The sequence below is a fragment of the Ochotona curzoniae genome, unplaced genomic scaffold, assembly GCF_017591425.1.
Source record: "Ochotona curzoniae isolate NIBS_2020 unplaced genomic scaffold, NIBS_Ocur_1.0 contig_430, whole genome shotgun sequence".
NCBI lineage: Eukaryota > Metazoa > Chordata > Mammalia > Lagomorpha > Ochotonidae > Ochotona > Ochotona curzoniae.
In genome coordinates, this window is record NW_024466219.1 from 8,890,098 (window position 1) to 9,119,755 (window position 229,658).

General features: G+C 38.4%; 6 protein-coding genes and 1 long non-coding RNA gene across 10 annotated transcripts; 4 read left to right on the forward strand and 3 right to left on the reverse strand.

Moving 5' to 3' along the window:
• Nucleotides 1–458: 458 nt before the first annotated feature.
• Nucleotides 459–36,557, forward strand: LOC121160087 (complement factor H-like). Its single transcript, XM_040985775.1, has 17 exons — nt 459–516; nt 6,277–6,471; nt 7,172–7,348; nt 10,963–11,145; nt 12,328–12,504; nt 13,257–13,433; nt 14,111–14,293; nt 14,389–14,568; nt 14,827–14,997; nt 20,174–20,194; nt 21,653–21,826; nt 22,283–22,492; nt 23,427–23,600; nt 24,222–24,398; nt 26,411–26,587; nt 34,488–34,670; nt 35,596–36,557. The coding sequence occupies exons 1-17, from the start codon at nt 459–461 to the stop codon at nt 35,808–35,810; spliced, it is 2,832 nt and encodes a 943-aa protein (XP_040841709.1). The 3' UTR covers nt 35,811–36,557.
• Nucleotides 36,558–49,313: 12,756 nt separating this feature from the next.
• On the forward strand, nt 49,314–75,389 carry LOC121160089 (complement factor H-related protein 1-like). The gene is made up of 9 exons (XM_040985776.1): nt 49,314–49,371; nt 54,752–54,946; nt 56,051–56,227; nt 58,573–58,746; nt 62,882–63,076; nt 63,807–63,983; nt 67,142–67,318; nt 74,291–74,473; nt 75,175–75,389. Exons 1-9 carry the CDS (start codon nt 49,314–49,316, stop codon nt 75,387–75,389), a joined length of 1,551 nt encoding a protein of 516 aa, XP_040841710.1.
• A 10,253-nt stretch (nt 75,390–85,642) lies between these two features.
• On the forward strand, nt 85,643–108,195 carry CFHR5 (complement factor H related 5). 2 transcript variants are annotated; one of them, XM_040985402.1, is made up of 10 exons: nt 85,643–85,700; nt 88,911–89,105; nt 89,691–89,867; nt 94,682–94,858; nt 96,238–96,420; nt 96,539–96,718; nt 101,425–101,601; nt 103,352–103,534; nt 105,824–106,006; nt 107,901–108,195. In XM_040985402.1, exons 1-10 carry the CDS (start codon nt 85,643–85,645, stop codon nt 108,095–108,097), a joined length of 1,710 nt encoding a protein of 569 aa, XP_040841336.1. In that variant the 3' UTR covers nt 108,098–108,195. The 2 variants fall into 2 exon arrangements, with proteins under 2 accessions (XP_040841336.1, XP_040841337.1); XM_040985403.1 differs by lacking the exons at nt 94,682–94,858; nt 96,238–96,420; nt 96,539–96,718; nt 101,425–101,601; nt 103,352–103,534.
• A 9,128-nt stretch (nt 108,196–117,323) lies between these two features.
• F13B (coagulation factor XIII B chain) lies at nt 117,324–137,178 on the reverse strand. Its single transcript, XM_040985777.1, has 12 exons — nt 137,075–137,178; nt 132,599–132,799; nt 131,685–131,870; nt 130,745–130,921; nt 130,222–130,398; nt 128,701–128,880; nt 127,983–128,165; nt 125,680–125,862; nt 123,576–123,776; nt 122,442–122,624; nt 117,859–118,072; nt 117,324–117,369 (listed from the first exon to the last, which is right to left on the reverse strand). The coding sequence occupies exons 1-12, from the start codon at nt 137,139–137,141 to the stop codon at nt 117,324–117,326; spliced, it is 1,998 nt and encodes a 665-aa protein (XP_040841711.1). The 5' UTR covers nt 137,142–137,178.
• Nucleotides 137,179–141,079: 3,901 nt separating this feature from the next.
• On the reverse strand, nt 141,080–184,815 carry ASPM (assembly factor for spindle microtubules). The gene is made up of 28 exons (XM_040985778.1): nt 184,246–184,815; nt 182,793–182,936; nt 181,159–182,638; nt 179,033–179,128; nt 178,487–178,633; nt 177,039–177,284; nt 175,474–175,541; nt 173,953–174,094; nt 173,273–173,403; nt 170,930–171,105; nt 169,798–169,943; nt 169,631–169,716; nt 168,481–168,699; nt 166,998–167,205; nt 166,762–166,904; nt 166,525–166,653; nt 162,498–162,692; nt 153,587–157,348; nt 152,106–152,504; nt 149,996–150,162; nt 149,319–149,412; nt 148,281–148,487; nt 147,126–147,275; nt 145,507–145,699; nt 145,227–145,381; nt 143,710–143,886; nt 142,696–142,865; nt 141,080–141,251 (listed from the first exon to the last, which is right to left on the reverse strand). The coding sequence occupies exons 1-28, from the start codon at nt 184,813–184,815 to the stop codon at nt 141,149–141,151; spliced, it is 9,903 nt and encodes a 3,300-aa protein (XP_040841712.1). The 3' UTR covers nt 141,080–141,148.
• A 283-nt stretch (nt 184,816–185,098) lies between these two features.
• LOC121159928 lies at nt 185,099–188,819 on the forward strand. 2 transcript variants are annotated; one of them, XR_005884463.1, is made up of 3 exons: nt 185,100–185,317; nt 185,943–186,028; nt 188,677–188,819. It is a non-coding gene; the product is annotated as an uncharacterized LOC121159928 (long non-coding RNA). The 2 variants fall into 2 exon arrangements; XR_005884462.1 differs by lacking the exon at nt 188,677–188,819 and having other exon boundaries at nt 185,099–185,317; nt 185,943–186,357.
• Nucleotides 188,820–193,548: 4,729 nt separating this feature from the next.
• ZBTB41 (zinc finger and BTB domain containing 41) lies at nt 193,549–229,084 on the reverse strand. Of its 2 annotated transcripts, XM_040985405.1 has the most exons (11): nt 229,007–229,084; nt 227,128–228,366; nt 217,701–217,908; nt 216,819–216,888; nt 214,144–214,291; nt 212,329–212,458; nt 207,602–207,697; nt 205,734–205,840; nt 203,796–203,901; nt 199,468–199,556; nt 193,549–195,375 (listed from the first exon to the last, which is right to left on the reverse strand). In XM_040985405.1, the coding sequence occupies exons 2-11, from the start codon at nt 228,248–228,250 to the stop codon at nt 194,720–194,722; spliced, it is 2,733 nt and encodes a 910-aa protein (XP_040841339.1). In that variant the 5' UTR covers nt 228,251–228,366; nt 229,007–229,084; the 3' UTR covers nt 193,549–194,719. The 2 variants fall into 2 exon arrangements, with proteins under 2 accessions (XP_040841339.1, XP_040841338.1); XM_040985404.1 differs by lacking the exon at nt 229,007–229,084 and having other exon boundaries at nt 227,128–228,708.
• Between the last annotated feature and the right edge of the window lie 574 nt (nt 229,085–229,658).

Genomic DNA, 229,658 nt, shown 5'->3' on the forward strand with positions numbered 1-229,658 from the left:
TAGTGAATCTTTTTAAAAGGAATTCATTAGTAGAACATTGATGCTATTGAAATATAATGAGAACTGGTATCAGCTCCTGGGACCTTTTTCAAACCTCTGGCTTCCATGTGAGGGAGAAGGTCATGGGTCTCTCCCAGATCAATGGGATCCAGCCTTGTGTACTCCAAATGCAGGGACACCGACCACAACATGGAAATTGAGCAGCTATCATTTGATCAAGCAAATATCAAGAATGTATCCAAGGTATTCATGAAAAGGCATTGATTGGACAATCTCTTGTTATTTCCCGTAAACTCCGTGAACTTTGATATTTACCAAAATTACTTCATCTAGCCAGTTTCCTGGTAGGACACTGACATTCAAAACTTGGGTCCATCTGCTAATGAAAGTAGGATTCCAAGCAACACCAACCCACTCCTGCAAGAGAATTTAAGTTTTATATGACTGGATTTTCCAACATGTTCACCTTAATCAATGTCATGCTCATGTTAGGTGTTCCTGCTGTCATTGGACAAGGTGAGTTGAAAGCAGCTTCATTTTCAAATGTATTGATAGGGGAGCATGATTGGGGTGTGTGTGTGTGTTTGTGTAGAAATAACTGGATGAGAATGTCTGAATGAAGGTTCATAATATAACTCAGCTGTATGATAATGCTTTCAATGCACATTTAGTAGGAAGAAAACAAAATGGAAAAATGGTGAAAATCAATGAAAGACACACCATATGTGATTTGGAGAGGAATTAAATTATGAAAATCTACATATATCAAATTTCAATTTGTTAAGGCACAGACAGACTGTAATTTTGCCTAGCCCTGAAATGTCTCTGAACTGAGAAAAATACCATCTCAAAACATTTAGACACATATAAGATGTTTGCAAAAGATTTCACTTTCAAATTTTGTGTATTTAATATTTTAAGTACCATTATAACGTCAGATGTAACATAAAGATTTAGGTGTCACTCAAGAACAAAAACCTTGTAAATAAAATGATGCAATACCCAGCACAATGACTCAGATTGCTAATGCTCCCCTTCAAGCATTCCTTGCATCCCATGTAGATGTTGATTTGTGTCCCAGCTGTACCACTTCTGCCCAAATCCCTTCTTTGTGCCTGGAAAGCAGTAGAAGACGGCCCAAAGCCTTGGGACCCTGTACATTCACAGGAGGCAGAAAGAAACTTCTGGTTCCTGGTCACTTGTGCCATCTTCAACTACTGTTTTCAGGTATATTAGCAGAGATTGGAAGTGGAGCAGCCCAGTCTCCAACTGGCACCCATACTGGTTGCATGCATCCGAGGTGGCGGCTTAACCAGCTAAACTATAGCACCGACATGGACTTTTTTTTTTTTCAAGAAAGGTGTGTTATCAATGTGAGTCAATCTGCTTATGATCTACATCAAAGAGTTGTAAAATCTAATATACTTTTAAGACCCTAAGCTACTCGGAAATTGGGCAGGAGAGCAGAGAATTCTTCCATCTCCTTAGAAGTTGTGAGGAACTCATGAAGTATGACCTATCAGGAACACAACAGGTAACTCCTAGAAAATAGATTCAAATCAGCATTAGACAATAGTAAAACTACAAAGTCATATGGGGGAATCAAGAGCGATCCTGACAACCTCATAACAGGAGGTCATATGCACAGAAGAGGCAGGGGGGGAACCCCTGAGTGGAGCAGGTGGACAGGAGGAGGCTTGTATCCAACCCTGAAGACTCTCAGATCCTCACCAAGGACACTCAGTATGGGCACCAAGGACTACATCCCACCTGCCAAGGAGACCATGGTGAATAGGAGTGCCTTCAGGGGCACTCCGAAGTCACCCACTCCTGCTTGACTCTACCACATGGGATGGAAGAAGCCCAAATCCTTCCTCACAGGATCCAAGGTCATTGGAACAACAGCCGGGTGCCCTGAGCATTCCGCGGAAACAGAAGAACAGTAAACTTCCTTCAAGACTACGGAGAAGAGCTTTCTCAGGTCCTTACTTAGTTCCAACTATGGATCCCCACACTCTCTTGCAATGACCATCAGGGTTGCTCTGGAGTCCCTCCAAAAAACAAGCAAGCAAACAATTAGAATAGATAGACAACAAGGAAAGCTTAGAATCAGACAGGAAACAGTCAGCGTGGACTCACACATACCTTACTAGGTAGGACACAGATTAGTTACTCCTCACTGGGGTATTGAGGATTTCTCTGCACACCCCTCCTGAAACTGTTCCGCACTTCAATTGTTGACATATGCCTTGTTAGAGTTATAAGCCAGTTTAGTTTATCCTAAAATCTGCCAAGTTCAGCAAAATTATGCTTCAACACTATAAACTGCTAAATACTAAAATGAGGATAGACATGAGACAGCTGAATAGTACTCTATAGCCATTTTAATGTGTATAGCAGCTAGTTCTGTGTATAAACTAAGATTCAAACGTCAATGAAGTAGTCACAGGATGTGGTTAAGAGCTTGCATTTTTTAGCATATTGGTTACCATGAGTACCATGGTACCATCAGTACCATGAGAATTAATTCCATAATGTTGTAAATTGTTGTCGATGTTATGTTGGGGCTTTTAATTGATCAGGATGATATTCTGCCAGCTCTGCTTTCAGACCAGAGATGGTCTCCCCAAGAAACCGTTGAATCTATCTGGACAATAAGATGCTGGACTCTATGCTTGGTATAGGTATGCAAAGAAAGAGTCTTGACTGAATTCGAACTGTAATACTCTAACAAGGTGGAGGAATCCATCATGGGGGGAGGGCTCGGGAAGGGGTTGGGGGAATCACAGAGCCTATGAAACTGTGTCACATAATGCAGTGTAATTAAAAAATAAATAAATAAATAAATAAGAAGGGTGTCAGGCATTCTGTTCAAACAAGTTATGATGCTTTCTTTGTTGTTGCTGCTGTAATCTTCATTTGGTGTCTTTTGACTGAACTATAAAATAATATCATCTCTAGCTGGGGACTTAATTGGCTGATTTCCTATGTGATAGTTTTAGAGATCTAAAACAATCAAGATTAACATAATAATGACCAACCAAATTCTAACATCACAGGATAACTTTATTCTAATTTGTTTACTTTAAGCCACACTTTAATGCAATTATAAACACAGACATTTGTAATTGTAAAACATGTTGACCAAAGTACTTACTCACTATTACATAATCCAATTGTTAGGTTCTAAAATACACTTAAAGTTGTTACAGTTCTTAATGTTGCTACACGCAGCTAATTCCAGCAGCCAAGTTCTCTTTTCATGATTAGTTTACCACTAGCCCAAATCCCAGACACGGTGTGATATTAGGAGGTCCTTTTTCCCAATGGGGTAGGATCAGGGACATGGACAGATGGGAGGGAAAGAAGAAGGGACATGTCTCCTACCATGGTGGCAGGATGGGGACTGGCAGCACAAGAGTAACCAACCATAAGGTACAGGGTAGAGGAGGCCACAGAGAGCCAGGAGAAGAGTGGAAAGAGAGAGGGAAGGAAAGGGCGGGGCTGTGTGAGCTGTGTGCCCCAAGGACCAGTGACTGAGGTTACCTGAGCCGCAGGGTGGTGGGAAGGGGCTGGGGGAGGCACTGGGAGAGACTGGGGAGCCGGATTCTCAGGTAAGGCGCCAGCTTACGTCTGATTGGTGGATAAGCAGAACTGGGTGAGTTTCACAAGCTGTGGGGAAGGGGAAGCAAGAAAGGGCACAGGGTCCAAGGTGGGATGTTCGAATCACTCCTCACACCGATTGATATATTAAAATAAAATGAAACAAAATGAAGTATTAATAAAAATAGAAATTCCGGCCATATACACAGGGAAGATCTTAAGGCTACACTCTCATGCTCAGTGAGGCCTTTTTTCAAAAGTAAGCATTCCTAAGGATGAAAATATCAACCTGTCAAAATGTTTAATTAGATTTATGATAATATATCCATTTCTTCATATTTCATTTATTCATATTTTATATATAAACAAAATGAATAACACAATTATGTGCATTGTTTTGAGCTCCCTGGGATTTCACTGTGGCACATACTGCAATGTGTTTAGCTGCTCCCAATCTACGTTCTGCCCCACAGGGATCCAGAGTCTCCCTTTTGGGTGGTTCTGGTATCTCTCTGGGGTTCTAGGGCACACCTCCAGCTGTGGGGTGCCCTCTGATCTTGAGTTGGTCCCTCAGCCTGGATCACTCCACAGCTGCTCTCTCTCTAGAGGCTCATTCCACAATGCCTTGCCCACCCTGTCCTGGGGATTGATCAGTTAGGGGCCCGTGGGCTTCATAGCAGTGCCTCCCTTCAGCGGTGTTTTGTCTTGTGGCTTTTCGCTTGCCACTGTCTCATGCAGAAGGTGCCTGTTCCCACCAGGAGTCTGCCTGTTCCTGTTCTCTTGATATCAATTTCGAATTCACTCAGATTTTGTCTGTCTGTGGAGATGCTTTTCTGTTGCTATCCTGTGTTCACCTTCCTCTTGGGTGGCTGGCTGCAACTTCAGATGTTTTCAGTAATTTCTCCTTGTGTTTCTTTTTTCCCTCAGTTGGTCCCCAGGGAGCTTCGTTCACCCAGCCCAGGGACTTTCTTTCTTTAACTCTTGATTCAACCCAATTTCGTCTGCGAGTTCTCTCTGCTCGCTCAGCTACACTTGCATACCCTGTTCAGCCATCTTTCCCCCTCTTAATTAATATTTATCTATGTATTTGAATGACAGAGAAAGAGAGAGAGAGAGAAAAAGAGAGAGAGACTAACAGAGCATGAGAAAGATCTTTCTCTACTTCACTCTTCAAATTGCTACAACTGTCAGAGCTGGGCTGCACTGGATAGGAAGCCAGGAACTTCCCCCACATCTCACAGTTGAGAGTGCAAGGAGCTCAAGCACTTGGAATTGCTTCCACTCTCCTGCCGGTTGCACTAATAGGGAGCTGGATCACAGAGCAGCCAGGACTCAAACAGGCACCAATAGTGCATGCTGGTGCTGAAGGCACAGCTTTACCTGTATGTAACAACACCAGTCCCTAAACCTCTGCTTTTTTTTTTTAAAGATTTATTTATTTTTATTACAAAGTCAGATATACAGAGTGGAGAAGAGACCGAGAGGAAGATCTTCCATCTGATGATTCACTCCCCAAGTGAGCGCAACGGGCCGATACTATGCTGATCCGAAGCCAGGAGCCTCTTCCGGGTCTCCCACGCGGGTGCAGGGTCCCAAATCTTTGGGCCGTCCTCGACTGTTTTCCCAGGCCACAGGCAGGGAGCTGGAAGGGAAGCGGGGCTGCCGGGGATAGAACCAGCGCCCATATGGGAACCCCGGGTGTGCAAGGCGAGGACCTTAACTACTGCACCATTGCGCCGGAACCTCCTACTTTGTTTTTATGATTTAAGTTTGATAGCCTATTTGGAGTCTTTTGTATTTTATATGATTTTTAGATTTCTTTTTCTAGCTTTGTGAAGAATGTCCTCAGCATTTTGATTGTGATCCAAATGAATGTGTAAAATGCTGCAAGAAATATGGGTGTTTTAACGACATTAATTTTACCAATCCCTTAATGTGAAAGATATTTCTCTTTGTGTCTCTGTCTGTTAGTATGTATTCTTCTAATTTTTTTCTTGATTTCATGTAACTTTCATTGTAGACATCCTTGTTTAAATTACCCCAGGCGTATCAGTTTTTTGGTAACTGTTACAAATCAGGCTGATCTTGCAAGTCAACCAAAGCATAATTGGGCATATAAAAATGCCGCTGATTTGTTGTTGTTGTTGTTGTTTAGTAGGCCCTTTATCACAGCAGGGTAGCAACAGGAGCAGGGGCGGAGGGGGAGAGAACTGCAAGGGACACATCTCCTGCCATTGTGACAGGATGGGGGCTGCCAGAGCAGGGAAAGGGACAAGATGGAGGAGGACAGGGGAGAGCCAGAACCAGGAGGAAGGAAGGGAAGAGAGAGGGGGAAGGAGAAGGGAGGGCCTGTGTGCTGGCGCCAGGGACTGGAGACGGAGATTGTCTAAGTCACAGGTAGTGCATTTTTCTGTACCAATTTGTTCTGAAAATTCTTGCTAGTTTCCCTGTCTTGTGATCAATAGATACAGTTATACATTCACTAGCAGAGACCCTTCACATGCCTCAGGCATCTGAATTCTGTGACCTGGCTGGTCCTAGAAACCTTAATACATGTGGATGTAATTGTGCTAGTAAGAGAATATAACAGGTTGATCAACAGATTCATCTCTGTTATGATTGTTCCATAAGGTAAAAGCTAATATCTGCTGTCTTTGTGTTTCTCATTGCAAGTGAAACCTTGTGATTTTCCACAAATAAATCATGGTCGTCTATATTATGAAGACAGATATAAACCATACTTCCCAGTATCCATAGGACAGCGTTATAGCTATTACTGTGACAACAACTTTATGACTGCTTCAAATTCATACTGGGATTACCTTTATTGCACCAAAGATGGATGGATACCACAAGTGCCATGCCTCAGTAAGTACATGTCTTACCTGTTCTGTGTGTGTGAATACTGCACAGAGTGCAGAAAGAAGAGCACATATGTGATTACAGCTGGGTGAACTTTTGCCTAATGCCAGTGGGTCACCTGCTTCCTGATTCAGAGTGTCTACCTGGAGTCCTGGTTCTGTTCACAGTTCCAGCTTCCTGTTTATGTGCATCTCTGGGTACAGGGGTGAATGGCTCAAGTAACTGGCTTCATATCACCCACGCAGCAGATCTGCGTTGTGTTTCCAGCTCCTGACTTCATTCTAGACCATCCGCAGTGCTTGCCTGTATTTGAAGAGTGAACCCGTAGATAAATCAGCATGCTATTTGTGTCTCTCTGCCTCCTCTTTCTCTCTCTAAGCTCTCATTTAAATAATTAGATTGATGAATATAAAAAATGAAACAAAGGAAGTATTCTTAACAGTTTTTCTATTATATAAAACTTTTTATAAAAATGACAAAGATTTTGGCAAGAATTTCTTTTATGTTTAATGTAATTTAAAAACAATTGACATATCACATGGAATATTGATTTTTTTCTCAACAAATAATTGGTAGTACCATAGTTTTTATTTATCACACTGTACTTTTGAATACATATGCTTTCTAATTTGAATCTAATTATGCCATTTTAACTTATGACTTTGACCAAATTAATATTCTTAATTTAAAATATTTTAATTCTCAGGAAAATGCACTTTATATTTTGTGGAAAATGGGAAATATTCACCTTGGGAAAGAACATATTGGCAGAATCAATCTGTAAATGTTGACTGTCATCGAGGATATAGTCTTCCAAATGGGCAGACCAACATTACATGTACAGAGGATGGCTGGTCCCCTCCTCCTAAATGCCTACGTGTCGGTAAGTGCACTGTCCTGAGACCCTTATGTGTTTGCCATTTCCTGATCACCTTCTCCATTAACGGTGGCCCAATGTTTATGTCATCTTCTTGGTTTGTTTTTAGGTATTTATTAGTGGTTACACAACCCTGCTTATCAGGTAGAAAAATTGATAATGCATTAGAAGGTTTCGGATACAATACTTACACAAAAGGTGTTACATAGTAGTTGTACATTAAGGGCTGGTGTTGTGGCAAAGTAGGCTACCTAGATGCTATCATCCGCATATGGATATGTGTTGAAGTCCTGGCTATTTCTTCTAACTTGATAATGTGCTTAAGAAATCAGCAGCACATGGTCTCGGTCCCTGGTCCCTTTAAACCATGCGGAAAAACTAAAGAAAGTTTCTGGTTCTGTATGGAGAGAGACTTCTTTATTCATCGATCTTTGTCTCCAGCTTTCACAAACTCTAGCTTTCAAAATACATAAAATGAATCTTTCAAAAAATACATACCTTCAAAATCACTCAAATTTTTAAAAATGGACATAGAATCATAATTTAAAATAGAAAATAAAACAATCATAGCAAAAAAAGACATTTGTGTATTTATGTACTTTTTCCTGGACTGCTTCTCTGGCATGCATCACTAGAGTAACTGGTTTTTGGGACACGATGCACATTCTGCTTTGCACAGCCTCCTGTCATGCCTGTACCAGTACAGCCATGATAAGGCTTATTTGTCTACTGTCTACTGTTCCTTTGTGGTTCTTAACTGCTCTTGAGGGATTTCCCAGTATAAAGCTATGAAGTGTTTATGCCTATAAACTGTTCTACCTTTGTGGTGTAAATGCATATTTCTTATTACATGGGTCTAAGGTGAGTAGGTCAATGGAAGTTAATGAAATCTATGAAATAGAGTTTGACGATTTCCTAAGATTACCTGTTTGAGGGTTTTGTAAATGTGCTTCTTTCTTTGGCTTGTATTTTTGCTTTGATGAATATTATAATAGAAGTTTTCTACCTTATTATGAAACTACAAGTATTTTTAGAATTACCCTATTTCTTCTAAAGCAATATTTCTCTTCAAGAGAAAATTGCTTTTCATTTTTAAAAAGATATGCTATCTTTCTTTTTCATGTATTCAATGCATTTGGGAATATCTTAATGCAAGATAATAATCATAATTTTTTTCTAATAAAATGGGAAATTCAACATTTCCCAGTTTCTGTAATGTGCCTTTCAAATGTGTCAAAACAATTACTTAATAATTATTGTTTTGAACATTGTGTTTTACTCTATCTGTAAATCATTTTCCAAAAGTTTTATCTTAATTACTATAGATTTATATATATATTCATTTATATGTATATCTAGCTACTAATGACCTTTTACCCTAATTTGCTATCAGTCTCTGTGAGAGGATATGTGTCTGTGATCTCTGTATATTTTTAAACATCTTATCAAAATCTCGTTAAATAGCCCTATTTACATTTCCACTCTAGTTATATTCAATATCTAGCATATTTCAGAAAAACTTCACAGTTATATGATATTGAGCATTTCTATTCATAAATGTAGTCAGTTTCTAACGTTTCAAACTTTTGTTTGAATGCATGCTTATCAATTACCTTCTATCACCCAATTTTGGTGATAAAGAAGCTTTAGTTTTTCAACTCTCTCTTCTGGTTAGTATTCCATCATTTTTTTGAGTCCTAGTAAAGGATTAATACTGTTACCCATGCTTTAAACTTGGAATGAGGTTTCATTTGGTAAGTTTTAAATTTTTATTCATACCAAGAGTATTTCACTTATAACCATTTCATTTCATCCATTCCCTCTTTTTTTTGAATAACTATTTATTTTTATTTTTTTAAGTTTTAGTTATTTGTTTTAATTGTTATTAACATTGTATTATGTGATACAGTTTTATAGGCACTGGGCTTCCCCCTACTCCTCCCACAACCCTCCCCCCATAGTGGAATCCTCCACCTTGCTGCATAACCACAGTTCAAGTTCAGTTGAGATTCCTTCATTGCAAGCATATACCTAGCATAAAGTCCAGCATCTTATTGTCCAGATAAGTTCAGTGGCTTCTTGGGGAGACCTTCTCTGGTCTGAAGGTAGAGCTAACAGAGTAAAATTCCGGTCAGTTAAAAGCCCCAACAAATCATCAGCATCAATATACAATGTTATGGAATTAATTGACATAGTATTGAGTAAACAATATGTTAAAAATAATGCAAGTTCCATTCTTCGAAACATCTGGGTTGAGACAGTATCAATGACAGGTTCAAAAAGTAGCAAACAACCAAACAAAAATTACAGGTTAAATCAAGGCAAACATGTGGTATCTAACCTTTTGGGATTCGCTCATTTCCCTTCAATTATAGTTTCCAGTTGGATCCATTCCCTCTTAATCCATCCTCCTCAGCACTATTTTTCTCTGCTTCTACACTTAATTTTTTATGTTTTTTTTTCTGACTGTGTTTTTTTGCTTATTTGGCTTGCTTCTCTGAAACATGATTTCCCTCATAAGTCCACATCTCTCTGACCTTCAGTTTTGCATTCTTGCATATTTATGTTGAATTTTGGTTTCACAGTTTCTCTAAAGCAACTCAATCAAGTTTCATATTTCATTTATTTGGGAGCTGATAAGTCAGACACTGTTTTGTTTTCTTTCTCTCTTTTCTTTTCTTCATTTTTTTCTCTTTCCTTCTGAACTTCTTCCCTCTCTCTCTCCCTCTCTGTACTTCCTTCTTACCTTTATATCATTCCTTCTTCCTTCCTACCCTCCCTGCTTCCTGCCTTTCCTTTCTTCCTTCCTCTGCCTCTGTCCTTTATTTCCTTCCTTTCTTTCTCTCTTCCCTTCTCTCCCTCACTTCCTCTCACACAGCTTCCTTCCTTCTTTCGTTGCTCCTCCATCTCTTCCTCCCTTTCTCCCTTCCCTCCTTTCCTTCTCTCTCCCTTCATTCTCTTCCTCCCTCCTGCCTTCTTGCCTTATGTCCTTCCCTCTTCCTTGTTTCTTCTTTAGTCCTTCCTTCCATCATTCCTTCCCTCTTATTCATTTATTCCCTCGTTGCTTCCTTCTTTCTTTCTAATCTAAAGGCAGGAGCCTCTTCCGGGCCTCCAAAGCAGGTGCAGGGTCCCAAAGCTTTGGGCCGTCCTCGACTGCTTTCCCAGGCCACAGGCAGGGAGCTGGATGGGAAGCGGGGCTGCCGGGTTTAGAACTGGTGCCCATATGGAATCCCGGGCGTGCAAGGTGAGGACCTTAACCACTGCGCCATTGCGCCAGGCCCAGCATTTCAAATTCTTAGAGACAAAGTCGTGTCAATTAGCTTGGCATACTCTTGAGCCATTAATTTATTGGAAATTATTTTCTTGGAAAGGATTATGAGTATTTAAAACCTGTTACGTTACCCAAAAGAAAAAAAAATGTCCTGTATCTTGAGAGACTTTGAGCAGCTATATTTGGAAACTTGTAGCTTATTTTCTTGAGCACAAGAACTTGAATAATCATGCTTAACCCAGACTTCTATTTATAACTCCCTGTTTTTATGAATCTTTTCATGCTAATAAAGTCTTTATATAAGTGTAATCTAACACGTCATTATCTTTTCCTCATTCTTCACTTTTAGAAACATGTTCAAAAGCAGATGTGGAAGTGGAGAATGGCTTTTTTTCTGAATCTGATTGGACATACACCTTAAACAGAAGAACAGAATATAGGTGTAATCCAGGATATGTAACCACAGATGGCAAAACATCTGGATCACTTACGTGTCTACAGAGTGGATGGTCCCATCAACCCACTTGCATTAGTAAGTAATGTGGGTGTTAGTGTCCATTATCCTGTTGAAGTAGAGAAGGTTGCTTTAGTTTTGTTGGTCATTAAGGTATATTAATGAGATTTGTATAAAAATAAAATATTTTATGTAAAGATAAAAATTTCAGCTAAATGTATATATATATATATATATTCTTCTGTTTAATGTTAAGTAACAAGGTTGGAATATTGACGTCATAGTCATGTTTCTTTTCTGTCATTTGAAATCATACTTAGTTTAGGAAAGGGTTAGGGAGCTTACACATTTCTGGTGTAAACACACTTTATTTACATTTGAGGCCTTTGTAAATGTTAAATGTGCCTTTATTTGGTGGACATCGTTTTTACGCCAAAATCTTTCTCCTCTAGACATGAAAAGAATCTACCAGTAGTATGTGTCCATATATAGAACCCCAGAAATATCTAACATTTATTGTTACTGCTTAATAATAAAATGTAGATACATTTCTAAATAAATTAAATTCAAAGAATATGAATATATTGCATACTTAAGTTATATAAATATTTTATATTCACATTTTATTCATAAACATATTTATTATAGTTACATTATAAATATATTATGATATATTATATCTAAACATATTTATAAAATACTTTTATTAGTGAGAAACAGAAATTTTACAATAAGGTCATTTTTTTCTTGCTTTGAAAGATTTCTCACCCGTTTATTCAAATGTGAAGGATATCTTTCAATGAGTGTATGATTCAGTTAAATGTATTTATTACTAAGTCATGCAAGGATATTTTTGAAATGATATTAATCATGATGTTATTGAAATGGAAAATAAACCCATGCTCACTGTTTTAACATTTTTTGTAATTTATAATGCTTATGATACCTTTATAAAGTTATGATCATAATCAGTATGAAACTTCCCTTTTATGGTACTCTAAGTTAAATCAGTCTTTAATTCAGTAATGATTTCCTCTTTTAACCATGGCATAATGACTGACTGCTTCTTTACACCAAACATGCTACTCTGATGTTGCAATTTCTTAGCAATTATACTGACCTGTTCATCACTAGCATTATTATCACACTAGTCTTTGATAATCTGTGAACAGCTCTTACTGAATAATAAAGCCTTTGTTCTTCTGAGAAATGTTCCTTAGATGACATCAAAAATAAAATACTGTATTTGCTCTGCATCAGAATCTTGTGATAGGCCCCTGTTTGAGAATTCCAGAACCCAAAACAATGCTGTGTGGTATAAGATTGGTGACATGTTGGAATATGAGTGCTGGGATGGCTATGAAAATGAAAATGGAGACACCAAAGGTGTTATAGAATGTGGTGACAATGGTTGGATTCATTTACCCACATGCTATGGTGAGTACTGAGTTTTCAGTATTTTTTTTTGTTTGTTTCAGAACAAAAATAAATTTGAATGTTTGCCATTTTTTAAAAAAAGAGTGAATGTCTCGTTGATCTTTTTAATTTAAGGAACAAAGGTTAAGTTAAAATAGGTAATTTTGATTTTTGGTAGACTGTGGGAAGACGGTACTTTGAAGCCCCAAAATCAATCATCTACCATCAAAATGCCACTTAAAATTAATGTATCTTATAAACTATAGCAATTACTGGTTTGTGATAGCAGTAGAACTGCATTATTATACTAAGTGTAATTTTCAAATAATTTAAACCTGAGCATCAATTACTAACATAATCGGTTACAATTTTCTCTGGTATTATACTTCTGAGTTTCTTCTTTCTATCATAAACCTTGAGTGTTAATTTCCTGGGTTTTCCAGGGTAATTCTTCATTTTTTTTCTATGGCAAATTGTGTGGATAATGTCAAGAATCTCTTTTACATTTGACACTAAGTTTTCTATTTTCCAGGATTAAGAAAAAATAAAATGACCTCATGTGAGGCATTTCTAACTAGAGATATAACACTTCTCAGAATCCAGTGTGGATGTGGATAGTGCATGAAACCTCACCGGTAACAGATTTTTAAAGAAGAAAGCGATTACCTGAATACATCCATTACCAACTAGCTGCTCATGTTCACACGGCACATTTAAAACTTAGCTGAGCAAAGATTCCTGTTAACTTGATTTTGTGTTTTGCTTGATTTTAGAAAGAGAGTGCAACATTCCACAAATAGAAAACAATTTAATTGGTAATCCCAGGAATGAAAAATTCAAAGTTGGAGATGTGCTAAAATTCTCCTGCAGATCAGGATTTACCAGAGTTGGACCAGATTCTATACAGTGTTATGACTTTGGATGGTCCCCTGATGTCCCGACATGTAAAGGTGATTATTTCACAATTGCTAAAATAAGAAGTCAGATTTTGAATATGCTGATTTCTCTGTCATACTTTTTGGGAGCTTCCAGTATATCTAAAAGCTTATGAAATAACTCAGTGCTCTACTTGTGAAAGTCAAGTGTTGCTTAAGAAAAGTTTCCAACAGTGTCATGAAATCTATGTTGGAAGTGTTTGCAGGTGCACAGTAGTAACTGAGATTGCAAAGATTCCTTTGTTAATTTCCCTTTTGTGTACCATACCAGCACTAATGTTGGTTATTTTCTGAGGAATGTGTCTTACTCCACAATTCATCGCATATGTACAGTTAATTCTGTTGCACATGTCATAAATGAAAGTGAAAACATATAGATCAAAATTTGCTTAAACCTTGCAGCTTTATACAAAATGTTATGAAATGAAAATTAACATAATTTACACAAATACACTTGTTAATATGTCTGCATGCATCTTCAAAATATATAGATTGTTGAACACATTTAAAATTTAAATTTGCCTCCAATGTTATTTCAGTGCAAGTGATGTAATTAGGAGTATGAATCTAATATAAACAATACTCTTACAATGCTCATGAATGCCACAAATTGAAGAAGAAAACTCCGTCTTATTGCATTTTTGGATTATACAAAGGCAATTTAACCAATATTTATCATGGTTCCACTGCAGTCCAAGTGCAATCATGCAGTTCACCCCCAAGGCTCCCCAATGGACAACTAAAAGGAACAATGAAAGAAGAATATGAGCACAGTGAGGTGCTAGAATATGCCTGCAATTCTGGATTTCTTTTGAAGGGGCCTAATAAAATCGCATGTGTTGACGGAAAGTGGACAACCTTACCAACATGCATTGGTAAACTACACCCGTCTCAATATTTGAACTTCAGCAGCTTTTGTTTTCATATATACATGCAAACCTATCAATATATTTGCATGAACTTTCCACAGAGGAAGAGAGCACGTGTGGAGCTGCCCCTGAAGTTGAGCATGGCTACGTCCAGCCTTCTGACCCTCCCTACCGCCATGGAGATTCACTGGTGTTCACCTGTGTGGAGGCATTTACGATGGTTGGAAGGAGATCGGTTACATGCCTTAATGGCACATGGACTCAGCTTCCTCAGTGTGTTGGTGAGGATGTTGAATGAGTGTAGAAGTATTAACCATAAGCAGAGAAATCATGAATTGTTTAATTTTGTTTAATTTTAGGATTCTTCTCTTCTAAGAGCTTCTGACAAAGATGCCATCTCATGCGTTTCAAATGCAGACAACAGAAATTCACGAGCTGCAGGGGGCGCTCTAGGCATACTGAGTCATTGCTATAATAAAGTAGTTTATTTAATGATTTAATGATTAATTAGTTTGCATGGAAATATTTTCCCTTTATAGGAACACGTCAACTTAAGAAGTGTAAAGTATCAAACTCAATTGCAAGTGAGACAACCTTATCAAGTAAGAAGGAATTTAATCATAACATCACCGTAAGTTACAGATGTAAACAAAAATCAGAATACAAACACTCAACCTGCATAAATGGAAGCTGGAAACCCAAACTGACCTGTACAGGCAAGTACTTTTAAAAATAGTTTTTAAATATATTCCATTTCTTTTTCACTTATAAGAATGGTTTATTAAGTCTTTTGTAAACAGGGAGTTTATTTTAAAAATAAAGAACAGTTTCTAAATCCTAATTGGATTACAGTTTCTTGTAATATAATAGACACATGGAAATTTGTTAACTGTCTGATTATGTTGATATATATTGTATGTGATCACCTGTTAAAGTATTTGTTTATAGTTACCTTAAAAAAAAAACCTGTAAATCAGGTTTGAAATGTACAGTCTCATTTGATAAGCACAGGATTTATTCTCGATTTCCAGTTTTTCTTAATTGCAATTCTCTCTGCTGCTGTGGGATACTTTCCCTCATTAGCCTTGATGTTTTCATAATTGTATGCAAATGCATAATATACAAAAGCCAATCACCAATGCAAAGCTAACCTCATTGTGCATGGCTTCAACATGCTTATAGTCTTTTTAAGGGCAAAAAAGTATTTACTTGCAGTGAACTGGACATATTCTCTTACATTTCCTCCTTGAATATTTTTAGTTTATCACTTATGTTTGAGTGTAATATCCATCTTATACTAACTTTGAGAATCATGGTGATTAGAGGTTGATATTCTTTTTCCTCTCTATATAGTCACTGCTTAACTCAGTATGTGTAAATAAGACTTTGAAAACAATCTCTTGGTTCTGTAGGTGTTTAAGAATCTCTTGAATATTTTTACCAGGATAATGTCAGATTTATTGGTGGTGGGCTTCAGCAGGTTGAGAGAATCCTCGTGTTCTTAGCTTAGTTGAGGCACTTCATGATCAACAACTGTTTCCAATGGTCACGTATGTGTCTGCATCTATTGCTGTGATGATGCAGCTTCTTAATTCTAATACTGTGAAAGGTGTATATGAGTGTCAATGTTGAATTTTTAATCCCCGATATGAACTCCTGTTGGTCATTATATATTACCTTCGCTGTATCTGAGTGTGCTGGATTTTTGACTCTATGTTTTGAAGATCTGTATTGATGCATGTATTGCATTTTAGTTATATAATCTTGAAAGGAATGTACCTTGCACCAGTTTTCTAAAAGTGTAGGTGTAATGCTGCTATTACTGTGTCACTTCACCTGTGACGTCATCTAATATTATGGCTTACGTTTCGGAAAGCTTTCTTGACAGTGAACTCAGTTTCTTTCATGGTGGTAAGTTAATCGGATTTTTATTTGTGTTTGTTTAGTAAAGCCTCATTTTATAAGAAGATAATATTTCTATATAACTTGTCAAATTGATGTACTATCCTTTCTAATAGTCCTAATATGCTTGGTAATGTCGATTATTTTATTTTAAGGTCCTGTATTCATCTGCACACAGAGAGCTTTTCTTCTACCTTTTGATTCAATGTCACACACTTCTTTTCTGACCTAACTGCTCTACTGAGGAATTGTAGGACATGTTGTTTGAAAACAGTGGCCAGAGTAGACATCCTTACCCCATTCCTAATCTGAGAGCAGACTATAAGCCTGTAACTATGGACTGTGATGCTAGTTGCTGATCCTCATTCGTGGCTTTTATTTTCTTGATGTATTCCCCTTCCGTGTAGATTTTGTTGTGGGCTTGTATCATGCATGGGGTAGAATTCTGCCAAGTGATTATGTGTTTAGCATTTATTTATTTTTCTTTGGCATGCAAATTTCCAGAGAGAAGGAGACACACACAAAAAGAAAGGTCTTCCATGGCTGGTTCACTCCCTCGTTGGTCCCAACGGCCAGAGCTGAGCTGATCTGAAGCAAGGAGGCAGGAGCTTCTACTGGGTCTTGCCTGGGTGGGGAGAGAGGTGGGAGAAAGGGTTGGAGGAGGCATGTATTCAGTTTCCCAGGGCTTTGAATCATCCTCTACTGCTTTCCCAGGCCACAAGTAGTGAGCTAGATGGGAAGTGGAGCAGCTGGGTTATGAACTGGCACCATATAGGATCCTGCTACATACTAAGCGAGAGCTTTAGCCACTAGGTTGCTGCATTGGGTCTGCCAAATGATTAACAGACTAATGAGATGACCCTGTGAAGGTGTCCTTCCTTATGCTATGACAATATATGCAGAAGACTGGTGAATTTGGTTCTTGAACCCTATGACATCCATGGGATAAATTCAGCTTCTTCCTGGTGGTTAGTAGTTGTAATAATATGTTGAATTTAATACTTGTAAAGTATGTATGCGTCTATACCTATCAAGTATATATATGTTTACACTTTGCTTTTCCTGGGGTATGCTTCCTCTGCCTTCAGTTTCAGGGTAAAGTTTGGTTCACAAAAAGAGATGAGGAATGAACCCTCAGTTTTTTTTCTAAAAGCTTAAGAAATACTCACATTCCTTCTTCAAGATTTTGGTACAGTCACTATGAAGCTATTACATGATATTTGTTTCATAGAGGTTTGTGATTATTGCTTTATTCCTCTCTGGTTTTAGAGCTATTTAGAGCTATTGGCTTCATGACTGGCCTGGTAGCCTATATGTTTCTAGGAATTTATCCGTTCCTACTAAACTATCGAACTGTTGACAAGTAATGGTTCACAGAAGTCACTCACACTCAAGTTTATTCTGTACATCACTTATAGTGTCCCATCTTTTATTTCCTATTTACTCGATTGCATTTAAAGTTTCATAGCCTAATTAGGGATTTCACCCTTTGTTGCTTTCTTCTTTTTCTGTTGTTGTGGTTACTGTGGTAACTCTGAGTCATTAGGTTGCCTTGTTACTGAAGGTCTCTGTTTTTTAATGTAGTTTACCATGTACAGTTGACTTTTAAATGTAGTTGCAGTTTCTAATGGTGACTTTGTATGTATAAAGTACTATTTAGCTAATACTTTCCTAAATCCTCTAGTTTTGATAAGTTACATTTTCATTTCCATTTATCTCAAGGTATTTTCTTAAATTTTTTCCTCTTTGACCCACTAGTTGTACAAAATTCTTTGATTATCTTTCACATACTTGTGACTTTTTCAACATTTTTTTTTCTATTACTCATTTGTACTATGACTTCATTGTTGCTGAAATGATTCTGGTTCATTACCAGTATGTCATAACTGTAATGTATTTGATCACTGCTTTATAATTTAGGCTATTATTTGCACAGATACATTTTTCTGTAGCTACTAAACTTGTATTTTAAAAGTAAGTCTGAAGTATATCTGACTTTTTTGTGCTTTCAATCAGTTCTGTAATTAATATATAGAAATGAGAAGCAGAGGTAAAGATAGAATGGGAAACTGGCGAACACCTCACTGTCTTTAATTTTGACAATGTCTATGTGGTCTCCCTTGGCATAATCATTGTTGAATTCCCTGGACTTCTTGAATCTTGATGCTCATATGCTTCCCAACATTTGCAAGTTTCCAAGCTCAGTTTCTTTAAGTACGTTCTCTGATACCTTCTAGCTCAATCTTCTCCATCAAAACTTCCATAGGATAGATGTTAGAGCACTTGGTTGGGTATTTAGTTTCAAAGCACTTCGTAATTTCATTGTTTCATATATCTTCTCTAACTGGATAATTACAATTAACCTGGCTTTAAGTTCACTGATCTTTCTACTGCATAAGTTAAGAATCTTTAGGCCACACCAGTAATTTTTTCATATCAGCTGTAATAGTCGTTACTAATTTTTTTCATATCTCATTGATAGAGCTCTAGTTTTGGTCAGATGATGTTTTCCTGAACTCATCGAATGTCTTTATGATGATTGTTTTTAATTTTTTGTGTCGTATACTTAATATGTCTTTGTTGTGTAGGGTCAGTTTTTGGAGATTTGTTTGGGTCATGTGTTCCATGTTTCTATGTTTACTGATTTCCACGTTATCTGTTAAAATACATACACATTTGGAAAAAGTCCGCTTTCCCAACGTCTACAGGTTGGCTGGCATAGGAATACATTTTTCACCATTCAGTCACGCCAGAGGTTTGGAGTCCTAGGAAACATTATCTTCTGAGGCAGTGTGTTCTCTGAACATGTGGGTGTAATTTCACAGTCAGGGGGATTTGCAGTTGCCTTTGCCCCATGGCCCCCATCTCTTGATCTTTTAGCTTGTGTCTGATTCTGTCTACTGCACCCATGGTGTGTCTGGGAGCAAACATTTGGCACCCACTCTGCTGCTGTCCGTCACCCTCAGGCATCTGGAGCATACTTTGTTCCATCTGTTCTCCAGGTTTGGTAAGACAAACGCAGACCTTCAGGCAGATTGCTGCAAAGTCAGAAAATTGGACAAATGCTGCACTTTTGCCTTTCTCCCCTAACATATTCGGCTAAGCTGAGTCAATGATTTTCAACAGATCTAGAATGGCTGACCACACTCAGGTCTTTAGTATTTTCTATAGTCATTGCTCGAGTGTTTGGGTTTGTAAGTATTGTAATTGACACAGAAGCCAGGCCTTCAGACTGCTCCCCCAATGGTGCTTCCTCCACCCAGTGGGAAAACCTGGTCTTTCCTGTCAGCTGTATGAATTACTTTACACGAAGGGAAGGGAACAGAGTGTCATTGATTCCCCACTGGCATTGTTGCAGTTGTTCTTGCTCACCTAGCTGCCAGACAGCTGCATTAGTTGTCAGATTTCACAAAGGATCCTGATCATGCCTGTTGTTCCCTCAGTGTGTACACCGAGGACAGGCAGAGTTGGGGCTGCCTGTTCTACTACTTTGTTCATGTCACCCCCTCTATCATTCTTGTCTTTGGTGGGTTTCCCCTTCATCATTTCCCTGTTTTCTCACATTCTGTTAACATTTTCAAACAAATGACTTTTTCCCTGTTTTGATTTTCTCCCTTTTTTTCTTTTCCTTTTTAGTTTTCTTAAATGTCACTATTTAAAGAGTTGTTACGTTTGTCTTATCTATTACTTTTTCAGTTGTATTTCATTTTTTTCTTCTAAAAACATTTTAATGATTCATATTCTTTCAGTGCAAAAATTAAAACATGTATCTGTCATTGTGTTTTTGTATTGAAGTTTTTTTTAATTTTAATATCAGATTTACAAAGAGAGTCATCTTCCATCTGCTGGTTCACTACCCAAGTAGCCTCAAAGGTCAGAGATGAGCTAATCTGAATCCAGAAGCCAGGAGCTTCTTCTGGGTCTCCTACACGGTGTATGGTCCCAAGGCTTTGGGCCATCCTCTACTGCTTTCTGAGGCCACAGGCAGGGAGCTAGAAGCAAAGTGTAGCAGCTAGAACAGGAACCAGGGCAGATATGCTACCCAGTACGCATAAAAGGAAGACTTTAGCCACCAGCCTACCATGCTTGGCCCATCATTATATCTTTATAACATAAAATTTCTTAAGTATTATTGTACGGAATCACGTATAAATATAATAAAACATATTTCATTTTAATTTTTATCACCTATGAAGTAATATCTATATTTGTTTATATTTGTCCTTTGTCGATTCACATCATTTAATGTTTTTATTATATAAATAAATATCTGATTTATTATTTATTTTGTGTATTAAATAAACAAATATCTTCTGAGACAACTTAATCGTTTCCTGTATGTCTATGGAGGGTATTATACAAGATTGTAAAATGTAATTTTTCATTATCAATCTTTGTGATGCTTCTTTCAAAAACCTAAAAAGTATATATTCCAGTTGTAGGATTAGATTAACATAGCTCATACTGTTCTTCAAATCAGTCCATGTCTTCAAAATAACCTTTATTTTGGTTCAACAAGTCAAGGAAATGCATTTTTGCTTTATATGTTTTATTTTTTATTCACATGATTTCATGATTGATTTGTCTTTGTGAACTGCCACTGTTATTACAAAAATATTTCTAGGTAAGTTTTAAAAGCTTGTATTGAATTTTGCATTGTTTTGAAGTGTATCGTATGAATGAATTTCCCAGTTCCATGTAATAATGGAAATCTGAACTTATTTGAAAAAATAAACATCTTAATCTTCTGTCTAAACGCAAAACAATAAATAAAACAGCTAGAACTATCTTATAGGACACTTCACAAATTTGGAAAACTTACAAACCTGTCTTTTACATCTGCTGATTGTGCAACTAGTACAGGCTGTGTAATGCTTTCTGATACATACATATTATCAGTTTGTTTTTCTTCAAACAGCACAGATAAACTACTCAAGTAGTATTTCCAGGATAATTCAAACTTTAAAGAACACACTAAAAATCACTGGCAAACGCATGTACTATCCTGCCAAAAGGTTAGTTGGCTCTTTGGAAATGCAGTCCTCCTAGGAGTAAGCACCCTATACTGTAAATTACCTTGTGGGGGTTTCCATGCATTCCCAATGATTTGATCCTTGACAATTCTAAAAGGTTCTTGTTATATATATATACCACTTGTTATTAAGAAAGTGTAATGCAGATAAAACTTTCTAGAAGGTTTATATAGTTAAAATATTTTTATATAAATCAGTCAAGATTTGTCAAGCAGGAAAGAAATGGTAGAAACTACATTGGAGACCCCGAAAACAGGTAATGTAAAATTTCCATACAAGCTAAAAAGCTACAGCATATGTAAATGGAGCACAGCATTTATAAGGTAATATATTATCCTAGCTATTAAAATTGAAATTTATTGTTGATTAAGCTTTTAGTATTTTGTTATGATTTTACTCAAGCAATGTACTTTTAATTTTTTAGGACAAGCACAGTCATGCCCACCACCACCTCAGATTCCCAACTCTCAAGATATGAACACCACAGTGAATTATCAGCATGGAGAAAAAATATCTGTTCTCTGCCAAGAAAATTATGTAATTCAGGGAGCGGAGGAGATGGTGTGCCAGGAGGGAAGATGGCAATCAATACCACGTTGTGTTGGTCAGTACTCTGTCACTGGTTTCATTAATTCCTCCCGGAGATGGACAGTCTCCTAGGGCTTTGTGTGGTGAAAATGCAGAAAACCTTTCCTCTGTGATTCTAATCCTGAAACTCTCAGTTATGTTTGAAGGAGCATAAATTAATTACCATTCTTTTATTCAGGTGAGAAAAATTAGGACAAAACCTTGGGACATAGTGTAAATACTATGTAAATTTCCACATAAATATATCTTACTCCTCATAATGAATCGGACATTGATAAACAGAGTTGGGATTACTAAATAGCATAAGTGGATTCCAGAAAGAAAAATGAAAGCACATTCTTGCAGATTTCAATTTTTAGATTTTTGAATATTTGTTCAAATTGTAATTGTTTTAATAGTTTTTGTGGTGGTTTTTCATTTTAAGCATTAAACATCCTATTTGTGTTTACCTTTGATTTTTCTTCTTCAACAGAAAAAAATCCATGTTTTCAACCACCTGAAATAGAACACGGAAACATTGCATCATCTATGTCTCTAGGAAAAAGCAAAGACCTAGTTGTTCCCAGAGCGTACCCACATGGCACCAAATTAAATTATGTTTGTGAAGATGGCTTCAGGATATCGAGAGATGATGGCATAACATGTCACATGGGGAGATGGAGCTCTCCACCTCAGTGTGTGGGTAAGAGCCTTGTGAAACCCCCAGCTCTTTTTTAGTATAATTCATTGCAATTATCTCTTCTCAGGTCTAGTGGGTGATCCTTGCCTTGTGTGTGCCGGTATTGTGTATGGGTGCCAGTTTATTTCCTAGCTGCCCCATTTCCCATCTAATTCCCTACTTGTGGCCTGGCAATGTAGTAGAGGTTGGCCCAAGCGTTGGAATGCTGCACCCACACAGGAGATCCCAAAGAAACTCCTGGCTCCTATATTCATATTGGATCAGCTCTGGCTATTGGGGCACTTGGCAAATAAGCCAGCAGACAATCTTTCTCTCTGTCTCTCCTTCTCTCTGTAAATCTGCTATTTCAATAAAAACAAATAAACATTTAAATGTATATCTCTCTTATCAAGTTCCTGATGTTGAAGAATTGAACCACTACACACATATAAGGGTTTTTATATTTATCATTAAAATGCTTTCTGAATAAGTCAATTAAAATTTGATTTTATTGGCTCATTATAAAATCACTTGTTCTGACATTTTGGATTGTTATTTTAAAGGTTTATTTTTGCATTAAAACACAAAGAGAGGGAGAGAAGCAAACATAGAGAGTTGTTCACCCAATGGTTCATTCTCCAAATTGGGCACTACAATTGGGACTGGGACAGGCAGAAGCCAAGAACCAGGACCATCATCTGGTGTCCCAAATCGATATTGATTAGTTCATAAGGGTGCTGATATGTTTTATTGTTTTGAGTAATTTCTCAGGCTCTGACATTTAACAAACACACAACAACAGTGGCTTTAGGAAGTACTTGCAGCCTTTCATATTGATGTAATAGTCACTGCTCTGCTTCTGCACCTGTTCAAATACAACCACTGAAAAGCCAGTACATGCAACTAAAATCCTGAGTTCATTTAATATGAATTAATTCCTGCATTATTTTGATTGTAGGACTTCCTTGTGGCTCTCCACCTGAGATTTCTAATGGTGCTGCCATTATTACATCAGCCAGTTACCAGTACGGAAGAGAAATCACATACATATGTAATGAAGGTTTTGGAATTGTTGGACCCGAATCCATAACATGTTTAGGAGGAAAATGGTCACCACCCCCAGCTTGCATAAGTATAGTATATTTGATCTATTACATATATTAAATATACCGTTCTTTGGGAGTAAAAATTGTATGAGAAACAAATCAATTGCAGTTCTAGAACTTTATAGGGTGTCCTACTATTGAAGGTTTTGGATTCTAGCCAAGAATCATAGTCCTAATGACAAGGAAAAGGTTTGGGGTTATGAGCCAAATGTGACTTCAGTTCTGCCTCATCTTGTGTGGGATTTCAACTTCCAGAAACACACATCCTCTCACTTTTCCTCTCTCTTCCTGAAGCACAGCTCACCACGACTCATAGAATGCATCGTTATTCATTCTGTTTTCCATGTAAAGCTACCTCCCTATAAAAACACATTTCCAAATTTCTTTAAAGTAGGAAAAATAGGAATCTGGATAAAAAATGCTTTCTCAGGTACAGCTACCAATGTCTCATCGGACATCAATACCGCCCTCATTTTATCTTTTTAATAGATGTAGATCAGTCTAAAACAATTAGAGCAGAACCTGTAACCTCATGTTTCACACAAGTTTATGTATTATTCATTGGTTTCATATGTAGGTAACAAATGTTTTGGAATGTAATTACTGTTTATTATCATTTCCTGAACTAGTTTTTCTGTTCCTTTTAGTAACAGATTGTCTAAATTTACCCGTCTTTGATGTTGCCATACCCAGTGGAAGGAGAAAGCACACATATAAATCAGGAGACCAAGTGACTTACACATGCCCAGAAAATTACAGGATGACTGGATCCAGTGTTGTGACATGTGTTAACAGCAAGTGGATAGGAACGCCAATGTGCCAAGGTACCTGCATATGCTTTTGTAATGAATTTATTCAAGTGTCTTAGGCAATAAGGAATAAAAAGGAATTTAGCATCATGAAAAGGGGTATACATTAATTTGTTAGGACAGGAGCAAGTAGGTGTAAGCCTAAAAATATAGGGACAAATTGAGTACGCAGTGGTTCTCCTCCCAGCCCTGTGGTTCTCAAAGTGCAGATCAGAGCATCAGCATCATCTAGCAAATTGCTGAAAATGAAAGTCCATGAGATCCTTTTAGACCTCTTTAATGAAAAATCTAGTGATGGGCTCCTGAAACTGTTGATCACACCCTGCAGGGGCCTCTTTGCATTCAGTGGGGAAAGCGTTGCTATGTCCTGTTACGGCTGTGTAAACATATGAAGGTTTCTCATGAGTAATACATTCTTTGTAGTATTCTTAAACATTGGCAAGTTAACAGAGTTAGCTTTATGCTTGTAGACTAGTTTGTTGTATTTGGAATCTTGATTTTATGTCTTTTGACTGATATTTAAATTAAGTTGCTTTTAAGCTGGGGTCTTAATTTTTGGCTGATTTCCTAAGTGTTTAGTTTTAGAGATGTTAAACAATAATCTTAATATAATAACGTCTAACCAAATCATAATATCACTTGATAACTTTATTCCAATTGTTTTTTTATTTTAAATCACGTTTTAATGCAGTTGTAAACTCAATTTTAACTGTAAAACAAATTGAGCCAAATTCTCACTACTAGAAAATTCCAATTGATGTTTTTAAATAAAACTAAATAAAATATTTGTAAAAACAGAAGCTCAAACATTTTAGATAGTGATAATCTTAAAAATAGATTCTCATTCTCAGTGAAGTTTTTATTCCAAATTAAGTAATGCTAAGGATTATAATGTCAGTATGCCAAAATGTTTTATTTTAGTTGTGCTGATATACCCATTTATTTATAATCTATGCTTGAGAGAAATGAATAATACAGTTATACACACTGTTTTGCCTGTTAGTCTGTGGATGTTCTGATAAGTGTTAGAAGTACTTTCATTACAGAGCAATTTTAATGTTTGAAAAACCATATAGGATTTTCTTGTATGGGTACATCATAACAATAAAGGTAATGAAGATTCTTTTAAAAAGATTTTTTTTTTTACTACTTAGACAGTAAGCATTACAGAAAGAAAGGTGGAGGAGGAGAAAGAGAGCTTCCATCTTCTTGTTCACTCTTCAGAGAACTACAACCCCTGGGGTTGTTTCAGGCTGGAGCCAGGAAGGGAAGTTTCTTCAAGTTATATTATGTGCGTGACAGGGGCACAAGGACTTGGGCCAGCTTGCACTGCTTTTTGCAGGAAAAAAAAGCTGGATCATAATACTTACATAGTGCATAACTGTGTAGGCATCTTAAATTAGTGGTGAACATATGTACGTGTGGACTACAGCATGACATTTCAAGGTATGTTTACAATGTGTGCTGACAAAGTCAATGCAATCAGCATCTGCCTATTTCTGACAATTTATGTTTGGAGCCTTGGAGCTCCTTTCCTCTGTTCGCTCATAAAATATCTAATATGTTATTTTAAGCTGTTTAGCTATTTTTTGCCTGGCCCAGCCCTCGATTTTTACCCGAATAGCAAAGCAGTGAAAGAAGGATATCTTTCTCTTCCAACCCTCCTTTGCTTCCACACTCTCTCCCTCTTGCTCATCTCTTGTGTGTCACTGTCAAACTGCCCTTCAAACACATAAATAAATCTGCACAGAAAAGAAAGAAAGAACTGTATACCAACTTCTGAAGGATTCTTACCACTATTATAAAGAGGAAAGGAGAAGACATTTAATGAGGTAGAGGTTTAAATTCTTCCAAAAATTGCTTTGTCTTATGTTTCAACACACAATGTATGAATGTACTGACACAAGCACAATGTTTCACAACAGGCTACCTACTGATTTTAAATATTCTTTGAACCATGGATGCTTGTGCAGTGATTGGCTTCTCAATGTGAATGCTTAATTGTTTTTTTTTCCTTCTTTATTCAGAGGTTTCATGTGTGAATCCACCCCATGTAGAAAATGCTATTATACTATCCCCTAAGATGGCAAGGTACCCAACTGGGCATAAAGTACGTTATGAATGTAATAGTCCTTTTGAAATATTTGGGGAAGTAGAAGTCATGTGTCTAAATGGAGCCTGGACAGAAGCACCTCGATGCAAAGGTACAGTACCATATTTCTCCAAACGTGTAAGAGAATGCAATAGGGCTAAAAATGCTGATATAAATAAAGTGGAGCAGTTCTTGTGCAATCAATAAAATGATAGTGGTATGAATTCAGTTCTATTCTTATGAATAGAATCAACAAATATGACATGCTTTTCCATGAAACTTTCAATTAGTTTAAAGGCACATAGGATCTGTGAAAATATCTTTCCTTAAATGTAGTAATGCTTAGTTGTTACCTGGGGAGTATATTCACAAAATACAGATTATATCCACTCTACAGGCCTAGCAGACATCCCCGTAGCCTGAGGAGTATTCTGAATAACCTTAGAATGTAATGTGAATATGAGCATTGTCAATACACAGATTGTAGTTTGTAAATAGGGGACCTGGAGTCAGCTCTGTGGCAAAGCAGATAAAGCTATCCCCTTCAATCTGGCATCCTTTCTGGCACCGTTTTGTTTTAGATGTTCTGCTTCCAATCCAGCTCCCTGCCAAAGCCCCTGAAAAGTGCTCTTATGGGAGTCCCTGAAGATTCTCCTGACTGCTGGCTTAAGCTGGCCCAGACCTGGCCATTTTGGCCTTCAAGGGAGTGAGCTAAGAGCTTGGAAATCTCTGTGTCTTTCTCTTTGTGTCTTTCAATTGAGTCAAATATGTTTTTAAGAAAAGAGAAGTGACAATAATCCTATCCAAGCAATTGCTTTTCTTAGAAAAAGTATATTTTCATGGGGCACTCAAATATTTAAAGTTTATGAAATAAGAGAAACCCACAATGGGCATGTTGCCATCCACTTTCATTTAAAAATAATTTTCTGCCTGAAATTTTCTGAGACGTTTTCTTGAATCTACCTGTGGTATCTTTTGCAGTGATTTCTATTTAGCTGACATACAGTTGGGTCTTCTTTAAAGTAACTTTCTTTAAAAATGCCTATCTGACCTTTGACATCCTCTGACTTCTCTGCCATCCTATTTGTTTATATTTCCTCTTGGCTCGTTGATCCTCTTACCTGTGACTTAATTTCACCATGGGTAAAGATTTTAAAGATTTTTGAGTGTTTAATGTTCTTAGGAGTACCTTTTAGCTCCATTTCCCCTCTATTTTATTTTTAATTTTATGGTACAATCCCATAGGCTCTGGATTTGAGGTTGACTCCTCCCAACTTATTTTCCCCCATATTATTACAATAGTATAGTCCTTCATAAGTAGTCATAGTTCTATTATTCTGCTATTTAAGTTTATCCTGACATTGCTGGTCCAGACACTGGCAGAGAGTCCAGGATTCCTATTGTCAAGATACATCAAACAGTTTCAGTGAAAGTTTGTCTCTGATTTGGAAGCAGAGAGGAATAACACATTGTATCTTTACATCTGGATATGATAATGTCTATTACGCGTTTACTACACATTACCTTAAATGAGAGCCATGAAATAAAATCAACAACAGTAATAAATGTAAAACAAAAGATTTATATCAACATTGAAAAAAATGACATGTGACTGAATAACCAGTGTTTTTTTGAAGAAAACAAGTGCTTCTTGGAGAAAACAATGCTACCTTGTGAGCTATGATTCATTGAAATATGTTTTGTAAGGCAGGTTTGGAAGAGGTGAATTATTTGAATTTCACTGTAGAAGCATTTTATTTGATTTTTAAAAATAAAGAAAACATTACTGGGTATGTTATCCTGTCTGAAAAAAATTTTTTGTGGATCACAAAGATATTTTTAATTTAAATTTTATTTTTTGTTTAACTTGTTTCCAAATTATTATCATCATTCTATGACACAGCTCAACATGTCCTGGGATTTTCTCTGCCCCCTCTACAGATTCTCTCCCTACCACCAAATTCCCCTTCATTATTGCTATCATTTTTTAAAGATTTATTTTATTTTTATTGGAAAGGTGGATATACAGAGAGGAGAGACAGAGAGGAAGATCTTCCGTCCAATGATTCACTCCCCAAGCGAGCGCACTGATCCGAAGCCAGGAGCTCTTCCGGGTCTCCCACATTGCTGCAGGGTCCCAAAGCTTTGGGCTGTCCTTGACTGCTTTCCCAGGCCACAGGCAGGGAGCTGGATGGGAAGCGGGGCCGCTGGGATTAGAACCGGGGCCCATATGGGATCCTGGGCGTGCAAGGCGAGGACCTTAACCACTATGCCACCGGACTGGGCTCTACATTATTGCTATAACATAGCTCTTCACCAACAGTCACATGTTCATCAGTGCGGGCATAGACAATTGCAGAGACTCCAGCCTCCTATTGTCGAGATACAGCTAACAGTTTCATTAGTAGTCCCTCTTTGATCTGGAAGTAGAGATGCACACTGCACTGCATCCTCACATCTGGACATGAAAGTCTTTCATTACACAGTCACATACATCCCACTTGAATGAAAAGCCACAATACAAAATCAACAACAGGAAAAAAAATTAGAAATTTACAACATCATGAATTTCCCAACAGATTTTAATAGTTCAACAATATGGAATTGCTGGTTAAATCGCCACTCCAATAATGATGAGATCTTTCCAGAATCCACTGGCTGCTCTAGTCCACCTTAGTGTCTCCGTCTGCCAAGATCCTCACTGCCAATGCTTGCCTGGGGTAGTTGATCAATTTCTTCTAACCTTTATCCTCTGCCAGGTGTCCTCTGGAGGCTCTAATGTGCTGCCATATCTTCCATGTACATTTGGTTAGGCTGTCCACTGTTCTGTCTGTGCCACTGAGGAGGCCCAGCTCTGACACACCCACTCCCAGTCAGCCCCTGGTTAGGGCTCTGAGTCTAGCAGTTCAGTTGGTGGGGAATCGCCCACGAAACCTCATCTGAGGCAATCTCAGACCTGATTCTTGTATGTGTTTGCCAATACAGGGTCCGGCACAATTTGTCGCCCAAATCAGTCTCCCACACACTGATAGTTGCAATTGCTGGGTCATTTCTGTCTCCAGCCCAATGTTTTAAGCATCCCAACAGGTGTTAGAGCCTAGCCCAATTCTGCCCACCACATACTCGACCTTCACATAAACCAGTGGCAGCTGCAGTATAGTAGGAGCGACCTTCAAAAATGCCCACCAGACCTGCCCCTGCCCTGGTTCTCCTTCTTGGACTGGTTGTGTCTGTCCTATATCCCATTCAGCTCTCATACATGTTGATGGGAATTGGAGCCCAGTTCATCCCAACCAGCCCCACTCTCCAATCCACACTGGTGCCAGCAGGTGCCACCATCTACCTAAGCCATGCCTGTGCAGGACAGAATTTGGCCCCTGTGCCAGCATCTGCCAGGTGAGGCTGTGGCAAAGTCTAATCCATCCACACCGACATTGGCTTATGCGTGTATCAGAAGGTACAGACAGCCCAACCTGGCTTTTCCCTGTTCCAGCTCACATGTAGGCCATTGGATATGGTGCTGCCCGGTCTGGTCTTCATTTGTTCCAGCTCTCATGCTCACGAGTGGGGGTAGTAGCCTGGCAGGAGGGCTCTCTAAGTCCTCCCTCTTTCCACTGGTGTCATCCCCACTAGCCCTGTGTTTCACATGTGCTGGTTGGGTGCTGTAGCCCAGTCTAGCACAGCCCCTCACCTCAGCATCTGCCAGTGGGAGTTGTAGCCTGGACAAACCAGGCCCATACCCAAATCAAGCTCACACTATTGGGGAATACAGCCTAGCCCAGTCCTGCCAGCTCCCAGTCCTGGCCCTCATGTGGACTGGCTGGTAGTTTGTCCTGACCTGTCCTGAACCACACTCCGTTCTGGCACTCGGATTTGCCAGTGGGTAATATGGACTGACCCAGTGTGGCCTGCCCTGACCTGCACCAAATGTATGCTGATGAGTACCATATTGTGGCCTGGTCTGGGCTGCTCCCCGTCTTGGTTCTTGCATTCACCTGCAGGGAATGTGTCCTGACAATGGAGTTCCCCAGGCTCCTCCATCAGGATCTCTCATAGTACCAGATCTTTCGCACAGCAGTGGATCCATGGGCCAGTCCTATTATTCCACTTCCTGTCCTAGCAGGAGCAGTGCCCTTTCCTCACTGGCCCTCACCCATTCCAGTTCTTACTGAGCGCAACAGCCCAGCCAAGCCTGGTCTACGCCCAGACACAGCTCACACATGGCTCAGTGAGGGCAGAGACCTGGTCTAGCCCATCCTATACCCACACTGATTCTCATAAGCACCAATGGGTGCTAGATTTTTTCCCAGTCTGGTGCATCCCACACTCAGCCAACACACATGCTGAGGGATTCTGCATCCAGATCAGACCACAGCCTGGCCCTGGCCCTTGCACTCTCCAGTGGGGATCACAACCTGGCCTTTGCTTCCCAGCCAGGCCTGCTCCCCTCCACAGATTTCAAGCATGCCAGTGGTTGCTCTGACCCGGCCTGGCATAGCCCCCATCTGTCTTAACCTTTGCCTTTTGATGCTGTAGCCTGGCCTGACCTGGCCAGCCCCAAGTCTCATTCTTGCTGGTGGGTGCTACAACCTGGCTCAGTCTGCTCCCATCCCTGGCTCATGTGAACCAGTAGCTGGGATACCCTAGCCTGGCATGACCTGCACTCCAGCCTTGTTTCTGCATTTGCAGGTGGGATAAAATCTGCTTGGCCCTGTCTGGTTGCCCCCTTCCAAAACCAACACAAACACTTGCCAACAGAAGGAGCTACCTTACACAGCTTGCCTGACCCACAGGTCTGGAACACATGTTCATTAATGAGAGCTTTGGTCCAGTATGGCAGTCTCCCAGTTTCCCCACTGAGCCCACCCCCAGACCCAGAACTCACATGCCCCAGGAGGTGCTAGACCCTTGCCTGGCATAGCCTGCCCCTCATCTTGGCGTTTCTATGATCTGGTGGATGTTGTTTGCCGGTGCACCCCACACCCTGTTTTAGGATGCACATGCAGGTGCTGCAGCTTGAAACTTCCCAGCCCATTCTTAGTCTCAGACCTGTGTGTGTTGGCAGGTTCTGTGTTCATTCCCATTTCAGCCTTCACCACCCAAGCTCTTGAGCTAACCAGTAGGACTTGTATTTCATAGGGTTAGGTCCACTTATCCCCCAAGAATTTACCCATGGTCCTGGTTAGTGTCATGCCCTTGCCTAATGTGGTCTGTCCCCTCTTCCACCACTCAATCAGGTACTTGGATCTGGGTATGCTAGACATGCCCCAAGCCATAGCATTCATGTGATGTGGTGAGGTGTGTGGTGATCACTGATGCCCTGTGCTAACAAGCCCATCTCAGGACTCCCTTGTGGTCTGGTGGATCAGTCTCACCCATACAGATCTGTCAGTCTCTACCCTCCTACCACCATGTCTCAATCCCTTCACTTACCAGCAAATACAGTGGCCCTGTTGTATGTGTCCTTCAGGATTCATTCCTCACTTACATATATGATGTCAGTATCCATGGATGTTCATATGTAATATTTCATCACTGCCATGTCCCCAGGACTCATAGGTGGGCAGCTAGTGGGCAAAGCCTGTCACTCAATGAGTACACTGGCCACCTTTGGAATAAAGGTGTTGCCAGCTACTTCAAAACCAATTGGGTTTGGGCTGCTTCCTCTGCTCCATTGGCCAAGATTGGTGATGACGCAGAGTTCCACCCGCATGCCCGACCCATGGAATTAAGATGGTTATCTTGGCAGAAATTTTTCCTTTTAGAATCTGGAATATGTTACTCCATTCTGTTCTTTGCCTGTACAGTTTCTTGTCAGTTGTCAGCTGTGAGTCTGATTTAGTTGCCTTTATATGTCAACTGATTTTTTTTTTCATGTGCACATTTAAGAATTTTCTCCTTAGTTCAACTGAGAGAGCTTGGTTATCATGCATCATGGTAAAGATCCCTTATGGTCAGCCCTGCTAGGAGTTCTGTGCCTCACCTGTATTCTGTTTCCTGATTCTTTCCCAGATTAAGAAAGTTTTTTCTTATTATTTCATGAAATAAATTTTTAAACAGAGCTTCTCTTCCTACACATTTTGGAGCTCCTGACACTCTTATATTTGACCATTTAATAGTGCCTATTAATTTGGTGAATACTTTTTTTTTTAACTTGACATAGCTCTGCTTCCAGCTTTTTGAGTGTTTTCCCATAATGACAAGAAATATCTTCCAATTTTGAGATTCTTTCTTCTGCCTCCTTCATTCTGTTACTGAGACTGTCTACTGAATTTTTAATTTACTCTATTACAAACTTAATTTCCAATAATTCAGCTTGATTTTGTTTCAGTATTGCTATTTCCCATATGACATAGTCCTTAAATTTCTGTATTTGTTTCTCATTGTTGATATGAAGCTTTATAACAAGTGTTCTGAATTCTGTATCCCATTACCTTGATGTATCCATCAGTTAACTCTGAAGTGGGCAAAGACTTCTGTTGTATGGTTGGAGATTCTTCAGTTATATTCATGGTGCTTTGTCTCTTCTTTTGCTCTTGATCATTGCAAGTCTGGTTAGCAGTTTCTTCTGCTTAGGGCTGGTTTCTAAGCTCTGTTACCCACAGGTATACAGGTTGGTTTTATTGTTTTGGTTTGGTATCCAGTTCTTTGTTTGTAGTTACATAATGGAGCCTGATCTTGCAATTGTGGTTCTGGTGCTCCTGGATGTTAGGTATGGGGGCCACACAGACCCAACATGTGTGGAACCTGCTGGATTTAAATTTGGCGCTGCTTTCCCAGTAGAATAAGAGCAGTATGCTGAGCCAGAAATAAATTTCTTCCCGCCATCCCTGAGACCCACACTCTTTGCCCTAATACACAAAATGATGCCTTATGTGACTGACACTAGTAGGGACCTTGGCTGTGAGATACACCCTGTTCCTACACAACCACTTGGAGTTTACTGCTCTATGCTCATGGTCTGGTCAAACAAATCAGCAGGACAGGCAGTTCTTTACCTTTGTTCAAGCTCCCGGTGAATTCTCTTTCCCACATAGTTTTTGTTGAAGCTGTGGATGTGGCCGAAGCTTTGACTGCCACTGCCACTGGAAATATGTCTGCCTCTGAAATTGGTTGCCCCTAGAGTTCAGATTGCTGCTCACTGAGATTATGTAATCTCTGAAACACTGCTCTGCTGTTGAGGCTGTTTCCTGTGTCCAGTGATCTGCAGGTACCTCTCTGCCATTGGTCAGACTTCTGTTTTATCCTAGAGTTTGCCATCTGTGCTTTACTATGGCTAGTGATTGTCCCTCAGTTTAAACCTATCTGACCCTATATCTGCATGCCTCCCCAACAACCCCATTTATTTATTGTTCTAGATATTACACTTATAGGTAACTACCATGTTAACATTTATGTAGTACATGTAAATTGAAATATGCAAACTTAATTTCCATTTAGAACCACTAACACTTCCACACCAGGTGTCTGACACTCCATCCAGATCTCCTGAATGGGTGTCAGGGATGAACCTGTTTGAGCCCTCAAGCTGCTGATTCCAGGCTGAATATTAGCAGGAATCAAGAATTGGGAGCGAAGCCAGGAGATGAACCCAGGCATTCTGCCACGACATCCCAGTACCCAGGGTTCAACACAAAGGGCACACTGCTGTGTTGTCCCTGAGTCCTACAGTCCCTAGCCAGATGGAATTGTTTACCAGACACTCTACCCGTCACTCTCGTTCTTTCTCCCGCACCCTTGGTATCTCTCCTAGTCTCTCCCTCCTTCTCTGTTTTCCTCCATCCATCCTTCCTTCCTTTCCTGTTACCCTGCCTATCAAGTAAATACAATAAACCATAAAATCAGCTGACAAATGTAACTTAGTGTATGTGATGAAATTCTTTTGTAAAACATTTTCTTCATCACAAAATTCCAAGATTCTTGACATCAGATGTCATGCTGCATTTTCTTTGCTTTATTTTAAAGTAACCAGTAGTTTGACTTGATGACTCAATCATTCATATCTTTTATAGAATCTACAGGAAAGTGTGGGCCTCCTCCCCCAATTGAAAATGGAGACACTACTTCATTTGCATCACAAGAGTATCCTTCAGGTTCATCGGTGGAGTATCAATGCCAGGACATGTATAAGCTTGAGGGGGAAAAGAAAATAATGTGCAGAAATGGGAACTGGGGGAAACCACCTAGATGCTTAGGTGAGTGCTTTAACATTCTCATGAGTTCTGGGAATATTGGTGAAATGAACATAAAATCATGCTGGTTGTAATAGAATGTCTACAGATTAATGAAAACAATTATGCTGAGTCCTTGACACCAAGTATTTATATGTGAAGAGATGAAGCTGAGAAAACTTTCCAATTTTTATATATATACACATATATATTTATTTATTTATACTTTGAATTTTTTAATTATGTAGTACAAGTTTGTATAAACTGAAATTTACCCCCAAACTCCACCCCCGACAGATTTTCCTCATTTTGCTGCAGTGGAAGACTTTCTAATTTTTATATTTGTTTTAGAATATAAAGCAGATAAATAAAAGTGTCATGTATTTGCAGTGTACACACTGATGATTTGATGTAATGTAGTGCAGTGCTTCACAACAATCCGATTCACACATTCCTCACCACCCACCGTTACCATTGTGACCTCATGGACATTCCATGAGCAGTGTGTAGGGGGCAGCAGGATTAGTGCTAGGTCTAAACATGTCCTCTCCCATCAAATTCCAAGGAATCAATGCATTATTACCAACTAACAGCACCATGTTGTATGCTAGCTAATGACATTGTGTTCATCTTAATTTGTACTCTTTGCGCAACATCGTTATCAAGCAAAGCCAGCTCTAATAAGTTTTAAAATGTAGAGCTCTTAATATATATCATTGATATGAATCTTTGATGTGAATATTATATCTCTTATTAAACAGCATGTTTTAACATTCCTTGCAATTTTTAGAGATTTATTTATTTGCTATAGCATTTGGCAGACTCTATTTGTAAATAATTATAACAAAGGCTTCCTAAGACATTCTTTTACATTCAGCTTGTACTCTGCAAAGACTTTGAGAATATTTCTGTGCTGTATAATTTTTCTGTTTATTTTTTCTACTTTCAGGTGCATGTGTTATCTCAGAGGAAACCATGAGAAAATATAACATAATGGTGAGGTGGTTTAGAAACAGAAAGCTTTATGCTGAACCAGGAGACTTCGTTGAATTTCAGTGTTTATATGGATATCGTGAAACCACCCGTCCAGAATCCTTTCGAGTAAAGTGCATGGATGGCCAATTCGAATACCCTCGTTGTGAAAAAATTCCAAGAAGATATTAACATATCGGATTTATTCTACTTTACTCAGAATTTCTTTTAATCCAATTCTCAGTTTTGAAAGTCTTTGTTTATCCTACCTTACTCTTGATTAGGAATTTACATTGATCTTACAGATTTATATCTTATAACCTAGTGCTGCAGTTCCTTTTTTCCCCCAAGTTTTGTCTACGTAAGTATAAGAGAGGCAGAGTGACATAGGCAAATGGCGACACACAGGGAGAGAAAGAGTGTCTAATCTCTTGTTCATTCCCTGAGGATTTGCTAAAGCCAGGGCTGAGCCAGGTGGAAACTAGGAGGCAGTAATGCAATCCTGTCTCCCACATGTGTGTCAGGAGCCCAAATGCTTGGTCTGTCAGGTGCTGCCTCTGATGTACATTAGTTAGAAGCTGAGTTGAAAACACAGAGTTGGGGATGCTATGATACGGGGTGTGGGCCTCCCGGTGCTGAGCATCACACTTTCTGAAAGCACAGCTTTTTACACCGAGCTGAACCAGGAGCAGGAATGTCGCCTAGTGGAGAAGGCCTCATGGGATGGATACCTGCGTTCCATGTTAGAGTCCCTGGGATCCGTTCCTGATTCCATCTTCCTGCTAATGCCCTCACGGAGGGGCAGCAGAAGATGGTTCAGCTGGTTGGATTCCTGTCACTTACGTAGGAAAACCTGGGTTGATTTCTACGTCCACTCCCTGAGCTGTTGCCTTTGTGAATGTCTGGGCACTGTACTGTGGATGAGAGCTCCATGTCTGTCTGCCTCATCAATAAACAAAACTTTTCAAATTAAATGTTTCAAAATGATTTTCTGCTTCAAAGTTTCTTTCCTTCCTGTTTGGGTCACGAAATTTGTTTCCATAGGTGATTGGATATTGCATGCTTTGTTCCTCTTCTGACATTCATTTTATATTAAACCATTTTCAAGTCCATTGATTATCAGCATTAAATTCTTCATGCTGCTGTTATTTCCCTTCCATTTTCACAGATGGTGTATTTCTCTTTTCTCTGACACACATATTTGATTATTTTCGTTTGAAAGATTTGTTTGTTTTAATTGAAAAGACCAATTTACGTAGAGCCAGAGAGCCAAAGAGAAAGAACATCCATCTGCTGGTTCACTCCCCAAGGTGCCTCAACAGTCGGGGGCTGATCTGATCTAAAGACAGGAGTCCTAAGAGTCCTTATTTGGTCTCAGTTCTGGTAGAGTCCCAAGGCTCTAGGCCAGCCTCTACTTCTTTCCCAGGCCACATTCAGGGAGCTGGATGGGAAGTGTTGCAGCCAGGACATGAACCAATGCCCATACAGTGTCCTAGTGCTTGAACAGGAAGTACTAGCCAATTCAGGCAGCCCGCTGGCCCTTTAATGGTTTCTTACTTAATCATTTTCTCTTGGAATTTTTTCTTTTCATTCAATAGTTCTTCTGTTAGCCTCACACACAAGTAGCTGATTGTCTAACAAATAAATATCTTATTTCCACTTGAGCTCTATAATCCAATATGCATGCAATCAAGTAGAATATATTCTTAATTACCACTGGAATGAAAGTCAATTTCAGTTTATGTTTTCGTTTACAGATTAAATTTTTTAAGTTTTTATTTATTTTTGTTTTAAATCTTATTAATTATATTGCATTATGTGACACAGTATTATGGGCACTGGGATTCCCCCCATCCCTCCCTGATCCCTCTCCCCATGGTGGATTTCTCCACCTTGTTGCATTACCACAGTTCAAATTCAGTTGTGGTTCTTTCATTGGAAATATTTACGAAGCATAGAATCCAGTGACTTATTATCCTAGTGTGTTCAACGATTTCTTGGTGAGACCATCTCTGGTCTGAAGGTAAATCCAGCTAAGCATCATCCCAAACAATTAAAGGCTCCGACATGACCTCAACAGACATTTACAACCTCATGGCATCAATTGACATGACATTGATTAACAGTATGTTAATAGGAAGATGCGGTTTCTTAACTACATCCTGTGACTTCTTCATAGACATTTCAATTTTGGCTTGTATTCACCCTGTTCCCATACAGTTATCAATTTAGGTACAATACATTTTTTTTTTAAATTTTGATTGGGTGTGCAGAGAAATCCCCAATACCCCAGTGAGGCGTTACTAATCATTGTGTCCTACCTAGTGAGACCTGTTTGGGTCCACGCTGGGCGTTTCCTGTCTGATTCTAAGCTTTCCATGTTGTTGTCTGTCCATTCTAGATTTTTTGTTTGTATGTATATTTGTTTGTCTGTTTTGAGGGGTTACTGGAGCGATCCTAATGGTCACCGCGAGGGAGGGTGGGGACCCAGGGCCAGAGCCAGGCCAGGACCAGAGAAAGCTAGCCTCCTTATTCCCAGAGAAAGTTTATTATTTTTCTGTTTCTGCAGATAGCTCAGGGCTCCTGGCCGTCGTTCCGATGGCGCTGGTTTCTGCGCTGCAGAGTTTGGACTTCTTCCATCCCCTGTGGAGGCTCCAGATGGGGGTGGGTGACCTCAGAGTTCTCGGCCTCCGAAGGCACTCTTATTCCCCGTGGTCTCCTTAGCGGCTGGGATGTAGCCCTTGGTGTCCATATTGATGGTCCTTGGTGAGGATCTGTGAGTCTTCAGGGTTGGGATACAAGCCTCCTCCTGACCTCCCACTCCACTCTGGGGTCTCCCCCCTGCTCCATATGCATTAAGAGGCTTACAGGGTCGCTCCCGATCCCCCCCTGAGGTCTGTGTAACTTTACTCTTGTCTGTGCCGACTCGAGTCTGTTGTCTATGGGTTATCAGATTTGATCCTGATAGGCTATGTTTCACGTCTTCCACTCACTTATTAGGGAGATGGAGGATTTCTCTGCATTCCCTCCCCATGATGGAGTAACATAAGGTATAAGAGTGTTTTAGGTTTTACAGTTCTTTGATGTAGATCTTAAGCATTCTGACTCCAGATTAAATTTATAGCATTAAAGCTACACTGTGACATTGCTTCTTCTTAATATTTGTTGCTTTTATTATTATCATCATCATTATTATTATGATAGAGTTCAATAGGCTCTGGGTTTCCCATCCCCCTCCATGATTCCTCTCTCACCCTTCTGATTTCCCCTGTACTGTTACAATGGGTGGTCTTCCATGCACAGTGATGCACATCCTTCTCTTATTGAAGTGTTTCCTGACATTGTAGGCCTGGACATTGACAAAACGTCCAGCATCCTACTGTCAGGATATATTGAGCAGTTTCCCTGGGAGTCCATCTTTGGTGTGGATGTGAGATGCATACTGCACTATGTCTCCACATCTGAACATGTTAATCTCTGCTCCCCTTCTTTTTTATATCTCCTTAAATATGGAGCCAGAAAATAACCCACAACAGCAAGAAAAAGAAAAATTACAGCAACATGCTACAGAATGATGGATGCATCCCTGAAGTGATGAAAAGGAATAAAAATAACTTTTTTAAAGCAATTTATGCTATTGCATGTCACATTTGTTGCTCAAGAAATGACAATAATGATATCATTTTTTGAATACATATGTTGATATTCATTCAGTAATGAATATCAGGCCTATGAGATATTTGAAGAAGTGTTGCAAGGGACATTTACAAACTCGGGTGCTTACAGACAGTCAAAATGTCTCATACGAATGATCTATTAATGAATCACAGACACTTATTGAAAAAGACACAAGTGAAAGTGAACATGGAAATGGGAAAGTGAAAAGTGAATCTGGAACAAATTCTTTCCTAATTGGATGAGAAATAATCTTCTTCAATGAACTCCTTCTACAAGCAGATTTCAGATTAATATTCTCAAGCTTGGGTCGTACCAGTGTTGAAGTGTCACAGGAAAAAGCAACCCAGTTAGTGCAAAAACACTTAGGAACATTTCTGTGCATTGAGTAGCATGATGTTCACCGAGGAGTTCATTCACTGCGAGCTGTAGTGCAGAAGCTGGCAAAGAAAGGAGAGCACAATCCTCACAGCACTTTTGCTATGGGATGAACCTTTAGGCTGATGCATGCATGTGTGCGTGCATCGTGGAGCTGCTCGATGCTTTCAAAGATTTCTATTAAATTAAGGTGTACTACTATATAGAGGGTCTTCAAATATGTTAATGTGTGTGCAGTTTTGATCCACGTATTACTACTTGTTTGAGAATGTGTATTATGATAGATAATCTATATATCAACTGTTATTTATTTCTGCAAAGCACGTATTACCTATTAGACAGTGTATGAGATAAAGGAACCACTAAAAGATGACTGCATATTCAGAACATCAGGAAGGGACATTAATACACAGGAGTTGTATCTGAAGTATGCAAGAAGTTTGTAGTTTGTAGGAAAAACCCAAATGATCTGTATTTTTGATGAATTTTATTTTTTATTTATTTACAAGATTATCTTTATTTTATGATACAGTTTAATAGGAATTGGTGCTCTGCCTCCCCGTTACCCATCTGCATTTTGCTCCTCCGCTCCAGTCTTTCAATAGGTGTCTTCCAGCTACCCTCAGAAGTCCATCATGCTGCCATTGAGGTGTCTCCCATCCGTGTAGGGGCTTATCTGTTGTTTCACTCTGAGACCATTCTTGTATTTTAAGTATGGGGATATGCTTTCTGTTTCTGCCTATGGATATATTCATTTTTACTTCTACCTCCCATTAGGAACAGCCCCCCCCTTGGGTTGAGAGAGAGAAAAGATAGAAAAAAGAATTTAAATTAAATGAAATAGTGACTCTTTATCTCCGTGGTGTTGTCAAACTCATAGCAGGGGTATCAATGTGATACTAGGGTGAAGCATAAGAGAGTCCAATATCTTCCTGCAGAAATTAATGCTTAACGTATGACCTGTGTGGTTCAAATGGGTGTACAGTATAGACTAAATCATAGTTACCCATGGGTAGTAGTAACACCCGTGATTAGAGGGCTATTAGCAATATCAGGGGATCACATGCAATCAGTCGGTCATGAGTTATTGGTTAATAGGTTTGGTTACATCCCAAGATCTTATTGTGTGTAGTAGAGACAGCTAGGAAATGTAATAAGATACAATTTAAAGATATGAGTTTTTTGTTAGATTTGACATTGTATTATCTTACATCAAGGCAAACATATGTTATCTGACATTTTGGGATTGGTACATTTCCCTTAGCATAATAGTTTCCAGTTGGGCCCATTTGGACATGAAGAAATGTATTTCATTTTTGTTTTTTTACACATCTGAGTAGTATTCCATGGAGCACATGAGCCATTGTTTCCTTACCCAGTCTTCTGTTTGATGGGCATTTTGGTTGCTGCCATGTTTGTTTGATTATTGATTGTACTGGTATGAACATAGTGGTGCATGTTACTTTCTTGTGCAACAGATCTTTTGGATATATGTCTAAAAGTGTAGAAGTGTATTGCTGGGTCATATGGTAGGTGAATTTCCAGTTGTCTGAGTATTCCCCATACTGATTTCCTTAGAGCTACACCAGCCTGCAATCCCACCAGCAGTGGAGTAGGGTTTCCTTTTCCCCACATCCTCACCAGCAGGTGTGGGTGGTGGTTTTCTCTGTATGAGCCATTCTTACTAGAGTTAGGTGGCATCTCAGTGATGTTTTTATTTGGATTTCCCTTATTACCAGGGAGCTTGAGCATTTTTTCTATTCCTGTTAGCCATTTAGATTTGTTCCTTTGTAAAATGTCTGCCCATTTCCCATGCCTGTTTCTTGACTGGTTTGTTTATTTTGTTATTTTTGTTTTTCTGGAGTTCTTTCTGTATTCTGGAGATTAGCACCTTGTCTCCTCTGTACTGTGCAAAGATTTTCTCAAATTCTTTTGATTGTTGTTATACTTTGCTGATTGTTTCCATTGCTGTATATAAGCTTCTTAGTTCGGTGTAGCCTTGTTTGTTTATTTTGGTCTTGACTGCCTTTGCTTTTGATGATTTTTCTAGGAAGTCAGTGCTAACACCTGTATCTTGCACAGTGTTTTCTACTTTTTCTTCCAAAACTTTGATAGTTTCTGGATGTAGGTTTAGATCTTTTCTCCATTTAAATGTGATCTTTATGTATGGTGAAGGGGTGGGTCTAGTTTCTTATTTCTGCAGGCTATCAACCCGTTGTCCCTACAGTATTTATTGAAGAAACCTTCCTTTTTCCTTGGATATCGTTTGTTTTCTTGTTGAAGATTATTTGGTGGTACCTGTGTGGATCCCCTTCTGCTGCCTCTATTCTGCTACATTGATGTTTCTCTCTGTCTTTGTGCCAGGACCAGGCTATTTTAATAACCACTGCCATTTAATATTTCTGAAGGTCTGGGATTGTGATTCCCCCACTAGGTTCTTATTCTTCAGGATGGTTCCAGCTGATGGCGGTTTTTTTGTGTTTCTAGATGAACCTTTGTGTCATTTTTTTCAAGCTCTATGAAGAATGTTGTTGGTAGTTTGATTGGGATAGCTTTGAAAGTATATTTATATTGTTTTTGGTAATATGCTCATTTTTTTTCTCTGTTGCAAACAGAATAGTTTATTTGCGAAAGGACCAGGGGAGCAGGGAAGGGAAGGAAGGGGAAGCACCTCCGGAAAAGAAGCCAGGAGGTGGGGTGCCTCTCAAAAGAGGAGGGAGAAAGAGACATCCAATATGGATATTTTGATGATATTGATTCTGCTTGTGTAAAAACATGGTATATTTCTCCAAGTTGTTGAAGTCTTCCTCTTCCTTCCTTTCTTCCTTTCTGTTCTTTTCTTTCAGAGTTCTATAGTCTTCTTCATAGAGATCTTCCAATCTTTAGTTAGGTTTATTCCCAGGTATTTCACTTTGTTCTGTGTTATTTTGAAGGTTACCATGCTGGTTAGCATTTTTTCTGCCTTGGAGTTAATTGCATACACTATGTTTGGTTCTCCTATGTATAGGGACATATCATCTGCTAACAGAGATAACTTGACTTCCTCGCTTCCAATTTAAATTCATCTGATTTTTCTCTTGTCGTATAGCTTTTGCAGTACTTCGACTACTGTGTTAAATAGCAGTGGTGCCCTTGTATGGACTTTAGTGAGGAGTTCTTCCCTTATCCCATCTTTGATTATGATTTGTTCCTTTGTTTCAAATTTTTAGCACATTGCTGAAGAATATTTCTAGAGCTGGCTTAGTGCTGACACATTCTTCTAGATTTTCCTTATCATGGAAGTATTTAATTTCATTCTTGCATAGAAATGAAAACTTTACTGGGTACAGTATTCTTGGTTGACAGTTATTTTTGTTTTAGGATCTCAAAATGTTCTTCCATTGTCTTCTTGCATAAAGGGTCTCTTCTTCAGTTACTCTTCTACAGTGATTCTGATTGGTTTTCCTCTAAGTGCAATCTTGTCTTTTCTTTGTGCTTGTTTCTGAATTCTTTCCTTGTGTTTGTTGTAGGGGAGCTTGAAAACGACACACCTGGGTGAAGTCCATTTCAGGTTGAATCCATACTGGGTTGTCTGTCCTTTCTGGGTTTGGGTTGCCCCTATGAGCCTCGCGTTTTGGAAATTCTCTTTTATGATTTCATTGAGTACCTCCTACAATCCTGTCTATTTCCAATCCTTCTGGAAGACCTCTACATCAGACTTTTGACTTTTTGATGGCATTGTTGATTTCTTATACAGTTTTCTTGACTCTGCTCAGGTTTTCTTCCAGATGCTTAACGAATTGTGTGTTGTCATTTTTGTTGTATTTTTATTTCTGATATTCTGTTCTGCAGCATTCATTCTGCTGGTCAGGCTTTGGATCATGGTTTTTAAGGCAAGCACTTAAGTTTGGGCTTGTTTTGTTTCTGTGATGATGTGATTTTTGAATTCTGTAAGTTCCTCCTATCACTTTTCATTGTCTTGGTAGAGTTTCATGATGATTTCTTTGTATTCCTTGCCTGATAGTTTGTCAATGTCTTCATCTTGCATCTGAGATTGTCATGATCTTTTGATCATTTGTGATTGGGAAGCATAGGCTCTTCGTCTGACTTTTCTTTCCTGCCGCCTCTCTCCATGCCTGTATTGTCTTGTTACCTTGTGGTACTGGTCTCTGATGTGTTGTTGGGGTTTTCTGGGACAATTCTGGCTGTTCAATGACATGAGAGACCTAGGGTAATGATACTCACACTGTAACCCTGCTAGTGGGTGGTTATGAGGGTTTCTTTGGACCTGCTTTCTTCAGAAGGCAAGTGTAGCCTGGGGAGTTGGAGTTTAACACTCATTCTGCTTGTCCACTGCTCCCACCTTGTGGGTGTCCAGTTTATTTCTTTTCTCCAGGCTTGAGTGCCCTCTCTGCCCAGATCTAGGTAGGAATGTTGAAGGGCCAGTTTTGTAACTTTAGTATAAATGAGTTTCTCAAGGTAGGCTGCTGTTAATTACTCCCACTGTTTATTACCTCCCTGGTCTGCCACAGTGTGTTCCAAATTGTATTCCTGGGTGTACACCCGGCAGATACTTTCCTAAATCCTTGCCGACAGGCTCCTGGTCCCCACACCTTACCTTGTCTCCAATGTCACACACTTTGTTTGCCCCAGACACTGGTGCCCAGTCCTACTGCCAGGATGGCTGTACAGTGTGCTTGGACTTGCACATGTCTCCTACTCACTCCCCTCTTTCTTCAACTCATGCGGTTCTGTGATCTAGAGCCACCTTCACCCTCTTGGGCTGCAGTTACAGTTCACAATCTCGACAGTTTTCGTATCTATCTCACAGATGTTAACCCTCTGCCTCAGTCCTATGGACTGCACGGTGTTTCAAACAGCTTTCCCAGTGATTCTTTTCTTCTTGCCCTGTCCTCCGCTGAATCCTGTCTCCTTCCTTCCACACTCTGGGTTACTTCAGACTACCTCAGTCGAACATCTTCTAAAACACAGTTTTAAATATTTAATTATTTTTATTGGAAAACTGTATATACAGAGAGGAGGAGAGACTGAGAGGAAGATCTCCTGTCCATTGGTTCACTCCCCAAGCAGCCACAACAGCAGGTACTGAGTTTGGCAAGGCAGGGAGCCTGGAACTTCTTCCAGGATTCCCATTTGGTTGCAGGGTCACAATGCTTTGGGTTATCCTCAGCTGCTTCCCAGGCTGCGGATGCAATGCAGTTGGGACAGTTGGAGCAATGGTGTGATTAGCACCACTCCTCCATTAGCAAGCCTACTAGGAGTTTCTTGCTGCATGGCAAGGTCCTGCAGAATGTCTCTGGTCACCTCGTTGCTGCCTCACCCCATCTTATGGACACTCAGTCACCTCTCTGATATTTCATAGAATTCTCCCAAGGGTGTTGTTGCTTTTCTGCAAATGTGAAATGTTTCCCCATAACAGGTATAAAACCTCAAACTGATCAATCTTGTTATGGTAGAAGTGTTTTTAGCAGCTTAAGGCAATGGCACACAGCTAAAAGCATACAATAGTACATTTGAGCCCGCAATGTCCCTAAACTTCCTTTTATGTGCCCACTTATGTCCCGGGCCTTGTCCTAATATAAGTAATGTTCTCCTTAAGAAATGACCTGCAATATCTTGGAACAGATGGCAATATGGAATTACAAAGAATTTGTTTATATTGTGCAGGCTTGAACCGTTACAACACCTGCAATGACACATTTTGGTTTCTCACCTTGGAAAGCAGAAAGTGTATGGGGCATCTTCTAAAGGGAAGCAAATGTGAACCTCCAAAGAAAAATGGCTTAAAACTTGTACTTTGTAGTGGCATTTATATTTAAGGAAAGAAATCAGTTGATAAAGAAAAAACATTTCTTGTAAAGACCCTCTGTTTGTAGAAAGGCCGAGTTGCCCTGCTCCATTTCACTGCCCTTTAACAACAACAACAACAATAACAACCACCAACAAGACAAAAACAAAGAATGATTGAATCACTACTAGGTTAAAGTGATAGCAATTAGCATATGATTGATTATAATTTAGTAATGAATCTACGATATTTACCTTTATAAGTTTCTCTCATTCATAGGATTTCCTTTTAATCTTATATTCTTAAGATTTTTAGTAATACTACAATAGGTTTAGTGAAAATTGATTTTGGATATAAGGAAACCACCTCTCACTATGTAACCACATGTTCTGCCAACTGTGGAGTTCCTGACTTCAGCTGGGTGACTGAAGTATTGAACGAGCAATGGCTTACTGAAAATATTCTCTCTGAAGTAAAATAACAATAATGTTCTTTTGGATTTTTCTTGTAGTCATTCTTATATAATGAAATAAAAATGAAAGAATTGAATGTTGTGCAAAATCTTGTGATAGTTTATGTATAAATAAGGAGGGCAACTTTTCTGAGTTGTCCATTATGAGCATCATGTCATGGTGGCCCATGGTGTCTCTCCTCTATCTTCTCTTTGATCCATGCGTCCTTTGCAAGTTCTCGAGTCAGCCTGAGCTGGTCTCTGGAACCATGCCCAAGCAAGGAACTGGATGGGAAGCTGTGCTGTAAGGACATGAACCGACACCAATATGGGATCCTGGCATGTGCAAGTGAGGACTTTAGCCACTCGGCTACCAAACTGGGCCCTTTTCATGAACTTTTTAAGGCCTGCTGGTTATGGTCTGAATGAATATTGGCTGAACATCACTGAATGCGTTTCTGAAGGAAGGAGCTTTCAAAATGTGAGCAAGTGGAAGGTAAAGAGATTTTTAGCAGTGGAAAAGAATGGAACAAAACTCTTGTAACTTCAGAGCCATGTGACTAAGTGAAAATTGAAAGCATGAACTTCCTTGAATTTTACATTATTTCAACAAATGTGAAAGAAAACACATCAAATATTACATGAAATGTTGATGTTTTCTATATACAGAGTATCAAATTAGATCTTCTTATTCTATGGGAAAGTAAAAAATACTTCCCAGTTATTATCAACGGACATATTCTGTTTAGTTAAAAATATCAATGTCAGGATTCTTCTATGAATCCTGAAGCTTCTAATAGAAGCTACCAAATGCTAGGAAGGTTTTTGATATGCCCATTTAATCAAAAAATTGAGGAATAATCATAAATCTTAAAAATCATACTGGAATCATACATTAAAATAATTCAGGCTTATTCATAATTAACAGATCACTGTACAAGCTAACATCTAATGATTAATTGTCATATATTAGCATTTTGGATAACTAAACTTACAAAGCTGATTTAAATCACTTTAATTAATTAATGGAAGTTAGTAATGTATGAGTTGAAATTTCACCAATTTGCTGATGTGCAATTTATGTCAATTCAAGTATGTAAGATTATCTGAAATGAACGTATCCAAGAAGTGACATTTTACTCCGCTAGCCAATATCCAATGAGACTTTCTGAGAGAGTTTGGAATAATGGGTCTAGGTAGGACACTGTGAACCAGAAAAATGCTTTTAATAAACTTGTGAGAACACACATGGTTGAACACAAAATGGATGTCTACTAACAGTTCTTTTCTCCGGTAATATTTTTTACTTTGCTCTTTGAAAAGAAACAGCGGGAGAAACAGGGAGAGAGGATTTTCATTGTCTGGTCTATTTCTCAAATGCCCACAGTTTTTGAGTCTATGCCAGGGTGAAGGTCAGATGTGGGAACTGAATCGAGGTCACCCACATGACTGGCAGAAATTCTATTAATGAGTCATCCATGCTGTCTCCCATGATCTGAAAAGGTGGAAAGTGGAGTCGAGAACCAGAGCTGGGAATTGAATCCTAATAGTCCAATATTGAATTTGGGCACATACACAGCCAACTAAAGACTTGCTCTGATTTTCAAAATTATGCTTTACACAAACTTGCTTACTTGAATTTACTTTCCAATGCTTGTGAAAGCTTCAACTTCTTATTTCCTGACTGTCCCCTGTGTATATGGAGACTTCTACATTGGAAGCTTTCTCAGTCAGCATAGCTTATTAGTCAACGCATCACTGCCTGGTTGACATCTCAGAGGTTGAGCCAATGAGATTCTTATGTTTGACCATTGCCTGCGAGTGACTGGAGAAATGCCTTTCAACTAAGAACACTGACACTTCCCTCCCAGCTTTAGTGAAGGACTAGCCGCTCACAGGGCTCCCTGGTTTGTCTATCTGGACACAGCCTGCTGCGTGACCATAAGCTTCTGGATACCAGTTGGTCAGTGTCAAGGGGCATTTTAAGGGGCATTTTCTTGGTGTCTCCTACTCCCAAATTCCCTATTGAAATTCTGACTGGCCAGCCTCTTTACTGCGTGCCCAACTAGTAGGACTGCTGCAGCCCACACTGGTTTGTGTGAGGGCCGAGTATGTACTGGGCAGAACCAGCCTGGACTGCAACACCCGTTGGTTCCAGTGGAAGACAGGGATGGAAACAGAACCAACCCAGCAATTGCAACCACTAACTGATCGGGACAATGGACAGTGCCGGCCTTGTATTTGCTAGTACATACAAGAATCTGGTTTGGGAGCACCTCAGACAGTTTCTTTGGGGATCTCCCCAATTGAAATGCCAGACTCAGAACCCTAACCATGAAAAGACAGAGGACAGAACAAGCAAATCAACCCCCTCAGTATATATTGGCAGTGAAAAACTGGGCAATTGGAGACTGTATGATGGATTATGTCAATCAGTGGATTCTTCAACGACCTCATCATGCTTGGAGTGGTGAGATTGGCAGTAATTCATAACTGTTGAACTATCAAAACCACTTAGCAAGACCCGCAGAGCATGTGCCACATTAGGGACCTGGGGCTGGTGAGAGACTGGGTGGGGCTTCTCCCTTAAAATTCCCTTTTACATCAGATATGTTAAGGAAACAATACAGAACTAATTGTCTTACCCATCTTCCTGTAGCACATGAAACCTTTTAACCCTAATTATGTAACGATTGTAAAAAACATAAATAAAAAAAATTTTTTAAAAGGGAATATATCAAGTTATTATCACTTCATTTTGGAGGAAGAAAAGATAGATAGCAATCCCTTCACACTGCCATTATTAAAGTCTCATTTGAGCGATTTGATTTTGAAATCCAATTTGTTCCAAAATTCCAGAAAGTATATTTGGCCAAAGTTAATTTTTAACAGATTTTTAAAACTATCTACAAAATGTGAAAACTGTAAAGGCAGAATCTAACACTTAGTGAATCTTTCTAAAAGGAATTCATTAGTAGAACATTGATGCTATTGAAATATAATGAGAACTGGTATCAGCTCCTGGGACCTTTTTCAAACCTCTGGCTTCCATGTGAGGGAGAAGGTCATGGGTCTCTCCCAGATCAATGGGATCCAGCCTTGTGTACTCCAAATGCAGGGACGCCGACCACAACATGGAAATTGAGCAGCTATCATTTGATCAAGCAAATATCAAGAATGTATTCAAGGTATTCATGAAAAGGCATTGATTGGACAATCTCTTGTTATTTCCTGTAAACTCTGTGAACTTTGATATTTACCAAAATTACTTCATCTAGCCAGTTTCCTGGTAGGACACTGACATTCAAAACTTGGGTCCATCTGCTAATGAAAGTAGGATTCCAAGCAACACCAACCCACTCCTGCAAGAGAATTTAAGTTTTGTATGACTGGATTTTCCAACATGTTCACCTTAATCAATGTCATGCTCATGTTAGGTGTTCCTGCTGTCATTGGACAAGGTGAGTTGAAAGCAGCTTCATTTTCAAATGTATTGATGGGGGGAGCATGATTGGGGTGTGTGTGTGTGTTTGTGTATAAATAACTGGATGAGAATGTCTGAATGAAGGTTCATAATATAACTCAGCTGTATGATAATGCTTCCAATGCACATTTAGTAAGAAGAAAACAAAATGGAAAAAAGGTGAAAATTGATGAAAGACACACCATATGTGATTTGGAGAGGAATTAAATTATGAAAATCTACATATATCAAACTTCAAATTGTTAAGGCAAAGAGAGTGTAATTTTGCCTAGCCCTGAAATGTCACATAAGATGTTTGCAAAAGATTTCACTTTCAAAATTTGTGTACTTAACATTTTAAGTACCATTATAACGTCAGATGTAACATAAAGATTTAGGTGTCACCCAAGAACAAAAACCTTGTAAATAAAATAACACTATACCCAGCACAATGACTCCGATTGCTAATGCTCCCCTTTATGCATTCCTTGCATCCCATGTACTTGTTGATTTGTGTCCCAGCAGCACCATTTCTGTCCAGCTCCCTGCTTGTGGCCAGGAAAGCAGTAGAAGATGGCACAAAGCCTTTAAGGACCCTGCACCTTCATGGGAGACCAGAAAGAAACTTCTGGTTTCTGAGTACTTGTGCCATCTTAAACTACTGTTTTCAGGTATATTAGCAGAGATTGGAAGTGGAGCAGCCCAGTCTCCAATGGGCACCCATTTGGGTTGCATGCACCCAAGGTGGTGGCTTAACCAGCTAAATTATAGCACAGGCCTGGACTTTCTTTCTTTTTTTTTTTTTCAAGAAAGGTGTTGCGATATCAGACATCTTTTTCAAGCAAGTTATGATGCTTTCTTTGCTGTTGCTGCTGTAATCCTTATTTGGTGTCTTTTGATTGGACTTTAAAATAATATCATCTCTAGCTGGGGTCTTAATTGGCTGATTTCCTATGTGTTAGTTTTAGAGATCTAAAACAATCATGACTAATATATTAATGTCCAACAAAATTCTAACATCACATGATAACTGTATTTTAATTTGTTTACTTTAACCCACTCTTTAATACAATTGTAAACACAGACATTTGTAATTGTAACACATGTTGATCAAAGTAGTCACTATTACATAATCCAGTTGTTAGGCTTTAAAATGCACTTAAAGTACTTACAGTTCTTAATGTTGCTACACGCAGCTAATTCCACCAGCCAAGTTCTCTTTTCATGATTAGTTTACCACTAGCCCAAATCCCAGACACGGTGTGATATTAGGAGGTCCTTTTTCCCAATGGGGTAGGATCAGGGACATGGACAGATGGGAGGGAAAGAAGAAGGGACATGTCTCCTACCATGGTGGCAGGATGGGGACTGGCAGCACAAGAGTAACCAACCATAAGGTACAGGGTGGAGGAGGCCACAGAGAGCCAGGAGAAGAGGGGAAAGAGAGAGGGAAGGGAAGGGCGGGGCTGTGTGAGCTGTGTGCCCCAAGGACCAGTGACTGAGGTTACCTGAGCCGCAGGGTGGTGGGAAGGGGCTGGGGGAGGCACTGGGAGAGACTGGGGAGCCGGATTCTCAGGTAAGGCGCCAGCTTACGTCTGATTGGTGGATAAGCAGAACTGGGTGAATTTCACAAGCTGTGGGGAAGGGGAAGCAAGAAAGGGCGCGGGGACCAAGGTGGGATGTTCGAATCACTCCTCACACTGATTGATATATTAAAATAAAATGAAACAAAATGAAGTATTAATAAAAATAGAAATTCCGGCCATATACACAGGGAGGATCTTAAGGCTACACTCTCATGCTCAGTGAGGCCTTTTTTCAAAAGTAAGCATTGCTAAGGATGAAAATATCAACCTGTCAAAATGTTTAATTACATTTATGATAATATATCCATTTATTCATATTTTACATATAAATGGATAACACAATTATGCACATTGTTTTGAGCTCCCTGGGATTTCACTGTGGCACATACTGCAATGTGTTTAGCTGCTCCCAATCTACATTCTGCCCCACAGGGATCCAGAGTCTCCCTTTTGGGTGGTTCTGGTATCTCTCTGGGGTTCTAGGGCACACCTCCAGCTGTGGGGTGCCCTCTGATCTTTGAATTGGTCCTTCAACCTGTATCACTCCACAGCTGCTCTCTCTCTAGAGGCTCATTCCACAAGGCCTTGCCCACCCTGTCCTGGGGCTTGATCAATTAGGGGCCCGTGGGCTTCATAGTCATGCAGAAGGTGCCTGTTCCCACCAGGAGTCTGCCTGTTCCTGTTCTCTTGATATCGATTTCGAATTCACTCAGATTTTGTCTGTCTGTGGAGATGCCTTTCTGTTGCTCTCCTGTGTTCACCTTCCTCTTGGGTGGCTGGCTGCAACTTCAGATGTTTTCAGTAATTTCTCCTTGTTGTTTCTTTTTTCCCTCAGTTGGTCCCCAGGGAGCTTCGTTCACCCAGCCCAGGGACTTTCTTTCTTTAACTCTTGATTCAACCCAATTTCGTCTGCGAGTTCTCTCTGCTCGCTCAGCTACACTTGCATACCCTGTTCAGCCATCTTTCCCGCTCTTAATTAATATTTATCTATATATTTGAACGACAGAGTCAGAGAGAGAGAGAGAGAAAGAGAGAGAGACTAAGAGAGCGTGAGGAAGATCTTCCTCTACTTCACTCTTCAAATTGCTACAACAGTCAGAGCCGGGCTGCACCCGGATAGGAAGCCAGGAACTTCCCCCACATCTCACAGCTGAGAGTGCAAGGAGCTCAAGCACTTGGAATATCTTCCACTCTCCTGCCGGGTGCACTAATAGGGAGCTGGATCACAAACAGAGCAGCCAGGACTCAAACAGGCACCAATAGTGCATGCTGGTGCTGAAGGCAGGGTCATACGTGTATGTAACAACACCAGTCCTTAAACTTCTTAACACACTTTTTGCTTATCAGGAATCTGATGTCTGGTGGCAACTGAAAAGATAAATAAAAAAGAAACATCACAGTAAGTTACATAAATTAAACTCTTCACAAGGGTTTTTAACACAACCCTTAACAAGAATGAGAAAAACTCATGTGTGCTCAAGGTGATGGTAGGAACAAAACGCTGGGTACGATCAGTGTTTGCTTTGAGCAATGGACAAGGAAGTGAGCTACAGACATCTGAATGGATTCCAGGAATACCAAATGTCCTCCATACATTTTTAGTCTAAATTATAATATGATCCTAACATGGATGATTATGTAACATTTCTACAAATGTGGCATGTATAGTATTTGAAATATAGCCTATCAGGATTAAATCTGGTAACTCATAGACAACAGACTCGAGTTGGCACTAAACAATAGTAAAGCTACACAGGCATAAGGGGGGAATCAGGAGTGATCCTGACAGCCTCTTAACAGGAGGTCATGCGTATGGAGCAGGGGGGAGACCCTGTAGTGGAGCAGGTGGACAGGAGGAGGCTTGTATCCCAACCCTGAACACTCACAGATCCCCACCAAGGACTATCAACATGGACACCAAGGACTACATCCCAACTGCTAAGGAGACCACGGGGAAGAGGAGTGCCTTCAGAGGCTGTGAACTCTGAGGTCACCCACCCCCATCTGGAGCCTCCACAGGGGATGGAAGAAGTCCAAACTCTGCTGTGTAGAAACCAGTGTCATTGGAATGACGGCCAGGAGCCCTGAGCGATCTACAGAATCAGAAGCATAATAAACTTCCTTCGGGACTAGGGAGGCGAGCTTTCTCTGGTCCTTGCCTAGCTCTGGCTTTGGATTCCCACCCTCCCTTGCGGTGACCATTAGGATCGCTCCAGTAACCCCTCAAAACAAATGAAGATGCATACAAACAAAGAAAAAACCTAGAATGGACAGATAACAACAAGGAAAGTTTAGAATCAGACAGGAAATGGTCAGCGTGTATTCACGCATACCTCACTAGGTGGGAACCAAAGATTAGTTACGCCTCACTGGGTTATTAAAGATTTCTCTGCACACACCACTAAAAAAAAATGTTCTGTTCCTAAACTGATGACACATGTCTTGCTAGTTATAAGCCAGTTCAGACCATCTGAAAAACAACCAAGTTCATGCTTCAACACTATAAACAGCTAAATACTAAAGTGAAAATAGACACGAGACAGCTGAATAGTAATCTATTGCCATTTTGAGGTGTATAGAACCCGGTTGAAAATAAACCAAAATTGAAATGTGTATGAAGAAGTCACAGGATGTAGCTAAGAACCTGCCTTTTCCTATTAACGTATTAGTTAATCAATACCATGTCAATTAATGCCATAATGTTGTAAATTGTTGTTGATGTTTTGTTGGGGCTTTTAATTGATTGAGAATGTTATTTGTCCTTGAGCTTTCTTGTAAGATTATTTTATACTTTTTGCATTTTTTATGTAGGCACAGATTTCCTTAAACTTTCTTCCTTTAATTAACATACTATTTATTTGAAAGGCAGAGTTTATACACTAGAGAGAGAGAGAGAGAGAGAGTCGTAGAGAACAAGAGAGTTGGAAAGATCATATCAGTATGCTCAACAAATTGCCACAACAACCAGAGCTGGGCCAGACCCAAGTCAGAGGCTAAAACATTCCGCCACTTCTCCCAACTGAGTGTGCAAGGTTCATACACTTGGACTGTCCTCCACCCTTCTCCCAGGTGCACAAGCAGGGAGCTAGAACAGAAACAGAGCAGCCAGGACTGAAACCTGCACCATGCAGGATGCAAGTTCTGAAGGTAGAGGCTTACCTGTATGTAACAACACCAGGGCCTGAACTTCCTTTCTAACATTCTTTTTTCTCTGTCCCATAAGTTTTTGAAATGTTGTGTGTTATAGTAATGGGAAAAATGTTTGGGTGTTTCTCTGTTTTGTTACATTGTCTGAAATAAGTTGAAAAACATAATACTTAAAACAAAACCAAATAAAATGCTATTTCGATACATTGATTTTCTCTGAGAAAAGAGAGGGCCCTGATTTCTGGTGACAATGGAAAAGAAAAAAAAGTGGTAGGAACATAGACTGAGAACTGAATCTTCATCACTTTACAAGCAGTCTTAACCAGACCCTTAATGCGAATGAGGAAACCTCATATGTGCTCAAGGCACTGGCATTGTGTTTTTACCAATTTGCTCTGAAAAATTCTCGCTCGTTTCCCTGTCTTGTGATCAATAAGACACAGTTATAGTTTCACTAGCAGAGACCCTTCACATACCTCAGGCATCTGAATGCTGTGACCTGGCTGGTTTTAGAAACCTTAATGCATGTGGATGTAATTGTGCTAGTAAGAGAATATAACAGGTTGATCAACAGATTCATCTCTGTTATGATTGTTCCATAAGGTAAAAGCTAATATCTGCTGTCTTTGTGTTTCTCATTGCAAGTGAAACCTTGTGATTTTCCACACATAAATCATGGTCGTCTATATTATGAAGACAGATATAAATCATACTTCCCAGCATCCATAGGACAGCGTTATAGCTATTACTGTGACAACAACTTTATGACTGCTTCAAATTCATACTGGGATTACCTTTATTGCACCAAAGATGGATGGATACCACAAGTGCCATGCCTCAGTAAGTACATGTCTTACCTGTTCTGTGTGTGTGAATACTGCAGAGTGCAGAAAGAAGAGCACATACATGATTGCAACGAAGTCTTTTGTGTGTAAAATAATACTAAATAAGGTGGCCTTTGTCTCACGGTGAAGGCACCAGTGGGTCACCGGCTTCCTGATTCAGTGTCCACTTGGAGTCCTGGTTCTGTTCACAGTTCCAGCTTCCTGTTCATGTGCATCTCTGGAGACAGGGGTACATGGCTCAAGTAGCTGGGCCCATTTCACCCCTGAGGCAGAGTTGTATTGGGTTTCCAGCTCCTGAATTCATTCTTGCTCATTCTCACCTGTTGCAAGTATTTGAAGAGTGAGCCATGGATAAATCTCCAACCTCTTTGTTTCTCTCTCCCTCTTTGTTCTTTCTCTATTTTGTTCTCAAATAAATAAACATATTGATGAATACAAAAAATAATATAAAGGAAGAATTCTACAAAAATCCCATTCCTAATAGTTTTTCTCTATAATGAGAATCTTTTCATAAATACATGACAAATGGGCCTGGAGCCATAGTTAGTGGCTTGGGTTAACGCCTGCATGTGTTGGAATCCCATATTGGTACTAGCTCATGTTTTGCTGCTCCACTTCCTATTCAGCTCCTTGCTTTTGGCCTGGGAGAGCAGTAGGGACAGCTAGGGCTTTAGAACCCTGTACCTGTGTGGGAGACCAGGAAGAAGCTCCTGGCTCTTGGTTTGAGATCAGCTCAACTCCAGCTTTTGCAGCCACATTGGTGATGAACCAGCAAATGGAGAATTTTTCTGTCTGCCCTTTTCTCTGTAAATCTGATTTCCAATGGAAACAAATTAATCTTTTAAAAGAAGACAAATATTTTGTGCAAGAATTTCTATATCTTTTATGCATAATGTAATTATGAAAGCCAATGATATATAACATGGAATATTGATTTTCTGTTAAACATTTGGCAGAACTTCTAGTCTAGTTTTTAATATCACATATGCTTATCACATATCACATATGCTTATGTTTTCTGCTTTCAGTTATATAAAATTGATATTAACTTATGATCTTGAACAAACTCGTATTCTTAACTTCTTTTTATGATTCTCAGGAAAATGCACTTTATATTTTGTGGAAAATGGAAAAGATTCACCTAGGGAAAGAACATATTGGCAGAATCAATCTGTAAATGTTGACTGTCATCGAGGATATAGTCTTCCAAATGGGCAGACCAACATTACATGTACAGAGAATGGCTGGTCCCCTCCTCCTAAATGCCTACGTGTCAGTAAGTACACTGTCCTGAGACCCTGGTATGTTCACCATGTCCTGATCACCTTCTCCATTAACGGTGGCACAATGATTATATCATCTTCTTGATTTGTTTCTCAGGTGTTAATTGTTACACAAATCAGGTGGAACAAGCATATTGTTATGTAGACAACACTTAACAATGCATTAGAAGGCTTTGGATACAATATTTGCCTATTATATAGATAGTGTACATCAGGGGCTGGTGTTGTAGCAAAGTGGATTGTGTTGGCAAAGTAGCACCACTTTGATGCTATCATCCACATAGAGATGCGGGTTGGAGTCCTGGCTGTTCGACTTGCAATCCAACCCAGGATAATGTGCTTGAGAAAGCAGCAGCAGATGGTCTGAGTTCTTGGACCCTTTAACCCCTGTGGATACCCTAAACCTAAAGAGAATTTCATGACCTGGTTTTAGGCTGGCCCAGCCTCAGTCGTGCAAGCTGTGTGAGGATTGAACCAGTGAATGAAAAGATCCCTCTAGCTCTCTCCTGCTATGTCATTCTTGCTCTCTGGCTCTCTTGCTGTCATTCTCAGTAAAGAAGTTAAACTCTGGCTTCCAAAAAAACTTGCTTATCAGGCAGAACAAGTATATATATGTTGTCAACTTTATATAAACATACATACACATATATACAAACACACACACACATATATACACAAAAATTGGCAATGCATTAGAAGGCTTTGAATATAACTCTTACTGTTACATAGAAGGTGTATTTTAGGGGCTGGCATTGTGGCAAACTTGGTTGCTTTGATGCTATTATTTGCATATGGATATGCCTTAATGTCCTGGCTGTTCCACATCCAAACCCACCCATGAAAATGTGCTTGAGTAAGCAGTAGCAGATGGTCTGAGTTCCTGGGCCCTTTAACGTTTGTGGATAAACTAAACAAGTTTTGGTTCCTGGATGGCAATTGATCCCGTTCTGTCTCTAACTTTCTAACTCTGGCTTTCAAATATATAAAATGAATCTTTCCAAAAAATATATACATTCAAGATCACTCAATGTATTTCAAATGAGCACAGAATTGTAATTCAAAATAAAAAATAATACATTCATAGCAAAAATAACATTCATGCATGTAAGTACTTTTCCCTGGACAATTTCTCCAGCATACATCACTGGCTGGGTTTTTCTGTGACATGATGTGCATTCTGCCCTGGAAGGTTTCCTGTAACGGCTGTACCAGTACACATGTCTGTCTGCATTTCTTACTGTGCTTGCCAATTGCTGAGGGAAGTCCCAGGTTACTATTTAAGGAAGAGAGGCTATGAAGAGTTGTATCTTTATAGTGTGAATGTGCATTTCTTCCTACTTAAGTCTAAATTGAGACGGTCAATGGAAGTTAATGAAAACTATGGAATTGAGTCTGTTGATTTCCTAAATTTGTCTTTTTGAGGGTTTTGATGTTTAAGAAACTTAACCATTGTACATATTATTCTTTTTTTCAATTCTATGTGTTCCTTTCTGTGGTTTGTATTTTTGCTTTAATGCATATTGTTAATGGAACTCTTAAACCTTAATAGAAAATTATAAGTATTTTTATAATCCATCCATTTTCTCTAAAGCAGTATTTCTCTTCAAGATTTTAAAAAATTCAAGCATTGTTTTTTTTTATTTTAAGAACCTAAATGTTATTTTCTTTTTCATGTATTTATTGCTTTTTGAGGACATTTTAATGCAAGCTACTAGTCAAAATTTCTTTTCTAATAAAATAGGAAAATCAACATTTTCTCAGTATCTGTAATGTACCTTTCTAAAAATGTGCCAAAATAATTATATAATAGTTATTACTCTGAACATTCTATATTACACTGTCTATAAGACTCTTTCCAAAAGTGTTCTATAGACTTGTAGATGTATTCACATGCACGTACAAACAGCTACTAATGTTCGTCTTTATCACTCGCTTTCTGAGCGGATGTATGCCTATGATCTCTATATATTTTTGAACATCTCTCAACATACTTTCAAATAACCCAATTACTAGTGACAACAGCAGAAACCAAGGGGGAGAAGGAAGCAGAAGGAAGAGTTGACATTATATGTTTTGAGTCACAGCAGGTGGAAACATCCTGACGTCCGTGTTGGCTTTGGAGAAAGATTAGGAATCCAGGAGGCACAGATACATGTGGAGACAAACATGGTGAAGGAAATTTTGAGTGATAATGTCGGGTGAATATGAAGATATACACATTTACATGTCAATTTGTGATGTGCCAATTTAAATAACATCAGCTTTTAAATTTTTGTGTAGTTGATTGATTTGTCTGACATTGATTTCTACATTCTTCACATACTCCTTTTGTTTTCAGATGAAGGATGTGATGTCCCTCATATTCCAAATGGCTCCTACTCACCTGAAAGGATTGAACACAGAACTGGAGATGAAATCACTTATGAGTGTAAAGAAGGTTTTTATCCTTCCACTCGAGGAACTAGAGCAATATGCACACGTGCAGGCTGGGTGCCTCGTCCAAGATGCAGCTGTAAGTTCCCTTACAATGTTTATCATTTGCTCAAATATGCAAATTAAGAATGAAATATTACAAGTAACCTAAATGTCCTAATATACTCCCCCCCAATTTCTTTGTTTTAATGTGTTAAAAGGAGCACTTTGTGCTTTAAATGGTTTGATTCAGCAAAGCAATTGTTATAACTACCTACTAAAAGCTTTGATGTTCACACAATTCTTATTCTCTGTATACTGTCAATAGAATACAAAGCACCAATTGAAGAAAATGTGTGATATCTGTCATTTTTCATTGGGTGTGCTTCATTTAGCATAATGATGTCCAGTTGCATCCATTTTGCTACGAAAGACAGGATCTTTCTTTCTTTCTTTCTTTCTTTCTTTCTTTCTTTCTTTCTTTCTTTCTTTCTTTCTTTCTTTCTTTCTCTCTCTCTCTGTCTTTCTTTCTTTTTTACTAATAATTAACTAATATTCTGGTTGTATATATTCTACATTTCTTTATGCAAAGGATGATAGACACCACACAAGTTGATTCCATGTCTCAGCTATTGTGAACTAAAGTGCCAGAAATGTGAGAGTCGTGTAACACTTTCATAGTTCCAGGAGTGGGGTAGATGAGTTCTGTCTGTGATAGATCTAATTCCAGTTTCCTGAGCACTCTAGACTGTCTTCCATAATGGTTGTACCAGATTACACTTCCACCAATAATGGATTAGGGTGTCCTATTTCCTCACTAGAATTTGTTATGCTTTTCATTTTTGGAAAAATAGCCACTCTAAGTGTGGTGACATATTACTTCCCTGTGGTTTTGGTTTGAGTTTCCTAATGGCTAGTGATCCTGAGCGTTGTCTGATTTATCCGGTTGGCCATGTGTATTTCATGCTTTGAAAAGTGTCTGTTCATTTTCTTTGACCATTCCTTAACTGGATTGTTTGTTATCAATTATACTTTGCCAGTACTTGCTTCCATTGTGTCAGTTGCCTCTTTGCTCTGTGGATTTTTTCCTTTGTTATGCAGCATTTTCTTATCTTGATCTAAATGATCTTGTCTATTTTGTTTGTTTGTTTTGTTTGTACTTATGGGTGTCTTATCTAAGACGACTTTGCTTAGGCCAATATTTTGTAGAAATCCCTCCAATTTTTTTTTTTTTTATTCCTCTAGAAATTCGGTGAATTCAGGACTAAGGTCTAGGTCTTGGATTCATTGTGAGTTGATTTTTGTGTGAGGTATTAAGATCTTGTTTCAAACCTCTCTATGTGGAAGCCCAATATTCACAGCATACTTGTGGAAGAGGATATTGTCTATCCAGGGAGTATGTAAAGCTCATTTCTCAAGGAGTAGTGGGTTGTAGATGTGTACATTAATTTCTGAGGTTTCTGCTATAACCCATTGTCCATATAGCTATTTTGCGCTCCTATCAGCCTGTTTTGATTATAACTGCACTGTGATATGTCTTGACATCTGATGTTATAATGCCTCCACTTTATTTCTTTTATTTAAGATTGCTTTGGCCTTTCTGGGTCTTTTGTGTTTCCCTATGAATTTTAGATTTCCTTTTTTCATATTTATTTATTGTTAATGCAAAGTCAAATATACAGAGAGGAGGGCAGACAGAGAGGAAGATCTTCTGCCCGATGATTCATTCCCCAAGTGATTGCAATGGCCGGTGCTGCGCTGATTCAAAGCCAGGAGCCAGGAACTTCCTCCTGGTCTCCCACGTGGGGGCAGGGTCCTAAGGCTCTGGCACATCCTCAACTGCTCTCCCAACCCACAGGCAGGGAGCTGGATGGGAAATGGAGCTTCCGGGATTAGAACCAGAACCCTTATGGGTTCCAGGCAAGTTCAAGTCAAGCACTTTAGCAGCTAGGCCACCGCTGAGCCCTGAACTTTAGATTTCTTTTTCTAGTTCTCTGAAGAATGTCCTTGGCCCTTTGATTCTGATTGAATTGAATCTATGAAACACTGCAAGAAATATGGATATTTTGAAAACATTAATTCTGCCAATTCATTAATGTGAAATCTTTTTTCCGTCTATGTGTGTGTGTCTTCTATTTATTCCATTAATTTTGTATAGTTCTCATTGTAATCATCCTGGTTAAATTTGTCCAAGAGCATATAAGATTTTTGGTAACTGTTGTAAATCAGAATTGTCTTGCAAGTTATTTCTTAGCATAAGCATAATTGTGCATATAAAACTGCTGGTGATTTTTGTGCATTGATTTTTATATCCTGAAACTTTGCTAAACTCTCTTATGGGTTTTAATCGTTTCTACTAGTGGAGTAGTTTGGTTTTCCTGTCAGAAGGATTAAATCATCTGTAAACAGGTATAATTTGACATTTCCTTCCCATTTTGTATTCCACTCGTTCTGGTTAAAATCCCAGAAATATACTAAATATTGGTGGTAAAATCTTGATGATTGTCTGATTCTGGATCATAGTGGGAATTCTTCCTGCTTTTCTGCAGTTTATTGACTGATTCTGATTGTGATTTGTCATAATCATTGAATTTGTTGAAATATGTTCCTTAATATCATGGTTTATACCATGGAAGCATTTAATCAGATGCTTTCTCTGCCTCTATTAAGATAATCATATGATTTTGTCTTTTATTTTGTTGATATCATATGCCATTTTTACTGATTTTGAACTGTGCCTGTCACAACTGATAATTGTTTTAGTAGATGATTACTTTGATGTTTTATTGGATTCCATTTGCTACTACATTGCTGTGGGATTTTAAATCTGTTTTCATTAGGGGTACAGGTGTATAGCTCATTTTTTGTTGTATCTTTTACTTGGAATTAAGATAATGTTCACCAAATGGAATGAATTTTGAAGGCTTCTCTAACTTTCTGTTACTTTGAGTAGATTAAGTTGAGTTGAGATTAGTTGTACTTTTGTAGTATTGGTTTTATTTTTCATTTCTGATTTTACTAGTTTGAACCTTCCTTTCTTTTTTGGTAACATTTGTCATTGTTTTGGCAGTTCTACCCGTTTCAAAAAAACCATATCTCATTTTACTAATATTTTGTACAATATATCTTTTCTTAAAAAAATATTCTCAATTTTTAATTTATTTCCTCCTCTTAATTTTGAATTTTTGTTGTCCTTTTTTCTCTCGGTCTTTGAGGTGTCCTGTAAAATTATTTATATGATTCCTGTCTCCGTTTTGATATAGGGACTAATTTCTGAAACTTTCTTCTTTTAATAAACATTTATATATTCATTTGAAAGGCAGTGTTAGAGAGAGAGAGAGAGAGATGTAGAGACCAAGAGTGTGGGAAAGATGTTTCTGATTCATTCACCAAATTGCCACAAAGGGCAGAGCTGGAACAGATGCAAGTCAAAGTTCAGGAGCTGCCTCCAGACCTGCCAGTTGAGTGGGCAGGAACCCATGAACTTGGGCCATCCTCCACCCTTCTCCTAGGTGCACTAGTAGGGACCAGGATCACAAACAGAGGAGTGGTCATGACTCAAACACCAATAGAGGATGCTGGTGCTGAAGGCAGAGCCTTACTGTTATGTAAGAACACTGGCCCCAAAACTTCCTTCTTAACACAATGTTTGCTCTGTTTATAAGGTTGATATGTTATGTATCATGACCAAGGGAAATTTCTTGTGTGTTTTTCCTGATCATTACAAACTCTGAAAAAAACAGAAAATTGAAAGAGTGAAGTCAATACAAAATGCTATCTGTACATTGAATTTTTCTGAGAAAAGACAGGGTCCAGATTTCTGATGACAACTGAACAGAAAACAATAATAAGATAGGAACTAACAGGTAAGATACACACACACACATCTCTTAACAAAGATTCTTAAACATATCTAAAAAGACAACGAAGAAAATCTCATATGTACTCAAGGCAATGGTATTGTTTCTGTCTGTACCCATTTGTTCTGAATAATTTTTACAAATTTCCATGTCATGAGATCAAAAAGTCACAGTTACACCTTCATTGATAGAGACCGTTCACATACCTCAGGCATCTGAATTCTGTGACCTGGCTGGTCCTAGAAACCTTAATGCATGTGTATGTAATTGTGCTAGTAAGAGAATATAACAGGTTGATCAACAGATTCATCTCTGTTATGATTGTTCCATAAGGTAAAAGCTAATATCTGCTGTCTTTGTGTTTCTCATTGCAAGTGAAACCTTGTGATTTTCCACACATAAATCATGGTCGTCTATATTATGAAACGAGATTTAAACCATACTTCCCAGTATCCATAGGACAGCGTTATAGCTATTACTGTGACAACAACTTTGTGACTGCTTCAGATTCATACTGGGATTACCTTTATTGCACCAAAGATGGATGGATACCACAAGTGCCATGCCTCAGTAAGTACATGTCTTACCTGTTCTGTGTGTGTGAATACTGCAGAGTGCAGAAAGAAGAGCACATACATGATTGCAACGAAGTCTTATGTGTGTAAAATAATACTAAATAAGGTGGCCTTTGTCTCACGGTGAAGGCACCAGTGGGTCACCGGCTTCCTGATTCAGTGTCCACTTGGAGCCCTGGTTCTGTTCATAGTTCCAGCTTCCTGTTCATGTGCATCTCTGGAGACAGGGGTGAATGGCTCAAGTAGCTGGGCCCATTTCACCCCTGTGGCAGATTTGTATTGGGTTTCCAGCTCCTGAATTCATTCTTGCTCATTCTCAGCTGTTGCAAGTATTTGAAGAGTGAGCCATGGATAAATCTCCAACCTGCTTCTCTCTCTCTCACTCCTCTTTCTTTCTCTGTCATGTTCCCAATTAAGTGGACTGATAAATAGTAAAAAAAATAGAGAGTAAACTACAAGAAAAATTTTAGCAGGTTTTTTATGTTTTGGAAACGTTCTGAAAAATATTACAAGGGTTTTACAAGAATTTCAGTATCTTTTATGCATATTGTAATATAAAAGCTAATGATACATAAAGTGGAATATTGGTCTTCTCTTAAACATTGGGTAGCAATTTTACTTTTTGTTAATCACACATGATTTTTGGCTGCTTGTGATTTCTCATTTCAATATAATAAAAACATTTTGACCTAATTAATATTCTTATTTTGAAATGTGACTCTCAGGAAAATGTACTTTCAAAAATGTGGAAAATGGAAAAGATCCATCTAGAGAAAGAACATATTTTCAACATCAATCTGTGAATGTTGAGTGCTATCCAGGATATAGTCTTCCAAATGGGCAGACCAACATTACATGTACAGAGGATGGCTGGTCCCCTCACCCCAAATGCATTCGTGCCAGTAAGTAAACTTTTTCTTTCTTAAAGACTGACTTCTTTTTAATTGGAAAGACAGACTAGATTTAAGGAGAGGAGCAGTTGTAGATAGTTCTTCTACCCACTGAATCACTCTCCAATTTGCCACAATGGATTTAGCTGAGCCAACACAAAGCCAGGACCCAGGAGCTTCTTCCAGACCTTCCATGTGTGTACAGGTTCTGCAGTTTTGGGCCACTCTCTATTTTTTTCCCATGCCACATGCAGGGAGCTGGATGGGTTGTGGAGTGATCAGGACATGAACTGGCACCCATGTGGGAACCAGGCACTTACAAGGTGAGAACTTAGCCATTGAGCCATCATGCAGGGCCCTAAGTAAACTGTTCTAAGACCCCAGTATGTTAGTCATTTCCTGAAAATGATCTCCATTAGCTGGTCAATGGTTTCATCACCTTCCTGATTTGATTTTCAGGTATTTTTTAGTGGTTATACAAGTCTGCTTATTAGGTAGAATAAGTACATGGATTTAACTGAGAATGCATTAAAAGACTTTGGATAATGTTACATATAAAGTGCGCTTCTGGGCTGCAGTTGCAGCAAGGTAGTTTGCCTTGGCATGGTAGCATCACCTTGATGCTATCATCTGCATCGAGATGTGATTGGGACTTGGTTCTTTCACTTCCGGTCTAACCCATGGTAATATGCTCGGGAAAGTACAGCAGACATTCTGAGTTCCCGGGCCCTTTAAGCCCCTGTGGAAAACCTAAAAAAATTTTGTGGTTCCTGGCTATGGGTTGGCCCATCCTCAATCATTATAAACCATGTGAGGATGAACCAGGGGAGGGAAAGAGCTCTCTCGCTTTCTTGGTATCTCTCTCTTGTATGTCACTGTCTGGCTTGTTGGCTCTCATACTCTTACTCTCTTTCTCAGAGAGTCTAATTTTGGCTTTCAGATACATAAAACGAATAGTTTCAGAAAACATGTATGTTTCGGCGCGCATGGTACCCTGGTGCTTAAGTCCTCACCTTGCACGTGGCACAAACTTACATGGGCACCAGTTCATGCCCAGGCTGCTTTAGTGCCTATCCAGCTCTCTGCTTGTGGGCTGGGAAAGCCATAGGGGATGGCCCCAAACCTTGGGTCCCTGCACCCATGTGGGAGACCCAGAAGAAGCTCCTGGCTGCTGGCTTTGAATGGATTAGCTGCAGCCACTGCGGCCACCTTGTGCGTGAATCAACAGGCTAATGTTTGTCCTCTTCTCTAATTCTCTGGGCAACTCTAACTTTCCAATAAAAATAGATAATGAAAAATACATTAATGATCAATCAGTTGACTCAAAATGAACATGGATTTTAAATCTGTAATAGAAAATTACACAATAATGGCAAAAAATAACATTCATGCATTTAAGTATTATTCCCAGTAGTATTTCTCCAGCATACATAACCAGAATGAGTTTTTCTGGGACATGATGCACATTCTGCCCTATCCTGCCTCCCATAATGGCTGTACCAGTACATGTGCCTGTCTGCATTTCCTTGCTGTTCTTCTTCCTTTTTTTTTTTTTTAAGATTTATTCATTTTTATTGCAAAGGCAGGTATACAGAGAGGAGGAGAGACAGAGAGGAAGATATTTTGTCTGATGATTCACTCCCCAAGTGAGCGCAATGGCTGGTGCTGTGCCGATCTGAAGCATGGAGCCAGAAACCTTCTGCAGGTCTCCCGTGTGTGTAGGGTCTCAAGGCTTTGGGCCGTCCTTGACTGCTTTCCCAGACCACAAGTGTGGAGCTGGATGGGAAGCAGGGCCACCGGGATTAGAACTGGCAGCCATATGGGATCCCAGCGCATGCAAGCCAAGGACTTTAACCATCACACTATCACACCAGGCTCCCTTGTTGTTCTTGATAATGGTTGAGGGATATCCCAGGTTACTATTTACAGAAAGAATGGTTCTAAAGTGTTATACCTTTGCAGTGTGAATGTGTAATTCTTTCTACTTGAGTTGAAGATGACAATGTCAATGAAAGTTAATCTAATCTATGGGAGCAAGTTTGATGATTTTCTAAATTTACATGGTTAAGGGTTTTAATGTTTAAGAAACTTGGTCATTGTGAATGTTAATCTTCTTTCAATTGTATGTATTGCTATATGTTGTTTCCTGTGGTTTGTATTTTTCTTTGTTTTAATATATATATTACTAATAGAAACTTTCTACCTTATTGCAAAATTGTAAGTATGCTTATACTGAATATGTTTTTTTCTACAGAAATATTTCTCTTAATAAATTTCATTGATAAGTACCCAGAAGTTAACTCTTTTATTCACTATTAGAAAGTGAGATATATGGATAGGGGGATAGACAGAGAAGAAGATTTTATGTGCACTGAATCACTCCCCAAGTGGCCGCAAAAGCCAGAGCTGAACCGATCAGAAACCGGGAGGCAGGGGCTTCTTCTGAGTCTCCCACACAAGCGCAGGGTCGCAAAGCCTTGGGCTGTCCTCTATGACTTTTCCAGGCCACAAAACTGAGTGTAAACTTTTCAATTAGTAATTAGCATATGTATGTGAGGACTACAGCGTGACAATTCAATGTGTGTTTACGATGTGCGCTGACAAAGTCAATACAACCAGCATTTGCGTTTTTCTAAAATTACTTCATGATTGGAGCCTTGGAACTCCTTTTTTCTGTTTGCTCATAAAATATCTAATATGTTATTTTAAGCTGTTTATTTTATCCTGGCCCAGTCCCCGATTTGTAGCTATCTTAATAGCAAAGCAGTGATAGAATGAGCTATTTCTTTTCCCCTCTTTCTCCCACTTTCACACTCCTCTCTCCCTCTTTCTCACCCCAGTGTGTCACTGTCATTCTGCCATTCAAACGCATAAATAAATCTGCACCAAAAAAATAAAGAAATATACACTGACTACCAAGGGAGGAAGATACTTGCACTTTTAGAAGGAGAAAAGGAGAAGTTATTTAATGAGGTACACTTTAAAATCTACCAAAAATTGCAGTCTTACCTTGGACAAACAGTGTATGAATGGACACAAACACAATGTTTCATAACAGATTACCTGCTGATTTTAAATATCCCTTTGAACCATGGTTGCTTATGCCTTGATGGGCTATTAAACATAAAGGCTAAACTGAGATGAGATCCCTTTTTTCCCTGTTTTTCTAGATGTTTCATGTGTGAATCCACCCACTGTAGAAAATGCTATTATAATATCCCCTAAGATGGCAAGGTACCTGTCTGGGCATAAAGTACGTTATGAATGTAATAGTCCTTTTGAAATATTTGGAGAAGCAGAAGTCATGTGTCACAATGGAGCCTGGACAGAAGCACCTCAATGCAAAGGTACAGTACCATATTTCTCCAAATGTGCAAGAGAATGCAGTAGGAATAAAAATGCTGATATAAATAAAGTGGAGCAGTTCTTTTGCAATCAATAAAGTGATTGAATAAAATAAAAGGAATTAAATTCTTTTCTCATGAATAGAATCAAGAAATATGACATGCTTTTCCATGAAACTTTCAATTAGTTTAAAGGCACATGGTATCTGGGAAAATTCCTTTCCTTAAATGTAGTAATGCTCAGTTGTTACCTGGGGAGTATATTCACAAAATACAGATTATGTCCACTCTACAGGCCTAGCAGATATCCACCATGGTATGAGGCGTAGGCTGTTGTGAATAATCACAGAATATGTTACAAACATGGGCATTTCCACATATCATTTGTAGTTGAACATAAGTAACTTAGAGTCAGAGCTGTGGCTTAGCAAATAGAGTTATCGCTTGCAGTGCTGGCATCCCATTCGGCACCTTTTTGAGTGTTAGATATTCTGCTTCGAGTCCAGCTCCCCATCGACTCACCAGGGAAAGTGCTTTGTGCCTGCACGCATTGGGAGAAACAGGATAAACTCCTAGTGCCTGCTGAAGCCTGGCCCAGCCCTTGATGTTGTGGCCTTCCAGGGAGTAAGGCAAGAAATGAACAATCTGTCTCTCTCTCTCTCTCTCTCTCTCTCTCTCTCTGTTTCTGTGTCTTTCAAATTAGTTAAGTAAACAGTATTAAGAAGAGAGATGATTATAAAACTATCAAATAAATTACTTTACTTCTAAAAAGTATGTTTTCATGGGACACTCATATATTTAAAATTTCAGAAATAAGAAACCCACAATAAACATATTGTCACCCACTTCCATTTAAAAACAATTTTCTGCCTGAAATTTTCTGAATCATTTTCTTTTAATTTATCTATGCTTTCATTGACAGTGATTTTACACAGCTGACATGCAGTTAGGTCTTCTTTAAAAACCTATCTCTGATCGTTTGTGTTTTTAACAAATACATTGAGATTATTTACACATAAAATAATTACTCACATCTGAGGCTTATCTGCCATCCTATTTGTTAGTGTGTATTTCCTCTGTTTCATGGTTCTCTTACCTGTTAATTCACTTCACTGTGAGGAAAGATTTTTAAAAAGTCTGAGTATCTGTAGTGTTTTCAGAAGTGTGTTTCTACCCCAGTTTTAAATTACTGCTCTAAATATTGCATTTGTAAGTACCTTATTCCCTGTTAATGTTTATGTAGTACAGGCAAGTTGTAGTATGGAAATCTGACTTCCATTTAGATCTACTAACCTTTCCACATGTGAACTGCAAACGACTTTAGTGTTTCTATTACATGTGTTGAGCAATATAGAGCATGATATAATTTTGCTTCAAACACCAAACGTAATTTAATGAGTCCATAAGGAAAATGACAATTCAATCTTTACCCCTCTTTTTTTCCCATCCAACTCCTTCTTGCTCCCTCCTGAAGTATCTTTCAAATGTAGTCTCAACTCTAAGGGTTTCTTTGGTTGTTATTTAAAAATAGTGTTCTGGATACAAATTATCTTAGCTTTTATTTGCTTGAGGATGTCTTTTGTCTTTATGCCTTTCCATCTTTTTCTGGAGAATGATGTACTTGCATATAGAACTTGGGGTTGACAGCTCAGTTCCTTTAGCACTAGAAAAAACATGCTTTGTGGCTTCCATGGTGATTGATAAGTTATATATAGCTTCTAGACACTATTTCCACTTTTCTTTCTTTTTAAATTAAATTTATTTTGTTTGATGATGATAACATGCTTCACCAGGGAAGGAAGAATTGAGGGTTAGGAAAAGTGGGTGAAATCATTGTTTCCTAATTCTCCATTTTTTTCTTGACCCTGGGGGATGGGGAGAGATAAAGCGGGAAGCCACATCCAGCCTCCCAAATATCCCAGTACCCAGATATGGGGAACTACCACCTGATGCCAACCCAGGGACCTGCTATACTGCATAATCTGAGGATTCTGACCAAGTGCTTTGGAGTTCTGAAATGCTCTTGATTTCACCAATCCAAGGATGAGGCAACCCTCCCAAATCATTAGCTGCCAGAGTCGAGCCCTGCCTCCATTCACCCAGGTTTTTGTGGCCGTTGTTTGCTGGGGTAGTTGTCCAATTTGCAGTGTTTTCTTTCTTCTGCGACAGTATCAAATGGGCTGCCATATTCTGCATGTACATCAGGGTCTGCCTCCACTACTATGCCTTTTTCAACTGTGGGCAGGTCCAAGGACCAGGTTCAGGTGGCATCAGCTCTGCTGGATTCCCTGCTGCCAGGGCTCATGAACCCAGCACCACTGCTCTGGCAGGCCAAAGGACCAGGACTTGGACCAAGTAACCTGAGTCCCACTGGATCTCCCTCCCTCAGCACTCACAAACACAGAAACCACCTCACAGGCAGGCCCTTTGGACCCAGGTCTGGTGACCTGAGCCCCACCAGATCCCCCACCATTAGGGCTCATGAACACAGCACCCACCTGGCATTCAGGCCCAAGGACCCAAGCCTGGTGATCCCAATCCTGGGGCTCAGACACCCAGCGCCCACTAAACCCAGGTTGACGTGGCTTGCCTACCTCAGCATCCACTACCACATTGCCCCTGGCTAGCTTTGTGGCCTGATCTGGCCCCTCCTACACCTTCTCCTGGTTCTCAGATCAGCCAGTCCTTCCACTATGACACATTTTGTCACAAATATCACTTAGTTTTTTCTATTTGGAATTCACTCAGTTTCTTGAGCATGTGGTAGTATGTTATTATTATTATTACTTTATGATACAGTATGATACAGTTTCATAGTTCTTGGGATTTCCCTTACCCGTTCCTTAAATTCCCTCCCCCACCCTCACTGAATTCCCCTATATTATATTATAGTATAGTTCTTCATAAACAGCCATATGTTCATCATTGTGGGCATGGGTATTGGCAAAGAGTCCAGCATATTGTCAAGGTACAGTTAACAGTTTCATTGGGAATCCATCCGTCAGCTGGAAGTAGAGATGAATACTGCATTGTATCCTTACATCTGGATATGATTTGAGCATACAAAATCAATAACAGGAAGGAAAATAGAAATTTACAATGCCATGAAGTTAAATAACATGCTACTGGATATGAACTCTCCATTATACAGTTAATGTACATCCCTTAAATGAAAAACCACAACGTAACTTCAACAACAGGAAGAAAAAAAGAAATTAAGAATATCATGAGGTTAAACAACATGGTACTGATTGACTAATGTGTCACTGAAGAAATGAAAAAGAAAATCAAGAAACATCTTGAAGAAAATGATGCTACTGTATGATCTATGAGTCCCTGAAAATTTAATGGGAGAGCATTTTTGAGAAATGAAACTAAAAAAACCCCATGAGATACAGTTTTCATTGATTTTTGTTGGTGAGAGATGTCTCCTGTAGGCAACAAATAGATGGGATTTGTTTTTTTTAATCTAGTCTACTAATCTATGATTTTTGATTGATGAGTTTAAGCCATTTACATGCAGGGTTAATATGAATGGGTGGTTATTTGGTCCTGTCATTTTAGGAATGGGTTGTTAATTGATTTAATCTTTTGTTGTTATTTTACCGGGATGTTCTTCGCATTTGCCATTGGTTTTTGTGGGTGCTATCCCTCTTCTCTATCAAGAGAATATCTTGATAGAATATCATTTGTAGGGCAGGTTTGGAAGAGGCATATTCTTTTAACTTTTCTTTACTGTGGAAGAATTTTATTTCATTTCCAAAGGCAAAGGAAAGCTATGCTGGATACATTATCCTGGACTGACAATTTTTGCTTTTAAAATCTGGAATATGTCACTCCATTCTCTACAGGCCTGTATGGTTTCATCTGAGAGGTCAGCTGTGAATTGAATTTTAATTCCTTATATGTCAGTTGATTTTTTCCACGTGCATATTTAAGGACCTTTTGCTTATGTTCCATTGAAGATAGCTTGATGATCATGTCTCATGGTAAAGATCACTTCTGATCAACCCTGTTGGGAGTTCTGTGCCCCTCCTTGATGTTATTTCCTAACTCTTTCTCTAGATTAGAGAAATTTCTCCTTATTATCTCATTAAATACATTTTTAAACCTAGCTTCTCTTTCTTCACCTTCAGGGACTCCCTAACTCTAACATTTGGCTGTTTAATAGAGTCTTTCAATTCTTGAATACTGTTTTTTTGCTTGATTCAGCTCTGCTTCCAGTTTTTTGTTTGTTTCTCCCTGGTGACAGGAAAATATCTTCTGATTCTGAGGCTCTTGCTTCATTCATTCTATTCTGAAAACTCCCCATTGTACTTTTAATTTGCTCCACTATATACTTAATTTCTGATACATTGGCTTTCATTTGACTCATTTCCAGTATGACATATTCCTTAAATTATTTGAAAGCCTACTTTACATGCTTCTCATTGTTGGTAAGAAGCTTTAGTGTTTTGAATTCCTTTTCCTCCATTTTCTTGATGTATTCCTCAGTTAACTCTGAGTTTGGCAAAGCTTTTGCTGTTTTGCAAGGGAGTTTTCAGTAACATTCATGTGCCTCTGTCTTTTCTCTAGGTCACTGTACTTCTGTTTACTAGAACTTCTCCTTGGGGCAAGTTTCTCTTTGTTCGCAGTCACTTGCACCACTCCCTCCAAGAAGTTGCTGGTCTGGGTTCTTATGTTAGACTCTTACCATCATCTCTGTAGCCCCAGCTCCTGGCTCGCCACTTTCTACTTCCTGTGTTATGCTGAGGCTACACCATTGTCTGTACAACCTTTCTCCCACTTCTGGTTGGAGCAGGTCCTAGGATTAGGCAGACACCAGGTGTCCAAAATAGCTAGATTGTTGATGTTGTTGATCTTGCCAGAAACTGTTGACCATTAGACTTGAGGACCACACAGACCTATTTTGGCCCCATACAATTGCAAAGTCAGTAGTATTTTCCCCTTGGAACCAGTGCAAGGCACTGAGCTCAGTGAGTTTGCTCCTTGCTCAGTGCATGCACAGCTCAATTTATTCCCTGCAGTCCCTGCAGTTTTTCCACACTGTGCAAAATAACACATGAACTACTATAGTTCTTGATCTGCTGGCCATGAGGCCTGAGGGCTACCTGAACCTGTTTTGGATGGAACCTGTAGAATGCCACATTGTTGCAGTTCATTGAGACAGAAATGAGTTTATTCCTGGCTCAGTGCTTGTGCATTCCGTTCCCATTGCCTTTGCCTTCCTATACAAAATGGCACTTGATTCAGCTCTAAGGGGCAGACTAGGCTGTGAAATCCATCCTGCTCTTGCCTCACCCATCTGGGCTCTGCCACTCTGTCTCTGCTCCTTGTCAAATCACACAGATACATAGGAAGGGCAGTTCTTTGTCTGGGTTCACCTCCTGAGCTCGCGGTGAATGCCCCTTTGCACCTGATTGCTGGTGGAGTTCCAGCTTCTGCTGCAGTTCAGATTGCCACTCGCAGAATGCCACTAGGGTATCAGTAACTGCAACACCACACTGTTGTGTCCCCTCTTTTCCCATGTCTGTCAGTCTCCAAGTACCCCTCTGCTGTCGTTCTGTCCTCTTCTATTTGCTGGAATGTGCCCTCTCTGCTTCACACTGGCCAGTACTCTGCATCTGTTTAAATGTGTCCTTACCCTACTCTGCCATCTTGATTCTCTGATTATGTGAGAGTATGTCTTGTGCTCAACTTATCAATATTGGTAGTTTTAATTTGCTAATAGTTTTACTTCTGTGAAAAAGTCACAAAACACTCTGCTTAAGTTTTCATAAAGTTAACATCTTACATACTGTTATGCATTTGTGAGAACTAAGAAATAGCTCTAGAATTTTTAGAGTATCAAATCTGGAAAGCCAGGAATTTGCACCGCCATCATCATCATTAATATTATTAGTATCAGCATTTAGTATCAATATTCATAATTTGTATTTCCTTTTACACTCTGCTTCCATTTATATATTCTTTCCATTTTATTATTTAATGTTTTTCCTATATTTTCTTTGAAAGTAACTGAAGTTCAGTTTTCACTTATTTATTTAATTGGTTTTTGGTTTTGTTTTGGTTTTTATATTGGATAATTTCTTTTGCTTTGTCCTCCAGTTCATAGATTTATTCTTCCATGAAAGTTTAATCTACTATGATGCCCATCTATGGAAATCATTTTTTTAAAAAAAGTCGTATTCTTGGGTTCATGTCTATAAATTCTATTGTATTTTTGAAAATGCTATCAGTTTCAACATCTGACATCTCAGTGTTGTATCTTCACTTGTGAAGTTTTCCAGGCCCTTTGAAAAGGAATTTAATATTTTACGTTTAATATGAGGTACAGGGATCAACTAGCTCATCCCTCAGAACTCACGGTTGGGGCTGGGCCACACTGAATCCAGGAGTCTGACACTCCATCCAGGTCCGCTGAATGGGTAGCAGGGACCCTCATGTTTGAGCCATCAAGCTGCTGCTTCTAGGCTGAATATTAGCAGGAATCCAGAAGTGGGAGAAGAGCCTGGACATGAACCCAGGCACTCTGCCACGACATTCCAACACACAGGGTTGAACACAGAACACAAAGGGCACACTGCTATGTTGTCAATGAGTCCTGAAGTCCCTAGCCAAATGGAATTCTCTGCCAGCCTTAGAACCACTCTCGTTCTCTCTCTCTTTTTTCTCTTCCCCCTCCCTGCTTTTCTCCCCTCCTCCGCCCTTCCCTCCCTGCTGCTTCTGTCCCTCCCCTCTCCTATTCTGTCACTCTGCCTATCAAGTAAATACAATGAACCATTAAAAAGACCTGATACATGTAGTTTAGTTTATGTGATGAAACTTCTTTCATAAAACATTTTCTTAATCACAAAATCTCAAGTTTCTTGATATCATATATCATGCAGAATTTTTCTTTGGATTATTTTAAATTAACCAGTAGTTTGACTTGATGTCTCAATAGTTCCTTTTTTAAAAAAAAATTTGTTTTAGATTTTACAGGAAAATGTGGACCTCCTCCCCCAATTGAAAATGGGGACATTACTTCATTCCCATGGCAAGCGTATCCTCATGGTTCATCGGTGGAGTATCAATGCCAGTCCATGTACAAGCTTGAGGGGGAAAAGAAAATAACGTGTAGAAATGGGAACTGGGGGAAACCACCTAGATGCTTACGTGAGTGCTTTAACATTCTCATGAGTTCTGGGAAAATTGGTGAAATGAACATAAAATCATGCTGATTGCAATAGAAGGTCTACAGATTAATGAAAACAATTATGCTGAGTCCTTGACACCAAGTATTTATATGTGAAGAGATGAAGCTGAGAAAAGTTTCCAATTTTTATATTTCATTTTACAATTTTTAGCAGAAAAGTGGCATGTATTTGCAGCGTACACACTGATGATTTGACGTAATATAATGCAGTGCTTCACAACAATCAGATTCACACATTCCTCACCACCCACAGTTACCGTTGTGCCCTCATGAACATTCCATGAGCAGTGTGTAGTTGGCAGCGGGTTTCATGCTAAAGTCTCTAAACGTATACTCTCCTATAAAATTTGAAGGAATTAATGCATTATTATTAACTAACATCACCATGCTGTTTATTAGAAGATTTTAAAGGCAGAGCTTTTAATATGTCATTGAAATGTACCTTTAATGTTAATATCTGTTATCAAACACCATTTTTTTCATAAATTGCAGTGTTTTAGCAACTTATTTTACATATTTGATATAATGTTTAGCAGACTTTATTTGTAAATGATTATAACAAAGACTTCCTAAGAATTGTTTAACAGTCAACTTGAATTCTGTAAGACTGGAGAAGATTTATGTGTCATAGAGTGTTTTCTGTTCATTTTTTTACTTTCAGGTGCATGTGTCATAACAGAAGAAATCATGGAAAAACATAACATAACGCTTAAGAGTGGAGAAAAACAAAAGGTTTATGCTGAAACAGGAGATGTTGTTGAATTTAAATGTATGCAGGGCTATCTTCCCACCACTTCTCAGTCCTTTCAAGTAACATGCTCTGACGGCCAGTTGGAATACCCCCGGTGTGATAAAAACTCCAAGATGTTAGTATAAGTAAAATATTCAACTTTACTCAGAATTTCTTGTAATCTAATCCTCAATTTTATTTTTCAAGTTTTTGTGTAGCCGACTTTTACTCTTCATTAAGATTTTACCTTGATCTTAATCTGTAATTGCAGGTTTACAGTCTAATGCCACTTTTTATTCCCTGAGGATTTGCCAATACCTGGGCTGAGCCAAGTGGAAACTAGGAGGCAGTAATGCAATCCTGTCTCCCACATGTGTGTCAGGAGCCCAAATGCTTGGTCCGTCAGGTGCTGCCTCTGATGTACATTAGTTAGAAGCTGAGTTGAAAACACAGAGTTGGGGATGCTATGATACAGGGTGTGGGCCTCCCCGTGCTGAGCATCACACTTTCTGAAAGTACAGCATTACACTGAGCTGAACCAGGAGCAGGAATGTCGCCTAGGGGTGAAGACCTAATGGGTTGGATACCTGTGTTCCATGTTAGAGTCCCTGGATCCGTTCCTGATTCCAGCTTCCTGCTAATGCCCTCACTGGGGGGCAGCAGAAGATGGTTCAGCTGGTTAGGTCCCTGTCACTTACGTAGGAAACCTGGGTTGATTTCACACTCCCTGAGCTGTTGCCTTTGTGAATGTCTGGGCACTGAGCTGTGGATCAGAGCTCCATGTCTATGTGTCTGCCTTGCCAATAAACAAATAAAAGTTGGTGTTGGAAAATGTTTTGTGTCCTTTTCTAAAGTATCTGTGGTGTGAAACAAGATGTCATTACTTTATGGCCTCTGACCTTTACTCACTAAAACCCTCAAATCTTTCTACATAGCTTCTGAGGGACATATGGGACTCTTTGACACAGAAATAGAAAATATATTGTCTTCATTTTCAAAATTGTAACACAAACATCTGAAAAACTCAATGGTCTCACGTTGCTAATGAAAAAATAGCCATTACTATTAACTATCAGCACATGAATGTATTAGGTACTATGTGATAAATCTACTTCTAGAAGTCGTCAATCTAGCAGAATGAAATAAATCACACCTAAAACTACAATGAGCACATGACTCTCATAACGAACAGAAAAATGACAAAGATCTAGTAAGTTATGACACACTTGAAAGACGTTGTGTCCTAATTTAATATGTAATGTTTAAAAGCATTTTCAGGAAAGGAGGAAAAATAGATGACAATTGCTTGTGCTTTAGAGTTCTGAAGACAGGAGCTGTTTAATTCCCTTAACAAAGAATCAGTGCAAGAATTGGAGGATGTCATTGCAGAATTCCACCAAATGTAGGGAACATCAAATCTTCCCAAATTGTCCACAAAATAATTAGCAAAGAATATTTGCAGATGTATTTTATCAAAAACCAAAAAGCACAGTGAGAAACTGCAGCAGAAGTGTAGAGTTGAAAACAAAATGGCGAAACATTGCTAATTGCTAACTGCAATACTTTTTGCTTTCATATCTTCTCTTTTAGACTGCAAGCGTGCAGGCCAAGTCACCTACTTGACCTTCAGCACAGATAACTCTCAGTTCCCAGGAATCAACACCTGAGTCTGGTTTTTTCACAGGTGGCTCCAAGGCTTAAGTCTGGTTATCTTAAGTACCAGAGAGGAGAGGAGATGTGCTCAGGCTGTTCAGCCACAACAAACCATTTCAAAGGGTCCCTATAAAAACCCTGTGGATATGCTGTTTGGGGCCATACATTGGCAAAGGAACGTTGGTCCTGGTCAGTCAGTCAGCTGCTTTACAGTTGGTTGCCTTCCCTCTCAGTGTAATACACCTGTTTTGACTGTCACAGGTGAATGTAACATTCCCTTTTAGTGGCTGAGTAGATGCAACAAAAGAAATTGTAGTTCCATATACATAAGGAACCTATGTGCAAAACAGCAAAGACTTCAACAGCTAGTACTGTGACATAGTGAGAAAAGACACTGCTTGTGGCACCAGCATCCCACCTGGACTCTGGTTAAAGTCCTTTTGGCTCTGTTTCCAATCCCCCTTCCTGCAGAAGATGACCCTAAAGCTTGGGCCCCTGACCCACTTAGGAATCCCAGAAGTTTTTTCTCCCCTGTTAGGATCAGTCCCACTCCAGCTTTAGCTGCCACTTAATTAGTGAACCAAGGGATGAAAGATCTCTCTCTTTAGTCCACTCCCCACATCTCTAATTCTGCCTTGCACATAAATAAAAAAATTTAAATAAAAAGGAATTCAACAAAGCACTAGCAAATGGAACAATATCATAATGGAAGAATCGTACATCATGATCAAAAGGGATTTATTTCTCAGGAAATATGACAATTCAATCTATATTAATCAAGTGTTATATACCACAATAGACTCAAGGACAAAAATTCAAATATTTCCATAGACACAAAATTATTTTTTTTCTGCTCCAAAGTTTCTTTCCTTCTTGTTGGGACTATTATTTGAATCCATATGTGATTGAACAGTACATGTTTTGATCCTCTTTTAACATTTCTTCAATGGCATATATTAACCCATTTTCAAGCCTACAGGGAGCCATGCAGTTCTGGCAAACAGTGCAAAGGTGTAAGGAAGATGGCCCCCCTGTTGACAAAGCTAAGAGGAACTTCTAGCTGGAATGTCTCTAATCACCTCATTGCTGCCTCGCCTCTTGCATGAACACTCGATCAACTCTGATACTTGGAATTCTCTTGAGGGTGATGTTTTTCTGCACATGTGAGAGGATTTCTATAACTGGTGTAATACTGGATACTGAATATCAAGCATGTTTGGCAAAAGGGTCTTTAGTAACTGAAGATAATGAGACACAGCTAAAAGCAGTCCTGATCTTTCTCACTACCCTTTAACAAAAGAATAATAACAATTGAATCAGTACTAGGAGAAGGTGATGGTAGTTAGTGTATGACTGGCAGTGAAAATCTGGGCAAACAGAGACTCTAAGGTGGTTTCTGGAGAGATTTAATTGTACTTGTAATGGCAAAATTGGCAGCAATTCAGAACTGTTGAACTATCAAAACCAGTTAAGCAGTGCCCTCCTTTACATGCACCATGTCAGGGACCCTGGGATGGGTGGGAGGTTAGGTGGGCTTCTCCTTTTATCTTCCCCCTCACCTCAGAAACAGAAAAGGAAAAAGAGAGAGAGAATGTGGAAACATTGGCCTTACCTACCTCCCTGCAGCTCTTGATCCTCTGTGCCCTAATCAACTGTGTAAAGATTATAAAAATAAAATAATAAAAAAATAATAAAGCAAAAAAGATTTAATAGGCATTAATGATATATGTCTTTATAAATTTCATTCATTTCTAAGCTTTTTAAAACTTTCTTCATTCTTGATTTTGAAAGTAATATTAGTTTAAGTCAAATGAATATTGATTTTGGATATAAGTAAATCACCTTTCACTATGTAACCACTTGTGCTGACAATCATGGCGTTCCTGGCCTCAGCCAGATGACTGCAGGTCTGAATAAGTAATGGCTTACTGAGAAGCTTTTCTTTGAAGTGAAGTGATTATAAAAATTTTTAGAATTATCTTTGTAATTATTCTTTCAACCATGATGTAAAAATGAAAAAACTGGATATTTGTGCAAAGGCTTGTGATGATTTCCGTACCAATAAAGAAGGCAGGTTTTTGAGTTGTCCCTGATAAGCATCAAGTCATAGTGGTCTATGCCTTCCTTCTCACCAATTCCACAGAGCCTTCATAAGCTCTGAACACAGCTGGAACTACTCTCCAGCACAAGTCCAGTGAGTTTTAGTATTTAATTCTTCATTAAATGCTGTTATTTCCCTCCAATTTTACAGTAAATTTCAGTACTAAGACACATATTTCATTGTTATTTTTCTTTTAAACTTTTATTTCCATAGATTTACAGAAATTAGAGGAGCCATAGAGAAAGATCATTCATCTACTGATTCAGTCCCCAGGGGGCTGCAAATCCAGGCCCGAGCCAATCTGAAGCCAGGAGCCAGAGCCTCTCTGAGTCTCCAGTTCTGGTAGAATCCCAGGGCCCTGGGTCATCTGCTACTACTTTCTCAGGCCACAAGCAGGGAGCAGGGAGCAGGGAGCTGCAGCCAGACATGAACAATGCCCACATGAGATCCCGGTGCTTGGACAGGGAGAACTGGCCAGTTGAAACAGTCCACTGGGCCTTTTGATTGTTTCTTAGTAAATCATTTTCTCTTTGATTTTTTCCTTTTCATTCAATAGTTCTTCTATTAGCCTCAGATACAAATATCTGAATCGTCTAACAAATAAATCTCTGTTGCCATTTGAACTTTCTAATCCAATATGAATTTAAGCAAGAAATAGAATATTTCCTTAGTAAGCAATGAATGAGAGTCTACTTCAGTTAATATGTCTTTCATTTACAGATAAATTTTTGAATGAAAACATAGATACGATTTTGGCAATAATACTATGCTATGACACTTGCTTCCTCATTTGTGTTCTGCTTCATAACAATATGTTTTCAAAACAACCTTCTCTAAGTACAAGTCTACTATAGATTTGTACATCAAAACGTAGCATTTGATTGGTAGACTCTTTAAACAAAAATGAAATTTATTTTATGTATTAATTCTAGTGATATTTGTGTCAGATCTTTAAGATCTTGTTTGTACAGTTTTTCTCCTTCTGTTTTTATCTTAATAATTTATCATTTGATACCTTTAAATATCATGTCCCTTTTAAAATCAAATACATTCACTTACAACTTGATATAAATAAACCTGTACTATGTTATAAGAGATTCCATTACACATGATTTACAAATTATATATATATGTGATATATATATATATATATTACTGTGCCATGTTCCTTTCACAATGCAAATCATTTTAATGCTTTATTACCTGCTACACAAAAGTACTTTACTACTTTTGTGTGCTTAAGTCTGCTGGGGGCAATTTCATTCACTGGCATCAAGAGCATCTGCATGAGAATCTTGCAATAGAGTCTTAAATGTCTCAGTGAGAGCACTGAGGGGCACCTTCCCCGGAGGGAGGGTCCTGTCATCAGGGTCCTTCATCAGTGCACTTGCTGCCAGCTGGGCAGTTGTCCTCTGTCACTCCTCCTGATGCCCAAGGATCTTGCTGTCAGTTAGTGTGGCTTTTAAGGGATTTATCAAAAATAAATGCAATAGCAGAGGAAACCATAAAATGAAATGTGTAACTGTGGCAAATCCTTTCCTAATTGTTTGGATGAAAAATAATCTCCTTCAGTGAGCTTCTTCTACAAGCAGATTTGAGAGTAGTGCTCTCAAGCTTGGGTCAGACCTGTGCTGAAGCATCACAGGAAAAAGTAACCCATTTAGTGCAAGAACACTTTGTGTAGATAGGAACGTCTCTGTGCATTGAGTAGCATGATGTTCCCTGAAGAGTTCATCCATTGCTAGCTGTAGTGCAGAAGCTGGCAAGGAAAGGAGAGCAAGCACCATGCTCACTTACAGCTCTTTTGTTATGGGATGAAACCTTTAGGCCGATGTGTGTATATGTGTTGTGTCTGTGTGTGCGTACATGTTTATGTGTGTGTGTGCATGTGTGTATGTATATGTGTGTATGTGTGTCTATGTGTGTGTGTGCATTGTGGAGCTGCTCACCACTTTCAAAGATTTCTATTAAAGCAACGTGTACTATTACATAGAATGCCTTCAAATATGTTAAAGTATGCACAGTTGTGATCCACATATAACTACTTGCTTGAGATATGAAACTAAATACACAATCTATATATCCACTGCTATTTATTTCTGTACAGGATATATTACTTATTATACACTGTATGAGATAAATAAAGCACTAAAAGATGAGTGCAAATTCACAACATCAGAAAAGGGACTTTGATTCACAGGAGTTGTACCGGAAGTATGCAAAAGGGTTAAGTGGTTTGTAGGAAAGTACAAGTAAAGGTGATTGTCTCTTTTTCATAAACTTTGTAAGGGCTGCTTAGATACGTTCTCAATAAATTCTAGTTGCACCTTGTTGAATGAATTTGTGAAGGAAGGATCTTTCAAATGTGAGCAAGTGGAAGGGAAAGATTTTTAGCAGTGAAAGAAAATGGCACAGAACTCTAGGAAGCTCAGAGCCATATGAGTATCAATGAAAATTTAAAATATCAATTTCTTGAATTTTACATCATTTCAACAAGTGTGATAAAAACATACCAATTATTACACAAAATGTTAATATCTGATATACACTGACTAAACCACAGAAATTTCAAAGTTTTATTTTTGCCATACTTTATGTATTTTACTGTGAAAGGCAGAGAGAATTATCAGAGAGAGAAAATAATCTACAGAGAGAACTCTGGCATCTGGTTCACACTCTTAAATGCCCAGAACATCCAGGACTGGGCCATTGCAAACCAGAATACAGGAACTGGAGTCTGTTTCTTCCATATGGGTGGCAGAGACCCAATTATCAAAGCCAAGAAACTGAAATGAGAAATAGAGCTGGTATTTACACCAGTCATTCCAATGTGGGTTGTAGTCAACAACCAACATTTGAACTGCTATATAAAATGTTTGCTTTAAGTGGATTTTAATGATTTTAGTATCCACTTGCTATAAGAAATTCACTCTATATACCTACATGACTGTATAAGTCATTCACATACTCATATGAATATTAAGGCAGATTGAAGTTAAAATTGAAAAATTGTGACATCAAAAGAAAACACAGAAGTGATCTGGAATGACTATGTTAGCATCACACAAAGTATACTCTTGAACATCAATAAAGGAAGATATTACCAAACAATATTAATTTAACAAGTAAGTACACAAATTATAATTGTATCTTGATCAAGCAAGAAAGTTTTAGTCTGTTTCAAGCAAAAAAAAAAACTGATAAAAATTATCAGAGAAATTAAGCAAATCTAAAATTATCGCTAAGAATGTCAACACTTACTTTAACCTAAACCATGCAGGGCTTTGGGCTGTTTTTGTGTGTTGTATCTTAGGGTGAAAGAGAGTCTGAAAACCTTACAGTTCCAAGATTACATAAATGAATTACACTGATTAACAATTGGAGGATTTCCATGCCTTTTCAGTAAGCTGGATGTATGGATATCTACAGTGCTTCATTCTTTATTTAATTTTAAATATTTTATGCATTGATTTGTTCTCAATAGCCCAAAAGTGTTCTTCTTATTCTGTAGGAAAGTAAAAAATACCTCACCTCTATTATCAATGGAGATATTCTTTCCTACTAAAAAATCCAGGAGCAAGACCAATATCAAAGTTAGCTCAATGAATTATTAAGCTTCTAATAGTTAATACTTAGAAATAACAGAACCATAAAACTCTTATGAAAGTTGTTGGTATGCTCAATGAAGGAAACTGAGGATTAATCAAAAATTTCTACAAGCACAGTAGAATTTTCACTTTAAAATAATCCAGGCTTATCCCTAATCAACAGATCATTATACAAATGAATATCTAAAAATTAACTATAGTCTATTAAAATATGGGAGAATAAGTTTATAAAAGTGATTTAAACCAATCTAATTAATTAATGAAAGTTAATAATAGATAAGTAGAATTTTCACATATATGCTGATGTACAATTTATGTCAGTAGAAGCATGTAAGATTATCCAAAATGAATGTATCCAAGAAGCTGCATTTTCCTCTGCTAGTCAATGTCTAATGTGACTTTCTCAGACAGTTTGGAAAGATGGGTCTAGGTAGGACACTTTGAACCAGAAAAATGCCTCTAATAAGCTTCTGAAAACACACATGGTGGAACACAAAACTGATGACTACTAACAGTTTGTTTCTCCTGTAATATTTATTGCATTGCCTTTTGCAAAAAGACAGAGAGAAACACAGAAATAGAATTTTCTTTGGTCTCTTCCTTAAACGCCAGGAATTATTGAGACTGTGCCAGGGCAAAGCTGGGATCCAGGAACTCAATCAAGGTCTTCCCGTGACTTATAGGAATCCAATTACTTGAGTCAACACTGTTGCCTGTCATAATTGAAGAAGTGGAAAACTGGAGTCAAGAACCAGAGCTGGGAATTGAACCCTGGTACTCCAACGTTGCACTTGGGCACATATACAGCTGGTTAAACACTTTCTCTATTTGTCAAACTTATATTTCACACATGCTTGCTTCAATTTACTGTCCCATGCATGGGAAATCTTCAATGTCCCCTGTGCATACGGAGTATTTTTTAAAACATAGATTTCTACATTACAAGTCTAATCCAGCATGTTCTCTCTGAATGCTTCATGCTTGACTGCAGCTTGATTTCTCCTTTGAATACAATTTAAATCTTACTTCCTACAGGAAAACTTTTATATCTATCTATCTATAGATAGTTCTATGGAACTATAGAAGTTCTATGGAACTTCCAAATTTTTCTTGCTTAGACTAGTCATCATTTTACTGAATTATATACCTTAACCACTGTTGTGAAAGTCCTTTGAATCTTATTTTTAACAGATAAAGTTATTTATCATATGCAACATGATTTGAAATACACACACACACACACACAGAATGATGAATGGTTAGTTCTACATCAGCAACTTTTATGACCTCACAAAGCTATAATCATTCATGTATCTTTCCATGCTCTAACATATTTATAAGCTTTGACACCTTCGTGTTTTTATTCCCAAATCTGCCTCATTTCAAAGACAATTTTTATTGTCTGTTAATGACTATTTATTGTCTACTGTGTGGAATATCTTTCTTATTTCTTTCCATGTCTCATAACATCCATATTAAAACACAATTTCCTTTTGATTAAAAAATGCTGGAGATCTAAGATTACACATTGCAGCAATTCTGACTTACGAATCCTCCTGATCAAGGACTTCTGACACTGCACAACATTGTTTACTTGTTTGGTGGCCTACCTGGACTAATTCTGTAGGTTCTCTCTTCAAAGGACACGAGATCTGAGGCCATCGCTCAGTTTCTGCTTGTTGTGTGCATTTTGTAGTTGAATTTCCTAGGAGTGCTTTCTCAGTCATCATAGCTTAGTAGTCAGCCCATCATTGTCCAGAACTTGAGCCAATGAGATTCTTCTTACCTTTCACCATTATGTCAGTGAGTGACTGGAGAAATGTGTTTCAACTAAGACTGACATTCCCATCCCACCTTTACTGAAGGACTACCAGCTCAGGGCTCCCTGGTTTGTCTACCTGGACTCAGCCTGCTGCATGTCCATCAGCTTTTGGATCCCAGCTAGTCAGGTCAGTGTCATCTCAAAAGGGACCCTTTCTTGCTGTCTCCTACTCCCAAATTCCCTACTGAATTCTGACTGGCCAGCCTCTTTGGTGTCTGCCCAACTAGTAGGACTTTGAGATACTAGTCTTCACTAACGTGCATCCCACTCTAATCTCCTCTTATTCAACAATGTCATTTGGTTTGGCCTTCAAAGACTCCAAGCAAACACACACACACACAGCTCTCAGCCACAGAGATGTCAGTCCACGTGTCCTGCCTCTCTGCTTGGGGCATGACTTCTGAGCCAAGGAACTGGAATGGCAGGTGGTGGTTGATGAGAACTACCACTCTCCATCACCAAGACTTACAGAGAAATTTTGGAAGGACTGCTCCTCAACAGTATGCACTCTAGTCAAACTCCAAAGACTACAAATGACTTTTATAAGAAGATATTCAGATTATATTACTTTATTTTGGAGGAAAAAAAGATAGCAATTTCTTCACATTAGCAATCTTGAAGTCTGATGTGAACAAATTCATTTTGAAATCCAATTTGTCCCCAAATTCCAGGAAGCATTTTGGCCAATTGGTTTTAACATAATTTTAAACTATCTCCAAATTGTATAAACTGTAAAGACAGAATCTAACCCTTAGTGAATCTTTTCTAAAAAATTGGTTAGTAGAGCATTGATGCTATTGAAGTATAAGAAGGATTCATGTTTGTGCCTGGGATCTTTTTCAAAGTACTTACCTCCTGGTAAGGCAGAAGGTAAAGTGATCTCCCCCCACAGCTCCAAGGAGTCCAGCCTTGAGTACTTCAAATGCAGGGACACTGACCACAATGTGGAAATTGAACAGATATCATTTGGTCAAGCAGATACCAAGAATATATTCAAGGTACTCCTGTAAAGGCATTGGTTAGACACTATTTCGTTATTTCCCGTGACACTCTGTGAACTTTGATATTTACCAAAATTACTTCACCTAACCAGTTTCCCGGTAGGACACTGAAATTCAAAGCTAGGATCCAAACTGCTAATGAAAATAGCATTCCCAGCAACACCACCCCGCTGCTGCAGGAGCGTTTAAGCTTCGTATGACAGGATTTTCCAACATGTTTGTCTTAGCCAATGTCATACTCCTCCTAGGTGTTCCTGCTGTCGTTGGACAAGGTAAGTTGAAAAGCAACTCTGACTTCTCAGGTTCTTTTTCAAATATATTTGACATGAGTGCTTTTGTGTATGTTGGCTTGTGTGCATGAATATGGATAGCCAAGAATGTTTTGACTATTGGATAATAACACAACTATATTGTAGGAAAATGTTTCCAATGTACATGTATGGGAAAAGAAAGCAAAATGAAAAACTATAAAAAGCTACCCAAAACAGGATTTGGAGAGGAATTCAAATATGAAAATCTACATATAATGAAAGTGAAAGTAATAAGACAAAGCAGGAGTATAATTCTGAGTACCCCTGGAATGTCTCTGAATATCCCAAATATCTAGACATACAAAATGTTTGCAAGATTTTATTTTGAAAGCCTTGTAAATCTGAGATTTTAATGAGAGATGTGCCATTTAAATTTAAGTGTCATTTAAGAAAAAGAAGTGCCTTTTTAATAATAAGTGCTGGGCCCCACACAATTGCTCAACTGGCTAATGTTCCCCCTTCAAGCACCAGAATCACATATGGGTGCCCATTTGTGTCATAGTGCTCCACTTCCCATCCAGCTTCCTGCTTGTGGCCTGGGAAAGTAATAGAGAATGACTCAAAACTCTGAGACCCTAGGCCTACATGTCAGACCCATAAGAAGCTTCTGGTAATGGCTTTGGATCAACTTAGCTAAGTTGTTGCTGCCCAGCAGATGCAGATCTTTCTCTCCTTCTTTCTGCAAGTCCAACAAAAATAAATTAATCTGTATATATGCCTTTCCAATAAAAATAAAACAAATCTTTAAAAAAATAATTAATAATTAATCTTTAAAAAAACATAATTTTTGCAAATCAGTCATCAGTGCACTGCCCTTTTCTTTTTCTTTTCTTTTTTTTTTTTTTGGTTTTCATTTTTTGAGCTCTTCAAGAAATGGTGAAAATGAAAGAAAGCTTTTATTACTTCTTTAACAAACTTTACTCACAATTTGAAAAGCTGCTGTAACATATTCCATGCTGAAAAGGAAGCCATCACACTGAAGGAATTACAGACAAAACTCCTACCAAGATATAGGGCACAAAATTAAATTATGTGTGCAAAAGGATTTTCAATCAGGATGCTTACTTTGATTTCAGGAGTATTTATTGTATTATTTTTTACTCTTTAGATGATTGTCCATTTTTATATGGCTTAAATTTTATGTGGATATCCCTTAAAGAAAAATACCCAAATTATAATCAGGAAAATAAAAATGTGAACCTGAAGCTCATTATATGTTCACTTGTAGTTGTTTTTTAAAGATTTTGTTGTTGTTGTTATTTCAAAGTCAGAGCCACAGAGAGAGGGAGAGACAGAGAGAAATCTTCCATCCACTGGTTCACTCCCCAGATGGCTGAAACAGGCTACAGTCAATAGACAGGAATTTTATCAGGGTCTCCCATGTGGGTAGCCATAGCTCAAACACCTGTGTTATTTTCAACTGCCTCTCCCAGAGCGTTATTAGGAAAGTAAATTGGTAGAGGAAAAGCTAGAACTTGAACCAGCATCCACAGGTTGCCAACATGGCATGTGCTACTCCATCCAACATACCTATGCCACGTAATAACAATGAGTTCTTATTGGTGAACAGTTATCAACTTTGGCAAAGTTTCCATCCAAAGATGTGTTAGTCCAGTTAAAACTCTTGAGTATTCTCAACAAGCCTGCAGTTAGGGCTATATCTTCACAAGCTCTCACTGAAACCTAGGAATTCTTATTATTTTATCTTTTAGTATTTTGTTTCTAGCATTTATGAAGTCATTTAAACATTGCTTAGAGAGATACTAAAAGGTAATTTACAAATATGGAAATAGCAGAGACAGGTTAATAAGAAATAACAGAACTTTGACAACCCTTAAAAGATATTAAAGTTCAAATTCAATCTCCTGGAGAAGCTTCAGCAAAACATTGTTCAAAAATTGTCCCAGCATTAAATGACAGGTAGTTGCACATTGCACATTCCCTGCTGGTGTGTACTGTGTTATTATCCAAACAGCCCAGTGCACTAAATAGTAACACTTTCGTAGAAACAGAAAAGTCTACAAGCTTTCAGTATAGAAATACTAGTATGGTAAGCTTTATATGGTAGCCTAGAAGCTAGGAAACAAAATGAAAATCCCAACCATGCCTCATTGCCTCTTACAATTTCTCATGAGGAAAGGGAAACATGAGTCTACAGATGAGTCGCAATGCTGTCTGTCTGTGTGTGTACAGATGTCTTTCTACACATGCCTGTGTCGATGTTTGTGTCCATGTGAATACCAATGTGTGTGTACGTGTGTATACTTCTCATAAGAAATATGTTCACTAGATTCTATTAGAATTTAGAATCAAGGGAAATTGTCCTCTGGTTTTGCAATAGACAGTTGAGCAAAAGGAATTAACATTCAGCGCCTACGTTCTCAGTAATTGCTTGATGGATGCTACAGAGCAAGTTATGAACAATGGATCGAACATTGCTGGATGATGGCAGCAAAATTGTTCTGGCTAGCAAGAACTGTGTGGGTCTCGATACGTGAAAAATAAGTGCTGTGATGGGGTGGGGGTGCAAAGCTTATCTGACAGGGTTAGGTGGGTGAGTGTGATCAGGTGAAGGATCTTTTCCCCAAGGTCTCCTGAAAATACGGAGTGGTTCGGGTATGATTCTACTGCATGCAGTGATTCTTCATGATTCTTCCTATTATACATCATCCCCATGGGAATTATATTAACTTTGTAATCTGTGTAAGTAAACATATTAGTAAATAAAAAAATGAAACCATGTGTTTAGTATTTTTGCCAAGAAAACAATGAGGAGACAGATGGCTGGTGCAGACACCCGCACATCAAACAAGTGAGATGAGAAGCAAGCACACGCTCCATCCCACAGTCCACAGATCAATGAAGTCTGCTACTGCTGCTCACTCAGCTCTGAACTTGCCGTGTGAGATTCCCTTCCCTAAGGTCTCTAACACTTTAACACGGTTCGTCTTTCACATGATTCCAGAGTGTAGTATTCATTTGCACTGGCAATGGCTTCCCCAAACAGCCTTGTATCTGAAATAGAGTTCTTTCCTTGTTCCTGATTAATTAGTATGCCAAAAGTTATTAATTAAATGAAAGAAATGTCATCAATAAGATTATTAAAACGCTCTTTAATGACTTCCTAATTGACCAGCATTTAATGCCTCAGTTGTGTTTTATTTTTCACAGTGGGACTTTGCAATTTTCCAGAAATAAAGCATGGCATTCTCTATGATCAAAAGAAGTATCAGGCATTTTTGCCAGTTCCAATAGGGAAAGTTTTCTATTACTCCTGCGAATACAGCTTCGTGTCTCCTTCGAAGTCTTTTTGGACTCAGATAACATGCACTGAAAAAGGATGGTCGCCAACACCAAGGTGCCTCCGTGAGTACACGTTGTGGTCATTACAGCATTGTCATGCCTGGAGGAGAGAGGGAGGGGTCTTGGTTAGCACCAGGACAAAGACCAGAAGAGCCAGTGGAGACAGGAAATATAGCCCTTCTTTTTGAATGGCCTTTTATCAAAATAAAATGGAAAAAGAAAACTATGTCAACTTTGGTACGTTATCTTGATATTCTCTAAATATTAAAAAGTGTCAAATTTTGCTGGACTCTGCCATTGTTCATACCTACAATGTTAGGATACACTTAAATGGCAGAAAGATAAACTTATGACTGAATTATTGTAAAAATATAGGGGAAATCAGTAAGAGGAGAGGATGTGAGGAGGGAGAGGGGAAAATCCCAGAGCCTATAGAACGGTATCATTAAATAAATAAATAAATGCATATGCCCCAGTGAGAAGGCGCTTTATTCATATTGCATAATGTACTTTCTTTTGAAGTTTTGTTTTCATATTTTGTTTTATTTTTCAGGCTTCCTATTCTTTCTAAAGTATTGAGGAATACACCCTTATCTTATTTTTTTTTCCCCAGTTTTATCTTGTCCTCAATCATTTGTTGTTCCTCAGGAATGTGTTTCTTTCCCTTTGTGGAAAATGGTCATTCTGAGTCTTCAGGAAAAATACACCTGCAAGGTGACACCGTGCGAATTGTCTGTGATGGAGGCTATGGACTTCAAAATGGTGGGAATAGCATTGTGTGCACAGAAGGAGGCTGGTCTGCTGCTCCCGAATGCAGGTTCATCAGTAAGTATTGTCCCGTCAGGTTCTCGTGGGGGTGGTGATTATTTTACAGAAGATGACCAGGAATTGCATACAAGGTTTATCAGAATTTCCATTACTATGCATTCCAGTTCATTAAGATTCTTGGTGATCAATTTATAATGTCTGTATTTGCACAAACAACAAAGTTAATGTCCATAGTTTTTGTTTAATTAGCTTGATTCTATCTGTAAAGTTCTTTCACCTTACATAATAATTTCCATGGTTTCTTGAAATTAAAATATAGATATTTGTAGGGGCTATTCTTCAGACTTCCACAGACAATTACAACAGAAGTAATACTATTGCTAATTATTAGATTCCTCCTACTATATTGAACAATGGAAAAAAAAAGATTATTTACCTGAATAGAAACTGCTGCCCTAGAGGAGCCACATATAGATTTTGTTTCTCTATCATGATGTACTGTTTCTTTACATAACCAAACCTCTGGAGCCAGTTGTCTCCTAGTTGGTACACTTCCTGTTTGGATGTCCAATTGTGAATTCAGTGCATTTCTGGTTTGACACAGGACCTACTTTGAGACCCTCATTTTAAGAGTGTTCTCTGTTACCTAAGATACCTGAATCAATGTGAAAAGTGCATAAAGGGATGCAGTCTACTCAAATCCCTTACCCATATTCTTCCATAGGAAATAATGGATTATTGAGTCAAATGGCTTATGCCAAACTCTGTTAGCAAGAATTCTTCACCCTTGATTTTCATGTTCTGTTTGTTTTATTTTATGTGACATTGATTATATTTTGCATAGTTTTTTTAGAATATTCTCTCCTAAAAGCTTAGTGTTAACTATTAATTTTTCAAGAACAAGTATTTATTTGCAAAGCAGAAAGACAAATACAGATAAATAAAGGAAGAGTGGCTGCCTCTCTGCCGGCTCACTCCCTAAATGCTCACAATGCTTAGAAGATGAGAATCCAGTCCGCCCATGCAGGTGGCAGGACCTTAATCACGTGAGTCACTCCAGCATTAACAGAAAGCTGGGTCAGGAGCTGGAGCCAGGCACCGACCTGAGAACTCGAGATCTTACTACATATCAGTTCAAACGCTTGCCAGGTTTTATCTTCAGTATTCTAAAATGTGGATGCAAGAATGATTCCAAGATACAGGAGATCTACTATTTTCCATCTTATTTTTTGTCATATAAATTGACTTACGGTGAAAATTTTTAATGAATTCATTTTTCTCTTATTTTTGCCTCCCCTCAGAAAACTGTTCAAAATCAGACATTACAATTGACAATGGGTTTTTAACTGAATCTGAATACACTTATCCTTTGAATAAAGAAACACAGTTTAAGTGTAAGCCAGGATATACAACAGCAGATGGAAAGACATCTGGGACAGTTACGTGTTTGCAAGATGGGTGGTCTATACAACCTACTTGTATTAGTAAGTAATTTTATATTTTATGTTGCATTTTTCTAAATATTGTAGCATCAAACATTCCTCCAACTCTTATTTTCCCATCTTTTAGACCTACATAATAATCACATAAAATAAAGTCCATTTTCAAAGAAAATAGATCAATAAGGTAAAGTAATTATTCTTATACCAAACTTATTTCATAAACTCTTCTCAGTGTTGCAGACAGAAAGTAAGAAAACCACTCCAACTTATTATCGTTCCTTTCCATTTGTAGTCTTCTAGTGGCTCTTAGTAAAGAAGTATACACTATTTCCTCATACTATCCAGTTTGTGAAATTCAATAGTCAGGAATATACTCTTCATTTGTGATAAACTTATGAATCATCTATCATAAAATGCACCACCAGAGAATAAACATTCTTTGTGTTACTGTATGTCTTTATGTAACTAATAACAATTTCAATGTTCTGATATTTGTTAATTAGCAATTATATCATATACAAATTCGATTATCAATAAATCCACTAAATTGTATTTGAGGACCTGGAAAACGCACCATTTCTTCTATTGCTTTTTTCTCCCCGTTTATTGCCACATTTCTGGAATTCAGGATTCATACAGAAAAGCAGAGGTGTGCCTGAGGTGGCAGAGGCACACGCATGCTCATTTGGGTGGGTATTGGAAAAACTGCAGGGAGGGAAAATCCTCTAGCACAATGTCTTCCAGAGACCACGCCTGTGAAGGCGGACGACCAAGAAACTCCTAGTGGACGGGGCTGTAGAGCAAGTGTGAATGCAGGCAATGCCACTCACCAATCCTTGGGGGAATCTCCACGCCAGATGACATGCACGGGCAAGAATTGCTTGAGTCTTTTGCAGCCACAGGGGCTTCCTGTCTCACCTCCAGACAACTCACAGGATATGTAAATCAGCAAGATGGAAGACTATAACTGTCCTAACTTCGGGGTTCCTTCCCTGTGTACAGAGTCATTGCATGAATAGCGGGCTACCAACCTCTCATCCGATGGAGTGGTACTGATGGACTACGGGTTGGAACTCAGGGAGCTTGACTGGCTGACTAAATGTTAAAAATTATATAGCCTCTAAAGAACCTCCCTATCAGATCCAGCATGGGAGCATAGTGGCTAAAGGCCTCGCTTTGCACGCGCCAGGATTCCATATGGACGCTGGTTCTATTCCCTGCAGCCCTACTTCCCATCCAGCTCCCTGATTGTGGCCTGGGAAAGCAGTCAAGGACAGCCCACGTAAGACACCTGGAAGAGGCCCCAGGCTCCTATACTCATATTGGCTCAGCTCCAGCTGCTTTGGCCACTTGGGGAGTGAATCATTGGATAAAAACATCTTCCTCTCTGTCTCTCCTCTTCTCTGTATATCTGACTTTGCAATAAAAATAAGATAAATCTTTAAAAAGAAAAACCTTCCTATTAAGGGATATATACAAACCAATCAGTTCATCATAGATTTGATATTTACTTAATTATTAAGTGTACTTGTGTGTGTGTACCATGCTACAAATGATAGATATAATCATATACAAAATATAAACTTATCCAGGATACTTTGTAGTTGCTTCTTAATTTATTTGAATTTATAAATTCACCCAAATAAGCACGCGTGTGCTGATTCTGCCATCTCAGGTACACATCTGCTTTTCTGTAAAACTGAGTTATATCCATTTTTATTGTTTTTAGCAATAACTTTCTGTAAAGATATTTTATATATTTTTGTTAGCATGAAATGACTTAAACTTATTAAAATTTTAACAAAACCTATTAAAGAATCTTGTGCTTGTTGTGTTCTTGAGGTGATGTGTGAGATAAAATCCTGATCTCTAATGTGCCTTAGAGTCTTGTGATTTGCCAGTCTTGGTGAATGCCAGAGTGAGAAATATGAGCACACGGTTTATGCTCAATGAGCAGCTGGAGTATGAGTGCAGCGATGGCCACCAGAGCCGAGATGGGCACACTTCAGGCTTCATAGTTTGTGGCGAGGATGGCTGGTCCCATTTGCCCATGTGCTACGGTAAGGATTTTTTCATCCAGAAAATAGAAGTATGTGCTTATTCATGTACTTTTTCTGGATTCTTTAGAAAATTGTTTGCAAAATAATAATAATACTCAAATTTGAGGTGTCTCTAGGTGACTTGAAGACATGATTATTATTATCATATGTATATGCAAAGTACATTGTTTACTCAAAACGAGGTCGTTTATATGCCACCCCCATCAGATCTGTGGCTAAAATGAAAGGAATTCTTAAGGTTTAGTAAATTTGTACTGTCAATTCCTTCAAAACTGGGTGAACACTAGCAAAAACATGGAAGGTTATACCTTCCTCAAAAACGTATTTCACTCCTTGGCTTTCTTCCAGTCTCCTCTATCCATCAGCTCCTAACACTTGTGGTCCATGTCTTGGATTTGAACTTTGCACACAGGACTTTCAAGTTATACCAAAACATACTTTGATGTAAATGGGACCACACATTTCGGTCCTTATGAATTCATTTTCAAATGCTGTTATAAATTCCAACAAATATAATTTTTCTTTAAAAATATGTCTTCATGAATTGTATGTCGCTAGTGACTTGATACGGGAAATAGTTTATTTTGGCTCATAGGTTGAGACTCAAGAATGAGGCATCAGCATTGGTTTCTGACACAACATAAGCTAATTCAAATAACATAAAACATGATTAAATAGGAAAAACACACATAGATTCTCATACAAATCTATGATTAAACCAGGAGATAAAAGTTTTTGTGAACATGCTAATGAGAATTCAGCATTGTGTTTTAAAAGTCTTTGATAACCTACTACTTATTTGTTAAGTTAGTATTATTATTAGTATTATTGTTAAGTTAGTATTATTCTTTCATTATTAACATTCCCTCCAACTTAAAATTTGTTGGGTATATCTTTTTGGGTGTTACAAATAGTCTGCTTTTTGAACATGATTATAATTTTAATGAAAAGTGTAAAAATATATTGCACTTAACATTTGTGCTACATGACAGTATGACTTTCTGAGACACTGAATGTGAAAATTCTTTATATTCTATTTTATTAGTAATTATACTTCTCATTATGCAAAATTAAAACATGCTGCCTAAATAAATTAAATATTGTCCTTAAGTAACTTCTCAGGACTGTTTGGTGTAATCCTGAAGAAATTACCATATAAGATTCTACCTTGTTTCTCAATTTCTTAACTTGCCTAGAAGGTTTTGTATATATTTGTTGGGTATAAAAATTAACTTATATATATTTGAAGATAAGGATATGTTTTATACTTCTCTGAATATACATTTATTTACATCTTTTAGTCTAGTATATGTTAACTTTTTGCAATAAAATTTCATACATATGTTAATGTTTTTAATTTTGTTTTTAGAAATAGAATGTCCTCTTCCATTTTTAGAAGCATATTTAGATGCCCGTCCAAAACAAGAAAAATACAAAGTTGGAGATGTGTTGAAATTTTCCTGCAGACAAAAATTTGCAAGAGTTGGACCAGATTCAGTCCAGTGCTACCAATTTGGGTGGTCACCTGATTTTCCAACATGCAAAGGTCAATATTTCTTTTAGAAGCAAGAATTCATTTTTATGTTATCATCTTCCTACTTTATTAAAGCTATCGTTGCATCTAGAATCTAACAAAGTAGAAAAAAATAACAAAGATGGTATTTGAGAAGGAGGGGGGATGTTGGTCTATAGTAATTGAGTTGGCTAATCATTTAAGTCTGGTAATCAAGTATTCTGGCTCTGTGTTTGGAAATATCTCATGCGATTTTATAGCTTGAAATATAGTAGCTGATGAGTTGGCTATTTGATTCAATCCTTAAAAAGCCACGCCCCACATCAGTACACCCTGGTTTAAGCTCCAGTTCCTCTTCCTGCTAATGTAGCAGGTGCTGACTTATTTATTTGGGTGCCACACATGGAGGACCCAGATGGGGTTCCCATCTCCTGGTTCAGCAGAGCCCATTCACAATGGTTGCCAATATTCAAGGAATAAATTGTTGGGTGGGAGCACTGTTTTCATTCTTCTCTTTCTGTCTCACGGTCTCTCAAAATAAAATGAAATAAAATAAGAAATATGTCATTGAAGTTGAGAAGGCTTTGTTGTTGTCTCTAGTTCATTAAAAATTAAAATGTTATAGATGTCCTTATATTTTATGAAATTAAGAAATTAATAAGCAGATCATCAAATGCAATGTGATGGGAAGAATTATTCAATAAAAGGAAATAATGCTTTGCTGCTGAGTTTAGGTGACATTATCAAAGATATCTGATACAATTAATTTAGGTGTTTGTGCATGTTAATTAATAAAAACGATTACTATACTTTTTACATATAATAATATCGCATATTTGAGAGATACTTACTTTTCTATTATAGCAAGACCATTCTCCTACTTTAAAATCTCAAGTAACACAAATTAAAATCCTGATTGTAATAAATAAAATAAAAATATGGGGGACAGGACAATGAGATATTTGAATATAGAAAGAATATAGTAAGATTACACTAAGAAGTTATTCTTAATTTGGCAAGACATAATGTTACATATTTTGTATATGTAAGGATAATGTCCTTATTTGCTAGATCAGCTTCTAAAGGATTCAGAAATAAAATCTCTGTCAGTTATTTTACATTATTTTACAAAAAAATAAATAGAGCAAATAGGACAAAGTGTACTATTTTGATAAATGGATGTCCAGTAAATTAGAGGTTATTACATGTTCTTCAATTTGTTCAAAAACATTCAGAACAAAAATCGATATTTGAAAAAATGAATAGTCAATATATTATCAACACTGAAAAGCAGATCTACAAAATGAAAATGACAGAAATTAAACTCAGTCAACTCAATTAGTGACTCCACTTTTTTCTGGATATATGATTAAAAGGTCAATTAGGCATTATTAATAGTTTCTTTATTACAGAGCAAGTACAACCATGTGGTCCACCTCCCCAACTCCCCAATGGGAAAGTGAAGGACTCAAGGAAAGAAGAATATGGACATGGGGAAGTGGTGCAATATGAATGCAATTCTCATTTTACAGTGAAAGGGCCTAGCAAAATACAATGTATGGATGGAGAATGGACTACTTTGCCCACTTGTGTAGGTAAATAGACACTAATGCATAAACAGACATTTTGTTTTATTTTACGTTGATACATAAATACATGCATAAATGGGTTTTGAATGTTTTAAGGATAAATATAACTTTGACATTTGCCTAGGCCCAGTGCAAACATGTAGCTCTTTACCGAAACTAGAGCATGGTTATGCCCAGCCCTCTGCCCCTCCCTATCCACATGGCGCTACAGTGGAGCTGAGCTGCAAAAGCACGCATACAATGATTGGAAACCACAGCATCTCCTGCCTAAGCGGAATGTGGACAGAACTTCCAGAGTGTGTTGGTGAGAACGCATTCTAACTTTCCATTTGATTGTTTATATTTCTGGTTAGGCTTGTACAAAATTAGTAACTAGTTAGAGTTATAATCTTATCAAGAAAATGTTACCAGTTTTAACTCTTACCCTCAGGAATGCCAATATTATTTCATTCACTCAGGTCCTATATTGAACTTTTCCGTATGATTTTATGAATTGTTTTTATTCCTTATAAAGTTCTTACTGATTTTTTTTTTTTTGGCTTGGGACCCTTCATTAATTCATATGTTTGAATTGTTATACTTTGTATATAAAAGATATAATTTAATTGTGTGTATTGATTTTGTTATCACTAACCTTGTTGAATTCTTGTATTAGCTCTAGTATTGAATTTGGATATTATGCTTCAACAATTACAGTTTTAATCTCGTTTATGCCAGAGATTAACCTAGAAAACACAATCCAAACAGTAATCATGTAGTCTGAACTCATAGCCTTCTGCAAAGTGAAAAAGAGGGGCCGAGACCAAGGAACTAGGTACCACTCCTGCAAATCTTGTCCTCACAGTTCCCTAATTACAACGCAGGATGTTTTCGCTGGCTTTTCTGTGTTCTCCCCGCAGACGCAGGGGAAATCTGGCTTGGAATTTTCTTCCGTTTGTCCGTCAGCCTGTGTGCTGCGCTGTTACTTTGCATTCCAGTAATACTAAGGCTTCCAGCTATGGTGTATTTTTCATGACATCCTCAGATGTTGGCTTCTCTTTTCCTTTGTCTCACAAACCCAGTGTATTGACACCTCTCATTTTCAGCTGCAAAGATAAGGAGACTCTGCTGCTGCTCTCCTTCCAGAATCTAAAAGCAGAATCCAGAGCCAGCCTCTTGCCCCATGACCTAGCCCGAGGTTTCAACGGGCCTATTCACTTCTGGAGAGAGATGGCAGTAGTTGAATCCTGTAGGCCTGCCAGACACCTGGTAGCTGCTCATCTGTGATGGCCTAATGTGAGGTCTTTACTACCAAGAGACCAGCTCTATTATAGGCAGTGGTATATTAGGCTAGTTCAATGATCACTACTTTTTGTGCATGAGCACCATACAAACCAAGTTCGAAGTTACAATTACTGCAGAAAGCACACAGAAGCAGCGAAGCACAACCCATGTTGCATTACCTCATCCTCCAACATGCCAGGAGAAAGGATGCACAGCCAGCATTCATTGGAAAAAATAAATGTAACAATGAAAACTGTGCAAACAAGGACCAATGGAAACAGCTATACTGGATCTGACATGGTTGATGCTCTCTCCCTTAAATGTACTCTGACTTCAGGGTTTCTGCTAAGCTCTGAATGTCCGCATAAAAGTATGTCTAGATTTATATCTTTTACTAATATTATCACTCCCACAGGCTGATTCTTGAATGACCTCCTTTTTTATATAAATTCTTGAAGTTTTTTTTTATATGACTTAGAGGAAACAATAACAATTGCGTACAGTTTGAAAATCTCCAGAAATCTCGCTGAGCCAAAATTCCCCTGGAGTGGAGGAATCCATCTTGCACTTCTTTCTCCCAAAGCATTATGATACAATTTTCTGTCACTCAAAGACTGGATACAGTATATTTTCATTGTTTAGATTTCTTGTTAAATTCTTCTCAACAACAATCTGTTTCATGCAATAAGATTAAGAATAGCTCTTTGTCATGTTACCTAAAGCATCAAAACCTGGTATTTGGGTGTTTTTTTGCATACCATATTTTATTTATTTTCTTTACTTCTTTAATTATTATTTTAAGATACAGTTCCATAGGCCTTGGGATTTCCCTTACCTTTTCTCCAAGTCTCCTTCCCTCCCACACCACTGAGCTCTCCAATATTATAACTATAGTATAGTTCTTCGTAAACAGTCACTGCTCCATTATTGCGGGCATGGAGAATGGTGGAGTCCAGCATCTTATCATCAAGATATAGTTAGCAGTTTCTTTGAGAGTCCATCTTTGGTCTGGAAGTAGAGATGAATATTGCATTGTATCTTCACATCTGAATATGATAGCCTGCATTACACAGTTACTGTACATCCCCTTAAATGAAAAGCCACAATAAAAAAATCAACAGAAGGAAGAAAAAAAAGAAATTAACAATGCCATGAAGTTAAATAACATGCTACTGAATGACTAATGTGTCTCTGAAGGAATGAAAAATAAAATCAAGAATATTCTTGAAAAAAATGATGCTACTGCATGATCTATGAGTTATTGGAGAATATAGTGACAAAGTATTTTGAAGAGTTGAAACCAAAACAAAAAATCTATGAGATATAATTTCTGTTGATCTTTATTGGTGAGATGGCGAGAGATGTCTCCTGTAGGCAACAAATAGATGGGTTTTGTTTTTTGAATCCAGTCTACCAATCTATGACATTTGATTGATGAGTTAAGCCATTTACATGCAGGGTTAATATGAATGGGTGGTAATTTGGTCCTATCATCTTAGCGGTTGGTTGTTCATTGACTTAGTCTTTTGTTGTTACTTTACCGGGATGTTCTTCGCATTTGCCGTTGGTTTTTTGGTTTTTGTGGGTGCTATTTCTCTACTCTCAAGAGAACATCTTTAAGTGTCCTTGGTAGAGCAGGTTTGCAAGAGGTATATTCTTTTAACTTTACTGTGGAAGAATTTTATTTCATTTCCAAAGGCAAAGGAAAGCTATGCTGGGTACATTATCCTGGACAATTTTTGCTTTTAAAATCTGAAATATGTCACTCCATTCTCTAGTGGCCTACACGGTTTCATTTGAGAGGTCAGCTGTGAACTTAATTTTAATTCCTTTATATGTCAGTTGATTTTTTTCACGTGCATATTTAAGGACCTTTTAACTTATGTTCCATTGAAGACAACTTGATGATCATGTCTCATGGTAAAGATCACTTTTGGTCAACCCTGTTGGGAGTTCTGTGCCCCTCCTTGATGTTATTTCCCAACTCTTTCTCTAGATTAGAGAAATTTCCCCTTATTATCTCATTAAATACATTTTTAAACCTAGCTTCTCTTTCTTCACCTTCAGGGACTCCCATAACTCCAACATTTGGCTGTTTAATAGAGTCTTTCAATTCTTGAATACTGTTTTTTTTGCTTGATTCAGCTCTGCTTCCAGCTTTTTGTTTTTTTCCTGTTGGTGACAGGAAATATCTTTCAATTCTGAGATTCTTTTGCTTCATTTATTCTATTTTGGGGACTCTCCACTGTACTTTTAATTTGCTCCACTATATACTTAATTTCTGATACATCAGCTTTCATTTGATTCATTTCCTGTGTGACATATTCCTTAAATTGCTTGAACTTCTGTTACGTGCTTCTCATTGTTGGTAAGAAGCTTTAAAATAAGTGCTTTGAATTCTGTATCCCCCATTTTCTCAATGTCTTACTCAGTTTTTTCTGAGGTTGGCAAAGGTTTTTTGGTCCTTTGCAGGGGAGTTTTCAATAATATTCATTGTGCCTCTGTCTCTTCTTTTGCTCTTGGTTGTTGTTCTTCTGGTTATCAGATCCTTTTCCTGGGGGCAGGTTTCTAAGCTATGTCACCCACAGGTCTACAGTTCAATTGTACTTATTGCTGTTGGTACATGACTCTGTTTGCAGTCACTTGTGCCACTCCCTCCAGGGAGTTCCAGGTCTGAATTCTTATGTTAGATTTCTACCATGATCTCCATAGCCCCAGCTCCTGCATCATCAGTCTCCACCTCCTGTGATACCGTGCTGAGGCTGCACGGTTGTCTGGACAACCTTTCTCCCACTTCTGTTTGGAGCAGGTCCCAGGATTAAAAAGACATCAGGTGCCCTATATAGCTAAATTGTTGGTGGTGTTGATCTTGTCACAATCTGTTGGGCATTAGGTTTGAGGGCCACATGGACCTATTTTGACCCATATGATGCCAAAGTCAGTATTATTTTTCCTGTGGGACCAGTGCAATGCCCTGAGCTCAGTGAGTTCACTCCTAGATTAGTATATGTACCTTCTTATTTCCCTACAGTCCTAAAGTTTTTGCCACACTGCACAAAATGGTGCCTGATGTACCACTACCAGAGCTCTTGATCTGCTGGCTGTCAGGTCTGAGGGCTACCCAGACCTATATTGGGTGGAACCTTTAGCATGCCACCTTGTTGCAGTTCACTGAGACAGAAATGAGTTCACTCCCAGCTCAGTGCCTGCACAATCCTGTCCTTAGCTCTTGCCTCCCTACACAAAATGGTGCTCAATCCGGCTCTAGAGGGCAGACTGGGCTGTGAAATCCACCCTGCTCCCAAAGCACCCATCTGCTACTTGTTGCTCTCTCTCTCTGGTCCTGGTCAAGTCAAACAGACCTCAGGACAGGCAGTTCTTTGTCTGGGTTCACCTCATGAGCTTCCAGTGAACGCCCTGTCCCACCTTGTTGCTGGTGCAGTTCAAGTCACTGCTCACTGAATGCTGCTGAGTTATCTGTCACTGCAACACCGCACTATTGTGTCCACTGCTTTCCTGTGTCAGTTTCAGGTACCCATCTATTGTTGCTGTTTCCTGTCCTATTTCCTGGAGTGTGTCCTCCTTGCTTCACACTGGCTAATGTTTCTCTGTCTGTTAAAATGTGTCCTTACCCTACTCTGCCATCTTGATTTGGCTCGTTATCCTACTAATATTCAATATATTTATACATAATTTCTTAGTTTCCTTTAAATAGTCTTGTTGTTTACAAATATATTCCTTTTATAGCCACTGATCGACTCAAGAAGTGTTCACGATCAAGCCTTGGTTCAGGAATATTCTTCAGACCACATATGAGTGAATATAATCATAATACCACAATAAGTTATAGATGCACTGGATCACACAGCTACATGCGAACCGTCTGTGTAAATGGGAACTGGAATCCCAAGCCAAGTTGCACAGGTAAGATTTACAGAAACTTTTGCTGATCCCATTGTGCCTTCAACTGAAAATACTGTATTTTAAAATTACGTAATTTATCAGGGCAGTTTAAAAATTTTTTCTTTTGAAAAAAATAAAACCTGGTCCCAGCACTGTTTCTAAACAAATACCAATCTTTAAAATATCTGGCTTGGAATGTGTATTTGGCTTAGTGGTTAAGATATCATTTGCCAAGTCTGTATTCCATATCAAACTGCTTGGGTTCAGTCCTGTCTCCCACTCCTGATACTTACTAATGCAAGCCTGGGGAGACAGCAAGTGATAAGGTTTTAACTTTATGCCACCTACATGAGAGACTTTGTTCAAGTTCAGGCTCCTGGCTTCATCTTGGTCCAGAGCCAGCCAATATGGGCATCTGGAGAGGAAATGAGCAGATGGAATATACCTCTCTTACCCAAAATTCTCTGTGTGTTTATGTGCTGCCCCACCTTTCAAATAAACAAGTAAATGAAAAATGAGAGATAAATTTTTCTTAGCAGTTGCACAAAATAAACCTTATAATTTTTAAATGCTGAAATCCTACAGATCACTTTTTAAAATCATAATGACATAACGTGTAAAAGTACTCATAAAATTATCTACTTCATAAGCTTCGTTTTGGATAGCAGAATAATTCACTTTAGTTTCAAAATGCTTGAAATATTAAGAACTATACAAGTAAAATCTGTAATTTGTGACCTAATCAAAGTTCAGAGCTTCAAATTTATTTTTGGCAGGAAAATAAGTTGAAATGTTCAAACATCCTAAAAAGATAGGAAGTAAAATCCAGATATGAGAAGAAATGAGAAACAGTAAAAGTGAAAACAGCATTGAATGAAATACAATATTTTACTTTAATGGGATAGATCAGTTGTAAGTAAAATATTGTATTTTATTCAATGCCGTTTTCACTTTATATATATTATAATATATAAAAATATATATTATATATATTATATATAATATTTATATATATATATTTCTAAGTTGACCTGTCTAATTAGGTCGACTCTAATCAAGAACTATCAACGGGCTTAAGTAAACATTTAAGACAGATAAAAACAGAAATGTGGGGGAAATAACTCAAGCATTATTTTTAGAATAAATGAAGACAGAAGAAGAGGGGAAATAGCAGGAGCTGTTTGGATTGCTGAAAAAGCACGGTTTCTTGATATTTTCCTTTCACACAAGATACTTCCCTTGACCTTATTTAATCAGTGCTGGAATGTGGTTTATATGACAATACCATCTCATTTAAGAATCAATGAAAATATTTCCAAAAACATCCAAGCGATCAAAAATAAGCTAATCCCTCAACCAAGAGAGGCATTCTATGTCCATAGTCCACAGTTCTTAAGTTCGGAAGAAAACGGCAGTCATTGAATCCTTTATTGAGTGCTAGGTTGAAGTCACTGAGGAAAAGCTTGGTTGGTGCTGTTGTCTTTTCTGCTGCTGTCATTTTAAAATCTGAGTTCTAACTTGTTTGGCTCACATGTGCACTACCATTTTGACTCATACCAACTAGACGGAAGAAATAAATTGGTTAATTCGTAAGATATACAAGAGCAGCAACAGAAACAACGAATAAAACCAAATTAGAACCTGTAAAATTTTGCTTTTTTTAAATGAAACAAAGAGAGATATTGTTGGATAGTCCATAATTCTGAAGCATCATGCCGTTGAGCCATTTTTTGTTAACCTTCATTAATTAAATAAAATTTTTGCTTTGTAGAAAAGAACAAGCGTCTCTGCCCCCCACCACCTCAGATACCTCATGCTCAAAATATGACAACCACAGTGAATTACCAAGATGGAGAAAAAGTAGCTATTCTTTGTAAAGAGAATTTTCAACTTCAAGAAGTAAAGGAACTTGTGTGTAAAAACGGACAATGGCAATCATTACCACAATGTATTGGTCAGTAATTTACTCTAAATTTCATTTTAAAAGATTAGGTCAAAGGAACTCAGCATTGGAGATCTTCGTTTTTAGAGAGCTGGGTGATGAAGGGGAGTCAGATAGAATTTTGAGAGGAAAATTGAAGGCTCCTGGAATCTCCAAGGTATTGCTTCAACAGGATATATCTCAAAATATCATTCAACAAGTTGTCAGACACATGAAACATTGCTTAGAAATGGGCAAGACATCTGATATTGAACTTTGGATTCAACTACCTGGAAGTCACTGGTGACTTCCCCAGGGTTATTTCTTAAGACCGTTAATGCATAATTAAGTGGGTTAAGAAACAATGTGGACTAGTTATTCTTTAAAGGTTTGGTAGAGCTTTCTGATCCTGGGCTTTTGTGGTCCTGTGATATTCTTAATGTCCATCTTGGTTTTTGTTCTGTTTAGATTTTCCATGTCTTTGTGCATCAGTATCGATAAGTTGTTGTGTCCAGCGATCTACTCATTTGTTATACATTTCCAGAGTAGTGGCATAAAACTTGTAGTAATTTTCATGATTCTTTTAAATGCTGGGGTATCTGTGTAACACCTCATTTTTCACCTGATTTCACTGATTTGTATCTTCTTCCTGCCCCCCCCATTTTTTTTATTAGTAGAGTCAATGTTTTTTCAATTTTACTTCATTTTTCAAAAAGCCAGCTTTTCATTTCACTGATCTTTTGTATTATTTTTTATTTTAATGTTGTGTATTTCTTCAGGTTTTTTTTTATTTCTTTCCTACCACTCACTGAAGTTTATTTCGTTCTTTCTTTCTGAGTCCTTGAGATGTGCAGTTAGATTATTTATTTAATACCTTACCAGCTTCTGGATGTAGGCACCAATTACTATAAACTTTCCTCTTAACATTGCTTTTGCTGTATGTGATTTAATGTGCTGCATTGTCATTTTCATTGATTTCTAGGGATTTTTATTTCCCTTTTGATTTTTTTCCCCTATGATCATTCTCTGTTCATTCAGGAGCTTTTTGGTCACGTTCCATGAAACTGTGCTTATTTTGCAGAATTTCTCAAGTTGTTGATTTCTAGCTTCATTCTATTGTGGCCAGAAACAGCACATCATGTTATTTGAGGGTTTTTAAAATTTTTTTAAATTGAGACAGGTTTATGGCATAACGTATTGTCTATCCTAGAGAAAATTCCCTGTACTGAAGAAGAGAATCTCTCTTCTGCAGCTTTGGAACAAGACATTCTATGGACGTCAATGAGCCCTATTTGGTCAATAGAGGAGCTTGGTTCTATTGTTTAGTTTCTTTTCTCTTTCCTTTTTTTTTTCTGGTTGATGTGTCCATTGATGAAAGTGGAGCATTGAAATTTCCCCCTCATTATTGTGTTGGAGTCTATATTTTCCTTTAGGCTCCTTAACAATTGCTTTAAAAGGCTTGGTGTCCTGGTCCTGTGTGCGTATACATTTGCTATAGTGGCTTCTTTTTAATTAATCCCTTAATCATTATTTAATGCCAGCCCTCATCTCCTTTAAAATATTTTTTGTTAAAGGCCATTTCACCTGATATTAGAATGGTTAACACCTGTTCATTTCTTTTACATTCTGTGTGAAGGTTTCTTTGTTGTGTGTGTGTTTATTGCTGAGAAATGTTTTTTGTAAGTAGCCATTAGATGAGCCATGTTTTGATCCAAGCAATTACTCTGTGCATCTTTGGATGGAGAGTTTAAACATTTATATTCAGGGTTATTATCTCAGAGCAGGGGTTTTTTATTTGCACAATTGTTTGTGTAGTTGGAGAGTAAGACAGTAACTTTAAATTAAATTGAAAGCGCATCATTATAAAAATTAAAAGAAAAAATAAAAATGAAGGAAGAAGGGAGGGAGCCAAGGAAGTTGGGAGGTATTTTGGGTTTAAAACTGTGTATATGAAATATGTAAAGTCTACTATATTTCTAAAAAGAAGAGTGGAGAATTGTAGATCAGGGAAAGAGAAAGTAAGTATGTTCACTCTAAAGGGAATAGAGAAGTGAGCAGTGGCTGGAAAGTCAGTGTGGCTAGGGAGAATTTTTACCTTTCTGAGTTTTGACTGGTTAGTCATGTTTTCAGGTTGGTGAGTGATTCCACATAGAGATGAAAATTGATACTATCAAAAATGGGGATAATTCACAGAGCAAAGTGTTGGACTAGTTAAAAGATGAATCTATTTGTGTTCTCAGGTACCATATAAAATACTGAAGATAAGTTATATGGTGCCTGATGTGTTGACTTTTTCCTCAACAAATAAATATTCTTTTCCAGACTCTACACAAAGTTGTGGGCCCCCTCCACCTATTGACAATGGCGATATCACTTCATTCCCACTATTAAAATATCCACCAGGGTCAAGAGTGGGGTATAGTTGCCAAGCCTTTTATGAACTCAAAGGCCCCGGATATGTAACATGCAGAAATGGACAGTGGTCAGAACCACCAAAATGCCTGGGTGAGTGCTTAATATTCTTCTGTAGTCTAAGATAGAGTATCTGTGGTAGAATTTCCATGAACTAATTCCATAGGATGATATCTTCAGTAAAATTCCATTCCAGTGAAATCTTTTGCTGACAAATGTTATTAAACAAGAAAAATGTTTGAAAATCTGTATTTAGCAATGTTGGGATTTTTTTTTAATTACAACGGAATTTCTTAACAGACTTGGTGGGCATTCACAGATGAACTAACAGAGCCACAGAAAGTCTGAGTATTTCATTCAAATTCCACGTTTGATTGTGCTAGTACTCAGACAGAATCCCATGGACCTAAGTCCTGTGCCATGGACCTCTCATGACTAAGGTTAGAGAGAAAGTCATTCCACCTTGACAGTTTGTCACGAATTATGCAGAAAATGAGTGCCTTAAAAGTAAAAATGGAATTAAAGACAAGTTGATTTTGGTACCATAAAAATGAAATTTACATGTAATTTGTCTTTAACATGAGCTTTTTGTGAACTTTTGAAGACTCTTTACACATGTGTTTTAAAAAAATATGGCACTGAAAAATAATTTAATTCTGTTTTGTATAAACTTTTTGAAGTCCTTTGTGCTTCCCAACATATCTTAGGATCTCTGGGTATGGATCAATCCAGATCCAAAAGCATCATCTGAATAATTCCTGTTTTCAGAGATTATGGTAGAAAAGAACATGGCGAATGTGTTACAAGTAGAATGCATCTCCATCTCAAAGTTCTTAAACAAATGTTAGTGTAATAAAGAATGAGGGAAGGACTAAGTCCTCGCCTTGAACGTGCCCTGGGATCCCATATGGGCTCTGGTTCTAATCCCGGCAGCTCCACTTCCCATCCAGCTCCCTGCTTGTGGCCTGGGAAAGCAGTCGAGGATGGCCCAAGGTTTTGGGACCCTGCACCCACATGGGAGACCTGGAGGAAGTTCCAGGCTCCTGGCTTTGGATCGGTGCAGCACCAGGCATTGCGCTCACTTGGGGAGTGAATCATCGGATGGAAGATCTTCCTCTCTGTCTTTCCTCTCTCTGAATATCTGACTCTGTAAAAAATAAATCTTTAAAAAAATATATATATGAATTCATGATGAGAATGCTTAATGCTTAGTTAAAAAAAAAAGAATGAGGGAATCACTGATGGAAGACTACATTGTTTAGTACAAAATTCAAAGTTCCCAATAGTTAAGATCTGTGGATGAATTGCAACATAAAAAGGGAGATTCAGGTAAGCAAGCCTAGAGTTGGTTGGAGTTTCAATGTCAATGATCACAGTTGTCTTCAAGAACGTGTTTGTGAAATGTCCAGAGGGATGCAGCTTCTGGATGTGTCATCTTCAGTATAAGTCTTTCCCAGCCTTTCCCTGTACTATGCATTTCATGGGCAGGAAAAAATGATCTGACTATAATGTTGAGGAAGATATTAGAAGATATGCGGTGTTGAGACCATGCATATTCTGATATTAATAGAGTCAAGAAAAATCCAGGGTTAGGATCACAGATTGAACAACATAGACCTTGAGGATGTTTGTATCACTATCTTCTGTGTGGTTTTTAGGCGAGTAATGTCCAACAGTAAGAGCCCAGGCTCTGTTGTCACACTGCGGGGCTCTGTCCTTGGGCTCCAAGCTCTGTCTGTGTCCCTGTGAGCTGGACGAAACCTCTCAGAGCCTCCCACACTTCCTGTGTAGCCTGCAAAAGCAATGCAGAATGCTTGCAGACAACACATGCATCAAGCTGAGAACAGGACTTGGTGTAACTCTGAACACATTGGTTGTCAATATTCTTTCATTATACCAATCATTCCTAAATATCCTTAAATGCAATTTCATTACTCTATAAGTGGGAGGTATTTATTTATTTTATTTCACTACTCTTTTCTTTCAGATGCATGTATAATATCAGAAGAAAATATGAAAAAAAATAACATTCAGTTGAAGTGGAGAGACAGCAGAAAACTTTATGCAAAAACAGGTGACATTGTGGAATTCATGTGTAAAGACTCACGCAAAGCAGCACAACACACACCAGCCTTTCGGGCCGTCTGTCACGAAGGGAAATTTGAATATCCCAAATGTGAATGAGACAACTGCAACTTCCCTGAAAATGTTCTTAACCATAATCATAAATGTGTGCTTGCAGTATCCCTTACATAGGCAATTGTATAGTCACAGTTTTTATTCTTTCAAGTGTCAGCTCATTTTTGTTTGGGACTCTAGATTTTTGGAAGTTCAGAAATTTACAAGCCACGAGATCAATGCCTCGTTGACCTGAAGAGACTACCCAGGCAAGCCACAGGATGGGCTTTCTTGTTCAGCAGGTTTATATAGAGATAACTGCCCTTAGCAACACTTGTTTTCCTAACCTCTTCTATTTGTCTAAAGGTTTTTAACATAACTAAAGTTTCCTGAATCGATTTTATTTCACAAAAAATATTGATGTGCAAGCAAAAAAATGTTGCTTTTCATAATCATTACAGGTAATCAGCAAGCATGTATATAAGCTTAGCTCCCAAATATTGAGTATTCCTCAAACAATTAAAAAACAATCTTCTGCAACGAGTAGAATACTTTGAAAGTTAAGTAAATCATAGTGTGGTGTTTCTATTCTCATATAGAGATAACGAACCTACATAAAAGTCATAATTAGGGTCAGGTCTGTGGCGAAGATGCTGCTTGGCACGTTTGCATCTCACTTGGAGTGCTTGAGCTCCAGCTCTGACTCTGTTGCAGATTCCAGTTTTCTAATTAATGCACACTCTGGCAGGTAACACATGAGAGAGACTTGGTGTGAATTCTTGGCTCCCGGCTTTGGCCTGGCCCAGGCATGGTTATTGAGAACTTTTAAGGAGTGAATCATCAAGGCAGCAACTTTTCTTCTGTTTAGGACTCTTTCTCTCTTTCTGAAATAAGTAAGCAAGCAAATAAATAAATGTAAGGTCAAAATTGCTTATAGAGGTCATTGTACAATTTTGTGATTACACTAAGAAACACCGAACACTTCAGATGGGTGAGTTGAATCCCTATAAAGCTATTATCAAAAAATTGTACAACACGAAAGAATCAGGAAATAAACATTTTAGAAATTTAAAATTTAAATAATATGTAAAGATGAAGGCTTATAGAGAATTTAGAATAAACTTGTATGGGGTTTAATAAAAAGAAAAAATGAAGAACTGGGGCTCACATCTGCCATCTGTTGAAGCAGCAGATCTGCTGTCTAGGAAAGGGGAAAGTAACAGCTTCATTTACCCTTCCCGCGTCTGAAAGAGAAATTCTAAAGAAGAATTTCACCCATGTTTCAGAAGAATGAAATATGCATAAATATGTTTTATTCAGACTACAAGATGTAACAGTATCTTAAATTTGGATTTTTTCCCTCTCAGTTTCTGAGAATGTCTTTCAACTTTCCCAAGTTGTTTGAGATGCATGTTTGAGCAACAATTCAAACCTTGTTGAATTGTTGTCAGCTCACTGTTTCCCTCTTAGGTACAAATTAAATTGGGAAAAACAAAGGGATAAGTTTGGGAATTCCAGAAAACATTTCTATATAAATTGTCATCAGGTTCTGTCTCTGCAGCAGTCTTCTTGTGGAGGGTGGGTGGCGTCTCATTCCCTGAGTCCAATGGGGCTTCAAAGAGGCTGCTTGGGGGCTTTGATATTTATTTCATAGATCCGTGTCTTAGCACTGAGTGAAATTTTAAAAAGGATTAAAGTCCCCCCCCCAAAAAAAAAGCAGAGACAAAGCAGGAGAGAGAAATTGTCTTAAGACAATCTTTGTCCAGAAGACATACCTCCTCATAGTTCACTCTGATAAAAATGAGAGCAAGGTTTTGGAATGCAGAGAAACAAGGAGGGTCCAAGAGTGGTTTTAGCTGTCCACAGAGGTATCATTCTGGTTTTTCCTCTTCTAAGAACCCTAAGAGGTCATGGACTATAGCTGCTTGGTTGGAGGGAACAGCTTCCCAGGCAAGCACGGGAGTCAATAAGGCCACCCAGTTCCACTAGACCCTTCCACTTCACAGGAAACCATGTGGGAAAAGGAAAGAAAGGCTAAAGTTCAAACCAACCTCGTATTTGTTTAATCATTAGACCAAATTAGACTGCAAATGTTTTTTTTTTGTTGTTAAGAAACTCTCATAGGTGATATGGTGAATTTCATATTGTAATACACTAGAGGTTTCTTAGTGAAAAAGTACAGGCAAAACACTTCTGAGCTAAAGTTGAGCCTGAAAAAGGATGAAAGTTTGAGTTGCATAAGCATGTTTTGTCCTTTGGCCTACATATAAAATAAAAACTATTTGCCATTGCACCTGAGCAGGACTGTTTCCATGGTACATTCTTGTTGAATTTTAAAAAACAAGATGGCAGAGGCTCATTTCATTAAACATTCACCCTGCATTTCACCAGCAGCTATATTTTTAATAATTAGAAATGTGAACAAAATGTTTGACTGAATATTTCTATTTAACAATTGTTAAACAACTAAATTTCTCAATTGTTAACACTTCATGCTATTTGCTTTGTTAACTTGTATGTATCCAGCTGTACAAATTCATCTTGCTTTGATTAAACCAAATCAAATGAAGTTAACAGTCACCATGGCAACTCATCACGTCCCAGTCAACATTGTTTGAAATTATAGGAATGGGTTCAACTGTTCTTACTTAGCAGTTCAGTTGAGAAAATCTAAAAATATTTTTTAAAATATTTGCAAATAATGTGGGAGGGCAGCAGCATACAATGGACAGATTTACAAATTTAGAACCAAAATTTGTAAGAAGAGTTGAGAGAAATTTCCAGAGAAACGATTCCAGAATTTGAGACAACCCCTCTGCCTTTTCCTCTTGAAGTGGTTATAGAAAGATCAAAAAAATCAAAATGTCATTAATAGACCCCAGAACTTAAAAACCATATTTCTTAGTCATTATTGCTCTGCTAAGCCAAATTCTAACCCATGTTAGTGTCTTTTCAAAATAGCTTACCCCCACATGCTTTGAGAAATGTCTACTTGTCCATATTACAAAAAATTAGCTCACAACTTCTTTCTTCCTTCTAGTTTCTTCACTCTTGTCTGTCATCTACTTTAATTCAATTTTGAGATTTACCTTGGTGCATATATTTTTTTTAATACACTAGGGCCTGTCACTCTATGTATAAGACATCTATAAAGACTTTTATTGAGTAATAAATATAACACTTTAAGTATGCTTAAAATAAATATAATATCATTGAAATATTTACAGAACTGAAAATGTAGAACTTAACTAGTTAAATGTGAATTTTTATATCCTTTCTCAACCTTAAATTTGCTCTTTAACTTCTGCCTATAATATATGAAGAAAAGTGGGAAGGAAGGTGAAAAGGAAGGAAAAGAAAAAGATAAAATAACTAAGAATAATATAATAAACTGTGTGTCCTCCAGCTGATGAAATGGTACATAATTATTACAAAAAAGAAAACTGCTCCATTTGTATTGGAATTGTGATAGGTCTCTTGCATTCTAGTTGAAAATACAAATTAAAAATAATTGTATTACACTGTGATATATAATACTATGTCCCATACATAGACATGTGTATATATAAATAAATACCTTAAGTTTTTTTTACATCTCAGAAGACCAAAAATATTCCCTGTGAAGCTAACTATGAGGGGAATCAGAAAATCTTATTCATTAACTTATAACATTTGTATTGCTTGAACTGCTTTACAATGTAAAAGGACTGGCCTTATATTTAAGAAAGATAACAAATCATTTTAAAATAATAATTTTAACATACCTGACCACAGAAAAACTTATTTGATGGTAAGTAAATAGGTTAACTGAATTTTAATTTCCTTATAAATAGTTTGAAAGTCATACGAAAGCAAATTTAGATGGCTGCCAGAGTGAAAGTAGATAGAATTCTACTGTTATCGGAGAAGATAAATTCTTCAAAAATTCTTCTAAGTTTTGATAAGGCTTTTCTGACCCCATTTTCTCCAGCTTTTTCCTCCAAGGAAGTATGTTGAGATCCCCGAATTCAGTTCTAATGTATAATGTTCTCCAGCATTTTGATCTTTCTTTTTTTGTGATGATGAAAACAGATATCTATGACTTCTTAAATTCCCTTTGAAAAATTAAAATTTCTCTGTGCAGAACCAGGCAGTGGTGTCTAAGCTTTGGAACACCGAGAGTGACCATCACGCTGGTGATTCTTTGATCTGCTCAGGGCCCCTGTGCCTCGTGAGGGTACACACTCCAAGCAAAATTCGTGATGAGGATTGTCTTACAACATAAAGCTGTTTAAAAACAAAACAGTCACAATTGGAAGATCATTCTCAGGCCCTCAGATATCTAATTGAAGCGACAGTTTAATGAAGTTGTGCAGTCGGCTGGATCCCCTTGCTCAGCTGTGCTTCTTCATCAAGCAAGCCCTGCCTTCGGTCATCATGACATTTTCTCCACCACTTTCTCAAACATCTTTGGTCTCTTCAGTCCTTGACTTTGCTGACCAAATGTCCCTTCACGTTCTCAGCCTGCAGTGTTCTCTCCCTCACAGAAGAGAGATGGAAACAGTGTCATAAACAGTTCTGTCATAAATCCAATTCTCCATCTTGACCAAGAACCACCCTATACCGTGCCCTTCATCCTATCTCTTCCCACCTTTTCGGGAAGTCTTCTTTCTAGTTATCTATTGATTTTGAAGGACTATACTATCATAATAACATAGGGGAAATTAGTGGGGGGAGGGATTTCGGAGAATCTCAGAGCCTAAGGAATTGTATCAAATGAAAGAAGAGAGAGAAAGAGAGGAAGGAAGGAAAGAAGGAAGGCAGAGAGAAAGAAACAGAAAGAAATAAAGGAAGAAATCCATTATTTTTAAGAATCTAAATTATCTAGGATGTTTTCCTATTGTCTTCCATATGTCCTTTACTGTCCTATTGCCACTTAATTTGAACATGCACAATTTATCTCGTTTTTATTCAGAGACATACTCTCATCTCCCCCTGCACTGCCACACTAATTGATAATCTCACTGCATTCATGTTTCCATTTCTTTATGAACATTTATTCCGCAGCCTACTCCAATTCCATGTTTCATCCTTTTCCCTTCAGGCTCACCTCTGATATAAAAATCACATTTTTAGCCTCTAACTTTTCTGATTTCTATCTAATCTGAATTGCCATTCTATAGTTTCCTTTGTTGTACCCTAACCTATCTCAAGCACTAAACTTTGGATACCTTCAAAACTCCAAATCAGGTTTCTGCCTGTCCTTACTCTGGAAAAAAAAAATCTAATACCATAGGTATAGTAAATACCTACCAACTAATGATTATACCCAGAGTCACATCTCAACGCCCATTCTTATGTAGCTCTTACGTACAGAATAAGCAGGCACTAAATGGAAACAATCAGGAGGATTTGTAGGAGTTCTCTTAGATCTATATCTGTGGAAGAGAAAGGAAGAACCCTAGACGGGAGAAGTACATCTGTAATGGCTTCAGCCACAGGTCTCAGCCAATCATATCCTGCCTGGAACTCAGATGACCTTCAGAAGTTAACCTCAGCTGGAGAGAGGGGCCTTTTCTTCCCTTTCTCTTTCTGATGTCTGCTGCCCACTCATTGGTGCAGGCCAGCCTGAGAAGGACTTATGCTCTCGAGGGAGAAGGATATTATCACTGAGAAGACATTCCCACCCCTAATCTTCTTACGGCCTGAACCTATGAGAGCTCCCAACAGCTGGGAGAGAAAGTTTATCTTTCTGATAGGAATCCAGATGTTTCATCACAATATCAACCCCAAAAATCAACTGCTATAACATTTGTAAAACTCAAGTATTTGTGGTAATCTCCACTTCTCACATGTTCTTCTAGGCATCTTCAAAGCCTAGACATCCTCCTGAGCTGTCTTCTCTGCTCCCTTCCACCATGGTGGCTCATGTCCTATTTCATGCAATAGCCATGTTCCTCATCCCTGCTACTGACTCCAAGGTACATGATCAGCATATCTTACCTGCATGGCTTCATTGCTTTCCCAAGTGGCTTTCCCCTACATGCACTGGCACCTTTTACATAATTCTCCATATTGTAATCACCATGTCCATCTGATGACTTTCAAGATTTGTAGTGTGGACTACAAAGGCCGTTATTATCACGTCTACAATTCTGTGGAGTTATTTTGTTCCTTTTCTCCATTCTTTTCCACTCAGGCCATGCTGGAATTATCTTAGCTTGTAGGAATTTCCATTTTGTTTTCTTTATTCTTTGCTATTTTCCACATGTTCTTTCTGGAACAGAAACACTTCACTTCCTCATTGAAAATCTCAGGAATCTAACGCTTTCTAGGGAATCCAGAACTAGGCTGTGACCCCTGATATTCGCTCACAAAGTATCTCTGACACATATGAAGTTTTTATGACCTCCTCAGCCACAATGTAATGCTATTGCTGCCCAGTGCCTAGAATAATGCCTAGTGCATGACATGTGATAAATACGTCAGTTTCTCTGCTTGGAATGTCTTCAGTCTTGTAAGCTTCACACTTTCCCATCTCATCCACGTAACGAAATTATCACCTCTATTGAGCCATCATTTTATTCTGTAGCTGCTTCTACTGCTGCATTTTTTAAAGATTTATTTTATTTTTTATTGCAAAGTCAGATATACAGAGAGGAGGAGAGACAGAGAGGAAGATCTTCCCTCTGATGATTCACTCCCCAAGTGAGTGCAACAGCTGGAGCTGCACGGATCCTAAGCCAAGAGCTCCTTCCAAGTATCACATGTCAGTGCAGGGTCCCAAGGCTTTGGGCCGTCCTCAACTGCTTTCCCGGGTCATAAGTAGGGAGCTAGATGGGAAGTGTAGCTGCCGGGATTAGAACCAGTGTTCATATAGGATTCTAGCACATTCAAGGCAAGGACTTTAGCCACTGAGCCACCATGCCAGGCCCACTGTTGCAGTTCTATATTCTTAGGCAGTGTATTATTCCAGACTATTCTACTACCCCAACATATAAAAGCCAGTAAATTTTATAATGAATACATCAGAAGATATGAAAGCACTGGCTGCATACGTCCACATGGCAGCTGTGCACAACTGCCCAGAGCATGCCTTCTGCAGTCCCCCAGAAATGTCCACAAACAGGCTGTGCTTACGCTGCACACGCAATCATCTGTGAGTCTTTGACTTTAAAGTTGCCAGTACCTGCCTATCTTTTCTGCCAAACTGCCAGTTTCCTGTTTAGTGAGTTTCTTAGATACAATGAGATTTAATTTATTCATCCATGAACCCAGCATCACTCAAGATGTTATATGCTTCCCACATACCTCAGGTGATCTACAATATTCATTGAATTTTTCATGATTTTATTACTTAAAATTAATACACTCATACTGATATTTGATTTTAATCAAACTTCAATTTTATGAGACTGATTCTGGAAGCATAGTAGGAGATAAAATCATTATCATGAGCTCAGAGTCAGTTCTACAATGCGCACATTTAGTGTTGAATGAATGTAGAGTTAGGTCCAGCTGTGGCTCCACTTCCAGAAGAAGCTTTCATAGGACAACAATCTAGAACTGCGTGTTGGGGGGGGGTTGAAGAACATCATTGTGATAAGACACCAAGACCCTGAGTGAGAGGAACTCTGTGCTACATTCACATGCCCCAACAGGGTCCTGGGATACAAACGGTGCCAATGCATGTGCCCACGAGTGAGCTGAAATAACCACTGCACGCGTAAATTTACTTCAGACACAAAGTCGCAGGGTTGCTGTTTCTGTTTCCCACTGGCACAGGCATATTTGGTGCTTGCTGTGAAATCTACCAATTTCCAACTTTACAATAAGCAATGACCAGGTCCAGAAAAGGCATTAGTTGGCAAGTGTAAAGTATAAGAATCATAGGGTCATTCCTGTAGGTGCCCATGTTCCCCTAACAATATATGAAGACATCACTCCTCCACTGCTCAGTTGTCTGATCACTTTTCTTGTTGCACCTGCACTTAACAGGAAATGTTCTGTAGCTTCAGAAACTCTGAAGAGCAATGTCTTCTGCACTCAACAAGGCAAATCCTTCACAACCACGTCGCTTCGTTTCACTCACATGCCTAGTTCTTTAACATTAACTCAAAGTGAACAAAAACTCTGAAATAAATGGCAAGGACAAATGCAAATTTGAATTTTTTTTCTCATGAATTGCAGACGAAGCAACACCATCATGCCAATGGCAATAGGAAATGAGACTGTTTTTGACATAAAGATGAATTTTTCATGGCTGGAAGATGCGCAGTAAAGATTAAATGAGCAAATAATCAAAACTAGAGTGGGAACATGTTTTGGCTTTTATTTATAAATAAAGAAAACAATCAGCACAATGTAGATTCCTATACTCAAAAAAGTGAAGACAATCATTGTTACTCTAATTCCTCTAAAAATGAACTTTAAGAAGGGATTCATGATGCGTTGAAATACTATTGCTGTTTCTGCTGATCACTTTTATGTCCTTAATGATTCTTGATAAGACTGGGATCTTGGGGGCGGGGAGAGAAAGAGAGTGAGAGAGATTTTCTTAAAATAGGCAGTAATTCTAGTCACATATTTTCAATATTTCATATTAATAGTTTTGATTAGGAACTGATGGGTACTGGTAAGAGTAAATAATCATACTTGGAAAATCATACCTCCAGTTCTCTTTTAAAACTCAATGTCATCCATTACATTATATGAAATTTTTTGCTCTAATTTTTTAAAACATAAAACTTTTTCCCACATTTTGTATCTAGTGAATGTTTCTTTTGAGTGTTCAGGGTGTAAAGAGTTCATACTCAGATACGTAGTTTTTTTATTCCATCAGCCCCTTAAATACATGTCCTTAATTGAGCAAAAATGAATTTCATCTTTTTAAACATTTTTTTTTTATTGGAAAGTCAGATTTACAGAGAGAAGGAGAAACAGAGAGAACGATTCACCAACAGCCAGCCCACTTCCCAAGTGACCACAATGGGTGGAGCCGAACCGATCCGAAGCCAGGAGAAAGCAGCCCCCGCAACCCCGGCCTCCCACACAGCTGCAGGGTCCCAAGGCTTTGGGCTGACTGCCAGTGCTGTTTTAGGCCACAAGCTGGGAGCTGGAAAGGAAGTAGAGCAGCCAGGATTACAACCAGTGCCCACATGCTATCCCAGCGGACGCATGGCAAGGACTCCAGCACTAGGTTACCATGCCAGGCCCATGAATTTAAATTTTACATTACATCTTCAAAAGATTTCGAATTTTGACTACATGAAATTATTTATAACAGTTTATTGTATTCGTTTAACATTTTTCTTTATTTCTCATTCATCAAGGAGCAGAAAGTGTAGTTTGCAAATTGTCTAATGGGTAAACACTCAGAGAAACAATTCCGAGTTCTTACATATAAATTGGTCTGAAAATTGCTGCCATAATTTTAAACATTACTACTAACACATCTCATTAGACAATGTTTGTGCAACTACATGTACTAACCTTTGTTACACTTGAACTCACAATGAAAAGTGAGAGAAAAGCTAACCTCTTCTCTCCAAGAACATACAGACTAGCTTTTACACATTCAGACAGAACACATTGAGGTTGACTTATGTATTCAACCCCAGGTTGTCGCACGTATCAAATGGCAAACAATGCTTTGACTTCAGACAACTCAGAAGGCTTATGAAATAAATTCTTCTAGGAGTTCACTGGGTTTAAGAAAATATGACTGTTTTCTTTCCAACAGTGATAAACTTGGAGCTCTACAACATTTCTGAGATTTACAATGTAATGAATCTCTTGAATAGAAATCAGATTTTAAAAAGCAGCTGTAAATGGAAGCCTCCTCTTACCTTTGCCTTGCAATGCATCCCGGGTAGTTTAACTGCCCTCTGATACACTGCACTCTGAGCCTGGACCCGAGAACAGATGACTCCTCTATGTAAGTGTCCCCGGTACAAATAAACTCCACATACTCGCCATGGAAAATATAAGGTCTGTTGTCAAAACTCCATTTCAGGAGTAAATTATTCCTTTCCATTTCAACAAATGATAATGTACAAGGCTCTGAAAAAAAAAGAAAACTTTCCTGATATATCTTGATAATAACAGGACTTATTTTGTTACCATCTCATGAAGACCCTAAAATCCTAAGGCGTTAGAACAGCAAGTTAGCTGGAATTAACATTTGAGTCAGAAAACAGGACCACACAGGACGCAGTGCACCACTTTCCTCCATGGCTCTGTAATTGGAGCAGGGACTCGTCCTGCCAGTTCTTTAGCATCATGCCACTTGGTCTTCCAAAGACAGCAAATAGTAAGGTGTTTGGGGCAGCACTTGCAGTTTCCAATATCCCTGAATGATTCTTCTGTATCTTCTTAGAAAGTTCAAACACATTTTCCATGACACAAACGCTGATTGTTTAACAGGTGTTGGTTAAGAGATGTGTAAGCATGCTATATTATCAAGCCTGACCCAAATGTATTACCTGGTGCTTTCCAAAGGAATTAACAATTTCTTACTTTTAAATTTCCAATCAAATGCTAGATTTGAATTAGACTGATTACTGGAGTTTGTGAACAAGGAAGGGAGTAGGAATAAAAAGAGGATGAACAATAAGTTCCGAAACAACCAGATAAAGATAAAAATATCTAGTGTTCTGTAGTACACAGGATTATGGAGTTTCACACTATTGTACTGTGTAACCAAATGAAACAGGTAAAGACAGTCAATGGCAGGTTGCCTAATTTTATTGGTTTTCTCTACATAGATGTGTTACAAAGTTAGACTGTAGGGGCTGGTGTTGTGGACTAGCCCGTTAAGCCACCACCAAGTTTACTAACGGTAGTTAGAGCCATTGTTCAATCAACAAAATGACAGCTCTTAGTTCTTATCTATCAATACTGACCTTGATTGTAAATATATAAAATTTAGGAACCAAAAGACTTCAGTTGGACGAAAAGGATTAAAAACCACAAAAACAAAATCTCATTATAGGCTGCCTGCCAGAAACTCACTTCACACTGACAGTGAAGGGTAGGAAAAAGATGCTTCAGGGAAATGGAGACCAAAAGCAAACAGGCATAGCTGATAGAATTGCCAAATAAAATTGCATCAGTTACAAAAGCAAAAACTGACAGAACAAATTGAGAACTGCTTTCAATTATCAAACAAGATTTTAGCACAGATGTCTCAGTAACTGACAGTGAAACGAACAAACAAGTGCAGCTGTGGATGAACAGTGAAACAAAGGGAGCGTCTGACAACAGCAGTACAACAGTGTGAGACACCCACACGGACAAGCTCATTGTTAAGCCCAGACTTTGCTTCCAATTCTAGCACCTGCTGAAGAGCACACTGGAAAGATGCAATGCTGGCTCCCAGGATGGCAACCTAAAATGAGTTCCGGGAGCCTGACTTCAGCCAGGTCTGGTTCCAGCTGACGCAGGCTTCTGGGGAGCGAACCATTGGATGGGGGAATCTCTCTCTCTGTCCCTCTGTCTTTAAAAAAAATAAGACTAATAGCAAAAGAAAATATATGAAACAATAGTGGACTCATTCATAAAGTTAACCTTTTTTGAGCTACAAAAGAATACTTACCTAAGGTAAATACTCATTTATTATAAATCATGCATCAATGAATTTCAAAGAATAAACATCATTCAAAGTAATTAAACTAGAAATCGACAACCAAAAGAAAGAACATTTTTCAGATGTTTATACTTCGAGAAAAGAAACTTCTAAATGACTCAGAAAGTATAGGAAATGATCAAAATGGGCAGCAATGAGTGTAATCGCCTGGGGCCAGTCCAGTGATCAATAGGCTGATTTGCCTGCCAAGGCTGCTATCCCATACAGGCACCGGTTCTAGTCCTGACTGCCCTGCTTCTGATCCAGCTTACTGCTTATGGCCTGGAGAAGCATCATAGGACAGCTCAAGTCCTTGGACCTTTGCACCCATGTGGGAGATATGGAAGAAGCTCCTGGCTCCTGGCTTTGGATTGACAGCTCTGGCCACTGCGGAGTGAACCAGCAAATGGAAGATATCTCTCTAATTCTCTCTCTGTGTATCCTTCTCTGTGTAAATCTGCCTTTCAAATAAAAACATAAAACCTTAAAAAATTAAACTGCAAAATTATAAAAGTTCAAAATATAAGACTACATGGAATAAAGTTGTGTTCCAAAGACAATTTGCAAGCTGAAATATTAGGAAAAAATATAAAAGGTTAAAGTTAGTAATCCAGGCATTCATTTTAACAGAGGAGTCAGTGTTGTGACACAGTGGTTAAAGCTGATGCTTGCTTTTATAGTATTCCATATTGGCATCAGTTTTTGTCCCAGCTGCTCCACTTCTAATTCAGCTCCCTGCTAGTGGCGTGGGAAAAAGCAGCAGACGATGCCTCAGCATTGGGTCTCCTGTAGGAAACTTAGATGAGGCTCCTAGCTCCTATCTGTGGTCTGGCCCAGCACTGGCTATTGCAACCACTGGTGACTGAACCAAAAGATGGAAAATTGATGATTGAGTCTCTCTCCTTTTTATCTCCTTCTTTTACTTATCCCTTCCCCCTCCCTGTCTTTTTGTAATTCCTTTAAAACAATTAAATCTTCAAAAACAATTTTTTAAAATAGGATAGAACAAGATTAATAGAAAATGAAAGAAGTCAAAGAGAAAAAAAATAAAATATGGGTATGAACTATTGAAATAGCAACATTTCAGGATGGTGAAATATACATGCTGCTGGAAATCATGACAAACATATGGACTTCCATGGCAAGACATAGCAGGAAAGAGCTCGCTGTTCACTGCAGAGATAACAAAAGATGCATCACTAAAAACATTTTTAAAAGAATATCATGGGGCCCAGCTCGGTGGCCTAGTGGCTAAAGTCCTCGTCTTGAACGTGCCAGGATCCCACATGGGCGCTGGTTCTAATCCTGGCAGCTCCACTTCCCATCCAGCTCCCTGCTTGTGGCCCGGGAAAGCAGTCGAGGACGGCACAAAGCTTTGGGACCCTGCACCCGTGTGGGAGACCTAGAAGAGGTTCCTGGTTCCTGGCTTCGGATCAGTGCAGCACCAGACGTTGCGCTCACTTGGGGAGTGAATCAACGGATGGAAGATCTTCCTCTCTGTCTCTCCTCCTCTCTGTATATCTGACTTTGTAATAAAAACAAATAAATCTTAAAAGAAAAAAAGAATATAATGAAGCACTATATGTTAATTAGGTTGACAGTTCACATGTAACAAACTCCAAAATACCGCTCCATCTTCAAACAGACAGAGAGCAGATACTCCTGCCTATTTTCAAATTGGAGCCGTCATTAAAATCTTTCCACACAGAAAACTTAAGATCCAGATGATGTCTTTGGCAAATTTTAACAGTTGATAAGAAACAGCATCACATTAGTACAAATTCCAGACAGCCAAAAAAGGGGGTGGGAAGACAACATGTCCATATTCATTTTCTGATAATTGACAATGATGAATTGATAATAAATCTGAAAGGAGAACAGCACCAGCATTCCCGCCCATGAAAATAAATGCATCACTCTTATGGCAAGATAAAAATAATGACTGAAACCCAACAGTATGTAATAAGTATGCTTTATTGCAACTTTGGAAGATTTCCACAGAGAATACATACTATAATATCCAGTTAGAAGCAATATAATTCACTACTTACGAGCAAATTACAGAAACGATAACCATAGGATTGCTTCAACACATTACTAAAATAAAGCAATCGATGAAGATTTTGTAAAAGAAGTACTTTTTACAAACTAGAAAATTTCTATATATCTTTAACTTATTTTTTAAAATATGTATAACTCCACATTTAAACATCCTACAAATTTGGGGATCAAAGACGCTCACTACCTCTTGTAGTCAACGTAACACTAAAATCCTAGTCAGTGAAATAAGACAAGAAAATTAATAGAAGTCAGAATTTGAAGCAAAGAAATGCCTACTTATTACTTGCAGATAGATTATCTTATGCCTCTTCAGCCACGGCCGATGCTCTTGCTGTTATGACCCTGCCTTGCCAATAAAGCATTGACTTGTGTCATCTTTGCAATATGGAGACATCTGCTTCTGTTCTTCTCTCCCTCTGATACACACGTCTCCTATTACGGAACCACTCACACTCAGCGAAAACTGTTACCATGATCCCCCATCCCCTGGTAGCCTTCATCTAGCCTTCTATTAAAACGGTACATGACACATAAATTGTGCTCAATGTTAGTTAAACCGAACTGAATTCCACTCGTTTATTATCTAGAATGGAAAAAGACAGCTGACAATGAAACACACACCAATGAAACAACACAAATAGAGGATAAGCATTATATTGCCGTTGCATCAATTCAAAAATCACAGAATATTTTTTTAAAAAGTATACAAATTCACCTCTTGGGGGTGTATCTGGCACAACTTACCTAAACACATGGGTGGTGTAGTCCATTTTCCCTCTACACAGTAGGCCTCCCTAGACCCTTGTAGAAAATAGTGGTCAAAACATTTGTATTCTATTGAGGAGCCATTTTCATAGGCGCCCACTATTGAACTAAGAATGACTCCATGTTTAATAAGTGGAGGGGATGCACACATTCCTGTAGACTCTGCAAAACATAATTTTTCACACACTCAGTGAGTACCTAGAGCCATTATAATCTTACATATTTTATACAAAGGCATTTTAAGAGAGTTATCAAATACTTTTAAAATATTTTATTTCTAAAACTGTCAATTTATAAAATAGTAATACATTAAATCCCATTTATCATATATATTAAAATATCAACAACCATTATTTCATTTTTCCTATTTATTAAGGCAAAAGTGAAAACATATTTTTTTAATTTTATTTTTTAGTTTTGATGATGTTTATACAGTTGACCAAGGTGAGATCGTTGTTTCCAAATTTTCCCTCTGTTCGTTCTGTATGTGAGGGAAGAAGGGAAATTAGGAAAGAAAGTGCACCCAGCTTCCCTGCCACCCCAGTATCTGGGCTGGGGAATGGCCACCTGATGCCATCCCAGCGAGCACTCGATCTGAGGGTTTTACATGGCTTTCCCTCGCCTGCATGGGACCTGCCTTAGTCCCACCAACATCAGGGAGTTTCCAGCACTTTTTCCAGCGATTCTCCTGTTCCTGCTCTGCTCCGCTGAAACCTGTCCCTGTCCCTCTGCAGTCGCAGCTACACCATCCTTCCCTCCTCCCAATTCAGGTCGTTTGAAACCGTGTTTTCTACATTCATCATCTCCTCCTTGTTTTATTATTAAATGCAATGCTTCAAGGGGGCAGCATTATGCAATGGTGGGTTAAGCCACCACTTGCAACATCAGCATCCCACGGGAGTAGCAGATCCAGTGCCGGCTGCTCCACTTCCAATCCAGCTTCTGCTAAAGGCCAGGGATGTGCAATACTAGGGATTTGAAATTGGATTGCTCCAAGCTTAGAGAACAGAGCTGATGATACTGGAGAATTTCTTCAGGTCCTCAGGGCAAACTTTCAATCCAGGGGCAGCGTGTGATCAAGGAAGAACTTTTCAGAAATCACTTTTGTTTTACCTTTCCTAATGCACAAGGGATATTTCATTTCTCCTCTGTTGCACTGCGCAGATAATTCTGACCGTGAGCTTGACGGTGACAAGTCATATCCTGTTTCGCACAGGAAGTCTACTAAATCCCCATGCAGGATCTTCCCTCCATACTCCCACTTCATCTTTATATGATTTCTGTTCATGTCATCCATGTTAACAACACAAGGTTCTGCAAAACAAAATGATTTATAAATTCTCAACTCTCTGATAAATATGAAAGTGTTTTGCTTTGAAAATTATGATGGCATCAATAGCGATATTTTATATTTGATGTTTATGATTAAAATACCACATTTGTATATAATTACATGCAACATTATTATCAAATGACTTTAAGCATTTTTAAAATCTTCATTGTGTCATAAAATTAAAACCTGTTGATCTGAAGCATTGTAAGTATTGTTTATGACAAGTAAGCAATCAGCTTAATCATGATTTCTTTTCTACAGAAAAAAAAAAGCCTTGAGATGGAAAGCACATTTATTACATAAATATTTGTTGGAAACTTGTCATTCACTAAATAGGGCACTTCAAAGCATGTGTGGAGAGATGGAATTAGGGATAACTTTATTGATTTTTATAAGTTATTTCATTTATCGTGTACAAATTTCATGTATCTCACAATGCAGACTTGATCTCACCATACAGACTTGGAGCACGTGCTGCGTCCCACTCCACTTCCCTCTTGCCTGCATTCCTCACTCACCCATCTCCTGCCTTACTTCTTTTTAAAAAATTGTATAATGGCATACTTCAATTTCACTTTGCAGTCACAGGCTTAACACTCAGATAAATATTTTAGCACATAGCAAGTTGAAAAAAATAAGACCCTTCATTTTTCAAAAGTATAGACAAAGGGCATAAACAGTAACCAAATCTCAAAGTAAAACTCTTGTAGCGATTACATTTTTTGTTCTGCGTATTAATTCCCACAGACCAGGGAAAACACGGTATTTGTCTTCTTGGCACGGGCTAATTTCACTAATCATAATAATTTCCAGTTGCAAACTGATGAATGTAAATCTTTCAAATCCATGCATAATTTTTCCCTAATACACATCTTCCATGAACTTTTTGAAAATCCTGCCTATGCATGGATTTCAAAAATTTCAGCACACCAAAATAATCTTACACTTTACTGCCATTTCCACAAACGTTTTGAAGACCCCTCATATATCAACCATAAAACAAAGACTCATGTCTACATGGAGCTTACGCTACATACAGAAAGAAGAAATATAATAAATTATAAATACAATAGCACAAGATTATTTGATTTTTTTTTTAAAGAGTACTGGTAAAGGAGCTATACACAGGGCTTGGGGGGGGGGTAGGTTGCACTGTTAAATGAGGTGTATAGCATAGGCTTAAAGAACTTTGACACAGAACTTGTGGTTGATGGGTTTTGCTACCTTCTAGTGAAAAGGCCAGGTCAGAGCAGGCAAACAGTGCAAAGGTCCTGCGATGCTTGAGGAATGACAGGTGAGGAGAGTGCCCGAGAATAGAACATGGTGAGAATAGGAAGAGTGGGCAGCAGGGAGGGCTTCCTGACGTCTGAAATGGTACTTTGTATGGGAATATAGAAAGATACACAAGCATTAATAAAGCATTAATAAAGCATTAATAAAGTGATCAAACTGATTATGGCATATCTGAATTTTGGAATGCTATGCAGCCATTAAAATATATTTTAAGAGTATGTCAGACCCTGCTAATAGCATGTTTTAAGTGAGAAAGCACAGAGATTCACAAACCCTACATGACATCATTTTGGTAGTAGTGATAGTACTGGTGTCTTGGGTGTATGTGTATAATGAAAGGCCTTTCATCATCTTGGCCATGAACAATGAACAACAATGTCTTCAGTCAACCATGATATTATTTCATGTTTCTTCCTGGTTGCTTCTATTTACTTACTAGCTTTGGCCCAATTACAGAGACTTGATTTGTAGTTTTAAAATGCTTTTTTTAAGTTTAAATGACTGTTTTAACACCATACTATGAATCATTAAAAAGAAGATAACACAAAAACGTATATATAATAAAGAAAGTCAATGTGTTTTCTTTCTTACCCAAGCAAACGGGTGGAGGCGACCATCTTCCTTGCTCACAACGAGATATTTTTGGTCCCTTCAGTAAATAATATTCATTACATGTATACTCCACCGAAGATCCTGTTGCGTAACTTGCCAGCAACCCATCAACAATAGCCCCGTTGGTTATATTGGGTGGAGGCTTACAATGTTCAATATTTGCTAGGAAATGAGATTTTTTTCATGTTAATTTACTTTGACTTTTCTTTTGAAATGGATTTTCCTTAAAATTTCATAATTTTAATGTCAAATTGACTACAAAACTGGGCACATTCCTATGTTACACTTCATTTTCCACCAGACAGGTAACAATATTACTTTTAGTCAATGCAGGCCCAGATAAACTTAGTCAGTTGTTTTCATGTATTTTTTCTACTGTGATCATCAGAAAGAAAATGGCTATTTGCTTCTGTTTAAAATATTTGCTACTTATTCCAGAATATTTATTTCTCATACTAAATTCTTAAAAAAATCTGAAATACTATCCGGTATCATTCCAACTTAAGGTTAAAACAGCTACCCCATGTAACGTAACTTTGAGCTCCCAGTAATGTCACTGAACCAGAAAGCAAAATGCCACATCCCTTTCTGAATCCAATTTGCAACTTTAACTAAGTTGGGCATTATAAGATGATTTCATTTCAGGGTCTACAGATTGAAATTTGCAAGGCCAAAGCAGAGGAAAGATGAAAGAACATGTGAAAAACAAAACAAAAACAAAAGTACACAGACACACGCACACACTCTCAACCTTTTCACACGCCACAATGCACTTGAACTTTTTGGGAACTATTTATAAATCCACACACATAGCTCAAACTTGGGTGCATAGCTGCATCATTCAAAACCTTTAGAAATCAGAGTCACGCAAAGAGGAGCACCTGCTGGGAAGGAGATTGTTTTAAAGTTAGTATGAACTCACAGCAACATAAGTATGGACTATAGTTACTCAGACTACAGAACGTAACTATTAATACTATATACATTAGGGCAATTGATTTCTAAATTCAGCATAAACAAGATAAGTGCTATATATTTTAAAGAATTACTGATGAGGGCCCGGCACAGTAGCCTAGTGGCTAAATCCTAGCCTTGTATCTACAAGGATTCTAAATGGGTACTGACTACTGTCCTGGCTGCTCTACTTTCCATCCACTCCCTGCTTGTGGCCTGGGAAAGCACTAGAGGCTGGCCCAAAGCCTTGGGCCCTGCATCCATCAGGAAGAAGCCCCTGGCTCCAGGCTTTGGAGCATCTCAGCTCTAAGCGTTGCAATCACTTGGGAAGTGAGCCAGTGGATGCAATATCTTTCTCACTGCCTCTCCTTTTTTCTATAAATCTGACTTTCCAATAAAAATAATTAAATTAAAACAAAACATTTACTGAGGGAAGAAATCAGCAAATGCCTTTCTTAAGGACAAGTATATATGTATACTTGTTTTTAAGATATTTGTTTCTTATTCTTGACTGTGGAAGAATTCTGACATATATTCATAGAATGTCTAGAAAGGAAAATTGTGTTAATTAATCTGAAGATTGTGGATCATTTTGCACCTGACCTTTGGAATACCCGCTTTCACTTTTTTCTTTTTCTCCTTGTCCAGGATCTTAATCCTAGAATGAATGGAATATCTGCTGTTCTTGGTATTCCCCTCCCCCAACTCTGCACAATCTTTCCTTTATTATCTCTGTTTTCAAAGGTTTATTTATTTATTTATTTGAAAGCCACAGTTACAGAGGGAGAGAGAATGTTGCCTGTTGACACCCCAGAAGGCCAAAACAGCAAGCATTGAGCCAGACTGAAACCAAAAGCTTCATCCACATCTCCCATCTGAGAGGCAGGGGACCAAGCTGAACTCAGTTTAAGTCAGGAAGAAAGCAGGACAAAAACACAGAGCAAGAGGGACCAGGTCCTGCTGCTCAGGCGAGTCACTCTGTCGAGGTGCTCACCTCCCTCCTGAAGCAATCACTGATTAGGCACTGCCACGCAGAGTCTGTAAGCCATAGCATCACATGGGTCAGATAACAGAGTCTACTTTCCAAATTACTAAATTTTTTTGGTTTCTGAATCGGTTCACTGGCTTACAGCCTATGGATAGAATTTAACACACACACACACACACACACACACACACACACACACACACACACACACAGAGCATAATCGCAAGGTATTTTAGATTTCTAAGCAGTACTACCCTGCCATGCATATAAAGATTAAACACCCAGAAAGAAAAGCTCTACTCTGTAGGTTTAGCCCCAGACGTTTCCTGTGGAAACATACCAGTGCACTCGGGGAGCGCTGTCCATTTCCCATGGTTACAAGTTATTGCACGGGTTCCACGGAAGTGGTAGCCACTGTCACATTTGTATGTCACTGTATCCCCACTGTAATAAGTCTCAGAGTGCACGTTTGCTGCACCATTCTCAATGACAGGTGGCTGGGCACAGGCTACCCTCTCTGCTTCTGAAAGTTACAAGTAGAGAAGACCAATCAGCTACATCCTAAAGGATCTTTGAAACGTCACAGAACAAACCTACTGTGAAAATACATATTATCAAAATGGATAGTGTGTCTCATTTTTTCCATCAAAAACATATGTAAAGGCCAGTTTTTCTATGAACTTTAAAACAAAGGATTTATTTATATATTACTTGTATTTGACAAGCAGACAGCAACATAGAGAGAGGGACAGAGATATCCCATCCTCTGTGTCATTCAGAACGGCCAGATCAGCAAGAGCTGGGCCAGAGTGAAGCCAAGAGCCTGGCATTCCATCTGGGTCTCTCTCCCACGTGGGTCATCTCATTCTTTGCAAGACACAATGTATGGAGTTGGATCAGAAGTGGAGCATCCTGGACTCTAACCAGGGCTCACATAGGATTCGGCATTGCAAGTAGGAGTTTAACGCACTATGCCACAACAGCAGCCCCTCCATGAAGATTTTGAACATCCTATGTCGATTTCACGTCAGGGAAAGTTTGTTTGAGGTGTTACAAACCAATGCATTTGGGAGGTTCTGTCCACTTTCCACTTTCACAACGCATTTCTCCTGGCCCCTGTATCTCAAAATTTAGCTCACATTGTATCTGAATTGTTGCTCCGTGACGATAGGCTGTTGAATATGTTTGAATTTTGGAGTTTAGAGGCATAGGTGGAGGAGGGCATCGACTTCTTCTTCCTTATGGAAAAAACATCCACACAATTCTTCACATAGTTGCAAGAGATAATACTGACATCATGAGAATGCAAACTGAGCCAAGCACCATAGCAAGGACGTACAAGGTCCCTTTCCATCCTGAACTCCAAGCTCACTGACTGGGTTCTAGGCAACAAAGTAAAGCAGAAGGTGGTGCTGAATGTAACAGCACAGATGATTATGGATGGTAAAGCTGAGAGGCCTGCTTGCTGAACCACCCTCTCCCTGTTGCACAGAGATGCCCTGTGCAGAAAGCCCTGGGCAAGGGGTGAGGGACTGCAGCTAGCAAACTGGGGCTCAGTTCAGCAGCCTGCACAGAATTGAACCTTGCTAGCAATCCTGCGGTTTTGAAGAAGAGTCTTATTCAGCCAAGCTTCTGATGACATTGGCTCTCCCAGGTGACACTCGGATGGCCACATTGTTGGATGCAGAAACCGGGAAACAGTAATTGCTGCCAAGTCCGTGGTGACCATGTTCTGCATGACCAGAATGATAAAGCAGGAAGCTTTTCACATGCAACTTATTAAATGGGCCCACAATGTAAAAACACTAAACCTTACAAGGAAATGCTGTATACTAGTCGTAGGTGGTGGATCTGTCTCTCTTAGTCAACATATACTTAATTATTCTAAAACACTGAATGCTGTTTTCTTGTTTAGTCACTTTGCTGATGACCTTTAAATCATTAATGGCATTATAGTCCCTGTTTCTTCATGTATTGCCTCTGCTCATTAGGTACGTGTTCATAAAACACTGTAGTATGTGCACATGGTGACTCAGTTGGTGTCGTCTAACATGCTATCCCACCACCCACTCAGACACCTCCAGCGGCAGGGGGCCTCAGCCGTCACATATTTGGGTGGCCCGTCTTAAATGACCCCATTTTCACTTCTGGGTTATATCATCTGATTTTCCTGCTCTCTATCCCATCATTTGGGACATGGAAATTTCACATCTGGAAATTCACTGCCAATTAAGAAAGGATCTTCATGAAGCTGCTGGTTTAAAGCCATTGGCAAGCTCCTAGAAAAGTCCTCTATTGTAAGAAGAGATTCAACTTTGTAACTGGTACCTTAACATACTATATTTAAAAGACACACCCATTTGGAAAATTAATAGAAAACTTCAGATTTCTTCATTTGAAACATATTTAAGACTGCTGAAAATACTGCTGATTTTAAAAGATGACATCTATTCTTAAAATAATACACAGAGAAGACTTAGATAACACCAGGCGCATTTTTTTTCCTGAGCTCCTAATGATGAAAGCTAATCAGGACATGGTATTTTTACTGAGATGAGTGGAAAAACAAAAACACTTACCTTCACACACAGGAGACTCTGGGTACCAACCAAAATTGTAACACTGAATTAAATCAGATCCACTTAGGTGATAATTCTCATGACAGAAAAATTGAACAACATCTCCTTCTTCATAGGTTTGCTTGACAGGATGAAAATAACCGTTTTCTATTAATCTTAAAGGAGAACAATTTAATTCTAAAAATGAAAGAATGAATAAATATACAAAGAAGTATTTAGCTTTACTTCTCCATATCACTTCTGGAATAAAAATGTAAAAGCTTGCCATAATTTACTTTAACTAATTAAAACTTAGGAATTCATTATATATATTTCATTTAATATCATTAGGCTTAATTTGAGCTAAAAGTTATTTCTGTTTGAGAACTTTTAATAATCAGAGCCTGCTATGAACATAATTAGATTCATAAACAAAAATAAACACAGCAAACAGAACATGATTCATATCACATAGAAACACTTTTAAGTGCAAGAGGAATTTTTCAGAGTGAAAAAGTAGATTTTATGTGGCAAGGGAACCTACTGTGACATTTTGGTGTGACCGACCATCCATGCGACTGACATTCTATCTCCTCTGCCTTCTTTCCTCCTGCTGTGTAGTAGCCAGGAGAGCACTCGTACTGCACTTTCTCCTTCACTTTAAATGTTTTCTGCAATTTGGAATAATTTCCATTATACAGTTCGGGAGCCAAGCAAGTATCTAAATAAAAAAACTAAAACTGGTTATTTGTAAGAAGTATCTTTGAGTTTTAGATCATCTTCGAGCATATGTGGCATCAGTTTATAATAAGAAATAATTGCAAGAGTTAAATTATTCTGTAATAAAAAAACTATGCATATATTTCATATGTATATATAGACATATACATACACATGTATATATGTGTATATATATACACATACAGAAGAATAAGGCCCTTTAATTTTGTTGCATTTAGATTCTTTTCAATTACCATGAAGTAGTACCTGCTGGAGTAGGAGTTGAGAACACTTGGATTAAGGAAAAACTTAGCATCTGGAAAAATATAAAATTAACTTCTCATATTTTGAAGGACAATGAAAATAAGTTATATCAAAATGCCTAGTGGCTGGGGTCCTTGTCTTGCACGTGCCGGGATCCCATATGGATGCTGGTTCATATCCTGGTTGCTCCACTTCCCTTCCAGCTTCCTGCCTATGGCCTAGGAAAGCAGTCAAGGACAGCCCAGAGGTTTGGGACCCTGCACCCACGTGAGAGACCCAGAAGAAGCTCCAGGCTCTTGGCTTTGGATTGGCACAACTCTGGCCATTGTGGTCACTTGGGAGTAAACCAGCAATGGAAGATCTTCGTGTATCCTCTCTGTAAATCTGCCTTTCCAACAAAATCTAAAATACATCTTTTTTAAAAATGCCTATCAACAAATTAAAAGACAGACCTCGCCAGCTCTTCTCTGTGGTTTAGGAAATGACTTCTCCATACACACCTTGCAGTTCCCTGCAGGCTGGCTGAGAAGACCAGCCATTAGCAAGACACTGAACCACCTCTTGGTCTTCCCCTCCAGTGGTTTTGTATCCTGAAGCACACCCATAACGCATGTTCTCTTTCACTTTGTACACAAGTTTTGCATCGGAGATGTAACCATTTCTCAGTTCAGGCTTTGTGCATTTTTCTGTGGAAAAAAATATCTTTTAACCTAATCATATTAGGCTTATCTCCCATGATCCAAAATTAAGACAAAAATACTGTATTAGTTAAAATTTGAAGGAAAGGTTGATATTAATTCACATATGTTTAGTGTCTGCGGTTTGTCAGAGCACCACATAAAGGCTATTTCACTGAAAGAATATTGTATCAATTTTATGCATCAGAAACTTAGAATTGGAATGGCATATCATCTCCGAGTGGTGGAACTGAATTCACTTAAGGTTGACGCGACTGAAAAAGTCATGTGTTAGCTGCAGGTCTTATTTGGCTCCTGTTTCAGTGCTCTTTCTTACAAACTAGTTAATAAATGTGAGTGCTTAATTTGTTTCTATGCTCTAGCTGTGAATGGGACTTGTTAGAGCAAATCTATCATCGCTATTAATCCTGATAGTACAATGCTGAACTTTACATCCTGTAAGTCATAGAACAGGTAACAGGTGTGTTAACAAGACATGTCAACCATAGTAACTCCCACACTCAAACACGCTTTGTAATAAAACCAAAAAGAGCTGTTTCAAAGTGGGCATTATCAAAAATAAAAAATGAAAACAACATTTTAATGTGAAAACACTATTTGTGGGATTTCGGAATATTGCCAGGAATTTTGTTCTGGTCTACCGAAAGATTTCACCACTTCCCACATGTCACTGAAAGTTTTATCCTCCGACAGGTGCAGCCCCACCCTCGACTCACGGAAGCACCGGGGCTCCGGGACCCAGCCTTGCGCCGTGCACTTCATCTGTGCTTCTTGCTTTCCGGCTTCAGTCGTGTAACCAGCCAAGCAGAAAAACGCCAGTTTTTTGTCTATGCTCATTGGAAAGTAAAAACTTTTAAAAGTATAGTAATACTGGGCGATTCTTCCATTCTCCACGCTAGGAAAATCGCAGAATTTCTCTGAAACAAGGAAATTCCAGATGAACATGGAGAAACATCTAAACCCAGGAAATCTGTGATGAAGTGACCACACATTTTTAAAAACAGATGTCTGCAGATATTCCAAACGGTACTGATTTTTTTGTTACTTCAAGTCTGAAGGTGCTTTTATGACAACTCAGGCATTGCCTTCCATAATGAATCTGCGGGTAGTGCCATAACTCCTAGGCATCATCAAACCACCAGTCTCCAATCTCAGGAACGTTTCCTATAGGTTTATCATACCAGCCACCTATGGCATTCCAACATTTCTGGTAGTCACACTTACAAAAGTAGAAAAGCACACTTGAAGGCAGTTTTAATAATATGGTTTTTGATCCAACATGTTAGAAATATATTTTAACATTCTATCTTTGGGGTTTAGTGGTCACCAAGGAGGTTTCTGGAGTATTAATAACGTTCAGTTTCCTAATCTTTCTATAAAAATTTACAAAAGTTTATCTTATGGCTTTTCAGTTTTCTGTATATTGTAGTCCAAATAAAAAGCTTATTTCAAATAGCTACTTTTAGATTGGGTATCTTAAAATCATAAAAATGTGTAAGCAAGAGAAACCCTGTAGCAACCCCCAGGACAACACAGGGAAGAATACATAGTCCAGGCTGGTAGAAGGGCTGGAGCCAATGGAATTCGTCTGGCATCTCTGCCATGGTTGGTCACTGCCTACCCCACTGCCACCCTGAAACATAAATAGGAGAGCCAGCCTAAGGCCTAGGGAAGCAGGGATGGGTGTGAGGAGTTAGCAAGACAATTTGCATCTGAGAGAGGAAAATTTCAAATCCAAATACGAGAGAGTTCCCTGAGTACACAACCAACACAGGACTCTACAAGGAGAAGCACCTGCTGAGATCGCCCACAGGACACGGCTGCTGCTCAGAGGCAACGCTAGCAGTGGAAGCTCCTAGGTTGTAGTTACAGAAACTGTGTTGGGGACATCACAGGGGAGCTACGTTCCTAGTAGCTAAAAAGTCTCAGAGAACATGAAAACTTGAGAAAAAAATGAAGGAGAAATGTGATGATCTCAACCGTGATAAAGGCAAGTCAGTAAACCGGAATCAGTATGAGGCAGAGCAAAGCTGACGGAGCAGTCAGAGAAGGACTTGAATTTTGTGTGTTTGAATGTCTAAGGGGACATCAGGGATATAGATTATCAGTAAATGGTAATAAGGAAGAAATAATAGAAAAAGCATGAAAATACAATACTTGATTTAAAAATAGCACATAAAGTGTAGAAAACACATGGTTTTGGCCAAAGATCTAACATACTGAAATATAAAATTTAAAAATCCCTACTTTATAACATTAAGGGCATTCATTTCTGAAGGAACAAGTACACTGTGTCATTCAAGAAAAAACCCTTTTTTGGCAAAATTTGATGAAGTTGATTATACCAGAATGAACGGTTTCATCTCATGAAAGTCACTGTAAACAATATATATATATAAATGCAGTAATTAAAATATAAAACTTTGGAAGAAGGAATTTATATTGTCTAAAACAGGTGAAAACTTAAGTTTTATTTATTTGTTATATTTTACTAATAAAAAATGAACAGAGTTCATAGACATACTTGCATAATAGCTGAATTTACAGCTTACCAAGAACTTTCACAAACAGCTGTCAAAGGCATAAAACACAATGGAAGACTGAGCAGATAAAAATCAGAAAATCTGAACACTAGAAAAGTAAATGAAGAAGCAGACGGCTTTTCTTGGGGGTCGGGGAATTGCCAGTAAATAAAAGCGGGAAGGAACTTTCTGGACAACAGCATGTCAAACAGTAGCAGGCAGAGAATACGGAGTGTTGATGAGACCAGGGGATCCACAGCCGGCAGCTTCTTCTGGAAACAACCATCTTTGAGACGACCAGGCTGCAAAATAACCTGTGACCGTGTGCTCAGAGACGCCTCACAGAGGCGCTGCCCATCCTTCACACCTATGAAGCGTCAGGCTGAAGAAGTTCTCAGAGGGATGCAAGCAGCCTTCACCTCACACTTATTTACGGCTAGGTGGGAATCGGCATGACTCTGTGCTCACCATCAGAGGAGCAGAAGGTCAACAATATGAGAATCTGTGTGGCAGTTAAAAGCAATGACCTAACTTCAGCAAAGTGGAAATGTTTTTAATCAGTGGTTCTAGGTAAAGAAAACAAGAAATGAGCTCTACAGTAACTTCCCACGTAGGCAAATGTTAAATACCTACAGCAATCAATGTTAAGACATGATTCATGAAAGTATTCACGTATGTAAAAACATGTATATGTAAAAGCAGCACAGGTTCAGTGGCAAATGCAAGTCAAGAGAGAGAAAAATGTCTGAGCCACACAAAAGGGGGCTTCTCCTCGGCCTTGAAGGACACTGAACTCACTTCTTCCTCCTGATGCTCCAGGGGACCAAGGGACTCTGAGAACATGACAGCATGCTCTGTTTTCCAGCACATTATTTGGTTTGTGTGAAATAAATCACAGAAATACAATAACTGGAAAACTCAGTAAGTATTGCACTATCTTCCTGGAATAGACAACAGACACATCAATTAGAATTTCCCTTAATAAAAGTATCCATGTAAAATATTTCTATTATATAATTAAATGTGCCCAATTAGATTAATTCTATATATTTCACTTTAATAATTTTAACTGTACACCCGTGTTTTTGTTAGAAAGATTATAGTAGTCTATTCAACAAAGATGCAATTATAACTTATTAACTATTTTTTATCCTACAATTCCTAAGGAGTTTATTTTAGGAAAGGTTTACTGCTGTGCTTTTGTACTTTGTCCACTCACTCGTCACTCTTGCTGGTGCTTAGTGCTTCCTTAGATTCCCTTTTGCTTTCTTTCTTTTTTTTTTTTTTAAATGCTGATATGGAGAGAAGGAGATACAGAGAGAAAGACCTTCCATCCACTGGGTCACTCCCCAAGTGGTTGCAACAGCTGGAGCTGAGCTGATCCAAATACAGGATCCAAGAGGCCCTATCTGGGACTCCCACATGGGTTCAGGGTCCCCAGGAAGGCCCTGGGCCATCCTCCACTGCTTTCCCAAGCCACAGGTAGGGAGCTGTACAGGAAGTGGAGCAGTCAGGACATGAACTGATACCCAAATGGGATCCCAGTGGATTCAAGGTGAGGATTTAGCCACTAGGCTATCGCAGGTCCACTGGTTTGGATACCTAACCCTGCAGCCTAACAACAGGACAATGGTTCCCAGACCACCTGCATGTACTCACTGGCGCCCCTTCATTCTCACACTAACCTTACATACCAGGCAGTCTGCCGTAAATATTTCTGCTACTTATGGAACGTTCAGATGACAACCTGCCCAGACAGATCTGATTTATGCCTGTTATCCAAACATAATAGAACCCTGCTTACCCTTCCAAGTGTCTTTGTTTGTAAGTCACATGGTCTTCCTAACAACCTGTTTTATGACTTTAAATGCATAAGTCATTGGGATAAAAAAACAATGTGTCATGACTTGAAAATCTTGTTGATGGTTTATGGTTTGTTTTTTTTTTCAAACTTCCCATAGTAAGTTCTACAATGTGAACAGATTTTTTTAAATGTGAACATGTTGTAAAGCATGGATTCTAGAACGGAAGTAGAATTCAGGCCAACAAGTAAGTTTCAGAATGCCTGTGACTAGCTGGAACGCACTTTAACACGGCTTGTGTTTTCCTGTGGCCTCAAACCTACGGATGGATATAAAGGATTTTGGTATTGTTTTGTTCTACTAAATTATGCAGTGAAGAAAACAGCTTATTAAAGTTTCCCAGGAAGATTTTCCCAAGCAAGTCTATCTAAATGCTCTGACAAGGGCCAGTGTTGTGGCATAAGAGATTAAGAAGAGATTAAGCCACCACCTACAACACTGGCATCGCATACGGGCTCTAGTTGGAGTCTGGCTGCTCTGCCTGTGATCCAGATCCAGGATAACGGTCTCAGTCCTCAGGTTCCTGCACCAACCTGGGAGACTGGATCAAAGTCTTGGTACTGGCTTTGGCCTGGCGCAACCCAAGCCTGTACGGCCATGTGGGGAGTGAGCTAGGGAACGGAAGATCTCTGCAACTCTTTCAAAGAAAATAAATAACTCTTAAGAAAATACTATGCCAAGTTATATTTACGAAAACTATCTTATAAAGTTTATATATCAAAATGAACTAATATATCAAGACTCAAGCTATATGAATGTTAGAATTCCCACTTATATTTTTAGAAAATAAAGAATATTAAGACTTTACCTTCTTCTGCATAGAGTTCTCCTGAGATTATTAGTATGATAATAAAAGGCAACTCTCTCAGGCTCATCTTCAGTGGTGTGATTCAGATAGAGTTTGACAACTCTGGAACACTAGGTAATCATCAATAAGTACACATTGCTTCTCTCGAAGGGAAAGTTAATAATTTACAACGTCTATGTAAGTCCTGCTACCATGTCATACCATACACTGAAAATGTTTTCAAAGAACATGAGAATAACACAAGCACCTTAGCTGTCATTACTTTTCATACCCAAGCCCAGTAAGAACATGATCAACAAGACAGCTGACAATCACAGGAGCATAAATACTACCAAGAACTGTGTGGAAGGGCGGGTGTATTTCAACATGAATTCCCAGCTGTGTGTTCTCAGAGTAAAGTCCGCTGGTGCCACTGATATTTGCTTGTATTGATCAAGTGCAGAGATGAACTTAGGAACATAAAACAATGCCCAGTGTTATAATGTGTACTATCTGGTTTATGCTCCTTAGGAAGATTAAGTGATCTTACTTGTCTCAGATAATGACAGAGATATTATTAAAAATGGTAATGTTGAACATTTAGAGGGTTCGAACTCGGTAGCAGAGAATGAGACCACCACTGTGCTGTATCATCCTTCGTTCATGAAAAGTGTGTTAAGTGTCTACCACATACCAGGCCATGTCATAGTCTTTGGATGGAAAGCAGGGGAAAATGAATTAAAACTATTACCTTCACAGAGCTGGGCCTCCTCAGTGGCGCAGAGCAGTGGACAGAATATCCAAATGTACATGAAGGATGTGGCACTACATTGGAGCCTCCAGAGGACACCTGGTACCATGGCAGAAGGTGGAGGACAGAACAAATTGATCAGCTATCACAGCCAAGCGTTGGCAGTGAAGATCTGGGCAGAGACACTAAGGTAGACTATAGCAGCCAGTGGATTCGGGAGAGATTTCATCATGATTGGAGTGGCGGGATTGCCAACAATTCAGGACTGTTGAACCATCACAACCTCTTGAGAAATTCATAGTTTGTAAGTTTTCCATTTTTCTTCCTGTTGTTGATTTTGTCTTGTTGTTTTTCATTTAGGGGACATGTGGAGACTATGTAATGAATACTATCATGTCCAGATGTGAGGATGCAGTGCAGTGTGCATCTCTACTTCCAGATCAAAGATGGACTACTAATGAAACTATAAGCTGTATCTTGACAATGGGATGCTTGACTCTGCCACCGTCCATGCCGCAATAATGAACATGTGACCCTTTATGGTGAACTATGTTATAGTAATAATATAAGGGAATTTGTTGGAAGGGAGGGGATTTGAAGAGGGGACAGCGAAATATAAATAAATAAATAAATAAATAAATAAATTACTTTATTGGCAAAAATCTCAAGTCAAATGTCATAACTAACAGGGACAACAGGGCTCGGCACAGTAGTCCTCGCCTTGAACGCCCCAGGATCCCATATGGGCTCTGGTTCTAATCCTGGCGGCCCCACTTTCCATCCAGCTCCCTGCCTGTGGCCTGGGAAAGCAGTCAAGGACGGCCCAATGCTTTGGGACCCTGCACCCACATGGAAGACCCAGAAGAAGCTCCTGGCTTGTCTTTGGATTGGCTCAGCTCCAGCTGTTGCGGCTGCTTGGGGAGCAAACCATTAAATGGATGGTCTTCCTTTCTCTTCTCTCTGTATATATGCCTTTCCAATAAAATTAAATAAATCTTAAAAAATAGGGACACTAAAAACAAAACTACTATAAAGACAGGTCTTAGCTGCTTTTTACACTGAGGCTTTTTAATTTTAATCCTTTGAGAGTCAGTATTTTGGAGTTATTGACTAAATGTGAGATTTGTATAGATTTTTACCTAGGCTGTACTTGTCTTTGCATTTTCCTTTTGTAAGATTTATTAAAAGCTAGTTATGTAGTTGAAGACACATAGAGATGCCTTCCATCTGTTAGTTTACTCTCCAAATAGCAAGTGAATAAATGTATCTATTGCTTAAGATTTTCAGAATAGCAATCTTAGTAAAAATTGGTATGGTTTTTTAAAAATGTAGGAAAAAAATATTTGGCAAGCATGCTGAAGTTGATTAAATGAATGTGTTCAGTCAAGGAGACTGCAAGAAAGTCATCTAGGACTGGGAAGCAAAAACGCAAATGTAACGTAATTATATAATGATGATGAGAAAATCACACTTTATCTCTTTCATACCTCACATTTTATCTTGCCTTATCTGGTTGTCCCAGGACTGGAACTGCACTCGGGTATGCAAGATCAATACCTACGTCCAAAACATAATATTCCTACATTGAATTTGAGAGTGTATTTCCTCGTAGTAATTCCAGAATGCATCACACAACTTCCAACTTTTCAAACAGGGCTGTGTGCGGTCTTGTTCTAACAGCAGGACTGGCCCTCTCACTCCTTGGCAAACAGAACAGCTCTCTCTGGGAGGACCCAGGATGACTGACGTTACTGCCCGCGTTAGGAACAATTAGTACAATCTAGTCGGATAGGAAGTGTGTGGGTTGAAGGTCCATTCAGGTTTTACAGCCTGAGATACAATGTTAAATTAAAAGCTGAAAGTCATCCTGCATATTTATCTGTATGCCTTATGCTACTAACTGGTTATAGCTAGCTTAGAGAAATTTGTAGTAATAGCATTTTGTATGATGATCAGTTATATCCTAATAGAATGTCAAAGTGAAATTGCATTGCGACTGTTAAATGGAGGAGAAACATTAAGCAATGGAAGAAAAAACAAAAAATATTATTTGAAAAACATTTAGTATGAAGACTTTTAAAATTTTACTGCAACAAATTTTTAAAAAGCAAAACCTCCAAGCTAATTTTTTAAAAAGATTTATTTATTTTCTATTACAAAGTCAGATATACCAAGAAGAGAGACAGAGAGGAAGATCTTCTGTCCAATGATTCACTCCTCAAGTGAGCGCAACAGCCGATGCTATGCCGATCCAAAGCCAGGATCCAGGAACCTCTTCCGGGTCTCCCACGTGGGTGCAGGGTCCCAAAGCTTTGGGCTGTCCTCGACTGCTTTCCCAGGCCACAGGCAGGGAGCTGGATGGGAAGTGGAGCTGCTGGGTTTAGAAACGGCACCCATATGGGATCCCAGCATTCAAGGCCAGGGCTTTAGCCGCTAGGCCACGACACTGGGCCCTACTCCAAGTTAATTCTATATATTTTTTAAACAAACTAGTATATTTATGTCTATTGTGACCTAATCATAAACAGACAACTGCAGTCCAGTCGGGCATAATCCTTAAACTGCTCTAATATATACTAAGTAAAGAGCCTCATCTTTTCTAGCCACTACCATGTTTTTCAAAATAATTAAAACTTCTATGCCATATGCAAACACAAACAGACTTTTGAACTCAATCAGATTTCAAATGGCAATCAGAATTTAGACTTCCTGCGGCCTAAGAAATTCACACACTAACGTTTCAACATTGAATCATTTCCAGGTCTGTGGTAGGTACATAAACATGTTTGTTATAAGCAATAGCATGCTCTTTTAAATTCAAATCATAACCCAATCAGTTCAAAGCTAATGATTATTAGAATATGTGGTAGCAGATGGAATTTTTCTTAACTTTCCCACGGGGGCTTCTTTGCTTTAGGATATACTAGCTAGTCAAGGAAACAAATGAGCTGTGCCCACAGACATTCGTGTGGGCTTACTCTATCCAGTCGTCAGAATCTTCAAGTTCTGCTATTTCTCTGGAAAAAATACGGTCTATGAAACACTGGCAATAAGCTATTTTTCCTCTTTCAGAACGTGATTGTATTTAAATGTTCCAATATTTTAACATGCATGAATGACAAAGTCTGATAATCATCTTAGACCAGTTTATTATATACATAAGGGTATTAAATAATAAAAGAAACAATGAGGACTATAACATTTTTTTGTTATACATACATGCAAATTTTAATATTAATACAATGTCAAATTTTAAGTTTTAAACAAAAAAGGCAAAAAACACTACATATTCATGATTAGTTAATATTTCTGTACACTGTATATGCTGAAACTGTTTACATTTATTAATAAGGAATACCAAGTGTATCCATCACCATTTGAATAGCTTGTAGGGGATTTGTGATTTCTTCCATATTATCTCTTCTCAAAACCCAATTTGGTTTAAGTCTGTTAAGAAAAAATACAGTATTAATAAAGTATTAATAAAAGAGATGCCTTCAGTTTTCTCTTTGGTGTTCCTTACAACTCTGTCAGAGAGGTGGAAGGCGTCACGCAGTGGCCCAGTCTGAGTTCCACACTATTCCTCTCCATCCTCCCCAACACTGGCTTCCCTGATGTTGCTTCTACTTATCTCTGCCTTTGCCTTTGGCGTATGAAACAGACCCCGGTGTCTTAGTGTTTGTGCACCTGCTTCTTGGTCATCTCTCAGCTCCCTGCACCAGTTCCATGAGTCAGCATACACATGGCCCAAAGCTCAACAAGCTGGTCAGTTTTTGCCTGTTCTGTTCTACCTCAACCAATTCTTTCTCCTGGTAGACTCTGTCCATTCACTAACTGTTAGATATTTAGGCATATACTAGTCTTGTCATCATCAGAAATACAATGTCATTGAAATCTCAGTTGAGACCTCCATTCTCTAACCAACATTTCTGATTCATTCATCTGGTTTAATATAACTAGCAAATGAATCTTTCTACCACATTGAGACCTCAGTCCCTTGTAGTACATACAGCTCCATACCATTTTCAGTCTTTCATGCTTTATGGTGATAGAGAATCTGTATGTTTAACCAGGTAAGCAAGCACTGATTTTTCTATAAACTTTAAAAGTAATCAATATCTTAAACTAGCTAAATCTATGGATTCCATAGGTCTTGTAGTAGATTGCATGGTACAGCACACAGAAATATCCATCATGTAATCCAAAGAACCTATGGGTGTTGCCTTATTTGGAAAGAGCTTTTGCAGATATATCAAAGTAAAGGATCTTGTGACAAGATCATTGTGAATCATGTGAGGGGGACCTAAACTCAACAACAATATGTCCTCATGAGGGACACAAAGAATGAAGAAAGAGGAGAAGGCCAAATGAAAATTAGGGGCAGATTCAGCAGTTGCAACCACTGGGGAGTGTGAACCAGACGACTAAAGTCTCTGTCTCTTCCTTTCTCCCTTTCTCTAACTCTACCTTTAAAAAAAAAAAAAAATATATATATATATATGTATATGTATACATGCACTAAGAAAACCCTTCTCTATAAAATGAAACTTCAAAAATTAGGGTGATTATAAGAGGACTTAATGTTGATATTTTGCACAAGCACCTTCTAAATTGTAGTTTGTCTTTCATAGATGATTATAACAACATATAACAAGCTTCTTTGTTTCAGCTCTTATCTAATTAAGGAAAAAAATTTCTAAATAACCACTAAATACTTAAAAGTTATAGTTTTTTTTATCTCTTTACTTATTTGAAACTGCCTCTTTAAATTCACCAACTACACTATTCTTACTTATATTTTGCTTCTTGTTAAAAACAACATACTGCGGACAATAAATGAATGAAGCAAAGAAGAGTGACACAGAACCAAGGCATTTGCCTAACTGCATACCTTGACACTATTTTGGTCCTTACAGGTGTTTCTGGAATAAAGGGAATGCCTGAAGAAAGATTCTTCTTTTGTTTGTAAAGTATTCTCTTCGAATCCATTTTATGTTTATGATCTGTAAGTTTGTAGAGACTATAAATACGGTCAACCACCTTGGGCCTACTTCGCACATCCTAAAAGAGAAAAGGTATATTAAAAAAAAAAAAAACTAGTAAGAATTAGGTATTTTTGGTCTCTTCTACAGCAACACATCCATCGCAAAAAACACTATGCAGTAAGCTTTTTATCTTTTAAAAATAAAGGACAAAAACTCTTTAAGTTCAACAGGTAGACCGATTTCAATATGATTAAAGTATAAGGTAACTGTAATAAAATCAAATATTCAAAATCTGTACACTTAACTTATTGAAATATTACAGTCAGTATGTCTAAAACATCCAGTTATCAAGTCTTGTAAGTTTTACCTTGCCAAAGCTTCAAAGTTGTCTCTCAATGATACAACCCTAGGTCAAGTACAACCGTTTTCTTAGACCACACTTTAATCTACACTTGCCTTCCTTCTAATGCCCCCCTCCCCCTCCAGTATCTGCACTGTTTGCCCAAATTCATTCTTCAATCAGTAGCCAGAGTGATCACAGTAAAACTTAAACTGGAAAAGGTCATTTGTTAGCTTAAAATCTATACAACCCCAATGCTGACTGTAACAGTTACAGAGAACAACTCAAAGATCTCACCCTAGAAAAACTTTAAAAAACACATGTTTACAACAGGAAGACAGGAATTTACACATATCTAATTTTATACCGTGCTGTGAAAATTTACTCAACATGGGGGAAAATGGCAGGAGGGGAAAATGCAAAGGGAGAGAGGGCAGGAAGAGGGACAAGCCACTAAATCTACAAAACTGCATCATGGAAAACAATGAAAAAAAATAAAACAAAGGAAAACTCATAGTCTTAAGAACCTACAAAAATAATCTCTAAAAAAAAAGAGAGAAAGAGAAAGATTAATCCTTACAGAGGCTCGATCTGTTGTCTTCAATAAAACTGCCAACAAGCAACAAGTTTTTGTGAAAATGCTTCCACCTTTATCTGCAACTTTGTCGCCAGGTTTTTCTCGGTACATCTGCAAAAGCTCCAACAGTGTATCTATACAATTTTCCACATTATAAACTGCTGAAGTAGTTTTCTCATACTTGAAAGAGAATGAGTGAAATTAAAAATTACAATGGACACAAACCTTTAGAAAAAGCCCAATCAAACACAAAGTTTCGAAAATGTTGGAGCACCTTCAGTCAGTACAAACATGTCCATGAAACAATTTTTGTTATCACTGTCCTTGCTGGATCTAGCTTATATGTCTATTCACATTGTAACCCCTTTCCTTCCCACAGAAGCTCCACACAAAACCAATCAAATCCAATATGAACCTTTCAGGAATACAAGAACTTATCCTCATAGTTGATCACGGGGTAACATCATGAGCAACAGCAATATCTACTTAAATGTCCCATTATATGTTTATTGAGCAGAAAACAAGCTTCCATGAAAATTAACTAAAAAATGTGCCATTAGCAAGTCTAGTACATACTTATCTTACTTCACTCATCTGTGTCAATAGTCATAATCAATTGTGTGGTTACAAAAATGATAGCAAGATAAAAATAACAAAACACTAGTCAGCTGACAATTACATAGCATGGTTATGTATCAAGTACTTCTGTATATTAATCTTCTTAATCATTAAAATAACATTTGGAGAAGGGTCCTGCTACTCTGTCTATTTTATAGCTGGGGAGAGTTAAATCTAGAGGCAAACAATCTAAAATGACATTCAAAACCTAGACCTGAGAACTGGTGCTTTTAACCTGACCTGTCAATATGCAAATACAGGGCAAACTGCTCTAGGTTGTGGTAGTGTTCCAAGGAACTGGGTAGGGAAGAGAAAACTTCCATATTAATAACTTCGCTGGCAAAAATAGTTCAGTATAAATATCAACTGCCAAAGCCAAAAGTTACACATTCTGATACACAGAACATTGCAAGTTATCTAAATTACAGTAGTCACATTGTGCCAGACAGACACACTCTCACTGAGGTGCTACTGATTTGGGATAGCGCAGCAGATAACAGCAGTTCAAGAAAGAAATGGATCTAGATTCAGCTCCATTACCTAAAACATGTGGATTTTCAGAAAAGGACACTAATGACTAGAAATACCACTATTTTAATCTCCATAAAATGGGAGCACGATCTCAGAGGATAACCGTTAAACAATGCATGAAAACTCCCAGCATGTAGTACAGACTCAATGTTAGTCATAACTATTGCTTACGTTAGAAAGACACAAGAAATCATGCAAAAATTAGTTTCTATCTGTAGCTGTTAACAGACAAATATCACCACTCCAATCTAGCCCCACATAAATGCATTTTAACTTAGATCCAAGTTCTAGTGTTAAGAGAGCCACAAACTTAATTTGTAGATCCACAATTTTTGACAAATGAATATTTAATTATTAAAATGGAAAATTACCTTAGCTACGTTAAGCAAAACTTGCACAGCATATCTGATGACTTCCATACAAGGGATACTACGATTACAACTTCGGATCAAAACAAAAATTTTAGAAATTGCCTCACTCTGGGCCATGTTTTCACAACAAAGAGGAGACAGTCTAGTAACCACCTCTGAAAGAAAAACAATATATCTGGATAAATCCAGAGCTACAAAATGAAGTTTTACCAAATACTCTACTATGACAGCAGTCTACAAGCATTCCTAATTTTTCCAAGATGTCTTAAAACAAACTAACCTAGGTGCTTCAAAGCCTCAAGAATGGCAGAAAGATGCTTGTAAGTTGAAAGGTAATGAAGTGCAAGTGCAGTTCTGTTGTAGAGTTTGTTATTTTCTTTAATCTCTTTATTAACAGCCTGTAGACTCAGCCGAATAGCCTTAATTTTCGTACAATCATTTTTCTTCCTCCAAGAATAGCCTCTCCATAAAGCCTTAAAGAGAAACAGCAACTTTAGTAATACACCCAAGGTTTTAAACTTATGTCTTTATCTGTTTCCACATGCAAACGCTTTGACATATTTATATATGATATCATTTCAACTAAAACAACTCGGGTTTTGAACTAAGCATCACTTAGTTTTCACTTACCTGGATTTTAGTGATTCCACTATCAATTTCCTCCCGCTCTCAGTGCAGGGGAAAACGGCACACCGCCCCCTGGCCCCGCCCTATTTTGCCGGCTCAGACACTGTTGGATGCATGTTCATTTTTTGAGATGCTATCATTTTTCTGAATAAATCTCTTTTGTTGTAATCTTGTTTGAGACCGTCTCTTTAAAGCATTCAAAGGCTGGTTTCATTTTTATTTTAGGACACTTACACACATCAATTTTTAAAAAGTATAGTTTCTTTTCTTTTTTTTTAAGATTCATTTATTTGAAAGGCAGAGTTACAGACAGAGGAGGGACACAATCTTTTATTGCCTATTCACTCCTAAATGGTCAGAACAGCCATGGTTGCGTCAGGCCAAGGTCAGGGACTTGGAGTTTCATCTGGGTCCCCCTTCTGGGAGCAGGGATCCTAACACTTGGGCCAATTTTTGTTATTCTCTTTCTTAACAGAAAGCTGGATTGCAAGAGGAGCAGCTGGGATATGAACCAGCAATGATATGGGGTGCTGGAGTCGCAGGCAGGGTTTTAGTCTTCTATACCACAATGCTGGTCCCTGAAGCATCTTCCCTCCCATGCCAGTAGCATTACTTCCCTGCTCTACTCGGTGCGAGCCCTTCCAGTTCATGTTGAGTCAGTATGTATTGTGTATGTATGCAAACATATTTAACTGTGCAAAGCAGTTTTCATTTCAAAATCTGCATTAAATCCATTAAGCTGTATACTTCATTCTGCAATATGTGTCACTCAAAACTTTGTGTGTATGCATATGTGTGTGTGTGTGTATCAAATAGGAACCTTCTCCAGAACATATAAAGCATACTTAAATATAAGAACATCCAACAGAAAAACAAAGTATAATAAAATCACATTTAAAAAACAATACAAAATCCCAAATACATCAAAACATAAGATGCTAGCTAAAAATGTAAGTAATTTAAAATGAAAATGACACTATTTTCCATTCATTAGAGTGCCAAAAATCAAAAGTGTTCTGACGCCTTCACCTGATTGGGCGTGTAAAGAAAGATTCCTACAGCAGCACTGTGCATAAAACGACTACACAGCAGAATAATTCCGCTTGGTTTCTGTGCTATAAAATATCAGCCAATTTCTAACTCTCAAATCATCCTAATAACTAAACACTGGAAGCCTAAACATAGAGTCTTCATATAAGGCATTTGGGTACTTATTGTACATCAAAGTTTCTAACAGCAAAGTTGTATCATGCATGGAGTTTTATTGCTAACCTGAATGCAGGTGGCTGCATTAACCTGCTTGTTAGCGATCTTCACGGCCAGGTGAGCTCTGTAAGTTCGCTGGATCCTAATTGCAGCCAGGTGATAGTACGAAGCCGCTGTGAAGCGCAGCAGTCGGCTTGTGGTTCTCTGTTCTAAAATCTAAAAGGTTGGGGGCAAGGGGAGAGAAGGAAGTGCCATATTAATTAGCAAGAATCTGATGCCTGACTAAGACAACTAACTAGGATTTATTTTTTTACAAATTGAATTTCAAATTTTGTCAACAGTAAAATAAACTTTTAATTATTATAGCAACACTATAATTCAAAGTGATTATTATTTCTAATAATCCTATTTCTAATAGCATAACCTATGGCATAGAAAGCAAAATTACATTTTGGGCACATGACTAAATAATAATAGCATTCAATTGACCCAAAGTGTTCAAAGTGTACTCTGCAACACTAGTTAAAGCTTCGCAATGTGCTTGCAATGAGAATGGCATGAATATGAAACACATAATAGGTTACACGCAGAACTATTAGATGGTGGTATTATGTCAGACAAAATAAAATGAATTCTTTCTCCAGTATTGGTCCAGCACAAATGAGCATAAGGCTTATACACTCTAAATTTTCTGTAATAACTTGAGATCTGTAACATTAAATTTATACTTAATGAACAAAACATAAATAAGTTCTCCTTTTTAACTTCAAATCTTATTACTTTGTGTAGCCAATGCTTTATATATACCAGCAAGATTCCAAGTCTCCCAAGCACCCTGAAACGCTATTTTTTGTATTACAGCTGTAGAAGCTGCCACAAGGATCAGAGATACACTTGAGAGATGTTTGTGGTAGTGTTGCTCTCCTTTACCTCTGGTTCCCTGTTCTCACAGTCTGTCAGCTATCTGAGTTATCACAAAGGAAATTGTGCTTTTCATGCTTAGAAGTGAGCCTTTCTAGGAAAGGATATGATCATAAAACATTAAGTCTGTCAAAACTATATTCCTGTTAGCTGAACAAGCTTAACAGCTGAAAACTTACTCACTCTGAAATTCTCTAAAAATTCAAAACTTCTTAACACTTCACATCAAATACTTATATTTCATAACATGGAGATATACTACTTAATAAAAAAATGGAAAAAAGAAAAAAAAATACATACTCTTTTTCTTACTAGCCAACCGCGCACCAGTGCTTGGAGAATAACTGCTGACTTTTCCAACTCAATGTATTTTGTCTTTTCACACTTTTCAGCCTCCCTGGCTTGTAAATATCTTCTTATGATCAAAGCAGGTTTCTGGTGAAGATAGGCCTGTCTTTCTTTATATCCTCTAAAATGTGCTTGTATCACACACGCAGCTTGATGTCTCTAGAAAATTATAAGTTTCATTAATAAACAGAAATAATAAGTTTCAAAGCGTTAGAAGTTCTTGAATTTTTAAGTGTAAAATGGAATGGTACAATCATGGTTTTCAAAGCATTCAGTTTAAAAATGTCCTATTTTTCACATATATGAAAGGCCATGAAGCATTATTGATAAGCCCACAGAGGTCTTATACAAAAGAAGGAACAAAACAGGGTCCACAGATGCCAGGGCCTCTTACCCTCTTATCCCCCTGATTGCTCTTACTGTAGTGGGGAAAAGAACCAAGATTATTACAAAGCAAACATATTTAACAAAAATACTAGTTACAGTAAGAATAGCATATTGGACATTTTAACCAGCAGGAGGGCAAGTTTGCACAACTCCATTCTAATATGCTAATACTTCTCCATCTTATAATATGCTGACAACCAAAATTTAATAGATACAAAAAGGATATGAAATAATAATAAATAACCACACTGGATAACCATCAACAATGAAATTCATAACAAAACTTTCATTTAATAACACATCGTATGGATTGCAGCTATTTTAATATTTTTATATTGAAACATGTTATATATATTATGACTGTCTCTAAATTGTTTACTCTCACTTAAACCATTTCAAACTTCAGTTCAAGCTTCATTTCAAACTTTCAGTTTAGATACATATTACAATACTAACAAATAGGTTTATTTTCATGAAACAGTTTTTAATCAACTGCAATATGTATGTGTGTATATAAATATAGATAAATGCAGTTAAATTTAAAAAACATTTTTTGCTGTTTCCTAAAACAGTGCTTTGAAAATGACAATATTTTATACCTACTTTTACCATCAAGTTCTCACGCGCTATTCTTGCAGAAAGTCTAGCTCTCCATTTTCTCTGAATGATAATTGCTGATGTCTTCATATTCAAAAACCTAAAAAGCAGTTATTGTGAATTTTAAATTAATAAAGAAAAATCAATGAAGATTCCTTAAATGTTTTTATTATTTATTTTTAATAATTTGGAAGGCAGAGAAAACAGAGACAAAGAAAAAGAAATGGTAGTGGAAGAAATAAATGGAAGGCAGTTAGGAAAGGAGAGAGAATACCTTCCATTTTGCTGATTTACAATCCAGATTCCTACTAGGACCTGGGCTGGGCCAAGCTAAAGACATGATTTGAAAATCTATCTGAATCTCCAGCATGGGTGGCAGAGACCCAAGTAACTGAACCATCATTTGCTGGCTCTTGGGAAACAATAGCAGGACACTGCGTCAGAACTAGAGTGACCCAAACTCAAACTGGGACTCTGAGAAGGGAAGTTGGGATCCCAAGCTGCAGCTTAAACCACTGTGTCACAATGTCAGTCCACCAGTGCTTTTTATATAGGACTTAGCTACACACATGTGCACGGAAGAACACACCCCCCCCACACACACCCACTCTCCTTGGCACACACCTGTGCATGCATGCACACGCCCCACATGCCCATTCTCCTACAGGGCTGCAGTACATTACCGTGCTCTTTCCAGTCTGGTATAGAAGTAACCTTGAATGATTTTAACAGCTTTTAACACAGCTAGATATTCTTTTCGTGCTCTGCAACACCTATACCAGGTTTGAATCTTGCAAGCAGCTCTTACTTCACATAAATATTTCTTAGTCTTGTACATCCTCCATGCGGCCTATTAAAATCATAAATATGACAAGTATGCAATGAGCTGCCTGCTTCTTAGAAACTGGAAAAATCAGTATTAAATATAATTAATGTAAGCATAACACTAAAAATAAGCAGCTTCAGAAACATAGTCATATCATCTACTCTCACACACAGTAGGTCTTCTGAGAATCATGAGGCTTACCCCACTGAACAATACCATGCCCATTACTACCCAAACCTAAGCCCAGCTTCCAACCCCACCTAACTTAGCCAATACTTAACAGTTGCAAGACATGTACGCTGTGTGGGCAGCCAGATATAGTCCTCACCTCAAACCACAAGGACAGAAAGAAAAGGACAGTGGCTTATTCTACTTCTACAGGAAGAAGAGGAATCTGAATTTGATGTACTTAGAATTTGAGCCCTCTCCCCTTCCTCCCTCAAGCCTTGGTTTCTTGATACTGAAATCTTGTAGTTTTCTTCTTTCTCTCTTAATATTATGTGTTACCTTATCCTCTCAATGTATATCAATTTTTATTTTCTCCAGGGTTCATACCCCAGGAACTCTTCTTGCATCTATTCTATAAATTGCTACAAGGTAATGTTATTAGAATTATCAACAGATGCCTATGATGCACAAACCCACTTTTCTGAACACCAAAATGAACCACTGAACTCCAAACAGAACGAGTGACATCTCAAGTGGACATCTGGTCAGTGCATCAGGCTTCATGGACTACGACTTGAAGTCGTCATCCCACAAACCTGTCACCATCTATTACCTCTGGCAGTGAAAAGTAACTGTCAACTTACATAAGCCACAGACGGAAAGCTCCATGTAACAATACAAACTCTAACCTTGAACACTAATCCTTACAGTCTCTTACACAGCCATGACCGTGCTTCACTTGAGCTCCTGCTAACAATTTCCAATCCAGTTTCTGCATTTAATCTTTCCTTTCTAGTCTATCTTCCACATTCCTGCGAGAACCATATTTTTAAAAGTAAAAATGGGATTCTGACCTGATCTTGCTTAAACTCCTCTAGAACATCTCTTCCTCTAGAAAAAATACTGATTTTTTTTTCCCGTTTCTTATGAAGTCAGTAAAAATCTTGCTGCCTCCATTGCTAATGCAGTTCTGTGTCACTTTCTATTGCTCTCTTTAGGCTATGGAATTCCCTATGTTCTCTCTTGCAACTGGAATATTCTGTCCACACAATTTACTTGGTGGTTCCCAATTCATTCTTCAACTTAGTGCAGAAATGGCTGAAGTACTTGGACTCAATTCTTGGACCTGCTTTTGTGCGAAATCAGCAAGTTATTTAACCTTTCTAAATTTCTAAGGAGGGGCATGGAAAAAAGCAGTAAAGAACAAGAGTAATGAAAGAAACAAAGGAGGAGGACAAACAGGAAAGCAGAAAGAAGAAGCAAGACAGAATGATTTCTTTTATCCACTGGTCCATGTGCCAAATGCCTGAAACAAATAAGGCTGGTGCAAGCTGAAGCCAGGAGCCTGGAACTCAGCCAAGGTTTACAGCTGGAATTTACACAAAAGCATTTTAGAAATCAAAAGTACTAAACAACATATTTAGTCTACGCAGCTAGATCTAATTGAGTAAAACACTACTATTTGAGTTGCATAATGCCAAATTAACATTTCACTTTAGCTTAAATTTTTAACTTACAAAAAGTTGACTAATGAGAGAACAATTCTTGCAGATGTGCTAAGATTAACATTAACTGAATTATACCAAGTGTGGTATGTCCAGGGCCAAAATCTACTCAGTGTTCTGGCCTGTCTCATACTTTAAAAAAAAAAAATCTCCCAACAACAAAAACAAAACTACATTGGAGAGAAAAAAGATGGTTACTTACACTACAATTCTTTATGACCTGCTTTAGCTTGTTTTATAAATTCAAATACTGGTAACAAAAGGACAAAATTCTGCATTTAAACATGTAAATACCTGAATTTTTCTGGTGCTATTTTTAATTCTCTGAAATTTCCTTTTCTGTATAAATCCTTTAATTCTAGCTTGAATAATGATAACACTGCTTCTGGTCTGCAGATAAACTTGTCTTTGATGTTTTGCAGACAGAAGGGCTCTGTGGTGATTCTGTAATACCACTGCTGCTTGTCGGTACATTAAAAATTGTCTTCTCATTTGCCACACCCTGAAGTACCGCTGCAGCGTGACGGCAGCTCTTTTCTGGCAAAGAAATCTTCTGCGATACACAGCCATCTGAAGGAAGGACTGAATTCGTAGGGCCGCACATTTCTGCATTTCCAGTTTTCTGGTGACCATTTCATGAAAAGCTTTCTGAATGGTCACTGAATCTTTCCTGTGAGCACAATTCTCTTCCTCCTGTGAATAAGCAAGTAGGAAAGCTTTACACCACATGTGAATTGTAGCATCACAACTTTGTGCAACTTCATATTGAGTTTTGCTTCTGCTTTAGCAGGGCAGACTGGTTAACAATGGCTACTGTGTTTTGCTCAGATATGGCTTCAATTCTTGTCTAACTTTCATGCTGCCAGAGACAGCTTGAGCTATTTTTTCTTTGGACACGATCTATAATTCTGTATAAGAATCACCACGGTTCTCTTTGTTTAATAACCAGTCATGGGCCCATGCATTTTCAACAGTATGGCAGCCAGATGCCCACACTGGATAGCCCTCTGTAAGAAAGGTTATACGAAAATAACCGCATGGGCTTACCCTGCAGTTCATGCTCTATGTCCCGTAGCTTTACAGTGGAGAAAACATTTCCTTTAAGGACTTTAATCCCATATGGGTGCTGGTTCATGTCCTTGCTGCCCCAATTCCCATCTAGCTTCCTGCTAATGACCTGGTAAAGTAGTAGAGGACGACCCAAAGCCTTGGGACCATGCTACTGCATGGGAGACCTAAAGAAGTTCCTGGCTTTGGATGGCTCATCTCTGGCCACTGGGACCATTTGGGAAATGAACTAATGAATGAAAGATCCTTCTGTCTCTCTTCTCTTCTCTATAAATTTGTCTTTCTAATAAAAATAATTAAATCTTGAAAAAAATCTTTAAAATGCTTCTGCGGGGCCAATGTTGTAATGTAACAAGTAAAGCTGCATCCTGCCATCCTGCCATGCTAACATCTCATATGGGCACCCATTCGTATCCGGCTGCTTCACTTCAGATCAAGCTCCCTGCTTATGGCTAGGAAAGAGAAGTGGAAAATGGCCCAAGTTTTTGGGTCCCAATCACCCACATAAGAGAGACCTGAAAGAAGCTTCTATCTCCAGGGCAAGGGACCGGCTCAGCTGTGGCCCTTGTGGGTATCTGGAAGATCCTTGTTTCCCCAACACTTTCAAATAAATAGAATCTTAAAAAATAAGCAAAATGCTTCTTAATAACAGCACCCTGCTGCTGTCTCTGAACCTGTTGCCTTACACTCATGCCTTGACAACTTGCCTGAGCAGAAGTCACTGCTGCTTCCTTCGGTGTGTTGTGTAGAAGAGCTTCTTGTTTCTTTTTATTGGCCCTATACTTTTGTTGTATTACTTTTGTAGCCCACAGAAGTTTTTGGTACAAACAATGTTGCCTATACATTCTATATGTGCTTTGTATGAGGACAGCAGCTCTGTGTTTTTTCCGTAAACACTCTCTGGCTTTCATTCCTTTGTACGCAGCCTGAATGACCACAGCAGAATCCCATCGCCTGACAAAACTGTCTCTCTCCAGCTTTGCCACTCTGTATGCTCGGTAACGCCGCTGAATTAGAACTGAGGCATGTTTCCAAGTCTGAAATGCAATGTATGTTCTGTGCATCCTGAAAGTGGCCTGAATGACAGTTGCAGCCCTGTTCCTTTCTTGTAACCTCTTCCTTTGGAGTCTTCGATAAGATGATTGTATTATAATGGCTGCTTTGCGTAACTCCAAAAATTCGTAAAATTTTTGCTTGGCAGAAGTGGTGGCTCGATATTTCTGTTGAACAAAAATAGTAGCTTTTCTGAGAGCAATAAATCTTCTCCTCATCATGAAAGACCTAAACCTGCTTTGAATGAGGGTTGCAGAGGAGTGCATGCTCTTCAAATGTCTTCTTGTTTTCACACCCCTAAATGCAGCCTGAAGGACTGTGGCAGAATGTCTCTGTTTGAGGAAACGCTGCCTCTGCAGTTTTGCAGCTCTCCTGGCGTGGTACTGCTGTTGGATCACCAGGGAGGCCTGTCTCAGGGCCTGGTACTCCACGTAAGCCCTGTGCATTCTGAAAGCAGCCTGGATGCAAGCAGCAGCCCTCTGCATTTCCTGAATCTGTCTCCTTACTACCCATCCCCTGTACGCAGACTGGATTTGGATAGCTGCCTTTTGCAACTGAAGGAATTGTAACTGATGCTTTGCACAAAGTTTTGCACGGTATTTTCTCTGAATCCAAACAACAGTTTTTTTGAGAGATAAGAATCTTCTCCTAATGATTAAAGTTCTAAATCTCCTCTGAATAAGGGTGGCACTTAAATGCATAATCTTTAAATGTCTTCTAGTTTTCATGCCCCTAAAAGCAGCCTGAATGCATATTACAGATTTTCTCAATTTGTTGTATCTTTGAAACTGTGTATTTCTTTCCTTCACTGCACGGTATCTTTGCTGAACAGTTTTTGTTACTTTTTTCAACTTATTAAAATATTTTTGCTGTCTGTATCTTCTATAGTATGACTGAATAAGTGTTGCTGCCACCTGCATCTTTCTTACAGTCTGTCTAACTCTAGCTCCTCTAAAACTTGCCTGAAGAACAGTGACGGCTTTCAACACTGTCAGGTACTTTTTACGTTGAATTTTACCTTGATAATATGCTCTATATCTTACTTGAATTACAACAGAGGCTCTTCTCAGTCTATGGTATCTTACTGCCAACTGATGCATTTTAAACATGGCTTTAATACAAGTGGCTGCCATGTGCATGCGTTTAACATGTCGTCTTACTCTAACACCTCTATAAATAGCTTGGAGTTTAATTACTGTCTTCTTTAAATTAAGGTATTCCCTATGTTGACAGTTTGCAATTTTAATATTTCGATACCATCTCTGAATTATAATAGCTGATTCTCTATAAGTGGCATATATCTTTTTTGCCTTGTAGGCTCTATACTTAGTCTGTATAGCAACTGCTGCTCTGTTACAATCCTTTATTCTTTTCCTCACTTTCATACCGCGATAAGCTGATTGTAAGATTAATACAGCTGCTTTTGTCTTCAAATATAAATGACGCTGTTCTCTGCCAACACTGTAAGCCCTATAATACATCTGAATCAGAAGAGCAGCTTTCTTCATAGTCTTCCACTTCTTGTGCTGCAGATGCATTTTATAGTATGACTGTATAAGGCCAGCACATTCATGCTGCCTCTGAATCTGTCTCCTCACTGTTCTTCCTCTCCATGCAGACTGAAGCACTTCTACCGCATGACGGAGTTCAATATACCACACACGCTGCTTCTTTCCTGCAATCCATGCTCTCACATGTTGCTGGATGACAAAGGCGGCTGATTTCGTTAACCTAAACTGTTTCTGGGCTTTATTCATTCTAAAAGCAGACTGAATTACCACCGCAGCTTTGTGCTCCCTCCTGACCTGCTTTCGAACTTCCCAGCCACGACAGGCAGATTGGAGACAAATCACGGCCGCCCTTGTGTTTAAAAAATGTGTTCTTACGTCACGAGCAGTCTTATATGCCCTATACCATCTCTGAATCTTCACAGCAGACAGAAGCATAGTCTGGTACTTCACCCTTTGACTGTAACCTCTAAAGACAGTTTGAATTTTAACAGCAGCTAAAGATTGCTGTTTCAGCAGCTGCCGTACTCTGTAACCTCTGTAAGCAGCCTGCAAGTAAGTAGCTGCTCTTTTGACTTGCAGGTAATTCTTTCTCTGATTGACTTGTGCTCTGTACGCACGATAGTAATTCTGAATGACAAGAGTTGCGTTATAAATGTTCAGGTAATCTTGCCGCTTCTTTCTCATTCTGAAGTAAGACTGCAGTGAAACAGCAGCTTTTCTTTGCAACCTTATCCGCTTTCGGACGAGGTAGCCTCTGACAAAAGCCTGCAGTTTGATGCAGGATGCCCGCATCTGTACATATTCTTCTCTCTCTTGGGCAGCCATTTTTTGGGAACGGTACCACTGCTGAATAAACACTGTAGCTGCTTTCAAATGTAAATATTGTTTATGTGCTTGTTTCATCTTGACAACTGACTGCAATTTTAATGTTGCATATTTCAGTTTCAGAAATTTCTTTCTGGAAATATAAGCACGATAACATGCCTGGATTTTAATAACAGACGTGCGGATGTGAACAAACGTCTTCCTGGCTTGCGTCATTCTGCATGCAGACTGCAGAACAATGACAGCAGAACGTGTTGTCTGGTAAGATGCTAGAACTTTCCTGGCTGTAACATAAGCCCGGAAGTAAGTCTGAATGACAAGGGCTGCTTTCTTCATCTTTTTGTATTTCTGTAACTGTTGATGCTTTCTTATGTGTGCCTGCAATCTGACAACAGACTTCTTAAAGCCTAAAAATTGCAGTCTGTTTTGCCTCATTCTCCAATAGGACTGCAAAACACAGGCAGCCCTGGTGCGTCTGCACAGATCACGAGCCCTCATCCCCCTGAAGGCAGCTTGCAGGCGAATGGCCGCGGCCCTTTTCTGCAAAAATCTGCTGCGCTCAATCTTTCCTTTCAGATAGGCTCTGTAGTACTTCTGAATGGTCAGTATAGATTCTTTTCTTCTTTTGTACAACTTTTGGGCTTGAAAACACCGAAATCTTCTCTGAATGACAACAATACAGGACCTAATATAAATATATCTTCGTAATTCTTTGTGCATTCTGTACCATGTCTGTATGACAATAGCAGACTTTTCTTTAGCTTGTTTCCTGCAATGCCACTCTCTAAAAGCTCTTTGCAGAGTAAGCACAGCTCTTGTTTTTAACTTCATTCTACGTTGCCTCCATCTTCTGAACACAGACTGAATTATAACGGCCGATGATTTTAGCATCTCATATCTCTGTTGATCTTGTTTTCTTCTTAAATAAGAACGCCAATGCCTTTGGATTGTAACTATTGCCCAAAGATATCGCTTATAAGATGTAACAGCAATTAGCATTCTTATCCGGGATTGCAGGATGACTGAATAATATTTCAATTTCAGAAATCTTTTCCTAGTGGAATATCTTCTCCAATACCCCTGAAAAAAGTTAAGAAAAGACACAAAGTAAAATAGATATAACTTCATGTACTTAACACTTCTGAAAACACTAATTTTTGTAATACACCACTTATAAACAAAAACATTAAGTCGGAAAACAAATGTATTTGTGCTAATTATTTCTTTCATTTGTGGATTTGTTTTTACATGGATATTCCTGTAGGCAATTCAAGAATATATCCTACTCCTCATTATACTTACATTGTATCTGTATTCCAGAATCTAGAATATAAACCAACTTATACTATTACAGAAGCAGAAGAATTAAACAAAACATTGCAATATTTTCAATTACATATTCATCTTAAATGATTCTGTAAGTTTTCTCTGCATCTTTTGTTATGTTCCCTTTAACTTAGGGTTGCTTGACTTTCTTAAAATGATTGGAAATTACTTAGGTGAGAGATTCTATACCATGACATAACAAGCTCAATAATATAAGCATAGCTGTCGCTCCATCTCCTGGTTTAGTGGATCCGAGCAATGGAAAGCTGAAAATACTTGAGACAAGCAAATTGCTTCTGTACTGAACAACATGGACAGATGTCTTCTCCTTGTCATTTCTCTGTAGTCAATAACAACATGGCAACTACTTATGTAACTCTTACATTGTATTTCCAGGTATAACATATTACCTAGAGACAATTGTAAAGTGCACAGAAATATGTGCATTCACAAAATTCATTTTTGTAAATTTTATTTAAAAAACTTGAACATGTACAGATTTTGGCACCTGCTGAGGTACTGGAACCAATCTTATGAGGGATTCAAGGAACAACTACAGAAGCAGGATAAAGAAATGAGCCAGACCACTTTCAGGAGAACTATTTGCCTAAGAATACCTTTAGTTATTTCTAAAAATGTAGAAACTACAGATATATGGTTTAAAAAAATGTAAAATTCTACAAAGACTTGAAAAGTAACAAAGATTCTATTCCTTGAAAAATCATGCCGTTAATACAATGCCTAGGTTAATCCAAGAGTATAACAGCTAAATACAAAGGGCCATGGTAAACACTCAGTATATTTGTATTGCTAGAATACAGGTTAGTTCAGGCTACCGATAAGCAAGATCTAGATGATTTCTTCTAGAGGTTTATTTGTCCAAAATAATCCAAATGCTCCTAAGATTCAGGGGGAAAAGGAGTGGTTCCCTAGGTTATCTTCACTTTCCTCATGTATTCATGAAGACCAGAAGACCTGGACACCTTACACTCCTTTTGAACTGTTCAACACATCAGCTATGCCTGGCCCAAGCACATCAGCCAAGGATGCAGAAGTTACACAAAACATTTTTTTCCTGCTAGTCGCCTGCTTTAGGACCTCCTTCATTGTTACCTAAAATATTGTTCTTACTCTTCAGCCCAACAAAAAATATATTCCATATTATTTCTCTTACCATGCAAACATATAATTAAAATATATATCAAATTATAGCCAAGGTTAATACTACAAAATGACCTGGGAAACAAACAATAAGTTCTCAGGCCCATCACAATAGCTCAACTAGTTAATCTTCTATTCTCTAGGGCTGGGACACCATATGGGCACTGGTTCATATTTCTGCTGCTTGAGTTCCCACCTAGCTCCCTGCTTATGGCCTGGGAGGGCAGTAGAGGATGGTCCAAAGCCTTGGGACTGCAGTGGCAGATGGCCCAAAGCCTTGGGACATTGCACCAGCCTGGGAGAAATGGAAGCAGTTCCTGGCTTCTGGTTTCAGATTGGCTTAGCTCTGGCAGTTGTGGCCACTTTGGGAGTGAACCAAGTAGATGGAAGATATTACCTTCTGTCTCTCCTTCTGTCTGTAAATCCAATGAAACAATCCAATGAAAACAAATAAAACTTTAAAAAGAAAATAAATTCTCTATCTTTGCATAAGGCATCATTAAGCTGCATTTAACAACAACAACAACAACAACAACAAGAAAAGTTTCTGTTCAGTATTGTGGTAAAGCAAGTTAAGTTGCTTATGATACCTTTATCAAATATTGCCATGCCAGTTCAAGATCTAGCTACATTTTGCTTCACATCCAGTTTACTGCGGATACACCTGAGAAGCCAGCAGTAGAAAACCATGTAGATCTGGATGGATTTACTGATCAAGCTTTGCCTGATTCGGGCATGACTACTGCGAGCATTTCAGAATAAAAATGATGAAGACCTCTCAATCCCTCTCTCTGATACTCACCCTTCCCAATAAACACAACAAATCCTTAAAAGAAAAGGCATGTGGAAGCAGAAATAGTACTTAGAATGCTGCTATCTGTACTTTTTCATTTTTCTTCCCTAGAATTCGAAGGAGCTATACCAGGATCTCGGCCTGAGGATCATCATTTAGTGAAACACACAAGGAACTGAAATCCATAGAAGGCAGACGAGAACCTCTGGCCCCAACTCCAAAAGTCAATTATATGATAAAGCTTACAAATTAACATTCTCCTTTTTAATTTAAACACTGTCTCATGATCAGACACCAAAGACACTAAATGAGAATCAAATGAGAATAATAGAACTAAAAAACCCTATGACTACAACAAAAACCTCAATGGAATGAGAGCAGTGTATAGTTGATAGTCAAGCCAATTAATTTTAAGAGCAATAAATTATTCAAGATGAACAAGATACAGGAAAATCATGGGAAAGAAAAATCCCAAACTATGGATAGAGAAGAACTTCCCTCAATTTCAAAATCCTATAGTTAACATCAAATTGCATGGACAGAAATTACATTCTTTCCTCTGAAGATCTAGAAAAAAAACAAAGAAGTACCTCTCACCATTCCTAATCAACTTCATAAATGCAATAAAATAAAATGCATATAGACTAATAAAAAAGAAACTATATTTACTTATAGATTATCAAGATAATTTAAAAGACCTGAACAAAAATAAACACAAAGAATAGCAAGCTAAACAAATTTATAGGCTATGGCACTTATGTTAGAATAAAAAAATAATCGTGTATTTATCTGAAAAAGTAGGTATAAAGAAAAAACCGTACATTTATCTGAAAAAGTAGGTTTGAGTTTTATGAATAACATTTCAAAAGAGCACAGTTTCAGAAGATCTAAACAGATATTATCCTGAACAGAAAGACTCAATATTGTTAAGGCTTCAGTTCTTCCCATTTGATTCACTATAGCTCCAGTCAAAACCTTAAACTATCTTTGACAAAAATGCTAAGTATATTGAATTGAAAAGCAAGTTATTTTTCACAAATAGGATTTAAACAAGTTACATCCACATGTGAAAAAATAAAGTGGATCTAAGCTCTTATTCTGTATCATTTACAATAATTAACTAAAATAAAAATACAAAACTAAACAGCTTAAAAGATGACAGCACAAAATCTAAATACCTTTAATTTGGCAGCAACACTTCAGACAAAATATTAAGAGTTCTACTCACAAAAAAATACTCAGCACACAAGATTCTCTTAAAAAAGGATGAAAACAAAGCCACAGACTAATAGAAAATAATTTTTAAACAAACATTTGAGAAAGATTTTAAATCTAAATAGATACAGGGCCTTAAAAATCAACAATAAGGGGTGCAATGGCGTGGTTAAAGTCCTCACCCTGCACACACGAGATCCCATATGGTCGCCGGTTCTAGCCTGGCGGCCCTGCTTCCCACCCAGCTCCCTGCTTGTGGCCTTGGGAGGGGGCGCAGTCCAGGACGGCTCAAAGCCTTGGCACCCTGCACCTGCGTGGGAGACCCAGAGGAGCTCCTGGCTTCGCATTGGCTCAGCTCCGGCCATCGCAGTCACTTGGGGAATGAACTATTGGAGGGAGGATCTTCCTCTCTGTCTCTGCTCCTCTCTGTATGTGACTTTCCAATACAAATAAATGAATCTTTTTAAAAAATCAACAATAAGAAATCATACAACCTAATTTAATTCAAAAAAAATTTTGAATAGATGCCTTAAGCATATCAAAAACTGCTCAACATCACTTGGGATTTGCAAACTGATATAAAGATAAGATACTACCACCTACCTTTCAAAATAGCTAAAACAAAGGTGCTAGCAACACCAAATGCTAGCAAAGATACAGAGTAGCAGAAACTCATCCATTTCTTGAGAGAATGTAAAATGGTGCAGCCATTTGGAAGACAGTTTGGCATTTACTCACAAAGCTACAGTCTTACTGTATAATCTAATAACCACACACTCCCCCAGATCATTGAAAACAATTTCATGCAAAATCCTCTACTCAAATGTTTATATAAGCTTTGTTTATAACTGTCAAAAAATAGGGGAATTTAAATATCCTTTAATAACTGAAAGGATAAAAAGTTCTGACAACTCATACCAAGGAATATTATTTGCTGATAAATGATCAAGCCAGAAAAAGACACGTGTTCATCTTAGAGTAGCATATTACTAAGTAACAAATCGAAGGGGTCAAACTACTTTGATATTCTACAAAAGAAAGTGGAGAAACAGTAAGAGCACTGGTTGCCAGAGAGTATGGGGAGGCATTAGGAATATTACATAATGAAAAAGACTCAACTCACCAAAAAGACTAAAAAATCTCAAGTATGTATATACCTAACAACAGACCTTTAAAACACATACAGCAAAAACTGAACGAGGAAGACATGTCCACGTGTTACTAAGCCACTGTTACCTGTGGCTTAGTAAAAGCATGAGTTGAAAAAAGTAAGTAAGGATGTACAAGAATGGATTATTATCAAACAAGTAGAGCTACCAACATTTATGGAACACTGCAAACAACAGAACACACACTCTTTTTAAGTACACACAGAATAATCATTTGGATTGTGGGTAAGTGAACTTTTTCTGTATAATACCACAAACAAGTACTTTCAGCTTTGTGGGCCAGTTCTATTACAAAGACTCAACTTTGCCAACACAGCTCAATAACACATAAACAAATAGATGTGGCTATATTTTAAAAACAGTAGTTAGGCCAAATATAAACCAAACGCTGGGAAGAAGCACTCACATTTTGGTACGTGCTGGGATCCAGGAACCAATCCCATTCAAATACCAAGCACTGACTGTACTAAAGATATAATTATGGAAAACTTCATTGCATTTTACCTTCCATCTCAAAAAATACAATGAATATTTTTAAGTTCATCATCAGTCAAGGATACTATACCTGAATAACAGATGCTGAATTATTTTGAACCTTTTCCAGTTTTTCTTTCTTCAGTGTTAATAATTTTCGCTGTGCAATCCGTCTCCGCCAGTATTTCTGAATTACCAGTGCTGCATTAACCCTTTTTTTCAATCGTCGTTTTGCTAGAAAACTGATTGTAGCGCATTGAATAATTCTTGCAGCTTTGTCTCTTTCCTTAAGAAGTAAAACATTAGCAATGTGAATCAGACAATCAAAGATCTTAAAAACTATGTTTAGATAATCATCCATAATTAACCAAATTAATCCTAGAATTAAAATATCTGTCAGGCTTCTTATGTTCATCTTTGAAACATAGATAAATTGAGAACGTTAAATAAGCCTGTTGACAGACTTGTAGGTGTTTTTTGCAATGGACAAACGAGTCCCAAGAAATGGTCTAATATAAAAATCATGGAAAAGTATTATCCACCATAGAGCCTCAGTATTGGAGATAGAGGAAATATAATATAAGAAGGTATGTCTTCAGATTCTGGTCCAGTGAATTAATGATTAACTTGCAGTAAACAGGAGTCTGAAAAAATGTTTTACAGTATAAGTATAGTATTACCGTTACAATTTGAACAATACAAAAAATGGGAGGGAACAACAGTTCTTTCTTCAGTGTAGCATCTGTTGTGGTGTTAATCCATTGAGACTCGAGCGACCTGGATACAGTTCAGATTCTGAGATTGGGCTCTCACATGCTCAACACCATGAGATCAAAGAGCAGATGGCTGCCTGGGAACACCGGAGGCCAGTACCTTCCACGTGTCTTACTTCTTTCTGTTACTTCTAACAACTACCTGCCATGAATAACGATATTGCCTATGTCCAGCACCATTCTAAATATTTTCTGAATAATGCACTTAAAACTCACAATGAACTTTGAAAACAAATGAGCGGATATTAACCTCTCTCAGGAAACTGAAGCAGAGATGTCATGGGATTTTTCTTCTCCAAACAAAGCTGGGATTTCAAGGAAGCAGTCTAGTCTGGCAGACCAGACCATGGCGTTAATCCTGTCACTACACTTCCCAAGGCTACATGTAGCTATTCACTTTAACTGGATTACAGGCTGGAATTTGAGTTATTTCCTCCGGTGGAAATCAACTTACAGACTGCTGTCTGGGATAGCAAGTCACACACAGTGATGAGCTACAGAGCCTCAGTAATAATAACAGCCAGCAGATGGCATCTGTGTGCACATGCCCTCAAATTGTTATTTTAACATAACAATGAGAATCAATTTGATTAAAACACGAAGTAATAAATGGTAAGTGCCTTGTATTGGATCATGCCTCTAAAGGTAAAAGACCTGACACTTGTAAAACTGGGCAGTAAGAATTATGTACATCAAGGTGACCAAGCCTTTTAACACCACTGCCAGAACTCCTGAGAAAGCAATGGCCTTTCGATCTGCAGAAAGTCAAGTCAAAATAAAGCCTTATTAGCTAAACAAACAAACAAACAAACAAAAAACAACAATGCTTTACAACACTGAACATTGCAGTTTAGAAGTATATGGCATTGAGGTAGGTTTCCCAGTGGGTGGCAGGGACCCCAAAACTGAAGCCAAAATCTACTGTTTCCCAGCATGGGCAGACAGGAAATTGAAATCAGAAGTGGTACCAAGACATGAATTCTTGGTATATCATAGAATGGGGTTGTCTCAAGTGGCATGTTAACTAAGTATTAGAAAGCACGGTTTCTTAGGTTATACCTGGGCAAACGGCATATTACTGAGGGGTTATAAGGTTAGGAGAGTAGCCTGATTACTAAATAACACAAGGGTGCAAAGACAGAGCAGGAATGGTAACAGGTAGAAGAGACAAAAGGGATTCACCCTGACCCAAGCGACCCCCCCATCCATTAATGTGGAGCATCTCCATAATCCAGCTGGGAAACAGACCTGAGCTAGAAATCAAGTGTCATAATGAAAGAGGCGTATAGATTTTTATCCATCAGTTGGGAGAAAAGCAGATTCTGTACCAAGGTCATGCAGAAGGCCAGGTGGCTGGAGCTGTCTGTGGCCAGTCTTGGAAAGTGTAGTGAAGACAAACAGCTTCCCCACAGGCTCCAGGACGGAACTGGTTCTCTGCCTTGGAAAAGTCATTGCCAAATGGAAGGAATGGGATATGAGCTCAGCACACAAGAAACACTTCCCTTAAGGACTTCAAACTCTCCAATGAAGAGCAATCCCGTATCACTTCCTTACAGTGCCTTCTTCCTTCATAAATAGGCCAAATATGAGGATCTACTTGGTTTTAGAGTTTATGCTGAATTGTTGACAGAAAAACTGTCCAGTGGATGGGCAGGAGTCTTTCTTTGAGAATTCATCAGGTACTTCTGGCTACTTGCTAGTGCTTCCTTGTCATTATAAAATGCTTGAGCCACTCAATGCAGAGTTTATGTAAATTATCAAAATGATAATCAAGCAAAATATAAAACCTGAAAAGTAGCTATCTCCAGATAATGCTTACAGTTTAGTGGCTTGTAATATCCTACCAGGACACATAGCAGTCTGCTGTTCAGTGTTCCAAATAAAAAATGCATGTAGGTGAGGCAGGGGTGGAGGTGCATAGGTGATGGGGTGGCAGAGGGCCAGCCAAGAAGAAAGCCAGGGGTCAGATCAGGTCAATGAAGTTTAAACACAGCTACAGAAATTGCTTTTCATTTAGCCCTTTACAAAGAAAAGTGAGAAATTCTGCACTATTTGAATCAAGAAAACAAACAAAGAAAAAAGGATCTGAGTAGTAAAAACCTGTGGAACTTCTATGGTTAATAATCCATGGCTACATATAGTCTAATACCTACTTCTTATAATTCTCATTCAGTGCTGCAAAAAAAGAGTAAAGTCTGAGAAAGGTCTAAAAGATCCTTTCCTGAAAACTTTTAAAAATTTGGGGTTGACAGGAAGGTGCAGGAGGTCAAGTCACCACTTGCAGGGGCAGCATCCCAATGGACGTTGGTCCCTGCTGACGTGCCTGGGAGAGCGGAGGAAGACGGCCCAAGCCCTCGGGCACTTGTATGCTCACGGGAGTCCCAGAAGAAGTTCTTGGCTCCTAACTCTAGTTATGCCCCACGCTGGATGTTGCTGACAGCTTGGAGAGGGAGCCAGTAGGTGGATGATCTCTCTATCTCCTCTTTTCTTTGTAACTTTGCCTCTCAAATGAATAAATCCTTTTTTAAAAATCAATTCTCCTAGAAGCTTCCAAAAATAAGTATCTTCCAAGAAACAGTTTATTGGCAAACAGAACTGGGCTTGCTAAGTGCAGGACACCCCGCAGCACTTGCTGAGGACAAGCCTCAGGGAGCACAGTTTCTGACGGCTGGTTAGATTTCAACAGGTAGAGGGAGCCGGAGCAGAACTATCCCACTTGGGCTTCACAAACTTAGAAAGCCAGTTAAGTCACACATCTTCCACTGTGCAGACCAAGTGAAAGAATTAAGGGAGGCTGCAAGACAAATAAAATCAAAGATTTCCCAGATATTAGGGAGAAATAACCCTATCTCCTCAACTCAAAATATGTAATACACAATTATTAAATGTACTTCAATAACCTCATGCAACAGGGCCAGCTCTGTGGCACAATGCACTAAGCTGGTGCCTGAGACGCCGCTATCCCCTGGGAGTCCAGGCTCGAGTTTCGGCAGCTCCATGTTTGATCCAACTCCCAATATAAGATGGCTCAAGTGTTTGGGATCCTGCCAGCCACACGGGAGACCCAGATGGAATTCCAGGCTCCTGGCATTGGGCTGGCCGAGCCCCAGGCACTGCAGCCAGTTGTGAAGTAAACCAGCAGTTAGAAGATCTCTCTCTCTTTAACTCTGATTTTCAAATAAATACAAATATATTTCTTGAGCGAAACAGCAATATCTTCAAAAAACCTAAAAAACGATAATAACTTCACACATCAATAATATTTAAAAGTCACATGAGAAATCAATTAACTAAAATCTTACAAGGAACGATGCACACTGTAATATTATCATTTGCAAGGAGTACCTGATAGCGTTTTAGATCTGCTTTTAGTTTATGTTTTCTCCAGGTTGCCTGTATAAGACGAGCAGCTCTTATTTCTTTACGAAGATCTAGAAGTCTTGCACACAGAAATGACAAGTAAGTAATGACCACCTAAGAGAAAACACAAAACATGTCAACCATATTTCAGCAAAGAATATATACATCTTGCTATCTCCTGAGACTCTTGTTATCAAAAGTATTAAGACTCGGATGACTTACCTTCTCATCTGGAATTGTATTTGACATATCTGAATGATGAATCATTGCAGGTATTCCACCAAGGTCTCGAACTGCAGACTTAACTAAATGGAAATTTTTCTTCTCATTTTCCAGGAGCTCTTTGAATAGTTCTGAAGCATTTTCTAGTATGCAGGTGGAAAAACAGATATTAGACTCCTCAAACCAAATATCTGGCATGGCAAAGAACTGGGAAAGTTACACATGAAGGCACTGACCATGACCCAGGGTCTTAGGGGACACATCCAGAGCGCTATCATCAGACTCAGATGATGAGTTTAACGCCACTGAGCCGGTGCGCGTGCACTCCACAGTTTGGGTTGTGCGCTGACAGATGGCGTCAAAAGGCACGTAGCAAGGGTGGTAGTGGTGGATCAGGTAGCACAGGACACGGCCATCTGAGAAAGCCACTGTGAAATTCTCCACCTGAGTGGAAATGCCAGAAAAATATTGACTGCATTTAGGTAGTAAGACATTTAGCAATTTTGTAGTCCTTTATTTCCTTTTAATAGTTAAAATTATTATAATAATATAGTTACAACCAAATTCTCAATTATACTGATCACTCCAAAAGCCAGATATGATTATGTTGATAACTATAAATTTATGCTGTCAGTATGATACTAATTATTGTGTGTTGAAGAGTATCCCTCAAAACTTCTTGTGTTACCTAGAACTTCATAATGAGAATTTGAGTCATTAAAGTTATAATTAATTACATGAAGTCACACGGGTATAAAGTGCACTCAACTATGATTTTTGAGTGACAAGAGAAGCAGACATAGAAAAAACTGCATGTGATGACAAAGGCAGACTAAAGAAGCATACCTACAAGGCAAAGAATGCCAAGGATTGCTGAAAATGCCAGTTTCAGAAAAAGACATAGGAAATGGAGTTCCACCCTCCCCTGTGAGTATTTAGTAAGAGCATGACTTCGCTAACACTTTGATTTCAGACTTCCATTCTCTGGAATAGTGACACAAAACATTTCTATTATTTTATTTGACCTAGTATTTGTACATTTTTAGGGAATATAATAAAAAAAATTCAATACACTCACATAATTTAGGATGACCAAATCAGGTAAATTAGCAATTCAACCTCCTCAAACACTTACTATTTTTATGCACAGGAAACCTATTAACCATTCAGGATATTATGAAATACATAACAAAGTGATGTATACTGCAGTTAGCCTAATACACTATAGAGCCCACTAGAAATAAACACTGGACAATAGGCCCCAACACATTTTTATTTTAAGCCATTCAGTCTGTAGTAATTCTTACAGCAGTCTTCAGAAATCACAGCAAATATGGCTGACTCTTATTATTTGTGATCAGTGAAATAATGAATATCAAACTCATCAACACAGTATAGGATTAAGCTTCAGGGACGTGCTGGTCAAAACATTTTCATCCGCCAATCAATACATAACCTTGTTTTAGGTATCACAATCTTAGGACATTAGACAGTGCTACAGTAATACACTTGAGGGACATTTTAAACTGGGAAATGAACAAAAAAGACACAAAAATGCAAAACACAGGGTAGTAAGTAGACCTTGAAAAGGACACTGGTGAACACAAAGGCAGAGAGCAGCTTCCTGCATCAAACTGGGCCAAGTGTCCTGGTGTTTCTTTAGCTCTGTTACTCCACTGAAAAAAGACATTAGGTTAAAATAAACACAAAAAAATTCACCTTTTTATTATAGAAGGCACAAACAGCATTCACCCAATCCATCAATAACCTAATGCTCTCACTATGCTGCCCACCAGCATCACTTTTCCTTTTGTCTTTTTTGTTTATATTAGCATCAGAATGGCATGATAGAGCAGACATTGCGTTCTTTATACAGCGCGTTTGTTTTAGAAAGTTAATTTCATCCTTCAATTGATCCGAATTTAGAGAAATATCCACCTGAAATACACACACAAAGATAAAACATGTGTTTTTTTTAGTCTTCTATGTATTGATTTTTAATGCTCCTTCTAAAATAACTTCATACCCATAAATCTAGCTTAAAAATCATAAACCCGTATGCTTGATAAAAACAAAGGTAAAATTCCTCACATATTACACATAAAGTGAATTCAACAACACCAATAAATGCACACATGATAATCAAAGCGCATCTAGGCCGAGGATGTAGAAAATGGGGCAACAAATGCAAATCAACACACCAAATACTTCACACAAGCAGGATGAAGGATAAGCATTATTAAAACAATCTTACTGAAAACATGCAGTAAAATGCTTCATTTATTTAATAACGTACATATATAAGTTGCACAAAACTACAAATATTCACAGCTAACTCAATGGAGATATATTTCTTCCAAGATATTAAGATTATTAACATTGTATTATGTGATACAGTGATAAAAATGTATTTTTAACCCACAGAAACAAATTTCTGTTTTCTACTTAGAGAAAGCATTGAAGAGAGAAATTAATCTAGTAAGAAAGTTTTAAAAATCTAAGGAAATATATAGAACATATGTTTTACCATGAAAATTCCATTTTTCTCAAAAGACAAGCATAATCCATAGAAGCACTAGAGTGCTCAATACTTAAAACATGGGATATATAGCAAGGCAAGCCTCGGCTCCAGTCCCAACACCACTTCTAATCAATGACATAAGCTTCAACTTCAGTTTCTGCTCTGAGAGAAAGATCTAACACCAACTTTGTCAGTGGATAATAAAGATTAAACTTGTATCCGTGCATGGGAATTATCACTCCTCCAGGGAGAGAATAAACCCTAGTACTCTTTCTTTGATTCAAATTGCTTTCGTATGTCAATACTCAAAATTGCTAAAAACTACAAAATGTACTAGATATACAGTACCTGAAAGGCAAACGCTATTTTCCAAAGCAAGGCAAGAGTTTTTTCTCTGTGCCTATCCACAATATCCTTGGATAGTATTGTATTTCCTACAAATGAAAAGGTATTAATTAGCACAACTTATATGCACATAAATGCTAAGTGAAGAGGTCATTTTTATGTGTCTTTACCATGTTCATCACTTAGTTGAATTCCTTGTGATTTAAGAACTTGAAGAGCAATGTCAACATTGTGTATCTTTTGAAGACGACTGATTGCTGGAATTCTGAGTTTTTTTGAAAGTTCCCAGTTTTTTGTGAGAAGTTCCATGGTTCGCCTAGGAGTAAGGATATTTTAAATGAAACTGTTATGTGAAATTTACTAGTAAATCTGGGTCCAGTGTCGTGGCCTAGCAGCTAAAGTCCTCGCCTTGAATGCGCTGGGATCCCATATGGGCGCTGGTTCTAATCCTGGCAGCTCCACTTCCCAGCCAGCTCCCTGCTTGTGGCCTGGGAAAGCAGTCGAGGACAGCCCAAAGCCTTGGGACCCTGCACCCGTGTGGGATGCCCAGAAGAAGTTTCTGGATCCTGGCTTCGGATTGGCATAGCATCAGCTGTTGCGCTCACTTGGGGAGTGAATCAACGGATGGAAGATCTTCCTCTCTGTCTCTCCTCCTCTCTGTATATCTGACTTTCCAATAAATAAATAAATCTTAAAAAAAACCAAACTGGTAAATCTGAGGCTTAACAACTAAACTTCACAGAGAAAAATTCCATCTTACCATTAAAGAAGCCCTTTTCCTTGACTCTAATAAAAGTGCTTCCTTTAGAAGGACATAAGACACAATGGGGAGTGCCCCAGAAACAAGGCAGATTTCTTCAAGTCCAATATCCTAAAGAGGCAACCACAGCAAACCCAAGGCCATTCCTTCAAAGCACAAATCGGGAACCCATCATTCTTACTTGCCCAATCTTAGGAATTCCAGTGTGTAACTAAGGAAGTACTATGTAAGTTGAAGAAAATATCATGAGTTAATGTGCAAATTACACTGTATAAACTTGGGCAAGTCATTCTACCTAAGTATTCAAATTATGTTCCTCATGTATAAAGTAAGGCTAATGCTATGGTCTCAAATGATGTAGAAGCCACTGTCAACACAGGGGTACTGTTTAAGCACTTGATAGCTCAGTTTAATTCTCTTCTCAACTTATATTCTGCGGTTGGCAACTTTTACTGAACTTTAGTCATATGTCAACAGGGGTAAAAAGTATTTTCTAGAACATTTTAGATTATTCTGCTAAGCAAAATCATTCTGATACTTACACAAGGCGCACTCCACATTGCAAGTCTACGGCAAGATTTGTCACAGCAAAATCAAATTCATCAAATGGCGTCTGAACATGACTAACAGGTAATCCCAATAAGCTAAGGTGGCGGGAAAGATCACCTTCTCCACTTAGGAAATCTCTTGAAAATGCCAGAAGAATTTCTTTACTAGCCTATAAAGACATACATATTAGGTATTATATTTCAGCATATCATTTTTTATGATTAAAAAAAACTTCTAAATCATTTTGCTATACACAAAGAAATAAAATTAAATAGTTTTACAAAAAGATTGCCAGATTAATACCATACGGTAATAACACAAATATAATTTAATTTCAAGCCTTTTTAAAAATAGTAAATAATTAATGTGTAGCAGCCTCCCGGTGGCTGGTGGGTCTCAGGACGGGGCATCTCATGCCTGGATCCCGGACAGCCGCCATGTGCACATGGTGAGCTGTTCCCTGGGCCTGCTGGGTTCTGGGGGTTGCTTCCTTCGGGGTGAGTAGACCGAGGGGGGAGGCCTCCAGGACTGGGCAGGTCCGGGACCCACCCGCTGCCTTCATTGGGCAGTGAATGGGATTTGGGAGGGGTGCGACCTTGGGTCTGGGAATTTAAACCTCCAGTACCCTCCCGGCAGCTGGTGGGTCTCAGGACGGGGTGTCTCATGCCTGGATCCCGGACAGCCACCATGTGCACATGGTGAGCCGTTTCCGGCGCGGCCAGTGTGCCATTTGGTGCCAGGCTCCGCCTGCTGGCCGCCCAGCCGGGGAGCTCTGGGGATTTGGTTCTTTGAGTCACTGCTTAATTAGCTCCAGGTTGAACCCATTGTGCTTCTTGGACCTGAAACAGGCAGTAACTCTTCCTTTGTAAAACTTGTAATCACTAATAATGATGAGCACCAAATACCAGTCCATGCAGAAGCTATGGCTTGGCGCTTGTCCTGCAACAGTAGCTCCGACAGCTGGCTAATGTGTCAACTGGTAATGGAACAGAGTAGATCAGGCATGACTGAGCAAACCTTAGCCCACAAGTAAAACTAGAAACCAGGAGGGAGCAAAGGTCATGCCGAGCTAGGCTCTTGTACCTACTGGTCTGCGGGAGCCAGGGACGCTAAGCCACAGTGTCTAAGGCAGAGTTCGGGACAGGGGAGGGGCTGTGCCAAGCTGAGTCAGAGCATCCACTGGCAGGCAAGTGATCTATGGCTGGGAACAGACGCGGTTGGGGAGCAAAGGGGACAACCCTAGCTGGGCTGAGGTTCCCACCAAGAGGCGCGTGGCCTGGAAGGGGGGCTGCGTTCTGATCTGGAAGCAGTTGTAGTCTCCCCTGGCACAAGTGTGGGCTGGGATTGGATGCACCGAACCGGGCCGGACCCCAACACCCCCTGGTGTCCTGGAGGACCAGGGCAGATTTGGGATGGACTAGGCAAGGTCTCAAATCCCTACTGAGCCATGTGTGAGCCATACGTGGGTATGGACAAACCATGGCTGGGCTGGAACATCCAACAGCAAGAACCAGATTGGGTGGAAGGCCAGTCAGGAAAATCCACAGCTCCTGCTATGACAGGAGGTGGACTGAGTAGGGTTGGCTCATGGACCCACTGGTAAGCGTGAAACCTGGCATTGGGAGAGGTTTTGATGGAGGAGCCTGGGCAACTCCTCTGGCAGGACACAGACCCGGCAGGTAAGCGCAAGAAACATGATAGGAAACAGCCCAGAAAAGGCCATGGAAAGCTACACACTGGCATACAATTGGCAGATGTGGGGGCAAGACCAGGCTGAATCTGTCCATGTCATTCACTGGCAAATCCAGGCACCAGTGTGGGTCGACCCAGGTTCGGTCGCAACAAAGACTAGTGCACAATATGGAATGCCAAGGTGAGGTTGCCTGTACCGGAAGGGACCGCAGCACCCAACCAGCCTGAGAACAAGAAAGGAAGTGGGCAGAGCCGGCAGGGGAATAAGGGAGGGTTCCTTTGCAGGACAGCTACTTCCGCAGGAGAGCATAGGCTGGGATGGGGGCAGACCAGATCGATGCTCTTGTAAAACCCATGTCTCAAAATTTGGAGCTCAACTTCAACTGAGGTTCAAAAATTATCTGCCATGGAAGGGAGAGCCAATTAATATGTAACTCGCTGCCTTATGAAAGGAAGGAGTCCTGGCACTGAAACAAGCAATCCCAGCAATGACATTGTCAAGCTGGGTGAAGACTCACTAGATGGTATTGTTTTACTCCACAGTACTCGTCTTTAAAAAATGACTTTTTTTCTAAAGAGAGAACATGTCAGAACGAATGAGTCTTAAACAGGAAAATGATATGAAGCATAAATGAAAACTTTACCTTGAATTCAGCGTCTTTACAGAAGAGACAGGGGTCATGATCAATAAGTCTGGAAAGTTTTGCATAATCAAGGAAACAGACCAACAATAGCAATTTCTTCAGTGTAAACTTGGACAAAGCTTCTTCATGATCTGAAATAAATTATAAGAAAAGCATTGTAAGTTAATGCATAGCAGGCAAGTTCACTTAAAAATATGCTAATAATAATAATATGCAAGTACAAACTAGCAGCAAGCAAAAATAAGGCAGTTTGTGTCATTCTTAGTGGGGATCTTATAATCCCACGTAATCGTAATAACGAAGGACCAGTTATTACTCTACATATCCAATTCATGAACAAGCAAATAGGCACAGAAACAGCAAGAGATTTGATTGATCTCACTCAACAAAGGTTTACTGAACACCTACTATAGACAGGCACCATCCTAGATGCTAGATCCTCTGCTACAAATTATAACAAGACCTCCTCCAGTGGACTGACACAGTGTAGTCTGAGGGAGCAGGTGGGCAGAGATAGCAAACAGATAAGAATTATAAACAATGATACAGGAAATGATGGGCAATAATGGGGCTGGAGGAAGGGAAGTAGTGCAAGCAGCAACCTATTTACACTGCTTTCCCTGAGAACAGACACAGAGTCAAGACATTTACACAGCTGGGCGATGGTGCGACAAACCTACCATCTCTGTAGAGATGGGGGACCGTGGGATGGCGATATTCAGCTGCGATATCAGGATTCCAAAGCAAGCGTTTCAGAATAAACATAGCCAACCCTGTGACATCACTGTTGTCTTGCAGTGAGATGAGCTCTCCATAAATTGTCTGAAAAGAAAAAGAGTTAAAGCCCAATGAAGCTTTATACTATCTTCCAGAAGCAAGGGGATACAAAGGATGAAACTGGAGAAGGGCATGATCTTCTAAAGAAATGACTAGAAGTGAAATGGTTAAACACTAAATAACACGTTTACATTGTACTTGTGGTTTGTGCACTTTTTAAAAAACATTTATTTATTTCTATTGGAAAGGCAGATATATAGACAGAATACATAGAGAAAGATCTTGCATTCACTGGTTCACTCCCCAACTGGCTGCAACAGCCAGACCTGAGCTGATCTGAAGCCAGGAGCCAGGAGCTTCTTCTAGCTCTCCCATGCAGGTGCAGGTTCCCAAGGCTTTGGGTTGTCCTCTATTGCTTTCCCAGACGATAAGCAGGGCCCTGGATGGGAAGTGGAACAGCTGGGACATTAACCATCGCCCATACAGGATCCCAGCACATGCAAAGTGAGGACTTAGTCACTAAGCTATTGCTCCATACCTCATTTATGCACATTTTAATATGTGTAATACTTCGCAGTGAAAAAAGATATAATGCAGGACTAAGATCAATTCTTAATCACTTGGCAAATAATATTTACATTTAAAATTTTTCCTGTAATCAAGGAAAAACACAAGCATGTTGTTCAAATCTCATTATAACTGCCCCCTTAAGTAGAATGCTTAACAAATGAACAAGCTTCTGCAAAATTTGGGAAGGTCAGATGTCTTTGTGGTTAAATGACTTAAATATGACATTAGTTTAGTTTAACCTCCACATGCTTATTATTCAAAAAAACTAAAAAACATAGCCTATGTCCTTAACACTATGTTATAACGATAAAATATGGAGATAAAAGCATGAAGAAGCATTAACACTTGCCAAATAGAGAAATTTATCTATATAAGTTTTTTTTAAGTCTTTGAAGCTTTCTTAAGCCTGCAAAGATTTGACCATTAATTGAAGTGCAATGTTGAGTAGATTGTTAATTTTCACTGATTATTGATATTTGGCAACTCACTCAACACCTAACTGGCTGTTTTGTTAGTAAAGTGGCAATAATACATACCTCACTGGGTATTGATGACATTTAAATTAGATATTATATTTAAAATAACTTAGTCTTTTCATTTCATGTTCAAAAATTAATTTTGCATAGCTGTCATTACCTACAGCACATATTCATCACATTTAAGCAGTTACAGATAAATTGCTCTTTAATGATATCACAACAAACATTGGCATAGTCTAACTTAGGAGTACTTATTAACAGATCTTACATTGTATTGAAAAGTAAACCAAGCTAAGAAAATGCCTTTGTAACTTTCAAAATAAAACCATCTCATTGATAATAACACACTGCTTTCAAAACTTCAAACATGCTTACCTCTAGGCCAATTCGAAGCCACAAAGGATTATATGACAACAGCCAATTCAGGACTTTCTGACGTTCTCCTGAAACAAATATCAAAACCAAATAAGCTCAGGTTGCTAATCAAAGAAAGGGTATCAGTGGGGGACAAGTGCTTACATGAAATAACTGAATTTAAATGAAATATACCTCTACAAGATATGTGATAATATTTAAGTATGTAAGATTTTAGGCAATAAAGCTAAAGCATGCATCTTTAGCAGTGAAACAAACATAAGCTTGGGTACCACAATGAGGTGCAGCAGGTGGAACGGTGTACCACTGGCAACAGCGGCATCCATACGGGCACTAGTTTGTGACAGCTGTTTCACTTCCGACCCACTCCCTGCTAATGGCCTCAACCAGGCAGCAGAACCACCCACATGTGTGCACCTGTCACCCACACGGGAGACTCGGATGAAGTTTCTGACTGCTGGCTTCGCCTGACTCAGCTCCAGCCACTGTGGCAATCTGGAGAGTCAAACAGCAGATGCGAAATCTCTCTTTCTCCCACTCTCTCTCTAACTCTGATTTTCAAGTAAAAAAAAGAAACAAATTTTTGAGTATACATCCAAAGGAAACAAAATCTGTATCCAGAAGAGGTATATGCACAGAGCAGTGGAAACTTTCACATTCACTGGACCATTATTCACATTCAGTCTAAGTGTCCATCAAAGAATAAATGAATAAAATAATTATATATGTGCTTATACCATACACATCCTTTTAAAAGAAAAAAGGTGCCATTCGTGATAGCTTGAATGAATTTAGAAGACATTATATGAGTGAAATAAGCATACACAGAAAGACAAATACTACCTGATCTGCTATGGCAAATGTAAAAAAAAATGCAGCTCATAAGCGGTTGTCATGGAGCTCGGGTATTGGTAAATGCAGGAGATACTGGTGAAAGGGTACAAGTTTTAAGTTACGTCTTGAATAAATTCTGAAGAGACTGATTAACACTAATAATACCATATCATATTTAAGAGTGTATCTTAAATGGTCTCACCACACATACACACCAAAATAGGTAACTACGCAAGGTAACCTATAAAGCAACCAGGCTGTCACTGTCATTTTCATAATGTCCACGCAAATGAATATCATGTTGTACAACTTAAATATATACAATTTTGTCAATTATTCCTAAGTAAAGTTGGGGGAGTTGTTAAAAAAGTTATCAAGATTTCTGCAGCCGCGCAGTGGTTAAAATCCTCGCCTTGAATGCACTGAGATCCCATATGGGCACTGGTTCTAATCCCGGCAGCTCCACTTCCCATCCAACTCCCTGCCTGTGGCCTGGGAAAGCAGTCAAGGATGGCCCAAAGCCTTGGGACCCTGCACCCGCATAGGATACCCAGAAGAAGTTCCTGGATCCTGGCTTCGGATCAGCATAGCGTCGGCCATTACGCTCACTTGGGGAGTGAATCATCGGACGGAAGATCTTCCTCTGTCTCTCCTCTCTGTATATCAGCCTTTCCAATAAAACTAATAAAATAAATCTTAAAAAAAAAAAAAGATTTCTGCAGTCTTCTTACCCACATCTTTCCAGAGGTGCCTGTCCTTCCGAACAAGTAATCGCCTAGCTTCAATTTCAGTTTCAAGCTTTTTAATTCCTTTAACCATTTTGTCAGAAGTAAATAAACGGCATGCTGCACGACGCAGCCTGTTCAACCTGCATCGGGCAGTGTAAGCTCTCAGAGACACCTCATCTTTTGTAGGTGCTCTCAGCACACTTATTTTATGTTGATTCTCCACTCCTAAAAGAAGAGTAGCAGCATCCACTAGGGAAAAAAAAAATATTTCTGGTTAAAAACTATCGCTACAGGGCCAAGTGGGATAGCATAGTGACTAAAATCCTCACCTTACATCCACCAAATTCCCCTATGGGTGTAGTTCATGACCAGCCACCCTGCTTCCCATCCAGTGCCCTTCTTGTGGTCTGGGAAATCAATAGAGGATGGCCCAAAGCCTTGGGACCCTGTACCCACTTAGGAGACCCAGAGGAAGCTTCTGACTCCTGGTTTCAGACTGGCTCAGTCCTGGCCATTGCAGCCACTTGGGGAGTGAATTAGCAGATGGAAGATCTTTCTCTCTGTACCTATTCTCTCTGTACACTTGAATTTGCAACAATAAATATATCTTAAAAAAAAAAGAAAAAATTATAATATTGCTTCAATTCCAGTAACTGTCAGTTCTATCTGTAAAATATTAACTGCAGTCTAACCTCTTCCTGTCGTATCCGCCATCCAAGTTCTAACATCACAGCTGCTAACCCAATCTAATTAAATAGCCTCTGAATTGGCTTCTCTATTTCCATCCTCTTTATAAATTCCTAAAAAGTCAAGCTTCTTAGGAATGCGATTTTTAAATATCAATTAAAATTTAAAATGTCACATAAATTTTTGTAAAGCATATTTATTTTCTCTTGAAAATTAGACATTTGAGTTTTTTCCTAGAGGGAAATATAAGTGATCTTAGAGATTATCTAATCCAAAGACATTTTATCTATGTAGAAATCCTATAGCTGCTTCTCACGTACACAAAGTGTTTTGTATTTAAATACTACAAGTGGGGCATTCTTTACTTTAAAACACAGTGCATGGGATGGTTTGACAACTGAAGTGTTTTCAAGGATGTCCCCTTCTGCTGACAATGACCCCTGGAACTTTCATCTGAAGGCTTTACATCAGTTAATTTCCATCATTTTCAGAAGAAAATCCTACAGATATCTGAAGGGTTTCATGTCTTTATTTTCTTCCACTTTCAAGTATTCCCTTTTTCCGGATAGACACAGACTAACAACTCCCAACATGAATTACATGAATTTGTCCTCAGATTCAGTTTAATCCTATAACTCTCTTCAAAGCACTTGATAAGAGAGACAGTATGACACAGTCGAGCTACATGGAACTTTCTGCATTGCTTGAGTTGAGAGAACAGGAAGTAAGCAGTAACTAAATTTAAATCTTATTTTAATTCTTACCTTCAGACACATTTGTTTTTACAGTGAAGTCATCAGGAGTCAGTATGAAATTCAGCCACCAAGTGAAGCCCTGCTCCTGCTTCTCCTTCCAGCGCTCATCATAAAACATGTTCTTTGCAGCAAATGGCAGTGGGTGTCTAGGGATCTCTGAGAAAACGGTTAGGTTATTGCATGAGGAATCCCCGTTACACTATTGTACCGCACACAGCAAAAAGCAAATTTTATTAGCAAAGCCATCTATAAAACACTAAACAATCTTTGTCTTTCCACTTCTTGCTGGAAAGAATTGTAAACATTCACATTATAAAGCACAATTAAGGCAAAGCAAAGGGGAAAAAGCAAAGCAACACTTATTGGCTATTTAAAAATCCTAGGAGATTCTGAATCCATTTCATCCAAGTCTATTAGAATATCTCAAATATAATTCGAATACTCAGTTGTTCAAGTTTTTATCCAACAAAAATATTAATTCATTTCCATTTGTATCACAATTAATGACTCACTGAATGTCACTTTTTTGAAGAACTTAAATTAACAAACACTTGCCTGTTTTTTGTGGCTTTAGGAAAGTCAAACTGGACTGTGCCACAGCAACAATAGGTTTTGTTCTCCTTTTTGCTTTAGGAGTTCTGAATACTGAATCTGAAATAAATCCAAAAACATAACCAGTAGTATTAAAACTAGACAAATGGTTCTTTCATAACCACATTCACCCAGCAGATATTTAATCACTCTGTGATTCAGGCATTATAAAACTAACAGTTGGAAGTTTACAGACCATAAACTAGGATTTGGTTTTGTCTATAAAAACTAAAGTCTAGGGTCAATCATTTGTCATACTAGAATTTTGTGCTAAGTGCTAAGAATATGTAGAACTGAAAGATATGATCCTAGTCCTTAAGAAGTTTTCAGACTAGTATGGAAGAAGGTAAGAGTTCTCACACTAGGCATGTTCAGAAAGTTCACAGAAGGTGTGCATTATGAAAAAAATCTATGCTTGGACTTCACAAATGCTTTGCATCGAGGTGAATGTTTGACCTGGTGATTAAGATGCGGCTTAGGATGCCTACATTCCACATAGAACACCAGGATCTGATTCCCAACTCCTAATTCCAGCTCCCTGCCACACAAAATCCGCAAGACTTCGGTGATGGCTCAAACAACTGGTCTCCACAGGAGACTCGACTCGAGCTCCCAGCTGCAGGCTTTGGCCTCCTAACCATGCTGTGCATTTCAGTTGTCATCAGCAGACAGGAGTTCTCTCTTTATGAACTAAAATAAACTCAACTGCAACTTGTCAAAAACTTTTTGAAGCATATTCACTATTTTCACATGTTATCTCATGAAACTGAAATTAGACATAAAGAATATGACTTGCTAACAGAACTATGATAAAGATAGAGCAAAAAACATATATGAGAAATGACATACAAGAACAGGTTGAAAGTTCGACAATGCTAAAAATAATAGGAGAGCTAATATTGCAATACTTTTATGTCAGTCACTAAGGCTTTTACTCTGAGAGCACCGAGTTTGACAAGAGACTTTACTGTGTCTGTTCAGATGTGAAAAACTCTCCATGACTGTAAAGCTTAGGAGATGCCAAAAACTTGTAATTCAAATAAATACACAAGGCTGGCTATGATCAAAAAGACAAAAGATAATCGCCACTGGCAAGGTGATGGAGAAAACAAAACCTCTGCACAGTCAGAAGGATTGTAAATTAGTGCAAGCAATGCGGAAGACAGCATGGAGGTTCCTCAAAAACAGACGGGCCATGCCATCTAACAACCCCATTACTGGTCGTACAGGAAAAGATTCCACACTGTCGAAGAGACATCTCTTCTCCCATGTTAATTCCTTCACTATACACAATTCTAAAAAAGGAAATAATCCAAGTACCCCACACTGACAGCTAGATTTATAAAATGTGTCACAAATACATAATGGAATACTGTTCAGCCATAAAAAGGATGGAATCCTGTTACCTGCAAAAACATGGGAAAAACTAAAAAATATTATCACATGAAATAAGCAAGGTACAGAATAAGTACTATATAATCTCTAAATACAAGCAATCTAAAAAATCTAGTATCAGAGAAGTCGATTGTATTACCAATATGGGAAAATTAGGAGTGTTAGAAAAAATTTAACAGACTCTAACTTAAGCTCCTGTGTCACAAAAGTGTGACAACAGCTAAAAATAACCTATGGAAAGATCATGGAAAATGTATAGTATGGAAAACCACACAAAGACTGCAACATGTTTTGTAACAAAATAAACATCACTTAGTTACAGTATTCCATGAAGTTTTGGAAGTACCCGCATATTGCATTTTTTTTAAGCAAAAATTCAAAGCAAAGCATTTTGCATGTGTTCACCATGAAGAAATGATAAATTTTTGAGGAGCAAAACACCCTAATCTCATAGAATGTATACAGCTATGAAGCATTTCATGGTAATCTATGAACATGCACAATTTGTTTTTATCTGTTACAATATCAGATTTAAGCCCCCTACCACACCTGTCCCATTTTCCACTAAGCAAGTTGATACAATTATTTGCTAATAACACCTTTTAACAGCACTTATAACCTGAAACTAATGATTAATTAAGTCAAACGAAACAAAAAATACATCTTATACAGGAACAAAACAAAGTAAGACTCACCAGTTTTCTTTTTCAGGTTTAATTTCTCCCTGTTGCTGATATATTTAGAAATAGGTGTTACTGTGCTTTTTGGTTTTTTAGCAGTTGATGTTTTGGACTCCAAGGGGGAAAAATGGATTCTTTTGCTTTCTCGCACTTCAGTATGTTCTATAACAGCAACAGTCACATTTCCACCTTCCACGATTCCCTCACTCTTTCTTTTACGACTAACTAAAGATGGTGTTGAAGAGGGAATTATTTCACTTTTATCACCCTTGGATTTACTTATTATTGGATCTATAATTGGAAGAAAAGAATGCAAAACTGCTTTGTCTCTTTGATTATCAATTATTTTTTCATTAACTGCACTGTTGAGGCTTCTTTTCACCTTTGGTTTGATCATCTCTGTTTGGTTTCCTCTGCCATGGGTGGGTCTCGTTTTTGTAACAGTGGCAGAAAGTATTGGGCGTCTTTTAGGTTCTGTATTATTGCTGAAACTGGAAACATCTGGAACTGCAGGAAATGTGGGATGACTTTTTCTGACAGAATAGTGTTTTGACTTCATTTCCATAACTTTGATTTCTTCTAAAACAGCTTTGGAAGATTTTAATCCCTGACATGCAGGAGTACGCAGCAAAGCTTCACTTTTCCTGCACTTTCCAGGAGACTCTGAGACGCGAGGATTTTCACTGGACAATGACACTTCACAAGTTTGTTGTGATACACGTACATATGCCATATTATCTTTTATGAATTGATTTGGGGATAAGATGGGATGAACTGACTCAGATTCTACTTCCTCATTTATTCCATAATTATCATTTATGAAGGAATCTGGGCTTAAAATTGTCCGATAAATTTCATGCACAGTTTTTGACTCCAAATGCACAGGTTTTGAATCACCTCTCATAAATCCATCTGACGAAAGATATGTTTCTGCTTCTAGTTTTCCATTATTAGCTGCAAGATTATTATTTACAAAGGAATCTGGACTTAGAAAATGTCCATGGTTTTGTGTGATGTTTAAAGTTGAAGAATGGTTTGGGGTAAGAAGTAGTTCACTGTTCTCACTCTGGCTATTAATATTTATGACGTTAAAACAGGTTTCAGTTATCACTTTCTCACTAAAACTAAAGTCTTTTGAAATGTTAGCATCTTCTACATTCAAAAGTTGAACGTTTTCAGACGCATGAAGAGATGAATAGGCGGTCGACCGACGCACAGAGAGGGGTACGCAAGCTTCACCATGGCATTCCTTAAAAGCAGGGCTGATGGGGGACAGGGGGATTTCATTTTCTTCAAGGGTTAAAGAATTGTTTTCAGTTCTGGAACAGGCATCACTGACAGTCCAGTTCTCACAGGCCTGCAATGGGCTCCTAACCCTGTCAATGTTTTGGGGAACACTGAACGTTCTATTAACATTTTGAGTATTTGAAATTCTTTTGTAACTACCAGAAGAGGCTGAAATTTTCTTCTTACTAATAGTATTCCAGACACGCCTCTGCAAAAATAAACAACATTTACCCATTAAGTTGACAGCTTTTGAGTATTATTTTTAAAAATCGAAACTGTTTATAACCTCAGGTCTGTCATCAACATAATTTTACACATTAAACATTTCCTTAGAGTAAATCACGGAATGATTAAAACATTACCTTCTTCTTTTTCTTCTCTTCTGCATTTCCTAGTAATATTGCTTGGTGTTTCACAATATTGTTTACAAGGAACGTCACAATCTCTCTGACTCGGCCTTCTTTCAGTGGTGTCCAGTTAACAGAAATCACAATTTTTTCTTTAGGCTATAGTGAAAGAATAGAGTTTCAGTGATTCTGACTATGCTAATTGCCTAACAATGAAAACATGCTACATACTTAGAAAAAGGATTAAAAATGATTAGTCAATAATACTCTATACCCTAACAAAATCTAGTAAGTCAAATATCTTTTTCCAACCTTATGTGCTCATTCCATCGGAACAAAAAAGTCATTAGTAATTGTAATGTCCATCATGGGATAAAGTTATAAAATTTCAATTGTTTCAATTGTATCAATTGTAGGAAAACCATGGAATGGTCTCAAAATCATTTTGATTGTTCTATTTCTTTGGGATGCACAGTAGTTCTATCTCATTATAGAACAATCTTACATTATGAAGATTTTATTCCAAAAGAAATATAAAACAGATCAACTATTTTTTAAAATTCACATCGTCATATAGTATATGTATGATAATTTATCAATTGTTAGGTTCTATGCAAACCAGAATGTTTCAAAACTCATTTAGTGCTCATATTCCTCTGAAGCAGTTGCTATGGTTACACACATCCAGAATGAAGCTTTGCTGAAGTCCTTAGGACCCAGGAAGCCTTAACATGTAAACCTGCAGCCTGGCGGGTAGACCAAGTGCAACACCCTGCCCTCACACACTCTGCCTCTGGAGCAAAAAGACAAGGAACCTTAACACCAACACGCAGCTGCTCTCAAAAACAGCAGTAAATTCCGTAAAACAGAATTCATTCAAAACCCCAAGAAAACTTGCGTCGCATACAATAACAAAAAGGAGCAAGCCAAAGTATGATGTGGATTTAGGAAGGAAAGGGTGGCAGCAGTGAGTCCTGGGGCAGAGGGGAGTGGCAGGTGACTTAGGCAGCTGACAGGAATTGTTGCTGCCAAACCAATCCCTCCTGTACTACTTCAGGAGCACACCTTGGGCCAAAACAACGCTGTCAAAGCCAAGGGGAGCTTCCCGAAAGAGTACCGGGAACACTACAGGAAAACATTGAAATTACACTAGCAGCTACAATACTGAAAGCACACATACACACCACGTACAAATACTGCAGTCTACTGCAAAGCATCACTATTTCAACAGAAGGCGCAGCAACACCGTGAGACTGAAATGCACATTAGACTGACAGGAGGCTCACTAGAAGTTATCCAAAAGTAGTTCTAATCAATCACTAACCCCCACCCCCAAAAAAGAGTTTAAAAATTTCTAGGAAAAAAATCTAGGACCGCAGGAGTGTTTTGCAAGGGCTGAAGTCTAGAGGGCTTGTCACCGCCCCAGTCGGTACCCATCCCCAGCTTCAGAGAGAAAAGCAAACCGCACTGTGAAGCGACCCCCAGAACTCTCCGAGGGCCTTCCGTGCGGGGTCCCCCAGAACCCGTCCAGGCCTTCCCTGCGGGTCCCCCAGAACCCGCCCAGGCCTTCCCTGCGGGTCCCCCAGAACCCGCCCAGGCCTTCCCTGCGGGGTCCCCCAGAACCCTCCGAGGGCCTTCCCGTGCGGGGTCCCCCAGAACCCGTCCAGGCCTTCCCTGCGGGTCCCCCAGAACCCGCCCAGGCCCTCCCGTGTTCCTTCCCACACCGCCTCACCTGCAGCACGAAGTGGCTCGGCGACACGCTGAAGCCCAGCTCGGCGGCCGGCAGGTGCCACACCTTCACCTCGGCCTCCTCCGCGTTGGGGTTGTCCAGCGCCAGAGGCCGCGTGCACGAGGACCCCACGCGCACGTCGCCGAAGCACAGGAAGGGCGACCTGCAGAAGTGGCTGAGGGACAGCAGCGGCGGGGAAGCCGCCTCCTCCTCGTCCCGCTCGGCCGCGGGGCCGCGCCGCCGGGCCAGTGGCCTGCGCTCGCCGGGGCTCACCTCCCAGCAGCCTCGCCCCACACGCCGGGCCGCCATGGCAGCCCGAGCCCCGCCGGCGGCCTCCCCTCAGCGGCGGCTGTGCAGGCCCAGAGCGTGAATCCTCCTTTCCTTTCCCAACAGCCGACCGTGCAAGCCGGAGACAGAAACGCTGAGCAGCGCAACAGAGCCGCAAACAACTATGGCCTCTTCGCCTTGTTTAAACTTACCGCCTCTGCCAATTGGTGGCCCCGGGCACCGCCCCCGGCGCCTCGGAGCCAATCAGGGCACAGGGCGCTGGCCAATCAGGCGGCCGCGCCTCATTTAAATGATACCGGCGCGCTGCGGGTGCTGTCGGTGATCGCGGCCGGCTCTGTGACTGCGCCCCTGAGGGGTCCTGAAATCCTCGTTCTAGAACCGAAGTCTGTCCTCAGGTTTTATAGACCTGCCGTGTTGAAAAGGAGGAAAATTACCAGCGTTTCCAAAGTGGAAGCAGTGACCGTTCAGGTGCCGAGGCTGACGCGAGAGGGACGCTCTTGGCATGGAGTCCAGTCCGCCCAGAGTGAGTCACATTTATTTCCACGGCTTCCCGAGCCCAGTGCTAGAAACGCATCGAACGTTAAATCTGATTCGTGCGAGGCATTTCTTTTAGTAACTGCCCATGGCAGCATCTCGGTACAACTGTGTGTCTCTTAGCTCAGGATGCCGGAACGAGCCTGGTTAGCTAAATGAAACCTTTTGATCCCCAGTAAGTCACTTGATAAGTCACTTCTTGGTTTCTAATGTAATTGCAGGATCTGAGAATAATGATTGTAGCTTGCCTGTGACTACGCCAGGACTAATTTAAAGCCCGTTTCATACATGTATGAGCTTTCATTAGAAGTTTTTTGTTTTGTTTGTTTATTTATTTATTTATGTTGCATTGTGTGACACAGTTTCATTGGCTCTGGGATTCCCCCAGCCCCTCCCCATACCTTCCTCTCATGGTGGATTCCTCCACCTTGCTGCAGTATTACGGTTCAAATTCAGTCAAGATTCTTTCTTTGCATACATATACCAGGCATAGAGTCCAGCATCTTATTGTCCAGATAGATTGAACAGTCTCTTAGAGAGACCATCTCTGGTTTGAAGGTAGAGCTGGCAGAATATCATCCCGATCAATTAAATTTATTTTTTAAATTTTACAGACAAGGAATTCGGGGCCCACTGCTAACTTGGAAGAGACAAAGCCAGGATAGGTGTCCAGGTGCTTTATTTGAATCTGCTTCTGAAGGTAACAGGAATCTTCAGATAAACAGACAGACAGACACAGACAGAATGTATGACAACACAACTTAAGAATAAAAGGTCTCCGTGGCAAACAAATGAAGATGACATGTGGAACTACAGCCTGGAGTTACACTTTATTACTTTAACAATACTTACACAAATAAAAAAATTTTTTTAACCGTCAGGACTATGAGGGCACTACTACCTACTTTGGTTTCAGCAAAAACATCAATATGAATTATTATTTTCAAACACATTTCATATTTTAATGTGGATGTTGCTCATCAAATTATCATTGCAAATAAACCCTCTCTAGGTTAATGCTACAATACTCAACACAACTTTTTCTGTTGGCTCATTCTTAATAAAATAAAGCAATGCTGCTACTAACATAAACATACTAACATACATCTCTTTGTGTGGACCAGCTGCAAACATGTTTTCTTCCTTTGTCTTCTGTTATATTTCACAAGAGGGAAGATTTTGCTGACTCTCTCACCCCCATCTTGGGTTGCTGGTTGATTGTCTCCACATTCAAAACCGTGTAAAGGTACCCTCTCCACAAAGATTCTTCCCTTTAATGGGGGGTCAGAATACCCTGTTGTGACTTGTCCCAATGACATATATAACTATATAACTATAGTTATATATATATATATGACATATATATTTATTAATTTTTTTTTTACTATTATTGCAAAGCCAGATACACAGAGAGGAGGAGAGACAGGAAGATAGTCTGTCCCTTGATTCACTCCCTAAGTGACTGCAATGGCTGCTGCTGTGCTGGTTTGAAGCCAGGAGCCAGCAAACTCCTTTAGGTCTCCCACTCAGGTGCAGGATCCCAAGGTCTTGGGCCATCCTAGACTACTTTCCCAGGCCACAAGCAGAAAGCCGGATGGGAAGCAGGGATGATGAGATTAGAACGAGCGCCCACATAGGATTCTGGGATGCTCAAGGCGAGGACTTTAGCTACTAAACCACCATGTCAAGCCCATAATTTTTTTATGTTTTCTAATGTTATGACTACATCTTTGCAAACAGTTAAATTTTGCTTATATTGTGTTGACTCTGTAACTCTGATGGATACAGCAGTGGCCCTGAGTTTTGTGTTTTTACATGGAATTCTACAGATTGTACTGATGAAAGACCAAGGGACTAGTCATAAGGAACCATCATTCTACCTATTTAATACCTTGACTCAAGTATGGAGTGGAGATATGGCTTTGAAAGTCTCCTATATTCACTAACTGAAAGTTGCATTCAATGGTGTTTTAGCATCTATTAAATGAAAATGCCAGGATCTACTTGGCACCCTGTGGAGTTAGATATCTAATGGCTCCAGAAGGTAGGAACATCGGAGGACACCCCATCTGCCTTATATTCAACTAACTCACCCATTAACGTGCATAAATATCTAACTATACCACCACAAATCTTTGCCCATAGGGTAAAGAAATGCAGGAGCTATGATGTCTCAGTCATCTATAAAAGGACTCATGGCGACTTTTTATAGGTCATAATGATGACAGAAAATGTTATAATGAAAATAGTTTCATCTCCACATAAATGATGGAATCCTCAAGGAACAAGTTCACTTGGCACTTAATAGAAAAAATATTACAGCGTTTACCACAGTATGCCCAAGACTGAAGAGTAATTCAAGGCAGAGCTGTGGCAATAATTAATTGATCAAGGACCACAGAAATAAGGTGAGCAATTTACTATCGTGTTGCTTGACATAAAGGCAGCATAACTACATCTGAAGAGAAACCTAACTGAAGTCTTTTACCTGGTTCCCAGGGTATCCCAAAGCCTAGATTTGATGTTGGAACAGTGATTCCATCTTTTCATTTAGCATTTCCCAGAGGCTTCACTGTAACTGGATTAAGGTTTCATTTTCTTACACCTGCTAATCTAACATTTTGGTGTCTAAACCTCCCACATAATTTTAGGGACCAGATCATAGCATTATAACAAAGTTCAGATTTCTGCCATATCACAAAATGTTTAGGGTTCTAATGGTCTGATAAGCCTTGACATCTGTTCTAACCACTTGCTGTGCCTTGTTTGGATGCAGTGAATGCTTTATTAAGGCATGTGTCACCAATCTGTTCACCTGGTAAACTGTAAGATCCACATTTTCAAGTGAGGTCTGGAGCAGGTAAACCTGAGGCAGATCCAGGTTGCAGTGTGTGTCACCTTGCTTCTTATGCTATGTGGCTGGAAAGACTCCAGTGTGCATGACAGAGATAAGGAGTAGAAGCAGGGTAGAGATATGGGGTAGAAGCTCTGGCAAGTTACAGAGCGGAATTATAACACAGGATTCCAGGTTTAGGAAAAAGGCCATGCCTTTTGAAAAGCAGATCCTAGTTTTGTTATTGGGGTGGTAAAGACTGAATGTTTAGGCCTAGTGTGGTGGCTATTTGTTCCAAACTATCATATCAACTACTACGTAATCCAGAAACAAGCAACTATGACCTGAGACCCCACTCCATCCATCTCACTGATTTTTGCAAAGTCTTATTGGAGCACAGTCATGCTCACTCATTGCATGTCATCTGGGATGGCTTTTCCACTATAATGGCAGAATAGTCATGACAGAAATCATGTGGCCTGCCTAATGTTAATTTTTTTTTTTCCTTTACAAAGAGTTTTGATGACCTCAGATCTAAAGAACCATAAAACACTGTCTTCTGATAGAAGACCCATTTTGCTACCCATGGACTGTGCTGCTCTCCCAACATGGAGAAGCTTCCCTGACAGAGAAAGCCTACTAACCGCTGATGTGGCTTGAGATGGTGATGACAGCAACCCAGGCTGGAGCAGTGGGACTGTGTAAGTTAGATAGAAGAGTGGCTACCCTAATAGTTCATCTCACTTCATTAGTGGGATTTTACTGAATTTCAGACTTCTTTCAAAAAAAAAAAATAGCATGACTATTTCAAGCCAAATAGTTATCACTAACATATGAGTTTATATTAACAACTAAAAATCATTAAGTAGTTTAACGTTTTACATTAAGTATAAAAATGTCACAAAGTTATGTGTAGCTTATGAAAAATAAATGTTTACATGTATCCAATGATTCTCTTTTTCACATGTTAATGATCCATTTTTCTGCAGGCATACAAAGTACAGTGTTTCCATGCTAAGAAATATAACTCAATAAAACCTAGATGTGCTTATCGGGAACAAAGAACTTTATATTTATTTTAAATATCAAAATAACACAAAGAACTAGTTCAATATACAAGACACTTCCTATTTGTCACAAAGAACTCAATTTTTCTATAGACATTTGTACTTAATAAACATGAGACAGCCAAGATATTTATAAAACTCACAAGGTATTTTACACTCAGTTAACAATGAATTTTGACATTTTAGACTTTTCCTTGTCATTGAATTTAAAAGTATCCTTAATTAAAAGACAAAAATTATTGTTTGAGACAAAAAGCAAGTTTAAAAACATTTCTATCTTAATGTACAACATAAATCCCCTTCATCAAAGTATCTCCCATGATACAGAGCAGCTAAAATCCCAGTGTTGTGTCATCTTTTGGCAGTCACATTCACCAACTGTCACACAGTTTTAGCGAGAAGGATGGATAAGAACTTGATTGTTGTAAGGAATAAATATTTCATAATGACACTATAGTACACTGTCCAACTTTAATGAAAGCAGGAATACCAAGCAGAGGCACAACAGACAACAAGGTGTATACATGCTCTTCATTAAAAAATATTTTAGATGTAATGATTGAATTGTTTTTGTCTGAGAAGTTGAACAAAGGGGTTTACTTTCATTGTTGTATAACCTCTATGCTGTGAATAAAATCTTTAATTTTTCTTTAAATGACTGCAGACTAAATATTACTTTTGGGATTTTTTTCAGAAGTCAAAGACTGAAGACCAACACACTCAGCAAGCTGAAACATAAATAAGCAAAACAGGCACACTCTCTCTACAAAAACTTGCGTTCTCCCATCTTCCACATAACCTAATCCTACTACCTCTATTGTATTAATGCTATTTCCAAGGAGAAAAGGCAGAAAACATGCTGATATAATTGGGGAAAATACATCTTAAGTAAAAATGTTGTTAAGCAGGACCTACCCACCCCCAAACCACTACAGACTAGAAGAGAGATATGTAAAGAAAAGAGAAAGGTAAGATGGAAAGAAAAATTGTTTTGTTTCAAACAATGGCTTAGAAAATTATTCTCATGTTATCTACTACTTTCTCTAACAGCAAGTAACATTTATCATACTAAAAGATTAGAAATGCTACTTGTTCCTCATTACAGTTTTTCATTTCAGTCATCTCCATTTTGGCACCAAATTTTAAAATGTTCAAAGTAGGATGTTTAAGTCTCATGTCTTCCCGAGTTCATCAACTCAAGCTATATGTTATTTGGGATGTTGCCGCTCCAAAGAGAAACTCATTTCAATCTATAAACTTTTGCTCAGTTTTAGGCAAACAGAAATAAGAAGCTTTATCAGTGCAGAGTTGTATGATAACTAGTTATTTAGGAAAAAGAGAAAAAGAGAGAGAACATGAGCTATTAATTTTGTCAGATTCCTCTAATAAGCATCTGGAGACAGGCCCAGGAGTGACTTCAAAGTAATGATAAAGGCCATAGTAGAGAATTAAGAAAAAAAAAGGTACAAAAATCATAAACACACAAACGTCCACCTTGTACGTAGTGCCAATTTTCCTATATAAGCTTAAAGCAATCTAAGAGAAAAAAAAAAAAAAAAGGTTGCCCAACCAGCAGGCAACCAAATGTAAGATTCATAAAAATAATAATGATAATTAAAAAAAAAGCAAACCGGAAACAACACATCATTTATTAACCGATACAATCTAGCCAGCAGGATCGATTGTAAGTGACCACAACACAGAGAAAAGGCACAAAGTATTCAACACAGAAAAGAATGGGTACAAAAGGACACTGTCAAAGATCTAATGCTCAAAATCTGACTTTACATCAATGATGTTTTATAATGATATGGTGGGAAAGCTCAACTGTGTTTGCAATTATACAGTCAAGTACCTTATTAGCCCTTAACTAATTGTTTATATTCACTCTACAAAGATGTTCTCACACTTTAAAGTTGATTTTTAAAAAATGTATTAGTGTACGTATTTCATGATCTATTGTCCCTTTAAAGGAAGTCTCTTAATAAAGCACCAATTTAAAATCTTTTGCTATTCCTCTTCTTCCAGCAACAAGTATTTAAATTAAAAGTATGCAAAGACCACTGCCTTTACAGGTGTTGGTTAAATCTTGCTGGCAATGAGGGACACCCCCAACCTCAGATGGTATTTTAGGCTGCAAAAAAAGCAGATGGAGTCTCTTAGAAAAATAATCTCAACTTGACTTAAGAAAAATTAAGGCCAAAATTATTTAGATAGTGTAGTGTAAAAAATAAACTTATTATTTAGCATTTGATAGTGTTCACTAAAAACATAACATTCAATTAATTAAACTGTGGAAAACAGTATTATTCCTTGTCACCAGTTGGTCAGTATGACTATTCCCAGAGTATTTTCTTCTGTTTTTACTTTTATACATATTGACACAAACACTTAATACTTTATCTCAATATTCAAACTAACTACTTTTTAAAAATCCATTATTCCAGGACTTTAAATGTGCTTCTTTGGACAAATATTTATTCACACAACGAAGAATTTAATTTTTTTTTAAAACTATATAATACCCACTAAAAATCTTTGGTGCATTTATGTTCAAAACTGATTAGGTCAGCGAATTTCTGCACATGACAAATTATTCAATGTACAGATTAAGTGCTAACTGCTATCTGCTAAAATTAATTTAAAACAATAAATTATACTCATAAAATAAATTCTGAATGAGGCTACACTTAGTTGCCAGATTCTAAATTGTATATATATTTACAAAATAAGCAGATTTTAGAGTTATAGAATGGTCATCTTAAAAGAGGCCTCATTTTATATTTTTTGTGCCAACTTGAAAATGTTATATATATTCAGTTTGCCCAAATCCATGCATAAGGTTGTCACAATTTAAGGATTTTCTCATATTTCTGGAAATTAGAGGCAGCAGGTAAATTTGTTGCCCTGTTGTTTGTTAAGACCATTTCTTTGTAAGAATCCCACGACCAGCCCCCGAGACTGGGTTCATACTACATCAGAGAGACCGTGCAGCGCCAGGCACCGAGGCAGCATGCACCAATGCTTGCTTCTCCTTTTCCTGCTAGCAGCTCTGCTACTTCTTGACCATATGAATGCAGTAACACGAATTCTTTGATTTTAACCTCAGATTACTCTTCTCTAACATAAGAATATAGCATGTCCTTTCTATTTCAGAGCTGGTTATGAGGTTCAAATGAGATAGCATATGTGAAAGCATTTTATAAAACAGTAAATCACTATTCAAGTTTCAGTTATCTACAGTAATAGCTAAGTACAATTATACAGTATTTCACTTCATATAAGAGATGTATTCCAGAACAGTTCTGTGTAAACCAATTCTATTATTAAATCATATATTTAAAGTATTAGGACATCATTATTGAAAGAATTCTACTGTAAATACTTCAAAAAGCAAAGTATTCTTTTCAATGTGAAAACGTAGTATCTTCTTTTTTCTGCCACCAAATATATATATATTGTAATATATATATATGATTTACACACATCTATATGTATACCATTTGCCTTTTATGAGTCCAAATGTTCTACATTAGGTATATGTAAGGCAGGTATATTTTTAAGTAAGATTTGTTTTTATTGTAGTACGATTTTTAGTGAAGTTGCCAGTCTTCATGACAAAAAATCATAAAGATAGGCATTTTTAGGTCAATTTGAAAGCCTAACGGAGCAACAGTACCTCACATAGTAAAACTCAACCGCATAAGTACCTCAGATATAACATTTTTACCAAGAGTAAGAATGTTTTAAAAAGAAATACAGTAATTAAGTCTACTGGTCCTAATATAATTATAAGCAAACCTTGATAAATAAGGCAAAACTCAGGTTGGTTTTTCATTTATATCAGCTACTTTGGTTAAGTGCCTCTGTTCTCAAACATCTGTTTTATCTTCTGTTTTATCACTACTATGGCAAATGTTCCTGTCAAGTACCTTCATTTCTTAAGTGCTTCAGCAAACAGGCCCCTCCCACCCCCTTTACTTACTGGTACTAACTGGTTAAATTTTATTCACTAAAAGTTCATTATATTTTGTTTTTTCCTCACAAGGGCCAGGCCAGACTTTTTACAGTTGACGCACACACACAAAAGTGCTTAAAGCAATTGGGAGTGTAAACACAAATGAAACAGAAATTGTTTAAACCTACTATTTCCCAGTAGTTCACATACAACTGACATGCTAATAATAAATCAACCCTGTCTAACCTAATGCTCAAGCAGTTCTACCAGGAAATATTTTCCTGGTTTAAATTTAAATTGAATCAAAAATATGGAAAGTGCATGTCTTTACAGGCAAGTTATAATTTTGACTTTTTCCTCAATTCGTATTAATCAGTAAGGTTTTATTGTAATTGCTATTTCCTCTCATAAGTCCTCAACTTTTGTCTGACACAAAAATAAAAATCAAGAATAATTAGATAGGGTGAAAGTATATATAAAAACTTAAACTGCATGCAAATCAGAATATGAGTAGTGATTCCATTTTCAAGTGACACTGAGCTAGAGTAGACACAAATTTTACAAACTGTTTGGCACTTCTAAGAATTAGACATAAGATAACAAGATTGTGTTCCTCAGAGTTTGCGTCACAGAAAATTAAATCAAAAGTAGTGTATTCAATTAACTGTCATTAATTGTAATGATCACCCCTTCTTTAATGAGATGAAGACTTATGCTGTACTATATTATTAATGTTTCTGAAATAAATAGCAAAATACAAAAGGTGAGCTACAAAAACATCTAGTTAAAACTGTCATATTTCTCTTAGAACATTTTCAACTTGCAAAATTCAACTTCTAGACCTAAGGTTGTATTTCTTACTCATAATGATTGAAGTATAGGTAAAAATCACTTATCTGGATAATTATTTCAACTATATTAATAAGTTAATCTTAGTTTTCTGGTTGTGAGTTGGTCAAAAGTCCAAAAGATAAAGATAACCTGAAATTATGGACAAATTGAAATGGAAACAACATAGAACTATCCAAGATTTTCTTATAAATTCAAGTTCCAAATTTCTGTTTTAAACATCTGGATGGATTGATAATAAATCTTAACTTAGGATAAAGAACAGCTGCAGTTATTCACATGTTCTTACTTTCGTTCTTAAAGTTCTTGAAGCTGTTAGAATCTGGGAAAGGGAGAAAATAGGAATGAGACTAATAAAATTTTCCAGCGATTATTTAAAAAAAAAAAAAGCCAACACCTAGTAACTGTGAAAAAGTTTGAGAACCTATTAAAAATTAGCACTAAATCATCTTTTAAAAAAAATCACAAAAAACGCCTCAAATATTATGCCAGAAAATGTCCAAATATTCATATGTTCAGTAAACAAATACACATGGTTTTCGTGATTTGAAATTGTTCTGAGAACATGGGAAACTTAAGAAAATGAAAAAAAAAAAAAAACAGCAGCCCACTAACTGATAAAACATCAGATCTTAGCTACATTAGCACAGAACCATCCAAAGTCTGTGGAATGTTTAGAATAACTCATGAATGATGCTCATTCGTAGAAATATTTTGAACAGCAGTAGTATTATCAAGACCCAGTAATGTTCCAAGATAAGACTGTTCTCTGGGATCCAGCATTTGCTCAGGTCGGACTGGATGAACTATATTTGCAGGTTGAGGAGTGAGGGTATACTTTTCCAAAAAGGCCAAGTCGGCTGCTCGAGGATAATCAGTTGATTGTGGGGGTGGCGGCAGGATCTCATGGGAAGATGGAGGCAGAGTGGTAGTATGTCGTACCAGATCATTGGATGCGTCAGGCATCTGAACTGGAACCAACGTTACTGGAACACAAACTTCAGCAGACACATTCTGTAACATAGTCTTGGCTTCAGATGGATAGCTTTTTGGCTGGTCCATATATTGTTTTGTTTCTGCTTCAAAGAGTTTATCATCAGATGAGTACTCCACTGGTAAGGATACAAGTTTTTCTTCAGAAGTACTAAGGGGATCATCAGGAGACTTTATCCCATGAACATGGTCAATGTGATACTTCAGTTTGTCTTTGCGCTTAAATGTTGCATTACAGTGCTGGCAGTTGAAAGGTCGGGCATCAGAATGAATAACCAGATGCTTGGTTAAAGTTTTCTTAATTCTAAAAGACTGATTGCAAATTTGACACTTGTATGGTTTTTCACCTGTATGAATAAAAGTGGAATTAATTTTACTCACCTGGTAACATGATTTTAAGTAGCATTCTTTGCATTTGAATACACGTAAGAACTTAGTAATAGCAATAACAAAGTATACAATCACAAAATGGAGACAGTAAAAGTAAACACAGATTTTACCAGGCAAACCTTGAGCAGGCTTGCAAACTCCAAGTCTTGATTGCTAATCTGTATTGTAGTAATAGTACCTGTGTCAGAGCTAGTGAACAGACTAAATAAGACAAAGCTGAGACTATACCTAGCACGTGTGAGTGCTTGGAAAACCCAAACTATTATTATTGTCATCAATTTTATCCCAACTTAAAAAAAAAAAAATCTGTGAAATAAAAAGGTTTTGTTTCCTCCAGCCTACAAGGTGAGGACATCTGCATCCTGATCAGATGCCCTAGGACTGAATCTGCTTTCAATTCATCTTAACAGAAAACACCACAGTGATAACTCAGCCTTGTTCCCTGCCGCCACGCTGGAGTTTCAGGCAGAGTTCTCGGCTTTGCTTCCATCCAGCTCAGCCTCACCTGCATTTGGTGAGTAAACCACTATATGGAGGATATTATTTCCTTCTGCCTTCCAAATAAACACATAAAAACTAAAAGACTGTATGTGTATGTGCACGCCAATTGCAAGGACTTGAAAAGGAAAAATCAGACAGATTTTCAGATGACCCATTCTCTGTTTAAAAAATCAAAACATCTAAACTATAAAAATTAGAGAATTTTGCAAAGTCAGCATAAAAAGCATATGGCAACTGCATTTTCACATATAATAAACACATAAAAATAGAGTTTAGGGTCCAGTGCAATGAGTCAATTGACTAATCCTCCCCCTTCAAGCACTTGAATCCATATGGGCACTGGTTCCGTGCCGGCTGCTCCACTTTCCATCCAGCTACCTGCTTGTGGTCTGGCAAAGCAATAGTAGATGGCTCAAAGCCTTGGAATCCTGCACCCCTGTGGGAGACCTGGAATAAGCTCGTGGCTTCAAATTGGCTCAGCTCTGGCCATTGCGGCCACTTGGGGAGTGAACCAGAGAATGGAAGATCTTTCCCTCTCTCTCCTCTCTGCAAGTCTATAAGTCTGTCTTCCCAACAAAAAATATATATATATTTTAAAAAAATAGAGTTTAAAGTTTATACTTAAGTATCACATTTCTAGCTACAAATTTTATGGTAGATGTATAAGGTGGTACACTTAAAACTAGAATATAACATTGAGGAAAATTTGAAAAAGACAAACTACTACAGGTACATTCAGTAGCCATGTAATGGACGATTGAATATTATAAAGATACAAAAAGGAAAATTAGGCATAAATTCAATAAAACTCCAACACCTAGTAGATATTTCTGTATGTGAAAATTAATCATCTGTATTCAAATTTATGTAAAAAGAATGATAATAAAGAATACGGGGGGAGTATTTATGTTTCTATATATCAAGGTGTCTTATAAAACCACAATAATTAAAATGGAGTAGGTATTGGTGCAAGGGCATTAGTATAACACAACCCAACAAAATCAAAGTCAGACATAAATCACACATATATTATCACTTAATTTAAAACATTTGTCCAGCAAATACAATGATTAAAATAGAGTTCAGTAAACAATGCTGGGCAACTGGCCACTCCCATATAGAAATAAAATTCTCCCCACTTCTACCAATGATACAAAAACAAAGTACAGAGGATTTACAGATCTAAGTATCAAAGTGAAATAACTATCTCCATAAACCTAAGCAAAAAGAATCTTTGTTACCCAAAGCTAAGGGAGTTTCTCACAGAGCACATACAAGAAAAACAACAAAAATTAACTTCTTTAAAATTCAGAATCTTTGTTCAATGAAAGATACCACTACTAGGATAAAAAGGCAAATCACAAAGTTGAAGATACAAATATATCTTCATATCCAGGATACAGAAAAAACTTTATCAGTTAGAAAAAGGCAGATAATTCCATTTGAGAAAATGAATAGAAAATTAAAGTAGATCTCCCAGTGACCAACAAAACAGAAAGGTGTTCAATACCAGGATTCATCACAGGATGCTTATTAGAGCTGTTTCGGACAGTGCTACCTCTTTGGGATTGAAAAAACACACAACGACAATGCCGGTCAAAATGTGGAGCAATTAGATGTCAGTGTAATTAGAGGCCAGTTTTACACTGTTCTGTTTACAGACAGTTATGATGCAAAACTGGCTAGTGTGAGCCGGGCATCCCAGGGTAGTGCATGCACTCAAGAGAAATGAACGCACACTTCTACGAAACAACATGAACAAGACTGTTTCTGGCAACTTTGTCATGACAGAACCAGGTAAATATAAACCCAGTGTACTTCAAAAGACAGTGGGTACAGTGAGTATATTCATGATAATGAAAACAAACAAAAAATCACCAGAACTGAGTGAAAGTCAGACAAAATTGTCTGACTCTATTTATACGAGGCTCAAAGGGAAAAACAAATTTTTTGTGCTACAACCCAAAAAGTAGTCCTTCTCACTTCCAAGCAGGTTGCTGACGGGGAAAGGCTGTAGATGCTGCGTCTAGAGTTCTTCATCTTGATCTAAGTAATGGCTATAAAACTGATGGACTCGATAATAAACATTCATTGACCTGATTTTTAAAGATTTAAGTTTCTAAACATTTACTAGGTTACTTGTTATGATTCAGATCTTTAGGTGCTACATTTCAACAAAAATATGAAGACCTTTAGGTGTTGTACATATGTATTAAGGTCTTTGGGTGCTATTCAGTAAAAATATTAAATAAAATCTTTAGATGGTATGTGTTAATTAAAAATAACCTACCAAGAATTCACATTAATAAAAATTTTAAAAATCAGGTAAGATTAAAGTCCAAAGCTACATTTATGGTTTTGTTTATGTCATTCTAGTTAATGTACTCTATTTCAATTAGACAACTACAAAAGACAGGAACAATCACCACTGTGTGCTTCACACAAGCAAAGCACACATGGATGAGAATAAGTCATTTGTAGGTAAAAAATCTTATGCATTTTCCAATAATTTCTTTAAAAACAATGAAGAGATTAAAGAAAGTCACAGGAAAACATGAGAAATCCATTCCTTCAATACACACAGTCAGTACTATCTGCAGCTCTAGGCTACTCTCCTTAAACAGCTACTCTTCATTTGAATCAACAGAACTGACAGAGCCCAAATTCAAACATCCATCAGACTGTGCCGCTTCTGTTGAAAAAGATATGCTAAAGGGAGAGAAAAGGTCTGTTTGGAATATGGCTCAGAAGATTCCAAAAAGTGAGAACTGAGCAGTGCACAGAGACATTCTGACTCAAGAGAAAGAATCAGGAAAATGAAGTTACTCAGGTGGCCAAGAAGGGTACACTGTTAACGTGAATAAACGTAGTTCAGAATTCTTCACCATTTCCTGGAGGACAAATTCTACATTACCCAACTTACTTACTACCTACATTTGGCAAATTCTTAAATCATGAATGGTTACAAACTTATTTTTTGTAAGTTCACCATCTCTTATAAACCATGAGTTCTATCAAGATATTTCAAGAACTGTTAATGCAAGAAGGCAAAAGAAGGTTATGACAATCTACAAGAAAGAATCTAATAAACTTTTTGAAGCAGAGGAGAGAAACATTTAGAAAGTGATGATCAGTAAAAATCAGCTGAAGCACAGCAGTCACTGTAACTAGCCATGAAATGATGACTAGCTTTGTAATAAGGAAATAGCACAACAGTCACATGGTAAACAAAACAATCCAGTCAAATTTTCATTATTTTTTAAAAGAGAATAGCAGTAGGAACCATAAAACAACCAGAAAAGGGGAAGATGAGAGCTACAAGTTGAGTAAACACACTATGCAAAAATATTTTATCAAAGTATAAAAAAATTAAAATAGTAAGGTTTACATACTAGGAGACAAAGACATTGTTTACTTATGATGTGAGCTTCAATACAACACATTTTAATAAGGAAAAAATTTTAACTTACAACAACAAAGTTAAAAAGGTACACTTATACTTCTGAATAACTATATAAAAATACATACAACCATTGATTACGTTTTACCTGAATGTGTTCGAAAATGCATTTCTAGGCTTGACTTGCCTTTAAAAATTTTCTTACAAACATCACATTGATGGAACGTTGCCTTATATCTAAGAAAATAAAAAGGTGTATTTTTCAGTATAATTTTAATAACAGTGAAAATAAGTTAAAACTTTACTTACAAGCATATTTTTAAAAATCTTTGGATTAATAAAGTAGAGAAAACAAAAAAACACAGTATTCCATTGGCACATGGAAATTTTTTTTAGGCATTTAGTTTGAATCTGGCTCTTCTTCCTGTTTTTTTTTTTTTAATGAGTATAAAACTTATAAAAATGAGCTGGAATTTTCAATTGCTTTAACTCACTGAATTTTATTAGGTAATCAAATAAACAACAAAATATTGGAAATATCTCAAAGGAGACTGAAAGGGGGACTAAAGCAGGAAGGAAAAGCTGCTTACAGAAAAAAATGGTAGAAATTTTCAGAGCTAGAACCACTCTATATCCTAACTTCAGTGATGATTATGTGACTTAAGAATTGCAGACTAGGGCTGCACACAATAGTCTAGTGTCTAAAATCCTCGCCTTCTCTGTGCCAGGATCCCATATAGGTAACAGTTCATGTCTTGGCTGTTCCACTTCCCATCCAGCTCCCTGCTTGTGGCCTGGGAAAGAAGCTCCTGGTTTTGAACTGACTCAGCCATGACTGTTGTGGCCCCTGGGGGAGTGAACCAGTACATGGAAGATCTTCTCTTTCTTCCTCTCTGTAGATCTTTCTAACAAAAATAGTGAATAAATCTTCAAAAAAAAATTACAGACTAAGAAGAGTAGGAAAAAACTGGTGAGATTGATTGGAAAAGAAGTATAACAATTATAACACCTGCATTAACCAAAGTGACAGTGCTCTCACAGGTTGACTCCCTTGCAATTAAACATCATGAATTTGAACTTAAAAATAAACTTTACACGTAAAAAAATAATGAAATACAAACTTTTAGTCTTTTTAAAGTTTATTTTATGATACAGTTCCAAAGTCTCTCGAATTTCCCCTAATTTTATTACATTAATACAGTCCTTCAGAAAACAGTTGTAAGTCCATCATTCTGCTTTTTAAGTGTATCTTGACATTGTCAGTATGGAGAATGGCAGACAGACATAAATAATACTGTAAAGCATGCTAAATTTATCTTAGAAATTAGCACCTAGTGTAGATCCTGAAAAGTAATAATTTTAAACATTAAAATGTAATAGTGAACATTACAATAGTTATATAGCTATCAGAAGTTTCCTCAATTACTTGAGAGGCCTAGTGCAATGGAGAGAAAAGAGAGAGAGAGAGAGAGAGATGTTCCAGCCATTGGTTCATTCCCCAAATGCCAGAAAAATTGGGGCTAGGCCAGATGGAAACCAGAAACAAGGAACTGCACTCAGGTCTCGCATGTGGAAGTCGGGGAACCAGTTACTTCAGCCGTCACGTGCTGCCTCCCTGGGACACCAGCAGAACAGACATCTCTTCAGATACAAAGTGGTGGCCTAACACGCCGAGCCATGACACCCACAACAAACTTCTAGTATTTAAGCGATGATTATTGTTAAAGCTATTATTTCAATTGGGAAACAATTTAAATCTAATAAATACATGGCAAATTACACTAAAAAGCTATTTAGTATTCCTTAAGATTGGTTTTAACATATTCACTAAGTTTTACTGGGATGTTGAGCAAATTATTTCCAAAATGAAATATAATACAATTAAGTATACTTAAGTAGTTTCAAATAGTATTTACAATTTTTAACTCATCTCAACTAATATTTACAAAACATCAAGCAAAGCCCTGTCTCCTAGGAACTTCTGGTTGATGAAGCAGACATTCATAGTGATTTGGTTTTGGCAAATTGGAGGCATCGTAAGAACCTTACAATTGGTTGCCTTAACTAACCGGTAGAGTTGGTTGTCTCATTCCAGTAAAATTTGTGGTAAATATAAACAGATATAAATGGTCACCACATGTCCCTAAAAACAGAGTATATGATACCCAACTAGGAGCCATCATGGAACGCATGGAAATACCTGTGGACACTCGGGTTTTTACAGCTGAGGATAGAAAGTAAACATAACTGGCATTATTGGCCTTTCACGAAACAACATAGTAACTGGGGCCGGTATTGTGACATAACGGGTAAAGCTGCCTCTTGCAATGCCAGAATCCCAAACGGGTCCTAGCTTGTGTCCTAGATGCTCTAATGCTGGATCAGCTCCTTGCTAATGGCCTGGGAAAAGCAGCAGAGGATGGCCCAGGTGTTTGGATTCCTGCCACCCACGGGAAACCCCACGACACCTCCTGGTCCTGGCTTTTGCTCGACCCAGACCTGGCCATATGGCCATCTGGGAAGTAAAGGAACACATGGAAGATCTCATTCTCTTTAATTCTTTCAAATACATCTTTCAAAAAAAAAAAACCCTACAAGATACTATGATGCAAAGAAATGGTGAATAAAAGTGCTGTTGTCTTAGCACTAAGGAGGGAGATGTCCCAATATATTAAAGAGGCATTGCATTCTTCACCATGTATTCACAGAAAGAAAAACAGATGTGATTAAGGAACACAATTATTAATTTAAGAATGTTAACCTTTCAGATCTCAGCCTTTTTAACATTTCTGTGATGAAATGAAGCAATTCTAGGATGGCTGTATCAAAAAAGGCAACTCTTCAAAATCTGATGAAGTGAGCAGTCCCTTCAAAGTAAACAACTGACAACACTTTCTAAAAATGACAAACTTTCAGCTTTCAAGCTAATTAAAGATTCTGGAAAACATGAATCTGTCATTGTGATCTTGACAGCTTCCCAATACTCCTTTCAGAGAGAGGAGGCCATAGTAACAAATGTGATATGTGGATACCATACCATGAAATATGCTAACATCTGGAAAACGTGCCTAACTTGATGAACCTGTACTTTCAAGAAAAAATACACGACATGGGAAAAAAAAATATGTACGGCCAAAAAATCCATTCAAGATACAAAATACATTCAAAAACTCCATGAATTGAATGGAACAGAGTAAGAATAATCCACTGCTCTTGTTTCAAACTCTACTATGCAGCCACCTTTACAGAACAACCACTTCTTCACTTGAATGGGATAACAAGAATACACACAATTACCTGAGAAGGCCATTACAATGCTCCTCTTGTTTCCAATTACATATCTGTGTGAGGCTAGATCTTCTTTATTAACTTTACCCAAAGTAACACATACAGCAAAGGCTATGACAATCCAGCTGCCTTAAGACACTGAAGACATTTATAAAAAATGCAAAATAATCCTGCTCTTCTAAGTTGTTTTGTATTTTTTTTATAAAATGTTACTTATGCTAACACATATGGGCATTTTAAATGAATACTTGAAAATCTTCAGTTTTGATTTCTAATATGATTTATATAGTCAACACAATTTGTATATTTTTATATTATGCAGTTTATATCAAAAAGCTCCATGCTTTTTTTTTTGAATAATTGTTAATGGAAATAAAAGGTTAAAGAACCCCTTCAGCAAGTGAGTTTTTAAGTCTTTTTGCCATCCATTCTTGCAACGTCTCAAGTTCTTCTAAACAGTCTCATGAATGTCTTCATATCCTAGTACTCAGCAACACTTCTAGCATACACTGAATTAAGAACTCAATGGGGAGCTGGCTTGGTGGCACAGCACTTTAAGACACGTTGGAACACCAATTTAAGTACTGGCTGCTCTCCTTCTGATATAGCTCCCAGACAATGAGCAGTACAAAACAGTGCCACCCACATGGAAGATTAGACTGGAGTTCCTAGTTCCTGGCTCAGCCCACATCTTCACAGTCATTTGGGGAGATAAGTAGCAAGCTCTTTGTCTCTGTCTCTCCCTATCACTCTGCCTTTCAAATAAAATAAATCTTAACATTTTGTACTCGCTGTCTTCTTACGCATAGTACATAGGCAGCTACTTAGCTCACATAGAGCAACCAAGATACATAATATCCCAAAGAATTTCAAGATTTTACATTAATCATTGACTTCAAGATCTACCACACTGTAGACTTTGAAGTAAGCAAAAACAACTAGAGAAAATATTCTTTATGTAATTCTTTTAGGTTTATAAAGGAGCAACAGATGCTATGGAAAGCACTGTTTAACAAAACTGGCTGAACAAAACTGGCTGTTTCAGTTGCAGACAAGCCTGGAAAAGCTGTACAACTCAGTGAATCTGTATTTTCAAAAACAAATAACTGACATGGAAAAACTATGCACGGCCAAAAACTGAGACTCATCCAATCCAGTAATTAGCCAAAGTTTAGATTTTTCACTTACTTTTGCCACACTTTTTCTCCCAGGTGCACGCTTTTGTAATGAACAGTGAGATGATCCCTACGACCAAAACATTTTCCACATTCTTCACACTGATGAGCCTTTTCACCTTAAAATAAAGATTGGCGTATCTTTATTAAAATATGCATATCAACTTGCAAAAAATATATACATAACCACTTGTGAAATGTACCACTAAAGTGAGCTCATCTTTATTTCGGACAGTTTCCTTCACATTCCTTACCCAAACATACTTCATTACACACACATGCTTAACTCATGCTGTGACTCCTCTTTCTAAATGGAGAAGAAATAGGTAGATTTTGCTATACATTTCAGACCTGACCTTTCAATGTAACACAACAAGGTAAATAACTTCAAAAGTCAGAATTTTAAAAATATTCTTTTATTAGATATCTTACATTCCTAAATATATGTGTTTAGGTATTTCTAAGTATGCAAATACAAAATGTTTTTATATTACTAAAAAACAACATGTGTGTGTATGTATCAATTGGTATACACACACACACACACACACACATATATCTGGATAGCAAACATTTCAAATGTGAACATATATTAAATAGAAATGAGGCCATGTTACTATTTATAACAAATACCTTCTGATTTTCAGATCTTAGTACTTTAGTTTTAAAAGACTTTCATCTGTGGGGATTTTTAACATTTGCAATGGGTTAAAACACAAACATAGTAGAAAATTATCTGAGTCCAATTCCCAAGCCCTATTCTTACATTCACTTATAAACTCTTGGTCTTTAAAAACCTGGTCTCAATATGTATATAACAAGAGCATGTGACCTCTAGATACAGAATTTGGAATTCATATGTAAATGAAAACATGATTCATTCCTATGAAGAATCATCAGAGCTTCACCAACATTTTCAGTGGTGCTAAAAATGCAGCCTGACTTGCTGAGACTTTTAAGGGGATGCTTTACACAGCACTAGTAACCTTCACCTGCTGTACTCTTCCTAGATATGGTTCTTTCCTATTATTATACTTACACAGTCACTCCCTTAGCACTTTATGGACAACAGAGAATATGAAAGAAATCCCCAAAACATATGTATTATAAATACAAAGATCTGAAATGATTAGGATAATAATGTACTCTTTTTAAAGGCAGTTTCAAAATTCAATATAATGGTAATTTTAACACCCAATTATAATAATTCTTTTTTCTATAAAGATTTATATATTTTTATTGCAAAGTCAGATATATATATATATATATATATGGGGGGGGAGGGGAGAGACAGAGAGGAAGATCCTCCATTCGATGATTCACTCTCCAAGTGACTGCAACAGCCAGAGGTGTGCTGATCCAAGAGCCAGAAGCTCTTCCAGGTCTCCCAGGCAGGTGCAGGGTGCCAAGGCTTTGGGCCGTCCTCGACTGCTTTCCCAGGCCCAAAGCAGGGAGCTGGATGGGAAATGGGGCCTCCAAGATTTAGAACCGGCACCCATATGGAGCCGTGCCGGGCCCAACAATTCCCTTTTTAATTAGTTTTGGCACATTTTTTTCAAATCTATATAAATGACAAATATTACCATGGATTCTCCTTTTGTGGAAGTACCAGTACGTTGCACATATTTACGTACTAGCTAAAATGAAAAAGAATTACTTCAACTTTATAGTCACAAAAGGTAAACAATGGATTATAGTGAACAAGCCATAAATTCTTTCACACACTTTCACTTCAACTTTATAGACACAAAGGGTAAACAATAGATTACAGTGAACATGCCATAAACTCTCTTCACACACTTTTTTCCAGACATTTTTGAACCAGCATTTACAAAGTAGTAAAACATATACCAAATTATTAAAATTACAGTCAACCTGATGTCATAGTATGAACTTTTCACATACTTTTTAATAAGGGGTTTTAGAAATAGCATAATAAAATACAGCTTACCTGAATGTATTTTTTTGTGCTTCGTAAGGTGGTCATGACGAATAAATGTTTTACCACATTCATCACACTCGTATCTTTTATCATCATGATGTACTCGTAAGTGAAGTCTATAACAGAAAAAAGATGATGATTAAAATGGGTAATACAGAAACACCTTTATTATTATTCTCACTTTTTTTTAATTTTCATAGTCCTTCCCAGTTTTTCAAGACCTAACTCCTGGTTCATAGTTGTTTGTTTCAAAAATGTATTTCACGAGACAGCACTTGAGGTTGCTTGGATATCCACATTCTGCAGCAGTGCTCGAGTTGGAGCTCCAGCTCCCTTCCTCGGCTCCCTGACAACACGTACCCCAAGGCAGCAGGTGACTGCCCAAGGACTAGGGTCCTGGTCATTCACATGGAAGACCGAGCCTTCACCCCTGGCTCATGGGTTCCCCTAACTCAGCCCCGAACATGAACATTTAGGGAACGAAACAGCAACTGAGAGATCACTGTCAATCTCTAACAAACAAATAACTTTTAAAAAAAATCCAACATTTGCTCAAGCTCACACCACTTGTGGGTGGCATTTCTTCTAGTCTTGTTAGATCCTGTATTTGCTTCACTGATTCTACCAAGAGTCTGCAGGTGCCTTCCATGAGACCAGCCAAGTTTTAGAGATATCAAAAGCAGGAAGACAACAGAAAGAAATGAAACAAATGAAGTTCCTGAAGTAAATGAAGTAATACTATATATGTGTAGTTGAAAACATATTGTCTTAAAAACTCAGCTTTATGAGAACATCATTTCATTACTTTTCTTCACACTAATAAAATGTGGTTCATTTTCAGAATAGCACTGTGGTAGACAGGGTTAGGCCCTGCCCTCTTATGACACCCATACTGAAGGTGGTCGTCCAAGCCCCCAGCTGCTTTGCTTCTGATTCAGCTTTCTGCTAATGTCCCTGCAAAAGCAGTCAATGGTGACCCAATTGTTTTCTGTCAAGCAACCCATGGGGACACCTGGAGGAAGTTCCTAGCCCTAGCTGTCTTAAGCATCTGGGAAATGAACTAGCAGATAAAAGATACACCTCTTTCTCTGTCTTTCCCTTTCTGTCAATTCTTTCATATAAGTAACAATTTTAAAAGTGCTCATTTTACAGACACCCCAGGACAGATTATAAAACTCATTAAGTTGAATTATTTTTGCCTTCACAGTCCTCTATCTAGCTCCTATTAAAAGGAGAAGCTTTCCCACTCAAGTTTTTTAAAAACTATTGATTCAACTGTAACAAAACCCAGTAAATAGTCAGATTAACTCCCTAAGCAGAGTTAAATAATAAATGAAAGTATAAATAGCAGCATTAGGAGACTAAGAAAAATTAAAACTGCAGACTTATTTAATATTAAAAAAATACATATGATTTACTTAGAAAAAAATTTTCACAACCTGCAAATAAAGTCAGGAATCCAGCCAGAAAAATAACAAGATAAGTTATAAAAACAATCATCATACTGAAGATTTTCTAAAACTGAGGACAGCAGAACTGTGACTTCTGACACATTCTCATTGTAAGGCATTATTTACTAAAAAGTGAAGAAATACATTACCTTTGGAAACAATGTGTTTTAATGTGCTTCAAAGAAAAGCAATAAACAATGGTAACCGTAAAGACTTTAGTAGGCCTGGCAATAAGAAAACATGTAATAACACTCCATATCATAGAATGAAGGTAATAAAACCTTTTGTGAGAGAAAAAGTCTATTCAGTAATAATTTTGTGCATTTTAAAGTTTAATTCTACATACTAAATTAGAGAAATGATAATCTGGAACTAACATGGAGATATGATTTTATCCAATTTAGGGAAAGAAAGGGCTTTACGCACCTATATGAGCTTCCATGGCGAAAACTTTGTCCACAAATACTACAAAGATGAGGCTTTTCTCCACTGTGGATTCTTAAATGTTCTTTCAACGTAGTTCTGTGTTTAAAAACAAAAGACCATACACGTAAAAAGAGTCTTAAAAATGTCAATGGATAGGGGTCAACGTGGCACAGCCGGTAAAGTCACCATTTCTGATGTTAGCATTCCATATTGGAGACTATTCAAGACCCCAAAGCTCTACTTGCCATCCTGCTCCCTGGAGAAGCTGCAGAGTTTGGCCCAGATGCTTGGATCCCTAAACCCCAAAAGAAGCTCCTATTCCTGGGCTCGGTCTCAGCAAGCCCAAGATGTTGTGGCCATCTAGGGAATCAACCAGAGGGTGGAAGACCTCTTTCTGTCTCTGCCTCTCTCTGCAACTCTGCCTTTCAAAAAGTTTCAAATAAATGAATAAGTAAGTAAGTAAAATGTCAATGTACAGATTAAACAAATTTAAGAAGTTCAAGCTAATATGTATTACAATTATCTTTCTCTTAAAACGCTTTTAAGGCAGATTTTACAGAGAGAGAAAATTCAGAACAAGAGGCCTTCCATCACCTAGCTTACCACCCTGGAGCTAAGCCCATACGAAGTCAGGAGCTTCTTCTAGGTCATGTGGGTACATGGGCCCAAGAACCTGAGCATCCTCCACTGCTTTCCCAGGCCATAAGCAGGAAGCCAGACAGGAAGTGGAGCAGCCAGGGTGTGGACAAGTGCCCACATGGGATGCCAGTGCCCCGGGCAGATCAGCCCGCTGTGCCACTGCACTAGTCCCAACACTTTTTGCTATTTTCACCAGTGTCAAAAATGCTTGGTCTATTTCCTTACAAAAATAAAGATAACTTTAACCTCTTTCATCATTGGTTTGCTCAGATATCTAATTATCCAGTTTAAGCAAAGTTTTAAAGAAATAAGATATATAACTTTTAAATGTTCAACTCCTATTATTGAATTAGGGCAAGGTCAATATTAGTTAGGCAGTAAAGTTTATCAATACAATTCTTTCCAAATATGTGCAGAATACTTTAGAAACAAATGTTTCAAGATGGAGTAGGAACTGGGTCTAGAGATGAAGGTTCCTGGGTCACATAGTAGAGTGTCTCGCTCTGGTTCGTAATTCTGACCAATGTGTCCCCTGGGAAACAGCAGTAATGGCTTCATGGTCGGGTTCCTGTCACCCACAGCAAAGAACTGGCCTGAGCGTCCAGTCCCCAGCTTCCACATGGCCCGGCAGCAGCCCTTGAATTACTGGGGACCCAATTGGTGGATGGCTCCTTTTCTGTCCGTTTTGCTATCAAATGAACTAATAATAATAATAATAGTAATAAAAATAAGTGTTTTAAGGCAAAGAAAATGTTACCAGCATATTTAACTTTCAGGTGCTGATATGGAAAATTAATCTGGGGCCAGCACTGTGGTATAGATGGTTCAGCCATCGTCTGCAACTCTTGGATCCCAAATCAGAATGACTGTTCAAGTCCCTGCATTGGGTACCTGCCATGCATGTGGGAGACCTGCAGAAAATGTGGCTCATGGCTTCAGTCTGGCCCCAGGGGAGTGAACCAGCAGATGGAAGATGTCTCTTTATCACTCTCATTCCAAATAAATATATTCAAATCTTTAAAAAAAAAAAAAAGGTATAAAAAAAAGCAACCTACAAAAAGGATGTATTCTACGTCCTCTAGCCCTGGTGACCCTAGAAAGGTTATTGCATGAACACAATTGTTGCAAGCATAACACCTGCAGCAGTTCTTATAGTTCCAAAATCCAAATTTTCCCTCATTATCCAAAGTTTAGGTAAGATGGAAAAAGTAATTTCATGGAAAAAGGAAACAAAACCGAAGAGCCCATTTTGGCTATCATTACCACTAGGTGTTTATTTTACTCCCACACTAAAGAGCTTTGCCAGTAGATGGCGCTCTTCCACATGCCCACCAACCAGGAACAGGCAGCAGTTTGTGATGAGTGCTACTCATTCTTGGGAAAAAGATTTCTGGATCCCTTTTACAGTAAAAATTCAGAACATTATCTCTATTTGCTTTTTGATTTGTTTGCTTTTTGTTGTCAAAGACAGGGGAAATACCAATGTATAATGCATATACAATTTTACCAAACTGCAAATATATTTTCATATAAATATAGCACAGAGTCTCCTATCATCACAGCCATCTATTATTTTATGAAAACAGCATTTATAATTTTTAATTATGAATGTTTTAGTTATGAATGTTTTATATAGTGGAATGCATAAAGTAGACAAATACATACTGTTTAAATGATGTATTAATCATTTAAATATAAAATGAGAGCAACTAAAACTGTCTGCACAGGCTCCTCTCTGATCTCATCCTTCTCTCATCTTCTCAGAAGGACCCGTTCATGTTGAGCATTTCCATCTGCACAACCTCTGCACACACACACGTGCACACACACGTATATTATATATTATATGCAGGTACAAAGTTCATATGCTTTTGAGAAGCAAGCATAAAACTAAGCATATCACCATTATTAAAGAGCTTAGAAGATAATAAAGTAAGCATATCACTACTATTCCAGAGCTTAGAAGAGAATACAAACACGGCCTCCAGGTCAAGGTCTAGCTGCAGCTTCCTAAGAGTCAACAAGAGATTTTCCTGGCATGTCAGTGGGTAAAGTCACGGATTAATGCTACAAATCACTAAGTTGTTCCAGTTGGAGCATCTGACAGAGCTAAATACACTGGGTAATGAAAGTGGCAGAAGTACAGTCAGACGTTGCTGTGAAGTTACTTAATTATCAGAGAATGCTCAAGAAAGAACACATTCATAAAATGCAATGAACATCCTCAGTTATATCAGTCAGAGTATACAGCAGGAATCTCCCAGCACACACACAGCAAACAGGCAGAGGGGTTCACACCAGAAGATGGAGTCCTTGTGGAGTGCTGCTCCCCACACATGCAGTCACACCGCTTACTACCAGTGTAGACTACTTACTCCACTTCTGACATTTTGGGATCTTCACTCACCATCTTCCTATGAATTTGCTATTTCCTGTAGCCTGTCTATGGTTTCTCTCTCATTTGGTCAAGCACATTTTTATGTTGTTGGCTCCAGGGCCTTACAGAATACAGAGGGTTAAGCTGCCAACTGATAAATGCCATGGCCTGGGCCCAGATGTTCCACTTACTATCCAACCCCCTGCTACTGCACTTAGGAAAGCATGGAAGACAACCCACCACCTCTATAGGAAACTCAACTACAGTAATGAACCAACAGATAAGATCTGTGTCTGGTGTTACTCTGCCTTTCAAATAAATAAATCTTTTTGAAAATGGTATTATGTCCAGATCTGATTGTGTTAAATTGATAACAGAATTCTGCATTGGAGATTATTCTTTCACAGTTTTGAGAGTATTACTATTTAATCTCTACTTCTAATACTGCTGAGAAGATCCAGATGGTTCTACACGAGGTATGTGACTTTCCCATCTGCCTAGAAGTATGTTTGCTTCCTTGACCCAGTGCACTGATTTGTACTGACACAATGTGGGGGCTCGTGAATCTTCATTTCTAACTGGCATCGCATGTCCTTCAGTTGTGGAAACCTTCAATTATTGTACTGATTTCTCCTTCACTTTCTCTGTCCTTCCTTTCTGAAACACCTGATATACAGATGTTTCATGTGTCTCATACTCCAATTTTCTGATGTTTATTTTACATACCTGTACCTTTTTGCTCTACTTTTGCCCTTCAATTCAACCACTAGAGTCTATACTCTAGCCATCATTCCTACATGTCTGCAGCTCATATTTATTTTTTTTTGTTTGAATGATTTTCTCATAGAACAGCCAATTCTTGCTTGACGAACTGTGTATCGTTAGCTGGGTAGAAATAGTGGTCACTTACCCCTCTTGCTTTCCCCTATCGTAACTCTTGCCTCTCTGAGTTCTAGGTGTCTTAGGCTGAAACATGTGGACAGGAAGGTCAAAGGACACAGCTGGGTCTTGATGACAGACTGTGCTATATATGATCTGGGTGTGTCACCTGCTAGGGGACAGATCTTCTAATCTGTAAGCTGCAAAGAAAAATCTAAGAGCCAAAGCACTGGCAGGAGAAGGCCTAGGCTCACTGCGGTCAGCACTCTCCATCGTCCAATCATGTAACAGTCCAGCAATCCCTCCCTGGGGGAAGGGCAGGCACACAGCAGCAAGGACATGTGGGTGGTGGAAGGCCATCCGAAGTTGGAACTTTTCCAGACTTTTATTCTAATGCTTTCTGTTCTGCCTCTCCGTCACCCTACTAACTAGATATATCTAATACTGTTAATTCTGAAGGTACTACTTCAAAACGCATCCATTTTCCAGATTTTGTGCAGTATTGAACCAATACATATAAGATCTGTCTGTCATTAAATTACAAAAAAATTAAAAAAACAAAAAAAAAAAGAAGGAAAAAGAAAGAACATCTCTTTAAAAACAAACAGAAAACTTACCAGGTATTTTTAGTGGAATGTCAGAAAAAAACAAATTGCCACATGTTACCTATATTCCATATTATATTTTTATAATATTTTATATAAATCCATTTTCTTTATATTTCAAACTAAAGATCAATTCAGGTATCTTATATCTTGCATTACTTTAATCCTTATGACCTGTAATTGTTAATGATTTCTGTATGACAGTTAGTATGCAAAAGGGCCTTTACCTTTCTCTTACTGATTTTCCACAAATAAAGCAAGTCCATTTTCTTTTTCCACCATGAGTACATTCTATATGGCGTTTTAAATTTCCAGTGTCATTAAACTGGCGACCACATATATCACATGGAAAAGGACCTAAGACAAAAAATAGTGTGATGTTAAATTTTACACACAGATTCTAAATTAAATTTATAGGTGTATCACAGAGTCATGCCTACTACTATTTGTTTCTAGTTTTCTCTTCCCTACCAAACTCTTGGCTCCTAGAAAGTGAACTATAATATTCCCTGAATCTCTAGAGACAAGTATAAGGCCTGGCATCTGACGGATACAAGAAATTTTGAGTAAATTAATGTATTAGTAAATTAATAAAAAGTATAAGTATCTGTATAGTTTTGAAGTAAATAAAACCACCATGGTGAGTATATAACATCACTTTATCAACTTACTCAGCACTTAGCATACATGTGGTTAATTTAAAAGGCCAATTTCTAGTTTGAAATCAGATTAGAACAAAATAAAAATAACTATATAGTAACTTTCTGAGAGGAAGTAATGACAAACTTGGGAAGAATGATGAGACAATTTAATATTGAGCTACAGTCTGGCAATATTTTGCTATTCCTAATTATAATAAATGTTCAGTGATGCTGAGTAGATCAAACATACCATTGCATCTTTGTTTAATATTAGAAAATGAAGCCCATATGTCTCATTCTAAAACTGACTTAGCAGTATTCAAATTTGACCAGGGTTTTAACAAGTCACTGAAGACAGAGTTTAACTGACTAGCAAGCCACAAGGGAGAGGTATTGATGTGTGAGAAACACAGCACATGCAGTTCCAGGAATCTGCCTATTTGGAAGAAAGTGTCTCTGAATTTGGAAGAATAAATTGTACAAGGACATGAAATATTAATCCCAATAGCACAAAGAAAGGACAATCAAATATGAACACTGGAATTCAGAAACACAGTCATCCTTAGGTAAAACTGCTTGCCACAACAAGGGAAACTGCAACATATTCTGCACAACAGAAACGAGAGGCCCTCCAAATACGTTTCATTGTAAGTACCTTTAATATTTTCTTATTTAAAATGTCTCAAGGTTTCATCTCCCATAAGATGTGACTCTTTTACCAATTTAACTCATTCAACAAGTATTTATTCTTAACTCAAGTCCAGCAGCATTTTAAGTATAATCAAATGCAAATATATGCAGACAATCCAATATTATTTACCACTAAAAACAAATGAGCTCTGAAGACATGAAAAGACACAGAGGAATCTTAAACGTATATGACAATGTAAAATAAGCCAATTTAAAAAATACTTAATGATTACAATCATCTGAGATTCCGGAAAGGATAAATCCAAGAAGAGAGTAGAAATGATTTCTAGTCGCCTGAGGCTGGTGTTAGGAGTGAAAGGATGAACAGGGAAGCCTAGCAGATGTTCAGGATGGTGAAATCTGCTTGGCAGTACAATATGAAGATCTGTCATTACGTATTTTTTCCAAACCCAAAGATCATACAACATACACTGTACACTGAACATACAACACCACAAGTGAACCTCACTTTGGGTGTCATAGATGTGTTGGTCTAGGTTGGTCAACTATAAAAGAAAATGAATCACTCTGCAAGATGCTGATAACAGGTACTATGCACGAACACAGGCAGCAAGTTATCCGTGCTTTCTCAATTTTTCTGTGAACCTAAACTATTTTTAAAAAATGACATCTTTTAATAGAGTGCTCTTCCAACATGATGTGATAATCAATAATTCCTATGACTACTTTAAGAAAAAGGAGTCTGCTTACCCAAATGGAACTTTTCTTGATGCTTCAAGCGTGCAAAGCGTGATTTGAAATGTTCTTCACAATAGGTACACTTAAAAGGTTTATCTTGGGAATGCAGGATCATATGTTCCTCCAAGTGCGGTCTTCTAGTAAAAGACTTCTTACAAATCTAAATGAAAATGTATATAAAATACAAGAGAACCTGGATTAAACGTTAAAATTAAAAAGCTCATTAAAAAATATATATTCAAACAAAAAGAAATGTAATGAAACAGAAAACCAAAGTATAAAGAACTTCTAGTTGGGCAAGAAAGTAACTCCTTGAGGAATTACATCAAGGAATTATTTTAAATTAATATTAAAGGTAACCAATTTTCAACATCTTACATTTCTTTTTTCTTTTTTTCTTAAGATTTATTTCTCCTTTTAAAAAGTGGAGTTACAGTGGGAGAAAGAAAAAGAGAGATCTTCCCTCACTCTCCTGACTGAAACACGGGCAGGGAGTAAAGAGGACGGAAGCCAGGAGTATGGAATTCCATCTGCATCTCCCATATGGGTATCACAGAACCAAACAGTTGAGTGACACTTTCTCAGAGGCATTACTAGCAGGGAGCTGGATCAGAACTGGAGCATCCAGGACTTGACCCAGAATTAACAGAGAATGCCAGCATCAATGGCAAAGGCTTAATTTGCTGTACTACAAATCCAACCCCAACATTACAAACAGGCCGATTTAATAATTCTTTCCACCATAATTCTAAATAATCCTGTTTTATGTGTATATGTGTATATATATTTCAAAAGAAATTATTTACCCCAAAGACAGAGAAACTAAGACAGAGAGAAAGACAGACTTTTAAAAAGATTCGCCCATCTGCAACAGCTAGGGCTGCTCCAGGCTGAAACCAAGAGCAAAAATCCAATCCAGCTCTCATACAGGAGTGAGAGATACGCAAGGACTTGATTCACTCACTACCTGCTGCCTCCAAGGGCAGGCACTGGCAGAAGTTGGAATGAGAAGCATAACTAGGTCTCATATCCAAGTGCTCCCACAAGTAGAGCCTTAAAACATCGTGCCAAATGACCGCTTTCAAATACATGTTTGGATAGAGGGTTTTATCACTGCTACCATATATTTTCTTAGGAATATGAATAAGGAAACACAGAAAAATCACTACAAAATTTATCTGTTTAAATACTAAGAAGAAACAATTTTTTTTAAAAATTTTGATTTTAATTTGAATTCCTTTAATTTGTTCTTCTTGCCTAATAGCTCTAGCAAGGACTTCCAATTCTATATTGAATAGCAGTGGTGAAAGTGAATGTCTGTGTCTAGGTCCAGATCTTTGCAGGAACACTTCTAGTCTTTCCCTATTTCATATAATGCTGGCATTGGGTGTTTTGTATATTGCTTTGCTTGCATTATAAAATGCTCATTCTATGTCAATCTTGATCAAAGTTTTTAGCAAGAAGTGGTGTTGGACTGTGTCCATTAGGTAAATACCATTATCTTCATTCATAAGCAAGATAGTGAAACTTCAGAATCTTGATTTCCTCTTATGTGGGTTAAGGTAATTAATAATTAACTTCAGTTGCAAAGAAATTTCAATAGTGAGGATTTTGCTGCTTTAACTGAAACTTTGCAATAGATAAGTAACAGCTGGTGCCACATTTAAACAATATTCACTAAATATTAAAAAAATAGTTTAAGGATATGACAGAGCAAGAACATCAAAAGATTCTTTGCTATTTCTCCCAGTGAAAAATAAAATCTAATTCTCCCTTTATCTGGCTTTGTTTCTAATTACTTATGATCTGGCTCTTCTGGGCTGGGCGATAAAAAACCTTATAGTCTTTGCATAGGTTTCTGGGAAGACACACTCACCTTTAGAAGTTATCTGCTACTCTAGAAGGAAACTCAAGAAACCTCACAGTGAGGAAGGCCTGCTAAGAGCCTAGTCATCAGCTAACAGCAAGGTGCCAGCCACTGAGAAGCTGCACCAAACCAGAAGAGATCATTTACTGGCAGCGAATAACTAAACAACTTCAAACTACACTTTCTACAACAATACAACCACCTAACAAAGCCCTGACTGAAATTTGGATTCCTGACAAGAAAGGATGAGATGAATAAAAATGTTGTTTAAAGCTACTAAATTCTGAGATGACTTGTCAGAATGCAACCAAAACCTGACAGGTTAATACAACCATAAACCTGTGGTATGGTGATTTCAATAAAAGAACTAGGATTTCCATGAAAAACTATCCTATTCAAAGCTCAACTGATAGGATGGTGTCTGGCAGTGATGAAGACACTGTGCGGCAGGCCCACACATCATGAGAGTGGCTGGGTTCATGTCCCTGCTCCACTCCTTGATTCCAGCTTCCGCAGAAGATGCACCTCAGGAAGCTGCAGGTGATGGCTCAAAAGCTTGGGTCCCTGTCACCCATGGGAGAAACTCAGACTGAGTTCTAGGATGCAGGCTTGGGCTTGCTGCAGCATCACCTGCTGTGGACATTTAAGGAGCTGAGCAGAGGATGAAAGATCCTTCTCTCTGCCTTTATTTAAACAAAATACATTTAAATAGCGCAATGAGGTAAACTTTTACTCTAGACCCCAATTATCTTACTTGTTAATTACCAAAAGGCAACCTTATATTTACTTTGGTCTTATAACACAAATTAAGAGTTCTTACATCACATTTCCAACTTTCACTCTTTGTCTTCTTAATGGAAATAAATTCTTGTGCATTCTCAGGATGAAATCTAAAAAGGAAAAAAAACACTGATTAGAAATAACTATTAATGAGTCAGATTTCCACATGAATCTGTCAACAGTTGTCATAAGAATCAGATACCAGTTCTTATCTTAAAATGACAGGTGCACATGAATTCCATAGGACAATGGATACCATTATCACCTAAATACATTTATTGTATTTATGCTATAATTTTAGTCATACTTTCAATGCATTCAAGAATCTAGCTATTTACAGATAATATATTAGGTAATTTACTGCATTATTTTTTAGCCCAGACTTTAATACATTTTTCAGAATTTATGCACCACTAATTTTTTAGAATAAGATATGCAATATTATATTTTCTTTCACAGATATTTACAGGTATAAAAAGGATAAATATGACTAATTTCCAAGATTTCTCAAAACACATATTCACAAGATACACGCGCCAAACTCAACACAGGAAACTGGGTAACAAAAATTTCCTAAGAGCACCTCCAAAAGTTTCTGGAAATAAGGAACTGAAAGGGAAGTTTATTCTGGTGCAAAAAAACCTTGAAATCCATACAGTTTTCTTTTAACATGAATTTTCCATGAACCTTTTAAAAATCTCCCTCATCTTAAACTTTTATTTTCTTGCTTCAATGCCAAAAAAGCTCTATATACATAAATAAAAAGTCAAACTAACACTTAACATTCTTAATCTGTAGTCTCTACAAGATATTAAGCAAGGGTAGGGTCGGATAGAAGCATCGCACAGATGTTTTTAGCTAACTATGTTATTTAAAATAGAAAACGCAACACACTTCATTACGGAAGCAAGATAATACTTGCCTCTTAACATGCTTGGCTAAAGTCTTCTTGCTTGCATGAAGTTTGTTACAATAAGGGCACTTGTGTTCCTTCTTATGAAAGTCTGTTTCATTACTGTGCTTCTTTCTGTGAACAGTTAGGTTAGACTTTGTTGAATAGCGCTGGTGACAAATATCACACTCAAAGGGCTTCTCCCCTGTGTGAACACGAGTGTGGCTCTCATATTTGCCTACAGAAGGAGAGAAAGCAAAATTAAATTCTGAGCATTTGCAATTTGGTGAGTAAAAACTGACAGAATAAAAGCTCACAATTTAGAAAATATACATACACAAACTTAGAAAAAGTACACCTGAATTTGTAACTGCTAACTTTCAAAGCCTTACTGTTTTATGTTAATTCTCAAAACATACTTGTACAAACAACAAGGTTTTCTCAGAAATTTTCTGAAAACTGGCAAATTTTCTGAACCTAACACTTTAAAATGTATGTGTTTAAAGTAAAACTAATCTTCAGCAAAAGGACTACTCAAATTTAAGACTTATTTTCATATTTATCATTTAATTCAATTTGTTTACCCACAAATTGAAAGAAAATCTCAGATTTTAGAGTTCTTTTTAAAATGTCATTAAAAATTTGTCTATGCATGTTATAACACATATTTTCAACTTAGAGAAATTAAACTGGTTAAGGGTACTACAAGTCTAGAATACCGCATAAAACCTATACCTCAGTATAACTCATTCATGTAAGATTTATCCAACTTACAAAAGGTGAAGAAGTAAATAACTTTTATTTTATTTCTTTTATTATTAATTATAATTAGGGAATAACATAAATAGTATCCAGGAAAGCAAGAAAAGCTACACAGGATTAGTGGATACGATATCCAGAGTCATATCCCAGGTAGTACCTGATTGTAGTAGAAACAGTCCAATACAAATGTCGCAGGTATTTCCAAAAGACTCAAGAAATTGTAATACAGATCCTCAAAGAAAAGTGTTACCATTTAAAAAAGAAGAAAGTCTAAGAATACATTTTAATTCTCATTTGCATTCCTATTTTGAATAAAAATATTTACATCATTGTGTTGCACATAAATTTCCACATCCCAGAAATAAAAGAGTATCACACATAGTACATATCCTGGATAAACACACTTGGCTATAAATCCTGGTTTTCTTTTTGTTCTTGTTTTTTGTTCACTCCTCAGATGGCTACAACAGCAGGAGTTGGGCCTGACCAAGGCCAGGAGTTAGGAGCTTCTTTGTAGAGACAGTAACAGAGGGCTGGATGGAAGTGGGGCACTGGGGACTCAAACTAGCACCCATATGGTACTCCAGTATTGCAGGTCGCAGCTGTACCTGTTATGCCTCAGCACCAGCCCAGAATCCTGAGTTTTAAACAGCAGGCTCTATGACCTTGGATAAATAAACTACAGTATGAATGGGAAAACAATATTTACCTTGCAGACTTGCAAGGATAAACTAATTCACAAACTACATGCGACAGTGTTGAACATGTAAACTTTATTCAGGAATTGCAATAACTTCATGTAAAACTTAAGAAAAATGAGGAAAAAAAACACTACTAATATGAAGATCAATTTTCTATTAAAAGCTCAGATTTGGAGCCAGTGCAGTGGTTAATCTTCCACTCACAAGCACTGACATCCCATATGGGCACCAGTTCCTACCCTGGCTGCTCCACTTCTGATCCAGCTCTCTGCTTATGGCCTGGTAAAACAGTGGAAGAGGGCCTAAGGCCTTGGCTTCCTGCACTCATGTAGGAAGCTAGGAAGAAACTCCTGGCTCCCAGTTTCAGATCAGCTCAGCTCTAGTCGCTGTGGCCATCTGGGGAGTGAACCAGTGGGCTAAGACCTCCAAACTGTCTTCTCTCTTTTTAAATCTACCTTTCAAACAAAAAGTTAAAAAAAAAAACAAAACTAAACTAAAAAATAAGGAAAAAAAAACTCACAGAAAGTATACCATTTTAGTTAGGCACTTAAGAAGAAGATAAATCTTCTAGCATTAAAATTAGGAAGAAAAGTTCAAAATATTAAAAGGTCACTAAGGAAAAATGATAAACACAACTAACTGTGTACTTTATCAATATATGGCCACTGGTTTACTAGTTATATCTATATATGATTAAGCTTAATTACTTCTGTGTTACTTAAAAATGAACACTGCACTTATTCCGTGAACTGAGGAAAGGAAAGGGAAGACGGCTGTGAGAAATTGTCAGCTTTATTGCACCAGGGTTGAGGAAATATGTTCAAGGTCTATTGGCCTTGGCATATCCTTCCCTACATGGGGGTTTTTAAGGCATCACCAAGTGACTGCTCTCTGTCCCCAGGTGCTGATGTAGTTTGCCAGTAAGGAGTGGCCTTCTCCTACCCACCCGCTCCCCGCCCACCGCCCCCCAAGCCGACCAGAATAAAAAGAACTGAAACATGTGTTCCACCCACCTTCCTCCAAACCTCCACCCTCCCCACCCAAACAGGAGATCCCTGTGGGCCTATATCCCTCTCAACTATGTAAACAATATTAAAAACTAAATAAAGCTGAAAAAAAAGGGGGGGGGGAGAATACCAACCATGAGCAAAGAAGAAAAAGTCTGATAAAAATGTCAATTAGGCATTTAAGCATAGGCCATATACGTAACAGTCTAGGCCAATTTTTACATGGACGCAAACCACCCAGGAGATGTTTGTAAACTATCTAAGTAACATTTTATGTAGCTCTGAAAAACAAGCTCATATGCAAAAACTTAAAACATATCAATACATAATTAGCAGTGACAAATACTGGTCATTATTATTTTCATTTGTATTACTAATCCCAGTACAGACACACAGGTAAATATCAATCTGGAGGAGTGGGTATTTAGTACAGCAATGAACACGCCGCTGGAGATACCCACTCCCTATCACAGCACCTGGGATCCGTCCCACCAGCTTGTCCCAAGCGCCTTCTGCTCCCTACCAACCCACACTCTGGGCGGCGCAGGCGATGGCCCAGCACCTGAGCCCCTGCTGCCCACGCGGGCAACCTGACTGAATTTCAGGCTCTGGCTTTACCCCGGCTGCTGCAGGCATTCAGGGAGTGAAACGGGAGATGGATGACGTGTCGCTCTCTGTCTCTGCCTTCCTCTCTCTTTCTGCTTTGCAAACAAAAAGGAAAGAATGTGCACACGCATAAAAACATACACCTGGATTCACCTGATTTATGAGTGGTCCTTGTAGCAAGTCAAACTAAGGCGTCAAATTCAGCTCTCCAAGAATTTGACTTGTCTCTTTGCCACTACTGGTCCCACAGTTTCCCTGCACCACTTGGGTGTGCTTCCCCATTAATGTTCTACATACACAGCCCCACCAACACCACTTCCCTGTTCAGTACCAGGCATCCCAGCTAACGCTGCAAAGACAGAAGTCACTGCACAAAATTAAAAAAAAAAAAAAAAAATCCCAATCATTGCTTAAAGCCTGCAAATAATGCAAACAGTAAAAAAAAAAAAAAAAGTGAACATTAACAGTATTCAATTGGATTTTTAAATAACAGCAATTTCTGAAACATGACTATTCTTAATTAGAGAATGTGCATGTTTTGTATAAATTTTTAAAAAAGATTTATTTATTTTTATTGCAAAGTCAGACATACAGAGAGGAAGAAAGACAGAGAGATCTTAAGAATGAAAGATAGGACCCGGTATGGTAGCCTAGCAGCTAAAGCTCGCCTTGCATGCACCAAGATCCTACAATGTTAAATCTCTTCATTCTTATTCCTAAATGAACAGGAAGAGAAATTTAACAAAAATATTTAAATATAAGAACAATGTTCAACAATACTTTTTCTTCTATGTAAATACATCTCATATAAACATGTCACATTAATAACTGTTAGCATTTTCCCTCTAAGTCAGGAAATTCTTGTATTTGTTTGCAAATCAAAATTGTTACTGACATGGTAGTGAAATTAAAAACCAAAACCATTCTGACACTCTAACTTTTGTTTTCCTACAAACCAATAGACTTTATTGATTTAAACAAGAAAAAGAAGGTAGAAATTTAAAAAGCCAGGCCCGGTGGCGTGGCCTAGCAGCTAAAGTCCTCGCCCTGAACACGCTGGGATCCCATGTGGGCACCGGTTCTAATCCCGGCAGCTCCACTTCCCATCCAGCCCCCTGCTTGTGGCCTGGGAAAGCAGTTGAGGACGGCCCATAGTCTTGGGACCCTGCACCCGCGTGAGAGACCTGGAGGAGGTTCCTGGCTCCTGGCTTCGGATCGGCATAGCACCGGCCGTTGCGCTCACTTGGGGAGTGAATCATCAGATGGAAGATCTTCCTCTCTGTCTTTCCTCCTCTCTGTATATCTGACTTTCCAATAAAAATAAAAATAAATCTTAAAAAAGAAAGAAACTTAAAAAGCCAAAACTAGCACCAAATTTTTGAAAATCATTTTAAGTCAAGAGACCAAGAATCTCTAAGGCAAAATAAATTTTTACTAAGTTTTAAATTCATATTGCATGCAAATATGTATTATAGGCTCTATTACTTCCATGGATAATAATTACTGCATAAGAGAAGAGGCAATTGTGCCCAGTATTGTGGCCTAGTGGCTAAAGTCCTCGCCTTGAACATGCCAGGATCCCATATGGGCACCAGTTCTAATCCCAGTAGCTCCACTTCCCATCCAGTTCCCTGCTTGTGGCCTGGGAAAGCAGTCGAGGATGGCCCAAAGCTTTGGGTCCCTGCAACAGTGTGGGAGACCTGGAAGAAGTTCCTGGATCCTGGCTTTGGATCAGCATAGCATCAGTCGTTGAGCTCACTTGGGGAATGAATCATCAGATGGAAGATCTTTCTCACCACTGTCTCTCCTTCTCTCTGTATACCTGACTTTCCAATAAATAAATAAATCTTAAAAAAAAAAAAAGAGAGAAGAAGCAATTTTAAAGGGAATTCTTAATTCAAAAGGTCAGGCAGCCATTTTAGGGGTTGGTAAGAACAGAACGATTTAAGACCCAAATTAACTCCATGTTTAAATCAATTAGTAGCCTGTGATGGGAGTGTGTGTGTGTGTGTGTGTGTGTGTGTGTGTCTACCAACCAGCAAAAATATTAAACATCTATATCTGTTTCTGCACTGTTATTGGTTAGAGTATTCAATAATAATGAATAAATCAAAATGTTCATTTCAAAATTATCAAAGTTTCAATCAATTTCCAATTGTCAACGGGTAGCACAGAGTACTAAGACACTTCATCCAAGCTTCTTTCTCAACTGAATACCAACTCAAACTGTGTCTCAAGAGTCACAAATTAGATACTTTCATGTGAACAAATTTGACATTGTGGGGCTCATGCTGTCACATGGCAGACCAAGCCATTGCCTTCAATAGTGGCATGCCTTACCAGAGTTCCAATCCCTGGCTGCTCTGCTGCTTTTTTTTTTTTTTTTTAAGATTTATTTAAGATTTTTTTTTAAGATTTATTTTTATTGGAATGGCAGATATACAGAGAGGAAGAGAGACAGAGAGGATGATCTTCTGTCTGCTGATTCACTCCCAAAGGGGTCTTAATGGCCAAAGCTACACTGATCTGAAGCCAGGAGCTTCTTCTGGGTCTCCCATGCGGGTGCAGGGTCCCAAGGCTTTGGGTCATCTTCAACTGCTTTCCCAGGCCACAAGCAGGGAGCTGGATGAGAAGCAGTGTGTCAGGATTAGAACTGGCACCCACATGAGATCTTAGTACACGCAAGGTGAGGACTTCAGCCAGGAGGCTACTGTGCCTGGCCCTGCTGCTGCTTTTTTTAAAAAAAGGATTATTGTATTTATTTGAAAGGCAGAATTACAGAGTGAAGCAGACAGAGATCTTCTATCTGCTAGTTCACTTCCCAAACAGGCACAATGGTTGGGGTTGGGCAAGGTAGAAGACAGGAACTAAGAGCTTTTTCTTGGTCTCTCATATGGGTACAAGGGCCCAAGGTCTAGCACCATCCTACTCTTCTTTCCCAGGTCCATCAGCAGGGAGCTGGATTCCCAATCCCCCTCACTGTGCCTGGGAAGGCAGGTTCCTACTCTTCTTTCCCAGGTCCATCAGCAAGGAGCTGGATTCCCAATCCCCCCCACTGTGCCTGTGAAGGCAGGTGATGACATCCTAGTTCCCAGGGACTGGTCCCTTTCTGACACCTGACGTCAGCCTGGCTTAGGTCTGTTTATTGTGGCCATTTGAGGACTCAACTAGTGAATGGAAAATCTCTCCCACTCTTCCTAATTTATTTTTAAAAAGAATTATTAAAAAAAGAAGAGGAAAAAGACCTCCCACCTCAGAACTTCTTATATGGACCAAGTAAAATTATCACCGTTGAATTCTGTATGCAAAGAGAAACATCAAAGAATGCGTTCATTATAAATCTGATATTGCTAAATCTTAATTCCATTTGGAATCTTTTGGGAATCTGGTTATACAACATACCCTAAAGAAAACATGAATAAAATACTCGGTCTTCAATAATTATCATAATTACTTATGAAAAAAGAACAGGTGGAATCTGTCAGGATGTACTAGTGAGTCACATGCAAAAAAACTGCATGAAACCTTTTCTACCTCTAGGAAAGAGTATGAATTTAACCCAAGGAAAGATTTTAGTTCTCTGTAGGAACAATAAAAAAAGACGTTACACAAATTTTCTCTCACTCCATCTGTCATGTCACTATTTGGTATGGGGAGAAAGATCAAAGATCTCTTATTTGCATGAGAATTCTCTGTGAAAAGGACAGCTGGTAGCCTAAGAAAAAATGTAATAAGAGCAGATAGCTCACTAAAAGTATGAAATACATGAAAAGGTAAAAAAAAAAAAAAAAAAAAAAAATCCAAAGGATCAGGTTAGTAGAAATCAATTGTGAAGCTAATGGCTCCGGCAGGCCTGGGAGTTTTTCAGAAGCCCACTTCTAGGCTCCCAAGTACATTCTCACACCAACTTTCTATCATGGTCCAAAGAAACAAGCAATTGTCAAAAACTTCTCATATTAAAAAGAACACTATCCAAGAGATATTCAAAACTACTACCCAAGAGTAAGATGTATTAGCTTCATTCTACCAAGACCAATAAATACCGAATTATCTGGTGGCTGCAATGTGTGCGATATGAGAAGAGATGGACATAGGACATTCAGAATTCACAGGTTCTGTTCCACATGTCCTTTAAAAAAATTATGTCATTTATATATTATCTTTCTCCCTTACAATGAAGTACTACTTTTATTATCTAACTTTACGTATGACACTCAAAAGCACATATAGGTTCAGCAACAAAGCCAAGACCTGGATTCAAAAATCCTAGAAGTCTGACATCACTAAAGCTCATCCTCATGGACAGACACAGAGAGATAACAATGCAATGGGCTTAAGAACAGTACTAAGGAAAACTAGAGGGACACTCTGGATAGACACACAGACATGTCCATGAAATGAGATGAGAAAGTATTACTGAAAACTAAGCAGTCCTAAAGTGGCTAAGCAAGGCGGTGACATGAGGTGTAGGGGATTAAAAAAAAAACATATGTAAACAGTTTTGGTAAAGTGGGCTGGAAACAAACCCATAATGTGGCCTACTAATTCCCTCAATTATCTGTATCGAACTTCGTAAAACTTTGTATACACAATGCCTTCCTGTTAGTAATCAGCTCCTAATTTCAAGGTGTGTCCCCCCAAATTGTGTGGACAAAATTCTAGTTTTCTGAGATATTTAGTATCCTGTGGTGAAATGATTTAAGGAAATTCTAAGTGAAGAAAAATGTAGTTTTGTTTTGCTTTGTTTTGTTTTTGACTAGAGAATTTGGCAGGGTTAATACAGGCTGAGAATTATATAGTTTTCCCAAAGTTAAAACTCCTCTTTCATGAAACATCACACATTCCTCATATTCAACAAGACAGTTTGAGATCTACGTGCTGAACCTACAATGTCATCTATTAACTGATCCCTACTTATCTCTACGTCAAATGAGGTCAATTAAGAGAATACAGGAAGCATATACTAGGAACAAAGTCTAAGATGTTGAATCTATTGGAAAGATTAAATGCTCTCAGTTACCCCAAAACATAAAAGTCACTCTTTCCTCTCTTCTAGAAATACCCTCATAGTGTTTTTTTGTAACTCTACCACAAAATTTACAGAGCCTGGTTTATGAGGGCACTTCAGTAAGTTTGTGGAAATATAGAATTAAAAGATAATTTTGATGCAAAAAAGTTTTGCGATCCATGCATAGTTTTTTACATGAATTTCCCATGAACTTGTTGAATATCCCTCCTACATTTGCTTTTTTAAGCAACTCAGTTACACAACTAGTTATTTCACTCACTCTATACAGCCTTACAACAAAACAGCTTCACAAAAAATAACTATTGAATGGGATTATCAAAAATATTTTCAGAGAAAAATATTCAAAAGATCATTTTAAAAAAGCTAACATTGGTACACCCATGTGCACCTAGCATAATCAGACAGCAAATGATTGTTAATACAAATGTCCACTTATAATGATATAAATAACTCAATATTGCAAGACCTATGGAGATAGAAAAGTATATAAATAATTTTACAAAGTCAGATTGCATTATACACTTTTCACCATTGTTACGTGGCAGAATATATTTCTCACTCTCATAACTTAAATTGCATGGTAAAGCATAATTGTTGCAGTTCGGTGTACCTTAGTATGGTTCACTGAAGATATTTCCAAAAGCTATTTTACTAGCAAATACCAGACATCTTGAACTTAAAACATACATGGACACAAAGCTTCAGCTTACAGATCACATTCCTACCTACTTTTAACTTACAGGGTAAAATTTATTTATTCATGATAATTAATAATTGGTACTAGCAATTAGGTCACTTCCTAAAGACTAGAACTGTAGAACTAGATTATGCTTAGTACAATTTTATTTTTAATTATCTATAAGGCTAGTCTAAAACAACCTAATTATAAACTATCAAACACCTGAAAAGTGATGACACAAGCTTTTGTAACTCACATATTACCCTGAGCAAGGGGAAACAGCATACAAATAGTTAAATATACTACGATTTAATTCAATCTTACAACTCAAAGATGCAGCACTTATCATGAAAATTTAATTGGCATATAAGCCAAAGCTCTGTATGATAATAACTGATGCTCTGGAGTGTCTTACATGAACAAATGATCTGTCACCTACCCTTAGGACATAAGAAAGAGAAAAATTAAGGCCACCATACATATGTAGAATGAGTTACTGAGTCACAGCAAATTTCAAACAACAGGATAAACTTTGTTATTGAAAACCAAAGCATAGTCTCTACTTAAGCATTCCTTTCAAAAGTCACTCTGAGTTTAGTTTTTAAATATCACCTTTAAAACATCCATGGAAAGAAAACTTACTGACAGAAAATAAGCTCTTTTTCTTTCTTACCTATTCGGTCAAACGTTTTATCACATTTAGGACACTGCAGTATTTTTTTGTTACTGTTCTGAATGACGACTGGAGTCAACCTCTCATGAATATTTCCTACAGAATCACCAGCCTCAGGTTCCTCTTCCGCATCCTGATGTTCTTTTTCACTCTGGTCCTCAATGTCGGAGTATTCATCAGACATTTCCTCCTCTAGCTCATCTTCCTCAACATTATATTCACTTCCAGGGTCCTCGGAATCATTTCTGTCTGATTTCTCTGTATCAAAAGTTTCCTGATTCAGATTGTCTGACCCATCCCCACTTTCTTGTTCATCATCACTGGTGTCATCAAACTTTACGGGGCACTTTCGACTTCTTTTTGATCTTCTTGTGGAATAACTTCTCTCCAGCATTTTTAACCCATGTTTTTTCCCTAATAACAGAGACCTGTGTGTTTTAGTCAAATGATTCTCTAAGGACTTTTTATAACAAAAGTGTCTACTGCAGAATTTGCACTGATGATTATTGGACAGTCGTCCAGTTAATTCATTTAGTGTTTCTTCTGGTGATGACTTCTCAGTTAGCTCTGACTGGAAAGCAGCAACATTTTCATTATTCAGTAGCTTCACTGCATCTATAATGTCCAAAAATTTTGCAGCCTCTAAAACAAGAGGTATTTCATATTTGTACACAAAAAATTCTGACGTATAAAGGAATTCAAGCAAATGCTGAAAAACTGAATGTGTTACGTGATCCAGGGTGACAACATCAGTGCTTGGATTTTTGCTCAAACAGGCATGAAAATAGCTACTGCCAACGGCGACCACTACTTTATGTGCACTGAATTCTTTCCCTTCCACTATGATGAGCAGATCACAGAAAGAGGGCTGCTTCTGCCTATCATCATTCAAATACTTCAGCAAATTCTTATTATACTGCAAAGAACTCAGCAGCTTTCTCTGATCTGGGGAGGGAGGCAGCTCCTGGCAGCAGTGCAAAGCGTCAGGAGTTGGTCTTTCTGGAGAATGCGTGTAGCTCACTGGGTCGCAGCCCACTGCAACATTTCCTTCTGAAGAATCTTTATGGTAGCCTAGGTGGATCTTCTCGTCAAGATCTGAAGTAACCTTTCTCCTCTTCTTCATTGCACTACTGCGAATCCAGAACAAGAAACTTCATACGTGTCTTAGGGGTCTGTACGTGAACGCTAGATTGTCTTGGAGAACAGCTTCTGGAGGGGCGTGCCCGAGCGTTTCATGGTCTGCAAAAGAGTCCAAGAGCCAAGTCAGAGACCCGCGGCCAAGCAACGCTAAGCAGGTGGGCGGCATTCCTCAGTCAGCGGAGCCTCCAAGTGACAAGTGCGTGGTGATCAAATCACAGCTCACACTCCCGCCTGGCGAGTGGGGGGCGGAAGAACCAGGAGGGCCAGGTCACAAAAAGGCAGCCAACAAAAGAATAATCTTAAACAAAGTCCCGGCGGCACGCCTTCCAGGCCTGACAGAGAGGGGGAACAAGACCGGGCCGCCAAGGCAGAGAGCCTCCCCGGTCGCGCAGGCTCGGGGGGCTGCAGCCGTGGTCGGGGGCGCGGGGATGGCGACAATAAGGCCGTGGCGGCCCGCGAAACCCAGTCTCCAAGAACAGGGCTTTCCCGGGCAAGCAAGGCACAGCTCCGGGGGGGACAGGGAGCTTCTCCCCCGCGCCCCGCCAGTCAACACCGCCTCGCGGGAGACGGCCCCGGGAGGGGCGCAGAACAAGACACGCGGGGTCAAGCTGACGGACGACCGTGGGCAGCCCACGAGCCTTCCCAGGCCCCGGCCAGGCGGAGGACGCCCCGGGTGCCGGCGAACCCGCCACCCTCCCCACCCAGGCACCCGTGGGCTAAAGCCCCGCACGTCCATTACCGGGAACACAGGGCTCCCCCGCTGGCTGCCGGCCGCCGAGCTCCACTCCGGGCGCGCTCGCTCGAGCGCCTCCCCACTTCCGGGTTCAGCCCCCCGCCTCGCCCCCTCCCCGCCCGGCGCCCCGCCGCCTCCTCAGCCGCCGCACACGTCAGCCCGCGCGCGCAGCCTCCCAGCCGCCCGAGGCCCCGCGCGGCCCTGCGCCCGCCAGTGCGCCTGCGCCCCACCCGACCCCCGCCAGCCGCATGCGCGCTCGCAGGTTCCTTGGCCCTGTGGAGATGCGGCTTCGGGCGCAGTCCGTTACTCCGGGTTTTCGGGGCGGCTGGTTTTCTAGCTGGCTGGCTGGCGGGGACCGCGCCGGTGAGGCCGCGCTTCGGGGCGGGGGAACCTGAAGGAGGGGCGGTAGACTCGGGAGCCTGGGAAGAAACTGGGGCGCGGCAGCGTGGACGCATTTCCTCCTCAGAAGCGTGGAGTTTGTAGTCGAGACACCCTCCCGACCTACGAGCTGACGAGATAGTCCTCGCCTCCTTATTTCCCCTATGTAAACAGGTTTAAGCGCATTTGCTCCCCAGATGGTATTTATTCTTTTTTTCTGAATGCAGAAAACAGAAAAAGTACATTACGATTGAAGAGAACACCTAAACAAAATGAACAG

Bases quoted from the DNA above. Each gene is read 5' to 3' on its own strand.
- LOC121160087 (XM_040985775.1), top strand. From the start codon at position 459: ATGTTCACCTTAATCAATGTCATGCTCATGTTAGGTGTTCCTGCTGTC. The intron at 26,588-34,487 runs GTACAGTACCAT...TATCTTTTATAG, and splicing joins AGAAGCACCTCGATGCAAAG to AATCTACAGGAAAGTGTGGG. The intron at 34,671-35,595 runs GTGAGTGCTTTA...TTCTACTTTCAG, and splicing joins GAAACCACCTAGATGCTTAG to GTGCATGTGTTATCTCAGAG.
- LOC121160089 (XM_040985776.1), top strand. From the start codon at position 49,314: ATGTTCACCTTAATCAATGTCATGCTCATGTTAGGTGTTCCTGCTGTC. The intron at 63,077-63,806 runs GTAAGTACATGT...TGTGACTCTCAG, and splicing joins ACCACAAGTGCCATGCCTCA to GAAAATGTACTTTCAAAAAT. The intron at 67,319-74,290 runs GTACAGTACCAT...AATTTGTTTTAG, and splicing joins AGAAGCACCTCAATGCAAAG to ATTTTACAGGAAAATGTGGA.
- CFHR5 (XM_040985402.1), top strand. From the start codon at position 85,643: ATGTTTGTCTTAGCCAATGTCATACTCCTCCTAGGTGTTCCTGCTGTC. The intron at 96,421-96,538 runs GTAAATAGACAC...ACATTTGCCTAG, and splicing joins TACTTTGCCCACTTGTGTAG to GCCCAGTGCAAACATGTAGC. The intron at 96,719-101,424 runs GTGAGAACGCAT...TTCCTTTTATAG, and splicing joins AGAACTTCCAGAGTGTGTTG to CCACTGATCGACTCAAGAAG.
- F13B (XM_040985777.1), bottom strand. From the start codon at position 137,141: ATGAGCCTGAGAGAGTTGCCTTTTATTATCATACTAATAATCTCAGGA. The intron at 132,800-137,074 runs GTAAAGTCTTAA...TCCTTGTTTCAG, and splicing joins AGAACTCTATGCAGAAGAAG to AGAAATTCTGCGATTTTCCT. The intron at 128,881-130,221 runs GTAAGTGTTTTT...TTTTTCCATAAG, and splicing joins AGAGTCTCCTGTGTGTGAAG to GAAGAAGAAGTCGATGCCCT.
- ASPM (XM_040985778.1), bottom strand. From the start codon at position 184,815: ATGGCGGCCCGGCGTGTGGGGCGAGGCTGCTGGGAGGTGAGCCCCGGC. The intron at 157,349-162,497 runs GTATAGTATCCT...AACTTTTTTCAG, and splicing joins ATTCAGCATCTGTTATTCAG to GGGTATTGGAGAAGATATTC. The intron at 150,163-152,105 runs GTATTTACATGT...TGATTTTAATAG, and splicing joins ATAGCACCAGAAAAATTCAG to GCCGCATGGAGGATGTACAA.
- ZBTB41 (XM_040985405.1), bottom strand. From the start codon at position 228,250: ATGAAGAAGAGGAGAAAGGTTACTTCAGATCTTGACGAGAAGATCCAC. The intron at 217,909-227,127 runs GTAAGAAAGAAA...CTCCTTCTGTAG, and splicing joins TAAAACGTTTGACCGAATAG to GCAAATATGAGAGCCACACT. The intron at 203,902-205,733 runs GTAAGCTGTATT...CTTTATTTTAAG, and splicing joins GCACAAAAAAATACATTCAG to GTGAAAAGGCTCATCAGTGT.